The sequence below is a fragment of the Tauraco erythrolophus genome, chromosome 17 (genome assembly GCF_009769465.1).
Source record: "Tauraco erythrolophus isolate bTauEry1 chromosome 17, bTauEry1.pri, whole genome shotgun sequence".
Taxonomy (NCBI): domain Eukaryota; kingdom Metazoa; phylum Chordata; class Aves; order Musophagiformes; family Musophagidae; genus Tauraco; species Tauraco erythrolophus.
In genome coordinates, this window is record NC_141481.1 from 17,925,446 (window position 1) to 18,163,163 (window position 237,718).

The 237,718-nt window shown below is 54.0% G+C and overlaps 9 protein-coding genes across 10 annotated transcripts; 6 read left to right on the forward strand and 3 right to left on the reverse strand.

Annotated features, from left to right (window-relative positions):
- The first annotated feature begins 974 nt into the window (after positions 1-974).
- LOC147527606 (nmrA-like family domain-containing protein 1) lies at positions 975-6,063 on the forward strand. The gene is made up of 5 exons (XM_086622105.1): positions 975-1,030; positions 1,377-1,615; positions 2,487-2,736; positions 3,234-3,424; positions 5,059-6,063. The coding sequence occupies exons 1-5, from the start codon at positions 991-993 to the stop codon at positions 5,227-5,229; spliced, it is 891 nt and encodes a 296-aa protein (XP_086478231.1). The 5' UTR covers positions 975-990; the 3' UTR covers positions 5,230-6,063.
- Positions 6,064-6,094: 31 nt separating this feature from the next.
- Positions 6,095-18,044, reverse strand: DNAJA3 (DnaJ heat shock protein family (Hsp40) member A3). The gene is made up of 11 exons (XM_086622104.1): positions 17,846-18,044; positions 17,594-17,724; positions 17,073-17,156; positions 16,101-16,313; positions 14,851-15,003; positions 13,636-13,783; positions 12,756-12,820; positions 11,713-11,841; positions 11,154-11,269; positions 10,307-10,404; positions 6,095-7,333 (listed from the first exon to the last, which is right to left on the reverse strand). The coding sequence occupies exons 1-11, from the start codon at positions 18,042-18,044 to the stop codon at positions 7,311-7,313; spliced, it is 1,359 nt and encodes a 452-aa protein (XP_086478230.1). The 3' UTR covers positions 6,095-7,310.
- Positions 18,045-19,454: 1,410 nt separating this feature from the next.
- Positions 19,455-56,209, forward strand: CORO7 (coronin 7). The gene is made up of 28 exons (XM_086622519.1): positions 19,455-19,514; positions 22,860-22,956; positions 23,235-23,309; positions 24,975-25,045; positions 25,413-25,596; positions 26,224-26,300; positions 27,139-27,189; positions 34,842-34,928; positions 35,151-35,233; positions 51,759-51,813; positions 52,091-52,148; positions 52,246-52,391; positions 53,034-53,129; positions 53,216-53,338; positions 53,469-53,601; positions 53,692-53,867; positions 53,945-54,053; positions 54,156-54,242; positions 54,355-54,497; positions 54,598-54,702; positions 54,807-54,892; positions 54,969-55,110; positions 55,227-55,316; positions 55,407-55,523; positions 55,601-55,736; positions 55,853-55,944; positions 56,037-56,123; positions 56,204-56,209. Exons 1-28 carry the CDS (start codon positions 19,455-19,457, stop codon positions 56,207-56,209), a joined length of 2,772 nt encoding a protein of 923 aa, XP_086478645.1.
- Positions 42,877-44,895, reverse strand: VASN (vasorin). The gene has a single exon (XM_086622017.1). It carries the CDS (start codon positions 44,893-44,895, stop codon positions 42,877-42,879), a length of 2,019 nt encoding a protein of 672 aa, XP_086478143.1.
- Positions 56,210-56,616: 407 nt separating the features above from the next.
- On the forward strand, positions 56,617-58,508 carry PAM16 (presequence translocase associated motor 16). Its single transcript, XM_086622018.1, has 5 exons — positions 56,617-56,636; positions 56,929-57,013; positions 57,542-57,681; positions 58,085-58,150; positions 58,322-58,508. Exons 1-5 carry the CDS (start codon positions 56,634-56,636, stop codon positions 58,406-58,408), a joined length of 381 nt encoding a protein of 126 aa, XP_086478144.1. The 5' UTR covers positions 56,617-56,633; the 3' UTR covers positions 58,409-58,508.
- Positions 58,509-60,520: 2,012 nt separating this feature from the next.
- On the reverse strand, positions 60,521-63,391 carry GLIS2 (GLIS family zinc finger 2). 2 transcript variants are annotated; one of them, XM_086622357.1, is made up of 5 exons: positions 63,044-63,391; positions 62,597-62,773; positions 61,784-61,917; positions 61,411-61,529; positions 60,521-61,296 (listed from the first exon to the last, which is right to left on the reverse strand). In XM_086622357.1, the coding sequence occupies exons 1-5, from the start codon at positions 63,389-63,391 to the stop codon at positions 60,521-60,523; spliced, it is 1,554 nt and encodes a 517-aa protein (XP_086478483.1). The 2 variants fall into 2 exon arrangements, with proteins under 2 accessions (XP_086478483.1, XP_086478482.1); XM_086622356.1 differs by having other exon boundaries at positions 63,032-63,391.
- A 7,870-nt stretch (positions 63,392-71,261) lies between these two features.
- TFAP4 (transcription factor AP-4) lies at positions 71,262-78,433 on the forward strand. Its single transcript, XM_086622383.1, has 7 exons — positions 71,262-71,350; positions 74,722-74,887; positions 75,401-75,499; positions 75,927-76,097; positions 76,383-76,520; positions 77,978-78,136; positions 78,239-78,433. Exons 1-7 carry the CDS (start codon positions 71,262-71,264, stop codon positions 78,431-78,433), a joined length of 1,017 nt encoding a protein of 338 aa, XP_086478509.1.
- Positions 78,434-80,757: 2,324 nt separating this feature from the next.
- SRL (sarcalumenin) lies at positions 80,758-102,268 on the forward strand. Its single transcript, XM_086622430.1, is given in 9 exon segments — positions 80,758-80,818; positions 88,568-89,659; positions 91,269-91,367; positions 92,213-92,308; positions 95,625-95,660; positions 99,726-99,842; positions 100,451-100,684; positions 101,458-101,817; positions 101,820-102,268. Coding segments are annotated over 9 exon segments (2,544 nt in total).
- Positions 102,269-120,912: 18,644 nt separating this feature from the next.
- Positions 120,913-211,766, forward strand: ADCY9 (adenylate cyclase 9). The gene is given in 11 exon segments (XM_009979365.2): positions 120,913-121,506; positions 121,508-122,726; positions 170,226-170,398; positions 175,793-175,897; positions 180,356-180,573; positions 183,778-183,880; positions 186,890-187,098; positions 195,010-195,169; positions 198,937-199,085; positions 201,908-201,949; positions 207,846-211,766. Coding segments are annotated over 11 exon segments (4,047 nt in total). The 5' UTR covers positions 120,913-121,026; the 3' UTR covers positions 209,035-211,766.
- The last annotated feature ends 25,952 nt before the right edge of the window (positions 211,767-237,718 follow it).

Below are 237,718 nucleotides of genomic sequence, written 5' to 3' on the forward strand. Positions count from 1 at the left end.
TCCGACCGGACAGGTGACACAGGGCTCCCGGGGCTGCTCGCAAAAGCCCCGGTGACAACTTTGCTCCTCCCGCCTCGCCCGGGGCTGCTCGATGAAAGGTGGCGGGGGGGGACCGGGGACCGTTCCCCGAGCTCAGCCCACTGCAGAAGCCACTCGCCCGGGGATAACGAACGGCCCCGTGTCCGGAGGGAGCAGCGGGACGCTCCCTGGGATCAGCCGGGCTCCCACACCCGGCGAACGTGCAAAGCCCGGGACCGGGGAACGGGGACCGGAGGACCCGCAGCGAGGGGGTGTCCAAGCCCCGGGACGCCTCCGCGGTACAAGCCTTAACGACCTCCTGAGGCGGTTACGAGGCCGCTTTCAGGTTTTAAGCGGCAGCGACCGAGAAGGAAGCAGGCGGCTCCGCCGGCGGACACGCCGCCATGCGCGGCCCCGCTGCGCCATCGCCGGCCGCGCCCGGCCGGGGTGGGCGGGGCCGGGAGAGGTGGGCGGGGTCGGAAGAGGGGTGGGATGGAGGGGGGCGGCCCGCCCAGCCGGACATAACCGAGCGGAGTCGGATCCAGCATTCGTGTCCAGCCGAGCCAGGCCGAACGCACTCGCGAGCAGCCGAGCCGAGCCGAACGCACTCGGGACCAGCCGAGCCGAGCCGAACGCACTCGCGACCAGCCGAGCCGAGCCGAACGCACTCGGGGCAGCCGAGCCGAGCCGAACGCACTCGGGACAGCCGAGCCGAGCCGATTCGAGCCGAACCCAGGTGAGGAGACTCGCGACGCCGGCCCCCCCTGCCAGGGGATGTGGCTCCGGGCCCGTGCCGAGACCGGCGATGGGCACCCGCAGCCGCCCCGTTCCTCCCCTCGCTGCCGCGCCCGGCGAAGCCCTCCCGAGCGGGGCCGGGCCGGGGGCTGAGCCGCGGTCTCGCCGGGCCCGCACGCCGGTGCGACCGCTCCGCTTCTCGCCCTGGCAGAGCCCCGGGACCGCCCGCGCTGCCTCATGGCTGGGAGGAAACTGATCACGGTGTTCGGGGCAACCGGTGAGTTCTCGGGGAAAAGCCCGGCCCTGCCCGGGATGCTGGCGGGCTCCGGGCCGGGCCGGTGGGAAGGGCGAGGGTCGGGCTGTGCCGCAGCGCTCTGCCCTGCTGCCGTGGAGGAGAACCGTGCGGGCTCAGGGCGCCTGGAAAGCGCCCGCCCGGCTGGAGCAGCAGCACTGGGAGCAGGCGGTGGGACTGGCAGGAGGACGCACTGGGGGGAGTTGGTCCTTGTGTCCCAGGGAGAGCACGGGGCCGAGCAGCTCCGTCTCCCAGTCCCAGCTCGTCCCAGCTCCCTTTGTGGGCAGAGCCCTGCGGGAAGCCGGGGCTCTGAACGGGTCTGCACCTGCAGGGGCTCAGGGGGGCTCCGTGGCCCGGGCTCTGCTGGACGATGGGACCTTCAAGGTCTGCGCGGTGACGCGGGACCCCGCGAAGAAGGAGGCCAACGAGCTGAAGCAGAGGGGAGCTGAAATCGTGAAGGCGGATCAGGACGATGAGCCGTCGCTGGAGCTGGCCTTGGCGGGTGCTTATGGAGCCTTTGTTGTAACCAACTTCTGGGATCACTTGAGCAAAGAGAGGGAAATCGCGCAGGTACTGGTGCTTGCTTTAACTGGGAGCACGTGCAGAACGGCCTGGGAGGGGGAAATCAAGGGACAGCCATGTGGCATCAGGGTGGGGGTCATGAAACGGTCTTGACGGTTCAAGCACCCGGTCCAGAAAAGTTCCAAGGCCTTGCAAACAAACCGGGTCCCAGGTCTTGCAAAGCCAGAACTTGTTCCCTGTTCCCTTGCAGTCACATGGCTCCAGGATCTGGTGCCTTCAGGGAGCTGTTAGATGCCGTGAGACTTGGTGTGGCAGAGAGCACTGCCTGGGAGTCAGAGTAGCAGGAGAGGGAAGATGCAGCTCCACAGAGCGTTCCCAGGGCTGAGTCAGGACTGTCACTGCCTGCTGTCCTGTAGTTCTCATTACTTACAGCTTTGGGGCCAAAACGTGCTGTGGTACCAGAACTCCCAGGGCTTTCCCTATGGGCAGTGTTCACCCCTGGATAGGTTTCACAGGGTGGCACAATTGCCAAGCCTGGATGGCAGCAAACCAAAGATAAGATACGTTAGGGCAGGTATGGTGTGCCCAGCATATCTTTAGGGCTGGTGTTTGTGTGCTTGGTGGAGGAGCTGGCACCAAAGCTGCAGGGTGTGCGGCTTGTCTAATGTAGGATGGTGTAAGCAGAGGACCCTGCTCCACCTGGCCAACTCTCAGGGCTCGCTGGGTCTGCTCAGCCCTGCTTCCAGCTGAGTGCTCGGGGTGCCAGATGCAGAAGAGCTTGCTCAGCTGGCGTGTGTTGGATCCTGCCCTCCTGCCCAGTGCAACGGAGGGGAAGGGTGGGTTGTGGGGATGGTGAGAGCTGCCCTGTGTCCCAAGGGAGCCGTTTCCCTCTTCATGGCCAGTTTCACCCTTCACCCAGGGAAAGCGGCTTGCTGATCTGTCAAAGCGCCTGGGTCTGCGCCACGTCGTGTACAGCGGCCTGGAGAACGTGAAGAAGCTGACCGGGGGCCAGCTGGAGGTGCCCCACTTTGACAGCAAAGGTGAGGTGGAGGAGTACTTCCAGGACATTGGCGTTCCCACCACGATCATCCGGCTGCCGTTCTACTTTGAGAACTTCCTCTCCTTCTTCAAGCCGCAGAAGGTCCCGCAGGGAGATACCTTTACCCTGGGTAAGATGGAACCTCTTGCTCTCCAGATCACTGTCCTGTAGTTCTCATCTGCTCCTGCTGTGCAGAGCCTCACTGAGGGGTGGAAAAACCAATAGTGCTGATGAGGGAGAGAGGCCTGTGCCAGCTTCCCCACAGCGATTTGCAGCTGCATTATAGTCCTTCAGACCTGTTTGGTGGCCTGCAAGAAATAAATGAGATCCTGGTCCTGTTTTGGGTGCTGAGCTCTGCAGATCCCAAAGTGTCTTTGGACACCCCAGCTCCCTGCAGTAGGGATGTTGGAGGTCAGAGGTGGGGCTGCAGATCCAGACAAGTCATGGTGCTGCTCTGGTCGCTCAGTCTCTTAGCTGAGCTCTGCAGATGGCTCTCGAGGTTTGCCGCGCTGATGGGTTCTCTCGGCTCTTCCTCACCTCTTGTTCAGAGGCTGAGTGCCAAAAACCCTGGCTGTACCTCCCTGGAGCTGGGCTGTGCTCTGACCAGGATCAATCTCTCCCGTACAGCGCTGCCCATGGAGGACACTCCCATGGATGGGATGGCAGTGCAGGACTTTGGGCCTGTTGCCGTTTCCCTGCTGAAGTCCCCGGAGGCGTACATAGGCCAAGTGATCGGGCTCAGCACTGGCAAGCTCACCGAGGCAGAGTATGCTGCTGTCTTCTCCCAGCAGACGGGCAAGACCGTGAAAGCCAGCAAGGTAGGAAGCGTCCCTTGGTGTGGGGGATGTTCTTGAGGTGGGGAAGCTGGCTCAGGGCTCTGCAACCTGCCGTGAGGTGGTGGAGGGATGATCCTGGTGCCTTCCCAACATCTAGGCCCTCCGCAGGTCCCTGCCCGAGCCAGGCTGCTGCTGGGCACCCCTGCCTGGCAGCAGCAAAGGAGCAGCACGCCCGGCTTCTCCCGTTGGTCTGGAATAGCGAGGGGTCCTGCTGGGGGGCCAAGCACGGACGGCAGTGGCAAAATGATTGCTGTCCTGCCCCAGCAGCAAGGTCGGGAGCTGCGGGGGTGGAGGGCCCCTTGTAGCCCAGTGTACGGGTTTGGTACAACCCCGCACTGGCGTTCAGGATTAGTGCCGCTGCCCTCGCGTGCAGCTGGAGCACATGTTGGCACCAAAACTGCCGTGTCAGTATTGTCTCTGAGACAACTCACGCTCGTGGAACGCGCGTGTGTGCCCGGGCAGGTCTGTGCCTGGCTCTGAGGGATAACTGAAGCGGGAGGTCTCCAGAAGAGCCAGGGCCTGGCACTTGCCAGTAGGGCTGGGCACCTATGGAACAGGTAGGTCTGTGCTGCGCGCCCTTCCCTTCAGCAGTGTGTCCCCAGGGCTTTGCTGTGTCACCGTTACAGCGCTCCTGCTGTGTCACCGTTACAGCGCTCCTGGCCTCCCTGTGCCCTGTGACTTTTGTTTCCGTTTGTACTTTGGCTGTGCTGCTGCCATCAGGCAGCCGATGCAGTGGCTGAGGGGCGCGGTGGCTCTCTGCTCGGAGAGCAAAGTGCAGCTCAGCAGCAGCGACGCAGCTCTGATGCTCTCTGCAGGTTCTGCTCTGCCAGGGACAAATAAGCAGCTCTTTTCTTCCCAGCACGGTGCAGAAGCACCATGGTCCACCCTTTGATCCAAGCAGGGAAGGCTTGGAATGCCAAGTGAGTGCAAGGCTGGAGTGCCGGGTGGCAGCCTGGGTTGCTCAGACTCTACAGAGCTCGCCCAGATCTCCCAAGCCCGTGTTTCTAGACCCCCCCTTAGCCACAGCTTGTGCCCAGTGCAGGGAAGGGCTCCCTCGTAGCTGTGCTGGGCCTCTGCTGCTGGGGTGAGCAGATTGTGTGCCCGAGCCTGTGCCCAGGTCGGCTGTGTGCCAGAGCCAGGGACCGGCTCCAGGCAGATTGGGCTGTTCCCTGCCAGGCAGGGGGCTGTGGCTTTGGGGGGCAGCTTGTGTGGGACAGATCCAGAACAAGCTTGTGAGCATCCATACTGTCTGATTTTATTTTTTATTTCTCCCCACCCCTTGTTCTCCAGTTGCACCTGGAGGAAGGGTGGACTGGGGGGAACTCCTGGAGCACCACCAAGAGACACTGGTCTTCTCCATCCTACCTCCCACCAGTGTGCTCTGGCGAAGGCTTTCCTTGGCCTTGCCCTCACGCTGTACGGCTGCTGCTTTCTTTACACAAACTCAACTAAAATCACTTACAGAGCAGCAGCACCCTCCTCACCAGTGGCAGTAACCTGGCAGGCTGAGCCAATGCCGCCCTCCTCAGCTTCCCTGTGTGATGTACAGGAAGGGCCCCCAGCAGCCTCTGCCCTGTGATGACACTTTGTTTTTTTCCCCCCAATTATTCTTGCAGCTCTCACCTGCGGATTTTGAGAAACGTGGCACCCCTGGCGCCAAGGAAATGGCCAATATGTTCCGTTTCTATGCCCTGAAGCCAGACCGCAACGTGGACCTGACCATGAAACTCAACCCCAAGGCCCGCACCTTCCGTCAGTGGGTGGCAGACAACAAGGCTGCCTTCTGACCCGCTCCTCCGTCCCCTTCCACCTGAGCTGCTGCAGCAAGTCGAGGGAACTAGCCGAGGAGGTGAGCTGCACGGAGCCACGCTGCCTTTCCCCTACCGCCCTGGCAAAAGGCTGATCCTGCTGGAGCTGGCAAATGCTTTAGTCCATGCGTGTGCTCCAGGGCTCTCCTGCAACTTGGTTGAGATTCTGTCCATCAGCACAACTAGAACAAAAGGCAATGCTGTACAGCTGCAGGCAGACAGGTGGGAGAAGCGCTCCCTTTGCACGCTATCTTCAGGGAGGTGTTTGTTTAGTGATTCTGGGTGTTTTCATGGCTATTGGGTGGTGGTTTCTTTTCCCAGGATCGCTCTTTCCTGGGCAGCTCTGAGCACACAGCACCACTTGGTGGGCTAAACTCATAGTACCTCCTCTGCAGCCACCTGTGGCTGGCCCACACCAGCACAGGCTCCTGAGATGACAGAAAACACTGGGTTTTCTCCACAGAGCAGGTCCAGGCACTGCAGGTGAGCCAGCAGGCAGAGAACCAAGAGAGATGGGGCACTGTGCCAGCACCACACTGGCAAAAAGGTGCCCTCAGCCCTGTGCCAGCAGCCCCAAAGAGGAACCGTGCTGTGACTTCCTGCACTGGAGAACCTGAACCTCATTCCTCAAGTCAGTCAGCTCTTGGCTGGGGCCTGGCCTTGGGGCTCCCAGAGCCAATTTCTGTCACTGCCCTTGTGAGCTGAGTAAAACATTTGCAAGACTTGTCCAACCTTAGGATTTAAGATTCACTTACAAAGCTCCTTCCCCCACTGGCTCACATCACTGTATCTTAAGGTACTGTTTAGCTAAGAGCTCTTTGACTTCAAGCACTTGTGCAATCACAGCCCCTAGACTGATGCTCAAGACTTCTCACCCTGTCCTCTCCTTGTCCAAAAGACCTTCATTCCTGTTACTGGGGGAGGGAAGGGAGGGACAGGCACGTTTGGAAGAGCAGACAAAGCAGCGAGGCACAGCACGTGTTAAATATCTTTATGAAGTCAATCTTATTTACATGGGTACAGAATCACTTTACAGACAGTTTGATCAGGAGGCAACTCGTGCTTTATTTCAGCAAATTAAGAAGGGCAAGACTAGGACGTGTCCTTGTTTAACTGGTCGATTAGTATGTGGGCTGATGGTACCTGTAGGGTATAACTAACAGCAGCAGGCTACGGCAACCACGAAAACACTCACGGCAAGAGCTCGACTCCACCTGGAAGGAGCGATCCACTTCTCTGTATTCTCACACATGTAGGAACAATGACTCTTTGACCAATCATTTATGCTACAGGTGTTGCACTAATGTAATAAAAGACTTTTGTCCCAAACTGGCAAAGGGCTTGGTGATAAACTTGTCCCCATTCAGAAGCGACAGCATTTGTGTTGTAACTTTAGTTAATTTGGGGGCGGAAAGGGAAACCTGAGGCAAAATGCAGATTCCATCGCTGCGCTCTGTGCGGGAAATCAGCAGGACTAAGAAAGCCCCTGGCTGCTGAGGGAGCTGGGCTCTGACGAGTCCCAGAGGGAAACTTCCCACTCTGAGATGTGCAGGACAGCTAGGAGGGCTGCTGGGAAGACAGAGTTAAACCTAACTGTCCCACCAGCCTCCTGGGAGAAGATAAGTGGTGGCAAGCTCAGCAAGCACATCCACCATTCAGACGGGCACCTGAGCGAGCAGCAGCAATCTCGGGCTCCACAGAGCAATCTGCTCCACTCTGTGCTGGAAGGACAATTTTTATTTCACATTTCCACTGCTTTAGATTGTAAATATTATTTCAACTTCAATTTTCACCAAATAAGTTTCCAGCAGCAGTAGGGGCTGCAGAGCAACCTCGAGAGAGCCTCGCATTTCTGCAAAGCTGGTGTTTTCCTTCGTTACCATTTCCTCGGTCGGTGGGTGGGTTTTGTATCACGCCGATGGTTGGTGCCTCAGTGGTTTGTTTGTAGCCTCTCCAGCCGGGATTCTCCCTGCGCTGCCGCCTGACCTCCTTCGCTCTCCAGAGCCCGCTGCCACAAAGGTTCATCCCCAACTGCAAAGCCAATCTGCTGCGACCGGCTCTTAGTTTCCAGTAGAACGCTTCCCTGCGGTTGAAGCAAGAGAAAAGTTCAGCGTTTCCAGACCGAATCAGCCCGAGACGCGCGGCAGCCCCGCAGCCTGCTCTGCCAGAGCACCTCCCCACCGGCCCTGCCCTCACACCTCGTCGGCCACGCACAACGGCCGAGTGTGAAGCCTGCGGTGACGGGAAGCTGAGCCGCTGGAACCCACGGCCCCACGGATGATTCCAAGCCTGCAGAGCTCTCTCACAATGGCCAATGCCAACTGAGCGGCACCCCAAGTCGTAACACTGTACTCGTCGGTGCGGCAGGGGCTGTGCTGTGCTCTGCACCCTTCCTGGTGCTGTAAGCCCGTGGTGGGGGCGAGTCCAGCCTGGCGTACCGGCACCGGAGGCGCCGCGGACCCGCCTGCAGGACTGCCTGGTTCCAGCTTTACCGCCCAACGGGAGCACCCTCGGTGCTTTGAATGGGCACAGCCACCGAGTGGATAAGGAAATAGAGCTGCAGGGGGGGCCAGCAACCTCCCTGAAGATGTACCCAGCATTTCTGCTGCTTTTTGCTGCAGCAACAATGCAATTTAGTCCCTGGCTTTTTGCTCCAGGTCACGGGGGACAGCTAGGGCTTTCCACACCAGTGGCTGGATGGCCTGAGGCTAAGTGAGAAGCAATGCTGCGCTTTCGCTGCTTCTACCTCCCCAAGAAGTGCCAAGTTCTGCTTAGTGTGGGGAAAAGATGACAGTAAAAGACAAGAGGCCTCCTACCTCGGACAGGGTGTCAGGAGCTAAACATTTTCTTAAGTTTGGAAAGGAATCCCTCCTTGTTCTCCTCAGCCTCAGGCCTATCCCCGCCTGCGTCAGCGCTAGCCGTGGCCCTGCCACCTGGACACAAACAGCAAAGGGCTGCAGTCAGACACATCTCCCACCAGTAACCAGCACCCCTGATGAAGCGAGAGGGTTATTTTAGATGGGGAATGGTCAAGTCAAGGCAGCTGGTTTTGCCTGCATCCTCGTGTACAGGGCTGCACCTGGCAGCGAGCCATAGTACCGGACCACTTGCAGTGAAAGCACTGGAGAGCCCAGGCCCCAGAAGAGGAAAAGACGGCTGTGAGCTCAGGCCCCTTCCCTTCCCTTCTGCCCAGCCCTCCAGCTGACAATGCTGCACAATTAAGTCAGGGAGCCCCCAGGTTTTGGAAACAAGCACCTGGTTTTAGTGGCAGACCCTCAATTCCAAGTTGTCAAGCTGACCACCGCCACCCATGACTTCACAGAATAAAACCCCTATATTGGTGGTCCCTGGAACAACCTGTCTTCCTGTTTCACCTTCAGAGCAAAGCAGTGCAAAACCATACCAAGAGCCTGCCTCAAGTAATCCTCATGCCATGCTCAGACAAACAGTATCAAGGAAAAAATGAACTCGGGTAGAATAAAAAAGGCTACAAGTATTTCAGAACAAGTGTCCAGGTAAGGAATCTTTCCGGCAGCAACAATTTTCCTATATAAACAGGTCCTGAGAAGTCATTTGTCCCTCTGAGAAGTGGCTACAGCAAGAACAAAGGAGACCTCTTTGCTAATCTGCTTTTTCTGAAGTAAACCCGTGAATAACAAGACCCCCGAATGCTCCTTGAGCTTCCTTTGCACACAGAGAACATCAAGTCCAGTCCTCCCCCTCCTCCTCCAGCTGACTGCCAAGCTGGGACTGATGCAATGGTAGGAAATACTCAGGGTATTTCTGCTTCCCAGAGCAAGGACTCACTTTCAGCAACAGCCTCTCTACACGGCAAGCTACCGGCGCTGGTTTTACTCCACCTTGCTGCTGAATGTGGTAAAAACTGGCAGGTTTACTTTTTAACAAACAAATTTGGAGAGTGTTTTTTTCCTTCGGCATATAAACATCTTGAAAAAGCTGGAATGAAAGTATTGTGCTTAAGGATCTCTCCCTTTCCCCCCAAGACCGGCCTTTAATGTTTACCCTCAGCAGAAAAGACATAAATTCTATGTTATGGAAGCACTATAAAACATAACATTGGTAAGTGTTTGGCAGATGCTGCCTTCCAATATCCTGAACTTCAGCCTATGTTCCTCAGGCTTTAGCATGCGTAGTAGAGAGCACCTGAGTTCCTGGGATCATTTACCAGCTTTGAAAGACTCCCAGTTTTGCCTAACTGTACACAATTATAAATACCCTTTTTGGTATAAAAAGAAATCCAACCAGCTTTAAGGAGTTCATCGTTCCAATATGAGCAAAGGAAAAACTGTTTTCCAGTAGCAGAAGACAAAACTCTTGCCTTCTGTTCTACCGTACATTTTGCCTTCAGCTGCTACTGATGCCAGGTACCTCACCCCTGAAACTTAAAACGCTTAATTGCAAAATCAAAATTTTTGATCCAGAGCTGAAAGAGCAGCTCTACAAAGCTCCCAGCTGTCTTCGCTCCCTCCATCACGCCGGACGCTCGGCACCAATGAGCGTTTCTATCCAAGGTTCTTCCACGCACACAGACAACAGCTTAGAGCAGCCTTGACAGCAGTACTCCCCTCCAGCTTTCAAGGAGAAATGTCCCCGCTGTGGTCAGAAGCAAAACACATCAGCGCACATGGAAAATTGGCCTGAAGCACGTGCTTTTTCTTCTACTTCTGCTACTAAGACAAGTTACTTCTGGCACATGGGCAGAAGCAGGGAGCAGAAGGCATCCGTCACCACAGCGAGACTCACCACAACTTGTCAGGATCCCGGAGTATCTCAATACCTGCTCTCTATTCACGCACAGATTTCCTCTGTAAGTATCTTGAGTACAGCTTTCTGGGAAGGGGCTACCTCCTTGCTTTGTGCTACAGCCTATTAACATCATACTACAACTCTTTCCAACACGACACGCTCAGCAGGTTGTGCTGACACGCTGTCTCAAGGTGACCTTGGCTCACCTTCCTCCCCAGGAACCCCCGGGAAGCGCTCTGCACTCCCAAGCCAGCTCCAGGAGGAAGAAGTGCTAATTCCCACCGCTCACCTGATGCTGTATTTGTGACTCCGTTCACCGTGCCATCCACATCTGCCTCATCCTCGGCATAGCTCATCATTAAGGCTCTCTGGCGATCCGTCAGCCTCCTGCAGGTCCAAGACAGAGGTGTTGGTTACGGCTGTCTTCAGGGATAGATACATCTACAGACCTCCTTAACCTTCTCCAGCAGCATGCACAAGAGGCAGCTACTGGAAGTACAAGATGAATACACCTGGCATACACTGAGAATCCCTACGGTGCTCTTAAAATGAGCAATCTATAAAGAGTAAGCACCAGTGGAGAGGAGAGATACGACCCAGTGCATTTCACCAAACTGCAGTGAAAAACCAAACTATTCTGAAGTGCTGAGAAGAACCGTATGGAGCTGCAACAGAACACACAGCTGGCGGGGAGACCTCAGGAAATGAACTCCTTTGCCGAGTGCAGCAATACAAGCTAAAAAGTTTCCTACAGCACAGGAGCCAAGGGTGGCCAAGCAGTCTGGAAAGCAACTGCCAAGGAGTTTAGTTCCTTTAAGCTGTAGGAGTGAGAGCACACGGATGCATTATAAGCCAGAACGCTGAATGTATGTAACCGGGATCCAGACAGAATCACATAAAGCCAAGGAAATACACAGGTGAAAAACTATTTCTGTATTTCCAAGGTTTAGGATTTTTAGAGCTGGGTTGCCAAGTGGTATAAAAAAAATAAAACAGTACCTTGCATTAGAATAAAAAGCAGAGTGAAAAATTAATCATCTTGATAAAGCAGTAAGGAATTTTCACAAAATCTTTCTGAAGAACACTTTTTGAAAAAATGTCCAGATTTCACAGAAATTTGCATGAGTTGTACTTACTGAGGAACTTTTATCTTTATGTGAATGTAGTGGTCTCCGTAGCCGTAACTGTTAACCTTGGGAATGCCTTTCCCACTCATTCGAATTCTCTGGTCTGGCTGAATACCAGGGGGTATCTATAAACACAGAGGTGTCACGTTTATTACTCAAGTTTAACCATTTACATAGTAATAACATTTCATGTCTATAAAAAAATCAACTACTTTTCCAGCAAGCTTCAAAGTAGGGTGGGAGAGATCTGGTACGTTCATGCATCTGGACACATTCAGAAGGTAAGTCAGTAATAATGGAAAAGCTTTAGGAGGAACAAGCAAAGAACCTCGCACAGTCTGTAGGCGTTGGATGGGATTTGGCCAGGAATCCACCCAGCCTTTCCCTTCCCTATCCCTACACAGCGATAGGAAAGGAGGTGTGACCAAGCAGGTCACAAACTACCTGAAGTAGTCTGAAACTCGATACTGGCAGTCTTAGGAGATTTGCACCATCTTTACAGCAAAGGAGAAGCCTCTGCTGTCCCACATCGATTTATGCCCCAGCTCTTCCACATAACGGTACTTACTGTGATATTGATTGTCTCGTACAAGCCTTGGCATCTGGCTGTGCCTCCCAAAACAGCCTGTGCTATTGAAATAAGGAGGTCCGAATGGATATCTGCTCCGTTTCTCCTGAACACAGAACTCTTTTGAACCTAAAAGGCAGGCAGTTCCAAACAGCAGTGAGCGCACCACCACAAACTTCTCATGGTAAACTGCTTTGAAAGTTCTCAGAAGCAAACATATCGCCATGTTGTAGTCAGACCCTTCACCATCCACATTCTGCACGGCCAAGAAGTGTAAGTTCATGTTCAGTATTTCAGACAAAACACAGATCCTGACATGGCCGTAATTAGCCCGAGGATGAGGAGGATGCCTGCCTCCTGTCTCAGCAGCTCCCTCCCCTAATCCTGTTGCTAATTTATCCGTGTCAGTGTGATTCTGCGGAGACAGAGAAGACGCTGTCTCGTGCAGTACGGTGAACAGTGGACAGCCAGCAGAGGAGAGGGAGGGCAAGAACCTTTGCAGTGGCCTCACAAGCTGGAGGAGAATTAAATCCTCCTGCACCACAAAAAAGGGGCTGAAAAACACTTTCTCCTTGACAGGGACACGTGACAGGGTACCTACAGCAGCAGGGGGCCCCGGCTACGACACATGCGCAGAGCGGCGCTTAACGCAGATCTGCAAAAGGATGCTTGACCGGCCAGCGCGCGTCCCCACAGCCCTCCTCAGCGCTCCCACCCGTGCAGGCAGGCAGCGTCACGATTCCCAGTCAAAGACTCCAGGAATCAGGAACCTACTCTGCGTTTTGATGCGCACTGCCGTAACGGCCTCCGTCCTGGCCCAAGCAGCACAATTCTTCACGAGCAGACCTAACGTTACACCGCTGGTTACAATGCAGATCTGCTACCTCAGAAAGTTCACGTGGATCATGTTACCTCAGCTGTTTCCAAGGATCACTCGCTCTTCCTCCTCCGTCCCCCATTCAGTCAGGCTTCCCAGGCAGTTGCGAGGGGAACAAGCAACCAACTTAAATAATGAAGACAGCCAGCAATGTAACGATACGTACCCTGAACGTAATGAAAATTTCTTTCTTCCCCACAGGCATCCGAACTGTCTGCCCATCCTCAACTCCTGCAATCAGAAAACAAGAGGGAACGTTACCCTGCGTTGTAATCAACGTGTTAAACTTGAATACCTGCAACTCTTGCCACCCCCAAAAGCCTGCCACCACAGCAGCGCCCGCACATCCAGGAGCACGAGGCACGAGACCTACCAGCAGGCAGCACAGTAACACTCTCCACGGGAGCTCAGGAGCTGTGGCCAAAGGAAGGAGGTGTCAGCACACGTTTATACCTCCGAGGTGATCACCACGCCCCAAGCAGGCTCCTTACTTCAACCCCTTACAGAATTCTTTTGGGAAACGCATCACACTAAGGAACACTGGGCAGCCTCCACAAGCTGCAGGAAAACTACAGGCTGCTCACCCAGGGCAGTCTTGAAGAAGCAAGTCTTCAGCCTCACCACTCATTTTGTCCTCTCTGGTGAGGAAGGCCATCAGCACGCTGCTCTGAACCAAGCTAAGGCTTTAAAAGAGTCCCACCCTCTCCCCAGGCTTCATCAAAGACCAACAAAAGACCCAAGATAACAAAACCTTTTGAGAGTTTCGCTCTTCAAAAGCTGCCTAGAAAGATCTATGCAAGAACCAAAACCTCAGCTCAGGAAGAGCAAAGCACACATTTGAAAGATCCAGCCCTTTCCATCACCAAGCTATCAACCTGCTTTGTTCTCAAGACAACTTCTCTGCACCAAAACTTACTACATTGCTCTCACATTCCTACCTGGCAGGGACCAGCCATGCTTTGGAGACAAGTGCCGTGCTGTTGGCCAAGTGGAAGCAAGTAACTACAGTTATTTAGCAGAGAGCAGCACACCAGTACAACACTAACCAGCTGGCACAGGGACCATCACTGTCTTCTTCTGTTTGGTTTGCCCCGTCCCTCGACATACTACGCATGGTGTTGTTATGATGGAACCACGACCGCCGCACCGTCGGCACGTCGATCGCATGACGAAAGGGCCGGTGTTTATCGTCTCCTGGAGAAGAAAACACAGATCATACAAACATTTGGTACAGAGACAGTACTTTTCACTTCCAGAAAACGCTGCCAGTGACTGGCCCAGCACATTTGAGTCCTCCTCACCGCACGTGCAACCCGACAGGACAGCGATATCCTTCAGCACGGGGTGGAGCAGGAAACTGGCTCAGAAATCCAAAGAGATTGTGCTCCCATCTCCACTGCTCTCCTCTGCTTGTGAGAAGCCGGATCAGTTTCAATTGCCATCGCATTCCGATTTCCACTGAAAACCATCGCTGCTATGAGCGTCTCATGGTGAGGGGAAGGGAAATGCAACACTTTCCAGCTCTAGGCTGTATGTGCAAGGAGGAACGAAGCTCCTTACAGTGCTATTTCACAAGGATCCACAAACATCTGTGTTTTGAAGAATCTAAGGACAATGCACTTGCATGAATTATTGCCAGCGTCCAGGAAAACATTATGGAGACTAAGCTATGGACTGAACTGTGAAAGCCACCTGCCAGCCTGAAGCACACGAGGAAACTGGGAAGAGTTTGCAGTCTCCTGTGACCAACTCCACCAGGTCTGCGCAGAAAGATATTGTGGTCACAGACTGATGGCCAGTACTCGTTTTGAGGCACAGAAATTGAAAGCCTGGAGCTTGATCATTACTCACTGTAAGTAACACGAGTCGTCTTATTTCATGAGTACCCTTAGGCTATCATCACCTCCTCCTTGCTCCGCCCCTCAATTCAAAGTACCCCATCTAATGCCCAAGTAATTTCAGAATTGTTACTTTATATAAATATGGTTAAGTAATTTCAGAACCATTACATTATGTAAATATGGTTTGCTGGATGTACGACACCAGACGATGGAGCCCTGAGGGCCAGTGCTTTTAAGCAGGCAGAGCACGTCTTTAATACAAAGACCATCTTCCCACTGCATATTCACATCAAGTCCACATTAACTCACCTTCACCCAAGAGAAGCTGTTGACTGTAGTGAGGAGTTTTCACCGTGGAAGGGGCAGACTTGCCCCAACAAGAAAAAGCACAGCAGAACTCGTGTCTTAGAAAGCACTTACCATGCCAGTGCCACTGCAGTAGTGACAGCGCTGCACTTTGGTACCAGGTTCGTGTCCTTTACCGTTGCACCGCTCGCAGGAGTCGTTGATGTTCACCACGATCTCCTTGTTAACACCTTTTGCAGCTTGGGTGAACGTCAGCTCCATGATATACTGTACAGGAAACACGGACATTGGTCTACAACTGACGTGCGATGGGGTCTCAGGCAGACTGAAACTGGTTTAGGCCAAATATCAAACGACGCTTAAAATATATCCAGGTAGAAGAGCAGGGGGGGAAAACGGATGGATGCATGACTCATTTGGAAGGGTTTGCCTCATTTGAGGAAGGAATAATCTGTCTCATATAAATAAAAAGGGGTTCAAAAGCATAGCAGACATTACAGGAATGATGATTACACCAGCCTGATGGGCAGTTGTGTAGCAGAAATGAGACTTAAAAATAGAAAAGGAGGAAGTAAAAATAGAAGTCAAGCATTGTTCTGCTCTCAGCAAAACCTGTACTATTTCTGAAGGTTTTGTTTAATGGGAATGCAGCAACAGGTGAGGCTGAAGGCTTTCAGTCCCAACGACAGTATCTCTCTTCCTCAAGAAACTCTTTACTTACCAAGGGAAGTCATCAACAAAAATGACTGCAAAAAACAGGAAATTCTGTTTATAATAAAAAGGGCATTTTAGTAAAGCCAGAAGACAGAACACCAAGCGTTTCTGAAGGCAGCACATGAACCACCACTGTCAATACTTGGAAGAGCATTTAGCTGCAGTACAGAGAACAAGACACAGGTTTTGTTTTATTACGGGCTCCGCTGCAAGGTTAAGCCAATTAATTTGCAGAATTAAGCCAATTAAGCAGTCAAAGCTAACGCTGGAAGGCCTGTTTTACAGTTAAAAGGTATTTTGTGGGTTTTAGAATTAGAGATCAAAGCAGACATATGTAAATCAACATGCAGCAGAAAAGATGCCTCTACAAGGATGGAATTGTTTGGCAGCACCAGCCGGTGTCAGTAAACACCAGATGAAAAAGCTGAAAGGTCTGGAAAAGTCCAGAAAAAATATTCCGTCTGGAAGTGTAGAGGATGTATCTGCATGGCTTACCAAAAATACATCACTGTCCCACCCATACAACGGGACACTCATGGGCTGAACATTCCCAGCAGCAAATTCTTTGCTGAAGCTCGCTCCCAGAGCGATCCAGGTCCCTCTCCAGCTCTCCAGTTTTTCATTTCTCAGAAAACAAACACGCTTCATACCTCCTGTGGCTGGTCAAAGACGTTCTGAAAATCGCCGAAGGCGGATCCCGAAAACTCTCCGAAGATTTTTCTGAAAAGCTCTTCCGGGTCGATCGACGGACCACTGCTCCAGTACTGCCGCCCAGCGCCAGCGCCAGCACCTGCTGCGCCGGGATCAAAACTAGCCGTGCCGTAGGCATCGTATTGTTTCCGCTTCACTTCATCGCTCAACACCTTTGAGGCAAAACAACGATGCCATCAGGACACCGTGCAGATCCCAAGCAACTGGACAGCCTGTTATCTGCAGAGCAGCGTTTCCCAGAGGAATTCAAGGCTACCAGCGTTACCACCACAAGCCCACGTTCTCAACCCTTCTTGTCACCAGGAGGGCTCTCGGCAGTGTCTGAATTACCGAAAAGCTCCTTCTTCCCTGGTATCTCTCAGCTCATCGCCAGGAAAATGACAAGATATTACTGATTTATAATAAGCAAGAACAACTTCTGCTGTGCAGCTGATCATCAGCGTATCGTGTAAAAACTGGTGGTAAGAGCACGGGGATAAGTTTGAAAACCCACAAGAGCAAAAACCAACACGAGAAGACTTCTGAGCAGGCTGAAGAGCAAGAAGAAACGGGGCTGGGGGAGCACAGTGGAAGGCACCTCTGTCTCAAACAGGTAGTAACTGCTGACGGGTTTTTTTGTTTGTTTATTTAAGCAGACCAATAACTCCACTGCAGCGACCACAGCATCCGTGCCAGTCACTCGCTGCTAAGAAAGAGCCCAAATTCCAACAGCCCAAAACATATCTGGCTAAATCAGATATGTGGGCTAAGTGATTTGCTGGAGACACTGTTGGGACAGAGGCGCTCACGCGTGAAGTAGAAGACAAGAAAAATTAGCCATGGTTTTATAGGAAACGCACAAAAAAAATGCTTCCCTCCATCTAGCCTCCAATCTTTCCTCCTTTTCATGACAATAAAATCCTGCGTATTACCTCATAAGCTTCTGCCAGCTGAGAGAACTTCTCTTTAGCTTTAGGGTCATCCTTATTTGTATCAGGGTGGTACTTCTTGGCCAGCTAAACAACAAGAGTTCAAGTATTAGACAGAGACAGAGGCACGGCTCACTTCCCAGGAAAAACCTGTGAGGCAAAGCTTCGCATTCACTCCCTATATCTTAGGGAACTAAAAGCCTTCGTTTTCCGTTATCATCCCAACATAAGGAACTACAGAAGCTGCTCCTGAAGCCCTCGGCAATCCCGGGACCCTCTGGAAGGAGACAGCACAGGTGGGTCACGCTTTCGAAGAGATCCCCAACCCGACGCGCTGAGCTTCCCCCCCGCCGCCTCCCCTTGTCTCCAGCGGGTCCGAGCCCAGGAATCTCAAACTCCTTTGAGTTCGCCGCCGCACCGGAGAGGCCGCGGGCAGCTGCGGCTCCTCTATCCGGTTACCGGCCCTCAGCCACGGCCCGGCGGTCGCCCCCGCCCCGCCCCGGCAGCCCCGCGGCCGGTCGTGCCTGGTAGTACGCCTTCTTGATCTCCTTCTGGGTGGCGGTGCGGGGCACCCCCAGCACCTGGTAATAGTCCTCCTTGGCGCGGGCCGCGGCGCTGCTGTGGAAGGCGGCGGCGGCGGCAGCGCGTTTCGTCCCTGCGGGAGAGGAGGGCAGAGGGGCGGGGATGAGGGCCGGGCGGCGGGGCAAGGCCGGGGAAGGGGCCCGACGTCCGCCCGGCCGCCACACCGCAGCGCCCGCCGCCTCGGCCCCGCTCACCCGCGACGCAGAGCCCGGCGCACAGCGGCAGGAGGCGGCGAGCGGCGCGGGCCGAGGCGGCGGCGGCGGGAAGCGGCGGCACGCTGAGCCCCCGGACGAGCCAGACGAGCGGCAGCCGCCCGTCCGCCGGCCCGCGGCTCCTGGCGGCGGCGACGGCGGCGGCCGCGCCGAGCCAGCGCGAGGAGCTCCCGGCCGCCATCTTGGCCTCCGCGCGGCGCTGCGCCTGCGCCACCGGCGACGCGCGACGGCGCGCGCTGCGGAGGGGGGGGCGGGCGGGGCGAAGACAGTGCGCATGCGCAGTAGCCGCGCTACGCTGCTGCGCCGGTCCCGGGCCCCGCGTTGCTGCGCATGCGCGCTGCCGCCGCAGGGCGGCCGACTCCGTCCGGGGCGGTGCGGCCGGCGGGGGGCACCGCGGTGCCCCAGTGCCAGGGAGGGAGCGGCGGGAGAGCCCCCGCGAGCGGTGCCCGGGGCACCTGCGCCAGGCCGGGGAGAGCCGGGCGGAGGGGGCGGCAGGCGGGCCCCCCCCTCGGGAAGAGCTCGTCCCCGCGGGCCGGTTCGGGGGAGCCAGGCCCGGCCGGACCGCGCGCTCCCCCGCGACACCCTCCGGAGGGGCTGAGGCAGCGGGGCCGTGGGAAGCCGCTGGCCTGCGGCGGGGGGCTGGCGGGGGGCTGGCGGGCCTCTGCTCGCTCCCGAGCGCGGTTCTGCCTCGGCGGGTGGAACACAGCGGGAGAACTGAAATAAAGAACCGGGGGACTGAAGTAAAGGCTCTTCCGCACGCAGAACAGCTGCGCTAACGCGCGGCCGGGGCTTGTCTGCAGAGACGGGGGCGAGTCGTGCCCAGCGCGGTTCTCTCCCGCCTTCCTTCCCCGCGCCGACGCCTCCGAACGCCCGTCGGCGGGGAGGCCGTGGCAGCGGCGGGGATGTGCCAGGTCCTGTCGGCTCCCGCCGTGCACACGCCGGTGTCGCAGCCCGGGCGCTGGGGAAGGCGACCTGGGCTCCAGCGGGTGTTGGCGACACCGTGGCCGGGCCCGGCGGGCTGGGATCCAGCCCTCCCTTCCCACCGCCTCCCCGGCAGCTGTCCCTACACAAAGGTTTCCGTTCATGGCCGGGGAGGGGAGGGGGACGCTGCGCCCACGGGACGGCAAACCCGCTATCCTCGGCCTCCGCCCGCGGCCCGAAGGCCCGGCTGCCCTTGTCCGCGGTGGGACGTTTCGGGGACAGCGGGGGGTGGCAGCCCCGGGTGCCCGCCGGTGGGCAGGTGTCGGTCCGGCGCCCCCGAATCTCTGCGGGAGGCAGGGAAGGGGCTGCACCCCCAGAGCGGCTCCCATGCCGGCGGTCAGCCCCCAGGGCGGGGGGCTCTGAGGAGGGTCCCGGGCAGCCGCTGCGCCGGGGCGGGGGTCTCTGCCCCGCTCACGGTGCCCTCGCTGGGATGGGCACATCCCTGCGCTGGGGACAACCGGGGGCACGGGAGGGGAGCGGAGGGGGCGTGTCCAGCGCGGGGAGGCGGGGCTAAACGGCAAGGGCGTGTCGGTGGGCGGAGCCTGACCGGAGGGCGTGGCCGGCGGGCGGAACGGCTCGGCGCGGCTCGGCTCGGCGCCGCCGGGGCACCATGAACCGGTTCAAGGCGTCCAAGTTCCGGCACACCGAGGCCCGGCTGCCCCGCAGGGAGGTGAGCGCCGCGGGACGCTCCGCGCCCGCCGGTACCGGGGGTGCGGGGGCGGCGGGCGCGGGGCTCCCGGCGGGCAGGGCGGGGCGGGGGCAGGACCAGCCCCGGAGAAGCGGTGGGGCTGCCCGGGGGTGCCGGCGGTGCCGCCCCGGCAGGGTGCGGCTCCGGGTCCCGCTGCTGCGGCACCGCCGGTATGGTGGGGCCGTGCGCGGGTCCGCCACCCGGTGCCCGGCCGCGGTGCGGCGGCGTCGCCCGGGCGGCCCCTCCTTGGCACCCACCGCTTCCCGCCCCGGTGTCCGCGGGAAGCCGAGTGCCGGCGGGGAACCCCAACCCTCTCCTGGGGTAGTGCAGCCCCCCAGCCCGGAGCTGCTCGGGTGCAACCAGATTGGGGTACCCATCCTATGGCAGCAGGGAGCCAGGCTGCGCCCCTCCTGCCATGACACCCCAGCCGGGCACGGCTGGCACAGGAGGTTGGCCCCCGGTTCGTGCTGCCTGCTTGGCTCTGCTTGGTACTCTGCTCTGCCGGCGGGGGAAGCGTGTGCCCTGAGCTTGAAATGCTGGGCCCCGTTCCTGCCACCCCGCTTCCGCAGGCGAAGAGGAAGTGCTGGGCCCCCAGGACGGTGCTGAGCTCCGTCACCCTGCCCGTCAGCTGCAGGGCTCAGCACCGCCGAGCTGGGAGGTGTGGTGGGTCTTGCCAGGCAGCACAGACCCGGGTGGTGCCCAGCTCTGGCCTCTGCCCTACAAATAACCAGTCAAAACCATGCCAAGCATCGTGATCTGTCTCAGCTCATGAAGAGACACTGGGTCAGGTGTGGGTTGTGCTGGATGAGCCATATCAGGGAGTGTTACCAGGACACGTAACCCTGAGCCAAACACCCATTCCTGGCATCTCCACAGCAACAGGTGGGGAAGGGACACTGTGGATCAGTTGAATGGTGTAAGCTCTAGTTGCCAGTTGTGCCAGGGTGGCAGACAGGTGCAGGAAGCTGGTACCCTGCGGCATAGGCCACGTGGCCAGAAGAGAAGGGCTCAGGCTGGACGGGTGATGCTGCTAAAAATTGTTTCTTGCTCCTTTGAGAAGAATCTGGGGGCCCTTGGGGTCACCAAAATGTTTGTCTCCCAGCCTTTGGACTTGAGCACTCTCCTTCCCTGTAAATTCCCGGCCAAGCTGACCCTGCACCAGGCTGGCCTGTCCCACACTTGCACACCTCCGCAGAGCTGGCGAGCACCGAAACATCCCCCTGAGCTGAGCTTCAGCTGTAGGAGGGGACATGGTGGCCCCTGCCACTGTGCCTGGCCTCGAGCATCCCCCCATCCCTGCGGTGTGCCAGCCTTGGTGCATCTGCAGAGCAGGTGGCAGGTCACCAAAATCTCAGCCAGCCGAGTGTTTGGCTGCAAGCCTCAGCGTGCAGATGAGCTGCTGCCAACGGCCGGCCCAAGGAGCGGGTACGGTGTGGGTGCCATGGCCTGGCTGTGGGTGGGGTATGGCATCCTCTAGGCAGGGAAGTCCCCGTCACTGCCACCCTGGTGTCGGTTCCCATGGTGGGGGAGCTCTGTGGGACACCGAGGGACAGTGTGCTCTTGCCCTGGTGTGTGGGAAGGCGTCTGCTCTGCCTCTGGCAGCCCACACTGGGTTCGGCACACGGGAGGTGGCCTTTCCGAGAGGCATTTCCCATCCAGGGATGAAATGTGTCCCCTGGAAGCGAGGCCGTGTCACCCAGTGCTGCAGGGCAGGAGGTGGGAGGTGGATGTCTTGTCTCTGAACCCATCTCGGGTGTCGCAGCAGGTAACGCTGCTCATGTCCCCGGCCGAGCAGAGCAGCTTGTTTACGGAGGCAAAGGCAGACACTTGACTTGGCTGGATCAGGAAGCGCGGCGTAAACACGAAGGATCACATCTGAGTCGTGTCTCGCCGTCAGGCAGCGTCTGCAGGGCTCTTCTGGCAGAGGCACCCTGAGAGCTTCCCGATTGCTTTAGGGACGTAGCCAGGACTACCACATGCTTTACTGGCTGCCCTGGTGCGCTGCGGGAAGGATTGCTTCCCTGAGGGCTCCTGCCTGTGTGCGGGGACATTGCGGGGCTGGGATGGACCAGCTCAGCGGTGCCTCTGAAACCTCACTGCGGGGGTCCTACTTGTACCCCCAGACGCTGGGGGCCAGATGTGGCTGGTGACCCCCCTCACGGAGGGATCAGTGCAGGGGGACGGGGCACAGATTGTGTGACCCTTCCTCCCGGGTCTTGGGCATGGTTCAGACCCGATCCCCATCCCCGCTGCAGCCCCCAGGTGCGGGAGAGGAACGTCCCTTCAGCAGGAGAAGGGTTAACGGGTCTGCCACTGAGCGGGCTGTGGTGACAGGGACTGGAGGAAGTGCTGCAGGAACTGCTGCTCTCTGTCAGGCCTCAAAAGGAAGCTGTGCAAGGAGAGGAAACCTGGGGCTCCATCCCTCCATCCTTTTGGGGATGCATATGCAGCTCCCTTCCCTGCAAAGGGCTCTGCCCTGCTCCGGTTGTGGGGTATCCACCACTCCGGACACCCACTCCAGCTCTCTGTGATGCCAATGGATGCCAGTGGATGTACAGGCACAGTGGCGGCCACAAAACAACCCGCTGTCGCCTTTGCTCGAGAGTCGAACTTGGTTCTGGTTGTGCCAGGGAGCTCCTGGTCCTGGTGGCCGCTTGAGGTCGGGTGTCTGTATCACCTGGAGCAGGTCCAGCTGGCACAGGGCGTCCCAGTGCCCCACGGGTACAGTGCTTGGCTATGGCGCAGCAGTGGGAAACACTGCAAAGCAGGATTTGGGGTTTGGAGCTTGGAAGTTCCCTGGCTGTGTGTCCATGCGGGAAGCACGCTGCCGGAGGCGTTTATCTGCCTTGGTCAGCTACTGCCTGACCCCGTGGTGCTTTGCAGCCCAAGAACCTTCGTTCCATCCCAAATTCCCTGACATTTATCGCAAAGTCCTCTGAGCCCTTCCCACCATGGGAGAGCCCGAGGGCTGGGATGGTTTTGGGGAGAGGCAGCACTGGGAGCTGGGATGCTCCTGTCCCCAATACCTGGCAAAGCTGGCCCCGGAGCCCCCAGCTTTCACGCAGGGAGTGTGAGCAGCCACATAGCTCCGGCCCTCCCAGAGGACAGGGCTCTGCAAGGTGCCTCCAGCACAACTCCATTGGCGTCGGCAGCCTCCAGGTTCGTGCCAGGTCCGTCAGCGTGGGAGCTCTGTTGGGGCTGAGGGTCTCTAGCGATGCCATGCCGATGCTTCGTTGTCTCCCCTCCAGCCAGGATCCGGCCGTGGCGTCAGGCTCTTCCAAAAAAAGAGATGTCTCTTGACATGGGTTTTCCCTCTCTCCATCCCAGGCCTGGATCGGGGGTATCCGGGCGGGCTCCGTCGCATCCTGTGGGAACCACGTGAAGGCCAGCTGCCGCTGGATCGCCTTCAATGCCGAGGCAGCAGGTGAGGCACAAGGGAAGGGGTTGGGGGAGTGGGGTGGATTTCACCCCGTGGTCCCTGCGGGGCTCGTTGCTGGGTCAGCCCCACGGACCCCAGGAGGCACGAGGGCAGGTGGTGGAAGCTTTCCCTGCGTTCTCCCAGAGGTGCTGACAGTTCCGCGCCTCTTGGCTTGTATCGCAAAGCTGGATGGTCTCCCTGTGTCCCAGGCTGGGGGGGCATCCTGGGAGCATCGTGTGAGAGATGAGCAGGCTGGTGACCTGCTTCTATGTCCTCTCCGGCAGGTGTGCTGGGCATCGTGCCACTGGAGGGCGAGGACGGAGGCAAGAGGACCGTGTCTCAGCTCTGCTGCCACTCAGGTGAGCTGGGTGCCCGCTGACCCCAATCCAGCTTTTCCTGTGCTTCCATCACTGAGGAGTCGGGTACCACCTCCCACCTCCACAGGAGGTGTTTGGCCCAGCATGGGCTGTATGGGGGGACTCAGGTGCTGAATCCCAGCCTGATGCTGTGTTGGGCTGTCTGTTTCCCAGGCGAGGGGCTGGGGGAGCTGTGAGAGACCCCAGGGACCATCACCCACGGGCAGGGCCACCCCGACGAGTCACTTGTGTGCAAGGCACGAGCCGACTGCAGCCCCGCTGACCACGCAGGGCTCTGCCAGGCTGGGCTTTTGCAAAGGGGCCAAATCGAGCCACGTCCCTTCGCCTTTCAAGCTGCAGCGAGGTCTGGACATGCAGCTCTTGCTCACACTCCTGCTGTAGCACACCCTTCCCATGTTACTCATTGCACGCCCTGAAGTTCCCAGTACAGCCAGTGCCAGGCTGGCGCAGGAGCTGGGGACGGCATTGCGGCGGGTGTACCCGACTCCAGCGACGGGAGGAGCAGGTTGGACCAGCAGCCACGTAGCCCTGGGCAGTGCTGGTGAGGGCAGAGCCAGTGCTGCAGGGGAAGAGATGGCGGGTGGCATCGCCGCTGGCTGAGGAGCATGTACTGAGCATGAGGAAGGAGCGTTGGGGAGCCCGGGGTACCCCTCTCCTGGTGCCAGAGCAGCAGTGCCAGCCTTGGGGGCACTGACCCCCCATTTCCCCTAAAAATTGCGCCAGATCAGCAAGATGGGAGCTGGTCCCAACGGTATCACTGGCATCACTGGTATGGCGCAGTGTGCCCGGCCCGTGCTGCCTCCGCCCAGCTCGGTCCCCGCGGTGGCGGCGCAGGGCTGGGCATGGGGAGCTGCTCCCAGAGCAGCGCCAGAGGGGTGCACGGGGAGCCAGCCCAACGGTAATGGCTTCTTACTGTGATTTAGCCCCAGCCCTTTGAAACCGGCCGTGCCAGGGCAACGCCTCTGACGCGAGGAAGGGATTTTTTTCTCTCCTCCTGAGGCAAACATGGCAGAGCGAGCCGCTCGCTTTTCGTGCCTCCTGGGCCGGTCTCTCCGCAGCCTTCTGGAAGCGGAAAAGTACACAGTGACCTACTTTCCTGAGCGTGCCAAACGCAGCCGAGGGTCTGCCGCTGCCCGTGCCAGCCTTTCTCCCGCTGGGCCCTGCTGCCGGAGCCACGAGGAGCGTCCCTGCCGCCGGCGCGCCGAGCCGGGGCGTTACAAAGGGAGCCTTGTTACCAGCGTGGCCCCAGCTGGCCACGGCCTCGCTTGCCGGCGTCTGGGCTGGCACAGACGCCCTTGTGCTGTCCGTGCTTGTCCCTGTGCCTTCTGGGGACATCTGTCCTCAAATGGGAGGCAGACCTGGGTGGTGGTGGGTTAGACGGGGAGATGCAACCACATGGCGCTGCCCTTCAGGGCTCCCGTCGCCCCGAGGAGGGGTGCGAGACCCCAGCGGATGGCGTGGAGGGGCTCAGGCTCTCGCAGCAAAGCTGAGCTGCTCCAAAGTGCCTCGGTGGGGCTGGATCTGACCCCGGCTGCCCGCGCCTGCCTGCCCTTGTGTGGGTATGGAAAGGGTGTGAGGCTGGGGAAGAGCGAGGGTGGGCGGACGCGCCATCTGCAGGGGGGTGAACCTCTGCCCTTCTCCTTCCAGATGTGGTGACCGACTTTGACTTCTCGCCCTTCGATCAGCATCTGCTGGCTACAGGCTCTGCTGATGAGATGGTGAGTGCTCGGTGCCAGGGGGCCCACGAGGGCACCCTGTGGCCCCTGGCGTGTCTCTGGGATTCACTGTAGAGCCTGGAGGAGTTGGAGCCGGAGTGATGGGAAGGCGGAGGGTCCCAACCTTGGGGACCACTTTGGATGTCCCCAGATTGTGGAGGGCAGGACAGATGGTGTCAGCCAGGGATCAGCCCTCTCCCACGTGGGATGCCCGCCGCTCCCATCCCACCGAGCTGCGATGAGGGGTCACCCGGTGTCCTCAGGGACCAAAGCCTGGAAAAGCAGCAAGCCCAGGCTGAGCACTGCTGGCACCCAGCCGGGTCCAGGCTCGCCTGCCCGGGCACTGACCCACCTCTCCCCGGGGCTGCAGGTGAAGGTGTGGCGCCTGCCCGAGCGTGGTCAGGACATGCCCGGTGGCACAGGGCTGACCCTGGGGCCCGGGGGGGACCCGGTGGACGTCCTGCAGTTCCACCCCACAGCGGATGGCATCCTGGCCAGCGGCGCAGGGAAGCGAGTCACCATCTGGGACGTGGGGCAGCAGCAGCCGCTGACAGGTAGGCATGGCCGTGCCCGCTGGCTCCTGCCTGCGACGCGTATCTCCACCGTGCTGGTGCCGGGGCTCAAGCGATGGGCTCAAACCCGGAGCTTGGTGTCACTGAACGGGCAGCACGGGTGGCTTTTTGGGTGCTGCAGCCCCTCGTGTGTGTGCATGGGCTCCCCTACGCTCTGATGTACCGGTGTAAAAGGCTGCTGTACTGCCCAGGGTGTCTGTAGCAGCTTTGCTGGGGATCCCCCGGGGTGATGGGTCCCTCTCCCTGTGAGTCCCAGTGCGTGAGCAGACACGGGTGCCGTGGGCTGTTGCCGACCCACCTTGCCCAGACCCCAGCGAGCCCGACGGGGAGGGGAGGCTGGGCTGCAGTGTTGGGGTGTGAGTGCCCTGTGGCTTCCCCAGGGCTCCCGCCCTTTGGATCGAGCTGCCAGTGGTGTGGGGATGCTCCCTGCATGGACACGGCAGCGTCCCGGTGGGTCGTGGCCCCTGCTCGGGCTGCCACCAGCCCTGCAGAAAGACCAGATCATTTCCCCTGGGAAGCGCTCCAGTGCTCGCGGGTGGCAGAGCGATGGCTCCTGCCCGTACGCCTGCCCACTCCATCCCCGTCCTGAGCCCACTTTTCCTCCCGCAGCCCTGGACTCCCACGGCGACCGGCTGCAGAGCCTGGCCTGGAAGCGAGACGGCCGCCTCCTGGGCACCTCCTGCAAGGTGAGCGGCTGGCGCCGCCATCTCCCTGCGCCACGGCGTGGCCACCGGCTGTGCCCCGCTCCCGGCGGGGCAGACAGCGATCCGGTTTTGGGGAGAAAAGGGCAGAAATGGGGTCAGCGAGCGGCACCGGACCGAGGACGGGAGCACTAGATGGCGCCTGCCGCTCGCCGCCGCTCGCTGCCAAGCGCGCGCGGGCGGCGCAGACCCAGCATGGCGGCCGAGCGCGTAGGCTGAGCGCGCAGTCAAAGCCCTGTACCGAGCACGTAGGCTGAACGCAGAGGCTAAAATGCCGAGCCGTGCCACCTGGGGTGCAGGTCAGCCCCTGCTCCACGCTGCGTGGCTCCCAAGGCCCGCAGCACCACTGCGCCGTGCCATGTGGGTCTCGCCGGCATGGTGTGCGGTCTCCACGTAGCACCCCGGCAGCAAGCCTGGCACTGGGGCGCCTCCCTGCTGCTCTGCACCCTTTCCAAAGGCCATCCCGCACCCCATTCGGCTGTGGAGTCCCAGGCAGGAGGGGGCTCGCTCCCCTGCCCACGGGATGCTGGGGAGTGCTGGCAGGATGGCATCTGAGCATCGTGCTCCAGCCCTGGCTTTACTTTCAGCCTCCCCCCTTCTCCAGGAGCAGTTTTGAGGGCATCGGGGTCCTGGTGAGGCCATGGCGGTCCTGCCCGCGATGCGGGACGGGACCTGGAGGACTCTGTGCCAGCCATCCGCAGGGGCAGGCGCTGCTGGCAGGAAGGAGCAGGGCTGCTCGCTCCAGCCCTCTGCCTCATACGGCCTGACCCCCCGCTGGCCCCGGGGTCCTTCACCCTCCGCTGTTTTCTTTTTATCTCAACAGGACAAGAAACTGCGGATCTTTGACCCCCGAGCCAGCCCGGCTGCCTCCCAGGTACCGTCCCTCCCGGGCGCGCTGGGCGACGTGGTGCAGGCAGCCCTGCCTGCTCGGGGTACCCGCTGCCTGCTGGGACGGGGGCTTGGTGCCCCAAACTGTCCCCCTAGCCCTGGCACAGCCTGGGAGAGGAAACACGATGGAGTGGGCTGAGGGCAGAGGGAACGGGCAGCTGCCTCGCAGCACCGGTGAGGTTCGGCACAAGGTACCCCTGTGACCTCTTGCCAGGGCCGGTGAGCTCCCCCGGTGCATCAGCACGCAGCTGCTGGGGCTGTCTGCCTGCGGGCAGCGATGCCAAGCCCCGTGGGCACGAGGGCTGCAAGCTCCCGGGCTCTATGCCACGGGAGCCCAGCGAAAGGCTCTCGGGGACGAGGACCTGCCAAGGGTGAGGGCCGGGCGGCTGGATCCGCACAGCTCAGCAAACAACAGCGATTAGGAAATAAGTGGAGGACTTAAGCCTTGACGTCGAGTTTAAACAGCCTCTTATTAGAGGTTTCCTGTGGCTCGGGGGCTCAGGCTGCCGGCCGCCGCCATCCCGCGCTGCGGGAAGGGCTGGAAGCCTTTGGGAGGGGAGGGATGCAGCGGAGAGCAGGGCGAGACGGCCGCCATGGGCTCTGCTGCTACTTGCGCCTCTCCTGCCACCAGGGCATGTGTGCCCACAGGCTCAGGAAGCCAATGGTCTCTGGTGCCCGTGCCGGGGCACAGCAGTGATCCTGGGCACCGACCGGAGGGAGCTGGTGCTCTGGTGCCGCACCGAGACTCACCTGCTGTCAGCTGCCCCTGCGCGGAACCCGGGGGCTGAGCTCCCGTACGGCCCCTGGGTGCCTTCTGCGGGTGCGAGCGGTGCCCTGACCCTCTGGGCAGCCTAGTAAACACACCACCACAACATATAAATATAAACCCAGCGCTTGCACATGCAAGCGAGCCAGGACAAGGCGCTCCCAGCCCTTAAATCACCCCTCTGGCGCTCCCCTGTGCCGGGTGCCACTCGGCGTGGCCGGAAAGTACCAGTCTCCTCCCAAATTCATCCCGTGCCCATCGCTGATGGCCTTGGGTGATGCTCCCCTCCTCGCCTGCCCCCTGCTTCTCCCCCTGCCAGACCTGTCGGCTCGTGTAACGACGTTCCGGCGCAGCCAAGAGCGCGGTGAGCTCGAGCCAAGTCTCCTGAGGAGGGTGGACTCCGTCTCGCTGAGCCATTAAAAATAACGTGTGAATGATGGTGGCTGTTCAAAGCGGGCAGCTCGCTTCCCTCCGCTGCCGTCTGGTCCAGCCCGGGGCCGGCGCGCGGCGTTTGCCAAGAGAAATACGCACCTTCGCCGCCGCGCCGCAGCCCTAACCCCGGCCGGCTGAGAATTGATGAAGATGTTTAGTCTTGGAGAAGTGCTGTGCTGAAGGGGAAAACTTTAAAATGCCATAAATCCTCTGGAAGTTTGCACAGGGCTTGCTTAGCCAAGAGGAATAACGCTCCTGTGCTTTTGTTTTTTTCTTTTTTCCCCGGTTGCTGGAGGGCTGAGTTCTCTGGAAAGGCTCCTTCTCCCCCGGGCCAGCGCAGTTACGGAACCGGGTGATGCCGGGGCTGCCGTGCGGTGCCAGCACCTGGCAAGCTCTCGGCTTTGAAGTCACCTGTAGGCTTTTTTGTGCAGAAGTGAGCGAAGTGAGCGGTGCGATGGGTTTTCCAGCTGGGCTGGCCCCCGCGGCGCCGCGGGCCAGGTTTCCTCCGCAGCAGCGAAGGGCTCGGCACCGCCGCCGGCTCACCCCGGTCTCTCTGCGGCACATGGTGCCAAAGCCGGCCTCGGCAGAGTGCTGCTCCTCCGGCTGTTTTTCTTAATTTGCCAAGCCCGCTTCATTAAACCGTTCCTTTTTTTAGAGACGGGGCAAAAGGATGAGCAGGAGCTGAAAGAAGAGCCTCAGGAGCGGGGAGGAGGGGTCACCGCCACCGTGCCGTGATGCCTGACAGTGCTCTCGGCTCTCGCGGATGCAGCACGCGCGGGGCTGGGGAACGAGGGTGGATGGCGAGCAGGGTGCGGTGCCTGCCCCGCTCCAGCGCCAGGCTGGCAGGCTGCCCGCAGCCATGCCCTCCGTGGGGGCCTGACCCCCTCCCTGCTCCTGGCTACGTCCGTCACAGCTATTTTGAGCCTGTCCCGGCAGCGGGCAGGAGCGTGTGACGCAGCATGGCCGGGGTCTGGCTGACCCGGAGGGTGCCTGGTACGTACCCAAGGCCACCACATCCCTTGGGAGAGCAGCGGCCTCATCCCGCTGGACTCCCAGCCCCTCGTTGCTGTGTCTGGGCTGGAGCAGGGAGGTGCAACCACAGCAGCCCCTCCGCAAGCATTAGGGCTCGGTTTGTGCCCCACTGCTGCCCAGCATGCCTTCCTGGGCTCCCTAAACTTGCCTTGGAGATGCCAGGTCCTATCGCATCTCCCTGCACAGCCGCACTCCCTCTGCCTGGCCGGGTCCGGGTCCGAGTGCCGCCGTCCTTCTGGAACGGTCCCGGGGGGTCCTGTCCTCTGCCTCGTCCCCTCCCAAGGCCGTGCTGCCCCGGCTGCAGCTCGCCCTTGCCCTCCCCTCCCACGGGCGCCCGTGGTCGCCCTCCTTGCCTTGACCCTCGTGCTGGAAGCAGTCACATCCTCTCCCTCCTGGCTTCAGCTCTGCTGTGGCTCCGCGCTTCTCCGCTCCCGCCCTCGCCCACCCCGCAGTGCCTGGGCGAGCCCCACAGAACCGCCCTCCCACGGTCCCTTGGGCACCCTTGCGGGGCATTGTGACCACCCGCTGCGGCCCTTCAGGCGTGGGGGGACGGAGCTGGGGGGACAAGGTGCTGAGTGGGGAGGTTAGAGCAGTGGGAGGGTACCCGTACTCCAGCTGATGCCCCAGGTGGGTCACCAGGGCCAGTGCAGGGCAGTGATTTGGGTATGGCATGGCGTACTAAGGTGGCACCTCTGCTTGCCCACTCCCCTGGCCACCTTCTCTGGGGCTTGACAAGCCCTGGGTCCCTGGGCTTCATCTCCCAGGAAGAAGCGGGGAGGACAAGACAGGCACACGTGGGCCGGGGTCTCGCCTGTCGTCTAAAGCCACGTGCTCCAGAGTGGGACGCACAAGGCAATCCGGAGGGCAAGGGCACCGGGAGAAAACATTAGATGTTCCACTGTAGGTGCATATCATTGATACATCAGTCAGGGCACATCTGCTGGGGGTGCATCCTCCAAAATACTCACTGAGCAAACAAAAATGCTCGGAGACGCTGCTGGAAAGAAGGGAGGTGGCTCGTGGGGGCAGAAAGCCGCTACGTGTTGGGGACCGTCCCGCGCCGCGTGGGCAGCGTGGCCGCGTGCGAGCCGGTGCCCCAGTTTGTTGCGGCAGAGCCACGGCCACCGGCCACGGCATCGCTCCGACGGGCCGCATCCCGCCCCCGCACGCTCACGCGAGGGGCCGCACGCATCTGGCCGGCACCTGGCTCCCATTATGGGGCCGCGGTGGGCGCCAGCGGTGCTGGGCTGCGGGGAGGGCGCCGAGCGCGGCCAGTGTGGGACGGAGAGGAGCCGCCGTCGTTCTCACGAGAAACTTCCGCGGCCGGCGGTTCGGCAGGACCGGGGGCGAGGGAACGGCTGCACGCGTGGGGCGAGCACACGCTCCTGCTCACGTTTTAACGAGCGGGACCGGGGCTGAGGGCGGCTGGGGACAACTCAGAGTGTGTCCCCAGGGATTTGTCCCCATCGTGGGTTTGTCCCCGGCCCTCCCAGCACACCCATGGCCCCAGGGCTGGGAGAGGGACTCCAGCCCCTCTCCCAAACCGTGACCACCATCCCGTGGGCCACATCAGCCTTTGGCACGGTGGGAGAGCGCGGCAAGGAGAGGGGCTCCATGCACAGCGGGGCGATGCCATGACGAGGCGGAGGTCTGGGCTGGGGTAACGTGACCGTGACCGTGCCCGCAGTCAGGACCCCACGGACCCGACGTGTCACCTCTGCCCAGGATCCAGCTGTCAGCCCGGGGCCGGTCGGGGACCGCTGGCCGGGGGAAGGAGCATCAGGACACAGAGAGACTTTTAGCCTTCCTGCCCCCAGCCCCATCGGTGCGGTATCCCACGCTGGGGTCACCCCGGGGGTACCTGACTCCCAGCCTCAGCAGCGGCTTCCTCCAGGCTGGGGGAAGCTCCGCAGCATCCCACATTCCCAAGGAGACCGTGGGAAGCTTTGAAAAAGTTGGCCTGGCTCTGGGCAGCCTATTTATAGCACGGCGCGCTCGGCACTCTCATGCTTCTGTTCCCCAGCGTAGCTGCACGGGACTGTTTATATTTCCTCTGCTCCGCTTCCCCCTCGGCCGTCCTTCGCAGGAATGCTGCTCGGTATGGCAGACACCGGGAAGTCGAGGAGGATTCGGGATGAGCCAGCGGCGTGGCAAGGGATGCAGGGACACCGGTGCACAGGGTGCACAGAGTGCTGGCGCGAGGGTGCGGGTCGGCACCGTGCTTAGCTGGGGCTCCGGCGCAGGCATTTCAAGACCCCCACTTTGCTGCCCAGCCTGGGGCTCTGGCAGGCTCATGCTCCGGAGGGCAAAGGTGTTTTGGGGATTTGGTAACAGCCTCATAGCAGGGCTCACGGGGCCGCTGGCTGCGAGAAGGGACGAGATGCAGGAGAGGAGGGATGAGTGCTGATGGATGCTGATGGGTGCTGCAGCCTGCCCAGCCCACGTGGCCAGCGCATCCCCGCTCACCTGCCCGGGGAGGGAAGTCCTGCTCCCATCCCAACCCCGTGCCTGGGCATCTGTGCCGAGGTGGGAGCCTCTGCAGCCGTAGGGGCTGTCCCGGTGGGAGCCCGCTGGCCTTCCTGGGCCAGCAGCATCCTCAGGGACATTGATTCAGCCTCGCCGAGGGCAGGAGGAGCTGGACGGAGGCAGGAGGCTGTGCCGGCCGTGGAGTGGGAGAGGCAGAGCCTGCATGGCGCTGATGGTGCCCAGCTCCCTGGGATCGGGGAGGTGGTGTGGGCAGATGAGGGCTCACTTCAGTCCATGGCAGACACCCCACACCCAGCAGTAGGCAGTGCTGGCAGGGTGGCGGCTACCAGAGCAGGGGTTCCTTCCCATGGGGGTCAAATGCCTGGGGTCTGCTAGCCATGCTCATGGTCTGCTAGCCACCGAGTTGCCCTTGCCCCTGCCAGCCACAGTGTCTCTGCTGAGGGCAGAGCTGTGACCCCCCCAGCCACCTCCTGCCTATCCAGCCCCACGGCTCTGCCCTGGGCTCCCCATCTCCAGCTCTCCCGGCCCCGCACCCCGGCTGAGGGTCACCGCTCCTGGCAGAGGCAGGGATGGTCCCGGGATGGCCCCAGCGCTGGAGCCGCGTTTGCTTTGTGTCGGGCTCTCACAGGCAGCTGAGGAGCCAAAGGCAGTCGCTCCGTGCGGGCAGCTGTTACCAACTCGCTGGGACCTGCCGCGGCGTCGCTGCCAACAGCTGCATCCGACACGCCGGCCCCACTCCCCGGCGCTGGCCCCCGCAGCCCCCCGCATCCCGCGGCAGAATGGCCAGGGCTGCACAGGGCTGGGCGCCCCCGTGGGTACCAGTGCCAAACCCAGCCTGTGCTGGGAGCGATGGGTTGAGACGGGGAGCGAGACGGTGCCGGGAAACTCTCCCTGTGCCGCAGATCCGGCTCTGAGGAGGGAGCACAAGCTCCCCCCAGCCCAGGCTGCCTAAAACCAGCTGGGTTGGAGCCACACAATGGGCTGGCAGAGGCTGAGCTGGTGTGGCTGGGGAGCTGGGAGGCCTCCTCAGCTCCCTGCGTGCCAGCCTGGAGCTGGTGGGCTCCTCTCAGCCTGCCATGGGCTGAGCAGCTCCGGAGGGATGGCTGTCCCTTGGACTGCGGCTGGTCCCTTGCCCCAGGGACACGGCGAGGGTCCCAGTGTCACCCCGGGCTGGGTGTCAGGGTCTCTGCCCAGCTCTGCCAGCCCCATGTCTGCCAGAGGGCTCTCTGCCAACCAAACCACACCGGTGCCCACCATCCGTGCCAGGTCACACCGCCCCAACCCTGCCAAGAACCTTAGCACCAGAACGGGACTGACTGGCCGCTGGCCCCGCACACTTCCCTCCGGCAGCATCTGCAGGGGCCCAGCCTCCCGCATACATGCGGCCGTACGTAGAGCTCAGCCGGGATGGAACGAATGCTGAAAACGTGGCCCCGCGCCGCAGCTGGCACAGCACGGGCTGGGAACGGTGGCGGCATCGCCCTGCGCTCTGCCAGCCGTGCCACCTGCCCCAGGGAGCTGCCACCCACCGCTGCTCTTGGGTGCTGTGCTGGATGGGCCGGGGGACCGGCGGTGCGTGAGAGCCGGCGGTGCCAGCACAGGCAGCTACCGGGTCTCCAGCTGTTGAGTTTTGGCTGCCACAGCCTCACAGCTCAGGTGCAGAAATGCTGTCCCAGCCGATGGGGTTTCCATCCCTCTCGGCACCGATCCTGGGACACATTCCCTTCTCCAGGCCCTTCTCCCCCCTCAGGGAGCCAACTGCCGTGCCAGCATGTTGGCAGTCACAGCCGGGCCCCTCCTGCCCCACATCCTGCCCCCACGGCTGGGAGCACCGGGCTGGGCTTGGCCAGCGCTGCCTCTTCTGAGCGAGCCATGCTGGCTGGCAAGCACCGTGTGTGTGCTGGCACCGAGGCTCCAGTGCTGGAGCCGGGCAGGGATGAGCTTGGCACTTTGTCCCTTCTCTCGCCCCAGCTGCCGGTGTCTCCAGAGAACTGACGTCCCTCTGGAGCTGGCAGCCAGGAGGTGGGTGGGTGGGAGATACGGCACCTCTGTGCACCCCCACCACTCGCCACGGTGGCAGAGCCTCACTGGTGGCCACAAGCGTGGTCGTGGCCGTTGATGCACGGTGCTCGCACCGAGGGGGATGCTGGGGCACGGCTCTACTGGCACTAGGGTCACCATGTGTGTGTCAGCCTGGGGCTGTGGATGCATGGGCACCCTCCTGTGCCCACCCCATCCCTCCTGTGCCCACGCTGGGTCCCCACAGCACTGTGTGGGGGTGCCAGAAGCACCGTGCCGGGTTTAGCTCTGGCAGATCCCAGAGGAGAGGGGCTGCAGAGGGTCAGGGCGGTGTGGGGAGCGCAGCCGGGCTCAGTTTGCCGTGTGTTTCGGCAGCATCCAGACACACGCGGGGCACTCGGCTCCTCCAGTCGCAATTCGGTGTCGATCAAGAGCCCAGGGATGCAGCCGGGGAAGTAAGTCCCTCTGTCACCGTGCCACTGCTGTGGCCAAGCATCTTCTTGTGCCTGCCGGCATGGAGCAGCTTCCTCGCGGCACACTGGCACCCAAACCCCCTCGCCAGGTGTGGGATGAGCCCTGGGGGGGCTGGGAGCCATCCCGTGCCCCTTCACATTCACGTTACCTGCTGCCACCCTGTGCTCCTTGCCAGGAGCCAGGCAAACCGCTCCGCAAAGCAACCACGCCGGCACCGGCACAGGGTGGGGGCTCAGGGCGGTCACCGCTTGCAGGCTGTCCCCGCTGCGCGCTCACCGCGGGCATCCCTTGGCAGAGTCAGGAACCAGCACTCGACTGGCTCAGCCCTGGGGCGGTTCACAGTGGCTGCTGGTGAAGCACGCGTCCCGTGCGGCGTGCCCGGCGCAGCCGGCGACGATACTGACCACCATGTCTGCTGTGCCTTGCAGAGCGTCCTGGGACACGAGAACAACAAGGACTCCCGGCTGCTCTGGGTGGGCTCCGGCGATGGCCTCATCTCCGTCGGGTTCAGCCAGGTACAGTCCTCGCCAGGAAGGTGGCCCCGGCGCTACTGGGATGTCCCAGCCCCGCTCCCTGCATGAGCCCTGGGTGCTTTTTGGGTGGCCTGTCCCCCATGAAAGCAGGAGGTCCCCTGGGCAGGTGACCCGGCCCTTGCTGGGGATGGAGGGAGGCTGGCGAGGCGTGAAGCCGGGCGGGCATCTCCGGTGCCCACCGACACCGTGTCTGTGCCCCTGCAGATGCGGGAGCGGGAGGTGAAGCTGTGGGACACGCGGCAGTTCGGCGCGGCGATGCTCACCGTGGCACTGGACACCTCTCCAGGGTAGGGACGGGGACTCGCCACGGGGCGGGAGGGCGGGCGGTGGGGATGTGGGGCGGCACAGCGGGGACACCACAGTCGGACACCTGCGGGGAGCACCGTGGTGGAGCAGAGAGCTCCTGGCACCGGCCGTGCTTGGCCACAAAGCTGAGGACAAGGCTGGGGTCGGTGTGGCCACGTCCCTGGCACCATTTGGGTGGGATGGGAGGATGGCGGCGGTGGCAGTGCTGGCGATGGCACGAAGGTGTCCCCAGCAGCGCTGGGGTTGAGCAGGTGCTCCGTGGCACTGCGGTGGGTGATGGCACTGCTGGAGACAGCCCCAGCAGTGTCTGAGGTGGCTGGTAGCCGGGTGGGCACGTGCACCGGGGCGGCACGACAATATGCCGCGGGTGAGCGAATCCCTTTGGTGCTGCCCGCATGCAGGAGCGGCTCAGCCCTGGCCCCCTGCTCATGGCAGGGCCGTGGTGCTTTGTGCCACGTAGCTGCCCAGGCAGCCATGTGCCAGGCCGGCGGCAGAGCCAGTGCTCACTGGGCATCCTGCAGGGAAGTGGGAGAGGAGTTTTCATGGCTGTAAGGGGTCAGTGCCCCTTGTCCGGGCGTGGTGGAGCCGTCTCTTGTCTGCGGGGGTGAGGAACACCCTGGTTAGACTCAGCCCGGCCTCTCCCACGCTGCCTGGCAAGCTGGCCTGGCATCATGGTGCGGGCGAGGAAACAGGAGGAGGAGGAGGCAGCGCCTTCATCCCACCAGGGTGGTGGGAGTTCGGGGCCAGGTCCTTGTCGGGCTGCGCTGGAAACCACCAGCTCTCCCCAGAGCTGCTGGCAAAGCACAGGGACACCGGGACCCTTGCCGCACACCAGGCTGGCTCCACAGCAAGCCGGGATGCTGGAGCAGGCTGGGTGGTTGGCAGCTGCCGGGTGCCAATACGAGGCCTCTGTCAAGGAGCTGAGCGAGCCGTGACAGTGGGGACAGCCCTTGGCCTCCCTGCCGACATCCCCTGCGGCGAGGTGGCAGCTCCGAGCCGGTGCTGGCAGCAGCCGGGACCAACAGGAGGGGAGAGGATCGGCCGTGGGCACAATGGGGATGTGCTGGCACGGTGGTGGGGGCAGCAGCCCCAGGTGGGAGCAGGTGGGGAGGCTGACGGAGCATCCTTCGCCCTCCTGCGAGCTCCGGGCGTGAGCAGCTCGCAGCCCTCCTGCTCCCCAGCTCTGCCTGGCACAGCAGCCAAAGGCAGCCATGGGGTGGCCACGTCCGACCTCGGTGACTAGCCATCATTAGTGTCCAGAGTGAACACTCCCAAGGGAGGCCAGGGCACACAGCGTGCTGCAAGGGGACACTTTGGGGTCCCTTATTGTTGCTGGTAGAGAATCCGAATGAGAATTACCCCAAATCCCGCTGCTTCTCACAGCCCGTGTGCATGGGCCTCCCCGCCGGCGCTGGGCTGGGCCGAGGCAGCCCGGCTAAATTGGATGCAGGAGCCAGGCTGCGCTTCGGCCCCCTTTGCGCAGGCTGGAGTTATTTTGGCTGCCGGGTTTATCGCCCGCCAGGAATGCGGCTGGCGGGCGCTGCCTGCGCGTCACGCCGGCGCTCCGCCGGCTTGCGGCTGCGTGGCGAGGCAATGCCGAGAGGGGCTGGGGGTGGCGGGGGCGAGCGGGGACCCTCCCGTGCCGGGGAGCCGCCGAGGAGCGGGAGCTGCTTTTTTAAGGCAGCCGCGCCGGGGCCAGCCGCGCTTCCAGCCCCGACCGCTCCCTGGCTGTAAATCTGGCGGAGATGACAAATGGCAGAGGGGGATTTGGGCTGGGCCCCGGCAGAGGTGCCGAGCGGGGGCCGGCGTGCTGCGGCACTCGGGAATCCCCGGAGCCGTGGCCAGGGCAGGGTTTGGGGGGGTCACTGCGGCCCCGCCGGAGGCAACACCCAAACATGGTGACGCTCAGTATGGCGGGTGCTGGATGCTGCTGCACCGGGGACAGCGATTCAACCCCCGGTGGTGGCAGAACAGCTGTGGGGCTGGGGTGCCCATCGTGGATGCCAGCGTGGCCGTGGGTGCCCGGTGTGGGACGGCGAGGCCCATCGGGCAGCGTGGCGGTGCTGGCCGAGCGGGGAGCAGCGGCAGCTGGTTGAGGCTTTTTGAGGAAGCAATCAGTGGGCGGCAGGAAACTCATACCAGTCATTACTGACGCCGGGCCGGCAGGAAGGGGAGCCTGTGACCCCACCGCGTCCCCACCGCGCCTTGCCGCAGAGGCTTGTGCCCGCCGAGCCTGCACCACGTGTCCCAGACGCCCTGTGGCACCCCAGAGCAGGGCCACGGCATGCCCCAAGGTGGGAGACACCCCCAGCGTGCCCACCCTGATGCCCACGGTGGCACCGAACCCCATGGGGTGGCTGCGCCCCTGCCCAGCATCCACGGGGCAGAGGGCAGAGAGCGGGGGGCACCGGCCCCATTCACCCCCACATCAGCAGCTGCGTTTTGGGGGGGGGGGGCATCCCAAATCCTGAATAATCTTTGCGACTGCGTGAACTTCATTTTCAAAGCCCCCCGGCTGTGCTCAGGAGCTGACCCCCTCCCCGATGCCCAGACCTCCCCTGAGGGAGCCGGTTATGGGAGTCACGGGTGGCCCCGGCCCCTCTCCGCACCGTGGTCCTCAACGTGCCACCTTCAAGTACCCACCGCTCCCCTCGACTCGGGTTTTGCCGTTCCCCCCCGGCCCCCTTTAATTGGATCAAGGAGCAGCAGGGCAGGAGCCAGGAAGGGGCCTCAGTCGGTTATTGTTGCCCTAAATTGTAACCAGCACCGGCGGGGTTGGGTTACCGGCTCCGACTCGGGGTCAGCGACCAGACCCCGCTGCCGCGCGCCCGGCGGCCAACGCAGCACTGCCCGGGGCCGGGGCCGGCACCGCGCTGGGGCCGGCGAGAACAGCGGCTCCCTTGTGTCGCTGCATCTTTCAGTGTCCCGAAAATGTCTCTGGGGAGGCTGGAGGTTCCCGCTCGCCGGGCAGGGGATCAGGCAGCCGCCTGCCCACACCGCGGCCGGCTCCTGGTAGGGCCAAGATGACCGGGCCTGCCAAGGTCCCAGTGAGCTGTGGTCCCATGGCGTGTGCCAGCGCTTGGCAGATCCGCACAGGGCAGCATGGTGGTGGGATGTGAGATGGGGGCAGCCGGATCCCCACCGCCTTCGTGGTGCAGTTTGCCAGAGCTGGGAGGTGCCGTTGCCAGGACCTGCCCACAGCGGGGAGCCGGCACGGCAGGATGTTTGTGGAGGGATCTGGGGCGTTTTGACTCCCCCAGCACTGGAGCAGGACGTGAGGGGCCTGAGTGGTTCCAACTCAGCCCCCAGCACCCACCTGCTGCCCCTGCCCCAGCGGCTCGCAGGGACCGGGCTTGCAGCCCTGGCGACTGTGGTTCTGCCCCTCTACTCTGCTCTCGTGAGAACCCCCTGCAGTTCTGCGTTGAGCTCTGGGGTCCCCAACATCAGAAGGACACGGAGCTGTAGGAGCAGGCCCAGAGGAGGCCACAGAGATGATCCAAGGGCTGGAGCAGCTCTGCTATGGAGACAGGCTGAGAGAGTTGGGGCTGTTCAGCCTGGAGAAGAGAAGGCTCCGGGGAGACCTTCCAGCACCTTCCAGTACCTAAAGGGGCTACAGGAAAGCTGGAGAGGGGCTTTGGACAAGGGTGTGTAGTGACAGGACACGGGGCAATGGCTTTAAACTGAAAGAGGGGAGATTTCGATCAGATCTGAGGAAGAAATTCTTCCCTCTGAGGGTGGTGAGGCACTGGACCAGGTTGTCCAGAGAAGCTGTGGCTGCCCCATCCCTGGAAGTGTTCAAGGCCAGGTTGGATGAGACTCTGAGCAACCTGGTGTAGTGGAAGGTGTCCCTGCCCATGGCAGGGGGGTTGGAACTGGATGGTCTTGAAGGTCCCTTCCAACTCTAACCATTCTGTGATTCCATGATCCTTCACCTCCAGCCCTTGTGTGCACCAAGGTGCATGACCCCGCTGAGCCACATGTCCCCACCATCACCCTGCCACCTCTCCCCAGGACACCAGCTGTCATGAGACCTTGATGGCCAGCCCTGCACCCATCCCACCCGGCCCCGACACCCTGCCCTCTGCTTTTCCTGGGACTTAGCGGCCCTTTTGGGTCATGCTTTGCGTTTCGGGAGGATCTCTGACAACACCCACCCCAGTGCTCAGGTCTCGATGGCAGAGCCCTGAGCAGGACAGGTCCATCCCTGTCCCCATCGCCCTGCCCTCACCCCCTCCTCCCACGGATGCCAGGGCCGGCAGCTCTTTGCCGTCAGTGTGGACGGGGCTTTTCCTGGTGCTCCTGCTTGGCTACCAACCTCGGACCCGAGGAGCGGGGAGAGGCCACCCCCTCCAGTGCCACCCCAGCAGGACCCATCCCCGTGGGGCAAGATGCTCCTGGGCGGCCGCACGAAGGAGTTAATGCCGGGGCGGCCGCCCAGCCCTGCCGCCTGCCCCGGTAATTATGCCGTGTAAAAATAGCTCCGTGCCGCTCGCTCGTGGGGCTGCTCGGGCGGGAAGGCGGCGAGCGACGGCAGCGCCGAAATCGGTCCCAGATGGGCCCCGGCCTCAGCCCACCGCCGCCTCCGCCGCCAACCGGCACTCCCCGGCCCCGGCCTCCCCAGCTTTCCAGGAAGGCGGTGGGATTTCTGCCTCTCCACAAGCTCTTCCTGGCAGCCGAGGCTTTGCGGCAGTGCGTGGGGCAGCGGGACGGGCACACGCCTGCCCTCGCCCCAGGGCAGCGGGACGGGGACCCCTGGCACCGAGGCAGTGTGTTCCCCCGGGGCTCTGCTCCACCCAGAGGACCGGGTTTTGGTTGCCACAGGGCCGTGCCTGGGGCCAGGGATGTTTTTCCAGGGATGTTTTTCCAGAGGTCCTCGAGCTCGAAGCAGCCGTGGTGCAGGGCTGGGCCAGCGCTGGGGCAGCGGGACTTGCCCCGGTGAAGCCGGCAGCTCCTCCCGTTGTGGTTCCTCGCCGAGTGTCCCCCATCCTGCTGGTGGCTTCTGGCCATGGGTCTCGGTTACCGGCCCCACTGGATCGCATAACCAGAGGGATTTTTTTTATTTTTTTGGGTTCGTTTCAGGGGTTTTTGCAATCTTCCCCAGCGCTGATTCAGCTCGGTGGAATCAGTGGCGCTGCACAACGTGCTGCTCCGAGCCGCTCCTGGCGCGCGCCGGGGCTGGCAGGGGCCAGGGGGACTTTTACGCTCGCGTTCGGGAAGTCGCGGGGGCCCAGGGGCTGGAAGGGCTCAGTTTGGGCACTGCCGAGCTCCCGCAGAGCCACCTGGGTGCAGATGTGGGTGTCAAGGGGGGGGGGTCCGAGCCCCATGGGGTGCCAAGCCCTGGCCACAGCATCCCCGTCCCCCTGCATGCCAAGGCCGAGCCCTGCTGCCCACCTCAGCTCGGGGTGTCCCAGCTGCTGCACCTGCCAAAGCCGAGTCCCTGTGCCAGGGCAGCTGGTGTGGCATCCCCAAGGCAGATGCAGTCACTTTGGAGCTGCTGGAAGTCCCCCAGGAGCGACAGGACCTGCCGAGGGGTCCTGGCATTCCCTGGCACCCACCTGGCATGCAGGGGATCCCTGCAAACCTCCAGCTAATTGCAAACGGGGAAAATACCTTCGTTAGGGGAAGGGCACGTCGTGAAGCCAAGCGGCAGGAAGGGGCTCCAGGGCCACTGCCAGGTCCCCCTTGCCGGTCCCTTGCAGCTTGGTGCCGGTGAGGGGACACGCAGGGGCCGACGCTGCGCCCGGCTGGGCTCAGGGGGCTGCGGTGGCGGCTGGAGGCACCCGGCACGAGGCCGCGGCTCCGCCAGGGACTTTTCTTCTCTCCTCCTCGCGAGGCTGGAAAATATACAAAGCTCACAGTGCAAATATTTACACAGCAGCAATTTTCGGAGGAATTTGGGATGTTAATTTGAAAAATCTGTGGGGAGAGGACCACAATGGGCCCTTTGAGCGGGCGAGCGTGGCCATCGCACCGGCCCGCCCGCGCCGGCGAGGGGCCCCTCCTGCCACTGCGCCGACCCTAATGGGAGCCAGCCCTGCCGGAAGCCCACCTGGGAGCCGGGGGGACCACGCCAGACAGCCCCCGCCACCGCCCCGCGCCCTTAATTGCATCCAGAGTCGCTCCCTCCCGCCGTCGGCCCCGGGCGAGCAGAACCGGGACACTTGCGGGGTCAGGGCCGTATCCTGCGGTGGAGCTGTGCCTGCTGAAGAGCTGCCAGTCCCGGTGCGGCCGACAGCTCGCGCGGCGCGGCACGGCACCGACCCTCGGCTCCGCTGGCGGCAGCCGCGGCGCTCCAGCCCGCTTTCGCTCCCTCTCTCCAAATCAAACATACCTCAGCGGGCAGGGCCCCAACCTGGAAAATTCCAGCCCGAAAGATAAAGGATTGGAAAACGATTAAAACCAGAGGGTTGGAGCAGAAACCACTTGGCAGCGGGAACCTGCCGAGCGCCGGCTCCCAGCCCGCTCCGTCGCAGCCAGCGCACGAAACCGGCTGTTCCCGGAGCCGGGTGGTGGGGGCTCACTGCGGGGGCCCCCTGAGCCTCAGCTCTGGCTGCAGCCCCCCGAATTTGGGGGGAACCTGAGCAGAGTGACACTTGTCATGGGTGCTTTGGGCCTGCCAGGGGTGACATCAGGAGGTTACGGAGGTCAGGCTGGGCTGTTTGTCCCTGCAGTTGGCCCCGGAGCCATCTGGCAGGCGGGAAGGGATGAAGTAAGGCTGGATGATGCGCAGGGCAGGGGCTGAGTTGAAAACCATGGCCTCTGTTTTGGGAACACCTCCCCAGCACCCACGGTGGGGGGGCAGCGCCGTGGGGGTGTAGCCTCCCCCCTCCACCCCCCTGACTCATCCCGGCACTCGCCAACAACAACGGGAGGATGCAGCTGACCTTCCCGCTCCTCCGCAGGGGACACGCCGCACTGCTCGCACCCCGGGCAGCGCCTGCGAAAGCGCTTGGGGCTGCCTGGAGGTTTTCAGTGTTGTTATTTTAATTTTTTTTTATTATTTTTTTTTTTTTTTTTTACAAAAAGACACCCTTCTGGTCTGCCTTACAAAAGAGACGTACATAAACCTGTACTAGAAAAAAAAACAAAGAGTTTTCCCAGAAGAAATGGGAAATAACCGTGTATAAATATTCTCTCCGAGTTCTTAAAGCTTCAATTCCCGGTTCACCTGCTCGGTGCTTCCTTCGGCCCGGGGGTCCCGAGGGTCCCAGCACCTCGGCCGAGCCTTATTGCTCACATCAGCTTCCAGGGAGTCGAGAGTCACGGGCCAGTGCTCCGCTTAAGGACCCTTGTTACCAGCACGTGGATGTCCCTCAGCCGAGCCACCAGCACCTTTCTTTTTAGCAGTAGCTAAAAAGCACCCGCCCAAATCCCGAATTCAAAACTCCAACCCCCTCTCCTTCCCCACCCCCTTTCCACACAGTCACAGAAATCAAGGCACTGAGCGGTCTCTCCTCCCGCAGCGCGGCGGCCTCTCGGAAATTGCACGTTATGGGTTTGGGGTTTTCCTGCCTTAATGCAGCTCACTCCTCATCCCGGGGGGACGCGGCTGGGTGCCGCCGCTGGAGCTCAACCCCTCGTCTGTCCGGGGCTCCCCTCGCCCGGCAGCCCCGTCCCACCTGGCTCAGAAATAGGAGGGTTTGAGCCCCGGGGTGTTGTTGTTGCTGGGGTAGTGCGACTGCATGAGCGGGACCTCGCACTCGGAGCCGCCGGAAAGCACCACCGCCTCTGGCACCTTGCGGCCATGGCTGCTCAAATCCCCATTTTCCAGGCAGGCTTTCACCCCTTCCAGCTCCAGCGGGCTGGCGTCCACCCCGGTGCCAGCGTGTGCCTTCGCCCGGCGGTGCCGGCGGTAGTACGTGCCGGCAGTCACTACCACCACCAGCAGCAGCACGGCAGCCAGCGCGGGGACGATGATGAGGGTGAGGTTGCCATCCTTGCCCTGGGTGACCGGGGAGTGCTGTTGGTGGCTCGCCGGCAAGGTGTGCGCCTCGGCGCAGTGCTCCTCCTTGGAGACCTTCTCCCCCAGGGGCCCGATGCAGACGCGGTAGGTGCAGTTGGGCTTCAGCGCCCGCACCGTGTATTCGGAGAGCGAAGCCGGCAAACGCAGCATCACCGCCCGCTTGTCCGGCCCAGAGAGGTTTCGGTAGCTCAAACGGATGCCCTTCAGCTGCGCTTTGGACTGGACGTAGTTCTGCAAGTCCACTTTGAGGGAGGTGCTGCTGACCTGCGCAATGCTGATCCGCCGGCCGGGTGGCGGGGCCCGCGTGGCCGGGGCTGGTGTCGTCCCCCTCGCCTCCACCTGGCAGTACGCCCCGGTGAAGCCCTCCGGGCACAGGCACTCCAGGTGGTTTTGGGCACCCAGGCGGCAGGTGCCACCGTTCAGACATGTGCGAGGGGGACAGATGGGCGGCAGGGGGCTGGTGGGGGCTGGGGGGCCACTGAAGGGCACCGGCATGGAGCTGCCCTGGGGGGCTCCGGCCCCCGGGGTGGGAGCGGCGGTGCTGGGCTGCGGCGCCGGGAGGCTGCTGGTGGGGAGCGGTGCGGGCGGCGGCAGCGTGGTGGTGCGCGGGGTGGTGGGCGTGGTGGTGGTGGTGGTGGTGGGGCAGCCAAAGTCGGTGTACTGCAGGTGGTGGAGGAGCTTGCCGGAGTTTTTGGGGGGGAAGTGGCAGCGCGTCTCCTCGGGCCGCCGGAGAGCCACGCTGCTGGTGTTCACCCACTGCACCAGCCAGCTCATCTGGCAGATGCAGTTGAAGGGGTTGCCGGCAGCCGTCACGGCCCGCAGCCTGGGGAAGAAGCCAGAGAAATCCCGAGGGATGGTGTTGATGTTGAGGTTGCTGATGTCCAGCTCCTGGAGGTTGTGAAGGTTGCGGAAGTCCTCCGCCGGCAGTTGGGAGATGCGGGCATTGCCAGCCAGGCTGAGCTTGGTGAGGCTCCCCAGTCGCCGCAGCACCGCCGGGACGTGCTCCAGCAGGTTGTCAGAGACGTCCAGCTCGTGGAGGTTGTTCTGGGCCTGGAAGAGCTCCTCGTTTAAGCTCGTCAGGCCCAGCCCCGCGATCTTCAGGGACTCGATGTTGACGGCGTGGAAGGCCCCGGGTGCAATGGTGGGGATCTTGTTCCAGCTGATGTCCAGCAGCAGGAGGTTGGGCAGGTCGAGGGGGGGCACGGCCCAGAGCTGATTGTTCTGCAGCTTCAGCTCCAGCAGATTCTCCAGCGTGTCGAAGGCGGCAGCGTGGATGTGCTGGATCCTGTTCCTCTGCAGGTAGAGCCGCTCCAGCAGCCGCAGCCCGTGGAAGGTCTCATTGGTGATCTCCTGCAGCTGGTTGGAGGACAGGTCCAAGTTGACAAGCTCCGTCAGGGGCTGGAAGATGTTTTTCTGGATGCTGGAGATCTTGTTTTGCGAGAGGTCCAGGAGCTGGAGGGCGGGCAGCCCCGCGAAGCTGTCCTCACTGAGCATAGTGATGCCGTTCTCAAAGACGTAGAGGGAGAGGGTGTTGGGGGGCAGCCCCCGGGGCACGGTGTGGCCCCGTCTGGCCGCGCACAGGATGGTCTTGGGGTCTTGGCACTGGCAGCCTGCAGGACATGCCCCAGCCAGCTCCCCGTGGGCCACAAGAAGCAGCGTGCAAAGAATCAGCCGGTTCATGGTGGCAGCTCTGCAGGAGAGAGAAACCCAGCCAAGGTTAGGGGCCAGGCCCTGCTGGGGGGCACCCCCAGCTGGCGAGGCTGTGGGGTGTGAGAGCCATCTCCCCATGTCCTGCCTGGGAACCTCTGGCCCCAAAGGGACCACAGAGGGAGCAGGACAGTCCCCACCACGCTCCTGCCTCTGTGCTGGCGAGAGCGAAGTGGCAGGAGGGCCACCCCACTCTCCCCCTCCCCAGACCCCTCAGATTTAGCGACGTGGTGGTACCTTTGTGCACCCCAGATTTACCACGAGACGCATCCCCCCAGCTTTGGCCTGGCCTCTCGGTGCCATCACCGTTGGGGCACCGAGAGCCCCGCGGGGCACACGGCAGGGCAGGGCCCCTACCTCCCCAGCTGCTCTGCAGGGTGCAAATCAAACACGGGGGATGCGGAGCAAGAGGCACCGCTTGGCTCGGGAGCCCGGGGAGGGGGTGGGAGCCTTGGCCGGGCCTTCCCGGCACACCGAGCACCGCTTAACCCTTCGCTTGTGCCACCCTCCCGGCAGCTGCACCCACGAGGTCTGCTCCTGCCACGACGGCCCATGGTAGCGACACCCTCCGGGGACAGGGGCACCCAGAGGTGACCCCCACTGTGGGGTGACCCGGGCACAGGCTGAAGGAGTTGGGTGCTCCCCTGCCCCATGGGTCCCTCCTGTGCCCTTCGGAGCCGGCTGTGTCCCCGGGCTCCCCTTCCTGCTGGCACCTGGGGACCAGTGCCCTGGGCTGCGTCCTTGTCCCTCAGGGATGGGGACTGGGATGGAGGGGAGGATGCTCTTGGGGTGAGCGAGGCTGTAACCACCCCAGCCCCCCAGAAGTGTCCTGGCCAATGTCCTTGCTTCGGAGACGGCTGGCTTGTCGCTCAACCGCATCTTTCAGCCCTTTTAATGACACTCCTAATTAGTGAGAGGGGGTGACAGCAGGACCTGCAGCTGGGCCAGGACCCAATGTCTCCTGCAACCCCATCTCAGGGGGTGGCAGAAGAGGGTCCTCAGGCAGGGAAGAGGCGAACTCCACCAGGCTGCTGGAGGGGAGGGTGCCACCAGCACCCTGCCCATCCAGCCCCTTCCCCAGCCCCGGCTGTCATCGCCTCCTCCCCTGCTCCGAGCTGTTCACAGCTCCCGGCAAATACCCCGCTGCGACTAGCAAGAGGCCTTCGCCGTGTGCAGGGGGCTACCGGGTCACACAGCAGCACGTGCCGCCTGCCCCAGCCGCCCCTCCGCCGTGGGGGGCCCTGTCCGGTGCAGGGACACCACATCCTGCACCGGTGGCTGTGGGAGGCACAGGATCCGCGCTGTGTCCCCCCGCACCGCGGTGCATCCCCGGCCAGCGGAGCCCCCCATGCTGCAGAGGCACCAGTGATAGGGTTAACGTGGGGGCTGGCTCTGTCCTCGCCTCCTCCCCGGGTGAGCCCCCCCCAGGGTGGGGTGCACCCGAGGGTGGGGTGCACCCGCACCACTGGGCAGGGTCACGGCAGCTGCCTGAGTCACTTGGCCTGACTGGCCCTGCCCTGCCATGACCCGTGCTGTCCACCCTCCGACACCGGGGAGGAGCTGTGCCGCGTCCAGGGGGTCACCACCGTCACCGAGTCACCTCCCTGGCACCCCCAGCTCAGCCACCAGCCCCCTCACTGATGCCACTGCCGGGTCCCACCGCACCCCAACATCACGGCCAAGCTGTTGGTGCCCAGCACGCGGACCAAGCAGAGCCAAAAAAGCACCATGGCGCCCTCGGGAAGCGCTTTTTGGGGCTAAGGGCAGATCCAGCACCCCAGCCCTTGAGGTGGCTCCACAGGCATTCCCGGCACCCAGTGCCCAGGGCTCTGCCCACCAGCCGGGAACGCCCGTGATGCCACTACCGCGCCAGGCCGCCCGGGTGGGCAGCACCGGAGCCTGGCCAGGCCAGCGGGAAGCTGGCGAGGCCGTGGCCGGTTTTGCAATGCCAGGGTCGGGTTTCGCTGACGTGTCCCATGCTGTAACCAGCTGCTGACTCCAAGTCTCTCTCTCGTCCCTTTAATTACGCTGGCATTTCCTCCCCTCCCCGCCTGCCAGGCTCGCCGCTCCGGGCAGGTTCGGCCGGCCGGGCCACGGCCACGCATCCCCGCCTCGCCACGAGCGCCACGGCCGCTCCACCCGCACGCCTCCGCCGGCGCTTCCCTCGGCATCACCCCGCTCTGCTGGCACACGCCGGCATCACGCCCTCGCGCCCCAACGCTATGTGGCGGCAGTGAGGGGTTAACCTGGCCCGGGCTCACCTCTCCGAAATGGGGGCAGGGGAACAGCCTCCCCAGGTCCCAGGGGGGGTCCCCAAGGGTGGAGAGGGGGGCCCCGGTTCTGCTGGAAGCGTTAGGACTGCCCTGCCAGCAGCCTGCTGCTGCCTTGGCTGGGCTCCCCCGCGCCTGCACCGCAGATATTTGCCGAATTATTCATATTTTCCGGCTACGGGGAGGATCTGGGCTCAGATTCCCCCAGTCCCAGCTCAGCCTTTCCCTGCCAGCCTGCTGGGGTGGGAGCACCGTGTCCCCCTCTCCCTGCCGGCAGCCCCCCGGGCCGGGTCATCCCGCTGCCTGCCCAGGGCGAGGGACTCAGCCGAGGACGCCCCGCGTCGCACCCGCCATGTGCTTTAGGGACGAGGCCAACACTGGCCCCGCGCCGCAGGGTGACACCTGCGCAGGACGGGCTGGAGGAGCCCTCCCAGAGGCTTCACCCCCCACTCAGGGACATGGCTGGTCTCCCGGGGGAACCCGGCACGGCCGGGATGTCCCTTCCCGCACCGGCGAGCAAGGCCCCGAGGCCAAACAAAGCCCCCGTTGTTGCCGGCAGGCAGCCAGGCCGGTGGGCTGCCTCCGTGGCTGGCGGGCACCGACGGGGCCCCGCAGGAAACCAGGCCCCAGGCTCTGTCCCCATCACCGCAGCAATGGACACGGTGCCTTCGCCACGCGCGACGCAGGCGCTGCTCCTCTCCCTCCCCAAACAAGCCCGTGTCAGCACGTGCCCCCTCCCCAAGAGACCCAGCTGGGGGCAACACGCAGGATTAAGCCCTTAATCCTCCTCCCCTTCAACCCACCCTGCGCCGCCGCAGCTCCCACCTCCTCCCAGGCTCCCCTCCCTATTTAATTAAAGTTTCCGCAGCAGCCCCGGAGGAATGCAGGCCTGGTTATTGCATTCCCAGGGGCGCTCGCCGGCCCCTCCGTCCCGCTCCTGCCCCTTTGACCCGGCCGCGCTCCCCAGCTCAGGTGCCGGCAAGGAGAAAAACCAGCAGAGCCGCTTTACCGGCAGCCAAACCGCCTCCAGAGGAGCCCGAATGCTGGCGGAGGTTGGGAGGAGGCCAGCGATGCTGCCACGCGTGGCCCCGGCAGCCCGGGCAGATTCCTACGGCGTGACTGGGGTGGCCGCGGCTGTCCCCAAGCGCTTCCTCCTGCCGCGTCCCGCCGGCAGAGCCAGCTGGGCGAGCAGCGCTTGCATCAGGGCCACCCGGCGAGGCCACCCGGCCTCAGCGTGGTGCAGGGAAAAATAGTAATTAGCACGATCCTTGACAGCGGCACTGCCCAGCGCCGTGTGGGCAGCGGCACAGCCCTGGCCAAGTCAGGCCAGTCCTGCCACCTCAGTCCCAGCAGGATGAGACCTGCCAGCGTGGGGCACGTCGGCAGGAGTGGGTGCGTGGGAGAGACAGGAGTAGGGGGTTTTGGCTGGGAAGAGGGGTCTCGTAACTGGAGCATCTCTGCTGGGATACGCTGGCTCTTGAGGCAGCTGCCAGCCCAGAAAGGAGCCAAGTGCAGGAAGGGGCACTTACCCCACGGTGGCCCAAAGTCACACCCAAGAGAGGGTGACAGAGGCTGGCATCCCAACGCACGCCAGGTGACGATGATGCACGCAGGGAACTGGCAGCAGGAGAGGCGGTGGTGCGTCCCCGCCAGCCAGCGGCCAAGCTGGCCGGTGGCCCTGCTGGCACACGTCCCTCAGTGCCAGCCGGGGGGAAGCCCTCACTGGCACTGCCTGGGGACCCTGCTCAGCCTCGCAGCGGGTCAGCGACCCGGGATGCTGGCCCCTGAGGACAGGCAGGGCCAAGGCAGCCAAACCCCACCCCAGTCAAGTCCTCTGCTGAGGAGAGTGGTGGTGGACACCGCTGCCAGCAGCTCCCACCTCTGCCTGACCCCAAAGGGCAAGCCCTGCTGCCACATCTGCTGGGACAGGGCGAGCATGGGATGAGCCCAGGACTGTGCCAGTCCCGTGTGGGTCCTGGAGCCCTTCTGCTGGCAGGGTGGGTTGCAGCCACCCAGCCACAGCTGGAGGGAGTCGGGCTCCGCATTAGCCCAGCCACATCTCTGCCCTTCCCCGTGACACGGGCAGCACCAGGCCAAGGTCCCTGGGCCAGACCCTGCGCATCCCATGGCAGGACAGGCACAGACGGAGACAGGGGACCCGGAGCCCGGTCCACACCCTCATCCCTGCCACAGTGCCGTCACCCCGGCCCAGGCCTCGCCACCAGCCCAGGGAGGGGACGGCCGGGTGCCCCCCGGCTCGGCCAAGGCCCTGGCGGGAGCAGGGCACGCTGACCCCCAGCCGAGGCCCGGAGCGAGGTGCCGGTGCCCCGCGTGCAGCCCAGGATGGGTGACACCGCCACCCGGGGCAGGCAGTCGGCCCCGAGTGCCCCGTGGCCCAGCAGAGGCCCACCGCGCCCCCCCGAGCGCCCAGCAGAGCCCCTCCCGCCCGCGGGCCGCCATGCCCCGAGCCCCCGGCCCCGGGGCGAGGGGCGAGCCGGGCCGGCAGCGCCCGAGGACGCGGGACTCACCGGGCCGTGCCGGGCCGGGACGGTCACTCCATGCTGCTGGTGGTGGCGGCGGCGGCGGCGGCCGGGCGGGCGCTCCCCTCTCTGGCGGCGCCGGCTGAGGGGGGGGCGGCTTTAAAAGCGCGGGGGCGGAGCCTGCCCTCCCGCCGCGCTCCCATTGGCTGCCGGGGACAGGGGCGGGGCACGGCTGCCCCAGGCTCCGCCCCCCGCGCACCTGGGGCCCGGCACGGGGCGGGACCGCCGGGACCGCCGGGACCCCCCGGGGACCCCCGGGACCCCGGCAGCTCCAGGAGCCCTCAGGCCCCCCAGAGCCACAGGGACCCCGGGACCGCCATCAGCTCCAGGAGCCCCCAGAGCCACAGGGCCCCCCGGGACCCTCAGCAGCTCCAGAAGCCCCAGAACCCTCCAGGGCCCCCCAGGACCTCCAGCATCACTGGGACAGGGGTTCCTGGGATCGCAGCATCCCTCGTACGCAGGTCTAGGTGTAGGAGTAGCTATAGGTGCAGGTATAGGTACCACCCTCAGATCCCCAGCATCCACATCACCCCTGGCACCTCCTCCGACACCCCTAGGCGCTGGCACCCTTGCCACCCCCAACACCCCTGGTAACACCAGGGGCTGGGTGTCCTTGGCACCCCAGGGACCCCCATATCCAGCGTACCCAGAATCACCAGGGACCCTGGCACCCACGGGCCCCAGTGCTCTGGTACCCCTGCACACCTGTGCCCTGGCATCCGCAGAGCCCCTGCCAGCCTCTGCTGGGAACAGGGGGGCAGTGACAGTGGCAGTGACGGCAGAACTGTGCCAAGCGCCACAGGACAACGCTCCCCGTTCGGCACCACAAGGACAGCACAGGCCGGGCAGGGACAACCAGGCACCCAGAGGTGTCCTTGTCTCAACCCTGGGCCCCGGCGGTGGCGGCAGTGCTGGTGACGGTGACCGCAGCCGGGCAGGGGACTCCGGTTCCTGCCGCGGCTGCCTTGGCGGTGTTTGCCCTCGTTGTGCTGTACCGGCCGCGGCCGTGCCATGTGCTATCCTGTGGCAGCACCAGGGTGTCCCTGCCACGGGGACCTGCTGGAGCAGGAGCACAGCACGGCCTCAGTTTCACCGTATTTCCTCAGAGCCACACGGTGTAAAACGCCGGCATGGCACGGCACGGCATGGCATGGCTCCCTGCCCTCGGCACAACCACAGAAACATCAACTGAAAGTAATGGATTGTCCCTTTGTTCTCAGCCTGTGGAGCTCCCTCCTCGCTCCTGCCAAGGGAAGGCAGAGGTGGCTCCGTGCTCCTCGCCACCACCGTCCCCTCCAGCCACGAGTGTCCCCTGCCACGGTCACCTCTGGCCACTCGCACCCCCTTGGCCACCGTCCCCTCCAACCACCGAGCGTCCCCCCAGCCACAGTCCCCTCCGACCTCCGAGCAACCCCTGGCCACCGGGTGCAGGACGAGGAGCAGGGACACGCTCCAGCTGGCACAGCCCCGGCCGCGGGGCACTCCCGGGGCTGGCTGGCATGGCAGGTGCCGGGTGAGGCGGGCAGCGTGCCGGGGTGTGCCACGTGCCCGACCCAAACTGGCTGAGCCGGCCAGGCTGGCCCCAGGGCTCCCCTGCGGGTGCTGGCGACTTCCCCAAATGGGGCCAGGTGCCATTGCTGGGTGCAGGGCACAGGGTGCAGGGCTGGGAGCGGGATGCCCCGCAGCTGGGCACGGCTTCGTGGCAGGCACCACATGGCTGGGACAGAAAGCAGCTGGCGGTGCCAGCATTGCTGTCCCACTGCAAACCTGTCATCGCCAGGGTGGCACAGTGAGGGTTGCGCCGTGGGGAGCTGGGAGTCAGGAGAGCAGCCCCAGCATGCTGAAGGCACCCCCCTGGCACTGGCACTGCCTTCCCGCCACCGGCAGGGCCTGATCCTGCCCCACGCTTCCCCAGGACGGGGTTTGGGGTGTGCACCAGTGGGGGAAGGTGCAGGATCCGGCCCCGCCACCATCAGGGTGCCACGCCGATGGGTGACCCTGGCTTAGCACCCTCCTTCCCTTGCAGGGCAGCCATCCCGCTGTACGATGCCGACACAGGGCTGCTGGTGTTGGCAGGGAAGGTGAGGTCCCACGGCAGCCGGGTGCAGGGGGTGCAGCAAAGCACAGTGGGGTGCAGAAGGGTGCACGTGGGTGCGGTGGGGTGTAGGAGGATGCAAGGTGGGGTGTGGGAGTTGCAGCGGGGTGCACATGACTCCAGTGGGGTACAGGAGGACGCAGAAGGCTGCAGGGAAGCATAGGTGCAGCACGGTGCGTGTGGGTGCAGTGGGGGGCAGGAGGGTGCAGCAGGGTGCTCCCTGCAGCCCCGCTCATGCCCCATCCCCTCCACCTCTCCTGCAGGGAGAAAACCTCCTGTACTGCTTCGAGGTGGCACCCGCGCAGCCGGCGCTCACCCAAGGTAAGCAGGATACGTCCCGTACCAGGCTGACGGCAGCGCCAGGGGCCTCATCCCTGCCTGCGCTGCCTGCGCCACGGCCACCATGCCCGTTCCCCAGTGACCCAGTGCCGGACGGAGGGCAGCACGCGGGGCCTGGCCGCCGTGCCACGCCTGGCCCTGGACGTCATGGCCTGCGAGGTGCTCCGCGTCCTGCAGCTCACCGACACCGCCCTCGTCCCCGTCAGCTACGTGGTGCCACGGAAGGTAAGGGGGGGCTGCGGGTGGCACTGTGTCACCTGCAGCCATCTCATGGGTGCCACCTCAACGGCACTGGGTGACAAAGGGCACTCGGGGGCAGGGAGACCCCCGTCCCCAGCCTGGGGGGAGCAGGAGAGGAGGGAAACGGGGGTGCTGATGGTGGGTAGTGGAGGCTGGAAGGTGGGCGCTGGGTTCTGGGTGCTGCGTGCTGATGGTGAATAACAGAGGCTGGTTTCACTGGGTGCTGGGTGCTGGAGAGCGGATCCCGAAAGCTGGGTGCCAGATCCTGAACACCGCGTGCTTAAATTTGAAACATGGGTGCTGGGTAGCAGAATTGGATGCTGGAGGCAGGATCCTGGGTGCCAGATCCTGAGAGCTGGGTGCTGAAAGCGGGAGGCTGGGAGGTGGGTGCTGTTTCGGAGGCGGTGTTCAGGGGTGCGCGAGGCAGCCCAACGCTGGGCAGCGTCTGACACCTACAGGCTTCGCCACGCAGCTTGCGGGGACAGGGCTCCATGGCTGGAGGGGCTGGGGTGCCCGGGGGTGCCCAGGGGTGCCTGGGGTTGCCCTGGGCCAGGTGGTGCCAGCTGGCAGCAGGACGGGGGCTGTGGGGGTTTGGAGACACTCACCTCACCCCATCCCCTTTCCCAGTCTGTCCAAGAATTCCACGAGGATCTATTCCCCGACTGCGCCGGGACGCTGCCAGCCACTGGTGCCCAGGCCTGGTGGGCAGGGGACAGCCAGCAGGTCAGTGTCACCCAAGGGGATGTCCCCACCGATGGCATCGCCCAGGGCTGCCACCACCCCCTGCCCACCACTCTGCCTGCTGGCAGGTGGGGAGGGTGAGCCTGCATCCCGCGAGGAGACCCACGGAGACCTTCAGCTCCCCCGTCATCGCCTGCACCCAGCTGCAGGCAGCCGACGCCGGTTCCACCGATGCCGACGCTGACCGGAGCGTGAGCACAGGGTGCCAGCGAGCACACTGCGGGTGCCAAGGAGTCAGGGGGTCCCTGCTGCCCTCATCCCACAGGGAAGGGGAGGGCTGGGACACCGGCCACCCCTGCCCACCCACTCTCTCTCCCATAGGAGGGCAGTGGCTACTCCTCACCGTCCTCGCTGGCCTCGCCGGGCAGTGCCACCACCTCCCTCTCGGCCAGCACCGGCCCCTCCAGTGGCTTCGCCAGCAGCCCCAGCCAGAAGTCGCTGCAGAGCATTTTGGGTGAGTGGGCAGTGGGGTGGGCTCAGCGTCCCCACTGGGGCTGTGCCAGGGGGGCACTCAGGGCGCTCACCCATCTCCCGCTTGCGCCAGGGCCCAGCTCCCGCTTCCGGCACGCACAGGGCAGGGTGCTGCACCGCGACACCCACCTCACCAACCTGCGGGGGCTCAGCCTCACCACACCGGGCGAGTGCGATGGCTTCTGCGCCAACCACCAGCGTGTCGCCCTCCCCCTGCTCTCCGCCGGCGGCCAGATTGCCATCCTCGAGGTACCCCCGGTGCGGTGCGGTGGCCGGCACAGTGCCGGCAGGCGCGGTGCAGGTGACCCCTTGGCTCTTTCCCACAGCTCTCCAAGCCAGGCCGTCTCCCCGACGCGGCCGTGCCCACCATCCAGAACGGCACAGCGGTGGCCGACCTCTCCTGGGACCCCTTCAACCCATGGCGCCTCGCCGTCGGTACGCGTGCCATCCCCGGGAGAGCGCACCAGGCTAATCCCCCGGCACTGGGCATGCCGGATCACCAGCTTAACCACTGCCTGTCCCTTTTTGGTGCCGTAGCGGGTGAAGATGCCAAGATCCGGCTGTGGCGGATCCCCGAGGGAGGGCTGCGGGAGACGCTGTGCGAGCCCGAAGCTGTCCTCCAAGGTGAGGGGCACATGGGGAGACACACCAAGGATCCCAGGTCCCCCATGGGTGACAAGCCAGTCTCCCATGTTGGCACAGGTGGCAACAGCCGCGCACCACTCACCCTTGCCAGGTCACACGGAGAAGATCTACTCCATCCGCTTCCACCCCGTGGCATCCGATCTCCTGGTTTCCTCCTCCTATGACATGACGGTGCGGATCTGGGAGCTGGGTGCCAGGCGGGAAGCCTTGTGCCTGCGGGGACACACCGATCAGGTACGAGACGACACATCTGGGGACACCCGAGGGGCATGTTTGACCAGGCAGGGGACATGGCAGGGTGGGGGAAACACAAACAACGCATCCGTTTCCCCAGATCTTCAGCCTGGCTTGGAGCCCTGATGGGAAGAAGCTGGCGACGGTGAGCAAAGATGGCCGGTTACGGCTCTACGAGCCCCGGCGCAGCCCCCAGCCTCAACAGGTACGACCACGGCGACGGGGATGGGATGGGGAGCTGGGGGGATGGGCACCTGCCCGCCCTCCCAGCTCTCTCCAAGAAGGTAGGGTGACCTTCACCCCACGCAGGAGGGTCCAGGTCCCGAGGGGGGCCGTGGAGCACGCCTGGTTTGGGTTTGTGGTGGCGACTACCTCCTGGTGTCCGGCTTCGATAGGTAAAGATGGGGACGCACGCCAGGGCTGGGGTGCCCAAGGGGCACCGTGCGCCCCCTCATTGTCACCTCCCCACAGCCGCAGCGAGAGGAGGATTCTCCTGTACCGGGCGCAGGCTCTGCCTGAGGGACCTTTGTCCGTCCTCGGCCTTGACGTGGCCCCTTCCACCCTCCTGCCTTTCTACGATGAGGATACTGGCGTTGTCTTCCTCACCGGCAAGGTGAGGGTTTGCCTCCCCAAAAAAATGAGGAGGGGGCTACCTGCCTGCAGAACCCCACCGGTGCAGAGGGACCCTCCATGCACCCCCTGCCAGCCCCCATCTCGCTTCATCCCCAGGGTGACACCAGAGTCTTCCTCTATGAGGTGACGCCCGAGCCGCCCTATTTCCTCGAGTGCAACAGCTTCACCTCCAACGAACCCCACAAGGTAAAGGAGGGGCCCGCCAGGGCCATGCTGCCTGTCGTGCCCCTCCGCTGGCACGGCCACAGGCCCCCCTCACCCCTCTGCCCCATCAAGGGCTTCGTCTTCCTGCCCAAAACGGCATGCGACGTGCAGGAGGTGGAGTTCGCCCGAGCGCTGCGCCTCGGGCAGAGCACCCTCGAGCCCGTGGCTTTCTGCGTGCCACGCGTCAAGGTAGGCAGTGGGGGCCTGGCTGTGGTTTTGGGGGGGTACAGGAGGGGGCCCCGCCTCAGCGCCCCTCGCCCCTACAGAAGGAGTATTTCCAAGACGATATCTACCCGCCGACCCGCGTCCAGTGGGAGCCGGCGCTTGGCAGCAGCGCCTGGCTGGCAGGGCAGGACGGGCAGCAGCGCCGTGCCAGCCTGCGGCCGGCCGACATGACGCCAGGTGGGCGCAGAGGGGCAGGGTGAGGGCCCTGCGCCCACGGGGATGGGCATGGGGGGTGTGTGTGTGTCAGCCATGGGGCGAAACCCTCCTGCCCCATGGCAACGCCGCTCTCCCAGTGAGCGAGGCTCCGAAAGACGCTCCTGCGCGGAAGTTCGTCCCTGCATCCGTGTACCTGGAGGAGAAATCTGACGAGCAGAAGAAGGAGGAGGTGAGCGCGGAGGTGTGGCGGGACCACCCTGCTGCCAGGCGCGGGCTGGGGGCCATGCCCCGGGCCCACGGCTCTGCCTCGCCCCCCTGCAGCTCCTCAGCGCCATGGTGGCCCGGCTGGGCAACCGGGACGACCCGCTGCCCCAGGACTCCTTCGAGGGGGTGGACGAGGCCGAGTGGGTACGTGCCGGGGCGGAGGCGGGGGGCGGACCGCCGGTGCCGCCCCGCCGCGCCCCTCACCGCCAGCGGGCCTCCCGCAGGACTAGCCCGGACCCCGGGAACCGCGCCGGGGACCGCCACACCGGACCGGGCCCGGCGGGGAGGACGACGAGGAAGAAAGAGGAGGAGGAGGCGGTGCGGCCCGGCCGAGGGGAGGGGGGGCCCCGCAGGGCCGCGCCGGGCAGCAGCGCTGGGCCCCGTGCCCGCGGGCAGGCCCCGCCATTAAAGCCGCTGCACCAGCGCCCGCCTCCTGCCGTGATTCCGCGCCGCGGGGCGGGGGGGACCGGGGCCGGGGACACACCGGGACCGGGGACAGGCCGCGGCGGCGGGACCTCCAGGGCGGCGCGGCCGCCAGGGGGCGCTGTGGCCGGGGAAGGGGGCGCTCCGCCCCGCGCCGCCGCCGCCTCGGTGACTGCCGCGACCTTCGCTCCCTGACCCGTGACCGGCGGCGGCGGAAGCGGCGGCAGGGACATGGTGAGAGGGGCCGGGGGGCGGCGGGGCCGGGCTCGGCCGGGGTGGGGACAGCGCCTGGGGAGGCGGAGGGCCGGGCCGAGCTGGGCAGGGCCCGGGGAGGGGGCAGGGCCCGGGGGGGTGCGAGGCAGCCGGTTCTGGGGGGACAGCGCCGGGGGAGCGGGGACAGGGCCGGGGCTGGGCCGAGCCGCGACCCGGCAGGAGGCAGCGAGGGGCGGGCAGAGGGGCCGGGGCTGGGCAGGGCAGGGGCTGGGGGTGGTGGCAGGGCAGCTGTGACAGCTGGGTGTCCCCGCAGGCCAAGTACCTGGCTCAGATCATCCTGGTGGGGGCCCAGGTGGTCGGACGGGCCTTCATGCGGGCGCTGCGCCAGGAGTTCGCAGGTACGAGCCGAGCTGCCGCCCCTGGCGCTCGCCATCCCCTTCCCCAGGGCACCGCGCTGCTCCCCGTCACCTGTGGCTGTTCCCTGATGGGATGCTTGCCAGGCTTGCCTGCATTCCAGCACCGACCTCATGGTGTTTCAGCTCAGGCCGGGCTGCCAGCAGCCGCCCCGGGCACCAGCCAGCGCCCAGCACTGCTGCCAGGCTCCAAGACATGCCAGGCAGCCCCACAGGGCAGAGAGGGATGGTCCCTCCACAGCCCTGCTCTGCCTGCCCTGCCTGCAGCCCACTTCACTGTGGGCACCGCCAGCATACGGGTGTCCCACCAGTTCCTGTCACCTCCCCAGGGCTGGGGACCTCGTCTGGGTGGCCCTCGCAGGCTGGAGGCAGCGTGAGGAGGGCAGAGGGGTGGAACTGGGATGTGAGCACCTCTGAGCCTGCGGGCTTTGCTGCCCGGCTCTCACCCGAGGCCTGGGGGTCCCCGGGGGGCAGTGTGAAGGGGGAACTCACGCTCTTGGTGTCCCTGAGCAGCGAGCCGAGCGGCAGCAGACGCGCGAGGGCGCTCAGAGAGGCCCCAGTCCGCCGCCGCCTCCAGGATCATCGGCATCAGCCTCCAAGAAGCTCAGCAGATCCTCAACGTCTCGAACCTCAACCCAGAGGAGATCCAGAAGGTAGAGGCTCCCTTGGAGATGGGGAGAGATGGTGCTGGCAGGGTCCTGCTCTCCCCGTGGCTGCTGCCTGGTGTGGGGGTGACGACTGGTCCCTGGAGGGAGTGTCCTGGGTCCAGTTAACCCCACTTTGAGGTTTCCCTGCCCCAGCTGGAGGAGATGCTGGCAGCTCACAGGCATTAGCAGCCTTGCCAGGCCCAGCCTCTGCATTTGCCCAGCAGTGCTGCTCAGGGAAGGGGACACGGGCTCTCCAGAGGCGCTTCCCTGGGAGTGTGGGGACCCACCAGGGAGTCGGACAGAGATGCTGTGTCCCCGAGATCACACTCGTCACACCCAGGACCACTTCAGGGAGCAGGAGGCCACTGGGGTTTGGGGCCAAATCTGACAGGGAACTTCTCTTCGGCAGAACTACGACCACTTGTTCAAGGTGAACGACAAGTCAGTGGGAGGCTCCTTCTACCTGCAGTCCAAGGTGAGCAAAGGGAGGAGAAGAGAGGAGAGGGGGCTGCGCTGGCCCCCAGCCCTGCCCTCGGTACCTTCCCCTGCCTGGGATTTGGGAGAGCAGAGCCTGAGCATCAGTGGGGACAAGACAGGGAGGGAAGGGGACAGCCCCACCGTGTCACCCTGTTCCCATGTCCTGCAGGTGGTGAGAGCCAAGGAGCGGCTGGATGAGGAGCTCCGCATCCAGGCCAAGGATGAGAAGCAAAAGGGGTGGAAAGCCGAGACGTGACTCCTGCTGCCCCCACGCCCCTCCCCCTTAACTTATAGGTAGCCAATAAATGCTGTGTCCTCCGGCACCTGGCCTGGCTGCTCTGCGCCCCAGGGAGGGAGAGGGGACTCGCTTGCCTCTGCCCGCTGCCCCGGAGGGCATCAGCCCCTGCGAGGGGCTGGTGGGGCTGGGTTTTGCCCTGCGGAGGAGGAGGAGGGAGGCAGCTGGGGAAGAAGGGGTGTCCCTGGGGCACCAAGGGCTGCCAGGGCTCAAATGGCACCTGGGGAGGCTGCCCGAGCTATTTCTGTGGTGGGTTCGGGTGCTCTTGGCCTGAGCACACAGATACCTCTGGCTCCGTACCACAGGAATACGGAGAGCGCCGTTACCATTCTCCCACCGTGGGCAGTGGTGGGTCAGCACAGGGGTCCATGGGGGCATGCTCTGAGCTGTTCCTCCCCATGGCTCATCCCAAAGACCCTGGCAGGGCTTCACCAGCGCCAGGGCTGCCCGACTGGTAGCACGGGGACCCACTGTGGGTGGCTGTTGGGCAGAGCCAGCCATTCCGCCGAGATCGCACCCGTGACCTCCAGCACCCCCGTCCCCACCTCGGGCTTCTCGTGGCCATGGTCACGGACTGAAACAGGAACTTACTTCAACTTCACTTTATTGTTTTCTTAATAAACTTCCTCTCCCCTGGAGGAATATAGTGTTATAGTCGTTAGCTTATCTCTTAACTTCTGCAGTCCTTAAACGCTATGCTAACAGCGATGGAGCCCAACAGGAGGAAAATAAAAACAACCCAGAAACTACGATAGAAAGGCACTTGGAGACCGTTAAAATACTGATGTCCTGGAATGTGCAACAACAAACCGACAAAAGGAGCGAGGAGACGTACACCGTACACCGGCCGGGGCGGCCTGGTCGATGGCCCGCGGCCATGCTGGGGCTGTGGCAGCGCTGGGCGGCCGCCACGCCCCGGTCCCAGGAGGGTGAGGGCAGGGAGACCGGCTCCCCGCGGGGCATGCGTGGCCAGGGGCTCCTTCCAGCGGGGAGGGAGCAGGTTTGGGGAAACGCTCCCCCCAGTTCGGAGAAAGCTGCGGACGGGGGTCCTGCCCGGCAGCGGGAGGTACATGGGACCCCCCTGGCGTGGCCAGGGGAGGCTCCTGGCACTGCAGCAGCATCCTGCCCAACCCAATGCTGCCCCATGGCCCAGCACGGGCTCAGGAGGGAACCTCACTGGCAGGGCTGGCACGTCCCGAGGAGCAGGTGCCTCGCCAGCCAGTGCCAATGCGCTGCCAGCGGCAGCTCTGCTGGCACCTGGAGCCATGCCCACGCTGCCCGCTGCCTGCATGCGCTTGCGGTACATGGTTAGGTATGAATGTAGCTAAACAGGGTGGCTCTGCCCCGGCGCGGAGCCGACGCGGCGAGCGGCACACGCGGCCGTGTGCCTTGTCACGGGGAGGGCCGGGGAGGCAGCGGGAGACAAGGGCAGCCACGGAGCGGGAGGGACGCGGGGCGGACACCGGGCCGGCGCGTGCCCAGCCAGCTGGGCCTGGCACGGCGGGGAGCGTGCCGAGGTGCCGTAGCCACGGCACTGCCCGCGGCCACACCGGCCAGGTGGGGTCAGACGTGTGGCCGGACACAGCTCAGGGCTGCGGGAGCAGTCGGTCCCCGAGCTGTCACCCCGCTGTCCCCGCGGAGGGAAGCGGGGGGCTGCGGCCCCCCCATGCCGGCACCAGCAGTGCCGAGGCCTCGGGCAGGGAGACGCCGAGTCGGCAGCAGTGGATGAGCCCAACCGGGGCCCCGTCAGAGCAGGGGGGCAAGTCGAGAAATAAATAGCGGTGTCTCCGGCTGCCCAGGCCGGGGCAGGGAAGCAGAGGGACCCCCCGTACCCCCGGGCTTCCCCCGGCACAGGGTGACGGCCGGCTCCGGCCGCCGCGGGATTATTGCTTTTCTCAGAAGAGTCCGTTCTTCTTTCGTGACGGTTAAAAGCGTGAGCGAGGCCCCGACAGGGCTGGGGGGGGCGGAGGGTGCAGGGGGGAAGAGGGGGCGATGATCCGCCCCCCCCCCCATCACCAGGGAGCAGAATCTGCCCGCCGGGCCGGTGGCCGGCCATGGGCATCGTTGGACCCCTCAATTGACGGCGGCGGGTTTGAGCAGCAGGGAGCCGGGGGGGATGAGCACCCACCCGGGCGGCAGCGCCTCGGGGCTGCCCCCCGAGCTGATGCCAGCCGAGAGGTCGAGCACAGCTCCCGGCAGCAGCGCCAGGTTCTCGGCGGGCACCCGCGGTCGCCCCGGCTCCGTCCTTTCGCACCTCTCCTTCCGACTCTCCGGCCCTTTGCCCACCTTGGGCGGTCGCCCCTCAGCCCCGCTGCCCTTCTCGCCCTCGGCCTTGGCCGCGCCGGCCAGCAGCGACATGACGGGCAGCCCCAGCCCCGCCGCGAAGGGCGAGGGCAGCAGCGGGCTCTTGGCCAAGTTCAAGGGGCCGCTGTTGATGGGCAGGACGGGGCCGGGCAGGGCGGCGGCCCCGCACCCCAAGGCGCTGAGGTCGAGCGGTGCCGGTGCCAAAGGGATGGGCAACGCCGGCAAACCCGGCGGAGCAAAGAGGGCGGCGGGGTTGGGGATGACGAGCTGTGCCCCGTTAACGTAGGGCACCTCCGCTGAAGCCAAGGGCGTTTTGGGAGGCGGGTGGACCTTGAGCATCTCCGGGTGCTCGGGGGAGACGAAGTGGCCGTGGGCTTTGATGTGCTTGCGGAGGGAGCTGGGGTCGGTGTAGCGCTTGTGGCAGCCTGGCATCTTGCAGGAGTAGGGCTTCTCCACGTAGTGGGTGCGCGTGTGCTTGAAGCGGTCGCTGGAGTTGGAGTAACGCTTGTTGCAGCCTTCGTAGGGGCAGATGTAGGGCTTCTCGCCTGCGGGACGGCACAGCGCCACGTCTGCCGGGGGCACAGCCGGCCCCGCCGGGCCCCCTGTCCCCATCGCCCCCCATCCCAAGCGTCCCCCCTGCCCCCGGGGCCAGTGCTGACCTGTGTGTGAGCGGTTGTGGATTTTCAGGTTCTCCAGGCGGGAGAAGCTCTTGTTGCAGGTGGGGCAGCGATGCGGCTTCTCGTTGGTGTGCGTCCGGATGTGGATCAGCATCTTGTACCTGCCAGGGTCGGGGGGATGTCGGGAAGGGGGGGTCAGCCATGGCCCCAGGGCATCTCCTTGTCCCCGTGTCCCAGCTATGGGGTGGAGGGACAGTGACATCCAGGCCAGCACGGTCATCCAGCTCCCCCAGGACCTCACACCGGAGGGCTGGATGGATGGACCCCTCCCCATGCCCAGCCACGGTGCCAGGCTCCTGCCTCCCCACAGTGGCTCAGAGCAGCCCCCAGGGACCCCAGAGTTCCCCCAGCTCACCTGGCATTGAAGCCCCTGCCGTGGCGGGCGCAGCCCTCCCAGTGGCAGCAGTACCCCGCGTCCTTCTCGGGTTTGACGTGGAAGTCGTTGACGTGGTCCACCAGGTCTTGCAGGAGGTCGAAGAACTGGTTGCACTGCGGGTGGGAGGCTGCAGGTGAGGGGGGCCTGGCGGGGTGGGTGCTGGAGGGGGCCGGGACCCCCACCAGGGCCAGCTCCTGCCCCTCAACCCCCACTCCCGGCTCCCACCCATACCCCATATGCAGCAGCACCAGCAGTTGGGGAGATGGAAATGGCCCTTTTCACAACCCCTCCAGCTCCCCATCACCCCCCGCACCAGCCCCACATCACCCCTCTACAAGCCCCATAGAGCTCTGCCATGCCCTTCCAGCCCCACATCCCCTCCCCGGCCCCAAAATGCCCCTGCATGCTCCCCCATTCCCCCTCCTCATCCTCACAATGCCCCTGCGTGGGCTCTCAGCCCTTCATCACCACCCCCAGCCCCATAAAACATCCGCATCCCCAGCCCTGTATCAACTCCCCCAGCCCCCCTGCATAGCCCTCAGCTCCCCATCACCCCCCCGCCATCCCTACTTGCCCTCCCAGCCCCACATCCACCCCCTACAAGCCCCATAAAGCTCTGCTATGTCCCCTTTCTCTCCCCAGCCCCCACAAACGCCCCTGTGGGACCCCTCCCCAAATCCCACACAACCACCCCATCCTCACAATGCCCCTGCATGGGCTTCAAGCCCCACAAAACTTCCATACCTGCCCCCCCCCAGCCCCATAACTGCCCCCCCAGCCCTCCTTGCTGACCTTGGACCAGCGGCAGACGAGCTGCTTGGGCAGGGGCAGCTCAGGGGGAAGGCGTTTCTCCTTGCTGGGGGGCAGGAAGGCAGCGGGGGGCAGGTGCAGGGGCCCGCCCGCCCCCAGTGGCAGGAAGAACTGGAAGGAGCTGGGGAGGCCGTCAATGTAGCGGAGAGACTGGAAATCCTAGAGCAGAGCCCAGAGCGGGGGGGCGGTGGGGATGGGGCCAAGTCAGATGAAGCCCCCCCAGAGCCACCCCCCACCAAAGGGACACTGCTGGGGTTGGGGGGCACGGAGGGGCTGCGCAGCCGGGGAGGCCTTGACCCCGGGGTGTGTGTACACATCGCGGGGGGCTGTGTCACAGGCTCCAGCAGCGCCAGGCACCCCGCCAAGGCTGGTCACAGTCCCCATCGGTGGGGACACCTCGGGGCACGGGGGGCACACAGCCATACTTACGTGGGGGGTGAGGGGGCCAGGCAGGTCCCCGCTGCCCTGGCGCTCCGGGGAGAGCGAGGCACTGCCGGCAGGAGACTCCGCACCGGAGCGGGGCGAGAGGCTGAGGTCTACCACCGGCATTGCGGAGAATCGCCCGTCCCGTGGCTCCACCAGCCTCGAGCGTGCCAGGAGGCCAGGGGCCGGCGAGGCCGGCACAGCCCGGCGACCCCCTCGGCCATCCCCAGCTGACGGGGCATCCGGGCGCTGGGGAGCACGGGGTCGGGGGCCGGGGGGACCCCTCTTCTCCCGGGCAGCTCGTAGCTTGGAGATGCTCAACTTGAGGTCCAGCGGCTCCTCCAGCGAATGCATGGTGCCGGGGCGGGCGCTGCGGGGGGACACACGCAGGGGTCACCTGGAGCATCGCCCCAGCCTCGTACCCCCAGCAATGCCCATCTCTGCTCCGGGCCGGAGGCTGAGCGGCCGTGGTGCTGGCACAGGGATTGTGCCGCCCCTTCCAGCCACCCTGCCATGGCCCCCTCGCAGCGGGCAAAGGGCACGGCACCGGGGGAGGGCGGGGGGTGGGGGGCACTTCCCCCCTACTCCACCCTCCAGCCCCTCGGTGTCCCCAGCGTGTCCCCTCCGTGTCGCCAACCCCCTTGGCCGATCACCAAACCCCGCCGGAGATTGCCAAATCCCCCAGGCACCCGCGGTGCCCCCCCTCCTCGCCCCGTCCGTCTGTCCGTCCCTCCCCGCGGGGCTGCCCAGGCGCGGCCTTTCCCAGCGGCAGAGCAGGGCGGTGGCGGCCACCAGCCCGGCGGTGACCCGGGCGGCCGAGCCCGCTGGCCCCAGCCCCGGAGGCGGCGGAGCTTCCTCCCCCGCCGGGGCCCCTTCCCCGCCGGCCAACGCCGCTGCCTGCCCGGGGCCGGGCAGGGGCTGCCTGCGGCGCGGCTCGGCTCGGCACGGCTGCTGCCCGCAAGCACCCCCCGCTCCCCAAAACACGGTGGGGGACTCCGATCCCCCCCCCTCGCCACCGACAGCCCAGCCACCCCTTCGTCCCCAGCCCTGTCCCCTCCCCGGGCTGTGGCCACCACACATCTGGCCGGCAGCTGAGAACGGGCAGCTCAGTGCAGCAGTGAGCGCCCAAGCCCGACCCTCAGCACCCCCATCGGCGCCTCCGGTCCCCCGGCTCTGTGTCCCCCCCCCGGTCCCCCGCATGGCCCGGGGCTGGGTGGGGGTGGGCGAGGGGCCGTGACGGGGGATACGGCGCACCCAGCAGACGTGGCAGCGGGGGGCTCCCCCCCATCCCATCCCATCCCATCCCATCCCCACCCCACCCCGGGGGGCCCGGCCCCTGCCCTGCCCCACCGGCGGGGCCCCCTGCGCTGGCGGGGGTCCAGCCCGGCTCAGACGCTGAGGAATGCGGAGGAGCCGCGGGGGGTGCGGGGCCTGGCGGGGGGAGGAGGTGGTGGTGGGGAGACCCCCCTCCTGCACCCCCCCACGGCAGTGCCCTGGTCCTGGCTGTGGGGCTGGCCCCATGGGGGGTCCCTGTCCCAAGCTCCCATAGCCAGAGGAGCTGCCCCATAGCAGCCCCCCATGCCTTGCAGGGGGGGCACATGTCCCTAAGCCCCCCCCATGCCATGGGGGCCTGCCCCACAACGGGCTCCCTGCTGGAGCCTCCAGCTCCCCCGCAGCTGTGGGGCCCGCCCCATAGCAGGACCCCACCCCTTGTGGCAGAGCCACCATCCTGAGCCCCCACTGCAGCATCCCTGCCCCCCAGGGGGTCTTCACCCTGCACCCCACAGTGGGGCCTGTCCCCCGGGGGTCCTCACTCCAAGCCCTCCATGGCCCTCGGGCTCCAGCCACCCACCATGTGCCCCACAGCCTGGTGGCACAGCTGGAGGCGAGGCACACGGATGGAGAGCAGGACCCCCAGCTGCCCCCCAGCCTCCCCAGAGATGGGGGTCCCACAAGGGGGACGGGTGAGGCGTCAAGGCTGCTCCCGCCGTGGTGGCCACATCCCCACGGGACAAAGTTTGGGGGGTCCCGGGGTGGGGGTCCGCGGCCAGCCCTGGGTGGGGCGGGTGGGCGAGGGGCCTCCAGCCGCTGACGCCAGGGCTCCCGGCGCGGCCGCGGGCGGGCGAGCAGGCGGCTGCCAAACCACGCGGCCTCGCCGCCGCCACCGCTCCTGGGAACCGGCCGCGCTCGAGGCCCGGGCGCCACGGGGGCCCCGCCACCACCGGGACGGCAACCAGCCCCGCGGTGCCTTGGCCGGACGCCCCAGCACCTGCGGTCCCCGCACGAGGCCCCTGCCCGCTCCTGCCCGCGCTCCCCCCAAGGCCTCTCCTGCCCGCACCAGGCGCTGCCAGCCCAGCCCCAGCCCAGCTTCCCCTCCGGCCGCCCAGCGAGCCCCCCCCTCCGCCGCGCCAGTTCAAACCAGTCCAGCGCAGCGCTGGGCCCAGGAGCTCCCCAGCGTGGGCGGGGGCTGCTGGGATGGAGACCCCCACGTCCGCCGGCCAGGGCTGGGGTCCCCCAGGAGCCACTGGGCCCCCCCACACTGCCCGGCTGGCCGACATGGCTGGGGCACCCGGGGTGACCGTGGTGCAGCCGGCAGGGTGCCAGGTCTCTGGGCCACCCTGCTGCTGGCATGGCCAGGGCGTCCCCCCCCTCCGGCCCCAGCTGCGGCACAAACCCCGCCAGGAATAGCGCTGGCGCAAGCGGGGGGCCACAGGGCACAGGCTCCCCAGCGGCGCGGTGGGCTCGGGCATGGTGGCAGCGAGGGATGCCAACGCCACCCCGACAGGGGACAGCGACCCCGGGGCTTGGCGAGCCGGGAGCGTTGCCAGGGCTACGGGCGGGCAGGCAGGGCTCACTCCCCCCGCCGTGGCGGCACGGCGCTGCCGGCACTTGGCAGAGCTGGCAGCGCAGGCTGGCACCGCCGTGAAGGTCGGGCAGCCCCCGGAACCCCCTGAGCCAGGGCGGTATCGGGAGGTTTGAAGCATCCGGCCCTGCCTGCACCGCCACCGGGTCACCATCCCTATGGCCAGCGGCAGGACACGGGCCACCACGGGACCCGCTGTCCCTTCTTATCCCATGGCAGACAGCGCTGGCACTGCGACTCCTCACTGGAGCCCACTGGTGCCCACTGGGGCTGGGGGGGCCATGTCTAATGGTGGCTCCAGCTTGTCCCCGTCTCCCCAGCACCCATCACCCGGGCTCATGGCCACCCCCAAAGGTGTCCCCGCGAGTGGCCATGTCCCTGTGCACTGCTGCCCGAGCTGAGGCCGATGCCATGGTCCCCACTCCCGGGGGAGCAGCCCCACGACGGTGCCACCAGCACCACAAACCCCACCGTCTCCATGCGGGGCTGGTGCCCAGTCACCCAGCAGATCGGATCCCTGGCCCCCCCCCATGGGGGGACACCGGGCTGGGGGGACGCAGTCACAGGAGGGTGACACAAATGTGTGGGGGGACAGGTGGCCCATTGCAGAGGGGTCTCTCCACGCGGGGCAGGGGACGAGCCCCTGTAGCAGCGCTCGGGGATATCGGGGACAGTATTTGGCACCCTTGGCCCCCGCTGCTGGTGTCTCAGGGAGGCGGGGGGCGTCACCCCAGCCGGGTCCCCCCAAACCCCCCCCGTGCTCGGCCAGCCCACGCCTCGGTCCCACGAGGCGGCGAGACCGGCCGCCCCCGGTGATGGGGACCGGGAGTGACCGGTGCCTGTCGGGCGGTGGCACCGCCGGCGCGGGGCCGAGCTCGGGGCTGCCCCGCGGCCCCCGGCCAAAGCCACCCCTTCGCCCCCCCCCGAAACGGTGGGGACACCGGTGGGTCCCCGGGGGTGGCGGTGGTCGGGCAGAGCCACCGAGCGCGTCCCCGCCGCAGCCCCCGCCCCGCGGCCAAGGTCAGGACACCCGCCCCGGCTGCGGGGGGACCGCTGGGGACGGCCAACCCCCCCCCCAGCACTCGCCGGGCAGCGGGGGGCCCCCTCTGCACACCCCCGCCACCCACCCTGTGTCTCCCGTGGGAGCTCCGCGCTCCCGCCGCCTCCCCCATCGACCCCCCTCCGGCCGTGCCCCGGGGCTGCGACGGGGCCACGTCCCGTCCTCCCCCCCCCCCCCCCACGCCAAACCGCCGCCCACGGCGGGGGGGCTGCAGGTGCCGAGCCCAGGGACCCCCCCGCAGCCCCGCACCCCCCGGGGCAGGGTCCCGGGGCTCCTTGCGGGGCTTCCCGGGAGGGTCCCCCCCCGCCCGGTAGCGGTGGTGGCGGCGGTAGCAGCAGCAGCATCATCCTCATCCTCATCCTCCTCCTCCTTCCCGCCCCCCCCTCCCTCCCGCGGGCGCGGCGGCGCGACAAAGCGCCGGTCCCCGGTGCGCGATCGTTACCTGCGGCGGGGGCTCAGCGCCGGCGGCGGGCGGGGAGCGGGGCGGGGAGCGGGGCTTGGCGGAGCGGGCCCCCCCGCTGCCGGGCCGCCGGGCCGCTCCGCCACATCTGCAGGGGCTGGGGGCGGGGGCGGCGGCGGGACTCTGCCCCCCCCCTCCCCGGTCCCCCGGGCGGCGGCGGCGGAGGGCGGCGGCGGGGCGGGGGCTCTGCCCGCCGTGATTTATGGCCGCCCCGCACCGACCGGCCCGGCCCCGGCTGCGGGCGGGAGCTGGGCGGGGGCCGGGGCCGGCCCCTCCCCGCCGCGGGGGGCACCGGGGGGCACGGCGGGGGGGAAAGGGGCACCGGGAGGGGGAGCCCCGCCCCGTGGTGTCGTGTCCCCCCCCGCACGGACACGCGGGGACGCCCCCCCCCTCCCGCGCAAGGTCACCCCGGCGCTGCGGCAGAGCCGAGCCGCCCCCCCCCCCCGGGTGTGTCCGTGTCCCCCCCCCGGGGACGTGGCGGGGCGGGGGGGGGGGACGACGACCCCCGGTGGCGGCGCAGGAAGCGGGGGGCGGCGCCCACGGGAGCGGCCTCGCCCCCCCCCCCCTCCCCGCACGGGGGCTGCTCGGAGGGGGGGTGTCACACGGCGGGGGGGGGGGGGGGAATACCCCTCCCCGCAGGAGCGGCGCCTCCCGCCCGCCCGCCGCGTGACGTCACAGAGCGCGGCTGGCGTCACGCCTGGCGGGGGCCTCCGCATGACGTCACCCTCGGGGGGGTTGTCCCGGGGCGCCGGGGCCGCGGCTCCTTCCGGCGGCAGGATGTGGCGGGGCCGGCCCGGATGCTGCAGCCCTCACCGGGGGGGGTGTGGGGGGGAACTCCTTCCCCGGGGCCCGCGGGTGGGGGGGGGGGTGTCTGGCCCACGCGGGTGGCCGGGGGCACACCCCCCCGGGGGGATTTGGCGGGTGGGGCGCAGCTGCGAGGTCCCGCCGCAAAGCGGGGGGGACACGAGTGGGACGGGAGGTCCATCCTGCGCGGTTGGCCGAAGTCACACCCACCCGTGGGTGGTGGTTTTTTTTGGGGGGGGGGGGAGCAGCTGTGTCCCCGACCCTCCCGCCACGAAATGGAGGGGGGACAGTCCCGGGGGGGGGCGGGGGGCAGCACTCTCACGTGGGTGGCCGAAGGCGCACCCCACCCGTGGCTTTTTTGCGGGGGGGGGGATATGCAGCTGCCGTGTTCCCAACAGCCCCGCCACAAAAGGGGGGGGGACGCGGGGGGGCAGCGCTGTCCCACGCAGGTGGCTGAAATCACACCCCACACGTGTTTTTTTTTTCGCGGGGGGGGGGGAGCTGCTGTGTCCCCAGCAGTGACCCCCTCCTCCTCCTCCTCCTCCTCTCTGGACCGGTGGCTGCGGAGCAGCCGCCACCACCTTTCATCCTTTATTCCTATTTTTGATTTTTTTTCCCCCAAACAAGGGCTCGTGGGGGGCGGGGGGGCGGCAGCCCGGGGCAGGGGGGACACTGCGGGGGGGACAAGAAGGGACTGGGCAGAACCTGTCCCGTCGGCTCCCGAGTGGGGCCGGGCTGGGGAAATCGGGGGGGGAGGGGAATGTGCCCCCCCACCCACCCCGCTCTGTGGGTCCGGATCCTGCCCCTGGCACCCCCCGGGGTGCCAGGCCGCCTCCGGGACCCCCCCTCGTGCCTTGGCGGCTTGTCGTGTCCCCGCTCCGGTGACCCTGGCTGGCCCTGGACAGGGCTTTGGTCGGGGGGGTGGGGATCACCCAGCCCCTGCCGAGCCCGGGGAGTCCCTGAGGTCCCCCCTGGTTCCCCCCAGGCCCCAGGCCCCCCCTCCCCAGTCCCAAAGCCCCCTGCCAGCCCCATCACCCCTGTCCCCACGGCAGCCCCAGGGCTGCTGTGATATCCCCCCCGACAGCCCCCAAGGCCTCTTGTGACCCCCCTCCCATTCCCCAGGAGCCCCCCCGAGCACCTCCAGCAGCCCCCATCCCCTGCCCCCCCCCCCCCCCCCGAGCACCCCCATGTGCAGGGCCAGGCTCTGTGGCACGCCGTGGGGCAGAGCTGTGGGGCAGAGGAGGGGGTACAGCCCCCCAGGGTGAGGGGAAGAGGGGGCTGCTGGGCCCTGCTGGGGACAGGGATGGGACGGGGATGGAGTGAGATGGGATGGGGCAGGATGAGACAGGGATAGGGCAGGCCAGGGTGGGGTGGGGTGAGGATTGGGCAGGATGGGATGGGATGGGATGGGATGGGATGGGATGGGATGGGATGGAGTGAGATGGGGCAGGATGAGACAGGGATAGGACAGGACGAGACAGGGCAGGATGGGATGGGAATAGGGCGGGATGGGATGGGATGGGATGGGATGGGATGGGATGGGATGGGATGGGATGGGATGGGGATAGGGCAGGATGAGATGGGGATAGGATGGGATGGGATGGGAGAGGGACAGGATGAGAAAGGATGGGATTGGAACAAGACAGGTCAGCATGGGATGGGATAGGATAGGGTTACAGTTAGGCCAGGATGGGATGGAATGTGACGAGGACAACACAGGTCAGGATGGGATGGGATAGGATAGAGTTACAGTTAGGGCAGGATGGGATTGGATGGGGACAACACTGTTTAGCATTAGATGGGATGGGATGGGATGGGACGGGATGGGATGGGATGGGACCGGATGGGACAAGGTAGGACGAGATGAGGACAGGCTGTAATGGGAATGGGATGGGGACAAGATAGGTGAGCATAGGGTGGGATAGGATAGGCCAGATTAGGATAGGATGGGATAGGGAAAGGGCCAGATGGAATTGGGTCAGGACAGCATAGGATACAATGGGATGGAGACAGGTGAGGATGGGATGAGATGGAATGGGGACAGGTCAGGATGGGATGAGACGGGATGGGGACAGGTGAAGATGGAATGGGTTGGGATAGGATAGGGTGGGATGGGGACAGGGCCAAATGGGATGGGATAGGATAGGGTTACAGTTAGGGCAGGATGGTATGGGATGTGATGAGGACAACACAGGTCAGGATGGGATGGGATAGGTTTACAGTTAGGGCAGGATGGGATGGGATGGGATGGGATGGGATGGGATGGGATGGGATGGGATGGGATGGGATGGGATGGGATGGGATGGGGACAACACAGGTTAGGATTAGATGGGATGAGATGGGATGGGATGGGATAGGATGAGGTAGGACGGGATGAGGACAGGCTGTGATGGGGATGGGAGGGGGACAAGATAGGTGAGGATAGGGTGGGATAGGATAGGATAGAGCCAGGTTAGGATAGGATGGGATAGGAACAGGGCCGGGTGGGATTGGGACAGCATAGGATAGGATGGGATGGAGACAGGTGAGGATGGGATGAGATGGAATGGGGACAGGTCAGGATGGGATGAGACGGGGTGGGGACAGGTGAAGATGGAATGGGATGGGATGGGATGGGATGGGGTGGGGTGGGGACAGGGCCGAACGGGATGGGGACAGGTGAGGATGGGATAGCACAGGACCGGGTTAGGGCAGGATGGCACGAGGCGGGACGGGGACGGGACAGGCTGGGCCGGCGACAAGACGGGTCGGGTCGGGACAGAGGAGCACCCCCAGCCCCGCGCGGAGGGTGCTGCCGGGGCCGGCTCCCGCTGCCAGCCCCCCCGCCCCGCGCCCTCCTTTGTTTACATGGGCCGGTGGCTGGCGGAGGCGGCGCCGCCGGGGGCGGGCGGGCGGGCGGGGGGAGGCGGCGGCGGGCGGGCGGGAGCCGCCGCGCTCGCACCAGCTGTTTCCCGCCTTGAGCCGCAGGCAGAGGCCGCCGGAGCCGGAGCCGGAGCCGGAGCCGGGCCCCGGCCGCCCCCCCCGCCGCCCCCCCGGCATGGAGTACTTCATGGTGCCGGCCCAGAAGGTGCCGTCGCTGCAGCACTTCAGGAAATCCGAGAAGGAGGTCATCGGCGGGCTCTGCAGGTGGGGGCGCGGGGGGCGCGGGGGGCCCCCGCCGTGGGGGAGAAAGCCAGAAAAATTGCGTTATTAAGGGTTATTGTCGGGGGGGGTGTGTACCGATGGCGGGGGGGCGCGCAGCGCGGCCGCCGCAGCCCCACCGCCCGCACGTGGTCCCGGCCGCGCACATGGGGCCGGGGCGGCCACGCGTGGCCGGGAGCGGGGAGGCGCCGCCCGCCCGCTCGGCCCCCCCCCCCCCGCCTCCCTCCGCCCTGGGGGGCGTGGGTGGGTTTTGGGAGGCGGGGGGGGGTGTTTCGAGGAGTGATGGGGGGGTCCGGCGGGGTGTGCGTGGGGGGGGGGTGTGTTTACTGCCGGGCCTGGCCGTGACTCTGCAGCCCTCCCGGAGGAGGCGGGTCGTGGCCGGGGCTGCCGGGACATGTAGTGCGGGGAGGCGGCGGCACAAAGCCCGGGGACACGGCGGGGGAAGCCCCGGCGGATCGGAGACCCCACACCCCCCCCCCCCTCCCCGCCCGCCCCGGGCCGGGGATGGGGCTGGAGCCGCGGGGCCGCTCCGAGCCGGCGGGGCCTGGCGGGGAGGCGGCGGGCGGGCGGGCCCCCGCCACGCGTGGGGGGCGGCACAGGCCACGCGGGGCGGCCGTCGGTGCTCCGGGACCCGTGGGGCAGCACAGGCTTCCCCCAAACACCTCCGGGCTCTGCCGTGCGTGGGGGGCGGCCCGGGCCCCACGGGGACCCCCACGGCTCTGCCCCACCTCCCCGCTGGCGCGCCTTGGGGCGGGGGGGCTGCACCCCGGTGGTGGTCGGGGGGTGCCCACACCTGAGCCCCCCGGGGGGTTGCGGCTGTGGGGGCAGGGAGCCAGGGTGGAGAGGGGGCTTCCCCGCGGGTGTGGGGGTGACCGCCCGGGCTGGGAAAACGCCGGGGGCTGGGGGGTTGCGCGGCCCCACGCTCGCCCCCGGTGTGGGGCAGAGCTCGGGGGGAGCCCCGCTGCCTTGCCACCCCCTGGGCTCGGGGATGCGCTGCCTGGAGCTCGGGGTGTGTGGGGACACCCTGCTGCTGGGGTTGGGGCGCCCCTGCCCGCACAGCCATGCCCCCCCTGCCCCCCAGCGCGACCAGGGTGCTGGGTGTGGGCGGCAGCGGACACAGGTGGGCAAAGCGGGTGTTCGCCGAGCCCCTGGCCTCCTCGCCGGGCAGCAGCCGCAGCTCTGACATCCCCGTGGGTTTGTTTCCCTCGAGGTCCAGGCGAGTGTGACATCCCCACCGGGATGGGATGGACCAAATTCTGCTCACCTGACCCGAAACCCACGGCACCAGCATTGGTGGGGGGCCAGGGACACCCCAGGGGCTTCTCTCTTATACCAGGGCTCCGGTGGGTGCCATGTGCTCCCCCGGCTTCTGTCCTGCCCCATACCTGGCAGTGCTGGGTGCCAGGCTGACTTCTGAATCCATGGGTTTTCCCCCCCTTTCCGTACGTAGCTGTCACTTCTCGGGTCTCTTCCCAGGAAGAGCAGCTGGGGCAGGTTGCGGGAGGTCTGCCGGTGAGGAAGCAGGCTCTTCCTCCTTCCCTGGTATTTAAGTAACCGCATCCGTGCTGCCCGGTCCTGGGCCTCTCCATCCCGCTCCCTTTGCGCAGCCACAGCTGGCAGTTGGACAACCCGGAGCGGCACTCCAGCCACCTCCCCAGCCCCACCAGCCATCGCTGTGCTGGGGCAGAGACCGTGCCCGTACGAAGGGACGGTGTCCCGGAGACCTGACGTGTTCTGGGGATGAGTTTGGGGCTGGTTTTCAGCAGGAGCAGGGAGGCAGGTGACGGCCACCTGTGGACGCGAGCCCTGTGCCACCGTCCCACCGCAGGCAGCTCTCAGTCCTCGCGGCAGACGGCTGCTCCCCGTGAGTGGGGCAGACCCTCAGGCACCCACCCCAGCTCCGCACTCCCTGGGACACCCGTTGGGAGCTGCACGGGATGGACTCAGCACAGCAAATGCTTGGGGCCTGGCACCAGCCTGCACTGGGACACTGCCTCAGCAGCTGGGGACAAAGGTCTTCCTGGCCCCCTGGGGTGAGCTGGGATCCTTCCCCGTCCCTCTGGGGTGAGCTGGGATCTTTCCCCATACCCACGTATCTTGGAGGAGTCGCGGTGTGCTCCCTGGTCACAATGGGTGATGGGTGGCTTGGGTGCCTCGGGGTGCTGCCTGGGCACGTGGCAGTGCCAGACCCCCGCACTCCCAAACCTCCATGGTTCCTCCATGGTTCCTCCATGGCCTCGCCAGGAGTGCAGGACACCGGGCTTCGCATTCCAGCCCAGTGTTGGCAAAGGCGCTGGGCAGGACAGTCGTGTCTCTCCATCCTGGAGCCGCTGGGCACCTAGGCAGGAGGCCGAAGCCCGTCTTATCTCGCCCGGCACTGGCAGCCCAGCCCTTGTGTTTAGTCTTCAGTGCCCAGCAGCATCCCCCGCGCCAGCGGCCTGACATGCAGCTGGTGGGTTGTGTGCACCCCGGAAAGAGCCGCTGCTGGCAGCAGCGGGCAGGTGGCGTGGCAAGGGGTTGCCGGTCACGTTGGTTTGCCATAATGGCCAGCTGTTGCCCCAGCACTTGGCTTATTAATTGCCGGTGCTGGCCGCTGCCTCGCGGGCTCACCATCGCCATCCCAAACCCTTGCCAGGATTCGGTCACCCTGGGCTGTCTCGGGGAAGAAGCGGGGTGCCAGTGAAGAAGCCAGAGTCCTGCAGCTGTGGGCTCCGCACGGGGGGCCACTGCCCTGGACCCGCAGGTGTCAGCCTTGGCTGGCCAGACCCATCCTCACCTCCGTCCCCACTTGCTGCTGGCAGCGTCACCGGCTCCGCGAGGCATTTCCCGGCCCATCTGCAGGGCAAGGGCGCGGGGGGCGAGGAGGCGGCGGCAGGAAGCAGGAGCTGTGGCTTGGGGTGGGACGGGGGCTTCTCTGCTGGGAGCTGTCATCTGGAAGCCATCAGCGGGGCGGGAGGGAGGGAGCCGCCTTCCCGGGGCCACACACGCTGGCTGGCCCCGCAGAGACGCAGCCGCCCGGCCCGCAGCCTCCCTCGCCCGCCCCAGGGTCCCCGCCATGCCCTGCCTTCCCCTCGCTCCCCTCGCCCAGGCATGCCACTGGTGCTGCCGTTGACCAGCCCGTGTCCAAGCCCAGGGCCGCTGTTCGGTTGCTGCATCCACCAGAGCTTTGGATACGGGGCTGGAGCAACCCACCCACCTGCTTTGTGCCCGCCAGCGCCGTGGCCATCATCCCCTCCGTGTTTTCCATCCCTTTGGTGGCTTGGCATCGTCATTGTGAAGCGAGGGGGTACACGGCAGGGGCGAGCTGGTGGCAGGGGTGCAGCCCTCCTCTCCCTAACCCTGTGCCTCTCTCACAGCTTGGCCAACATCCCGTTGACTCCGGAGACCCAGCGGGACCAGGAGCGGCGGATACGCAGGGAAATTGCCAACAGCAACGAGAGGCGGCGGATGCAGAGCATCAATGCTGGCTTCCAGTCTCTGAAGACCCTCATCCCACACACGGACGGGGAGAAGCTCAGCAAGGTGAGCAGGATGGCACCGGGGCCACGGCAATGCGGGATGCGGGTGCCAGTCCTACACGTGGAGGTTTTTGGCATTCCTCGTTGGGCAGGACGGGGCTGTAAGAGTAATTGGGGGTATTTTCGTATGGTAATTCAGCGATGGAGGTCTCTCCTGACGAGGTTTCCTCCGTGGGAGCGGGTGCGCATCGCAAACCTGGTGTCCCCGAGCAAGCTGTGTGCCAGCACCCTGGGAGCAGGGTGGCCTGTGCCCGGGTGATGCAGTGGCCCTGCTGTGGAGGCGAGCAGGGCGAGGAGGTGGCACTTGGCACCCAGTGCTTGGGTGAACTGTAGGTTCACCGTGGCGGAAATCCCAAGGGAGACCCAAGGGTGAAGCAGACCCTGGATGGAGATGCTGGAGCTGGTCAATGAGCGGTGCTGCTACCTCTTGGGCAGGGAGGGATCCCGGCAGGAGGGGGGTTGGGGGGGCCGCCGGTGTCTGTTGTGCCTCAGCGTGCCCCTCCCGGCTCTCCCACAGGCAGCCATCCTCCAGCAGACGGCTGAGTACATCTTCTCCCTGGAGCAGGAGAAGACTCGGCTACTGCAGCAGAACACGCAGCTCAAGCGGTTCATCCAGGTAGTGCCTGCCTGCGTGCCCCGGGAATGGGATGAGACAGGAGGGGATGGGACAGTCCCGGCTGGCCGGGGAGGGGACGTCATCACTGTTCCTTGGGGTCAGGACGAGACCCCCTGCCCTAATAAGCCGGGGAATGGAGATGTTTTCCACCCTCCGGGCAGGGCAGGGGAGCGCCCTGTTCATCCTGGCATCCCTCACCTGGCAGGGGGAGAAGGACTGGGGTCTCATTTTCCGTTTGGGCTATCAAGGTATAGCCCGGTGGCAGCCATCCACCCTGTGTGTTGCCCGTGTCCCCAGGGAGCGAGTTCCCAGCAGGGAGCTGTGTTGGGGGGGTGACCAAGGGGGTGGCATCACCCAGACTTGGTCTGGATGGTGGGGAGAGCATCAGGGCTGGTCCCTGTCCCCTGACACCCCATCCCTGCGGCAGGAGTTCAGCGGCTCCTCTCCGAAACGGCGACGGGCGGAGGACAAAGACGAGGGCATTGGCTCACCAGACATCTGGGAGGACGAGAAAGCTGAAGATCTGCGGCGGGAGATGATCGAGCTCCGGCAGCAGCTGGACAAGGAGCGCTCGGTCCGCATGATGCTGGAGGAGCAGGTAAGGCCACGTGGGGCCGGATCCAACTGTGGTGCTGCACCATGCCAGCCGTGCGCGGGGTGGGCTCGCCCTCTTAACAGGCCGTACTGGACCCCCAGTCCTGGTGACACTGGCGCTGCCGCGGTGTAACGGGTCACCTGCTCTGACCACCTCTGCCCCAACGCTTGGCCATGGGCTCCCTGGCTGTGCTCTGCGACCACCACGGTGGGGTGGGGATGGGGAGGGTGCCGTGCCGGGAGCAAGCTGGGCTCCCCACCGACATGTCGGGGCTCTCTTGGCTGGCAGGTTCGCTCCTTGGAGGCCCACATGTACCCCGAGAAGCTGAAGGTGATCGCTCAGCAAGTGCAGCTCCAGCAGCAGCAGGAGCAGGTGAGGTTGCTGCACCAGGAGAAGCTAGAGCGCGAGCAGCAGATCCGAACCCAGGTGAGTGGCGCGGACGCCGCCCCGGCTGTAGCCCACCCGTGGGGACACCCCGGCAGCCTCCCGCTCCCCGAGCTGGGGGGGTGGGCAGTGAGATTCAGGGGGTCAGGGCGGTTCAGCAGTGCTCTTGGCAGCTCCCGTGGGTTAGCCGGGTCAGATGGTGGCATCCCAGCACAGCTCTCGCTCATGGGGGATTGGGAAAGGGTCAGGACATGGCCCTCCCCAGCGCTTAGGGGGGCTGCGCTTGCAGGCACCCCATCTTTTGCGGGGGGATTGTGGCTTGGACCGTGCCGCGGCGACTTCCAAGTGGCTCTGTTCCCTGGCACAAAGGGTTTTGTACAGGGAAGGTCGCTTCCGGGCAGGCAGGGATTCGGCTTGGTGCGAGCAAGTCCGCGGCTTCCCAAGGCCCTGCCTGCCGGGAGGTGCCAGGGGCGGCCACCCCCCAGTCACCCCCCACGGCGCCACGTCCCTCCCCGCTGGGCTTTCCCCACCGGGTACGGGTTAAGAGCAGCTTCTGCTGTGCTGAGCTGTGGTCCCACTCTGGCTCCCACGGGCACGGAGCAATGAACGGGCATCTGTCCCCGTCTGCTGGTGATGCCGGCAGCCACCACGGCACCGCCGCCAGCCACTACGCCGGTGGTACTCCCCGTGCCGGAGCGGGCAGTTTGCAGTGGCGTGGAGGCCAACCCCATCTCTGAGGGTTCACCTCTCACGGGGTGACTCCCACTGAGTTTTGGGGACCCCCAAAGCACTCCCTGACCCTGCCAGGCTGGGAGGGGGCAGCGGGTGAGCCAGCAGTGCCAGGCAGATGTGGCAGGACTGCGGGGATGGGAGCCTTCAGTCTTTTTCCCTGGCACAGTTGGGATTTGCTGACAGTGGGGGGAGCCTTCCACCAGCCTGGCACGGTGGAAAGATGAGCACAGTGCCGGCACTGGCTCCTTGGCACCGAGTTCTTGCTCATGCCACCCTCTAGCTCAGTGCGGGGGACACTGGCCTGGGAAGCTTCGGAGAAAAAACAGCTTCCTCCCTCCTTTGGTTTGTGCGGAGCCATGTCCCCACGGGATCCCTGCCGGCCACCTCCCGGGGAAGTTCAGCCTATTTTTAGGTGAACTGTCCTCAGCCTCCTGCTCGGGCGGATCTCCCCATCCGCTGTTTCACCGAGGATCTCCGCGGGGCACGGCGGGTTCCCAGCTCCGCGGGTCGGGGCAGTGGAGGGCTGGCACTTCCCTCTGCCGCCTTAAAAGCCCCAAACGTTTCCCTCTTCAGGATACGGGGGATCCCTCGTGTCGTGCTCTGCCAAAGCCGGGGTGACAGCAGCTTCCGCCGGTGTCCTCCCGCGTCCGGCCGGGATGGGTGAACCAGCCGAGCGGCTGCTTCGGCTTTTCCGGGCTCTGTTGCCGCCGTGCCCAGGTCCATGCTCACCGGGGCAGGGGGGTTGTTTTTTTGGCTTCTTTCCCCAGCTCCTGCCATCACACGCTCCCCCAGCGCCCACCCACCACCCCACCGTGATCGTTCCAGCGCCGCCTCCCTCCCATCACGTCACCGTGGTCACCATGGGCCCGTCCTCCGTCATCAACACGGTCTCCACGTCCCGGCAGAACCTGGACACCATCGTTCAGGTAAGGAGGGGGACAGGGGACGGGGGGTGGTCCCTGACCCCTGCGGGTGCATCGGAAAGGGAGGGGCACGATGTCCTGATGGCCGGCGGTTGCCTTGGGCAGGCGATCCAGCACATCGAGGGGACGCAGGAGAAGCAGCTGCAGGAAGAGGAGCAGAGACGCGCCGTCATCGTGACGCCGGCGCGTGCCTGCCCCGAGCCCTCCGCCTCCGACACCGCCTCCGACACCGAGGGCAACGACAGTGACTCCATGGACCAGAGCAAAGAAGAGCCCTCGGGGGACGGGGAGCTGCCCTGACACCCCCCGGCTGGCAGCTGGAGAGGGGAGCCAGGGAGGTGGGGCCGGGGGGGGGAAAAACGTCAGAGAATATGCTGAAATTTTTAAAAAATACAACGCGATTTGGGTCTCTTTTATGACCTTTTTCCAATACTGTAAAGCAGAGCGCTAGAAGCAGCAAAGGTCACCCTTCAGCTCTCGGGGGGGGGGGCAGGTGCTCGAGGGGGGCCGCCGCAGGGGGCTCGGGGCGTGGTGGGGTAGTGGTGGGGGGGTGTTGGGGATGGGGAGGTCGCAGCCCCCCCCCTGTTTTATCACCCCCCCCGCACCAACCCATGGGGTGTCCCGCCAAGCTGGTGGCAGCCCCGGTGTTCCCGACGGCGTTCCCTTGGGACGGGGCCTTTGGTTGGGATCTTAATTTGGTTTTTTCTTCCTCTTTTGTGTTTTTTTTTTGTTTGTTTTTTAATTAACTGTTCGTTTTTAAGCAGGGGGGGAGATGCCAGGTGATGCGGCAGCAAAGGTGGGACGGGGACCCCCCGGCTTCGGGGGACAACCAGTCCCACCGCGGCTCCCGCACCCTGTGCGGGGTGGGGAAAACCGCTTTGGAGAGTAAAAAAAATCCCGGGATTATGCCCATGGGAGGGCCGGCACGTGCCATCCCACTGGCATTTCCAACACCTGCCACCCCAGCGCAGGGATGGCGCTTTGGGGGGCTGATTCCCCCCCCATCCCAGTCCCAGTCCCCATCGCTGTCCCCCCCATCCCGCTCCCATCCCTCCTTTAAGCACTTAATCCGGTTTGTGGGGTCTGTCAGCTCTGAAGAGCTTTTCTATTTCGTCATTGTGTCGCTTGGGTCTGTCGTGGCGGGCGGGGGGGTCCCCGTTTTGTGCGTGTGTCTGTCCCCCCCCCTCGCCCCTGCTGCCCCCCACCCGGCTGTAGGGTTTTAGGCCAGTCGTGTGTAGAGCCTCGGTGGTATTTGGTAGGTTCCTCCCCCCCCGCCCCCCTCCAAGCTGCAGCTGTTTCTCGGTTCCTTTCCCTATTTTTTTTTTTAATTTTTTTTTTTTTTGTATTTTTTTTACGATTTTCAGGTCTTTGTGTTGATTGAGAAGCTATTCTATTTTGTTAAGAAAGTGGAAAAAAAAAAAAGAGGCTCGTGCCTTTGTAAAGAAACAAAATAAAGTTTGTACTTGGTTTTTTAGAAGCTCCGTCCCGGCGTTAACGTCTGTGGGGGGGGGACGGGGATGGGGACGGGGCCACTGGTGCCTTTCAGGGGGCCTGGGGAGTCGCGGGCAGGAGGTGCAGGCAGAGGATGCCCGCCCTGGCGAGGTTTCCCGCTGAGCGGCTGGGCTATATTTAAAGGCTCAGCCCTGCCAGCGCTGCCCACACGTGCTATGAGTGCGTCAGGGCTCAGCTCGCCGCTCGGATGGGGATGGGGGGGTCTGGTTTTCAGGCTGCTCGGCTGTGGCAGGGACAGGCTTTGTGTCCCCCTGCACTGGGAATGGCACCGTCAGTGCCCCAGGGGGGGTCACCATCTCTCCACGTGGCTCTGTCAAGGTGGGGGCACCCACCTCTCTCCATGACTTTTTTCAGGGAGCTCCCATCTTTTCCCACGGGGCACCCACCTCTCAGCTCCCCCCACAGCCGTGGATCTGTCCCACTCCCCCACCACGCCACAACCCCCCTGGTGCCCAGCCAAGTGCCAGTTCCTGCCGGCTCCCCCTCCCTGCCACCGCCATCTCGGGGCCAGGGGCTCTCCCTGCTCCCGCACTTCCAAGGGGAGCCAGGCTTGGGGCGGGGGGGGGGCGTTTGCCTCCCAGTTGGGCCCCTTCCCCAAGAAAAAGCTGGGTCAGGGCCCCCCGAAAGTGGCTCCTCCAGTGATGGAGCCCAGGGGCTGCTGCCACGGCCACGCTTTGGGGACGGCATGAGGTGCCAGTGACAATGGGGACACCTCCAGGGTGGAAGGGACACGTCCCCTTGCCTACGGGGTGCGTGGCATCACCTGGAGTTGGTGACACATGGTGGCTCGAGGGGTCCCCAAATCAGCCCAAAGAGATCCACCACCCCATGGCAGTGGGACACCGTGCCAGGGACGGCGATGCTGCCTGGACAGTGCCACCCTGGGGCCCTCGTGCCACGAGGCAGCCCGTGCCATCGTGCTGGCCTTTCCTGGTGCCGCAGCACTGCCCTCGTGCCCCGTCCTCGTCCGTGTCCCCATCCCCAGGGCCCCCCGGGAGCGGACGAGCGGTGGCGGCAGCATCTGTGCTGGCAGCTGCCTGCCCTGCCCCGCGCCCGCTGCCGCCGCCGTATAAATAGAGGCAGCGACTGGCGGGGAGCTCCTGGCAGCCACCATGAAGGGCCTCAACCTGTTCTGCTGCTGCGTGGCCTCGCTCCTGCTCCTCGGCACTGCAGGTACGGCCGCTCGCCGGGCTGGGGGGCCCTGTGGGGCTGGGGGTGCCCAAATGGGCTGCGGGTGCCCAAATGGGCTGGGGTGCCCATAGGGCTGTGGGTGCCTAATGGGGCTGTGGATGCCCATGGGGCTGGAGGTCCCCATGGGGCTGGGGGTGCCCAAAAGGGCTGTGGGTGCCCGACAGGGCTGAGGGTCCCCCTGGGACTGGGGGTGCTCATGGGGCTAGGGATCCCCACTTGGCTGGGGTGCCCTCAGGGCTGCAGGATCCCCCATGGGGCTGTGGGTGCCCAGTGGGGCTGTGGGTCCCCACGGGACTGTGGGTCTCCAAGGGGGCTGGGGGTCCCCATGGGGCTGTGGGTACTCTCAGTGCTAGGGGGGTCCCCACAGGGCTGTGGGTCCCCACGGGGCTGCAAGTGCCCAGTGTAGCTGTGGGTGCCCTCGGGGTTCCTATGAGAGTGCCTATGGGTTCCTATGGGCTGTGGGTGCCCAGTGGGGCTGTGGGCACCCGTGGGACTGTGGGTGTCTGTGGGGCTGCAGGTGCTCACAGGGCTGTGGGTGGGCATCAGGGCTGCAGGTGCCCATGGGGCTGCGGGTACCTGTGGGGCTGTGGGTGCTGGTAGGGCTGAGGGTGCCGGCGAGGCTCTGGGGTGCCTGGTGAGCCCAGCCTGTGCCCCAGGGCTGGGGGATGCCAGGAGAAGGACAGGGTGATGGGGTATGGCCATCCAGGCTGCAGAGTCACCCCAAAATGTTCAGGGACACACGAGGCGGGAGGGGTGGGGGGCCATGGCCAGGAGGGGCTGGAGGGGGGACGCAGGCTGGGGTCCCCCCTCCGGACCAAGGGTGTGTACAGGGGCTGCACTGCTGCCAACATGCCCAGGGTCAGTGTCACCCATGGGTGCCGAGGCGACGCGGTTTTCGTTTGCGGGGACGTGGGTGGGGGGTGCTGCCGGGGCTGTCAGAGCAGGATGAGGTGGGCTGTTTGCCCTGGGGGGAGAAGGGGTCTCCACCCCCAAACCAAGGACCTGCCAAGCCAGACGATAGCACTTTGGGTGACCCGGACTCCCTTCCCCGAGCCGTCCCGTCCCCACGCAGCACCCCTGGCTCCGGGCGGGTGTCCCGTGAGGCTGCGTGGCAGGGTGGCACGGCGGGTACCCTTGCTTGCCCTTGAGTTAATTCAGGCCAGTTCTGTGCCTGGCCGGGCTCTGGCGGCCGCGCGGCCGGGAGGGGGGCGGCTAAGAATGGAAACAGCCGTGTAAGGGGACACTGTGCTCCCTGCAGCCACCCTGGGCCACCGGCCCCCCCTGCCCTGCGCCGCCACGGCCCCGCGTACGGGCACCCGCAGCTGCTGCTTTCCAGCACCCAGCACCCCCGGCCCCCTCCAGTTTTGGCCTTTTAAGGGCATCTTGGACCGTTCTCGTGAATCAAAGGGGTTGGGGGCCACCGCCGCATCCCACCGGTGGTGGGGTGACCTCCATGGGGCCACGGGTCAGCTCTGGGGACGGGGAGGATGGAAGGGTCCTCCACGAGCGTGACTGGTGGCCCTGTGGGACACTGGGGGCTTGTCACCACGGTGGGCAACCGCAGAGGCTGGCGTGGCTGGCGCTGCGGTGGGGAGTTGGGAGCAGCCTGGGTGATGCCATGGGGCTAGCCACAGTGCTGGGCACCCCGTCACCAGCACCCAGCTCAGCCCAGCGCCGGAATCCCGCATCCCGGAGGAGGCCAGGAGGTGCGTCGAGGTTTGCCAAGGGGTGGCTGGAGCCCCCCAGCCTCAGCGTCTCCTGCTCATGATGGGTCTTGTATTTCACCCTGGTCCTGCAGGTTTGGGAACAGACACAGGCGGTGGCACATCTCCCACCCACGGTTCTGTGCCGCGGGGATCGGTGGGGTCTGCACCATGAGTTCCGCTTGTCTGTTGGCACCCAGCTGGGCTCTCAGAGCCAGGCTGCTTCGGGGTGTGGGTGGCTCGGGGGGGGGGGTGTTTTCCTATTTTTTGTGTCTTGTCTCCCCATCGAACCCCTCCTTGGGGAACTCCAGGGTGAAGCTGCTCTTTTTTTGGTGGATAATGGCCAAGCGTGGATGTGGAGGGTCACCATCCTCCATGGCATCCCTGCTCCCAGCAGAGCCTGGCCGTCCCTTCCAGGGTGGGTGGCTGTGGTGAGTCCCCATGGCCACCGTGAATGAGCCATGGGGATGCTGGTGGGCAGTGCCCAGCCACTGTGCTTGGCAGCTTCACCCTTGGCTCCCCCCCCAGCAGCCATCACGGGTGGGAGGGCTACACTGGGCTGTGCCGTCACCACCTCCAAGCTGGGCGAGGAGTCGAGGAAAGCCCTGGCATGCTGGTGTCCTCCTGCAGCAAGTGCAGAGGGCACTACAGGGCTGGCACACTCCTCTCCTGGTGACAGCAAGTGTGGGCCACCACCCCCGGGACTCCTCAGCCTGCCTCAGCCTGGGAGGCGTCACCTCAGGATGGGCTCCACCACCGTGTCCTCACGGCATCTTGGGGTGGTTGCCATCAGCCAGGACATGTCAACTTAAGGTGGGCTCTATCACTCAGGACATGTCATGTCAGGATGAGCTCCATCTCCCAGGACAGAACATCTTGGGGTGGGTTCCACCACTTGGGTTGTGTCACCTCAGGTGGGTTTGGGGCCCAGGGCACAGCACCCATGGGTGAGCTCCAGCTCTGCCAGTCCTGGACTCCTCACCCTGACCGCCCCCGGCAAATGGTCCCCAGGGTGATGAGTTTCCCTGGAGGTGGGGGACCTCTGTGTCCCAGTAATGTCCCATTGGACTCACCCCCACCCTGCCTCAGCATCGGCACAACCATGGGCACCACTGCCGTTGGGTGCCATGGCCATAGTGAGGCGAGGGGCTTGGTTGGGGTGCCACAGCCACCCACAGACCTTGGTCACCTATGTTGTTGTCACATCCCTGGTACCTCTCCTGGAGCATATCCTGGCCCTGTGGGTGCCCCAACTCTCCCAAAGCATTGGCTGAGCAAAGCAAGGCAGATGCCAGGCTGCTTGGCCGTGTGGTGACACTGTCCCCCATCAGCCATCCTTGGCCCAGCGCGTAGGTGACAGCCAACCGGGACACCTTGCCTGTGCGTGGCCCCGCTGGCACAGGGACAGTGATGGATCCCCGCGGACACCGCGGGGCTGGGAGGGCTGCGCTGTGCCCAGGGACAACGCTCGGTGTGCTCTGCTCTCGCCGTGTCCCCACCACGTCCTTGCTCGCCGACCTGCCAGCCCCCCGCGCCGGGAGCATGGGCTGGCCACATGCTGGAACCCCAGCCCCGCCGGCGGGTCCGAGGGTGACCGAATCGCCCATCGGATCGCCCTTCCCCAGGCACTGCAGGAACAGCGGCGGGTGCCGGTGCCTCGGCCGGGCTCCGCTGGGCTATTTTGAGCCCGCGGGGACATTTCCCTTGTAAGCGATAGCCCAAGGAAGCGGGTGAGCTCGTGTGCCGGCGGGGGCTGGCGGAGGGGCCGGGAGTCTCCGGCCGGGCACCCCAAGCCAGGCCCGGGCGTTGCCAGCAGCAGCGCAGCCCCAGTGCCAGTCCGGCGCGTGGCTTGGTCCTGCCCGTCCGCCAGGTCGTGGGGTCATGCCGTGACGAAGGGCTCAGAGCCACATGGCCCCATCCCTGCGTGACGGCTGAGCTGGGACCCACACCGTCCTGCTGCTGGGGGTCTGGGCGAGCCCCCCGGGGCTGGGCACCACTGCTCAGCACAGCCAGGCAGCGTCTCTGCTGGGACACAGGGCCACCAAGATGATGTGAGGGCTGGAGCACCTCTGCTATGGAGACTGGCTGAGAGAGTTGAGGCTGTTGAGCCTGGAGAAGACTCCAGGGAGACCTGCCAGAAGCCTTCCAGTACCTAAAGGGGCTACAGGAAAGCTGGAGAGGGGCTTTGGACAAGGGCATGTAGTGACAGGACACGGGACAATGGATTTAAACTGAAAGAGGGGAGATTTTGATGAGATCTAGGGAAGAAATTCTTCCCTCTGAGGGTGGTGAGGCACTGGACCAGGTTACCCAGAGAAGCTGTGGCTGCCCCATCCCTGGAAGTGTTCAAGGCCAGGTTGGATGAGGCTTTGAGCAACCTGCTGTAGCGGAGGGTGTCCCTGCCCATGGCAGGGGGCTTGGAACTAGATGGTCTTGAAGGTCCCTTCCAACCCAAACCATTCTGTGACTCTACGACTCTACGACATTTCCCAAGGGTTTGAGGATCTTGTGGGTCAATGGATGATGAGGTGCCAAGATCCGGACTGATGAGCTCAAGGGCTTTCCCTGTCCTGCCCTGGTGACCAGGAATCCTTGGATGACCAAAGAAAAGGGATAGGGAGCCTTCACCGGGGAAGGCCCACACCGAGTGCGCGGGGGACGGCCTTTGATCTCGGTGTCTTCTGCGAGTCAGGAGTTGAGGTTTTCTCCCAATTTTTTAGGGTGGGAACCCTGTGGGGAGATACAGTCGAAAAAACACCCTGCAGAAGTGATTCCTCATTTCCATCTCTATTTTTAGAAAGCTCCAAGCCTGGTTTTAATCCCTTTGGTGTGTCCTGGTGAGGTTTCTTTACTCTTTCTTAATCAAAATATCAGGCAGTTCCAGCTGACTATTTATGGAAATCAAATCAATTCTTTTTTTTTTTTTCCAACTAAACTTAAAATCTCCTCCACAAATGAGGTCAAGTTCGTCTGACGAAGTGGTTCCCTCTAACCCCGCTGGCCTCTGCGTCGAAAAACTGCAAAATATTTGTTTTTTGCCAATGGCCCAGGATCATGGAGGTGCTGGGATGGGATGCCAGGGTTGGGCGTCCTGGGCTTTGGGGTGCAGGAGGGTCTGGAGAGCCAACCCCATCCCTGGCTGCCCTCGTGCCTGGGTCCCCTGGGATTCCTGAGCCACTTTGGGACACTTTCCTCTCCCAGTCAGTGAAGGTGTTGGCCTGGCTGGCTCTGAACTGGTGCTGGAGCTGGGCTTCTGCCCATCCCGGTGCTGGCAGCGCTGGCTTGGCCATTGGAGCTGCCAAAGGGCAACAAAACACCGGGCGCTTCCTCTGCGGGTCTCGGCAATGGCACTGCACTCTGCTGGGATGGCACAGAATGGGAAACTGAGGCACGGGAAGAGCTGGGAGGAGATGCCGTCCTCTGCCGCGCTCCAGCTGAGAGCCCAGGGGTGAGTGTGCAAGGCTGCAGTGCCCAGGCCTGAGTCTGGGTGAGGGGCATGGCCCCCGCTTTGGGCTCCCCTGTCCGTGCCTCCTGCCTCAGAAGGGTTATTGGTTGCAGGAAGATCTGGTTCACTGGGCTAATCCACCTTGACTTACTTTTTCCAGGTGCCAGGCCGCTGGCTGGCACCAGCATGGAGTAGCATTGTGCCCGGGAGCTGCACCCTCTCTCTGGGGGACCCCACAGGGGCTGGTAGGGAGGGACATCATCATGAAATGGGGGTGGTGTCACAGGAAAAGGGGGGGGATCCATGGGGCATTTTCCCGTGGAAAATCCCAGGAAGTCCCTGAGAGCTTCTTTGGCTCCAGCCGTTTTCCGTGAGGTTTTAAAGGGCTCCGTCAGACCAGATCTCAGCCTCGACGGACGTTTGGGGTGCACGGTTCCCCCAAACCCCCCAGGATTGCACGGGGAGAGCAGGACGGGGCAGGGGAAGGGGGCGTGCGAAAAGCCACCCCCCGCTACGCCGCGCGTCGCCGGCCCCACGCTTGGGGCTCCTATTTCTGCTGGAGGGGGAGAACGTCCCTGCCAGGGCCACCTGTCCCCATCTGTCCCTCCCAACCGGCCCCGGCGCCATCCGCGGGGACCGTCCCTCCCGGAGGCCCCGATTCAGTAGCGGGGTGTTGCCGTTCCGCGCGGCGACGGAGGGGCCACCGCGGCGGGGCCGTATTTTTAGCCGCCGGCGGACGCGCGGCGGGTGTTAAGCCCGTAACCTTCGGCCCATTTCACTGCTCATCGGCCGATCATCTGCAGATCAGCACAATTCGCCTTCTGATGGACTCGGAGACCATGTAGGGGAAACGGGAGGAGGAGGAGGAGGAGGTGGAGATGGGAGAGGGATCTTGAAGGTCACAGGAAATAAAGCCGGTGACCAGCACACCAGTGGGAACATCCCGGTTGGAGTGTCTGGGGAATGTCTCCTGTGACGGATGGCTCATGGTGGGCACTGGGCTGTTGCGCCGTTGCGCTCGGCCACAGTGGGTGACAGCCCCTCCATCCCTCGGCAGGTTGAGGACCTTGAGCTGAGGGGTCCCAGGGGTCCCAGCCACTCTCGGGAAGGTGACCTGGAGGAGAGGGGTGCTCTGGGTGGGTGGGAGGTGGGTGGGAGCCGCACAGGACCTGTCTCCTTCCAGCTGGGAGCTGAATTCGGAGCGTGGAGGCACCTGCGAGCCGTGTGCCAGCAAAGGACGGGGCAGGACGGTGAGGGTAGGGCAAGGGTGACCCGCGCATCCGGTTTCGGCAGGGCAAGAGGCCGCGGGGACAGCGGCAGCTCCACCGTGCCAGGCCACACGTGAGAGCGACTGGAAACCCTGGCGGGCTGAGGCAAGCCCCATCCCTCCCAGCCACGGGCACAGCTCGGCCCCTGGTGCCAGCCCGTCACTGCCGCCCAACCCTGGCTAACAGCACCGCCGGCCACAGCACGGATAGGGACGTGCCCACTTGCCCGGCATCCCTGGCCACGGCAAACCAGCTTGCAGTGGGCAGAACGGTCTGGGGCTGGCAACGTGCTCAGCTCCTCCTGCGCTCAGTGGCTAAGCCCAGCAAGCCCCAGTGCCGCAGCTTTGCCGAGGCCAGCGTGGCCGTGCCAACACTCCTGGGGGACACATGGCCCTGCGCTCCCCGGCACGGACGCAGCGCGGGAGCTGGAGGAGAGGGTTGGCTGCCGGCCGTCTGGCTGTGCCCGGTGCGGCCCGTGCCCAGCACTGCCCGCTCTCCTCTCTGCAGCCTGCATGGAGGTGGCAGTTTTTTCCCCTGGTTGGCATCTGCTTGCCAGCTGGAGTACAAAGGAATTATTTTCCTCTGAACTGCGTCCCTGGCACGCGGGCATTGGACGTTTGGGGGGATTATTTAGACTAGCAGCAACTGTTGTAACGGAGACAGCGTAGCCAGTGATCTTTCACTTTTGGCACCCGCCGCCGAACGTTAAATCGTGCTTGGGGGCCTATGGAAAATACGGATGGCTTCTCCCAGGCCGCAGGACAAACTCATCGCGTCCCCGCCAGCCGCGCAGCGCGGCAAATGCTTTCCTAGTGAAGGGATGCTCCCAATAAAGAGCTCCCAAGCCCTGCTGCGGGCACAGCTCCACGCTGGGCAGCCCCTCGCCCCTTCCACCCCCTCGCCCCATCGTGGCTGGCACGACGCTCTCTCAAGGCAGGGCTGGGGAAGGACCCTTTTAACCTGCCAAGTGCCCGCGGCCCCTCGAGCTACGCTTTTTGTTAGTCCTTCCCCCCCATCCTCATTTTTCAGGGCTGCTTCGCCGCCTCCCTGCAGCGCTTGGTGGCAGCATGGCCGGTGCAGGGCCCCCTGCCAGCATCGCCTTCACCCCCCACTCAAACACCTCTTGGCACCCAGCTTCTGGCAACAGGGACAGAAAACTGAGCTGGAACTAGTGAAGGTTTAGGAAAGAGTTTAAAGCTCCCTGTAGCAGCCACAGATCCTCCCTCAGGGCCACCCCCCTCCCTGGCACTGATGGGTGCCATGGTAGCCGCGCGCCGGCGCGGGTAAGACTGACTGAGCTGTTCTCATCATTTAGAGCCGCGCGCCTCCGGCACGGACCATGTCGGCAGCACTGCCGAAAGCCCCTTGCCAGCCGCAGAGCCCGGGCTGGAGGAGAAGGCAGCCGATGGCAGCCCGGAGGAGGATCAAGACGGCGGCCCCGCCAACGCCTCCCTGCCCGGCGCCGTTGAGGAGGGACGCGGAGAGGGCAAGGAAGAGCCGGCAGGTGGCCTGAGCAGGGACACAGGGCCAGGGGCCAGTCGGCCAGAGGAGACCACTGTGGAGGAGGGCCAGGAGGGGCCCAGCGAGGCACGGGTCCCAGGGGAGGACAGCATGGTGGGCATCCCCAAGGCAGCGCATCATGGAGGGAGACGCGGGCCTGGACTACAAGACGGCTTCCGCACCCGGGAGGATGGGGAGCCTGGTGCCGAGAAGGAAGGCTCTGAGGAGCGAGGGCAGCCTGGGGAAGAGAAAATGGAGGAGCCAAGGGCAGTGTCTGCTCCTGCAGGAGGAGGGGAAGGGGGCGAGGAGAGCTCAGAGGAAGATGATGAGCAGGGGGAGTCTGAAGAAGATGGAGGCAAGGGAGAGTCGGAGGAGGAGAAAGAGTCTAAGGAGGAGGGAGAGTCTGAAGAAGATGGCGCTGGGCCAGCGGGGCCAGAGGACAGAGCTGAAGGGAATGACAAGGAAGCAGCCAGTGCTTCCGACCAAAAGGGCCATGGCAGACCAGCAGCTGCCGGCAATGGAGGAGCCAGGGTCAACCCTGCCAGGTGCCGTCGCCTGCCCTGTAGGCATGCAGCAGAAGACCCACCAGCAATGGTGGGAGACCCACTGGCAGCAGAAAACCCACCAGCAGCAGTGAAAAACCCACCAGCAGCAGAAGACCCACCAGCAGCAGTAAAAAACCCACCGGCAGCAGCAGTGAAAAATCCACCGGCAGCAGCAGTGAAAAATCCACCGGCAGCAGAAGACCCACCAGTGGCAACAGTGAAAAACCCACCGGCAGCAGAAGACCCACCAGCTGTGGTGGAAGAAGATCCACCGGCAGACAAGCCATCGCTGCCAGAACCAGAGAGCCCACCTGGCCACAGCGCCCACCCAGCAGCCACCAAGCTCCGGCACAGCCAGAGAGGTTGGAGTCTTTTCTTCTAGGTGTGCTGTAGCTTCGAGAGTGACCTGCTATCAACCCCGCAAGAGCTGAGCTTGGCACATTAAACCGCACCTAGTGCATGGCCTTCTCCTAATGCTTGTGCTTCCCGCGCCTGCCCCTAACTGCTGCACGGCCGGGCCGGCTGTGGGCATTGAGGGCACAGGCAGGAGCCCGCAGATGCCTGCCATGCAGGTGCTCGTCGCAGCGATATCAAAGGCGGCCGACATTTCCCTCACTGCGCTTTAAGGACGTGGTTTCTCCTCTGGGCTGTGGACATGGATAAGATTTGTAACACCCAGGCCCCTTTCAGCACCCGCAGACCTCTTAAAGGCTCTTTATCCTCCACCCTCAGAGTCCTCGGGAGCTCCAGCTTTCTTGGAGCAAGGGCAGGGTGCTGCCCGGGCTGGTGGGTCTCTTGTCCGCCGGTCCTTGCCTTGTAGGGAGGGTGTGAAGAGCTGATTCGGACCAATGAGTTGCCGAAGCGCCGGCTCTGGTCACGTTCTGCCAGTGGAAGGCTAGCTAAGGAAAGGGACATCCCCCACCATGCTTTCCTAGAAATGCTTGTGGACTTTGGCTCATGGGTTGGGCAGTGACCTTTGGACCCAGCTGAGTCTTTTTCTGCTTTCACCCATAACATCCCAGCTCAACAAGTTCCCACTCGTGCCAAAAGGGAAACCCGGTTTGGTCTCTGTGGCTTTACTTGGCAAGTCAAAAGGTCTTCCTCAGCCCAACCCTTGGTAGATGCTCAGCACAGTCCCAGGCCTCAGCAGTGCCTCGCTTGGCCCGGGCATCCCCAGCCCAGCCAGCACCTCCATCCCCAGACCTGTCCCCAGCCTCCCACTAAACCCTGACCCAGCTCAGATACCAAAACAGCACCTGGAGCCGCACAGGGGATCGGTGTGCCAGCACCTCTGGGGTGAGGACACCTCTGTCTCCTTGTCTTGGTGACGCTGGGGTGCCCACCCCAGGCAGGGGCAGCTGCCTCATGCTCCTCTGGTCTGGGATGGAGCTGGGGGGTCCCCACCCTGAGCCAGGGCCCCACACAGAGGGCTCCAGCCTGATACAGGGGCAGAGGTGGGAGGGAACAACCGTCCTGCAAAGGCGAGGGAGCCAGGACAGGTCAGGCTGGCCGGTCTCTCAAGAGCCAGCCCCAGCCTTGCACATCCTCACGTCTCTGGCTCAATGTGTCATTTTTTGGGGGAAGCAGACAGAGCAGAGCGCGCCTGCAGCCGAGGCTTAGCGCCGGGGAGCCGCAGCTGCTGGGGGGGAAGCGCCAGGGTGGGCAGGGGCCCCGTCGGGCGGCAGGCTCTGCACGTGTTCGTGCTACACCCCAGCCCTGGGAGTCCTTTCCAGGCATGTCCCAGGAGTGGCCGGCCCTCGCGGGCTGAGCAGTTGCCCACCATGCTTCCTCCGGCAGCCGTAGCCCTGGCAGCCTCCAGGAACCTTTGCAAAAGGGAAACCACACAGCATGCCAATGGCAGCTGCCAAGGCACATGGCAGGTCTGCGGGCACGGGGTGCGTGTGCTTGTGTGAGCTCCTGCGCGGAGTCCCCAGCTCCAGCAGTAACACGTCTCCTTGCCTTTCCTTCCAGAAGAGGTTGAAGATGCCAGCGAGCCGACCAAGCGTGACCGGTCCCACTTGGAGAGCACCCTCAAGCTGAACGAGGACAAACCTGCCGACGATTTCTCAGGTGAGGGGGCCCGGGTGGCACCGAGCCATGCGTGCTGTGCTCCTTCCATCTGGGCACTCCCTCAGGACAGGCTCCTCACCATGCTCCTGCACCAAGAGCACGGATGGGATTTCCCTTCCCTAGAGGGTGTTGGGTTTATTTTTACTTCTCGGAGGCCCAGCAACACCATATCTTCCATAACAACCCTTTGCTGCTCTTGGGTTAATGTACTTTGGGTATTTTAAAGACAGACCCAAGGGTCTAGAGAATTAGGAGGGTAGAAAGACTGAAAATGCAGGGGTGAATCAGCCCGAGCCAGCCTGGGGAGAAACTTGTAGTATGCTGCCCCCAGGGAAACCTGGGGCAACTTGTAATAAAGGGTTTAGATTTTTATTGCAATTATTTATTGGGTTTTGGCTGTTCCAAGGCTTGCTTCTGCTGGCCCCGTGGCAGCCTGGACTGGAAAGAAAGTGATAAAAGCTGCTGTGGGAAAAGCTGCTTCTTTCTTCTAGCCAGCAGCTTAGGGGCTGTGCCGTGGGTCCCTGGCACCGTGATGGAGGGCTTTTGGGATCATGGGTGGTGAGCGCTAAACAGCATTAATGAGAGACGTTCCTTCCATCAGCTGTTGGCACGTGCAAGACCAGCAGCAGATGGGGACAGAGCCCAGCAGGAAACATTAGCAGGGAGGGGCATCAAAACGCATGACTGGGATGGGTTTGGCCAAGATTTCAACTGTGAGCCAAGTCCCTGATCCAAGGCTGAGTCACCTCAGATCTGCAGGGAATGCCCAGCAGCTTACCTAAGAGGGCCCCAACTAGGGTGGTGGGGTTTGCCTTTCACCCATCCACATGCTTCTGCTCCTGCAGGAGTACTGCAGAGGCTGAGGAAGATCTACCACTCCTCCATCAAGCCCCTGGAGCAGTCCTACAGATACAACGAGCTGAGGCAGCACGAGATCACAGGTAACGCCACAGGCACCGGGGTCTCTGGCACCATCAGGTCACTGGGATGCAGATAACAGCGCAGAGAGCAGATCATGGAAAGGCTCGGATAGTTTGTCTTCCTTTGCAGCTTCCCAAGAAGGCCATGAACGTGCTGGGCTTGGAGGGCATGTCCTAGTGAACCCAGCGGCAGGCATTCCCGCATCTGCCTCAGCCCATCTGCTGTCAGGGCCATCTGTGTAGGCTGAGCATTGAGCCCTGCCTGCTTTGGGTCCTCCACCTGCTTAACATCAATGCCCTGTACCCCTGCCAAGAGAGATCACGGCCCAAAGAAACGGGCTTGGCAAGGAAGCTTAGGACCTCTCAAGGCTGGGGATGAGCTTCCCCAGGGTGGCTCGAGCTGGCATCTTTCCCGCTCAGGATGGGACACAGCCACATGGGCAAGGTATCCCTCAAGCTCAGCAGCCTTCACTCATCTCAGGAGTTAGAGTTTCCGCCCCTCGGCAATTACAGACACATTGGATCAGGTGAGCAGGTCCCTATGGCCACGGGCCTTGGCTTGGGCTGAGCCCCAGCTGCACATGTGTCCCTCTGGGGGAGGAAAGTGCAGCCCTGGCCCCAAGATGCTAAACTAGAGGAAGCTCTTGTGACCTATATGACACATCAGCCTCACTTTCCAAGCACAGATGGCTCAAGCCCAAGTCCGAGGTTCCAGCTCACCAGAGGAACTCTCCCATGAGCACCTACTCAAGCCCTGTCCTGAGCCAGGGCCAGATGCCCCCTGTGCCTTGGTGGGACAGGCAGGGGATACCAGCGTCCCTGCAGCCTGTGCCCCAGGGCTGCACACCCACATCAGCCTCCTGCTAGGGTCCCTCCGTGTCCTCAAATTCTGCCTCCCTGCCCAGGTTTCCAGCCTCACACCCGCTGGGGCCATGCCCTCCCTCCCGGCAAGACAGGACCTAGGTAGCCCCTCCACACCCACCTTCCTTTTGCAGTTGGACTCTGCTCCTCCAGCGAGAGACCCACATTCCTTTGGGTGATCCTCTGGGATACATCCCCTTAGAGCAGAACTCCTGTTTTATAGGCACCCCCACTGCAGCCCAAACTCAGCTCCTCAATTAGCATCAGATATTTTTTCAGCAGGCTTGAACATCTCCGCACCCAGACAGCCCATTGCCAGCTCAGAGCCAGTGGGGAGCACGGGGGACCCAAGGGACAGCCCTCATCACCAGCCCAGGTCCTGTCCCCTTGATGCCATCCACGACCCATGGGTGTTCTGGAGGGGGCATTTGTAGGTCTCATGAAACACCGGCCGTGTCCAGCTGTCTCCCGCAGCCGGCTCCACGTCCCTGCCTTCACCTCTCCCTGTGCTGCCCACCAGCAGCTGGGGATCGTGATCTGCTCATTGTGTTGGGGAGTACCTGGGAGGGTGACAGCCACACACGATGCTGCAGCCAGCACAGGAGGGATGCCCTGGGGACCCTCACCCACAGCTGCTCCATCACCCACACAGTGTGCTGGCCTATGCCTGCCCCACACAGCCAGCGCGGCACTGCCATGTGCCTGGGAAAGCAGCTCCAAGAGCTGCAGGGTTGGGGCCCCGGTGTGTATCCCCACCACGTCTTCAGCAGTGGCACTGTGCAGTGAGGACAGCCCTGTCATGCCCTGTCCCAGCTGTCTCCATCCTGGAGCTCACAGCCTCAGCACCACCCCAGCTCCTCCCCAAGCTGCTCATGGCTGAGTGAGCATCTGCATTGACCATCAGTTCAACCCAGGACACTGTTCAGGAGAACACTTGGGGTTGCAGGGGCAGCTGGTGGGCTCCCAGCATCCCTCTGTTCCTGGTGCACAGCTCAGGATGTCCCACCTGCCTGTCAGCCATCCTGTGCCCAAGCAGCCACCCCCCTGCACCCTTTTGGCAAGGACCAAGCATTTCTCAGGCCCCTCCTGGCTTCCTCCCTCCCAGTTCCCAAAGAAACAACCACCAACCCTTGCATTTTCGCAACCTAAGGCCCTTCTCAAACCCAGCTCCTGAGCAGGACTCACCAGATAGCAGCTCCTGGTGTTCCTCACAGCCTCATCTCACAACGCTCCATGGTCTGTTACACTTCACCAGGATCAGCCACCCCTTGGGCTGACAGCCCCCCAGGGCAGCTCTCAACATGAGCATCCAGCACCCCCTGTTGTGTCCTGCCCAGCACCCTCCCAGCAGCGTGGGTGCCACCCCAAAGCTGGCAACCCACAGTCACAGCTCCTGGTCCTGAGAAAAGGGCACATGGACACCATGTTGTCAGCAGCCTTTGGCTCAGCCACGAGGCCACACTCCTCTCCAAAATATCTCTCCAGCCACCAAACTTCTTGAAGCATTTCTGACACCCCAACCAGACCCTGGACACGCACCACCCCATCCTAGAAACCTCCAGCCCAGCAGTTTGCCTTTAACACCGGCAGATCCAGCTTTTCCCAGTCCCTCATTAGCAGTGTGATTAGAGAAATCTGCAAATTAGTTAGATTAGTTGGCCCAGGGAGCCCCCTCGACCTTGTGAGGCAGGTGAGGACACGATGGGGGCCTCTTGGCTGCTTCTTCTGCATGGTGCCCCTGTCCTCAGCAGGTTCATTGCAGTGGTGGTGCCCCTGCAAGCTGGGAGATGCCCCCAAAACTGTGCCCACCCCCATAGCAGGGGGGAGGCTGGAGAGCTGCTGGCTCAGCTGGCGGGGAGCAGTGGGACAGCTGGGAGAGCGGCAGGGCTGGCCTGTCATGGAATATGTGTGACCTTTGGAGGTGTAAGCCAATCCAGAGGGGTGCCGGCGCGAGCACCTTCGCCCCTCCATTACACAGCGGCGCTCCATTTTGTCTCCCTTCCCACTGGCTCCGCTCGCGTGTACCGGCCGGTGGAACCCCTCTGCTCCCCCAAAAACCCCCGTGTAGATGAGTGTCACCCATCCCTGGGAAGCTGCGACTGCCACCATCAACCTAAGGCTCTCAATTCCTGGGGCGCATCTCTGAAAAGTCAGCCCGTGCCCTCTGCTTACAGCGCGTCCGAGCCTGGCGGGTGCCATCTCCTCTTCCCTGCCTGCCACCCTCCCGCGGCTCCGCTCCGCTATCCCGGCTGCCCACGCGCGCCGTCGTAGCGGGCCCACCCCACGGGGACCGTCCCCAGCTCCATGATGAGGGACTCTCCCCGCCTGGTGATGGGAAGCGTCACGCCACGCGTGGTGCCTGCTGGTGACCCTAATTACCGTGCAGTGCCAATTAGCGAGCGTCCCTGTACAGGCAGCTGCGGCCCTTCCTCGACTCACCGTACCTTTTCTCTCTCCCCGTGTGCCCCGCTAACAGCTTACCCCGGACGCACCCTGGGCTCCTCCGCCACAGGTTGGTATCGCTGCCTGCTCCCTGCATGCTGCCAGCACCGCCTAAGCTCTTCGCTGGCATCCGGCTTTCCCAGCCACGCTCCCCAGGCACCACGCTGACCCCAGTGCTCAGTGTCCCACGGCACATGCTGGCACCGGTGGCCCCAGCCCTATGTGTGTCGCTGCACTTGTCTGTCCCAACCCTGACTCCGTGCGTCCCGACAGCCTCCTCCTTCCCACGATCCCCACCTCGCCCATGCTTGGACACCTTCCCCGCTTGGGTTAAGGCTCAAGGGGTTGTGTGATTCCTCTAGCAACGGCTCGAAGGTGTTTGTGGTGGACCCACAGCATGACCCAGAGGAGCCCAGCAGATAGCCCACCCTATGGAGAGGAGATCTGCCCGTCCTTTACCCTCCTACGTGCAGAAACTTTCCCAAATGTCTCCCCTCGATCCCTCCTGGCTGCAGTTGGAGCCGTTGAGCCCGCAGCAGCTGTCCCAGTAACACGGGCCGGTCCCTGCGCAGCAGCCTCTGCCCCCACGGGAGCCCGAGCTGGCTCCTCTCCCTGCCTGTCCAGCTCGGGGTGGGCTGCCAGGTCTCCCCCGGAGCCGCAGGAGATGGGAGATGGGCCAAGAAGTGTCAGCCAACACCCAGCCCTTCCCCTGGGTCCGGCGCTGGGCCACGGGGACAATGTCCCTGCTGCAATACGGAGCAGGGAAACCCCATCTTCTGCCTCTCGTGTCCTACCCCACGGCCCCCTCTGCCAGATCCTGCCAAAACAGGCTCCTCCACACCCCTGCCAGTGCCTGGAGGGCCTCTGGCTCCCTGTCGTGCCAGCGTGCCGGCAGCGGGGAGGGCTGTAGATATATATAGCATATTCTGATAGCTGCCTTATCTGCATCTCTAGCTGCAGGCGCACGCCGCGCGTGCTGCTCGTGTGGGCGTACGCGCGCAGGGACCACGACGCGGAGACGGGCACAGGCGGTCTGCAGCCACGTGTGGCTTGTCCCTCCGTCCGCGGGCACACGTGCTGTGCAGATAATCGTGGCTTTTTGTGAGCGAGCTGGCCAGCCCTCCGAGGGCTGCCGGGCAGTGCATCCGTGCCGTAGGCAGAGCGGCTGGCGGTGGTTGAGGTACAGGGATGGGGTGGCAGCGTGGGCAATGCCAGGGGAGGTCCCCCAGGTGTTTTAGCCTTCCCGAGTGGTTTGAGCACGGAGCCAGACCTTTGTGCCTGTGGCTCAGTCTGAATAAGGAGAGGAAGGAGGTTTTGCTGCATCCTCCGCTTTGCCTAACATCCCCAGGACAGACTGGCACGACGGGGGGTGAGCCAACAGTTGGGAATTCCGCTGGGTTTGAGGATGAGGAGGGAGAAGATACAGCCCAGGGCTAATCCCAGCCCCAGCACAGCAGCGCTCCCACCCAAGGGCAGCCTGCCGTTGCAAGCAACAGGGAAAAACCTCCCAGAAAGCCACTGCTCTAGGAAAAAAATGACCTTTTTGGGCATCCAGATTGCTCCTACCCCCAGAGCCGAACAATCCAAGACAAATGCCATCTCTGCAGAGGAAGACGTGACCTTCCCAGCCTTGTTTGCCAGCTGCTTGGCCGGATCACAGCGTGCTCTTCCCCCTGCAAACCCAGCACGTAGCGAAGCTGTGCTTTAAGCAGCTTTTCAGCCGTGTTTTAAGGTTTGAGGACCCCCCGGCTCACAGGCAGGGTCTGATCACACACCAGCGTGCAACTGCTTCTGCAGATGCCGTCAGGACGTGAGCTGGGATGAGCTGGAGGCCGGCTGGGCCGGAGCGAGCAGCCACAGGGTGGCTGGAGAGAGCCGCCGTGATGGAGCTGCCGCCAGCCAGCGCTGCCCTGCTGCCAGCAAGGACCAGCTCTCCTTTCCCCTGGCTGGACCATCAAGGTGGCCCAAATCCATGCTGAACAGACAAGCTGGGGGATGTCGCAGGGCCAGGTGCCAGGCCAGCACCCTCCCGGGTGGGAGATACTCTCTCCTCCACGTCCTGGGCAGCAGGAACGAGGACCCATGCACGGTCTCACAGCCTCGGAGCTGCTGTGCCACCTGCAAGGATCCTGTGGCTGGTGCTGCCCGCAAAGCCCACGGGGTGCCAGCACCCCATTCTCAAAGCCTGGGGGTAGAGATGGGCTCGGTGTGGGGGCTGCCTGCGTCGCTGCCCGCCTCGGCACGGCGGGGCAGAGGTGGGGACGTGGAGTGGAGCCGGGGTGCACGGGCTGCCCACGTTCATGCTGCCATGCCTGGCCGGGAATGTCTTACGAAAGAACACGCGGGGACCCGCCTCAAACCTCTGGCACAACATCACAGGGGATAATAATCCTCCTCGTCTCCTTCCGAAACCCAATTAAAGCCGGCAAGCGAACAGGGCAGCGGCGATAGAGCGGCACAGAGGAAGGATTAATAACGAAAGGCCAAGGTTTCAACATCTGGTTTTGTCCCGCGTGAGAAGACAACCCTGCAGCCCGGCGGCTCGCAGGCAGGGAGTGGGCAGTGGGCAGGGGCATCCCTCCACTTCAGGTGCATCTGCCCTGCTTTGGGGAGGAGGGGTGAGCTGCGTGGACAGCTGTGCCCCACAGACAGCTGTGCCCTACAGACAGCTGTGCCACATGGACAGCTGTGCCCCACAGACAGCTGTGCCCTACAGAGAGCTGTGCCCCATGAACCGCTGTGTCCCATGGACATCTGTGCCCCACAGACAGATGCCCCCAGGACATGCCCTTCCCCGGTGGTGACATGGTGGCCCTGCAACGGGCAGATGCGGGTGGAAGGAGACTGGCACGCTCTGCTCAACTCCTGTGCCCATGGTTGGTCGAGTTGGGTGCAGAGCCACCATGCAGTGCCCTCTGGCACCCTCGGGAGTGGGAGCTCAGCACCACGTGGGCAGCAGCAGCGGAGCAGCGGGGTGTCAGCCTCCGCAGGGAAAATAGCTCTGCCTTAGGAGAGGGGCTGAAGAGTGGGTGCCAAGGGCAGCACGGATCCCTCGCGGGCACCTTCTTGCCCTGGGCTGTGGGAGAAGGCTCAGATCTGGCTGAGTTTTTGCTTCCATTTCTGGCCTGGCTTGGGCTTACAGCTGTCCTGGGCATGGCCTGGGGACTGGCACGGGCCAGGGGCTCCTCCGGCTCCACCGGCTGCCTGCCTGGTGTCCTGGGGGTCGAGTGGTGTGGGCACAGGCTGACTGCACAAGTCCTGCTCCAGCAGGGATGGCTCCTGGGGCAGCAGCTGTGCGTGTCCATGGTCGTCCGTGCCCCCAGACTGGCCATGTGGCATAGGGACAGGTCCTTACGGGCCCATCACCGGCCCCTCTGAGCCCCTTAGCAAACTGCCGGACTTGAAGAGTGCGGGATGGGGACTGTAGTTCATTCTCCTCCTGCCTTTCCCCAAGGCCGAAGCGGGGCCGTTTGCCCAGCCTGCCCTCGCCGCGCCGGGCTGGAGCCCCACAGCCAGCCCCCACGGCAGCAGGGACCCCCTGCTCGACCGCAGGGCTGGGAGCCGCGACCCGGGGGCAGAGCCCAGCGAGGGTTCGGCGGAAACGCCACCGAGGCTCGCGCCGCGCTTTCCCAAGCACCGCGCCGTGGCGTCGCGGCTCCAACCACACCAGCTCCCTCCGCACGAGGCGTTCGCCCGGTCGCAGCATGGCCACCTCTTCTGCATGGCCCGCGCTTCGCGGCGGCTGCCTTCAAACCACACTCCGCGCTGCAGCCAGCCCCCAGCTCACTTCGGCTAAACCGGCACCGAACCGAGCCGAGGCTGGAAAGACCTTCGAGTCCTCCTGTAGTCTAAGAAAGGCCAAAAAGCTCAGAGGAGGTCGGACAAGGTTCGCTCTCGCCGCAGTGAGAGGGGGTCTCCTGCCCAGCACGGTGACGTCCCGCTGCCGCAGCCGCCGGCGCCCGGCGCTGGGCCATGCCTTGGCTCGCGAATGGCTGGCGGCCCCGGCAGGGCGGCTGTTGCCCCTGCAGCATCGCCGCGCCGCTCAGATGGGATGCTCGTTACGGCCGGGAGTTAATCGCGTGGCGGCGACGGCTATTGTTTCTTCACTTCCTCTTGTTATTTCCCCTCTCCGCAGATGGGGAGATCACTTCCAAACCAATGGTGCTATTCCTGGGACCGTGGAGCGTCGGCAAATCCTCCATGATAAACTACCTCCTGGGGCTGGACAACACTCCCTACCAGCTCTACACAGGTACCGCGCTCACCGCTCCCGCCCCGCTGTGCCGAGGGCGGGCTGGCACCCGTCTGTCTGCATCCCTGTGGTCAGGGATTCCCGGCCGCATCTCTTCCATCCTCCCCGTTGCGGCAGGGAGGTCACGATCCGGTCCGTGCCGCCCGGCTGCGGTGCCACGTGGAGGGAGAGGTTCTTGACCACAGCCCAGGGCCTGTCCACCCTCCCTAGGAAAGAGGAAGGCGAGAGCAGTGGTCACATCACGCGGGCAACTCGCCCTTGTCTTCTCCCCTTCCCTCCTCACGCGGAGCCAATTAATTCGCCCTCCCAGGAGCAAAGCCATGGGCAGATGTCCGTGGCCAGCCCTGCACTGGGGTAATGAGGCCCCCTGGGGTGCTTTGTGCAGTCAGGCCACTTCCAGAACAACCAGTCCCCAAAGGGAAGAGCCCTGCTGGCATTTTCTCAAGAGGTTTGGCAAGAATTTCATGGCCCCACTGCTGCCTTCCCCCAGCATCTCTCGGTAAGCGAGCGATGCCCCTGAGCTCCTTGGCTAGTCCCAGGCCAGCCCTGTCGTGTCCGTTGCCTGGTGTGGGTTTCACAGCTCTGCTGCTCCTCTCGTTGCTGGGCAGGGGCGGAACCCACCACCTCCGAATTCACCGTCATCATGCACGGCCCCAAGCTGAAGACCATCGAGGGCATCGTGATGGCTGCTGACAGTGCCCGCTCCTTCTCGCCCCTCGAGAAGTTTGGGCAGAACTTCTTGGAGAAGCTAATAGGGATCGAGGTGCCCCACAAACTGCTGGAGCGAGTCACCTTCGTGGACACGCCGGGCATCATTGAAAACCGCAAGCAGCAAGAACGAGGTAGGGGTTTGCTGGGCTCATCAAGGGACTCCCGAAAAGATGCCGTAACGATAGGAGATGACAAAGATGGCTGAAGCACAGCGGGGAAGAGCCCTAGGCCACAAAAAGGGTCTTGCTTTGGAGGGGACGGCGACGTTTGTCTGCCCATGGCCATGGCAGCAGCAGCTGAGGCCTGGGGAACGTACCCAACTGTCATCAGCTAGAGCGGCCCTTTCTGCTGTTTGGAGGTGTGACAGTCGGGCGTTTCGGAAAGGTGTTTCCTGGGACTCCTCGGCTGTCCATTGTCTGCCTCACCTCAGCATTTAGTGCTCCATTTGTCACCCTTGGAGCCCGGCTCTGCTACAGCGGGGCCCGGAGAAGCACCAGTCCGTCCCCGCAGCACCTGGGATGCCAGGACAGATCAGCAGGGCTTCTTGACCCACTGGATGCCCACTGAGAAAAGCAATGATGTGGCCAATATCTGCTCAGAGGAGCAGGAGGGATCCGTGGCCAGCAGCAGGGAGAAGGAAGGTTTGGAGGTGAGGCTGAGAGAGACGCGTAGTTGCAGGCCCAGGCACTCAGGGATGGGTTCTCATGCCAAGAAACTCTGAAGTGTTTTCAGCACATGAGAAACAGGTTCCAGGCTGCATGGGAAGTCTGCTGTGTCTCACGCCCTGTCCAACCCAGACAGGGCGTGAGACACAACCGGCAAAAGGTTTATCTGCCCCTTGAGCTGGAGGGACTCATCCTATGCTGGCCATTTCTGCTGGATTTCTCTCTTTCCTCTCCTCAAGGTTACCCGTTCAACGACGTGTGCCAATGGTTCATTGACAGAGCTGATCTCATCTTCGTTGTCTTTGACCCTACGAAGCTGGACGTGGGCTTGGAGCTGGAGATGCTGTTTCGCCAGCTGAAGGGCCGCGAGTCTCAGATCCGAATCATCTTGAACAAAGCCGACAGCCTGGCTACCCAGGAGCTCATGAGAGTCTACGGTGCCTTATTCTGGAGCCTGGCTCCTCTCATCAACGTCACGGAGCCACCCAGGGTGTACGTTAGCTCCTTCTGGCCCCACGAGTACCATCCGGATACCCACAAAGACCTGTTCCTCAAAGAAGAGATATCGCTCCTGGAAGATCTCAACCAGGTGATTGAGAACGGATGGAAAATAAGATCGCCTTCATACGCCAGCACGCCATCCGGGTGCGCATCCACGCCCTTTTGGTCGATCGCTATCTACAGACCTACAAGGACAAAATGACCTTCTTTAGCGATGGAGAACTGGTGTTCAGGGACATTGTGGAAGATCCTGACAAGTTCTTTATCTTTAAGTCCATTCTGGCAAAGACCAATGTCAGCAAATTTGACCTCCCCAACCGCGAGGCCTACAAGGACTTCTTTGGCATCAACCCCATCACCAGTTTTAAGCTGCTGTCTCAGCAGTGTTCCTACATGGGAGGGTGTTTCCTAGAGAAGATCGAGAAGGCCATCACTCGCGAGCTTCCCGATCTCTTGGGAAGCATCGGCTTGGGGAAGAAGCCCAATATTCTCTCCTGCGACATCACTGGCTGTGGCGAAACCCCAAAGAATCGCTACAGGAAACCCTAAGGGGTTCTGTAATATAACCGTCCACGTGTTCCTACCGGTGAATGAGCTTATGTCTTATCTGTCCAAGAAGCCATGGTTTGTTAACCCTTTGAGTGCCACACTGGCAAAGGCTACTGTACGATGAGGACTTTGAGTCGTTGACATCGATGGCAGGGGAAGATGGGTGGGCATAAGAAAGAGAATAAAAACTGTGAATTCCTGACCTTTTATCTTTGTTCTTTCGAGTAGAAGGCAATGTTCAAGCTGTGGGTATGAGCAATGCACGGTGAGCTAGAACTGTAGCTGCTTTTTCACTGATGCCAAGAATGCGTCAACAGGAATTTCAACCTGTGCATCCCCGAAGCCATCCGGGAGTGGGAACGAGGGCATAGTGTGAGAGCACGGGGGAAAGCGGTGACACACTAACCCGGGCCATCACCAGGAGCCCCAGGGGAAAAGTGCTGGGGAAGGAAAGAGAGGCCAGGTCTCAGCTGTTGTTTTCAAGCACAAACATCCCACAAATACCTGCAAATATTGATCTTGTTTTTCTTTCTGAGAGTTTTAGGTCACCCGATGAGTTCTCCTTTTGCGTAACAGCTGAGCTGAACTTCTGCAGCCTTCGCCTGAGTGTTCACCTCAAGAAGGGGCTTTTTCAGGGGCGTCTGTAGCTCCAGCCAGGTAGCCATGATGGGATGTGCAAGTCCGTGTCAGAGGAAGGAGTGGGCTGGAAAGGAGCAGAGCTGTGCTGGAGGAGGAGGGCCAGCACCCCTGATCACACAGTCCCACAAGAAGTTGTGAGCAGGTTTTCCTCTCTTGGGCCAGCACAGAGACAGGGCATGTCGTGCCTTTGAGTGCCATCAACCTCAACATCCCACGCTGGCAAGTCAAGCCTGAGGATCCGCAGGGCTCCGAGGGTAAAGGGTTCGGCGGTTGGACCTTGTTCCAGTCCGAGCTGGTGTTTTCTCAGTCAGACTCCCATGATTTTGTCCTCTGTGGAGGGAAGCAGGAACGGGGGGTCACAAGCCACGTCCTTTTGCCCATCTGCTGATCTGCTCTCTCTAGGGCAATCCAGGCAGGTTTTTGTGGCATGTTCGCCAGACTTCCCCCGTCTTAGCCACGATTTTGTTGGCTCATCTCTGCTCATCTCTACTCCTAGGAGTAGAAGGAGTATTGCTTCGAAAGGACCCGAGCCGGGTGAGGTTCCCTGTTGGCACTCAACCTTGAAACCCAGCAGTGAAAGCCGGGGGATGAGGGGTGGCTGCAGCGTGGCTGGCTGCTGAGCTCGGCACAAACCGAACAAGAGGTAGACGTTGCCCTGGATGGGGACCGGTGCCTTCGAGCGCACCGATAACGTGCTGAATGTCCTTTCTCCGTCTTCCTGCCAAACAACCACAGCTAACGAAACCTCTGGAGCAGAGGGACTTACTTTTGATAGGAACTAGAAGACATGGAGGTGCTGGGTGAGGCAAGAAAAAGGCAAAAGGAATGAAAGAGGGAAAGAGAAGGCTGGAAATGGCAGGCTTTGTTGTGATGGGAAGGGTGTGAAGGGCAGCGTCTCTCATCTCCATGTGCCCAATGGAACATGGGTTAGGGTAGAAGGTCCGTGGAAGCTCCATGTCTCCAGGCACTGAGGCCAGGTGCTGCAAAGAAGAGGTGCCCTTGAGTCTGGGTGAGTTTTGCGGGATGTTGCCCAGGGAATTCCCATGCTCCTTGCCTCTGCTTCGTGACAGGATCTACCTTTCAACTAATGAAGGCGAGACCCAAATCTACGGCCAGGCATGGGAAGGGGGACGGCTTGTGCAGAGGGATTTTGCCCGCAGTGCAGAGGAGACCGGAGGTACGAGTGAAGGCAAGGAGAGCGTCAGAGACAGCAGCAGCCAGAGCAGCTCGGAGAGAAGCGACGTGCTCGTGAGTCAGCGCCGTGAGGTCTCAAACCTGCCCCAGAGCTGCTGCCTCCCCCTACTCCTGTTCCTTCTTCCTTCTTGGACATGATCCTGTTGCTCATCAGCATCCCACTCCACCTCACCCACTCCTCCTTGCCTCTCGCTCTCCTCCACCAGCCCGGTCCGCGTGGTTTTCTAAAGAGCTAATGGAATAGAAACACCAGCAGAAACGGGCTGACACTGTCGCTGTTCCTGCCGCCACGCTGCGTGTCGCTGTCACGGCAAGCAAAGGCCACCAAACGTTTCTGTTTGCGAGCACCGTATCACACCGTCTCTTTCCTTGCTGCCCTGTCCCCCCAAAGCCTGTGGGCTCTGGGATACCCAGGGAAAGGCCCCCCCACCCCAGGAAGGAGCTCTGACCCTCCCTTATGGCCTTGAACCCGAAGGCATCATTGCTCTGCTCTGAGGCTGCTCCCATTGTTCTCCCCATCCCTTCTCCGTTCTCCCTTTCGTTCGCTGTGTTCTCCGGCACCTCCTCTCCTCCCTCCCTCTTCCCTTGAGCACCCACGTGCCCTGTGCAAAGCCCTGGTGCCCGTGTCCTGGATGGGGCTCCTCTGTGACAGCCAAAAGCTTTTTTCCTCTCCCCATGCCATACATTCGGGTTGTCTTTCCAAAGCGATGGCAGTGGGGCTCCAGGGCTGGGGCTGTTTTCTGCTCCCCATGACACACACCAATTCGGCTCCATGCCGGCTCGGGAACATGCCGACACCGAGATGCTTTCTCTCCCGTGCACCCAAGCGGCTCTCAGTCCCAAGAGGCCTGCAGTCCCCAGCCCAGCTTGCTCCAGGCTTTCTTAGGAGAGCTCTGGGAAGCTGGGGCTGGAAATGGGGAGCAGGGAGACTGTTTTGCTTTGCCAAGAAACCCCAAGCCCCGACGTCTGCGGTGCTGGGGGGAAAGTGCCTCACCCAAGGGCATTGCGAGAGGGAGGGAGCTGGGGCACAAGCCCACCTAGCTGCCCGTGATCACGTGCATTGGGATAAAACTGTCAGCTTGAACATCAGCCTGTCTAATAAAACCTGGTATTTTCCAAACAGACTCCCTGGAGATGTTGGGTTTGTTTCTACTGCCGGTGCAGTGCGAGTGCCGGGGCTGGGGTGGCTGGGGGGGGTGCAGCTGCAGGGAGCGAGGCAGGAGCTCCAGTCTCCGTCCCCACACCCTGGCCTCGTACCTGTCTCTCGCGTGGGACCTGCCAGCCACACCAGAGCCATTCGGTTGCTTTTTCCAACCTGCCTTCCCATGCCGTAGGTACAAACGGGCAAAGTGAACCCCAGCTCCTTTGCTTCACGCTCCAGAGCAGCGTGATCCTCCCTGGGGGGTCAGAGCCTGGCTCCCACCCACACCAGGAGATGTCTTTTAAACACCCTTTGTGTGCGGTCCCCCTCCTCCTCCTCCTCCCCTGGCAGAGGCCTCGCCATGCTGAGCACTTGGAGAGAAAAGCCAACCCTCCTGCCTTCCGGGACCGTGGTCCGTGGGACCGGCACAAAGCTGGCTCTGATTCACCCACGGGGGCTCCGGCACAAAGCCCCCGGGAGAAGCGGGAGCTGCAGGGCTGGCGGCGAGCGTTGGCAGCCGCGGGGCTGAGTCAGAGGCCGTGGGCCCACGCGTGCCACGACAGGCACGGCGCCCCGTGACTCAGCGTCGCCAGGAGCGCTGTGCACGGCTCGGTGGTGGGGTGGGCTGGCTGCAGGGATGCTCCGCACGGCGGCTTCTTCTCCCTGTTCCAGCATCATGTTAGCATCCTGCCTGTCCTGGCTGCTGCCTCGGGGAGAGCCCTGCAGGGGTGTCCTGGGCGAGCCCTGGAAGTGCCACATGCTTCCTCTGTCCTCTGCCTGGTGGCAAAGGCACATGCAGCCATGGAGGACCATGGAGGAGGGCAGGGAGTCAAGGACCATGGAATAGGGCAGGGGGTTGAGGACCACAGCAGAGGGCAGGGAGTCTAGGACCATGAAGGACGACAAGGGTTTGAGGACTAAGGAGGAGGACAGGGGGTTGGGGACCATGGAGGAGGACAGGGGGTTGGGGACCATGATGGCTCTCACCATCCACCCAGTGAGAGGCAGACAGAGGCACCGTCCCACCGGAGGCTGGGGCTCATGCAAACTGCTTGTTATAACCCAACTGCCTGTCTGGCTGTCTGCCTTTCCAACTATCTGTCTCGCTCACTAATCAAAAGAAGTTGTTCCAAGGAAGCTGGAAGAAGAGAAGGAATGTCTCGCTCGGCCGTGGCTTCCTTTGGAAAGTCTGGAAAAACTGTGGCATCTCGACGTGCGTGAAGGTCTGCCTAGTGAGCACATTTTCCTTGCAAAGCTGCTGTAAAGATGTGAATCATGAGCCGGTAACGCTCCTGGCAGAACGAGAACCAATTCCACTGAGACGCAGTGCTGGCAGTGGCGCTGCCGTATCTCTTGGATGGAAAAGACAACTATTTATCTCAGAGACGTGGCTGGGGAAGAGCCACTGGTGCTGCCAAGAGCCCTGCAGCGGCCGGATCCTGCCTGTGCCTGGGCTCTTCCCACCAAGGAGAACCTCGTGCAGGTTTCCCAAAGGTCTCCCAAAGCCCAACAAGTCATGAAGCGTTTGCTTTAGCATACCTGGGGGATGTTCAGGGCAGAAGGCAGTGAAGCTAGGGCAGGCCGGAACCCTGGGAAGGTTATTTTCAACCCATGAGGTGTCCAGCAAACATAACTCCTGCAAAAACGGGGGGATGGAGGGCTGGTGGTGGGTGGTTCAGCCGAGAAGCTCGCTTGGACACTGGAAATGAAAGAGGTCAGAGGGAGGCTGGCGATGGGCCGGGACCCTGGGGGTCCCATGAAGCAGAGGAGAGACCAGGGGGATCGCAGGGTGCTGCTCACACGTCACACACCACTCCTGGCTGGGAGGCTAAGTGCTAAGGTATCATGGATTCCTATGCAATTATTATACTAAAAAAACCCCAAACCTCTCTCACTTCAGCTTTTCACAGACATCTGTGTCCCACCGTTTCTCTTCACCTGGCCGAGCTGCTTCTCTTTTCCATCTTCCCATGACCCATATGTTGCTTTTTCTCCTTAATCCTGCCTGCAGCTCCTGACAGCGAGGGCTTGAGCAGGGAGGAGCGCAGCCCCTGACCATTGCAACCGATGGAAACTGTGGGTCAGCTGCAGCCCCAATCCCGGCCAAAGCCAGGGCTGGGCTGCGGGTACTTGCTCACTTGGTTGGTCCCTGATTCTCTTGTTGCTCCTTCGTAGCCGACGCCGGAGGAGGGTGCAAGCCGTACCCAGTCAGAGCTAAACACTAAAGCTCCACCAGGGAGGAGATGTGTCGGCAAAGCCGGGTACACGAGCACGGTGCACCCCAGTAAAACCATCACTGGAGCACAGAGAGGCTCCTCAACCCACCAGGCTGCACAGAACAGGGTGCTCCCGCTCTGCTTGTGCCGTGATGAGAGATGCTGGGATGTGGGAAAACACAGGGAAGGTGCCAGCTCCCTGCTGGCACGGTGAAGCCAGGAGGTCCCTCTGGCTCGGCCCCATGTCCCCTGGCATGACATGGCATCTCTATCAGCCAGAGGAGCACAGCAGAGCCAGGAGGTGCTGTTGGATCCTGAATCCCACGGGGACACAGGGAACAGGCAGTGCTGCAGCACACCAGGCTTGCCAGCACCCCCAGATGAAACATTTCATCCTGCTTCAACAAATCTTTTTGTCACATTCAAGCAGAAAACTGAAGAGTTTTAGAAACCATGAAGAAGCGTTCGGAAATTCCGGGGATGCCCACAGAGCCTCCTCCCATCCATCGGCAGAAAACCGAACGCTTGGTGCTTTCTGCTCGATGAAGGGTCACTACTGCCCTGATATAAAGGGTTTAACAACTTGTTTCCACCTTACAGCGGATCTGGATGGGATTTCCAGCAGTTGAGACCTGCTCCTGCTGAAGTCAACAGTGACCAACCACAGCCGAACGCTCCCCAAGAACCAGCCCTGCTGTCAGCATTGTCTGCCTGATTTATTCTGGCCGCGGTTCTTCCCCAGCGAAGGACGAGGTGGGATGCTGTGGGGTGGGATGCAGAGCTGGTGGCGATGGGTCAGCCCTTGCCAGAGGACACCAAGAGGAGCCGTACCAGCGGGGGCTGAAGGGCGACAGACCCTCCTCTGCCTCTCCCCAGTGACCGATGGCCAGAAGCCACATTTAAATCTAGGGAATGCCGGGAGAGATGGGTCGGAGCAGCAGTAACGTAGAGCCAGGTCTGCCACGGCACAGCAGGTTAGTCACAGCGTGGCCAGTGACCCCGTCCCTTCCATAGCAGGTCCTGAAACCCCCGAGATTGCCTGGGGAAAGACAAGGTAAGACTTAGGGTGAGGGAGTTGGAGATAAAAAGGGGCAGCAAGGGAAAATAAACCCTGTGGCAAGTACCATACAGGCATCAGGAATACTATGTTGAATATTTTGGACCTAGGGTGACAAAGATCATGCAAAGAGTGTCCTGAGAGGTGAAGGTGGCTTTTCAGAGCCGCGAAGGAAGCTGGGAGAATCACACAGGGTCAACAGGAGGGTCAGAAGGATGGATGGGGAGGCATGGGGGGGCACCAGGCATGCCTAAATTTGGGGAGATCTGGGACTCTGCCAGCCCCAGCGCCCGGCCGGCTGGGGACATGGCAGGTGGCCACAGCCGAGCAATGGGGCTGGGATGAAATGCGGGGGATTGCGGGAACGTCCCGGTGTCACTCAGTGCTGGATGGCAAAGAGCGATGGCAGCGGTCCCTGCGCCAGACCGGGGCCATGGCCACGTCCCCGGGCTCTGCCGATGCAGCCGAGAAGGGAAAGGTTTTTCTGGGACCACGGTGTTGAGGAATGACTTTTTTTTCCCCCCATTGCTTGCAAACATCGTCGTCTTGTATATAAACACAAAATGCCAAAATGTGAGTCAGCTTAATGGCAGTTTGGCTTCTGCACAGAAACAAGCTGGTAAATGGCAGAACTACAGTTTGCAGAGGTGATTTATTCCTGTTCCAGGGGCTTCAACAAGTCACTTCATGGCAGGTAGAATATATTCCTATGATATAAAATAAATAAATTTTAAAAATATATTATTTTTTTTTTCAATTAGTTGCTTCCCATCTATGAGGGGAAACCTTTCAGTCTCAGCTATTGGACAAACACACTTTTTCAGCTTTGATGTACATTAGAGAGCGGAAAGAAATGCAGAAAATATCTTTCTATGAGCAATAGATTCAAACTATATAAAGGTGTTGTGGGTTTTTTTTTCTAATAGCTGCTAACTAAGTTTCATGGCCCAGTGCCGTGATCCGGCACAACAAAAGATCCTATTCACACGGGAGAGCAGATCTGAGACCGCCTGAGGAATCTTAATTCCTGAATTTCTCAGTTTCTTTTTTTTTCTAACATAAAGAATCTCAATGAGCCAATTATGGAGATCTTGACATAAAGTCATTTTTTCAGTCACAAATGCTGTCGTTTAGACTCCACCCTGTAAACGCTCAGGCACGCACTCGTATCGACGCGTGTAAATCATCCCACGCAGGACAGCAAAACTAACCACGTACGAAAAGTTAAGCGCGTGTGAAAAGTGTCTGCAGGATCGAGGCCAGCGATTGCAAAACAGTTTAGGCTATAATCCTCCATTTTCATCAGCTTCTTGAAAAACTTCAGCTGTGGGCTTGAAATCCTTCCTGTTTCGCTGAGCCAAAGGTGATTTGTCTCCCCAGGCAGTCTGAGCAAAAACCTTCCTGCCGGTTTTAGGTTGTCAGGCTTCAAAAATCACATTTCCCACTAAGGACATCCTGCCTTTTTAATTTAGAGAGATCAGCGTTGACATCTGTTGTGTAAATAAAGCTAATTACAGACAGCTATTATTCGCTATACCTAAAACTCCTCCAACACCACAGTCCAGTAGATTTGGCTGCTTTGCCAAATCAAGCTTTGAGCTCTCCCTACGCTGCAGAGACACCAAATACAGCATTTACAGCCTACTGAGAGGTTTCTTCAGCCCTGCTTGTATCTCCTAATTTTCTGTAAGATTTCAGTCTTTAAAAAAGGGAGATCCTTCGGACCACGGTGTTTGCCATCTTCACCTTGAGATGTTGCAAAGCAGGAGGTGGATGGGGCAGCCTGGCCAGCCCAGAACATCCCTGCGGTCAGCCCCACCGCTGCTGCCGCACTGGGAGCATCCTTTATGTTCCTATAAAATGGGTGTTTGTTTTGCAGGCTAATTTAAATAAGACTCCAGCCAAAAACTCAACGGGTTCATCCTCTTCTAGGATGCTGAGCGGCTCAGAAGTGGTGGGCTCCAGGCAGAGACCACCTGAAGCTCCGTTCTGTTAAAGAGAGAGACACCCACCCGCTCAATCGTCGCTGCTGTGCCTTGCCTGGATGGGAAAAAATCACGGCAGGGACTCTGTGCTGCTGAAGTTTCCGTGGTTAGTGAAGTACTTCTTAGGGGAAGAGGGTGGGTTGCGGGCTGGTTCAGGAAGGTCAGGAAGACGATAATCTCTCCGAGAGCCCTGCCCGCATTTCTGGCTTGTAAGAAGAACTCTGAGGCTGTAGCAAAGCGATGAACTTGGTGCCTCCTGGTCTAAGCAACCTGGTCGTGACGGTAAGACAGGGCAGGACGAAAAACCTGGTTAAAAATCAACACACCTCCGTTCAGGACAAGCTGCCTCTAAAGCAACATGGCACGTGCCTGGAGTTTGAACTGACCGCGACAAGAAAGGAAGCGAGAGATCCAGATTAAGAGCTTAAAAGGTCCGGATGAAAAGTACAACATGGCAACCATTATCTGGGTTATAATAAAACGTGATTTAAGAAATATGTGTTACAAGCGTGAAAGGGGAATAGCGTATTTTCCCTGCTCTTCCATGGAGCTGAAGCTGAGGAAGGAGCCGAAATGAGGACGGTAAAAGAGGAGAAAAGAGCAGACAGGAAAAAGCCACTGAGCACAATAAATCTGCTCCTCAGCCCCCACTTTCCCAGTTTACAGATGGAGCCTTTGCTTTCTCTACGGCCACGTGTCTTTGCCTCCTGAAACCGCTGCAGGGATTCCCAGGAGCGTGCAACATCCTTTGCAGAGGACCAGGCAACCTGGTCGTGAGGGACCCGGCCCTCGAGGGAGGTGTCCCTGCTGCCGTCGCTGCAGGGGAGAGCGGAGGTTGTTCTTGCTGCCTTGCAGAAACATCAGCTGAAGATGGTGGAATATTGTTTTTTAGTATTTTCAGCCATGCTTCAGCTTTGTAGCTTACTCAGGAGCAGGTTCTCCAGGCACCCAGGAGTTTAATATTAAATAACTGAGATGTTTTGACTAGACACATAAGACACACAATCTGCTTGTTTGTTTGTTTGGACTGAGAGGCAATTTCAGCTCCTTGTTTTGTTTTCTAAGTGTTCTAGGAAATAATTTACCACCAAATTAACAGACAATATGTGGCACACGGTGACAAGAAGAGGTCACACATAGTAGCACAGCATCCAACTCAGCCTGCACCAAATTCCCTTTTTGAGATATCCTTGGGTAAATAACTCATCTGTTTGGATCTACCAAAACATATGAGCAGTTCTCGCACAAAATCTCTCCTCCAAATCAGGTGGAGCCTCCAAAAGCCGCAGCCTGGAGGAAACTTTTGGTGGAAAATTACCGAAAAGCCTGTGATGGGTTGTGTTTTTTCCTGACCGTATCACTAAGAGTTTTGCGTGTGCCAGGAAGCACGAGGGTTATTTGACTTCTGCTTATCGAGTGTGGCTGTGGGTACTCTCATTATCCAATTCAAGAAGGTTCACGGTTTGTAGAAGGATTGGGGCCCCATTCCTAAATCCCGATTACATCTAGTCAATAATTGCTGGATTGTGTAATTTCTCCCTCTGCGATTTTTCATTGCGTTCTATACACCACTTTGTTTTGGCCCCTGAATCCCCTTCTTAACAAATATTTGCTGTGTTTTCAGTACCCCAGAACTGATATTTCTCCTTCGCTGCAGAAGTATTTTATCTCACCTCTATCAAAAGGTATTTCGTGTATTTGTCCAGTCCGCAAACAGCAGAACCCAGACAGACCTGAGGCACTTCACATTTTATTTCCACGACATACCGCGGTCGTCAGGGCAGCAACACAGGTAAAAATGACAAGGAGATGTGATAACCATCTCCACCAAAGTGTTTTGCATTAGCGTTTTCAGCGACATTTTCTTCCCATCTTGTTCCCTGGAAACAGAACCGGGCGCGTGGCAGAAACCTGCCCTCACTCTCAGCTTTAGACGCGGCTGTTTGGAAGGTGTTCGCTGCTCTTTTTGCACTCCTGGTCCATGGACGGCCCAGCAAAAGTCCTGGATACTCAGTGAGCATCGAGTGCTCTGTGGATATTATTTGAGAGCATCAAAATGCTAAAATTAATGTTGTCTTTTTGTAATTTTGAAGTTCTTCATTCTGAAGCCTCACGAATAATCTTTTACTGTAGTCTTGTCTTTGTGCAGGGTAAATAACATTTTTAAGTCATAAAGCGTGAAGTGCAGCAGTGTCTGGTTTGGCATGAAATCAGTTTTTAATCCATACAAATGCAAAAGATATCATCTAGCAGCAGAATCAGCGCACTGCGTTGGGCCGCTCCGATTTCGGTCACCACACTAACGTAACAAGCTCAGATTGCCCTGTGGCATTTTTCTTGTTTCATCAAAGTCCTCATCCTACCACCACAGCAATAAATTGAAATAACGACCGGATCCTGTGGTTGCAGACAGCAGAAGTGTACTCTTTCCCAGCTTATAGAACATGAGTGTGTAGAAAACATCTTAAACACAAACTAAAAATGGATATAATAGTTTCTCAACGCCTTCCACTTCACACTCGTCACACCATTGCTAAATTTCTCAGACATATCTGCTCTGGTTGGAGTAGCAGGGATCATCTCTATTCCTAGACAGCATAGCAGTTGCAGCCACATAGGTAAAACCTCAGGTGCAGCTGAGAAGAACGCTCTCTTCTACGCATTCTGGGGAAAAAAAATCACCAAAATTCCAACATGACTGAGTTGGGTTGTTTTTTCAGATGATTCTGGCACCCACAGCGCAGAATAACAGATTTGTAGTTAAAATATACTGTGACAGCCTGAGCCAGGGAAAGAGAAAGTGAATCTATCCAGGGATGCGGTTGGGAACGCTCTGTTACTCTCACCATATCCATTCCCAGCTCAGCAGCTCTCGGGGTCACCTTTCTGTCACACATCAACCGAGACAAGGGATCAAGTCACGAAAATGCCACAGCGACTCTCTTCTCCCCAGAAATCTAAATTTAAAAAGGGCTCGGCGCACGCGAAGCAAATGTTTTACTAAGTTTTAGGTTGTGTAATTCCTCGCGGCACTTGCAATCCCGTAGCCAGGATTTTCTGTGGATTTGCAGCAGGTCTTTCTTCCAGACCTGCGGCGTGTGCACGGGATGATTGCATAAGCCTGTAATTGTGCCGGTAAATTCCCATCCCCACCTCTTTTCGGTTGAATAATCCAAAACACTGAGCAAGCGTCGCAATTTGCGACTGCACTGTGGGAAAGATCAGAAAATGGTAAAATCGTGCGTTGTAACGTTGACGCTCGTTGCAGAAATGACAATTTTCCCAAATCTCTATCATTTCCTCTATAGTACCGCAGGAAAATCCGGAACCAAGTGTCACCCTAGGAGGAAACTTGCCTGTGAGGTGATAGGAATAGTTTAGACTAATTTAGTTGGGAATGGTTAGACTAGTTTAGAATAGTTTTGTCTGAGGGTCCTTTTCCTGCTCCTGTAGAAGAGAACTCCATAAGGATCTTCCCACAGATACCTTGCTACGGAGACAAGCTGTCTAAATAACGAGCTGTGGGAACAGAAAGGTTTTATTTTCTGTTCCTCTACAGCGTTGGCTCCATAAACCGTGTTTTGCAAGACCACACAAGCGTGGTGCTACCTGGGCAAAGGAGCACATACAAGATCTTCACGGCCGGAGGGGAGCAGGTCACACTGCGGCACGTGGGCACCCAACCCCTCTTTTGGAGGAGACGGAGAAGTTTCCAGAGAAAGTAAAGTGCATCTGGACTTTCCCTGAAGCCAAAGGGTTTTTTTTCCCCTCAGCCCAGTACCAGCTGGATATGTTGCTTGCTCAGGGTTCAAAAGGGGTTACTGGTTTTTTGTTTCCCCGTTCAAACAGCCTGCTCTTTACGGAAAGTAAACCCGGTTCAGAAGACTTTTAACGGAAGCGCCAGTGGCAGTTATTTGCTTGGAGCAGGAAAAGCGTGAGACCGGCCTGTGGCATCCATGGAGGGAAGACCAGGAGCGTTCCCAGGAAGGTGGCACACAGCAAGCATCTGCCGGACAGCCTCCCGAAACGTTTTTAATGGGTGTCTTTTTGCAGCATGCTAAAAATTCCTGAGGCTACATCTGCAAGATAAAAAGCTGAGTGACGTGAGAAGGGGAGAACGGGTGAATTAACACTATGATTATTCTTCTTCTACTTAGGCTGACTTGGAGCCACAGAAACTCCTCCCTAATTTATATCACATAGGAACTATTTTTACACGCCTCTTCACTGCCTTCCACCTACTCACGGAAGTCCTGCTGATGCCTTTACAGTGTCGCTTCCCACTGTTTGACTGCAACTGTGGTCATTTTCACTGTTTTTTGCTGGTTTATGCTGTGCCATAGAGCAGAGTCACGGCATGGCAGCGAGAGTGACTCAACTCTACTTTGGGAATCCTGGATGAGCACTGCTGCAGCTGATTTCCAATCAGTTTCACAGCTTCTACCTTGTCTTCTCGCCGTCATTTCTTAATGGCTGAAGACTTTGCTTTAGCCTGGTTGAAGGCTGTCCTTTGTCTCCCTAATTTCAGTGTCCTGCGAAGCTGCAGGTAGATGGAGTGGGAGCTTGATGCAGGACTAGTCTAGGTGACATCAATGACTGTCACTTGTATAGTCTTTCTCCTGAGGTTTATTCTTCGGTGCTTCCACACCCAGACAGTCCCATTCATAGCAATGTATCGCTCCTATTTCAAGTAAGAAAATGCCTTTTCTTCTTTCTCTTTTTTTTTTTTTTTTGAAAGAAGTGGAGTGTCATGCAAGTTCCTCCACTGAGCATTCATAGTTATAAAAACACGTTAGATGTGGCTGTATTTGCAGACAACAGTGGTACTTCCTCCTTCGGAAACGGAGCGAGTTTCTATTTCAGGCTTTGCTGACTCAAGGGTGAGGTACCTAAGCTGATTCAGCAGCTTGGCAAGCCAGAAGAACTTCTGGTTATGAATGGAATGAGCAATACATTTTGTCTTCATCTTACAGAAATGTGTATTTGAGTGAAGCCACCTCCTGGTAGCAGACATTTTGCCAAATAAGTGGTATAGCCTGCTTCGCTTTCAGTGTAGAAGGCCACTCGAATGAGACAGCCATAAAGCCTGAAAATACAATCCTGGCGCCATGAAAGCCAAGGATTCCCACTCAGCTGGGCCAGGTTTTATCCCCCTTCTTGAGGACAAGTCACATAAAAAGATCTACTGCATACTCGCTTATTTTATCAGTGCATCTCATCTGGGACATGAAATCGTGTCAGTAATATGGATAATTTGAATGACATTTCAGAAGGATGAAAATACAGAACACACTTAAAACCAGCCTGGCTACCCTGAGGAAGTGAGAAGAACGCATCACTTAATCAACTTCCGTGGCTTCCTCTGGAAAAGATGTCAAAGGTAATCCTTGTGCTCTGCTTTGATGGAAAAAGTGAAATAAGCATTGTGATACTTTCCTGAATTTCAAAACCATGGAGGAGTAACAATCCTTCAAAATATTTTTGAATGTTTACCTGTTAGTCTGTGAACAGAAGTCAGAAGAGTTGTAGGTGTTTTTGATCCGTAACATGAGTTCTTTCACCTAGAGGTTACCAGGACTCAAAACAAAGCTCATAATGAATGTCACGCATGCCAGCAAGGATGCAGATCCAGAAGTTTGTCAGAAAGTGAGATCCTGCTATCTATCGAGATAAGGAAGTAGGGAATGGGGCATCTGTGCTATCTCCCTTGCACCTTTCTGCCTCTGGATGGACCAAACAGGTTTTAACGTATTTTCCTCCAATATTTACGCTGTCTCCAGAGTGAGACAGGACAAACAGTCTCCATCCATGATGCCTTTCCTTTCAGGCTGTAAGTTTTCCTTTGACAGCATACAACACAAGCCACAAACTTCTAAATAGCATTCCACCTCCCCGACTACACCAGCTACACTGGCATTAATGTACGCTGTTGTTCTAGCCAGCCGTTCTCATGTCATATTCTCCTGCCTCGTGAAGGCGGTTTGTGCAGTCTAAAAAAGCATCATGTGGGTTGCCAAGTTTCAGAACCCCCCTAAATAGTTTCGCACAGCTCCGTCAGAGAAGCTGTGAAGTACAATATTATGAACGTCAAAGAAAAGCTAATCATTAGAGCTGACAAAGCTGTGCCTCTGAGAAGGGAAGTAAATTCAACTCTGTAGACTAAATATGTATATTTAGTGGCACGAAGTTAAAAGAAATGTGTGAGCAGGACGTGCATTTGTCCAGCTATTGCGCTGTACAGCATTTCCTCTAACTCGGTCTCTGAGAAAGGAAACCAGTCACAGAGCATTTTGGAAGGGCGGTCAGAGTCCTCCGCAGCAAAACAGCACATCCCAGAACTACCACACACTGAAGCGAACCCAGGAGTCAAAAATCAACGCTGCGTGGTAGCTCCCAGTTCTACCAAGACGTGCTAACCATGGTTGCTAGGAAAGTAACAAAGAGGAAGCATCTTCCTTAAAGGATGCTACAAACATTATCCACATAGATGCTACCTTAAAAGGACACACCGACTGTATTATGGTCCATGGGGTTAAACTCCTCCTGGGTAGAAACAAGTCAGAAGGCAGGGGGGAAATAACAGATACAACTTCAAACCACTTCTTGCCTCCGAAAACAAATTTTACTCGCGCTTGAAATAAATACAAGCATCACTGGCATTTCTTGATTACTGCTTATATGTATTTAATCTGCTTCTTGAATTCAACGGAGAAAAATCTTCATGATAAAAGCAAAGTGAAAGAATAGTGTCCGTGACACAACACTCAATATAATCAATTTAATCTTTTGGGAGGCAGCCCAGGTTTTTTCCAGCCAGTGCAGAGCTCATGGAAGTCAATACAAGACAACTGCTCTCCCTGCTGCGTACAGAGCGTGTGTTTCCACAGAAGTTGATAATGGCAGAGGAAGCTGGGGAACGGCTGGGCTGGGGAGTGCTGGGTGACTGCTTCACCCAGAGATCAACAGGAGGAGCAGGGTGGGAGACTACGAGTAACAAACCTAGTGGGAGCTTCCGTGGAGGAGCAAGGATTCTGCACGATCTCGAGATCACCATCCGAAGCTTACCAAAGGAGGGTTTTGACAAGTCAGATGTCTTCTTCCATCCCATTTCACCGTCCTTCGAACCAGTAAAGGAAAGCTGGGAAAGAGGAAACGGCTTCAGTAGCGAAGATCAAAAGCAGCCTCTGACTACTAGCCAGACAAAATTTGGGATCATGTGGGTCACTCAGTTAAAACTTGTGATGTAGCCAGTATCTTTGATGTGATTCTCTTTATTCTGAGAACATACAAAGTCCTGCTTTATGGAGCGCAGGGGGAACAAGACACACTTCTCTTGCTTCTCAGTCTGAGCTTTGCTTCTGCTCGCCCTCTGTCTCCTGCACACACGCACCTCCGTGCCCGAAGCGTCGGTCTCTTCCGTGTGCACGCAGGGAAGACGCATAGGAGCGGCCTCTCTGCTCCGAGCGTGTGAGCACGCTCGTGCACGTGAACCCTCTCTGTGCAGCACGCACCCACCTGCACCACCTCCGTCCTGCGCGCTCCCTTGCTGCTGGACACACACACAAACCTAACAGTTTTATTCTGACTGAAGGTCTCATCCCGCGTCTTCATTTCAGATGAAAATTGAAGCCTGCCCAAGCGAGTTCCAGTAATAAATACCAATTTGAAGGGCCTCAACTTTTACCACACTCCAGACAAACAACGTTTTACTTATTTCCTGCCCATGCACTCTTAATCACTCGGGATCAAAGGAACTGAACGAAATCATGACTTTGTTGATACCAGAGGGAAAACTCACATCTTCAGCTGGAGGAAAATGTACCCTGGTGTTCTTCTCAATGACATCCTGATTTACTTAGAATTAATACAGGCTTAAATTATTTCCTGTTTCCCCCTCATATTTTAGCTCTTTGTAGTTTCTACCCTTTTTAGAGGGGTGTTAAGAAAACACAGCTAACCTGGACTGGCAGTTGAGTGAGGATACCGTAAGCAATAATAATAAGCCAAAAGTATCATAAGCAAGGCTAAAAAAAATTATGCTGGAATTTCAGTACCTCCTACATCCCAAAGTTCAAATCACCCAATCTCTACAATGACATAAATCTTACAGATTTACATAAAAATGTTAAAAAAAACCCAGGTAGTTTTTACCTTAAACTCTTTGCCATTGAGGTAAAAAACTTTTTTTCCTTTTTTCTACCAAATAACTACAATATCTTTGAATCCTTGGAAGTGGTCGCACTTGTTTAATCCTCCAGATTAAATAAATCCATCATCCTTTATGGAGTAAAAATGTAACTTAAAGTGTATTTAGATGAATCGATAAAAAGGTTGCAAAGAAGTTTTAGTGAATTTATCAATTAATAGCCAAGCCCAGGAGGCCATCCTTCCTTTCTGCTCTGTCAGCTAAGGGATTTCTTTCTTCCTGACAATGTTTATGTAAGAGTGGCACGGTAAGCAGCACTCGCTATAAAATATTGATCAGCTGAGCCATTAGTTGGAATTCGAGAGACGGCCATGTCATAGCAAAACCAAAACAATTATTACCGTTGATTGGAATTTTTTATTATAGATTGTTTCGGTGTTGGAGTACATCAGGAAATACGAATTTCTTCAAAATAATAATAGAAACACGTTTCACAGCCTGGTTCCTGCACAGTAAGCAATACCTTTACAAAGGAAATGGGAAAAAAAAATACAGGTTTCAGTTCCAGTAACTGTGTGGCCACGTACTTTCTATTACTATTTGAAAAAAAATAGTCTATTTTCCTGAACGGTGCTGCCTTCAGAGGAGAAGGGACTCGCTGCTGGGTAGGAAGAGCCGCTGGAGGAAGGACCACTGGAGTCGAGTGGGCAGCCAGCCGGGAAAGGCTCCCCTGGAAAACAGTAAATGGGATTCAGGGAAGCAGGAGGCACAGCAGGGCCCGGGCTGCTGCGGGCTGGAACCGGGCACGCACCGGAGCGGGGGCGCAGAGGGAGCGGGACGAGGAGAAGCTGGTGGGACCGAGTGTTTGGGACCATCACCTGTGAGCAAGGCTGAGGGATGGGGAGATGGGAAGAGAAGGGGAAGCAGCCGGAGGGAGAAACCCTGCGAAGGAGGGAAAGAGAGGGGCCGCCTGGGAGGAAGAGATAGCCAAACCGAGGGAGTGGTGCAGGCGAGATAGCGTCAGTCACAAACAAGCGGAGAAAGCGGAGAGGAGAAAAATAAGGCAGCGAGTTTCCAGCGGGCTGCGTGCGGAAAGGTTGAACTGTTCGCTGAAGCGCACGTTGTTTGCGCATGGCAAATGTCGGCCGTGCCAACGGCCGCGTTCCCCGGCCCCGCCGCCAACGAACGCGGCCCTAACGGCGGCGGCGGCGGCACCCGCCGGGAGCGACCCACCGCCCGCGGGGGCAGCGCACGGCGAGAGGCCGGGACGCGCCGCCCCGAGGGACCCGCCCGCTGCAGCCGCCCGCTGCCCCGCGCCGTCCCGTCCCGTCCCGTCCCTGTCAGCGCTCCCCGGCCGCGGCCGCGGCGAGGGGGCGTCGCTGCCTCACGGCGCGATAACGCCGCGGTGTGTGCGGGGAGAGGGGCGCGCCCGGGGGCGGTGTGCGCGCGGGGGGACGGGCTCCCGCCCCTCGCTCCTCAGGCCGGGAAAAGGACGGGCGGGGAGAACGGGGGTGTGTGTGTGTGCGCGCTCCCGCCGCGGCGCCGCGCCCCATTAGCCCCCCCCCCGCCATGAGGAAGATGATGGCGGCGGCGGCCGCCCGCGCTTGACCGCGCCCCCGCCGCTCCCCTCCCCTCCCCTCATACGGCGGCGCGCAGGCGGGCGGGCCGGCCCCCGCCAGGGCACGGAGCAACCCGCGGCGGCGCGGCACCACCCCGCCGGGAGGGGGACCGGGAGTAGCCCCGCGGCAGGCGGCGAGGCGGAGGCGGCCGAGGGGCGCCGCGGGGGCACTCGCTCGCTCGCTGCCCGCGGCGCCAGGAAAGCGCGGGGCGGCCGAGGGCCCAAGGCCCCGTTGGCGGGGAGCGGCGGGGAGGCGGCCGCCGGTGCCGTCCCGGCTGGGCGGGCGAGGGAGGGAGGGAGGGAGGCGGCGCGGCGGGAGCCGGCCCCCTTGGCGGCGGCCGTGAGGGGAGCGCTGCCCGGCGGGCGCGGGGAGGAAGCCGCGGCCAGCTGCAGCCGACATGGAGGAGCGGTCCCCTCCCGGCGGGGGCCCGGCGTCCCCCCCGCGGCACTGAGCGAGCGGCCGCCCGCCCCGCGCCTCGGCGGGGGCTGCGGGAGCGGGGCCAGCGGCGGGCGGCAGCCCCGGCCCTGCCCGGCCGGCGGAGGCGTGCGAAGCGAGAGGAATATGTGGGGCTGCCCGCGCCCCAGCGCCCTGTGTGCCCAGCCCGGCGAACGGCCGAGCGGCGCGGCGCTGCCCGGCCGCCCCTCCGCGCAGGCGGTGGCGGCGGCGGGAGGAGACTAGAGGCGACTCTCCGAGGAGCCCGGTGGCTTTCGCAGCCCGAGAGACCCAACTCCTGAGCGGGCTCTTCGGGAGGAATTGACAACATGGCTTCCCCACCGCACCAGCAGCTGCTGCATCACCACAGCACCGAGGTGAGCTGCGACTCCAGCGGGGACAGCAACAGCGTGACGGTGAAAATCAACCCCAGGCAGCACCAGGGCTGCTCCTCTTCCAAGCACTGCAAGTACAGCATCTCCTCCAGCTGCAGCTCGGGGGAGTCGGGGGGCACCCGCCGAGCTGGCGGAGGTGGCGGCAGCGGCCCCGGCCTCCGCCGGCAGAAGAAGCTGCCGCAGCTCTTCGAGAGGGCCTCTTCCAAGTGGTGGAATCCCAAGTTCGACTCCAACAACCTGGAGGAGGCTTGCATGGAGAGATGCTTCCCGCAGACCCAGCGCAGGTTTCGCTATGCCCTCTTCTACATCGGCGTGGCCTGCCTTCTCTGGGGCATCTACTTCGGCATACACATGAGAGAGAAACAGATTGTTTTCATGGTGCCGGCTCTGTGCTTCCTCTTGGTATGTGTAGCGTTTTTTTGCGTTCACTTTCACTAAGACTTACGCCCGCCATTACGTATGGACTTCGCTGATACTCACCCTCCTGGTTTTTGCTTTGACTCTCGCTCCGCAGTTCCAGGCTCTGAAACCTATCTCAGGAAGCGGTGACATGGCCAATCAGACTCCCCCGGCAGATCCCACAGACACTTGTCTTTCCCAAGTAGGCAGTTTTTCTATGTGTATTGAAGTGCTCTTGTTGCTTTACACGGTGATGCACCTACCCTTGTATTTAAGCTTGTTTCTGGGACTGTCGTACTCGGTCCTCTTTGAGACCTTCGGTTATCACTTCCGTGATGAGAACTGTTTTAAACCTCTCGGAGCTGGTGCAGTTTACTGGGAGCTGTTGAGTAAAGCCTTCCTGCACATCTGCATCCACGCCATCGGTATTCATTTATTTATCATGTCCGAAGTCAGATCGAGAAGCACATTCCTGAAAGTGGGGCAGTCCATCATGCACGGAAAAGACTTGGAAGTGGAAAAAGCCCTGAAAGAGAGGATGATTCATTCTGTTATGCCAAGAATAATAGCCGATGACTTAATGAAGCAGGGGGATGATGAAAGCGAAAACTCCGTCAAACGTCATTCCACCTCAAGCCCCAAAAACAGGAAGAAGAAGCCCTCCATACAGAAAACCCCCATAATATTCCGTCCTTTTAAAATGCAGCAGATAGAGCAAGTGAGCATTTTGTTCGCGGATATTGTTGGCTTCACGAAAATGAGTGCCAATAAATCTGCCCACGCTCTGGTGGGACTCCTCAACGACCTCTTTGGACGTTTCGACCGCCTGTGCGAGGACACTAAATGCGAGAAGATAAGCACTTTGGGAGACTGTTACTACTGCGTAGCCGGCTGCCCGGAGCCCCGGGCAGACCACGCTTACTGCTGCATCGAGATGGGCTTAGGTATGATTAAAGCCATTGAGCAGTTTTGCCAAGAGAAAAAAGAAATGGTGAACATGAGAGTCGGGGTTCACACCGGGACGGTCCTGTGTGGCATTTTGGGAATGAGGAGATTCAAGTTCGATGTGTGGTCCAATGATGTCAATTTGGCCAATCTGATGGAGCAGCTCGGGGTGGCTGGAAAAGTCCATATTTCGGAAGCTACTGCGAAATATTTGGATGATCGTTACGAAATGGAGGATGGAAAGGTGATTGAGCGAGTTGGTCAGAGTGTGGTAGCCGACCAGTTAAAAGGTATGTGCTTTTATGTTGTGCTCAGTCTCTTTTTTTTTTTTTTTTTAACAGGGGAATATGTTTTCCCCAGTGCATGTTTTGTGCTTGCTGACTTGCAAATTGAACACGTTTTCTGTTTAACTCCGTGTGCTGGTGATCACAAACACCGTGGGAATTCGGGAATAAAAGGTGCCACGGAGATAAGCGTGAAAGATCTGGGGTGCTCGGAATGTACTTAAACTTCAGAACTCCTTGGCGCTCCGTGTGAGAGTATCGTGTCGTAGGGAGGAGAAGGTTAACGTGTTTGCTGTCTGCAAGAGGTTTTTGTTTTACTGTTGTGTGTCATCCTTTAATTCAGCAAGTAAACTTGTTAATTGACTTCATGTGCCATACACAGAGCATATGTGTTTTGCGAAATTATGTATATCTGTGAAGAGGGTTTTTTTTGGCATTGGGAGAGTTGGGACTGTGAAGGCATTTGGGAAAAATGACAGCTGGATTCACAGAAAGAAATGAGCGCTGTAGATTTGGCAGTTTGATGTAGCAAGTTGTTGCAGTTCGAAGTTAGACTGGAAAAAGTTACTCAGGTGGTTGAGTGAGCTGGCGGAGGCTCTGATTTCTGCAGCTCTAAGGATTTGGGGATGAAACTGCAAATTTGCCGTTCGGAAAAGAAAATGAGGGATCCTTCGGTTCTCCTTCTGGCTTGGCTAAGGATCCGATTTTCATTTTTCTACAGAGTATTCATTCTGAAATGAAACCCCGGGCTGCTTTCTAGCCGCACGCAGAAGCGCGTGCGGGAGGGTTGTACATGCCGAGGGTTTAATTTGTCCCTTTAGTAAAAGCTGTGTCTCTAGTGCTGTGCCCTTGTGTCGCCGACGTATGTCTGCAGCGCTTGTAGCCCCAGGTGGGGAGCAGATGAAGCAAAAAAGGGAGTGGAATATTTGGAAGATAAACATTCTGTTTATAAATGTACCCATTTTTATAAAGCAAGCATGGAGAACAGAGCGGAAGAAGCTGAGGGAGCCGTAGGACAGCGTTGTGATGGAGGAAGGAGATATTGCAACAAATACAAAGCGAGGCCGGGGTGGTTGTAGAAAGGTCAGTGAGTAAGGACGGAGTGGGGGGGGAGAGTGTTGCAAAACAGCAGTGGAAGTGGGAAGGGCAGGCCGCTTGCCCGTGGCAGGTGCTTATTTTGATGTGACACAAATACTTATTTTTGGTGAACTGGCTGTCCGCGTGCGTGCGGCAACAGGGCTGAAACGAGAGGCTTACGGGGAGGGAGAATATCGGCAGTGACATTGGTGGCTGGAAGCCATGGAGCGGGAGCAGATGCGTGTCCCTGGGCTTTGGCTTTCTGGTTTGCTTCTAAAAATACCAATTCAGTTAATTTCTGTGAAAACTCTTGACACCGATGTGTTTCGGTGGAAGCGTGCTTTCGAGAAAAATAGGATCGGACATAATATCTCTGTTACTTTAAGTTGGATCTGGCTGTCGTGGTGAAAATAAATTTAATAGGTTGTAGAGAAACCACCCTGCGATGTCCTTCTTCCAGCTACCTTTACAACCAGATGCAGTGTGAAGGCTGCGTTGTGGCAACTACTGACGTTAACTATTTTTGCTAAATTTGTAACTGTACTCGGTTTTAATCACAAAGTGACATGGTCTTACTTGTGGAGGTTGACGGTACTGCTCTTAAATATCTTTATTTATTTGTTTATATTTTCTAGGCGATCACACTGTGTAGAGAGCAGTTATACCCCATGGCAGGAGTGGCTTTTTTCATGGCCTTTCTCAGACAGCTCTTCTGCCCTTGGCTACATTTATTGCGAGAGGGCACAGGCTGCTTTGTCTCAGTACCGCGGTTCGGATTTTGCAGCTTTTTTGGAGCCTTTCCCGGCTCCTGCTTTAGCCGGGGCACTACTGATGAACAAACTGAAATGCCATCTAGATAAGGCGAAGCATGCTTTGCAGTTTGGTTTTTTAATGGTCTTTTCTTACCCCAAAATGTAGCTATGAAAGCAACTGGAGCATGTGGTAAGAATTACTTTAACAAGGAATATAGGCTGGGTTGTTTTTTTTTTCCCCTTTCCCTTCTGTATTTTGTTGTGGAACTGTAATTAGCTTCCATTTCTTACCAATGTCTTCTATAGCTGCAGAAATCGGAGTCTGTGTACTTTTAAACAAAGCAGACCCTGCCACGACCACCTTTATCTGCAGGTCTGTGGCACGCGTAGTCCCTTTCCCTCCCGTGCCCAGACCCTCGGTGGCACGTGGTGGGTGCTACAGAGTCGCCTGTTTTTTTTTTCCTGTTTCCTCAGCGCTTTGTTCCGCAGTCAGATTACTTGGCTGATAGGTAAATGACATCAGGGGGAAAAAAATAAATAAGGCCACGATGAAAGCAGTCTAACAGCAGTGCCACAGGCTGGCGTCCAGAACCTGCTGCAGGGGAGGGTTTTGTTAAGGAGCAGCTCTGAGATTTAGTAGAGTAAACTGAGATTTCACCTCTTAATTAATTGTCCTCTGCCAAGCACCTGCTCAGTTTTGTGAACAGAGGTGCTGTTAGGAAGCTTTGCTTTACTGTTTTCCCTGAGAATTCATTGATAGTAGTGATAGAGAAGAGGAAGTTTGTTGTGGTTGTTTAATTATGTCATATGTTGTACTCTTTTCAAGTATGAAAGTGCTTTGGAGATAACAGATGTAAGCTTTGTTTTCCCTACTGGTACTTCACTTCTCAGCTTCCTCTCAGCCTTTGGTATCTTAATGATATCCTATTTTTTATGCTGTGTGTCTAGTATATTATCTCTGAATTGTCTGAGCTGCTGCAGCAGTTGCAGCTGTCTTCCTGAGGCTAAGTCAATGTGATCAAGTAAACTCCTTACAGAGCAAAGCGGAGGTGCTCCGGACTTGGTGTCCACGTTACGGGTGCTTCAGGACATCTACCTAAGCCTAGTTCTGGACTGAGTCTTCAAACAAAAGTACCTCTGTGGTTGGAGCACATCGAGTTTTCTCCTGGAGTGAGTCTTTTGGTGCAGTTCTCCCAGAAGGAATCCAGGTACAACTCTAGGGTGTGCACCAAAGCAGGGTGCACAGGAATGCACTGGGCAAACTGCCTCAAGCCCGTGCTCCTCGTTCTGTTCAAAATACTGATGCAGATGCACCCTGAGTTGTCCTAGTGCTGCTCTCCTTGTTTTTTGGAATAAACGAGGCAAAACTAAATTTCTCTTTCCCTGTGCTGTTTTGTGGTTCACTGAAATCTTAGGATGGAAATATCTTTTCTTCCTCCTTTGCTTCTTTGGCTCCTTATGGCAAGAAGTGGGGTCCTGGTATGTTTCCTCCTGTTTCTGACTTCCGAACTAAGTCGATGGTGTCTAAACCAAACCAAGACAGCGAGCCATTGATGACCTTCCTATGTTATTGCCTGTTTCTGACTGCTCTTTGTTTTAACATCGCTTAGACCGTCTGTTTTCACAGTGCCTGATCCCCTTGGATGTGAGCGGAGCGCAGGAGAGCAATGTTGCGGTGATTTTCTGAGGTCCACAGATAAACCCTAGACATCAGTTCAGTTGTATCTTCCATAATAATGTTGTCATAGCATTTCCCGTTTTCACTTTTTCTGTTTTCTTGCTGAGCTTCCTCGCAAATAAATTTATCGAAGGCTATAAGATACTGAGGGTCGCGTAACACAGGTTAATGTGTCCCTTCTGAATTCTGGAGTCAAACATCTCTTCCCAGGATATAAAAAGTTCTACTCATGGAAATATTTTTGTTTATCTCTGTTCTTCTTGGTTGTTTGCATTTCTCTCCCGTGTTACTTAGGAGGTCACAATATTGCTGTTTGCCAGCCAGCAGCTCTTCCAGAAATACCAGGGTCACCCGGCGTTTTTTCGAGTGCTCAAAATACATGAGCATGTTGGGGCGGGAACGCTTTCTCTGTGGCTATAGAGCATAACGAGCGGAGCCACGATTTCATTTGGGGCATTTATATGTATGCTGGTACTTTAAAAGTCAGTATTCCCTTATAAAAGAATTCCTGAACTTTCTGCAGGAAGACACCTCCTTGTTCAGTTTGCCTCAAGGAACAGCTTTAGCACCGAATTCCTGTTACAAGCCCTTGGAGGGCTCTCCGATTTTGCCGTTTGCTTCATTACGGAAGAAACGTGAGCGGATCTTGAGCACTCTGTCACCTGGCTGACCACACCGAGTCGTCGATGGCGTCACAGAGAGGGTCAGCTTCCACAGCACCTGAAAATCCACCAGTTCCCCTGTGGCCACTGGTGGCCGTTCCTGATAGAGCGTGTCAGAGACCTGCAGCTTACTGTGTTGTCTTTCGCTGTTCTCCAGGTTTTAATATTCACTTTAGTTTTAAACATGTTTTTAAATGAGGCAAATCACTTATAAAAGTCACCTTTTTGCTCGATTTTGAAATGTTTCAGTGTGGTTTAAGGCTGTTATTTCTCCATAAATGGACTAGCTCTTTGCATGGTGCCAGCCTGCGACCGATGGGATGCTTTTCCCTTGGCAGACCATGGGATGCGGCTTGGCCTGGTGACTTGATGCTCTTCTGCTTCTTCAGGTTTGGTTTACAGGGAGCACAGCGCGGGTGTTCCTGGAAGACAAAAGTCTCGGATAAGGTTATGAAGAGATAAGTCATTGCATTTTTCTTCCCTTCCTCCCCTCTGCGGCCGATTGTCGGGAGACCACAATTACACCCTGACGGTAGTGAAGTCTTCCCTACCTGCCCCATCTTTCTGTCTTTTACCAGACATGCACACAGAGGACTCGTAGCTGTTGTGTGCTTTTGGTGGATGAAAGATGAGATGAAAGTTTTCCGTAGCTTTTTGAGCCCAGCCTGGTGGGTGTAGCGTAAATCTGGAAGGCTTGTGCTTGTGCCAGCAGGATAGTTCTGCAGAGAGCTCTGCACAGATTCGGCTTTGCTCTGTGGCTCGGATAAGAGCGGCCTTAGCCTCTAACTGGGGAGTGTTTTTTGGGGTGGGGGCAGGAGGTTAGGGTGCTTGGCTTGTGTCTTGCCAGCTGCCACATAGGTCTTCCCGTTCAGCTTCTAGTTTCATCATGTTCAGTATATGTAAATCTTTAGATACTGACTTGTTGTATTTATTGAAGTCGTTTGTGACAGACATTGTCATTCCGGATTTCGTGTGTTTTGATGCGAGTCTGACGGTCAGGCAACAATTGATGGATAGCACAAATGTCAATTTTTTAAAAACTGGTAATAAAGTAAGCGTGTGTATGTATTTTCACTTTGCCACAAATTCTGAGTGCTGACGGAGACAGAAAATGTTAGTGACTAGTCAGTTTATAAATTTTACATAATCTGACCTATTAACTGTTGTTATTGAGGTGGTGGTTCACGAGCTTATTCCCAAGCGTGAGACTGAAAATCAGATATCATGCACAGGTTGACTTCAGTCCTGCATTTAAAAAATGAAAATTATTCAGTGACAGAGAAAGAATTATAATTAGAGGTGATTTGCATGAAGGCATATTGCCAGGAAGAAGTAAATTCTACATTGATTTAACATTTTGACGTGATCTGTAATTTTACCGTATAATAGCAAAAAGAAAAGGAGGTAAATGGTGAATATAGTTGCTCAACCTGGTTCTTGTCAAGTCTTGCTTGGTGAAGATGTGTTTCATAGCTATAAACAAAAGGAAGAACTTTCTTGGAAAACCTAGTGATTATTGAGCTTTCCAAATATTTTATGTGATGCAATGACATAACTTTTTCTGAAAGTCAACCTGTGTATTTGTGCATTAGTACTGATCAGTTTTACTGCTAGATCGGTTTTGTGACCTCTGCAGGAAGATGACAATTTCTCCAAATTTTGAGGCAGATTTGTTGAGTTGCTCTTGGTTGTATTTGTGCAAGACTAAGTAGAAAAATATCTCAATTAGAAAATATTCACACTTAAGCTGTTTTTATTATTTAAGGGAAACTTGGATGTTGGCTTTTGAGGTTTTGAGTTTTGATGACCTATTTACGGGCTAATCTGACTGTACACAGTGAAAAAGAATTTAAAACCTTAGTTAGTATCTATATAAGATTCTCTTTGTACGGGATGAGACTGACTCTAACCATATACTTTGTTTAACAGCATGGACTCCAGTTCCAACTCACTGTGTGTCCTGATGCTGATTAACAAATATGTCAATGCGGTCCTGACAATCTGGTTGTAAAGTGTTGCAGTTCTGCCTGTTTAAGCCCCAAGTAAGTGCTGTCGAGTGAAGTAATCATTTCAATAGACCTTAAGGCATTTGCATCCTACAAGAGTTGAAGTGAGCATGGCATGGCAGGAGTGGGGCTTTATTTTAGGAAATGGGAAAGATGAGCGCTGGAATCTGAGGTCCTGTTGTGCTGGAGGGATGCCATGGCTTCTGCTGCATTCGGTGATCATCATCTGCAGAGCTTTTCATCTATAATTCTCACTTTGGCTACCCAAAATCTAGGTGCTGCAATGTAGACAGGAACCCTACAAATAACAAATCTGAGCTTTCTTCTTCCTTCATTCCATTTACATCAGTAAATCTTCAGAGGTAGGTGAGGGATTATTTAAATGCAAGAGAACTTCTTTGAATAAAAGCCTTACACTGTGGCTTTTAGGGAAAAAAGATTGATGGAAAAGACAAAACAAAGTCAAAGACACGTAATTTATATCCATCTTCTGTCAGGAGGAGGATGCATGATTTGAATGGGTTGTTTGAAACTCTTTTTGCAGCCATTTCACAATATGTACTTCACTTTTCCTTCTGGCAGGCAAGGTATATAAGAATTTACATTCACCACTTTAAAACAAAGTACAGTTTCATTGGATTTCAAGTTGCTGTAGGTTGTTCTGGCATATTACTAAAATTAGTAAATTAAAATTATTTTTTACCATCTAAGTTTTGTGTGCAAGCTCTCTCTCTCTTGATCCCGAATCACAAGCTCCCTCCATCCGTCCTGGCTCTGTAAGGAGAGACAGCCATTCCTCTTTCCGTTACAGCTGACACTTGAAAATTCTCTGCTATTTTTAGATGATTTTCAATCTCATTTCTGTCCTTTGAAAAGAAAGAAAGAAAAACATTCCTAGCCTTTAGATTTTTAACTTTGAGTGGGAGTCGCTGTTGCGAAGAAGCCAGCTAGTCGATAGAGTCTCATTAACACATTTTAACAGGTTCTGTTATGTAAGTTTGCGTTATCGTGACGGCTGTTTCATAGGTTTGTAGGAGACTGTTGGAACTCGATTTAAAACAAAGCCGTGCAGGTTTCGAAAGCCTAACTGCTTGCTCCCAAGTAATAATTTGTGAAAATATAACGTGGCAGTTGGAAGAGGAGTACAGACTGGAGGTTGTACCATGGTGTTACAGATTTTTCTTCACGCCAGTGTGGTGTTGGGGCACCTGTTGCCTAAGACAGTGCAGATTTGGCTGGTTAGACTTACCTTGCTAAGCGTTTGTCAGTATTGGACAGTACCAGAAATCTATACTGCCCTTCCAAGCCCAATTGTTTTCGTCAAATTAATATTCTTTTTCATTTTTTTCCCCTCAAATGTTTTAATCTAGAGCAATAGGCCTACTAGATACAGGGCTTCAGGGATAGATATTTTTCATGGTTCTGAAATGACTTTGTGAAGGAACAAAGGGTTCTAGATGTATTTCTTCAGCTAGCATCCCTCAGACTCAAAATGCCCCTTACAATTGCCTCAAAGCTGTTTGTGTTTGTTACAGAGACTCAATGTGGGAATTCTTAGCAAACCATATAAATAACAATTATATTGCAAGTCTTTATTTCACTTTATAGCACTTACTGTTCCTCTCGTACTTCCAAAGCTGTTGTCTTCAACTTGATAAGTTTAGAAATCACGTTATTGTCATAAAATGGCATTGTTTACAAAAATCTCCAAAATTAGCACGGTGCAGAGGAACTAGTGGAATAAAGTCCACTAGTTTACTAATGGGCCTTTCCTTCTGTCTGCTGCTTAACAGATGCAGAAACATGCAAACAAAGGAAAATGTCTTTTCCTACACATGTAACATCTTGAATATCTGCTAGTCAAAGAGCAATTAGCTTTCTTTTTGCTTTTTTTTCCCCTCTTCCCTTCAGAGAAGTTAACTCAAATTCACTTGTATGGATGTCATCGTGGGCTGGAAGGTTCCTGCTGGCCACGTGATTCCTTAAAGCAGAGGTCCTCCCATTGCAAGGGGAGGAGATAAACCACATGGAAAGAGAGCTGAAAAGCATCCAAATCCAGCTGTCTATAACTAAGTCTATAAAGACTTGGTTTCCTTCCAGTCTTGTTAATTTATAGACCTTAATAGAAAAATTCCTTTTTTTCCTCCTGAAAAGACGGGGAGGAGGAGAAAGTGGAAAGCAAAACTAATCGATAATCAGTAACAACAGTATTAACAACTGTTCATATGTTTTAAGAGCCAATATGGTGATTTGGTTGACTGTGTTTAACTGCACAATAAGCAAAAAAAAAAAAGTCTATAATTGAAATCAAACATGCTGTTAAGGCTATTCAGCCTACAGGAAACATAAGGAAACTTCTGCTTCTGATACTGGATACTTAATTCTTTACATTCATTAGATAAAGAGGGATATTTGAGTCAGAAATGGAATCTTGTTTATTTGTTAGATGTGCAGCTTTGATGTTTGACTTAGATGCATATGCCTAATATACGGGATAGAAGTTAAATTTTTTTTCTTTACAAGATATTACATTAGGTATGCTATTTTCAAAAGATCTCTCTGGTAAACTTTTGCATAGCTGTTCCCAGCAGTTCTTGGAATCAAATTCTTGCATTCTTTAAGGCTTGTTCAATGGACATGCGAACTCCATCCTGTAAGGTACAAAATGTCTTTAACCTCTGACAGACTTGGACAAAAGTCCAACGGATAAATCTTTTGGAAGTGCTCAGGGCTTGACAGGACCGGTGTTAAAGACAGGATGTAACGAGGAAATGTTCCTGTGAGGGCATTATTTGCAAAGAGACCAGGTACAACGTTAGCTCCAAGTTTCCTTTGTTTAGACAGCGCGATGCTTAGTAAGAGCTGTCTGTTTGTAGGAGGCCGAGAGAAGAAATGGCCACAGGCTTCCAGAAGAAACATGGAGTCTTTGCAGTGTCGGGCACACCTGCAGTGAAATTACGCTAGCAGATACTCAGACTTTGATCCAAGACTTTTGTAATCTTTTCCCATCTATTTCCAGTTTTTAAAACTTGATTCAGATTTAGTGATGATACATAGGAAGGCAAAAGGATTTTACCTGTTTTACTCTGACTGCGTATCTGGGACTGACCTTGATACTAAGATACAGGTTATGAAAGAGATTCCATCTCATATGTACGTATAAGTTACTTAATGAGACAATATGAATAATGTTTAATGTTTTACTTGCTGCTTGGCAATGTGGCATCAAGCAGAAGCAGAGAGTGTTCTTAAAAATAACACGTGAGGATGAGAAAATTTATTAAAGTTGTTTCATAATCCCAATAAACCATTTAAGAGAAACACACACACCCCACGCCTCACCCCAGGTTCTGGAATCCATAATGATCAGTACCTGAATTTTTCTGCTGAGGATGTTAAAATAACATATACCTTGTAGGTTATGAAATGTTGCTGCTGCTGAAATTTGCTATGGATACAGAGGTAAACAAAAGGTCTGCTAGTCTCCACTGAAGTCATGTTTTCTTACCTGTGTCAGATACTTTAATTTGGTATTTGATGATAGTTTTCCACAATTAAGTCCAGAAATCGTAATTACATAAAGCTGTTGTTATTTGCTTTTTAGACATACATATATATGTGCATATATAGCATTTCAGTAAATATGTGTATCCTTCAGATGTTTCTTATGTGAAAATACTCCAAGTTGTCTTTGCAGTCTGTTACTTCTGAACAATCGGGTGCTCGAATCATGTTTAATCAACTTGGAAAGTGCTTAATTCTTGTCGCACAGATGACGATGCTCATCAAACGGGTGACATTTTTCCATAAAAGTTTTGCTTAGCTGTCTGTCTTTAACAGGGAGGATCATGAAACCTACCTGTTGATGATAGAAGGTGGGAGCTGCATCTAAGACAGGTCTTCAGAGCGCAGGTGTCTTCAGCCGTGATGGTTTCAGCGTGGTGTGGGATCTGCCCAGCCCTGGAAAAGGAACAGGGTTGCTGCTGTAGTGGAGGTGTGTTTGAATTTGGGTGTGCTCATGGTAACTGAGCACATGATGTCTTGTCTGATGTAGGGGGTTTGGTCCTGCTCCGGCAGGGGGATGGGACTAGATGATCCTTTGAGATCCCTTCCAATCCCTAACATTCTGTGATTCTGTGAAAAAAGAAGATAAAGGATACCATTATTTTTTTAAGTGTAGGGCAAAGGCTACCAAGAGGAAGGTGCTGGTTTCTGGGCCCTGATGGAGCACTGGGACGACCGTTGTGTTTTGTTGCTGACCCCTGCTCAGAGACAGAGACAGTCTGGTGATGGTTGTTCACTGTTCAGGAGTTGGTAATTATTTTGTGTCCGTAATCGGGTACTGAAAGTGGATCAGACCATACGGAAAACATTTTTGATCAGGCGCAGTGTTTTCTAAGTGTTATAAAAAAATGCGTGCGTGATGCGGCTATATTTAAAATATAGTACATCTGTTAAGCGTTTAATTCTTTCCAAGATTTCAGGAGGTGACAAAGTTAGAATTTGTCTTAAAGTTTAGATTAAGATTTCTTTTCTGAGTTAGGATACTGGCCTGCTGGGCTTCCACACTTACAGTGCTTCTTTGAAGTAGTGTATTTCATAAACACTTAGATAAATGGCATTACATATGTATTTTGGGACTTTAATTGTGGTTTGACTTGTGTGAGCCTAATACCAGGCATAGACAAGCACACAGCTGATACTGTCATAAATTTGTGTGAGTTGTTCTGCTGCTGCTGTAACGGAGAAGGCTTTGTGGCGTCAGATTGTGCTGACGATGTGTAGTTTGTCTAGCCCGACTGGAGTAAAGGGTTTGTTAATTCTTGCACTGCTTAGTAAGCGCGGTAGTTGGACCATACCCCACCACCGTTTGGTGCAGCTTTTTAAACACCGAATCCTCCTAATTCTTTGTTCAAGTTTACGGTTGTAATTGTTTCATTTCAAAGAAGAGCCAGTTGTTTTTATTAGCAGAATTACTGATTTGTGGAAATAACTTGTGTGTATGTATTAAATGTCATCTTTGGGACGTTATGGTAACGTAACAGTGTGTGGGGGCGGAAAAACACAATACTCAGTTCAGGAACTGCAGTTAATATACATTGAGTATGTCTACAGTTTATCCAAATAAGACATTAAATGTAGCAAATCACTTTCACAAATATAAATAAAGCAAAATGGTGTTCTAAAAGTCCTTGCTGCTGTATTTAGGTGATGTGGTATAAAATGAACACAAAGTACAAGAGTTAAAGCTTTAAACACAGACTTTGGGATCCGAAGGCGGCTGGCTGGGAGTATTTATGAACGTTTTCATTGCCCTTTCACTGCAAACGTGAAATAACTCTGCTGCAATGCCTATTAGAAGATGATTTGATGGAAAATTAGCCAGTGAAGTGTAGCTGATGTTAGATGGTCATTGAAAGGGTTAATCCTCTGATCTTTATTTATAAATGAGGCACTTGTCAGGCAAGAAGCGGTACTGAATTACTTAAGAAGTCTGTGCTGCGACCTGGGCTTTTCAGTGGAGGAGCCGGTAGCGCTGAGCCCCAGCGAGGTGCCCTCCTGGAGCGAGAGCAGAAAGCAGTGAGCCGGGAACGCCAGTAACTTATTCCAGATGTGCTGTCCCGCTCCGCACGGCAGAGGGAAGTGCCTTACGGAAGCGAGGAAAGAGGGAGTGGCGGCGTGAGTTCAGTGTTGGGCCGTCATCTAGCAAAACCAGCAAGGATCTCATCCCTGTGCTTGAGTTGGTAATGGCTCTGTTAGAGCCTTGTAGGGTGAAGAAATAGTTTTCATTTTCTGAGCATAGTTTGCTTTTTTCCTGATGTGACTTTGCCATGTCTCATAAATTATTGAAAACTCACTTCCAAATGCTTTTCTTTCCAGAAAGCTTAAAATAAATGGCTTGGTTTATATACATTTGGATATCTTTACACTAATACGTAGTTGAACCATAACAAATGGAAGATGAAATTTTACTCTCTAATATTTACTCTTTCCTTTCCCTTGTCAGGGGATAAAAAAAATCTTACCGCATGGGCACAGTACACAAACTGGAAAGATCACCAGGTATTTGAATAACTGGTGTGGATTAAATTTGTGTTACTTGTACTTGGATACCGTGGTAAGAGTGAGCCAAGTGCTTGGTTTGAAAACTCTGCCAAGAGTCCCACTCTTTAGTTTCTTAATGGATAAATTCCTCATCCGTAGCTGTGCAGCCCATTTCGTTGTCTAGACGTTTGACCGGCTGACTGTGTTATTTTTCCAACATGCCCATTCAATAACGTGCCGGAGGAGGTAAGTCATCCCTAATCGAGTGCCAGTTATAGCTGCAGGCAGGTGTCTTGGTGTTTCTGCGGTGTGGTGCTCCTGCTTGCTCTGATAAAGCTTCTGGAAGAGTTTACTTCAGTTTCCTTTTCTGTGGAGTTTAACTATGGCTAATGCAAGGTGGGTTTTTTACGTGAAGCTTGCCAGACACGCCTTGAAAAAGTGACGATGAAGCATTGGCTTGCTGTAACTGAGATTCCTACCGTATGTTCTACTACGTGACTCCTCAACCCAGGTTTAAATCCCTTGTGGTACTCATACATGTGCTCACTTCTAAAATTTGTGGTACAATGAGTGACACGACATGCTGGTGTGTGCCGAGATGGGGTGATGAGCTCAGTTATTGGTAAGAAGTTGTGCTACTGCTTTGTTCACAGTGATTCCCAAAATGCTGTCTTTGAGGTTTGCCCAGAAATCCAGGTGCTTGCTGCTGCAGCTGAGTTAAATAAACTGAACAGTGAGTAGTTAAAATTAGTAGTATTGTTCCATGGACAGAGGGTGTATTGCTTGATAATTCTGCCTTGGACTCTGTCTGCAAATACTCCTTTTTCTGCTGAGTTGGGAGTATGACCCCCCCCGTCATCAGGGGGGTCGGGGCAATCCCAAGCACAAGTACAGGCTGGTCGGAGGATGGATTGAGAGCAGCCCTGAGGAAAAGGACTTGGGAGTGCTGGTGGATGAGAAGCTCACCATGAGCTGGCACCATGCGCTGGCAGCCCGGAAAGCCAACCGTGTCCTGGGCTGCATCCAAAGCAGTGTGGGCAGCAGGGCGAGGGAGGGGATTCTGCCCCTCTGCTCTGCTCTCCTGAGACCCCACCCTGCAGTGCTGCATTCAGCTCTGGAGTCCCCAACACAAGAAGGACATGATGCTGCTGGAGCAGGTCCAGAGGAGGCCACGAAGATGATCTGAGGGCTGGAGCACCTCTGCTATGGAGACAGGCTGAGAGAGTTGGGGCTATTCAGCCTGGAGAAGTGAAGGCTCTGGGGTGATCTTATTGCAGCCTTCCAGTACTTAAAGGGGGCCTACAGGAAAGCTGGAGAGGGACTTTTTACAAGGGCATGTAGTGACAGGACAAGGGGCAATGGCTTTAAACTGAAAGAGGGCAGATTTAGGTTAGATATAAGGAAGAAATTTTTCACTCCAAGGGTGGTGAGGCACTGGAACAGGTTGCCTAGAGAAGTTGTGGATGCCCCATCCCTGGAAGTGTTCAAGGCCAGGCTGGATGAGGCTTTGAGCAACCTGGTGTAGTGGAGGGTGTCCCTGCCCATGGCAGGGGGGTTGGAACTAGGTGATCTTTGAGGTCCCTTCCAAACCAAACCCTTCTATGATTCTATGGTCCCACATTTTCTACCCATAGTATTTTTTCCCCACAGGTTGAAGTAAAGGGGAATGTAAGGGAGAATTGTAGTTTTTCTTTTTAGTACAGCAGTATGAATAATTTGTAAAATAATTTTAGGTCTTAAAAGGGTGAATCTGCATCCACATATTAGAATGAGAAGAGGCAGGGGGATGTGGAGATACCAGGCATGGTTGTTTCAAAGACAGGCTGAAAAATTGCAGGTTCAGCACGGCAGCATTTGAAATCTTCGCCGAAACGGGTAGGTGCAGTATTTGTAAGGAAGAACGTCCACTTTATCTCCTCAGTAAGTTCTCATGGAGCAGTCTGGTGTTTGCTTTGCTCTCCTGTGCCTGGGTTTTTCCCAGTTGCTCACCTGCATCTTCTTTGGTTTTCAGTCTCTGCACGAGTGGTTGGAGCCGTGTTGTGCCTCAAGGCTTAGACAGGAGAAGTTGTCATGAGATGTGTTTTTCAGTAGGTGGTTTTTTTTTTTTCCCCTTAATACAAAACAGATAATGATTTCTCTTTCTTACTGCAGTGTGACAGTAGCTCTAGAAGAGAGAGGATTTTTAAGTGACATTTATTTGGGAGGAAGGAAGTGTTTCTTTAATGGTGTAAAGTTTTCTGAGGCTGCCTAGTGTTTGGGGCAATTCGTGCTGTTTCCTGAAACAGAATTTGGCTTTTTGGATGTTGGAGACGGAAAGAGCATACGGCAGCAGCAGTAGTATGTCCAAAATGCTTTTTGTTGTTCATTTGTAATAAGTTCTCCCCAAAGTAAATTCCAAGACCTTTAAAACACGGAGGAGCCTCTACTTGTCCCATGTGTGGAAGAAGTGATTGATTCAGTAAATGTATCCAGCTGGCTATTATAATATAAATATGTTTATTTATGGCTATGATATTATAAATATAATAATAGTTGGCTATTATGAATACAGCTACTACTTGGCATAATAGTTTATGTGAACGCTACTTCTGATGTGAACGTTGTCTACGTGTGGAGAAATTGGAGCTTTGGAGCTACAAGTATACATTGTATGAAAAAAAACCCCGTATTTTTAGTTGCAGTTTTAACAGCCAAGACAAGATTAATAGCTGATTTTTGGTCCTGTGGGAGATGATTAGTTCCTGTTGTCTTCTGAGCACAGGGATGATGGTGCTTCTCTATTTCGTGAGCTCAGTCGCTGGACTCTCTTCGTGGAGACTGGTTTTTCTTTTTGGATGCTCCTTTACATTCTTGACCACAGATTTTAGGGGCTGCATAGGAGTTGAATTTTCTCAGTGAAGCACGAGTTATCCTTTAACTTGTGTGCTTCTAAAGATCATATTTGCTGGTAGATCACCCTCCCTCCCTCCCTCCCTCCCTCCCCCAAAAACCTGACAGCTGTTTTCAGAAGTTATTTTCAGGCTGGAACGTGAAACTTGGAAAAGAACCAGACTCCTTTATAAACAAACTGAGCAGTTCCCCCTCCCATTAAAAATGACTTGTAGTTGATCATATGTTAATACTGTAGTTTATTTCCCCCCTTTTTTATTTTCTTTAATGCTTGCCAGTCATTGAAAAGTGCAAACAACTGGAGGTAGCGGTGGACTTTGTGGTGGGAGTTGAAATAGTGTTTCCAATGCAATTTGCTGATGTGAAATACGTTGTGAAATAGGAAAGGTAGGATTTACAGATGCTGGTGTTGTTATGGTTTCTAGCCGTAGAACTGAAGAGCAAAACTTACTTCTGAGCAATATCTCACGTATTTTGCTGCAAGTTTCCAAGGTCCCATAGCACCATGGTAGCTTTTCTCAAAATATTGTGGCTTATTTAGATAAATTTTCAGTGTTTGTTTTCTTTGTTCTCTTGCAACTGAAGATAAGCCCCGTAGGCATTATAGCAGCAAAATATTTTAATGGGATGAAAGCTGTTAAGAGAAAATAATTATTCCTAAATTTTCTTTTGTATTTTTAATTACCCACTAGATTGTATCTTCTAAGAAGTAAATTAGAGAAGGATTTTGTGATGGCGTTTAGAAAAACTGGGATGTGGTGCAGAAGTGGAAATCAAAGGCATGTTGGGTGACAGTGGGAGGGAAGAGGTTAGAAGAAGTTGAAATCTGTAGAAAACGAAACCTGAATTGGTTTTTTGTGGGGTGTTTCTTGTTTAGTCCTTAAATCTTGTAAATTTGTTTCAGTAATAGAAGAAATATAAACAGAAAAGATGCGAATCAAATGGAAACGGTCCATAAGAGAGCAAGCAGCCGAGATAGTCAGCTGTCTAGAAACAGGCAAAGGAACTGAAGTTGTTTCAGTCTGGAGTAAAAAGCTGGATGGGAGGAGATAGCCATGGTCTTCAGACATGGTGAGGGCTGCCTGCGGGGAGGGAAGGAGACAGCGCAGGAAACCCTTTACTGAAATTGGGGGATCCCCAGCAACTTAGGGAGAAGCTAAGGAGCTGTCTGTAGGGACTGTTTCGGATGTCTGGCCTTGGGGCAGGTGAGTGCCTGGACTGATGAGGGGTCCTTTGAGCCTCATCATTTGTTACTTCTTTGGAGGTCACTTACCACCTTCTAGAAGGTGTCAGAAAGCTGTGAACAGCGATGGATTGCTGCTGTAACAGCTTAGCCGTGCCACTGTAAACAAAGATGCAGTACTTCAGCAAGATGGCATTAAAAGAATTTTAATCCTCTTGAATAATTTGACATAGAACCGTTGCTGATTTACTGAAGCAAGGGAGATTGCTGGTCTGTTTTTTTGTGTTGTGGACTGACTTGTCCAGGACACAGAATAAAAGAGAATTGCTCCGCTTGAAGTGGATAGAGATGATCTTCACTGTCATCAAAAGCTACATGGACTAATAATGTAATGCCTTTCCTTTCTACGAAAGTTTAGTACCCAGCAGTCCTGGTAGCCCAGGCCAACAGTATGTTCCTGGAGGAGCCCAGGAGTGCACTCGGATGCATATTTGCCTGCACAGGTTGCAAGATGGTGACCCAGGTGTGTGTTTGTATTGTGGAACCCGTTTCTGGAATGAACGTGTGGTGTTGAGCAGGTAATGGTACGCTTGTCCTACCTCCCATGCCAGCTGCCAAACAGAGCAAGGTGCTGCTTTTCTTTTTTTGGCTGTCAGTCTCTGCTTTTCACTACCAGAGTTTCTCCTATAGCTGGAAATTCAGCATGCAGTGGTATTGATTTTTGTCTTTGTATGCACACACGTGTACTTACATAAATAAATGTGTTGATTTTGTGTTAGTTCAGAAAAAAATACCGCAAACTAGTGTTTTGCGGCTTTGTTTTTGCCTTTTAATGTGAAAACCTCTGGATGCTGCAGCCATATAAAGTGTCAAGAGAGAAGCTGGCTCTCTTTACATGCTAGCTGTCAGCAAAGGGTGCCTGCCCGTGTCCCAGGCAGGTAGATGGCACAGTCCAGGGCAGCGTTGCCCGCTCGTGAGCGAATCTGGCTGTTGTGTCTTCTCTTTCTGTGCTTATCTGTGTTTGCCTCGGCCAGCCAAATCTAATTCCACTTCAGTTAGCCAGGTCTCGGTTTGCAGCGCCGGTGATCCCTGGTCTGAAGGTGTTTTTGTTGTGGGTACACTTGTGTGATAAGTTTTTGTGATTAGAAGTGTGTTTGTTGTTGGAATTTATTCCGCTCTGGTCTGTTGCAAGCCTTGCCATAACGTTTCCAGATCTGTTTAACTGGAAACTTCACTCATGCTGTCTAAACTTGCAAGAACAAACCAGACGTAACTATTGGGAAAGGTTGTTGTGTGAGCTGTTCTTTCTCTGTTTTCTGGATTTATATTGCAAACAGTAAGATGAAAGTGGAAAAAACAGGTGATTTGGGTGAAAGTATGAGCCACGAATAGCAAAAGATCCGTTTCCTCTTTGGCTTTGTGTAAACAAGAGCACATGTGTATCATGAAACACTCTCAAATATTTTCTCTTCTTGTTTTTATTTTTTTCTTATCTCCTAGTCCAATTGTACAGGCTTGCTTATTGATAAGCAGGTAAGTATCAAAGTACTCGTATCAGAGAGCAAGAAAATAAACTTGGTTTTGGTTGAGACAAAGTTGGCAAGTGATGGAGACAGTACGGGTGTGTAAGAGAACGTTCGCTGAGGTCGGTGAGCCTAATGACTTTATTGGTAATATTTCAGACTTAATGCCTCTCAGCTATGAGGAGAGACATCCACTGATTAATTTAATATCGTGTTAGCAGTTTTCTCCTTGCAGTTATCTACAGGGAGACTAAATAAAAATACCTTAGAAAAAACATGTGACTAAGATGAAAATATCTTTTGGGGAGGATCACTTCAAGGGCTGTTTTTAGGTACCTAAAACTTGAGACTGTCTTCCCCTCTCCACCTCCCTCCTGCCTAGTTTGGTTTTCTATGGTGTTTTGGTCAGATTGTGTTTGTTTGGTGTTTTGTTGTTTTGTTTTTTTTTGTGGTGTTTGTTTTCTTTTTTTAAATCAGTTCTGTTTATTTTCATAATCAGGAAAATTGTTGCCATAAAGTGCTATAGTTTTAAGTGTCTCAGGAAGTTTTAGGGGATTGTATTGTTTGTTAATCAATTTATACCAGGGCTCTTACCTAAAGATTTCTTTGCATCTGTTTTATTAACTTGTATATCTCTGTAATTTTCTGGTTAAATTGCACAGGGCCATGTTTAGTCAAATACAGAAGGGCTGCCAGTGTATGTTTGTGTCCAGTTTCCTCAATAATTTGTTCTCTCTTTGAATTTGAAACTTGAGTCTTTTACTTCAAGTCCGATGTAACAATGCCAGGTCTAATTATTTAAATTTCTCATTGTAACCTCTTTACAACTTAAACATTTTCTACAACGTTGAACTTTCACAAGTTTTGAGCTTGGCAAGGCTATACCTTGCGTTTAGTTTGCGATTTGAAATCAAGGTGGGCGCTGTGTCCCTAACTCGCTCGGATCTATCTATCTACAGGTTGTGGAAATCTAGTTTTAAGCTCAGATTGGGGAAAAGAAAAATCAAAGTGTAAGTATATTTCACTCGCCTCACTGGGGCTGTTTTACTAGAAAGCGAGCTGTGTCAAGCAATTTGAAGTCCTTGCGTCTTTGGTACAGCGCGTTCCCAAGAAGCACCAGAGAGAACTAGTGGCCTGTTTCTCCAGTCTCCCACTCATGTGGGATTGATGCAGTTGGGATGGGCCTGAGATTCAGTCCAATAAACTAAATTGTGCCTTTTGAAAGAAAGGGGACTGTTTCTTAATTTCTCCATCCAGTTGCCAAATGCAGTTTTTTCAGGATGGCTGGAGTTGGGCGTTGTTTGCCGGAGGACAAGAGATGCTGGTGGTGGCCACAATGCCTTTCTTCGCAGCGTTTTCCATTACAGGAGCTTAGATGTTTCCCATTAATGTTCTCCAGTTTTCCCATAAGCTCGTGCAAGTAACTAACCCACAGAGCTACATCCCTACAAGTTGTCATCCAGGCTTGGATAATGCTCCTCAGGCTGTATCCCTCAGTTGCTGCTGCTTGCTGGCACTCTGTTTTTTATCCCCTTCTTAGCCAACTCTCCCCCTCTCCTCTCATTAGTGTAACTTTCATTCAAATTAATTTAAGGAAACACAAGGGAAAACGCGTGCAGTTTGAGAGGCTGGTTCATCTCTGCTGGCACGATGTTGTTTAAATGCTGCTCGGAGTTTGCCTCCATACAGAATTTCAGCTTTTGCTTTGTTTTAGGAAAGGGGCAGAAGTGAGATAAGGGGTTTTTGAGTAGGGGAAAATGAGGTTTTACTGCTTGTAATGTCATGCAGGCGGCGTTCTCATGGTGTTCACTTGGCTGCATGGTCTTTTTGCCTTCCCTCCTCCATGTAGATCAGGATTCTTGAATCGCATTGGCTTCCCGATTGCCATTTGGAAAATTTGCTTTACCTTCTTTAATAAAATCTTCAAAATGTTTCCCTTCCCCGCCTCCAGCTTCTTAGTTTTCCCTATGCCCCTTCCCTTCCTTCCAGTCCTTCCTTCCAGATTTCCACTCTTGAGCTTGAAGCCACAAAACAGGGTTGATTCAGTGTTCGGTGGGACTGAAGGAGTGAGAAGCTGAAGCAAGGAGAGTAAATGAAGTAGTGGGAGTAAGTAGCTGGGGTGGGATGGTTGGAAACTTGCGCAGCAGATCTGCGGATCGACACACGCTCCTTGTTGGTCTGCAGCAGATCTGCTGAAGGGCTTCCCTTCTTCCTCCAGTCTCTTGTTTTCTTCCTTGCAGTTGTCCGGCTAATGTGCCTATCAGGGCAGGATTCCCGAGGGAACAGCCAAAAACTCGACTGGAAAAGGGTCGTAGTCATCCTTTTACTTTTATATGTGCTGTGATCGGGAACATTATGCAATCTTCATGTTGACGAATTGGCAGTGAATCTCCAGGCCGTTCATTCTTCAAAACCTGTTTTAGCTGTCTTTAATAACATGAAAATGTAAAGATGCAGATGGCAGAGCAAGTGGCGGAGTGGCCGAGCCCCTTGTTTGGTTCCGTTGCAGGAAAGGAGCCTGTAAACCTTTTTTCAATCCCAGTAGTTTGTTTTAACTCAGGATGTTTTATTATTTACTTTCTGATTTGCTGTATTGTAAATCCCATAAATCCAACCTGGAGCATCTCTTTGGCACTTGAAAATAAGTGAGTATTAGGAAGAGCCGGGATGAGGAGGGGAGGAAGAGCGTGCCCAGGAACACCAGCACCGTCGGGTGAAGCAGAGGGTGCTTCCCCCCGCGCAGACCACAGCCACCGACTCCGTGGGCCATAAAAGGAAACAACATTTCTTGTCAAAATACAGCTGCCCAGCCTGTTGGCTTTCTGGGAAAAACGTCCAGGAACTCTGCTGATACAGCCTTGTGATGTGCAGATTAGAAATATAAACATTTACTTATTCTTAACTAGAATTGTTGGCTTTTCAGAACTTCTAGGGCGGGGGAATAACATAATGCTGCTGACTGAGGAATGGTCGCCGTATAGTAATGTAAATCGTAGATAGAGGTTTAAAGTTCAAACCAGTTTGCTTTTTAAAAAGAAGTGTTTTATTTTATCAGGAATACAGCAAACAAACTCATTATTTGCAAAAATCATGCACCTTTGCATTAAATAGAATTTTGAATAAAAAGAGGCAAAGATTTTTTTTTTTTTGCTCATCATTTAATTTATTTTATAATGCTTTTCCTTATCGCTCAGAGAATTTTAAACTTCTGTAAGCTCTTTAAATGATGCAAGAAAGTGCTCTGTTGGCATATCATGTAAACTGAGTGAGTGGAAAAGTAAATATTTAAGGCTGACATATTGAAGTATAAATAGCGGTTACTGTGTGTAACGTTTCGATTGTAAAAATCTTTCTCAAGGTCTGGTAGTCTGCAGCGTCGCCTGTTAAAACGATGGCGTTTTTTAAAAGTTGCATTTCTGTTTGGGAAAGTGTATGTAAAACTGGGCACAAATGCGTCCGAGAGCTGTGGTCCCTCCGATCCCTGGCGCGTTTGTCACTCGTCTCCTGAAAAGGTGTGATCCATTTGTCAGCAACCACAACTTAACGGGTGGTGAAGTTTATCATTCCCAGAAGTTTATCTGTATTCCAGGCTGGATTTGGAGCTGTCTGTCTAATCCAAAAACAAGGAAAACGGGCAGGCAGCGGGAGCTGGCTTCGTCAAATGCCAGTGTTGGGTCAACGCAAAGCCCGAGGCTTCTGTCTGCCTGCTGGGGTGTGCAGCACTCCCTGGGGAAGCCTCTTTGGTGGGGGGGGTGTGCTTGCATTGCCAATTACAGACACTGTTAATTGACTTTTCTCACCTCGGGCATCTCACCAGGCAAGCGGAGTCCAGGTTTGCTCCCTCTCTTTGGAACTTGATCTTTAGCACTGGCGTTTTGCAAGAACCTGCTCTTTGTTGTACTTGTGTCTCGAAGCACCTTGTCCTGTTGACTCGGTTGAGGGACTCTCCTCTGGATTTCCCTTTCTTGTGGATATAACGAAGATCCTAAGTGTTGTTTTAGCACAGTTCTTGTGCTTAACAGTAATTACATGAGTTTTGCTGCATCCTATCTGTGTCATCAAGACTGGCTGGCTTCCAGGCGGCACAAAACCAGGGGGATGGAAGCTTTTAGTGTGCTTTGACATTGCACAACAGCTGTACGCTACTTAAAGCTGAAGTTTAGCTCAGCCCAAGCCAACCTGACATTTGAACTTAATGTTTAACGTGTTTTGCTTTAGAAATAATGTTATAGGGAGGTGTCCCTCTGTTGAAAAGAGTTATTAAGACAACAGGTAACACTCATCTGGAATGTGATTGATAATTACAGTTAAATCCGCTTTGGGAAGTTTGTTTTGTATGTAAATGCATTTTTACTGAAAGTTTTGTAAAAGGGACTGGTGTGAGAGATCTTTCTAAATTTCAGCTTTTCCAGCTCTTAAAATACTGAGTTTAAAATGCAAAAATTCAGTGTTGGATTGCACTGCAGAATGTGAATACACTGGAGCCTTTCAGGATATTTTCTTACCTTTCCAAAATGTGGCTTGCTTGGACCAGATGAATAAATTGGTCAGTAGTACATTAATTATCATCATCTCCATAGGTGCTGCTGCTGTTATTGCCAGCTCGTGCTTTCTCTTGTTTCCTTTCTTTCATCCCGCCTGCTCATACTGAGTCAGATTTTGAGTTGTGGTTTGGAGATGCCTTCCCAAGACCACGAGCTCTCCGCCAGTGAAATGCTGTATTGCGTTACTTCCTCTAGTAGCAGTTTCTTCTGGTCATAGGATCGTAGAATCATAGAATGGTTTGAGTTGGAAGGGACCTTAAAGATCGTCTAGTTCCAACCCCCCTGCCGTGGGCAGGGACAGCTTCCCCTAGATCAGGTTGCTTAAAGCCTCATCCAACCTGGTCTTGAACACTTCCAGGGATGGAGCATCTACAACTTCTCTGGGCAACCTGTTCCAGTGCCTCACCACCCTCATTGTGAAAACTCTCTTCCTTAGATGTAATCAAAATCTCCCCTCTATTCAGTTTAAAGCCATTGTCCCTTATCCTATCACTACGCGCCCTCTCCAGCTTTTTTGTAGTACCTTTAGGCACTGGAAGGCTGCAATAAGATCACCCTGGAGCCTTCTCTTCTCCAGGCTGAACAGCCCCAACTCTCTCTGCCTGTCTTCATAGCAGAGGTGCTCCAGCCCTTGGATCATCTTCATGGCCCTTCTCTGGACTGGCTCCAACAGTCCTTCTTATGTTGAGGTCCCCAGAGCTGAAGACAGTACTGCATGTGGGGTCTCATGAGAGCATCAATAGTTACCATCAATGTTGGGGTGGCACTGCCTGCTTTTCTGGCAGACAATGTCATCATTCATCTGCCTATTTCCCAATCCCTTTGCTTGAAAAGGAGAAAGAAATGTGCTTGCTGTTGACCTGGGGCCCTAGAGTTTGGGTCCAGATGTGTTCGAGTCTGGTTTTCGTTTAGGGTGGTGTTGGTGCAGTTGTTCCCAAGATAATGGAGTTGGTTCAGTAGCAAGAGGGCTCTAGATAGGGTTCCTAGATTCGTCTAGGGTTCTAGATCACTTACTGGTTCTAGATCGTGCTAGAGCAGATTCTAGATCACTTGATGGTTCTAGAGCATGTTCCAGATCACATTCTAGATCACTGTTGTTACTAGGTGGTAACTCACAGCCCCTCATTTTCCCCCTGAACCACCTGCAGTCTTCACAGCAGCGTGGAATTTTTGGTTGCCATTCAGAGTAGCCCAACACGTGGTTAGTTTTGCGTAGCAGCGCAGGGACAGCACCAGACAACTCCTCTTTCAGCCTGGCTGTCCTCGTGATGGGATTGTAATATTCATGGCAAAGGTGGTCTTATGTCATAGGTGGGCCCAGCGAGAGGAGATGGACGATGAAGGGCAACTGCTTCTGTTTAAACTAAGTCATCTGGTTGCCACAGCATTAGGAAGGGCCACTGGAAGCAGCTCACCAAGTAACGTTTGTAGTTGTGTTGTTTGCTGACCGAATCATATCAGTAATTTTTATTCATTGGAAAATAAATGGTTTGTAAAAGCTTTTGTGGCCAAGAAAGAAAAGCCTCCAGTTTTTTTTTTTTTTCAGTAGTTGTTCAAATATGTACAGTGAAACATGGTTATACGTTTAGCAATAAATATTTGCTCTGCCACTCTCATACCTCTAATCAGAGTGATGCAGTAATGTTTTTATTACTACCCTAATATAAATAATTTATTTAGTAAATGATTACTTTACATATATAGTTTCTAATCTAATGTGTAATTAGATAATAATGCTGATGAAACCCAAGAACATTCTCTGAAGTGCTCTGAAAACAAAAAATAATAATCTCTATCCTTGTGAACTCTGGTTTAAATAAATAAAATAGATGCAACAGAGAGAGATAGGCCACAGCAGAAATAAATCTGTATTCAGGATATGAATATACCTAAATATCTTCTTTAAAAATGAGGTTTTAAAAAGTACTATCTAGTGTTCTATCTTACATATTTAAAAATCTAAAAGCTTTGTTTATAATCGTCAAATGTGCTGTGCTGATGGTGCAATACAGATAACTCTGAGGCTGTTTAGCACTTAACGAAAGTCTGATCTTGCCAACTTCCCTCTTACAGATTTGTTCTCTCCTTCATTTGATCTGCTGCATTCGTGCAGCCAACCACTACTTTTCCATCTCAGTAATTCCATGATTTGTTTATTTGCTCCCTCGGACATACCTGAATCACCGTTTGGAAAGCGTGGCAGGGTAAGGCTGCCCTGCAGCCCGCTGTGCGGCAGGCACACCGCGGAGCCCGTAAATCTACTTGTGGTGCTACGGGGCTCACCACAAGCTCTTCCTACCTTCTCTTTTTCTCTAATGGTGCTTTTTTTTTTTTTTTTAAAAAAAAAATCACTTCTGCAGACTGCTCGTTTGCTATGTTTTAAACATATTCATGTGCTTCAGTCCACGTGGCTGTTTGGAAACGAGCTATCCGAACTCATTTAGATACCAATTGTAAGCTGTAAATTTATATCCCATTTTACTACAATTTGCAAATTCTGTCAGCATTTGATTCGAAATGTTCTTCAGGGGAGCTATATATGGTACCATCAGGTCTCTGCGGGTGCTTGCTTATGGCTTGTTTCCTCTCTAGTGCTAAAACCCATAGAATTTTCTCAGCATAGGACTGACCGCCGTCTGGCTGTTTGGATGCTGGAGTGATGCACGTAGTAAGAATTAAGAGTGGCCAATAGGTCCTTCCCTAACCTTGGAGCTCAGAAAGGGGCCGGCACGCTCCAGAAGGTAGGAATCAGTGACTTGACTTCCGTGAATAACACGTATTTCTGCCTTTAGTGATGTTAAATCCAATACCTTTGTGTAATTTATTATAAAGCTTTAATACCAACAGGTTTTACGGGTTGTATGTGGTTAATTCTTATCCCACAGTCATATCTTGAGCAAATGCTGCATTTCTTTCATTGCCCAAGAAGCGCCGTGTGCTAATTTGTGATGCGGTTACGTTCAGGTTGAATCTTAATTTTGTGTGTGTGTCACTTAACAACAGATGCTTTGGGGAGTAAAGGCTCCTATAATTAGATTTGGCATATGTTTTCACGATAGGTGAAATAGTTTGCCTGCTTCTAGAATAAATATTTTCTGCAGCCCGTATTTATAATAACGGTAAACAATTGAACATGTTAGCTCGGAGTCCTCCATGTTCAGTGTAAGCTGTGGCTTTCGGAACATGTACCCTTGTGATTCAAAAATATCGAGTCCTTTCGAATGGCATTTTTGGGTTGTTGTTATAATACTCCAAAAAAGGGAAAGATCAAAGTGCAGTCTGTTCTTTCCTGCCCTTCTAGATACACAAAACAGCTGCAAAGCACAATCAGCTATTGTAGTGATATGTGCCCGAGGTCTATAAATAGATGGAAAGCTTCAGGCTTGAGCTGTGCTGCTAGAGAGGCCAGGGGATTTTTGCTTGGGGTTACTAAACATTCCCTTGCTTGTTTGTGGTTTAGAACCATAATTTCCTAGGCTTCTATATTCCAATTAAATTTGAATTCAAAATGATTTTACCATGAAGGCTTTACATGACTTCACTGTTTGCAGTTTCCTTGTTCCCTTTTTTTTTAACCTTTTTTTTTTTTTCCCCTCAACGCACAAGAATTTTGCAAGTTTCTAAAGGAAGCCAATTTAAACACAAGAACGAAATTGTTCACCAAAAGAATATTGCTGTGATGTATGGCATTAGTGGGAAGTTTGTGGAGGTACACATGAAGAGTGAGAATTGGGATCGTGTTTCATTAAATTGTGTTCTGAGGACCTGGAAATGTGTAGTGTGATGCTCGATAAGAGCTTCGTGTTCTTTTGAACTGGAAAGTAGGCGGCTGCAGCAAGAACGCTCTGCCTCGCTGCGCGAAAGAGTAATAAAATCTGTACGGCAGATTCAGAGCTGTTAGAGCTGTTCCCGGATTTTTTTATTTCAATATGCTGCATATTTTTTATTCATCATGTTAACTCGTATTGGAAGAGCTGTTGAGAATGTGAGAGCTAGGGACTTGTTAGATGATGAGGGAAAAATTAGTGTACTTGGCAGAAGGAAGGTGTTGGAGATAATTTGGGTTTTGAGTATCCAGGATGTGGTTGAAGCTGCTGCTGGCAGAGGTGAAGGAGGCTTGAAACTGCTCATCTCCTCTCCGCGCTCTCTCTTCCTGAAAAAACTATTGATTCCCATTGCATTTCAACAACATTAGCACCTAACGATATCGGTACTGCTGTCCTGCTTTAAATTTAACTGAGAGGGGGTGATAAAAATAACTCCTTTGGCATTTAAAATGAGTACTTTTCAGATGTCACCTTCTTGCTTTGAGTCAGGTGAACCAGCTCCTCTCTCGTGTTTTTATTCTTTCAGCGATGGGACTTGAAATTTGGTTTATCACTGCGTATCAGGAGGGATTTAGAAGGTCTTGCCCCATACAGGCATCTCACTGAAGGTGTTTCATGAAGCTTTCAGTGCATAAACACAATTTCAGTATATGTGGTCAGCGTTTTCCAAGGCCATGTGAGGTTATGGTGGAAATTCCTCATCAGAGAACAGAGTGGTAATTTCTAATACACTTGATGTTAAACTGTCTTGTTTCTGAAGAAACAGGAATCAAAATGTTGAAGGAAACATGTTGAAATCTCAACTGAAAAAGATTATTTTTTTTTAAATAATATACAGGCTTATAATGTTTATTGCAGCAACCAGAATTCCGTGTAGGGTGCAGGTATGTTTGTAGGGCTGCTGTTTGAAACGGTGATGATGGTCACTGAGTGTTTGCCCACGGGTTTTGTCAATTGGACAACACTCATGAAGAATTCAGATCTACCTGAATTGAAAAAGTGTTTCTAGTATGACCTTTCTTTGTGAAGGTTAGGGCATGAAGAGGAATTCTTAAATCAGTTATGATGGAAACTTGGAAAACTTGCTCCTGCCTATGTATTCTTCTGCTGGATCAATGAGAATCTAAACCAAAGAGGCACACAGCAGATCTTTGAGACAAACAAAACTTTTCCTGTAGTTTTCTGTGGCAGGTGTTTGGCTTCACAGAATGACATAGGTTCTTCAGGGACCTCTGAAGGTGTCTTGTCCAAACTCGTGCTCAAGAGGGGTTTAATTAGAGCTGGTTGTTATGAATCTCCCCAGCTGTAACTTGTCTTCATCATATCTTGTCCTGTCGCTGTGCACCCCTGAGAAGAGCCTGGCCCTGTCTTCTCCCTGCACTCCCGTTAGGTAGTCGCAGTCTCCTCCTCTCAAAGCTGCAAAGACCCAGCTCTGTCCCTGCACATCATGTGCTTCAGCCCCCTAATCATCGTGGTGGCCCTCCCTGGCGTCACTCCACTCTGTGCGGTGTCTCTCTGGTCTGAGGAGCCCATAACTAGACGTGGTTCTCCAAGTGCCATCTCAAGTGCTCACTGGTATGCTCTCATTGCTGAGGGCTCACTGACCTGGTGTACCAGTCTACTGACTGCTCCCAGCATGTCATCGTGTCCCGTCCCCCCCAGTTTGGTATTGGTCATGGACAACACAGAGTTGTTTTCTTACTCAAAATGAGACCTGCAAATTGAGAAGCTCCTGCTCTTGGTAGAGAGGAGGCAGACCAAACCTGTGTACGAGCAGTAAATGACAGGTAACTCCGTCTGAGAGATCTCCAGTGTTTTACCTCCTCATCTTCACGTGAACAGACCATTTCTAAAGCACAGCAGACTGGAGAGAGGGAAGCGCCAAACCTTCCTTTCATGTTTCAACAGCTGGGAGCAGAGAGGACTCCTTTCTCCATAACCACTGAGGCTCATCTGTGTGGAGGCAAGCATAGCACAAGAGGCTGAGAGAGGAAGAATCAGTCTCCTGCCCCCTTCCTGCAAATTGTACGGAAGATTTTAGCTGTTTTGCAAGGGCTTGGGCTCTTCCTTAGCATGTGTTTTGGTGCATCCTAGTTCCTTGGAGGAGGGATTCCAGAGTGCAGCTGGAGAGCTTAATCACAAAGCCTCTAGCACTTGGTGCAGTTGGTGGCTCTTCTCTACAGTGGAAGAGTGGGTCGAGCCTACTCAGTAAAGTCGGGAACTTTCATGCCTGTTTGCTGAAGCCGATCTGATGTGTTTATTTCTGACCACCAAGAAGGTTTTTTTTTTATGGTACTGCTGGCAGCAGAGGAGTTTGCAGAAGGGATCTAGAGAAGACAGCATATGCAGCTTGATAAGCAATCCTCAGAGGCCGCTCATTGCCACTCTCAGTCACGAAGCCACTCTCAGTCTGTCTAACCCATCGGTGGTTCAGCTCGCCCTCCTGGGGAACACGCTGGCCAGAAGCTCTCAGTGGGCTGCCAGCTGTAGAGCCGGATTCTGACTCCTCTCTCATGGGACCTGCCTTGTGTTGTCTCCTGACTGCAGCGTTAAGACTTGGAAGTTCCACTCTGTGCTCAGTTCAACACAAATCCATGGGTTTATGCCCTTTTTTCAGGAAAAGTATTCCGAAATGTAGTTACAAGATTGACAACTCCTCATTAGAACGAGAGAAACGGAGGGGCTCAAAACATGGAGATGCAGAGCTGTGCAGATCCATCGGGCTACAAACAAAGCAGAGGGAGGGAAAGAAAGGAGCATCTTTTGTTTCTGTTTTCAGAAGGGTGCAGCAAAGGGGTTCCTCTGGAGGCACAGCTGCGAGCACAGCGTGGATCCACGTTCCTCAGCTGCATGCATCCGTGGAGCGCTCGAGGAGATGGTGGCCAACAGGAGGGTCTGAGCTTGCGGGAGCATGAGGAGTTGTTCTGGGGACACGATCCAGGGGTGCCGCTCTCGTTACACGTCTGTCACAGATAACAGAGGTGACGAAGAGCCTTTGGGGAGGTCAGTGGATTCTTTGGTTTGGACTAGAAGATGATATCATCCTCTAAGTGTTTTTTTCCCAAAAAAGAGTGTATCAACTGAAGTATTTCAGAAGGGTTGGTTTCTCGGGGGAGGCTCTATCGCCTGCTTCTCTCTTTGGGGATCAGCGTCTTTGCCCAGCGTTTTCGATGCATTTCAGGGCACAAATGGGCTCAGCCTTACTTCAGCACCCAGTGGTTTTATTTCTTTGCTTTTGAGAGCAGTAGCTATTCTGTGTCTTCCTGAAATGCTGTTGTTTTTTTTTTCCTGAGAGATCTGTGATGTTGTTATGGGCCCTTAGTTGAACTCCTGAAATCACCTTGTTATCTTGAAAAAAGTGTAGCTGTTGTGATAGTCCTCACAACAGTTCCCTGTTTGAGTTGGCAAGTCTTTTCCTGAACTTGCTGTACCCTCCAGTAGATAAAGTGGCAATCTAAAAGCGACACAGGCTTCACAGCAAAAGATCAGATTCAGGCTTCGCTGAGCACAGCTACGTTTTATTTTTTATTTTTTTTTTTACCTCTTCTGTGCTTGCTGGTTTGCCTTGGAGAGAAAGTGCAGCTACCCTGGCTGCGTGCACTGTGCTGCTCCAGCTGAAAAGACAAATGCTTTGCTTGTGCTTTGGTGCTAATGGGAGAGCAGCCTTAAAATAATCAGTTTTTCTTCTAAAGTAAACAACTTTTATGCTTCTGACATAACAGATGAAAAGCACACCTCCTTTTGAAACCAGAGCTTACTCCTTAAGATTGTGGCAGCTCCATAAATTTGAAGTAATAATAATAAAATTATATATGCTTCATATGAGAAATTCTTTTTAAGAAACACTGTACGATTTCCATCTTCTATATATTCTTCATATTCTACAAAGAGGGCACCCAGCTGTTTAATACCTTCGGTACATGGCCATGACTCGGTGGAGCCCTCCAGTAACTATTAGAAAAATATTTCCTTTCTCAGTTATAAGCTTATATGCTCCTGTTCCAGTTTCCCAAGTGAAGTCTTGCATGAAATTCCAGTGGCCTGGATCAATGGGAAATTAAAACGTCCTTGCTTGGACTAAGCAGCTAATTGGAAAGAAAGACATTGAATTATGGGGTTAGTGCAGAAAGTTTGTTTTAGGTTGGATTTTGTGCTCTGCAGGAGGATAATGCTGTTCATTTTGAAGTTTCATTTTCCTGAGAGATATGAATGGAGATTTCCAGCTTAGGGAAGTGGAACAAAAACTGCTGGCCCTGTGTGGAACCTGTTGGGCCTTTTTCTATTCAGCATGCCCATTTTGGTACAACTTTTGGATTTTATTTTATTTTTTCCCTACAGAAGTGATCATTCTATAAGCTCCAGCGGAAGACTGCTGTATTAGCAATGTGTATTTGCATGCTCATATATATTGTAATACATTTACAATTCTGGTTTTCCTGGTGTTTCCAAGGTATCCCGTGATCATGCTTTCTAAGGGAGAAAAATCTCTCACTTCTGCATGACACCTACAGCCTTGACACGTCATCCTTTATATCAAATATTATTTTCACAATTTATGTGACTACGTATTAAAAGTTAGAATTAAACTTTTATTAAGGAAGTTTATTGACATAGTTTTTCACAGATTTAATTGTTTGGGAGAGTGCTCTTAATTTTGGCCGGAAATTCTTTTATAATTTTCGCATTGCTGGTTAAGAGAGGAGAGTGTGCAAGAGCAGCAGCAGGGAGAGTGTGGTGCAGCCAGAAGTCTACCCAGGAGGAGGGCAAAATGCTCATAAAGAATAAAGAACTCACTACACACAAAAATGATGTGAAAACTGAGATGTAGGCTTGTGTGATTGAGGTTTTGACGGTAGTGACAGGGAAAATAACCTGTGACCTCCCCTGTAAGTCATGCACTCTGTTTAAAACCATTGAACGATATCAGTGTCTTTAATTTCATTATGTTGGCTGTTTAATTTCTATTTCCTTAAAGGAAGGCATTGAAGATTGAAGGGCGATTTTAACACTGCCATTTTTTTCTGGTTTGAAACTTCCTATGCATCTCTGAGTTTTGCAGCTGTCTTGAGATACTCTAGATTTGCTGTTACTTCTAAACCAGCAAGAGATAATCTCGGTTTTCTCAGGATGACACTAAAAAAAGTCAGCAGTTGGATGCAAAATGCTCCCTTTACATAAAATCATGTATACAAATGTAAGTGTAACAAAAAGCATATTCTCTTTCTCATTCAAACAAGCTCATAGTGTTTCTTAGATATTTTTGAAAGACGAATTGCTTGTTATCAGTTCTAAAAAAACCCTGTTTTTTAAGATGAGTAAGCTGAAACCACTGTGATTCATCATGTTTCTCAGAAATCTTGATCCCTAACCTCAGGGAAAGAGTAATGCCACGGAATACTTCATTCCTCATTGAGGAATTTGTTTTTGAATGCTTGGATCTTCAAATAAATCATGGAAAGTGTCATTAGGCAAGCGATTTGCTAGAAATACAAAGAAATGGGGCTGGAGAGGCACCACTTCCAGTTCTTACAGAGTTCCGACAGCAAATGGCCGCAGTGGCGCAGAAGCAAATACAGGGGCCGGGAAATATTTAGTCTTTGCTGGATTTCTTTCAATTTTCCTTAGTTTTGTAGGGTTTGACAGGGGAAGAGGTGTTTCTTTTGTTTCTGTGCTTTCATGTGACTTAGTTTTTGGGTTGGTTGGGGGTTTTTTTTAAGTGTGGTTTGTTGTTTTTTTTTTTTTCTACAGGTTTGGCTGCAATTAAATATGTAGTTTTCACAAAAATCTTCTTCTGGAGACCTGAAATGTCATCTTTTCCCAGTGTCCTTTACACCTCAAAGCTGATTGACTTCTCGTAACTCCACGTCTAAATGAGAAGGGATTTAAGTTATGCAGGTGCAGCACAGCACCAGCCCAAAGCCCCCAAAAACAAGCTGGAGGGAGGCTGATCCCCTAATTTCTGTAGATACTGAGTCTATTTGTATAGGTACCTCGCAGGGCTACTTTCTTGCTATGTGCTGTACCGCTTTTTGCAGAGAGACTGGAAGAACGGAAGAGCCTTTCATGCTCTGTATGCTCATCTCATGGGTTAATACTCTGCTTGAAGACACCTGGGCACTGCAAGGTGAAGGGTGATGTAGGAATTTAGAGTCATAGAATGGGTTGGGTTGGACGAGACCTTCAAAATCATCCAGTTCCATTCCCCCTGCCATGGGCAGGGACACCTCCCACTACACCAGGTTGCTCAAAGCCTCATCCAACTTGGCCTTGAACACTTCCAGGGATGGGGCAGCCACAGCTTCTCTGGGCAACCTGTTCCAGTGCCTCACCACCCTCAGAGGGAAGAATTTCTTCCTTAGATCTAATGGAAAACTCCCGTCTTTCAGTTTAAAGCCAAATTTGCATGAACTTAATTAAGTTTTCATAACAGAAACTTTCTGTCAATAAACCTGTTCTGTGGTATCATTTAACCATAAAGCAAGCTTCCACAAGAAGAACTTTTTTCCCCATTTCTTTCCAAAATGTGAAGTATTTGGCATATCCCAAAACTACTGTCTCTTACATCAGTTTATGAACAGCTTACTCAGGGTAGTTAGCTATCTAGCATGCAAACATAACAGAAACATTATTTATGTTCCATTTTGTGTAGATACGGATGACTTTTCCAAGGAAACTGACTGAATCAGTTCAGCAGCAGATTAACTAGAGGAGATAGCGGCCAGCGTCATGTGGTTTTGGTTTTTTGAGAGGAGATGAGTTTCCGTAGTGAACTATCTATTTATAATAACCAGCTCAGAGCCCACTGGTTTTTCACCCTGGTTGTTTTTGCATTCCAGTTACATTCCTGTACTCCCCAGTAATAACTTTTAGCCGGAGGGAAGTTTGAAATGTAATCAGCTAGTTATTAGCACGACGTTTTAGAATGTTTTTGCAAAGAATGAAGAAATCAAGTATGGGACATGAGCTGACGGAGGAGGTGGTTGTTGGGGGCTCGCTTTGGTTGGAGGCAGGCTGCCAGGTTTGGTCCAAATGTGGAGAATAATAATAGTTAATTTATGGAATGTTCAAACCTTGGAACAACAGAAATGCTGATTTTACCCATGTCTGGTTTATGTCACTTGAAAGACTTGTACTTGCTTGTCAGCCAGTGGTGTTAGTATCTCCCTCCATCTTAAAACTAGATTTGAGCATCAGCAGTGGGCGAAGACTCGTTACTCTTAGTATGAGGATGAACTTGTTTCGAACACAGTAACAAGCCAAAGGAACATGTCAAGGGACTTACAATTGATTTAACGGTATGTTATTTACTGTCATTCACGTTAGATATTTTTAGTGACATGGTATAATGATGATCAAGCAAATCTGTTGAGTAACAACTGGCAAATCTCAATATTCATTTCATCAGCCAGTTTACCATTCGGATACATGAAAGAATTCGTTGCATATGTTCTGTATTTTATGGGCATGTTTCATCTAAGTTATGATTAATCTATCATGCTGTGTTATTTGGTGAAGAACAAGTTGCAAAACTGGATAGTGATACAGCATTTGAAGTAAGTGCACAGGAGCAGAGGTTGCATGGTTTAAGTCTTGGCACAAGATACCTGTTTGCTCTAACCTCTCCTGACTCAGGTTTTTGGCTCCTGTATGCTGGGAACTTGGAGTGGTGGGATGAAGACCCTCAGCAGCTACTCAGGTTATAGAAAGTTTGTTCTCTGTCCTTGTAGTTGGAGGTGTTGGGGGTGTGTGTGTGTCATCATCCTTCTTGTCCATCATGTTGTCTTCTAGTGACAAAAGGTGCAGCGTTCTCCATTGGACAGTGATATCATGGGAGAGGGCAGTGGAAGATGTCCTACAAGGTCCCTTGTTAGGGTGGTTTCATCCTGTTCTGGTTTGCAGACTCCAATGGGTCTGGGTGCTCTGGCACACTTAGAGACTCAAAGCCGACTCTCGGCAGGCTCGTTTTCCTTGGCTTTCGTTCACAGACCCCCAACAACTACTCCATAAATTCACAGAGTCTAAGGATCACAGGCTGAAAACAACTGAAAGTTGAATTAGCCATTGGATAAGACTCTTCCAGCGGAGAGGCTGGCTGTGTCTTTCTCATTGGCATAACTAGCCAGGAGCACGACACCCTCCACGCGAGGTGGTGAGTACCACCTGGCAACCAGCCATCGCAGGAGCCATCGTGTCCTTGAGGGTCTGCTCCGTGTGTAGCAGCGCATGGTCAGTCTCCGCGGTGGGTTTAGTGCTGTGTCCCAGGTACAGGGGATCTGTGCTGAGGATCCGACCCGGAGTCCGAGACCACGGCTGCCGTGTGATGAGGAAGGGGACAGTTGGTGTGTCGTGTCAGGACTAGGGGTTGTCCGAATGTTATGTGCGGAGGAAATGGAAGGAATTTCAGAAACGTTTTGCCTGCATGAATAAACATAGTTCTGGAAATATTCCCTTTTTAGCTTTGTTTTGTGACTTTCCGATTCTTTTTATTTTGGGGCGGGATTGTTTGTTTATATATTTTACTTAAGGAGGGGAAATAAACTGTCTGAAAAGATGATACTCTGTTTGGGGAGACACAACACTCAGTAGCTGTTCTCAGCAGCGGCTCTCAAATTAATCTTTCTTTGTGTTAGAAACACTGCAAATGCTCTCTGGTCGCAGGTTGCCAATGAAGTTAAAAATACAGCTGTATGGTGGTGCGTACTTATGTGGTGGCTGCTCTCAGCGCTGTCTTCTTCACCACCTTACCAGTGTTTATACTACTGCTGTATATTGTTATTCCGAAGTGCCTCCTGCAGCAGTTTTATGTGCATCAGTTTTATTTTTCATTACTGAATTAGTAACTGTTTCAAACTGTCAACTACACATAAACAAGTGGTGCATAAGTTATTCCTAACAACGCACCTCGAATTACAGCAGCCTGTTTGTGTTGGGGGAATCCTGAACCGGCTGGATTCAGCAGTACAACATCATTTCTATTTATCTGGTTTCGTGTAGCCCATTTGAATAAATGTCTTGATGCTCGCACGATTCCCGCTGCCGGCGATCCTGGGAGGGGGATCGCGGGGTTACACTGGCTCCGCTCCAGCCCGTGCTGAGCAATGTTTTTGTAGGCTCTGTAGGAGTGGTGCGTGCTCACTGCGTAGCTCTTCAGCTCTGGCCAAAGAGCAATGGAGCTTGGATGGATGGGGAGAAAAATAAAAAAATCATTATGCTGGTAGGCTCTGACAACAGGTGAAAAATAATGATTTTTTTTTTTTTTACTTTGAAAACTGATAGAGATGTAATTTTAAAAATACCCTCTTATTTTTAATGCAGGCGTTGTCTGTGATACGCAAATTTATTTTTATTTGATCCCTTAAGGAAAAATCTTCTATTTTTTCAGAGCTTGACTTAAGCTAACCAAGTTAATGAAGCGTTATTCAAGGTAATGTCCGTGGATGTACTTCAGTAAAATTTCACGTACCGCTCTCATTGTCTGGAGAATATTTGTGTCTCATTCTTCTCAATGAAGTATTCAGGGCTACTTGCAGAGTGCAGGGCTCATCTTTACAAAGATGTAAATAAACAGGCACGGAGAAGAGCTGCCCAAAGCTTGTAGTGAGGTCGAGTAGCAGAACCAGTGGTGTGCATTCCCTAAAGCCCTGCCACACCTTCTCAAATAATTGCTTTTATTTACTTACTGCTTTCTGTGTAGGAAGAGGTGGCAAGGAGTGGATGTGGAGAGCCAGGACTGAGAAAAGGTTACATGAGGAGGGTCATTCCTACCAGTATGTGATGGATATTTGGAAACCTAGGAGGTAGTTTTCTTCTATGTGGTCACAAAGATGCCTGAGAGGTTGTATTTTTGTTCTGACGTCAGTGAAAATGTGGGTGCTTGTTGGGTGTTTTCAATAGTATTTGATCAGTTGCTTGGGGGAAAAAAAAGATTATTGGAAAACTGCAGATGACAGCGTGGTGTCTGGTTTTTACTTTACCTTTTAAATGTCAGGCTGTGGGTTTTCAACGATGACCAACCAAAAAAAATTCCATGTGCAGAGCCCACTAGCTCGTAGTAGGTTTGCACGCGCATCGGACTTGGTTTAGGTTTCCTGGGCTGCGAGTCTGCGGAGCACGGCGCCGATGCAGGGCTCTGCGCGGGGCGTAATTAGCCCGTAGGATTGCCCTGGCTTAAATAAAATGCTGATGTAGCACGTCCAATCCAGACTACCTGCATTATGCAAGAGGGAAAGAATTTGCCTGATTGTAGTCCTGTCAACACAAAGAGATTGCACCAGCGTAACAAAATAGACTCCTAAAGTCTTGTTTAAATTGGTGTGTGCTCTTGTCTGGATTCTATTAAAAAAATGTTAGTACAGAGAGCCACAATAGCTCACTCCGTTACCAAGGGCTGGAGCAGGCTCCAGTTGCATCAGACTATTGTTTTTTTTTTATTGGAATCCTTTTGTGCATCCTGCGCGCTTGCTATTCATCATTTCTAAAATATCAGTCAGAAAAATAGGTGGCATCTTCCAGTCCCCAGCGAAATTTTCCTGGGTGGGATTTCTAATAAACTTCTGACCGCTTTCAATCTGGCCATGCCTTTTTAGTTTAAAATAAATAAATTACCATTCCTGAGAGCCTGGAGCTGACAAAACTTTCACTTGGACCCGCTCTCTCTTCCACGTGTTAAATTCCGGCGATGTTTTGCAGAGACTGGTACAGCGCTCCGTAGTTCCCGAGGTATGCCAGCCAGTGTGTGGGCAGAAGAAAATTTAATACATAAGATGTGTTCCTGGGATGCTTGTGGCTTTGTAGAATTGTCCTGCCTAGAGGAGAGGAATTTTTCTTGAAAAATCCTCGTCTTTCCATAGATCTCTGATTTATAATGCTGCTGTTTAAGTAGGTTGTTTGAAGTCCTTGTCTTGGAGATAACCTTGGTGCAGTTTTCCGATCGCTTGTTTCCCTCCCACACTAAACCATAGTTTGAAGTTGGAAGAAGTTTTTTGTTTATGCAATAATAAAATAAAAGAAACTTTTGGAAGTATATGCTATGTATCCCCAAAGGATCATTGCGCTCTGAGCGATCTGGAATGTCGGAACTTCCCATCTGTGCAAAAGTCACCAGGGAGACATTGACAGATGTGTGACCAAAAGCTTGAATTGAAGAGACTGTATGGGGCGCTACTCCTGAAGGCTTCCTCCATCGTCTTGCTGGCTTCCATGCCGTTATCGTGGCCTGGCCACCAGTGGTAATTTAATGTTTTTCCTAAAGAAGAGAGTCCCTAGCATGGCAGAACAGGCGTGTTGTACATCTGAAATGTGTTTACATCTGCTTTACATCACTGCAGCCGTGCAAAGCAGGCGTATGTCTCCATACCACAGCTCGCAATTCAGAGTGGGGGTAGTGGTGAGCAGGGCAGTGCTAGAAACTGGCTTCACTGGGGCTAAGACTGCTCCGTTTTCATCCCTGCTGCAAAGCGTCCCTTCTGCTCCTCTTCCTCTGCAGTTTCTTCGGCGCTGGCGCCTCCTTCACACGCTAGCCAGTGAGCAAATGCTGCATTTCTAGACGGGCTGTGTTCATAGTTAGATTCAATTTCTAATTCATTTTTCTTTAGGTATATTTTCAGAAAAGGTATTCTGTAGTAGGAATATTACAATTTTTGAAGAAGTTTGAGCCTCATGAAAAAGCCGTGCCCCTGTGTGCTTGGTTGACTCTTGTTTTGGTAGCTGTAGCGTTCAAAAATTTCACTTGCTCTCATCATGCTTATTCTTTCCCAGCTGTTAAAATTAACACAGAGGGCAAAGGGATAGCCAATAAATGTGAAAAATAATGCCGGTAAGATAATAGCCAATGCTTTTCCATGCATGTAATTGCATCACAGCGTTTATTTTCACAAAGATGTTAGAGAGACCAAGACTGCAGGAGAGTTTACAGGAGGGTTGAGCAGCGGGAGTAAAAGCCAGACAGTATCTTTACCAGTTAATCCAAACATCCTAGAGCTGGAATTAGGCCCTCTTTTTGCTTTGAATGTAGGGACATCATATATCTTTTAGGTTTTCTGAGGAATCCTTAGGACAGAGATAATCTTTTATCTGCAACATGTTACTAAATTTGCTGGACTTGAAGCTTCTCTTGTGGAGCGCACTGTTTCCCCTGGCAAGACTGAAAAATCCCAGGCTTACGTTTTGAATCAAACCTGCTTTTCTTTCCCATTAAGGTGTCAAGCTGAGAGCTGTATTGAGTGAAAAATGAGTTCAAAACCCAGAGAGTGATTCCAGGGAACGGGCTCGTCTGCTGCTCGCTTTCTGGCTGCAGTTGGTGGCACACGGGTACCGGCAAAGCCAGTGGAGCAGAAAGTAAATACAGGCAGTTGGAAACCCCAGGATAGGGATCGGTCTCGCTTGTCAGCCTGTCTTTCATTTTGCCAGTGGAGTTTAAAAATATATATGCAAATATATTCCTGAGCCAACAGTGGCAGCCAGACTGTTGTGTTTGAGCTGCATGTCCGTGCTGGATTTGCCCAGGCCCTTCTCTCCTCCGTGTTTTTGTGGGTTTGGTTTGGATTTTGTTTTTTTCCTTACACAGGTGTGAAGAAGATAAGAGATTGAAGGAGGATAGGCGAGTAGCCTGCAACTTTATTGCTGCAGTTTAGCTATAAATGTAGATTGTGGGTTTGGGTACAGGGTTCCCTATGTAAAACTGGCAGATGTTGAACACCGAAATTACACATGTGTTGTTGATCAGCATTTTGCAAGCCCGCTGTTGTCTGTGAGCTGATCAAAAGTAAGCATTTTGCTAAACAAAAGAAGCATAAGAAAAACAAAACAGTGGGTTTCCCTCATAGAGAAGATGCCTCTGGTTTCTCTGGCTCTCTACAATTCATCTTTGCAGATTACGAAGATAGACTTGGGGTTTTGTTTTTTGGAGTTTCTTTTGTGTTTCCAGTCTATAAAGTTCTGTTTCTTATTATCCTTGTTTCTGCTTTCCAGAGACCTTAGATAACAAGTTGGCTCGTAAATTCTCTTTCTAATTTTAGCCACAGGAAATGTTGCTCCATACATTGAAAAGACTTTTCCAGGTAGGCTGGTTTGTTAGAATCCAGGCGGTTTGGGTTACGTGCTTTTGCTTGCACTGACCTGGAAGTGGTTTCTATGGATTAGAGGGTGGGACTTGCTTCATTGGAAACGCAGCGTTACAGGTTGGAGAAAACGTCTTTTATTTTTTGGAAAGTCATCCAACGTCGTCTTGCACAGTCCTGCAGCATGAGTGGCAGAAAATGCCTGTGATATAAAAGACAGTGATGTGCTTTTGGTTTCCAGCTATAGTGCTGAAATATCTGGGCTTTAAAAGCTGAAATTCTGGACTACAGCAGGATAATTCTTAAGAGTATTTTTAGGGCTTCAAAAAAACCCAAAACGCCTGGAATATTTTAATGTCATTCTACATAGCTGCTTACCAGACCACTGGGATTCGCTGTGTCTGACTTTCCTGGCACTCCCACCACTGTTTTTCAAGGAGGATGGATATGGTAATGTAGGGGTTTTAGATTGTATTTAACAATATCGAAGTGTTCAGTAAACCGCTGTTGTGTGTAGTGTTGCACACAAACCAGACATCACGCAGAAGCAGTAGAAATATGCATTTTGTATAGGGGTTATGAGAATTAAAATGAAAGTCTGTCTTAATTGCGTGTAGAGAAGTCTGCTGGCTTTGGCTCTGCAGGGTCCAGCTGGCTTCCAGGCATGAAGACGACAAGAGGAGGGGACTGTGCAGTGCAGGACACCTCTGCCAGGGGTCTTCTGCAAGGAGCAAGTCTACGACCATCAGACCTTGTAGCACTAACCTCTGCTGCAGGATGTGAGAGATCAGGCCGTGTGCGGAGGGAGAGGAGTGGTCTGTCGGGCTGCCCCTCGTACCTGGAGGAAGGACGGCAAGAGAGACGCTGTGCCTGAGAGAGAAGTCGTGCCCAGTGGTGCTGGGCAAGTCATCTAACGGGATGGAGCAACCGTTCATTTGCTGTGTGATTGTGGAAGAGTGTTCTGCTCCTCTTGGAAAATCTTGTCTAGTTTATCTGGGAAGGTGGTGGAAAAGGTGAAGGTCTAGAAGGATTAAGAATGAGGGAACGGTGAGTTTGTAGTTGGAACCAAGCAAAAGCAGCGCCCCGCGGGTGCGTGTGGGAGCTGTTACAGCCTTGCAGCTGGCGAAGAGATTAAACATAAAGACGAAATCTCAAGTTAAGTACTCCTTCCTTCCTCTCTGATCTTTCCCGAGGGGTGTGGGATGGGAGAACAGCCCTTTTTTAGATGCTGTGTCTAGTGCTGTTTCAACCCAACTGCGGGTCGTTCCTCAGGGAAGCTGTTTGGCACAGCCGGTTGGGCACAGCCGGCAGCCTGGGTCGGGTGAGTGTTCCCGCTCTGGGAGCATCTCGTAAACTTGCTGGAAAAGCCACTCCTCGTGCAGGTAAAGATTAGGCTAACAACCCCGCATCCCGGGCTTGGTGCCTTGGAGAGAACCTGGAAGGTTCTGCCGTGGAAGCTCTGTGCTCTCCTCTGCTCACCATGGGCGAGCGGGTGTTTGATCACCTGCCCGTGCCCCTTCGGGGAGGAAGGTGCTGCGAGTGCTTGTCCTGTAAGTGGCCTCTTTGCACAGTCCCACGAGTTTTGGGCTGCTTCAGAGGTTCAAGCAGAAATGGATTAATTTTTTTAAAAATTCCTGTTTTATTTTTTCCCAGTTGCCGAAATGCTCAGCTGTGATTTTCTCTCCAGGTGATTTAATAACAATGCAGTGCTTGCTTGAAATTAAAAATGTACCTACAGGTCTTCACATGCCTACATTTCTGAAAACCAAAAGCCTGAAGTTGAGCTTCAAAGTCAGAGCGACTCCAGCGAGTTGCGATGTAGAATTATTACTAGCACGTGGCTTTTCCCTTCTCACAACTGTGGCAGTTCCGTTGGCCGAAAGATGCTTTGCAGGGATATCGCAGCCCCTTTGCTGGTCCAGTTTGTGTTTACCAAAGATGCTTTGCAGGGATATCGCAGCCCCTTTGCTGGTCCAGTTCGTATTTACCAGGTGCTGTTGCCCAGGTAAGGACGTTCCTCTCACCTTTTGCTTCTCTCTTCTATTCCATGTACACAATCCGTTAAAGTACACAAGTACTTTAATCATGAAATTATTAGAAGCTTCAAGGAGAAAAACTCTCTGAAGTTACTTCTTAAGTGTAACAATCTTTTGCCAAATTAAAATTGCAAAATAGGAAAAAAAATAATGCAAGTCATGACCCCTATTTAGATTTAAAGTTGCACATTTCTTAGCACTAGTTCAGCTTGGTTATGGGGTACCTCTGGGTTTTAAATTTCAATTCACCTGTTTTCACATTTGCTCTCTAGTGAAATAAAGTGAGAGCTTCTGTCCTTCAGTTCCTAGTGTTTATTGAGCAGCATTTCATTTTGCAGTTGTATATCGTGGGCAGTTGATCCTTTGAGTAGTGGAGCACGTTACCAGTCAGGTCAGTATTGCTGGGCAGTGCCAGGGGCTCTCGGGGTCAGAGGCTTTGCTTGGCTTCTGCTGGGTCCGAAGTTCCTTGTTTAGGTGTAAAGTACCAGTTCCTGGTTCAGTGGACGAGGGCGTTGTGCTGGGGAGGAGGAAGCAGTCTGCAAGAATGGGTCTAATAAAGTGAGAAGACGGTCTCCATAAATACAGATTTGGCAACTACTGAATTTTAAGAATGAGGGAGAGTATTCGGTGTTGAAAATCATCTTTAGATTCAGGAACAGCTTGGACCCAAAGGATACTAAAGCTCCTGGGATGATGGCATGCTCTGTATTACTCCTTGCATAAACGTTAGGCTAGGTTAGTACCTGAAAAATTATTTAAACTTTGACAAGAAAAAAAAAAAAAAAAGAAAAAAAATGGAAAAGTTTGGAGAGAGATTCCAAAAAGAAACTGCCATTAGAAGTAGTAAATACATTTCTGGTCACTATTTTTACCATTATTTGCCTGTCACATTACATTCCAGAAATTGCAGTTAATAATTTATTTTACCGAGCAAGTCAGAGTCTAATGAAACTGTATAGCAACATGTTTTATTATGTGAGGAAACCTAAACATAGGTCTCTGTTTCCTTTCCCAGTGGCAGTGGCTGAATACCAGTATTTTCTCTCTCAGATTTTTGGCAAAGCGTGGAGATGATGCCTTTAATAGGCATGGAGCAAACTTTTTATTGTATTTCTAAAAAGAGAAAGTGAGAGCTGATTGATTGCAGAGAAGCATAACTCAGAAGTGAGTTACCACCCATCAGTTTAGAAAGAAAGGAGCTAAAGCCAGTGCTGAACTGCAAAGCTTTTTTTATGAGCTCGCTATACCGCTAGTACTTACTTATGTCAGAGTTACGTAAAACGAGGGATTAAATTATTGATAATAGCTGACACCGTTCATCACGGCAGACTGCGGCAAGTGATTACAATGACTTTCTGGCTGGAAAGCAATTCTTGCTCTCACGTGGGAGTGACAGTCACTGGTGTTCAGACGGCGAAACCGTCTTCATGCAAATTCTAGTTTTGTGACATAAGATACTGCAGAAGTAGAGGGTTGTGAAAACAGAGCTCAGTTTTGTAAAGTTATACTTAATTATTTGGAAAGAAATGTGATTGAATTATTCAATTGCATAGACACTAAGGCAAGATAAATAATGAAAGAGAATTGGTAATATAAACCTATTTGGTAAAAGGGGCATAATTAATATAATTTGGATTTTATTACGTCAATACAAGGAATGTTACTGGTCTTGCAGAACAGGGGCTGAATACTGGGAAGTAGTTATTCGGAAAAGGAAGGTCGCCTCTTAGGTAAATGCTGTTTCCTCGTACTGGAACTAAAAAGGTGAAGCAATCCATGGAGGGAGGAACAGGAATACGTAATGAGTGAGATTATACTTTTATTGAAGGAATCAGTAAGACCATGACTGAAATATTGCAATCGTTTTTTGGTCTGTCTTAGAATCGGTCTGAAAAGAGTTTCAAAAGCATTCAAAGTTCATTAGATAGAGACACGAGAAGTATGACATGTTCAGTTTCCTGGAGGGAATGTGGTTTTCCTGTCCGCTGTCAATAGAAGGCTAAAAAGTTCCAATTCCATACAGGTAAAGCGTCAAAAATTGAAACGTGAACCTTATCTTACCAAGTTTTGTATGAATCCCCCATCTCTTGAGATCTCCTGTAGGAGAAGCCATCCCGTCTTGGAAGGGCGCATGGAGGGATGCCCTCTGCATATGGAAAAATCAGACCAGCCTGGCATAACAGCAACTTCTGCCCTGAAGCCATAGGGATAAATGAAGGAAAGGAAATTAATGACCTAATTAAGGACTTGAAGCACCAGAACATCTTTCCTCTTTCTTTCCCTGTTCCTTCCCAGCAAGTGACTTCCCACCAGTTACCTGAGACAGTTTTTCCTCTGCAAACAGCTGCGGTCAAGGATGGCAGAGTCGCTCCAGCCTGACCCATCTCGGTATGACCTGGTGCCAGCAGAGTGGCACTGCTTGGGCAGGGAGCCCTGGTCTCTGCCCGCGCCACTGAACTTTCTATGTGCTCTGCAACCACCGGGTTTTCTCACGCTTCCAAAACCGGGTTGAACCGGGGAAGTTTATACACAGCCTTATTTATACTCGTGTTTATTTTTGTGCGTACAGAAAGTAAGTTGTATGTGAGTGCATGCATATGGGTTTTTATTGTTATTAGGAGCATTTTTTAGTGTTTGGGATGGTTTTCTCCTTTTGTAAGTTCAGAGAAATGTCACTGATAAAGAGAAAAGCTAACTGAAGAAAGGAGCCAAGTACAGAAATTTCCTAATGCTTCTAAAATTCGACAGTAACAGGACTACTAAACCCACTGTAGTTCTATGGAGATCTCACCTGTTACTTATTTTGTGAAAAATACACTTTACAGACACTGCCAGGTCGACATCCACAGTGGTTGAATTCAAGAAATGAGCGTTTTGGCTCAGCGCGCGGGAGCTGCTGCTCCGTATAACACTTACAGATTTGCAGAACTTGAAGACAAGTGAAGGAAACGGCTCCTGTTTCTCGAAGGTGAACGATGTAGCTCACTTTTTCCCCAGAGCAGAAAATACTGTGTACATTAGCGTGTTGGGGAGGTGGGTTGTTACAGCCACTTGCCCCTCTTTGCTTCCAAGAGCCGTCTCTGGCAAACGCAGAAACGTGCTACAGGGTGAAGTCTGCCAGAGTAGAGATTTGCTATCAGGCGGTTTGAGGTTGTCTTGTTTTTCACCATTTATTTTGAATAAATTTGGGGAAAGGGAATCAGGTTGAGGACGGCAGGAGGGGAAGAAAGGGTGAGAGCTTTGGCTTTATAAATGGCAGTAGAAGCGTCTGGTAGCGCTTTCTTTATTGCCATGTCTTGAGTTACATCGTTGCGCAGCAACACGCACCAAAAATTGCACCGTGTTTGCTGGTTTTCATGGAAAATAGCAGCTCCTCTGTTGCTGGCTCATTCATTTCATCCTGTTGCCTAATTGATTTAAACGTGCTGCGTGGTGGCGTGAACGGTGTTCGCTCCGTACGCCGTTTGTATGGAAAATGGCAGTGTGTTGATGGTACTAATTCCCTGGAGATGAAGGAGGAGGAAGAATACTGCTCTCGTATCATACGCTTTAGTTACATCGATACAGTTCTGCTGAATTAATGACTCCTTTTTTTATGCGGACGTATTTCAGACTGAACGTAGGAGTTGCTTTGTGTCGCAGAGTTGCAAGGAACACTGAAGCAAATCCAATTTTCCTATCATAAGAAGGATTTATTAACAAAGTATTAGGTAGGCAATGTTAGCAGAGTTCTGTAAAGATGAAAGATTTTTACACCTGCTAATTTTCCAAAACTTTCAAAAAATAGCCTTTTTGCCTTACTTGCTCTCCTGAGACCCTGACCTCGTGTTTGGTGCTCGGAGTATCCCTGCGGACTTCTTACTCAAGGGATGCTGTGATTCTGCAGGATATTGGCTTTCCTTTGTCCCGTTTCAAATTGCCCGTTTTGAGTAACGCTCCTCGTTCGGTGGATGTGATGGGGCTGGGGAGCACGAGGAGATAATAAAAAGATTTTTATAGTTCTTGGTGCCAACGTCAGACCCTGCAGCCGAAGCCCGTGGGACGAGAAGGGTGCGAGCGGCTGTCAATGGGAAACGTGGTGATCGCAGCTCTGGCCTGGTGGGTTTGCCACGGATGGGAAGGATGAGGGATGGAGCGGGGCCGCGGAGCCGCAGCCCACTGCGGTTTAAGGTTGGGGTGAGGGCGGATTCTGCGTTCCCGAACACGTTTTGGATTACTGGCTTACTGTAGCCTTTTCCCTTTTTCCTCAGTGTGGAGCTCAAACTGGAGATCATTTTGCTCTTTGCAACAGATTGACGAAATAATTATGCTGCACAGCACAGCAAGACATAAAAAGTGCATTTTCAAAAATACAAAAACTCAAAGAAAATATGTTTGTTTAGGAAAAAAAAATAATAGAGGAATAATAGGAGTTGTAAAATACTCCTGTTGCTTTAAGGTAGCTTTTAAAAATAGGAGTAGTAAGCGTAATGCTTTAGCTTTTCCCCAGTAAAAATATAATTGTAAACTGATTGTGGTGAATTCCTGAGATGACAACCCCCATCAGTATAAGTTTTAAAGAGACAGCCCTGCATCTGGAAGCCAGCAGCAGCAGCTCAGGGTTTTAGTAAGCCCAGTAAAATCCAAGCACTACTATGAGCGATACAAAAATACAGCTTGACTCTAGCGTAACGTCTCAAATACGCGAGCGAGTGCTCCGGAGCTTGGCAGGGCTGTGAGAGCACCGGAGCTTTCCCAGCAGCTTTTGAGCCTGAGGTTGAAACAGTCGATACAGATGCGGGTTTCTGCCTGCAGATTAAGCTGCTAGTGGAATAAACAGAGAAACTGCAACATTGCTATTAGGTTATCCAACTTATTTTTATTGGAAAGGTTACAGGTGAAGTACTGTGTCATTTACTACAGACAAAAAAAAAAAAGAGTTTCTAGAATACAATTTTCTGTCCATAAAGAAGGTTTCGAGAGGATGACCTTATGGTACCAAACAGAAACCTGCCCTCTTCCGAGGGCTGCAACTCAACATCGCTGTTTCCAGCATTTGTCCTACGGACGGAGGCAATCGAGCGCAGCCGGTGGCTGTGCCAGTCATGTGTCTGGCTGCAACTGGGTGACGAGTATCAGAAAAAGGGAGGGGGTGATGCGCAGCTGACCCCAGTACAAAACCGGCAGCCATCCCGTGGGCTAGAGGTCGGCTGCAGAATCACACGGGACACAGTCACCGGTAGCGCAGAGTAACGCGCGTGTTCCAGTTCTGCAAGCTGGTGACCTCCACGCTTTTCGGAGCACGTCGGTGCCCTTCCTTGCTGAGTGGGAGATTTCCCGTGCAGCGGTGATAAAATGAACTCATTTGAAATCAGAAAGCAGTGTGATTGCTGACTCCTCCTTAGTCTTTGTGCCTAGAAACAACCCGGAACATCCTAACGCAAAGTTTTAAGGAAGTACAATAAAGTGCTGCTCTAGACAAAATTCAGATCTTTTACTTTTTGAACAGGTTTTTGATGCAGCTCAGCTTGATACAACATGGTATTTACCAGCATGGCCTTTAACTTCGGATCTGCTTTCCAATTATGCGTCAATTCATACAGCAGTTGCAGAGAGCGTGTGTGGGCGTACGTGCAAGAGAGAGAGATTGATTTTGTTCTTTAAAAATGTGAAGTCTGCGCTAACTTTGAAAACCCATCAGAATTTCTAGCACTTAAACGCCATTTCCTTTCTCAACATGCTACCAGCATTAAGCAGTCGTCACGACATCTCCCTGACCAACGGAGAGTGCAAGTGGAGGAACACATGCTGACTTTTCAGAAGTAGAATATTAACACAGATATCGCTGAAAACCAGGCTGCAAATCCTTTGCAGAAGCAAAGAGTTAATGTGAGAGCTCAAATGACAAATTGAAAGCAAATCCCTAAGGTCTTAGCTCTGTTTTTCAGAAGTACCTGAGTGCAAATGGAATAGAGAAAGTGCACGTCAGTCCTGGCTGTCGCTGTGTGTCAGAGTAATCTCTTGTGTCTGGGACCACAGATGTTGGGCAGTCCTGTTTGCCACCACTTTACACAGAGCATCTTTATATTTCCCGGTGGTTGTTCCCAGCCACTGCCATTTTTTGTGTGCTGGATTCCCGAGCCTTGATAGCACTTTCATAGTTCCTGTATTTCACATCAGAGAGGTCCAAAGGAGTGTTCTTTTTGTCTTTCTGCGGTTCTGACTGTTCATTTCTCTTTTCTGTAGGTTTGAAGACGTATCTGATCTCTGGTCAGAAGGTGAAGGAGCCCCACTGCAGCTGTTCGCAAGCGTTGCTTCCTGGCTTGGAGTCGGGAGATGGGGCCAGGATACAGGGAGCATCGTCAGCCGAGAATGCTGGTGACTTGACCAAGACTCTCAAACATGGGGAAAAACCTAAGGTGAGTTCTTGTTTCAAAGCCAAGCAGCATAAATCTCAAACTGTGCCGACCAGAGAGAGGTGAGTGGCTGGGAAAGCCTTACAGGCTTGTTAATGCGCTGCTTTATGTATTTGTGCGGATGTGTATGTATGTATGTATAGGTGTGTGTATGTACATGCAGTGACAAAACATAGTTCGAGGGATGAAAAAATTTAAAAAGTTAAATGCCTCACCACTTGACAAGCAATCCGTAAAGTAATGTGAACACTTTTTACAGGTGGTTTCAAATAAATTATTTTTTTTTTTTAGCATTTCAGGACTGAGAGGTCAATGCTGCTTTTTCAATGGTCTTGATTTTACGGGAGAATAAAGAATATGCTTTAAGCAGCGTCTGTAACTTCTGTAACTTTCTGCTTTTGCTGCACCCTGCGTTTGCGGTTCCTCTCTTGTGCACGTTATGTACCTGTGAACCTTTTTATACGAGTATATGACAGACATCCTCGCAAAAAGATAATGGTATTGTTTGTACAGTGGAAGAAAACGCTCCGGTAGCCTATGGAATTGTGTTTTATCTGCTTCTCTAGAAACCTGTATCTGGAACTGAGGGCGATGATTTGTACGGATTCAGCTTAGAAGAATGATGACACTTTGTTATGTTCACGCCTCTCACAAGATCTCTTGATGAGGAAATCTGCGAAACAATGTGTATTGCTTCGAAGCTTTGCTGTTACTCTCCATCTTCCAGCTCAGAACAGATTTCCCAAACAACAGATGTCTTTTCTCTATTTTCATTTGTGCTAAGAGTTCCTCGTCCTGGGTTGCCCGAGCTGGGCATAAATTCAGAACCATGGGTGGTCATCTACAGGTCACTGTCCTTAGACTTCAGTGTGTTTAGTTCTGAGAAGATCTCTTCAATGCCGGTTTGAGACTGAGCTGACAGAGTCATTTTTGCTGCTTTTATGTTTGTTGTCTGATCTAGGAGAGCATGAGCTGGGCGCCTTCACCCTGCCTCTGTCCTAGGTTTGAAGTTTTGGAGTAAAACCACTGGATCACCAGCGAGATCAGCTGGAAGTCTGGCCCAAAGATGTGGTCCAAAGTTAAGAGAGCTTCTTACAGAGCAAGCCAGGACTGTTTCATACAGAAGGGAGCTGTAGCCATCTTTATCCCTCCCCAAAATATGCACTGGGTGTGGTTTGACTGCATCCAAGCTGCTGGTGATACTTTTGTATTCCTTCTCCTGTTTAAGAAAGAATATATTTGGTGTCCCTCAGGCACCAACGTTACAGCTCTCTCTTGCCTTCCAATGAAGGTACTGGCAGATAAGGTAGGAAAATACGTCTCAGGGCAGGCCGTGGGTGTCTGTACAAACAAGCCTGTCTGTGCTGCCCAGCGCGGGGCTGTGCAGATGTGACAGTAAGGGGTAGAAAATCCTTTATTTCAAATAGTGAAGGAAAAAGAATGTCCCGAGTGGAGCAGTATTACTGAGCTGCCTGTCCATGGAGCAGGAGGAAGAGAGAAGGGATTTAAACAAAGCAGTGAAACTAAGGGTGCTGTTCTGAGAGAAAGCAAGGGCGCCGAGTTAATGTTCGGCAGCAAAGTAAGCTGCAACTGGAGGACCATGAAACTACAGCAGAGCACAGCCCTGACCTGACTGCGGCTGGGGTTTGGTAAAATGTGTTATGTATTAACTCGTGGTGGTACTTGCTACAATGATCCAAGTCCAAAATGAAGAACTCTTGTTGTGAAGGATCAGCTGTGGTATGTGTTTTGTAAAACATGGGGCGGCTTACTCTGCAGAAGGGTAGTTACAGGTGCATCACTGTTCCTGAACAGCCCGTGTGCCATGTGGAGGCACCCTGCTGGCCCACGGAGTTTTGTTTACTGCCTCATCCCTGATTTTCTGCTCCGGGACTGTCCTGGCTGGGTGTTAATTGCTGTTTAAATGCTGAATGGTGGTCTGTGCAGTGCAAAAGTACAAACGTGACTGTTGGAATAAGTGAAGGAGAAGCTAAAAGCAGCAGCTTCAGAAGAGCATCTGGGACAAGTGCCAGCTCAGTTTCAGCCTTCTCGGATACCCTGTCAGCCATTGTGCTCAAGCTCCTGCATCAAGTTTATGCTTATAGGTACCTGGTTTTGTTCGTTGCCATGAGCGCTGCAGGTCTGGCCAGTGATTTCCTAAGCAGCCTCACAACTCTTTGAAAATAGTCTTGCCCCAAATACCCTGACGCTGGAGTGAATTTTGAATGACCCCAAACTCAGCTTTCCCTGCGGTCTGAGAAGCGTCCGTGTAATGCGTGCCACAAACCGTGTCAGAATGCGCGCAGCACCGTGGTGAAGCAATCCTGCGTCTGCTGGGCGCTTACAAACGTGTTCAGCCACTGTAGTTGCAGCACGGGAGTGCAAATCACAGAACCACAGAATGTCAGGGATTGGAAGGGACCTCAAAGGATCATCTAGTCCAATCCCCCTGCCGGAGCAGGACCACCTAGATCAGATCACAAAGCGTACTTGCTTCCCACAGCACGACTGGGCACAGGTATCCCAGACCCCACGGCACGCTTCTTGAGTGCGGATGTGCCCCAGCCTTCCCTCTGTTGGGTAGTCTGTTCTTGGAGTGATTGTGGACCAAGAAGGCCAGGTCAGGCTTTCAAGGAATGTTTGATTTGCCAGCCACGCTAGAGTAGGTCTATAAAAAAATAAGTAAATAAGATGTATATTAAAAAATCCCCACAAAGAACAACTATGCGATTTAATCACAGATCATGCACGATTTTTGAAAAGGAGTGGGTTTCTTTTTTGCAGGGTGATGGTTTTTTGGGTTGTTTATTTTTTGGGGGTTTTTAATAATATTTTAAAAGCCTGCGGCTTGCTGGTAGGGTCTGGAGATAATAATTTGCAAAAGAATCATGACTTACGTGCCAACTGTTTTAAATACAAAGCTGTAAACAGTGTCAGTGTAGGAGGAGATGACTCCAGCTCTGCAGAAGAGACTGAGTAGGAGGGGCGAAATTCCAGGCGAGTTGAAATATTTCTGTTTTAAAGGGAATAAGCGGCCATATTGGATGCAGAGGGTGACTTTCACATTTGGGGCTTGAATGGATGTTCTCGTGGAGAAGATCTGTTAAGGAAAGTCAGGAAGGAGAATGCAACAGTATTTGGGCCATGAAAGGAATTGTATTTCCTCCTCTCCTCCAGTGTATCTGCAGTTCATTGAGTTGCAAGCCTTGTTTGTAGTAGGGATATCAATCAAATGCGTGTACGTAATTAAAATGGAGAAGATAGAGGCTGAAAAGGATAAATGAATCTGTAACAGCAGCTGATTTTTTGAATGAAAGCACTGTAACCTGCTTAAGTGGTTTTGGTATCCGTTTATTTTCCCTGACGTTTTATAAAATCCCTGACTTGACAGGGAGTCGTAAGCTGTTACAAAAACGTTTTAATCATGTCTTGGTATGAAAACAGAAAGTACTTTTGCTTCTCTTGGTGTTTGCTGGAAGTGTGTTAATGTATTCTTCGTGGCGGTGAGGTCACGTATGCAGTGAGCTTGTGTGACTGCCTGCCACAGAGAGGGAAGTTAATGGTAAGGGCTTGAACACACGGGGCGAGTCAGATGGGCTTCCACCTCGTCTCCAAAGGTCGGGCTGCTTGTCTGAGATTTTTGTCTTCTGGTTTAACCCCAGGAGCTAAGTGTTTGAGGTGGTCTTGCTGATTTACTAGCAAGATCAAACAGAGAGTATTTTCTTTATTTTTTGTTTTTATTATCATTAACTGACTTTTGCCATAGGTAAACCTACTAAATAACACTCTAGGAGCATAGAAGGCTTGTTAGCCCATTGTCATATTTGTTTTTAAAGCTAATGTTGCCTTCCACAAGGTGGCCAAGGCATTCATGGTACGTAGTCCTAGATTATTTTTGAACAAAACCATTTGAGAACCAACTTCATAATTTCTTCAAGTGTGCTGGTATTTGTTCAGACTGTGCAGATTCAGAACTGGGTGTAACTCGCTTATCTGATGCCAGATTAGGAAACTCATAGTAATTTCAGTGCCCCAACTCAGACCGTGCTTCTAAGGAGCAGCAGATATGGTGGTCTGCTGGCTGCTAAGGAGGCTCAGAGTCTTTGTGAAAGCTTTTAAGAGGCTCTGTTGAGTGATTAGGTGGAGCAGCAGTCACAGGAAGAGTGGGCTGGGAGAAATGCCATGCATAATAACCTGAAAATTGAAGGTGCCGCGTTACTGAAATTTCAAGTGTTACACCAGGGATGGAGAAGGGGCTTTGGCTGAAAAGTCAGTTCTGAAAAGACTTGCATGCTGGTCTCTGAAATCGGGAGTGAACCTGAAGGCAGGAGTTGTTCTAGTTTTGGACCAGGAGAATGATAGACTACAGAGTCCAAAATAAACAGATAAAATGGACATGGGGTGTTGAGTTCGGGACAAAAGGCTCAAGTTTCTCATTCGAAAATTTATCAAGATGTTTAGTGGATCACCTACCACCATTTGGTATGTAATGTGCTGAATTTAATGTGCTGTTCCCTGTGAGCAGTGTCTCTGTACCCGTTAGTAGACTTCTGGCAAGTCTGGTAACAGTAAACCATCTCCAGAGCAGAGGAACTGCCAGCAGGGATGAGACACAGGATCCCTCTGATGCAGCGTCCTGCCTGTACATGACCAGGACTGGAGAAGAGCTTGGGAGATCCAGATATGGGGTTAGTTCCTCTTAAGAAGATCACATTCTAACTCCAAGGGGTTAGATTGTTTTAAAAACTGAAGTGTTACCTTTCAGGTTGCTTCCAAAACGCATAACCTGCAGCGAGTACAAGTCCTGATGTTTTTGCTTTCCTCGTTTCCTGTGACATTTGCTGAGTGTTTGGCATCAACAATGTCCAACAGCCTGAGCTCCGCTCTACTGTCTTACAGCACTACGTGAAAAAATATTTCCCTGTGTTGGTTTCAGACTTGTTGCTTTCCATTTTCCTGTACTGTTCATAATGCATCATGGTGTTTCGTGCTTTTTTTTTGATTTTGCTGCATTTTGTGCTAAGTCTTCACTCATACTAACGTTCAGATCCTCTTGCAGGCAGTTTTTAAACAAGAAAAATGTGCTTCCCTCACTAAAGAGTATTTCATCCTTCCTGGGGAGCTCCTTTGCAAGTATGCAGTGATTACAGTGTGTCTGTGATCTTGCACTGGTAAAGCTTTTCTGGATTAGATTTAGCTTCAGTAAACAGAAAATCTGTGATTTATTTTTGAAATGGTGTGTTCTGTTCCAGTCAAATTTTGCTCCCTGCTTCCCATTCTGTAGCTTTGTTTATCTTTTAACCATGCCGCAAGTATACAAGTGGACCGAATTATAAATTGCATAATACTACGAGGACACCAGAATGTTCCTGGCTAAAATTTTTTGTCTCATTGCAGCCTTGCCCTTCATGTAGTACCACCCTTGCTCCCCACTGCGATGTCAGCATAGACGAAGGAGCTATCCAAAATGGTTGTCAGGATGAGCATAAAAACAATACGAAGGTAATTCAAATATTTATCGTATTGTCCCTTTTTCCTCCCTATTTCTCTGCTTCGGTTAGCTTTCTCATTTTTGCATTGCTCTTCCTTCATTCAAGCTCTTAAGCAGCAGAACCAGTTTTGATTTTGAGCAGTTGTATTTCAAAATGTAGTTGAGCGCCCCCAAATATGCAAAATTATTAGTGATGTTATGGCCCCAGTTTGATACTGAGAAGGACCTAAAATTTAAGACTCTTTAAATTATGTTGAGGCTACCCAAAGAAAGAGACACAAGCAACTACCAGGCTCTCCATCCCTCACACCATTTGGCTGCGTGTCACCTAGTTACACTTATGTCTTGCCAGCCTCTTCTGCATCTAAGCTAAGTCAGAGTCACAGCTGAAATTCACAGCCTCTCAGTCAGTTTGCATCCTTTTTTTGACTGACAAATACAGCGTCTTAAGTATTCGGCACGCTGCTGCCAAGATTGCTTTCCTTGCCTGTTGCTTAGATGTCCTCATTGAAGCCACCTGCTTCCTCTACGATACCAGGCGGCCCCTGTTCGTCCTCTTCTCCATGGTCTTCGTAGCCTCTCTGCTCTGTCTGTCGTCTCTTGCTCACTCCTGAATATTAAGCTCCTGCCTAAATGCAGATTGGATACCAGTGCTCATCACCTGATTGTTTTATTTTCATAGAATCATAGAATGGTTTGGGTTGGAAGGGACCTCAAAGATCATCTAGTTCCAACCCCCCTGCCATGGGCAGGGGAAATAAGTTTTTACATAAGTTTAATGGTTTCCCTTGTTGGGGAGAATCGTTTTATAATCACGTTCAGAGGTAGCTATCGTGTTTTTTTCTTTACATCTGTCTTTATGAGTCTTCTCACATATAGAGCTAATGGAAAAACTCACCAGCACTCATTCTACTGATGAGCTACTACATTAATCCGTGTTTGTCCCTCTGCTCTCTGCCTCTGTTTGACCTGTTGTCTCCTAGGTTTAAATTGTAAGCTCAGAAGCAGGGACTACCTTACTATACTGGACCGAAATGATATGTAGCACAGTAGACCATGTTCTGTGCCAGTGTTCCTAGGAAACAGCCAAAGAAAAAAATAATAATCCTTTCTGCTCTGAGGGAGATAGAGCAGAGCGACCAGCAGGTACTGGTCTTGGAACAGCATGAGATCTTTAAGATAGAAAACACTGTGGGAGATCTGCCCAGGCTGCCAAGATGGTATGTGTGAGATGCTTCTTCCCCAGGCTGCCTCTGCCCACGTGCCAGGGATCTCCAGGAACCGGCTGCAGACGGAGATTTTCCTTAGGTACCAACTGCCTCGTGTCATATGTTGTCTTCATCAGAATTATCCGTTAAGTTTCTTCCTACTGCAGCTTATTAGCGTCGTGCGTGTTAATCAGGAAGTCATCTGACCTTGCTCAGAAGAGGCCTGTGCAGTTCTGAATAAAATGTCTATGATTTGACTGGAAGGAACATGCTAGTGAAGACTAAATCATATGTCCTGCTTTGATCTGGTTTAGTTATCGCACAGTCAAAAATTGGACCAGTTAAGTAGCTACTGGTAAGTATGAGATGCCTGTTGAACCGAAAGCTTCAAGGACAACTACGTGCACAAAGTTGCTGTGGCATTTGATTTCCAAGTCTTTACAGTCTCAGCTTTCTTGGGAAGAAGAGCCATAAGCTCCCTCTACCTGTCTCTGGAGTCTGCACCTTCCCATGCCCCGTCACCGCACCTGGCCCCGCAGCGCTTGTGTCCCCTGACTTTAGGGAACGTTAATGACATTAACTACATCCTTGGACCTTCATGGGTCCCGACAGCCTCTGGAGCCTCCCCGTCTCTTGGTGAGAGGAAGCTGGCATGGTGGGTCAAACCTCCGGGAGCTCAAAAGAACTGTACAGCCTGTTGCCGTCGGAAACCACAGTAACATTGGAGCTAACAACGTTTAATAAAGAGAGATTTTCTCCTTACACACAAGCAGTTTCACACTCTAATCCCCTCCTGTTAAGATTAACAGAGTGGAGACAGCACAGGAAAACCTTGAGCTGAGTGAAGGGAAGAATTTTCTTAGGGATTTGAGCCTTTGCCAAGGAGCTAAAGAGAAAAGGCCAAGAGAAGTCCATGCTGACCTTCTTTGAAAGAGCAGAAATTTTCACTGCATTCTTCAGATGAACTTGAAGAGCAGACAGGGAAAGCAAACAACGCACATGAGTCCCTATCTTTTATTTGAGCTGCTCATAGCAAAAATTATATTCTCTTGTTCACTACTTTTCAAGTAACAACTTCTGCTGCAGGGGTGAGGAAGAGGAGAAGGATTCTTTACCAGGAAAAAAAAAAAAGGTGATGACTGTGACCTTCGCTTTTTTTTTTTAGGCCTCAAGTTCTTCTGGGAAGTGCTCTGAGCAAATATGATCTTTAGCATAAATTTAAAAAAACAAAAAGAAAACAAAACCCACAATGAAGGCGCTTCACTTCTAGCAGCTTGTTGAACAGTTCTTTTTGGTTTGCCTTCGGCAGTACTCCTCATCTTGGAAAACACCGAGGTTCCCCTGGCACTGCAGTATGTCTCGTGCTCCGTAGCCGCGTTCCCTCCGGGTGGGCTGGGTAACCTGTTACGGGTGCAGGAGGACTTGCTCTGAAGCTGCTGAATGTTTTCCCTTTCAGAGAAGCTGGTGACCTTTTAAGTGAGAAGTTCCTGTGCCTCTGGCTTACCAGGAGGGTGCCCTTCTGTCGTCCACAAGCACCTACTTAGTCCAAGAGTTTTTCCTCTGCTTTCGCTGAGATACGTGTTGCCGAAATCACCTTTCTCTTCTGTTGATGGCATTCTGTAGCAAAACGTTGGCAGCATACCAAGGCAACTACTGAATTTCCTATTCTGCTTTGTCAGCTGCTGTCACTGGGCTCTGAGCACCTGCGAGCTGCCAAAACAACTGTTGTGAGTGGTAGAAGGGACTAGACTGGGAATCCTTTCATCTCCTGGCTCCCAGTGCGTGGCTCTAGCAGCTCACACCTCTGTCAGGGCAGCCCACAGGGTGCGGATCCTGCGTCCCTCCCGGGCAGGAGGAAGAGGAAGCACAGCCCTCCTTCCTCCTGCTTTTCCTGTAGCTCCAGGGAACCATGCCAGCACACCTTGTTATGACTTTAGCTCCTGAGGTCTTGGCAGTGATAGGGCGCCAAGCCCGAGTGCTTTCTGACTCTTCCCTGCACAAGGTGACGTTCTCCTGCTGCTCCATTAGTCTTGTGTCTTCACTGGTTATGTCTGCTCCTTTCATTGCACCTGCCTGTCTTCACGTGCCTCGTTTGCTTTACAGGGTAGATAAGCAAGGAGGCTGAATTAATTTTGCATAGGCAGCCAGAAACCAGATACTTCTTACCTTTAACTAAGTTGATTTTACAATCTAAGTAACATATTGCAGTGCATGGTTGGGGTGGCGATGATATTTATGGTATTTATTTATGATCACTGTGGTGGCATCCAAGAATAGTCTTCTGGAGGAGCTTGTCACTGCTGTGCTGGCTGCTCTACAGGCAGAAACGAAGAAACTTCTGTCATGAGTGGGTTTCAGGATGAGGATAAACGATGAGACAGGGAGGGGGAGGTGAACATTCAGATATGCTATGCTTGATATATGTTTGCATTTGAAAATGATCCTGACTAACTGCAGTTCGTTTTCATTCTAACCATATTTACTTGTATAATTTTTCTGGAATGGCTTCTGGTCTAGGTCAAAGGAAATATAAAAGCAGGAACTTCAGGTTCCATGAAAATAGAAAAATGTTTGATTGAAAGTAACTTGTGTTCTCGAATGAAAGCAGAGTTGATAATACTGTGTACCTAAGCTGTGTTGCAAGCTGGTGTCAAAATTTAAAAATGCAGTATTGATTAGTACAAAGGCGAAAGCAAACCAGAAGGGAGAAGTGTACCTTAGTCAGTGAAGAAAACTGAGTTTAATTTGCAGGTTAATTTTTTTTGGTAGGATGATGAGACATACAAAAGCGCTGTTCCCACAGGCAGGAGAAAGGAAGAAGGTCTGTCTGGGAAAGCAGCAGGGCTGTAGCAGTCAGTGGAAGGATCAGCAAGGGCTGGCAGAGTAAGTTGTCTCATGACCTGTGGAAAGATAGCACAGTTTAAGGAGGTATTCAAAAAGCTTTTTAGAAGAATCTTGACCTTAAAATAAATGAGCGAATGAAAATTGGGCTTGTGGCTGATCTTCATATTGTGTGTGAAAACGTACTTTGTTTTCTGCTCCTTGGAAACTTGATACATAAAAATCAAAAAGACAGCACCTACATAGGTGTGTCCTTACAGAAGGTGTTGTGAATCGTTTCAGGGCAGCAGGAGTTAGGGCTTTGACGTGATCTGTGTGTTGAGGGAAGAACTTCTTTCAGCTTTTGCTCCATGAAATCTCTTCTGTCTGCTTTCTCAACCGTTAACGTTCCCCATGTGTGTTTTCCTTTCTGTCCTTCAGGCTCCGGGAGGACACAGTCCAAAGACTCAGAATGGACTTTTGAGTCCTCCGCAGGAAGAAAAGCTCAGCAATAGCCAAACCTCACTTTATGAAATGTTGCAAGAGAAAGGAAGATGGGGTGGAGTGAGCCTGGATCAATCAGCCCTCCTTCCTTTGAGGTTCAAAAACATCAGAGAAAAGACAGATGCTCACTTTGTGGATGTGATTAAAGAAGACAGGTAAGGAAAATTGAGCTGTACAGTGTAGAATTGTATGAAAGAGAGAAGGCAGTAACAGGGGGCTCCTGTCTTTAATCTTTATTTGTGGGCTTTTTGTCTAATGTCAGTCAAATTATTATTATTTTGTCTAATGTCAATTATTGTTCACATATAACATGTCATATATTTTCCGATCTTAGTCTATATTCTGTTTAAACTGCAGTAGGAACTTGATGTCAGAAACATTCTGCTCAGGAATATGTAAAGCCAGGGGTTTCATCATATTCGTGGAGAAACAGTCATTCTTCAGTCAAGTCTTTCAAAGGGAAAAATACTCTTTAATGACTTGTCATGAATTTGAGCTCTTAACTTTACATTTAAAGTTCCTCTTAATGCACACAGTACGTACCTTGCTCTGCAATTAAACGTGACATAAAATCTGAACCACAAAACTCAGCTTTATGTAGCAGAAGAACAACATCTGATAACATTGTGTGACTAACTAATACCTAGAAACCGTATTGGGCTTGGAAGCAGAATTAATAGGAGGGAATTCTCATGGACCTGATACCTACCTGCAGCATTTTGTCAAGTTAGCTTCTCTCTCCATCTCTAACAAAAAAACCTTATTTTGGGCAGCGGAAAATAACGTTCTCCAAATTCAGTAGTGTGTGATTTTTGTAAACACACAACCATATCTCCCTTATGGCAGTGACTTGACTGGAGCAAGTCAAGTTAACCGGATAACTTGAGTTTGTTATTATTTATGGCTATTCTTTTTTTTACTTCTCTGCTTCCACTCAGATTAGGGCTATTTTATCTAGAGATCCTTGAAACTGTATGGTCATATAGACTCCAGGCTGCTTGGAACAGGGACACTGCTGTCTTGACTGAAAACATGATTAAAGCAGGGAGAAGTGGAAGGGAGGAACACCAGTCCCTCCCCAGTCTCCTCTCTAGATCTTTTCAGATTACCTTTCTCCTGTGGTTAACTTCAGCTAAAGTTTAGGTTCCTTTATTTTTAATCTTTGTGTTCTGTCATTAGTGGCTGAGAATAGGTGTTTGGGTGATATTTTCAAATATTAGAGGATGGATGGATTGGGAAAGTCCAAACGGCAAGAACAAATTGGGTTTTTGTTTAAAATGTAACTGGCGTTATTTTTAAGTTACAGAAGTAGCTTAATTTATGTCGTCGGTCGCTGAAGATACCTAGCTCAGGCTCTTGTGCTCCTGGTGCTTTCCTCCTCCGCTTACAAAATGGATGATTCTTTCTGATTTGGAAAAAGGAAAAAGCAGGGCCATTATTTGCCATCACTCAAAGCCTAGATTTTTTTGTGATCTCAATTAAATATCATCATTACCATATTAAGTGGGCCATTTCTTGTTGCCAGGGAAACTTCTCTGCTGAGTTCGGTTCACGTAAACATAACTTTCCAAAAATAATCTTCTGATTAATTAGGTCTATGCAAAATGCTTTAAGCCTACCAGTTTACATTAAGGCTTTTTAACGTTTCTCAATGTGAAGTTATATGTAATACGTAATTTTAAAACCATTCCTGTTCCCCTACTGTAGAACCTAATATATTGTTGGTCTCAAAAAATCTGTGAGGATGTTTGATTGGGAAATTAGTTTTCTCAGGGAGGGGGATGAAGTCCAAACTTCTCGTTGTTCATCTTAAGTGAAACCCCATTCGCAATAATAATCCTGGAGTTTTGCTGCTTTGGGAAGCAAAACAGTCAGCGGATCAGTCTGTGTGTTTGGTTGGTCTTGCATCTCAAGAAAAAAATGCTTCCCACATGCCATCTTGTGCTGGGGAGCTTGTACTTCCAAAAAACCTCTTTGCCAAGTGTTTGTAAAAAAATAAACAGTAAAAAACCAAAACCAAGCCCCCTGAAGAAACAATTCAGGCACAGAGTAGCTCTGTAGGATCTTTCAGCTGCTTCATCTGCTTCGAATTTGATCTCATGTGTGTCTCTGGTTTTCAACTTGAAAACAGCTCACTCTCATTGTTCCTCCGCTGCTACGATTTTCAAGGTGGGAACAGCACTTGGAAAGAAGCTGCCCCATTTCGGATCCTGCAGTAATTTTAAAAACAATTAGTTTGTAATTAATAGTACAATTAGCTGTAAATAATAAGTGGAATTACTTGCTTGACAATGAAAGGAGGTTTGTAGCAAGAGCGTGTGTTGTGAGGCCTCAGCTGAGGGCTGCACGGAAGAGGTGACGGGCTGTCCTGGCAGAAACGGCGCGAGGAGGTGGACCTTACTTGGCAACCGTTGGGCACGAAGCGCTCAGCGCTCTGTGATTCCCGTCCGTTCAGCCCTTTGGCGTCTGCTCGAGAAAGAAGGCGTTTGCAGATCTAGTGCCGTAGGTGTCGTTAGAAAACTTCTTTCATAAACCTCTTACAACTGATGTAAAACTCAAAAATGTTCTAGTTTTGCTCCAGAAGGTGGGGAATAGAAGCCACTTTTTAACAATTGTGAGGCCTCTTTTACAGTTGGGTTTGCTTGGGGTTTTTTTCGTACCTGACACTGGGAGATAAGGTGAAGGAGTGCCTGAACGCCCTCTGGTAGATGCTGCCTCCTGGTTCATTAGTCCTAGTGAGCTAATTTTAATATTTGTCAGTGCCTTTGTTGATGGTTCTGGTGATTCCAGATCTCCTGGTTTGGAAGTGAACGTAAGCTAACCGTCTGCTCCGGTGCCGTTTCTCTGCAGCCTGGATCGTTAAGGGAATGTTCCCAGCTGAGTTACTGCGTAATTTTAGTGTCTTTGAAATAACAAGAAAGTGTTTTCTAAAATCAACAACATTTTTTGTCCTAACAATTTGTCACCCTTGTCATCCTTGACTTGCTTTGATAGAATTCCACCTAAGACACAGATATCCTGCAGCCACACGTCTCCTCAGGCTGCCTCTGTACCAGCGATTACCGTTCACTGTTTGCTGCCTTATATTAAAATTATCTGGAATCGTCTGCGGTTATAGCTGTTAAGTTTCTGGAAGGACTTGTTACTCTCTTCCTGAAAGTATAAAAGTTTGCTCTGTCATTTTTTTATAAAGTATTTCCTTTTGACTGAGAGAGTGATGTGGAGACTGAGAGCGAAGAAAAGCTACAGGAACCTCGAAGCCAAACGCCGGTGTCCCTCGAAACAGAAACCAGGGAACGAGGGGCTTGGAAAGAGTTACAGCAGAATGAACTGATGTTGATGTCCTCTTTTCTCTTTAGCCTCATGAAAGACTACTTCTTTAAACCACCTATTAACAAGCTGAGCCTGAACTTCTTGGATCAGGATTTGGAGATGGCCTACAGGACGAGCTATCAGGAAGAGGTGTGTTTCTCCTGGCGTCGGTTTCCTTCTGTAATCTGTCTAACCAGGCATCTGTCAGTGTTTTTAATGTATTTCATCACAGTTGATGACAAGGGTCATGAAATGGTCAAATGTGATTTACTACTTGGTATTGCTGCCTCTGAAAAGAGTCTTCTTTCAGTTTACCTGTCTCGTGCCGTGCCCTGAGTCTGTTCCAGCATTTGGCCTGGAAGTGTGTTTTCACAATCCACCAAGACACACTAGTTACTTCTCACCTGCCTTTTCTCCGTTTTCAGGTTGATGTTGTAAGGCTTTAGGCAGGCCACAGAACCATGCTGAGGTGAAAGTAAGAGACCAAATGCCACTTGCCTTCTCATCAAATATCCTGACTGTGAGAACGGTAACTTTCGAATTTGATTCCTGTTCGTGTCACAGCCTCACAGTTATCCCAGTGGAACCCAAACCTGCTCTGAACTCAAATGTCCTGAGTTTTGTAAGTGTGCAGAAACACACAGTCCAAAACACTGCGTAATTGTCAGGAACAGTGAGTAAATTGTGGGGAACTTGGTGTTTTCTTCAGGATTCTGCACCGAGTGTAAGAAGTCCTTAGTCCCCTTGGAGACTAATAATATTGCAGGCAGTAGATGTTCCTGTGTGGTTGATAGGAACTAACAGGATGTTCGAGGTTTACGTAGTGACATCAAGTGTCAGTACTAACCAAGGCTGCATGTCCGCAAGCAGCTGAAAAGCTGCTGCCAAAAGAGGATAATTGCTCTCTCCTTGTTCCTGCTCCTCCCTGTCTCTTCTAAGGGCTCTGGTGCTTATCAGGCTTCCAGCTGTGAGCCAGTTCATTTTACTAACCTACCATAAAATACTCATGTTTCGTTTTTCTCTTTGGGGCTTTTTCTTTTTCCATCTGGGTCTATTTTGTGCTGTATCGACCCAGCAGCTCACAGAGAGGTTGGCAAGTGCCAGAGTCAGCGCAAGATAAGTGTCCAGCAGCAGGAAGGGGAATGGGCCCTTCCCTTCCGCTAGTGTTGAGCTATTAGTTTGGGTCATCCCTCTGGCAGAATTGCTTCGTGATAAACGTAGGTGTTGATTTCTTTTCTTCCCAGTACGCCCTACATCTGAGGGCAGGCAGGATTTCTGCTTCTGCTGCTTGTTGCTTTCTGTTCATGGGCTGCTTTCTGTTCTGGGCAGCGTTGTCACATTGTCCTTAGCAATAGCCCCTATTTGCTTGTTTTCCAATGTTTATGAATGAGCCAGAACTTTTTTTTTTTTTTTTTTAAACAAAGGGAAGCATACTTGTGTTGCAGTTTGATTTGCTCACTCCGTTCAGGAACTCCATGCTTATCCTGCAGCACTGTGTTCCAGTGGTATCTGAATATAGCTCATGTAGCAGCAGCAGGGACAAACTTCTTGTGGGATATGGCGTGCAAAATTTGCACAAACTATACAGAAAATAGTAAATCAAGTTCTTTCCAATGGAAAGATTGGAAAGAGAAGCGAAGCAGCAGTAGTCAAGCATATACAGAATAACCTATTAATGTGGGTATGTGGGATATTCACAGAAGGAGCGGGAAAGTGGCGTGTGCATTTTGTTAGTGGCAAGCTATTAATTTGAAAATTATTATGTAAACCTCCCTGGAAATGGGAATCTTCACTCTGTAATAGTAACTCTGCAGCGCTGGGGCAAAACCTGTTAAAGCCTTAATATTAGCATAGTCCTGATCCAAAGCAATAACAAAAAAATCTCTTGGCAGAGTGAAATGATTTGTCAGCACTGCTGGTTCTTTGCATGCCTTGCAGTAAACTGTTCTGAAAGTAGCTCCCAACACCACTGAACTCACCTCTGGTTACAGAGTGCCAGCTGCGTGCTCCGTTTGTGATCGTTCTCTGCAAGTGGCTCCGCTTCCCAGGAGCTTGCTTAGCCTGTTCTTGTTTGGAAATCAAGGCACTACTTAGCACTGTCGGGGCATCCTTAACGCTGTCGCCTTAGGATACAGTGCTGCTTTCCTTAATTCAAGCTATGTGACCTTCTGTGTGGACTAACAGGATTCTGCTGCAGTTCAGATTAAAAGGTGATTTTGGCACCGAAATGATGCTGGGTGAATATATTACTTTGCAGAGAGGTACAAACGAGGAACAAGTTCATTTCCCAGTACTGCGGAGTGCAGACAGCGTTCTGAAGAGCAGAAGAAATCTCCAACTTAAACCAGAGTACAAGACTGTAGTATCCAAACTGGGCTACTTTATGGTGATAAAGATAACATACTTTCTGTTTTCCTTTGGAACTTGGTTTCTGTGGTCCCTCGGGCAGACAGAAACACTCACAAGACAGGGCTCATCTGAGGAAGCCAGGATGTGGAGCTCATGATCTAGTTTTCAGCTGGACTGGCCAAAGCAGCGCACAGCACAGCTGCACAAGCGCTGGGGCCAGGACAAGATGGGATGGGAATGTGTGGTGAGGGGTTATGGAAGAACAGAACTTGTTGTCCTGGGCTCTGATCAATTCAGATTACATAGTGTCCCGATTGCTGCTTTGAATCTGATCTGAAAGGGAGATGTGAACTCTGCCACAGGCAAGTAACTGTTTCTGTAAAGTGGTGCTTGGAGGGTTTTCTTAAAGAACAATCGGAGCTAAAAGGCTTTTTGTAAAATCTATTCTTATTCTAAATGAAGATCCTTCATGAAAACTTCTTATAGCTCTATCTGCTAGCAATCATCGGGTTTATGTTTCTTTGCAATTTTCATATGGTTTATTTCTGTATCGTAATATTGTGTAAAAATCACCCCAGACCCAGTGCTTTTTTTCAGCACAGACTTACTCTCAGGAAACTGGTAGCCATTGGAACTACCTCTTCTGTTTCTCGTTTTGAAACAATACTTGTGTTGGATTGATGAAGTGGCAAAAAGTTCTGTATTCCTTTTTTTTTTTTTTTGTGAGCTGCTGTTTACAATACAGTTGAATTCATCAAAATCGCGTTTATTCATTTTCATCCCTTCCCTCAATCCCTGTATTCCACACAGGTTATAAAGAATGCTCCAGTGAAGACATTTGCCAGCGCTACCTTCAGCTCCCTCCTGGACGTGTTCCTCTCCACCACGGTCTTCCTCATACTCTCTATCACGTGTTTCCTGAAACATGGGATGGTTGCATCCCCCCCACCACCTGCAGCAGTCGTGGTGTTTGTCATCGCCATCCTGCTAGAGGTGCTGTCCCTTGTCATCTCCATTAGGTAAGCAAAGCGTAAGAAAGTCTTGGAGAACTGAAATTGTGACTGGCTTGGGAACATTTTGTTTGACAACATCCCAGGAATTCACTTGGACAATCTGTAATATTTGGAGAAGAATGTTAGTGAAGCCAAGAAGGCTTGCGGCAGGTCTTGTGCAGAGAGAGGTCTGGCTTCAGAAACTGGAGGAGAGAAAGGTGATTCTGATAGAGGGCACTTAAGGAAACAGAGTCTGCACACCATGCCTGCCCCTGCTTACTGTTCCTTGGGATGCCACACGCGGCTGGATGTCTTCTCCCCTTACAAGGTCATCAGAGTGAGGGAATTCAAATGAAAAACTTTGTGTCGTTCAAAAAAAAACCACCCTGCTTTTAAATTCCTAGGTAAAAGTACACCATTCTGGTGTTAAAACTGAAGTAATTTGTCAGAAATGCAAAGAGCGCTTGTTTTCCCAAAAAAAAAAAAAATTAATGCAAAACTCACATTACATCTGTCCAGAATGAGTTTTCTTAGTGATCTCTATTTCAAGTCCCATGGGTTTAATATTCGAATAATTTGTGTTTTCTCTGTTTGACACGTAATTGGAGTTCAGTGTTTCCCCCGAGCCCTGGGCTGCGTGGCAGTCAGCTGCTCGAGCAGGGCAGGGGCACCAGTCCGTCCCTGCGGAACGGGCGGCTTCGCAGGACTGCGCTCAGCCCCTGCGCTGCTCTGCCCACCCGGCAGCGAAGAATCCCCAGTCCCCGAATTCCCAGACGTCCCTGCAGCCCCTGCCTTTCTGCCTCTCCCGTGCCCTCGGAGGTGAGGCTCGGCTGCAGATGCAGATACTCGTTATTTAAGTGACTCCTCGTTCCTGACTCGTGCCCAGTCACCCAGCAGATGTGTGTTCTGGACTTCTGGGACGCTCGGGGGCCTTAGCCCGGCGTTCATGACTAGTTGGCGAGTGGATGCTGCGTGGTTCCTGCCTAACATGGGGTTCCCCCTGGCACACTGGAGTTTCTAACACGTTCCAGTGTAGCAGAAGACTGCAGTTGTACGTGCACTCAGTAAAGCTCGTGCTCTCCTGGGTGTGTTGTCTGATTTTACACAGATACCACGCGTAACCTGTTATTAACCCAGATGATAGACCTAATAATAAGTTGTTTGTTTGTCTGTACTGGTGAGAGCAAGTTTATTCTGCCCTCCTCGTCCCCCGTTTTCCCTCCGCTTCCTTCTGACACGGGAGCGTGTTACAAGGGTGGTGTGTGGAAATGTGTGTCCTCGCTTGTTCTGCCCATCTACCAGGTATGCGTAAGTAAGTTCAAATGCTTTTGTAATTACAAGTTAGAAGCAATTCTGCTGTTGTTTCAAAAGAAACAAGAGATTGCAGTTTGCGCTCTGATATTGACTTTTCAGGGTCAAGGTGAAAAATAATAAATCAGTACTTTAGACACTGAAGCAAGCTTGTAACTCAGTGTGCATATACATGTATGCAAGCATATTGACATGAAAGCTGGCATTTAGGAGTAGAGAGAGGTCATTTATGAACAGTGGAAGTGCTTTTAAGGATAGTATTTCTTAGCAGATGTATTTGATTGTTGCAATTTGAGTAGTATTGTGGTTCTGGAGATTTTAGAAAATCTAGAAGTTCAAAAAGCGCTAAGACCTGTACTGGGAGGTTGCTGAACTGGTAGGACTGTCATTTTAGCACATCCTAAACTGAGTTAACTGTTGCTCTGTCCTCTCTCTTGCACCAGAAATGCATTTTCCCCTTTGCAGAACAATTTCTGTACTCTGTCTTGGGGCTGGGGGGCAGGTTTTTTGCCAGTTTGATGTGCCCAGGCAGCTCTTTCATCGCACTGGACAGAAGGGTAGGAAGGCAGCAGTGAGCAGGTAACCTAGATTTGGTGGCCACGGCATTGTGTCCTTGAGTTTATTTAGCTCTGAACAACTCAGCCACCCCTTTGCAGAAGAGCTAGTTTCTGCTATCCAGATATGTTTGGAGAAAATTTGTGTCTGTTCACCTTGCAGGTGAATTTTTACTCCCATTTGAGGTTTTTTCAATTCCTTATTCTTCCCACTTGTTTTTTCGATGCTACGTCACATTTGCCTTTTCTTAATTTGTACATTTGTAAGAATTATTGCTATAATCTTAGAAATTTTTATGTGCAGGTCCATAAGGTTTTATTTCAGTCCTGTTCTATAATTGGTGGTTTATGGGATTCTTAAGGGGAAGGAAAATTCTTTTCAATATGCTATCTATATAGTCAAGAATTTACAAAATGGTTTTGTCTTTGAGCTGTGTACGACTGCAGAGGTTTAGCTTCGTTGCAGCACCTGCTGTTGAGAGCCCTGCTGAGGCGAGTTTAAGTGGCTTTATAATGTTTTCTTAACACTATTTGGTTTTGTCACCGACCTTCCTAATATTTTCATGAGACTGGGTTGACTTAAAGTCTAAATTTTGCTTTCTAAGCTGACTTGGGTGCTGCATTTAAAGTCAGTGAAATTTAAAAAGCAAGTGTTTCAGGATAGTTCCTAAGTCTTAAAAGTATATATTTTTAAATATTAATCATATTTTTAAATATTAATCACAGTGCTTACTTCTGATTAGAAAAACAGGTTGAGGAACATCTCACACTGTGGAGAACACCTGTAGCCAGCCATCAAAACTCACATCATCCCTCCTGGCGTAGTAGTAACAGATTTTCCATAAACCCAGCACTGGCAGCATGCAGGACTGTCTTTATCCTAACAGGCACCCACAGGAGTTTGGGCACGCAGGGAGTGCTGCAGTCCCCGTACAGCCGCTACGGGTGCAGATGATCGGTGGTCACTAGGACTTGCTGCACCCATTGGAGTCAAGCTGACCATTAATCTCAGGACCCCACAAATTCTCCTGATTAGTTTGGGAAACGAGTCACTGGATGTGGGAGGATTGCTGCCTTTCCCTGCCCTCTCCGTCAAACGGGCAGCTGAGGGGTAGGGATGTAGGAATTGAGTCACCAGATATCCCTTGCTACTGGAGCCCTTGTGCAAGTGAGAGGTGTGTTGCTCCTTTCCTTTGGTGGGAGGGAAGTGTCTGCAAATCACTCTGTATTTACTCCACAGTTACAAGCAGTTGGTTCTCAGGAACCGCCTATCGTGGGCTCACATTCACGATCTTTCCTCTGCTGATGAGATGTAATTTGTGTTTGGCTTAACTTTGATCATCACATCTAAGGTAACACTTCAGTAAATCTGAAAACAAGATCATCTCAGACCTGTGTAGATGTTACCCAGGGTACCTTCTTGAAAATAGCCTCATATTACACACCAAAAAAGAGCAGTCTTGGTAGATAAAAAATTCTCAGCAGCTTTCTGGTAGGTTTGCAGTTTTAAATGTAATAGCAATGGTGTATTTGGGGGGACTTTTGTAGGAAAAGATAACTGTTTTGTCTCGGAGGGTTTTTTTTTGGTTTTGCATTTATAGTATGTATTTACATTATAGTAAGTACATAAAATATGCTTTTTGGGCTGCTCTGGTCTCCACAGCCTGAGGGACACACTTCTGTACAGTTCCCTTGAGCTGAAAGAAGAAAATTGTCTTTTTCCTCTTCAAATCCTCTTCAAAGTGAGGACTGCTCGCTCTGACCACTTGTTATGCACAGAAACGGTGCAGAACTTCCTGTGCAGAAATGTCATCCCAAATGACAATCACAGAATACCACCGAGATATCTTAAGGGAGGAGACTGGACTACAATGCTGGGCACAATCCCAGAATTTCAGGAAAAGGGATTATTTTAGGACTAGAAAATTCTTGCCTAAGTTTCTCATTGTATTTTCATTATCGTGATGCGAAACACCCTGTCTTTAAATCAGTCTAACTTGTAATTGAATCCAGGACTCGGCCGAGGAAGTACTCACTGCAGCTCCTGGGGCTGAGACCTTCAGTCCAGCTGCAGGAGTGGGAGAGGAGAGCACGAGGGCTGCCCGTACCATGAGAAACGAGGGAAAACTTTAGGGTTCTAGAAAAGAAGTCGTCCTCATGGAGTAAGGCTTACAAGGGAGAGGATGTTTTGATTCCTCTGAAGTGTCTGATAATAAATTATTGGAGTAGCTATAGATGAAGATCCCACTGTTATCCTAAGTGCCACTCTAAAATTAATTGTATAAAGCTGCACGTGAAAAGCGGTACTTCGTTCGTAAGCACGCAGAAGATGTCATCTCCTGTTCTGTAAATGTAGTGCAAAGAATGTCCTTCTGCCCACTTGAAATGTGACTACTTCGACTTTGAGTTCAGTTGAAGTGTAAGAGGTCCTAAAGTTCTGCTGTTCTAGAAAAATACCTTGGGAAATGTCACTGAACATACAACAACAGTGTGTGAGAGTTCCCTGGGGATTCTTAGGAGTGCTGCTGCAGGAGTACAGGTGCAAGACATCTCCCCACTGTTTTAGCTGTAAATACAGGATTTTTATTAATGAGATGCTTTCGACATCTAGTTCTTGTTCTCGAGTAAAACTTGTTATAAATAAGTTTATTTAAAAAAAAAAGTGATGCTTTTGCTAGCATGCTTCAGTGAAGGCTTCTGAGTGAAGAGACGAGGCCAGAATAGTGGATGTTTCAACCCTGTTCAAAAGAGCAAGAGGTGGGAGCACTTGATAAGTTGGTTGATAAATTTAGAAGTAGCGTTCTAGAGGGCAAAAAAGTATTTTCTGGATGAAGAAAAGCACATTCAATCAAAACAGTGTAATGGGGAACTGCTGATGTCTGACTAAGCAAAACTGCCCTTGCCTGGTACTTCACCTTCCCAGGCTTGCTGCAGTAACACCACGCTCTGCCCACAGCTGAGACCCTGCGGCCAACCAGTTGGGGCTTCTTAAATTCCTAATGACCAGGAGCAGAAGTTTTCTGCAACTGGAGCTTAAAGAACCGGTTCTATTAACAAAAGGACTGATACACAGAGTATTGATGCAAGGGGAAAGAATGTCTTCTGTTTGCCTTTATTTATTTCTAACATCTGCGACTTTGGTATTTAATATCCCACCAAAGTGCTGCGATGCCAAAAGCTTTTGATTTGAACTCTGGGAATTGATTTTTAAACTGCCAGTAAATACAGAAATGATGGTAACGTTCTCCGTTGCCCATTAATCATTGATGTCAAAGTTACTAATTTGAACTCCAGCTTGTGTAAACATCTTGGATGCTTTAGCGCTTAAGCCCTGTTGAGCTGCCCACTGACACTGCATTATTTACTGGTACTGCCCTGTAGCCATTAAATCTGTCTGCAGCTCTCATTGCTGGCTGGATTTAATGCCCTTCTTCCTGCCACGGGAGGGTCGTGCTGTGTTCACGGGCTTTTCGCTGTTCTGTGAAGGCTGAGATTTCAATCATTTGAATTCCAGAATGCAGAACATTGCAAAAAACAAAAAAAAACCAAAAAAAAACAAAAAAAAAAAAACCAAAAAAACAAAAAAAAAAAACAACACGATGGAATAAGGTAAACGTTATCACGAGCAATGTAGCGTTGTGCTGGAATTTGCTTTGGCTTTTTTGAAACACGCAGCTGCCTAAATAAAGAAGTGTCCTCATCGCAGGATTAACTGATCAGGTTCGCTGATGAATTTCTTGCTATAGTTCCCAAAAGAATTTGTCCTGGCATGAAGGCTTGGCAAAAAAAAATATAAAATAAAAAAACCCCAACAACTTTCTGCACCATGGAGTCCCTGTTGTGTGGGTTGGGGTGAGAGACATGAGCTGCACTGGGTATCTGCCGCGCTTGGCATGCCGCAGAGCTGGTTCCTGTGCCAGCCTGCATGGGAGCGACGCGGGAGCTCAGGCGGAGCGTGGGCAGAGGTGTCGCAGATCCGCCTTGGCAGAGCCTGGCTTCTCCCGGCTCCCCGCCCCGCTGCCCGCGGGAGCGCGGGGACGGAGGTTCGCCCGGGGAGCCCGATTCGGTTTCCTTTCTCGCAGTTCAGCCTTGTAAATGTTAATCCCAATTCGTAGGCTTTGGGAGAATCGAACTTTATTTTTAGAGACGTGAACTTGGGTGGCATTTTCAGGAGCACTCGATACTGGGCTGACTTGGCTGCCACTGGAGCCAGGCATAATTCTGTCATCGATGGTAGAGGCAACTGAGGTAGGACAGTACATAATGCTTGAAAAAACCCGTTTCTTACTCTGTAGGGCTTTTTTTTTTCAATTTTATTTTACTTTATATACAATTTTTTAATTCCTGTGCTTTGGAAATTCGTTTTTACGAGGGAGTGTAGCTGTAATTTTTGGTGTAAATGGAAGGCCATTAATCTGGGAACTAACAAATCTGTGAGCACCCTCTCGTGGGGTCCTCATGTATTACAGCATCTCACATCCTGTTACCCCAAATTTTTTTCTATGCATTTAAGTATAATGTCCAGATTTTAATATGCTAAATTAGAGAAGAGCTCTTGAAGCTTCACAAAAATGCTTGAGGTCACAAAATTCACAGAAGTCTAGACCAGAGAATGAAATGTCGTTCATAAACAATATGTGTTTAAAGGTGTGCGATGTGTCGAATTCGCCTAAAGAACTTTAATTACATTTAATGTTAATAAACTAAATTTATCCTGTTTTGTATCAGGCTTTTATCCAGGCTAATACCTTGTCTTTTTAGACAACAGTGTTAAAAAAATCAATGGATAGCTTTTCTCTTTTAAAAGGTATAGGTAGTATGGAATAATTCATGTCAGTTTGGGAGATTGTGAATTTCATATTTAATATATGTTGTATTTATCCTTTTTTTCCCAGCTGTGAGCACCTCTGTCCAAAAAAACAGTAATTATTTGCAGTTTGGGCTCTGCTGTCGTCCACTGTGACAAGAGCAGAATTACCTGCCCAGACCGATCCTGATAATTACGTACATCCACATGCGATGGCTTCGAGCGAAGCTGACTGTGCTACGGTACCTTGTTATGCCTTCACAAAAATGATTAAAACTTGAGCAGTGGTTGCAATTTTTCTAGTGACTAACGTTCTGGAGCTTTAGGAAGCAAGTTATCCCAAGGATTTGATTCCACAGATAAATAACAGTTTTCTGTGCAATGTCCTCGAGCATTGAGCATCCCTTTACCTTTGTTATTCATTTTAACAATTAGAAGTGCTCTCATTTAAGAAGTATCTCTGTGAAGCTGCTCTCCAGAGCTCCTCCAGTTGGCTTCTTCAGCACCTCGCAGGTTTGGGCCGTCCTTTTTAGCAGCAGCTTGAGGCAAGAAGCGTTCCTTCCCGCATGCCTTGTGCGGAGCCAACTGGGTTGCTGTGATAGCTAGCAAGAGGCGAGCGGAGGAGCGTGCCCGCTGCCAGCTGGCCTCCGAGGTGCTCATGGCAACTGCTTCTCGGGCTCTGCTGCAAGCCGAGGGTGCCAGCACTCAGCCCACGCTCTCCTTCCCCTTCCCTAAGGACAGGGAATGGATTGCAGACAGGAACGTCTGTCGGGGTGGTTGGAACTGGGAGCACTGGTTTCAGTTGCAGGATAAGGTTAAGACGGCCTCTGGGTGACTGGTCTGTTAGCAGGGTGTACAGCCTCACTTTTCAACCGTTTCTGATGTTATTTTAAGTAATTTTTTGGACTCGTAAAAGCTTCCCCTCTCCCCACCTGCCCTAAGGGTCAATGTTTATGAATGGAGAGAAGCCTTTCCTACACCTGCCTTCCAAGGAAGTGAAATTTGCTTTTCAGCTTGTTTGCTCAAAGCCCACCGTCCCACTTGCTCTCCCTCCCTTTGGTCGCACCCCGTGCCGGAGCAGACAGCCGGACAGCTTCCAGCAAAGGCGGGTCGTTTCCCGAAGTCACCAACGGGTGCTGTGGCACGTAATGTGCTGCCGTGGCTCATGCAGTCTAAATGATGGATTTGAAGTTATTACAGGTAAATGAGGGGTATGAAGTGATGCGCTGAAATTAATGCCGCGATCTGTGATTCCATGTGTTGCAGAATGGCGTTCTTTCTGGAGGAGGTGATGACTTGCACCAAGCGTCTCCTGGTGGTGATATCTGGCTGGCTGCCTCGACATTTTTTCGGTGCAATCCTGGTTTCTCTCCCAGCTCTTGCAGTTTTTTCACACTTCACCTCTGATTTTGAAACAAATATACATGTAAGTTGTCGAACTCTGTTTCATAATCTGACGCTTTGGATCTAACAAAGCTTGTTGCTTCCCTGCCGGCTTCTTTCACCTCCCTCGTGCTTTACATCTGTTTGATACAGATCCCTCAGAGGGATAGAGCTTTTGTGTGTGATGAAATGCCTAGTTTGTTATGTAAATACAGGCACTTGCTTGTTTGAAAACTGTCATACAAAAGAGAAAGAAGGATACCTATAAATGCCCGCCCCCGTACATGCTTTTTTTTTTCTTCTTGGACCAAACACTTCTGCAGGCGTTTATTCTCCATAATGCAAGTGGTGTATCTCAGGCTTTTCCTTGCCTTCACTCTGGTTTCAATGTGGAGTTTGTCATCAGAGATGCTGTATATACTTAAAAACCTTGCATGAATCTCAACAGCAAGAAGAGTAGTAGCAGCAGATGTTTTTTCTTTGCACGGTTAGACTGAGAAACTCAAGGGAGAGAGCTCTCAGTACATAGAAATTATTGCCCTGCAGGGGCAGTGGGAATGGTTAAAGAAATGCAATAGTAGCTGCCTTCCGAAATGGAATGGAAATAAATTGGCATATTTAGCCCAGCCACAGAAAGGTCCACAGGGGATTTGGTGTCTTCTTCAATAAAAACATTCAGAAGAGGGGAACAAGGGGTTAAATATTGAGGAAGGGGAAGAATATTTAATATAAAGGCTATCTGTAGCATAAAATCGATGTTTAAAAACTGTTTACAAATGAAATGGAGTGGAACTGGAGATGAAAGTTTATTTCTCTGCAAGTTTCTCTTAGGTAGCACAGGGGATGATCTTTCCTTTCCAGGATCATCAGGGAATCTGTTTCACAAATTCCTTGCTATTTCAGCACCCTGGGTGTAGGTAACTTGGTATTGGGATGGGAACACATGGACCAGACATTTTTCAGTCCTTCCTGATTTAAACATACATCCTGTGGTTATCACAGTCACAGAAGAGTGTACTTGATACTCTTTCACATCCCATATTTAAAATTATTCTGCAGCTTTTACGTTTTTTGAACTTTGCTTAACTGTTCTTAAGCTGTAAATTTTTTTTTATTAGTTTAATGGTGGTCTTCCTTCCTCATGGCTACTAGTAAACTAATTCTAGGAATGTTTTCCTTGCACTGAAGGGCGCTGAAAACCTTCAAATCTATCCACTGATTTTTATATCATCCTATTCATCACTGTCCTTGATCATCTCTCCAAACGTTTAAAAACAATGTTGGAAGAACCATTTTACTGGTGAATTCTCAATACCTGTTCAGCTCAGGTTATTAGTCTAAATGCTTCAGACAGCAGCAGTAAGAGGGTGGTGTTCATCACCAAACCGAGAATGAACTTTGCTTTCTTTCCTCTTGCAGGTCCTCCAGAGTCGTGGGGTTGTTGGCTCACTCTCCAAGAGATGTCCCAACTCGTCTTGTGCTCAGTGTTTCAACAGTCACGGAGCTCTGGGAAACAGAGTCAATCTATAGAGGGTCAGGTGAGTGTCGTATTTTACTATGACATGGTTTTGCGAAGTTTTTTTTTATTCATAGCATTTTATACCCTCCCTGGATATAAAATAATTTAAATCAAAATTAACAAAAACAGCAATGAAAAAAAAAAAACTTTCCAAAGCCATGCGTACGTAGTAAAACACAGCACTGACTGACCCTCTATAGGCTGGCTTCATGCTGGGGCATCACTTGGAGTGAGAACCAGTGCTCTGCCACTTTAGGAGACCTGAAATGGGGGAAAAAAAGTAAGTTTCAATTACGGGTTTTTATGGACACCTGTGAAATTCCTTTTATCCGTTTTTGAGTCATTTAAAAAAAAAATAAAACCAAAAACATGACAACTGCGCTTGTGGTTTAAAAATGGTAAAATTATGTAAGGTTTTTTCCCATACACTGGGTCTGCTTCTGAGTCACATGCTCGTTTGTTATGCTATGGAATTGCTAAGCTGCAGCCTCTGCACTTCAGCTGTAAAGGAGACTTAAAATGAGGGAGAAAGGGAGAGAATGATCATTTGGTACTGGAAAATGCAGCATGGAGCTGAAACAGAACTCCATAATGCAGTTGTGGAGTCTCTGGTTTAGCTTGGATGGTCAGGAATATTCTTGATTAAACCAACATTTGCACATCAGCTTGAGTTTTTCGACCGCTGTGAGACTGTATCTCAGGGAAGTGAAGACATTCTGGGCACTATATCCATCCTGCCCTTCCTTTTCTTTATCCAGCAAAGATGTGGAAAGGGAAAGACTTTTTAGATACGGCATTTGGAGCAGGAAATCTAAAATTGTCCTTTCAAATCAGCACAAGTGGTGGTGTTACTGAGCATGGATTGACGATGACTGATACCTGCCTTTTATTATCAAAACAGATTTTTTATTTTTTTTTAATTGGAATTCACCTGCTGCTGGCCAGTATGATAATGTCCTCTAAGAAGTGGTTTTAAAGGTGGGCGAATGGGTGAAGTTTTTGAGGGTGACTATGTTCCACGTTTTCAATGTAGTGGAATTTTGACGTTCAGTTTAAAACAGGCAGGGTCTAACCCTGCAATCAAGTGGAGGTTACCACGGATGTGTCCTTTTCTTTTCTTTTTCTTTTCTTTTTCTTTTCTTTTTCTTTTCTTTTTCTTTTCTTTTTTCTTTTCTCTTTTCTTTTCTCTTTTCTTTTCTCTTTTCTTTTCTCTTTTCTTTTCTCTTTTCTTTTCTCTTTTCTTTTCTCTTTTCTTTTCTCTTTTCTTTTCTCTTTTCTCTTTTCTTTTCTCTTTTCTTTTCTCTTTTCTTTTCTCTTTTCTTTTCTCTTTTCTTTTCTCTTTTCTTTTCTCTTTTCTTTTCTCTTTTCTTTTCTCTTTTCTTTTCTCTTTTCTTTTCTCTTTTCTTTTCTCTTTTCTTTTCTCTTTTCTTTTCTCTTTTCTTTTCTCTTTTCTTTTCTCTTTTCTTTTCTCTTTTCTTTTCTCTTTTCTTTTCTCTTTTCTTTTCTCTTTTCTTTTCTCTTTTCTTTTCTCTTTTCTTTTCTCTTTTCTCTTCTCTTTTCTCTTCTCTTTTCTCTTCTCTTTTCTCTTCTCTTTTCTCTTTTTTCTTCTCTTTTCTCTTTTCTTCTCTTTTCTCTTTTCTTCTCTTTTCTCTTTTCTTTTCTTCTCTTCTCTTTTCTCTTTTCTTTTCTTTTCTCTTTTCTCTTTTCTTTTCTCTTTTCTTTTCTTTTCTCTTTTCTTTTCTTTTCTCTTTTCTTTTCTTTTCTCTTTTCTTTTCTTTTCTCTTTTCTTTTCTCTTTTCTTTTCTTTTCTTTTCTTTCTTTTCTTTTCTTTTCTTTTCTTTTCTTTTCTTTTCTTTTCTTTTCTTTTCTTTTCTTTTCTTTTCTTTTCTTTTCTTTTCTTTTCTTTTCTTTTCTTTTCTTTTCTTTTCTTTCTTTTCTTTCTTTTCTTTTCTCTTAAGAGGCATTGAGTTTTTTGCAAAGGTAAGCTGAATATATTGGAAGTTACGGAAAAAATGGTTGTGTAATACGGTAATACAAACTGTATTTGGGGAAAATTGTGCCAGACTACCTGTGCTAAAAGTTTTCTTGCTCTTTGAAGGGAAGACCTCCATCTTCAAGCGCTCTCTCCTGATACAGATGTTGTGAGGGATTACTTCCTGTGCCAGATAATACAGATAAAATTAGATCCTTCTCTTTCGTATCCCACATTCTTTGATTTTCTGTGGCATTTATGTGCAGAAGGGCCCCGGGGACAGGAAGCAGCTAACCCACGCTCTCTCTCTTTGTTGCAGTACACCATGTTTATGTGTTGCGCGATTCTGATCACCATCGTGCAGTACTGTAACTTCTGCCAGCTTAGCTCCTGGATGAGGTCGCTGTTGGCAACCGTAGTTGGAGCAGTGCTTCTCATTCTGCTCTACATCTCCTTGTGTCCGGACAGGTGAGCATCACACCTCAGCACTCACAGACTGTGTTTTAGATGAACAAATTTGGTTTTCTCCGCCAGTGAAGCGAGGGTCTAGTGCCTGGGATTGCAGTATCTGCCATGAATTTCTCCACCATCTCAATAATTTTATTTGGGAAGAATTCTGCGTATTTTTTTGAAGGATTTCAGGACGATATCTGAGGGGTCCTTTCCTGGAATCTGTTTTGACACGACACTCTGTCCTTAACTGATGTGTTTCTAAGGCACACTTATTCTTATCAGACCCATAGAATTTCCTTTCACTGTTTATTTGCAAATCTATTTCATTAAGAAATATCTGAGGCATTTGGCAGTGCTAGAGAGCCCAGTTGTTCCCCAACACCCCTCTGGAATTATTTCTGGCCTTAGGAACCATGTATCTTTCTCTACCTCCTTCCTCAAGGAAGGCAGGTGCTTAGATTTAATAGGATTCTAACACCCTGTTTCCTTTCTCACTTTCCTGCCTCTTCAGAGGATGCTGAAGACAGTAACCAGAGGAATCAAATTAATGCAGTTTCTGTACAATAACTTTAAGGCTTTTCAGTTTTTCCACTGATAAGGAATTTTCCCCATAGAGAACGTGTTTGCAGTATCCTCCTCCTATTTTCTTGCCAAGAGAGTCAAGGGAGTCCTCCAGCCATCCGCTCCTGTTGTCAAAATTTTATGATCAACTTGCACTTCTCAGTGGCTTAAGAAATACCATGGCCTTTGGCACTCTTACCATAGCGTGGGCTTTGCAAGGACTCCTTACGCTGGGTTATGCTAGTTCCTACCAAAAGCCCTCCCTTTCACCCTCCTTCAGAGGCCTGCTGAATCATAGGGTGAAAAACACGAAAAAAAACCCAAACAAACCAAAGAGTTTGCAGATACATGTTTTGTGTGAGTATTTAGCTTTTATTCCCCTCTTCAGGTATCTTCAGTGGTCTCTTTTAATCTTGATCTAATTTATATAAAAAAAGACAGAGTAAAAGTCACCCCGTAACATCTGTTCACATCTGTAATTTGGAAGTGGCTGGAAGGGTTGTAGGAAGAAAGTGTTTCCTTGGAAAAAAATAACTTGGAACTGGAGTCAGTTGACAGATGGTTTCTAGATCCTGTCGGACTAAAGGAAAATCCCCCTTCTTGTCCCTCTGCAGAGCACTCGGGCAAGGAGTGCAGGACAGTTCTTTCTAGCTTCCGTGGAGGGACGTAGCATTTGGATTCTGGATGTACCTTCCGTTTCTCATCTTTGATTTGTCCCTTTGGTTTTAATTGTCCTGCTTACCTGACATCATCTCTCCTCCAGCACACTGAGTGACCTTCTCCCACTAAGAAAGCTGACCTTCCCCCTGTTGGCTTTTCCCCTTCTAACCCTGACACTCACTGTGCAACCACCAGCTTCACTGAGAAGTTAGCCCCAGGTTTGGTTTCTCAGAGAAGCTGGTGAAGAGCAAACCCCTGATGCCATTTCATGACTCCCTGGCTACTACTTCCATGATTCCTCCCCAGACAGGGGTTCTTGCAGCTCCTTCCGCTCTGTGCGTGTCCGCATGGAGCATCCATGTGCATCCATGTCGAAGGCGTTTTGTCGCAGAAGAAAATCAGGTTTGGTGCCATAATTGTGACTTCTAATTCCTTATCCAAAGACAAAAGTTTAGGACAAATTATATGTGCGATTACTGAATCGGCTTGTGCATAAGCTCCGTGTGAAGACTTTGTGCAGAAAGGCGAACACAAAGCTTGGGATTTTCCCTGCATTTTCAACTTTTTTGCATTTTCCCTTCGATTAAGGGACAGGGAATGGCTGTTCCCAAGCAGAGAAGTGGAGAGCTTGTTATTGTGTCCGTTCATAGCATCAGCTTTCCCTGACTACGAAAAGGGTGGCATGAATATTAAAGAAGCATTATCTGAAGAAATTTTGCTGATGATAGCGTATTTTCGCCTGTGGCTTGAATAGCGGTGACCATTAATGAGTGAAGTACAGAAATCATGAAATGTATTGTTATTTCATCTTTTAAAAATAAATTTTTAAAGTAATAGAGTTGTTCAACTGCAGATCTGAAAAAGTGATTTATAGAATTGATCATAAACAAAAATAATCCACGTTGGATTAGTGAGAACCTTAACTTTTGTTTAATAATAACTTTTTTGTTCCTCTCATCGTTAGTCTGGATAATATTTTTTGTCGCAGTGGTAATTGCAGCTTTGTATGCATCACGGGCAAATCCATTCTGCAGATTTCTTTGCTTCTTTTTCCAAAAGTAACTACTCCTGAGAGTTCTGATACCTGATTGCGGTAGAGAAGTTGTAATGCAAGTAAACAAGAAAATAGCTTGAACTACTTACTTATTTTCTGTAGTGACACTTGGAAAAATAGGCTCTCTGTTTGTTTGGGGTTTTTTTTGGAGTTTTTTGAGGGGGAGTTGGGGTCTATTTTGTTTTTTTTTTAAAAAAAATCTTTGTATTGTGTGGTCAGATAAGATGAAGGCATAACTGGTTTTTAGAGTTCTGAAATTGCTTTTCCGTGTTTCTGAGGTAAGCTTGGATTGTTTAACAGTTACTCATTCCAGGCGTCATCTCGACTGGAATGTCACCAGTTACTCTTTGGAGGTGTTGGCATCTGTGTCTGACTGTGGTTGCTTCTTCCAGGCAAGCAGTGCCGATAAGTCACGTTCAGACAAAGTTTGTCTGAGGCCGATCAAGCGTGCAGCGCAATTATTGGGCCTACGGTCTGCTTGATGGAAAAGTTTCAAGTGCTGACTGAAATTCTGGCAGAATGCTTTAACTTTTCTTCTGATATCAATGCTGTTTCATTTCAGCTCCGTGGAAACTTCTCATCTTGATTTGGCACAGAACTCTAGGTAAGCTTTATATAAAATTGCCATCTTTACGTTTAGGGATAGAAACATTTTCAGTTAATTATGTGTAGCAAAACTTTGCATCCCCACAGTGCTACACTTGGGAACTCAACAAATCGGTTCAGCGAGTTGTGTTTAAGCTCCTTGTGTACGTGATTTGGGGCAATGGCTCTAAACTGAAAGAGGGGTGATCTAGATGAGATCTAAGGAAGAAATTCTTCCCTCTGAGGGTGGTGAGGCACTGGACCAGGTTGCCCAGAGAAGTTGTGGCTGCCCCATCCCTGGAAGTGTTCAAGGCCAGGTTGGATGAGGCTTTGGGCAACCTGGTGTAGTGGAGGGTGTCCCTGCCCATGGCAGGGGGGTTGGAACTGGATGATCTTTGAGGTCCCTTCCAACCCAAACCATTCTGTGATTCTATGATTCTATTGATTTCCTTTACAGAGGACTTCGGTACGAGTAGAAATCATCAGAGAGCTGCTGCTGCAGTCACTGAGTTGTGTAATGCTCTTTTCTTCTTAAATGTAATTTCTAGGAAATAGAACTATGGAGGAGCTATATAAAATAGCACCTGTTTTTCTAGTAGTAGCAGTTTTTAAAGCATTATCTGTACCTCATGAGCTGTTGATTTGATTTCCTTGATTGATTGGCACCGTTCAGAAGCATGCTGAGTTGGATGCTGTCTGCAGCTGGCCAGGGGAGAATTCACTGTGGTAGAGGAGCTTCAGCTGGAAAAGCTGACTGTGGAGCCAGTGGCCTTCACCGGGATGGCGACGTGCTGGCGACGACAGTCCGGGTGCTGTCTGCCGCCCTGCGCTCGCTTAGGCAGAGTAGCAAGTGCTGTCGATGAGAATAAAAGAAATTTTAATCCCCAGACTTGGAAACAAATAAAACCCTTTTCCTGGGTTATTAATAACCCCTTATAAAAAAACATGTTAAAGATTCACCCTGATTATTTCAGTGTTGAAACGGTTTTATTGCAAGTTTCGCAACACCGTTTTAAAGTGGTTTTATTGGTCTTTGCTATTAGAAAAGTATGAGTTTGGTAATTACAGATTTGGGAGCAATACTGGGGGGATGTTGCACTGGATTGAACTGATGACCCTGTGAGTATGTGACTCAGTAGTTCATTAAACCAATATGTATTCGGGAGCATGTTGCTTATACTGGGAGTATGTACAAGAACAAAATTACTTTTTAAAAAACATCACCTGCATAAACACTATGGTAGTTTATCAAGTACAGAGAGATGGTAACTGTGCTTTCATGTTAGATATTTATTCACCAAGAAGTTAGCACTTACCACAGTGTTGGGGTGTTTGGTTTTTATTTTTTTTTACAAGGGTTTTCCTTTTTGGATGGCTTTGATTCATGAAAGATAACTTCATTTTCATCACAGAATTCCAGTTCACTAAATCCAGAATGGAAAGTTAAAACCAAAAGAACACAGATGGCTTAATTTTTTTTTTTTTGGTAAACTAAAACACTGAAGGGAATTTGCTGAAAAGGCAGTGTACGAGCTATTAAAGCATGGTCATCCCTGGAAGTAATGTCTTAGGATTAGCCTGAGTTTGGATCGTTAAAGGTTTATTATCAGTTTAGGAAATCACCGAACCTTTTGTGTTGCTCAGAATTGCAAACGTCTTGCCCAGCAGCTTCACAGGCTCCTGACCAGCTGCTAATCACTAATAAATAATTCATTCTGCCTTAAATAATTGACAGCCCAGTCTTCTGTTCAGTGTCTGTTTCTACATCATCATTTGTTAGAAATCTGGCAAAAAAATTATCTATCGAGCGTTGTTTGCATGCGAATATTTTTCTTCCACAAATATATCCTGTAACTTCTAACTCGGGACAAGTAAAGGTGAGAGCGGGTAAGAAGCTGGACCGTGCAGAAGGTGTTACTGCAAACAGCAGCACGCCCTGCCTGCTTCCCAAAATCCAGCTTGTGATGTAAATGCCAAGTAAGGCAGTGACCAAAATGCCTGGCTCATTAAACATTTCTAAACTTCATTTTAAACTCTTTCTGACAAGGTGTACTAGATGTGCACTTTGACATCCCTTCCTAGCGCTGCCCTTCCTGCAGCCTCCGCTGTCCAGAGCTTCTGTGTGTTGGAGGTTAAAAGAGAGTTTGTCTTATTCTGTTTCTGCCATTAATTTGCAGCAGAACGTGGCTTCTCTCTTCAGTTCTGTGCAAACAGAATTTCCCCTTTCTCCTGGTGACGGACTAATAAAAAGTTGAAACTCCCTTGTGCTAACAAACCTTTTTGCTGTTCCTTTCTCACTGAAATAAAGAAATAAAAAGGTTCCTTGCTTACCCAGTCATCGCAAGAAGCTTTTCCTGTGTTCTAAGAGGGCCAAACTTACTTGTTTTGCATGGCTTTAATGAGGTTATTCCCTTTTCTTGATCAAGAATTGAGATAATTATTAATGTTGCATGGGAAGAGGGATACTAGTAACGGTAATGAAGTCTTAGCACAAAGTTCATTGCTGGACTGTCCACGCTATGCTCAATAAATCAAAGTATGGAACTTGCCTTGTTTTCCAGACGGACCAGTTCTTCAACCCAAACGAGATACAACCATAAGCTTTGTCTTTTAAGCAGGGAATGTTTCTCATTTTCATTCATTTCTTATCTCAGAGCAGGTCGGGTGTATCGTTTTCCAGTTTGTGAGTGCTCCAGTTTGTGGCAGTGATAGGCCACTTGAGGTAGAAGACTAAAATCTCTTGATGGTCGGGGTTTTTTTTATATGCAGCCACTGTATGTTCTTCATCGAAAGCAGCTGTTTGATTTCCCCTTTCGGCACCGTTGCGCCATTGCATTCTTTTTTAAGATTTAGGAGGCGTGCATCCTCTTTAAATATAGCAAGATATCCAAATCCAAACATAGGTTACTGGCTCAGAAGCAAAATGGTTTTCCAAAAATCCTTGTAAGTGGAAAGCCATTATCTTTATGATTTGTGATCAAGCCAAAGGAGATTCTATCTCTGGAGCTCTCACTTGTTCCATATTCAACACACAGCCTGGATGAAGATGCCAAGTTAATAGTTAGGCATCTGTGCCAGGAAGTACTTCACCCTTTTGAGTTAAAGGAACATTGTCGGCTTAAGATTTCAGTTAGAATGGGTTTTAAAATTAGTTTTCTGCTGCAGCACCTCATAAAAGTAGAGCTTAAAGAGATTTGGGAGGTCTGACCCTTTCTGTTATAGGTGTGGGTTTTTTTTTTCTTTTCATTCTAAAAAGTAGCTTCAGGTCATCTTTGCTAACCGACTCTGTAAGATGGTTTATAGCCCTGTAGGTCCTGTAACCTGGTCACTGTGACGTCCAGAAGTCAGATTTCCCAATGAGTAAGAAGTAATTGCTCCCTCCCTCAGGCTGGCATCGTGGCTTTTTGTCCTACCGCTTGTAGCAGTCGCATCGTGATCAAAAACACCTGCTCTGGAAAAGGCACTGCACCTTCTTTTTTGGGACACTAACCCGTTACGTTATTAGTGAAATCGGGTCAGCTTAGGAGTGAGTCACAGATCGTGAGCTCAAGGCGAGCCGCTTCGTGTAATGTAAGACTTGTGGTGCTGCCCAATTCGTTTAAGGGGAATTAAAGTACTTGGAGGAGTATTTTGTGCAATAAACTGTAAATAGAAAGCTCCTAATGACTTAAATAAATCCCTGCGGTGGGGATGTTTGATGTTAGAGCAGATTATCTGGATCAAACTCGTGCTCCCGGAGGAGCAGCATGTCATTGCTCAGATCCTCTAGCAGATCTCTTCCCACAAGATAACGGGAAATGACGCGCTGTTCTGAAAAGAACCTGAATCGTGCTCCCTAGCCGAGATTCATTCCTCACCTTCTCTAGCCTTACTTATTCTCTGAGACATTTTCTTCTCTTTATCCTCCCCTCGTTTGGTTTTGTAAGCCCACCAAACTGGGAGGATGTTCTGCCACCTGCAGAACAGGTAGCAGGGTTGTATTTCAGGCGTTGCCACCATGCTGGTCGTTAATAACTTAGCCTTTGTCTTAGTCTCTGACTTGTTTTCCTAGGGAGAAAATGAATAGATTCGTAACGGAGGTTCTGTTGGGAAAAGTAGTTGGAGGGGAGAAAGGAAAGGAGTCTTAGTACAGCATTTATGGGAACCTGATTGTCGGGATCTGTTCCGTGAGTTGGGAGTAATCTCCTCCTTGCATTCTTCCCTCGTGGTTTTTTTTTTTAATATCGAACCAATAAAATGAATATACCTTCACTTCCCCTGGGAGAAGTACATTTATGGCTGAGAAAAAAAAAAAAAAAGGAGTTATTTCCAATATAATAGGTGATCTCAGCGTTAATCTGAAATTCGACCTGTAAGCTCTCTCTTGTAAATATTTTACTTACGGGGAACTTTTTCTCCTGAAAGCGTACCATGGTAAAAGCTAATAGATTCAAACAAGGACCTTGGCACGTGCAAATGTTTTCAGATTGGGCACATTCTTCTGTTTTACAACTGGGCTGTGTTTTTGCTTCGTCACACTTTTCTGAGAAATAGCAACTGGATCTGTAATAGAGCTCAGTTGCTAGGACGTCTGCTTCGATTTCGGAAGGGGAAGCATGTCCCCCATGGACATAAAGAAACAAATTGAACTTAGAAATGCAAAAACAAATTTAGTCTTCTTTTTTTGAGCTTTTGCTACAGTTGGGCTTTGAGTTTTAATCTCTTTTGCTAACACAGCTTCATAAGAGAGGTACGGACAGACACCAAGATACCGATTGCCTTTCTGTTTTCCAAGGAGAAAGGTTGATATGATGCTTTCCCATATCAAAGCATCTCTTAACTTGGAAAAACATCAGCATGTGGCTGCTCATACCAAATCTTAAGTTTTGCAATAATTTTATGGAAAAAATTGCAGTTAAGCGACTCCAGAAGTCACTGCATGCCAATCTGTCCAGGTTTCGACTTAGTTTCTAGGATTGCATGGGTGGTGTCTTCTCAGATTAAACTGGTGTCTTTGCATCTCTCCAGAAAGTTGAGATTGTAGACTGCAGCTGTCTCCTTGTTCAGAGCAGTTTGGCACTGGAAGCATCGTCCATCAGTGCTTCGCAATCTGCACAGGCAGTCGATGAATTGTCAGAAGGATTTGAAATATTACTCTCAATCTATGTGAGACATGACTTGACTTTTTTTTTTTTTTTAATCTTGGCACTTTGAGAAAATTTCTGTCTCCGCCATAAAAAGCTTCAGTGGTTACAACATGCAAAAGATGTCAGCCCAGAGCTCCATATTCTCAGCCTTCATGCAGGAGACATACAGTTCTCCGTGAAGTGTCTCGTACACAGCTGTCTTCTTCCAAAACCTTCATGTGTTAACATTAAAGTCCCGCTGCAAAGATTACAGCTCTTTGGTGAGGAGACGAGGAAGAAGCAGTAGGAGTATATAAAGCAGATGTTTCTGCATATTGGAGGTAATACAAAAAATAAATGCCACCAAACTTACACACACCCCTCTTCTACACAGATATACATGTACGTACATATATCCAAACACGCACAGAGGCATTACTGGAGCATTTTCATGTTCCTATTTACCTGCAGTGCTTTTAGTTATCGTTACATCTAAATATGTAACTGTTTCCTTGGTGAAGTGCTTAAAATAGGACTGCGGTAAAGGCTGGGCCGTTTCTGTGTTGCTGAACCTGGTGATGCCCCTTTAGGTAGGAGCTCGGGGAGTTTAAGAATGAAATTGAAATTAATTCTTCAGCGTGCTTGACAGCAGACGAAGCTCTCGAAGCCTGTTTGATAGTTTATATGTAACGTACGCTTCCCACACCCTTTTCTAGAAAAGGATTTCTAGCTACAGACCGGAAACAGCAACGCGCTAACTCTGTGTTTCTAGACACATCTTTCATGTTCTTCCCTTTCTTCTGCTTCCAGCTCCAGAAAAAGTCCATGCAACAGTTCAGTGCCAAATGACACGAGGAGGCCAGCGGACCTGATCGGTCAGGAGGTGATTTTGGTTTCCTTCCTTCTGCTCCTCCTCGTCTGGTTTCTGAATCGAGAGTTTGAGGTTAGCTACCGCCTCCACTACCACGGAGATGTGGAGGCTGATCTCCATCGCACCAAAATTCAGAGCATGAGGGATCAAGCTGACTGGTTGCTGAGGAACATTATTCCGTACCACGTGGCTGAGCAGTTGAAGGTTTCCCAGAGCTATTCCAAAAACCACGACAGCGGCGGAGTAATCTTTGCCAGTATTGTGAACTTCAGTGAGTTCTACGAGGAGAACTACGAAGGAGGCAAGGAGTGCTACCGAGTCCTGAACGAATTGATCGGGGATTTCGATGAGCTGCTGAGCAAACCGCACTACAGCAGCATTGAGAAAATCAAAACAATCGGGGCCACCTACATGGCTGCGTCAGGGCTGAACACCTCACAGTGCCAGGACAGCAACCATCCCCATGGACATTTGCAGACCCTTTTTGAATTTGCCAAAGAAATGATGCGCGTGGTGGATGACTTCAACAACAACATGCTGTGGTTTAATTTTAAACTTAGGATTGGCTTTAACCACGGCCCCCTCACCGCCGGGGTCATTGGCACCACCAAGTTGTTGTATGACATTTGGGGCGACACTGTGAACATTGCCAGCAGAATGGACACCACCGGCGTCGAGTGTCGTATACAGGTGAGTGAGGAGAGCTACCGCATCCTAAACAAGATGGGGTATGACTTTGACTATAGGGGGACAGTCAATGTGAAGGGGAAAGGTCAGATGAAGACCTACCTTTACCCAAAATGCACGGACAACGGGATCGTGCCACACCACCAGTTGTCTATATCTCCAGACATTCGGGTTCAAGTGGATGGCAGCATTGGGCGATCTCCGACGGATGAGATCGCCAACCTGGTGCCTTCTGTACAGAATTCTGATAAGGTGGCCCATGGCACAGATAACTCAGAAGCCAAGGACACCCTTCCTTCCACCAAGAAGCTCCAGAAAGATGTGGTGAGAGCAGAGGAGAGGTGCAGGTTTGGCAAAGCCGCAGAGAAGACTGACTGTGAGGAAGCGGGAAGCGAGGAGGTCAATGAACTGACAAAGCTAAATATCTCTAAGAGTGTATGATGCACTGTCCGAGTTGCATGAAGTGCTCCGTCGATAGAAACACAAAGACTTTTGCAATTGGCAGTTTTCTTTTTCAAGAGAGACCTTCTCGACGCCTGGGTTGTACGTTTGTTTTCATTTCAGCGCCTGGTGCTGTGTGGATCACAGCTCTTCAGGGCTTGTTTTCATCCATCTCTCTCCTCCGTGCCCCAAACCACATCCCAAGCTCCCCAGCTCCCTGTGCAACCATCTTACAGCTGAGTAGAGGATATTAAGTGCCTTCAGATATACTCCATTGGACTCCCTGTCAAGGTACAGAGGCCCCAAGTGAAATCATAGCTTTGGGTGTTTAATTTTAAAGAAAAGAAAAGCTGTGGTTATGTCATTTTTATTGTTGTTTTTCACAAAACACTTTTTTTGGCTAATGCAACTCCTTGGGTTTTTTATATCTCTCTGAACAATGTTTTACTGTTATCAGACCTTTTGTATGTAAACACAGACAAATGTGCATGTATCTGCCATGTGAGACTGAGATAAAGTGCCAGTAACGTACCACGAGAGAATGTCTTGGCGAGGGGGTGGCGCGACGTGACGTCGTGTGGGGCCGGAGGAGGAGTTCTGCAGCGGCTCGACGTTGAGTTAGAGTAGGCTGAACGACTGCTGTGGTTTTGTTCTCCTTTACCAATGCTTTCTGCAACCTTAACGTGCCCTCCCGTGCTTTGGGGACGCTTCTTTTCCATGTAGCCGATGAGTTACTGATCTGTGGGAACGGAATAAGGGTTCGGACTTCACCAGCTCTCAGGACAGGTTTCCAGGAGCAGAGGAGTGACCAGGAGAGTGTTACAATTCAGGTCTTTAGGAGGCTAAAGCAGTTTTGCGTTACTCCGTACCCTAGCTGAATTTGTGAAGGTAGGTGAAGCTGGTGTCTCTAAGCTGGTCTGATTTGGGGGGGAGAGAGAGAGAGAGAAGCGAAATAAATGTTTGGGGAATGCTGTTATTTATTTATTTATTTTATTCCTGTTTTTATTTTGCTTGGGTGTTTCTGTGTGCGTGGGTGGAAAGGGATCAGGAGAGATGAATTGTTCCTTGGTTCGATAAGAGCAACGAGATGGTGTTTCAGCCTCTTTGAACCACCAACCACTGTGAGGACATTACCTGGGCAATATTTGGTTCAAAGCTGGTGGAGCTTCCGAAGCCACCAAACGCAGCCGAGTACCCCAGCTTCCCTCTGTACTGAACCAATGGTGCTGCAAAAGATTTTTCAGGATTTCCCACCCCCTCCACTGTGCTTTCACAGCAGGGAGTAGGTCAGCGTGCTCCCTGCGTGCCACTGAGAGCAGGAATAGGGAAAAACGTCTTTTCTAGCGAGCTGAGAAGCACAATAATTTCCCAGTCCTGCAGATGACTCCGTGCAGGTCCCTGGGACCGGAGACCTGCGGGGGCACAGGAGCCTGCTTGCACAGAGGGAGCTGCAGGGTGGGGGCCTTAGACTGTACCAGTTTGCCCTCTGCATGCTTCCATCACCCTTCGCTTACGTTCGACGCCCTGCTGAGGGTAATACTCGTTACTCAACTATTCCAGTTCAACTAACTCTTTGCGACACCGAATAAAATGGAAGGATTTTTATGCCTGAAATAAGCTCGTTAGTCAGGGAAGAGCTGGTGGAATGCTGTGCTGCGCTGCCTGCGTATCGCCGCGGGGTTTAGGTCTGTCTTTCCGTCTGAACGAAAGTCAGAATACATCGATGCTTCTTTTAATTCTCAGTGTGATTTTGGGAGCTTGGGTAATAAACGTGTAAGGTGTGAAGTTCCTGTTCAACTGTTTGAGATCCAGCTACGCTCCACAGTCTGCGTGGGGCCCTCGAAGCCTCTGGCAAATGTAAATCTGTGAGATTTCTGGATCTCAGGCAGTCAAACAAGACTCTGCGCACTTTTCTCCAAAAGCTGCTGTTTACACCCGTCTAATTTGCATCCGACAGGAAAGCTGTTCAAAGTTGATCTTACTTGCTGGGCCTGCCAGCACACAGGAAAACCAGGGGATACCCATCCCCATCCCCTCCTGCCACAGATGCTGTCGCCTCTTTGGGGGCTACTCCTGACGAGCAACAATAGAAGGTTTTTATTAGTGCACGGTTTTACAGCAGCCCTCCTTCTCTGTAGGTGAAAACTCGCCCCATTCCACCCCCTCCCCGTAGTGGGTTGCACTTCCAGCCTTCAGGTAGTACAACCCTGCAAATACCTCTTGCATCCGAGGAATGTATTCTTGAAACCGTTTTTAGGGTTCTCGTTTCAGTTAAGTGTGTGTCAGTATTTCTTTTCTTCCAGTAGAGGAGTTGACGTGTCCGGAATTGTTTACATGCCTTCTAGTGTTACATTAGTGTCTCAAAGCCCTTCCAACCTGTCTCCCTTTCACTTCTTCCTCCCAGTTTTATAGACAACTCTCCCAGCGCCTCTCGCGTTGATCAGCTCTTGGCAATGGCAGAGTTCAGCCGAGATGCTGCACAGTTAACTAGACCTCTACCAGCAACAGCCCTGCATCCAGTGAGAGGTTTGCACCCTGTGGTGAAACCCGAAAGGAGGAGGTGCTGCAGTAGGACCCAGAGCACCTTCCTCCTCCTCCTTCCTCAAGCAATGCACTGCAGAATGCAAAAGCCTCATCCTCCAGCCTGTGAGTAAATGCCGCTCCCGTGCTGTCGTGGTGCGGTGCTGCAGGAGGATTGTTGATTTTCTGGTAACATTAGAATACCAAAAAAAAAAAAAAACCAACCAAAAATACCAGGGCCTCTTGTTTGTTGGCACTAAGCAAATAACATGGCTGAGGACAGAAGCTTTAGGGGACTCTGAAGTCAGGGGCTGTTGTGTGCTCTGGGAGCTGCCGGCGACGTTACTCTGCCTTAACTCTGAAGCTGGGAAGAGAGTCATGGAAAGCTGAGGAACTGGGGTCCCCCTCTTTGCTTCCTGCCCCCAGGACAGCAGCTGAGACCACAGGTCCTGCAGAGGTTTTAGATCTTCTAACACAGCGTAGTAACAAAACAAAGACGCTGAGCCCTCAATGGACGGCCTGGATAGTGAGATTTTCCCAGGCGCGAGGAGAGAGGCAATGTCTGTTTTCTGTTGGAAGCAGTGGGAGCTGAACCTTTGCACCTTCTCTTTTTACACCTTTGGAAAGACATCCCAGTACTCACAAAAATTACTCCGGAGGCGTTTGTAATGGCGTTGCGCGGTTCCGTGTTCCTCTCTGCAGCCGTGGCACGTGCGCGCTCGCAGGGGGCCTCGATCAAAATTCATTTCATTAAAACATCCTTTGTGCTCATTCCATTAGTCCCAGCACAATTCCAACATGGTATGAGGGTTGAGGAGTTGGCTGGGTACCTGGAAGTGTGTTCTGCAAGAACAGTCAGGGCGTTGCTGCGCTTCCTCTTTTTAGGGCGTTTTAATGGTGATAATTTAAAAATTACCCGGCGGGTGGGAAGATTGCTGAGTGTTTGCCATCCCTGCGTTGCTGTCTGCCCCAGTTCACTTGTGGGAGCTGCTCCGAAGCGTGGAGTGGTGAGGAATATGCTGAATGTTTTCTGCAGTGTCGTCTCAGTCTGCTGCTAACACACAAAAATGCTGCTTTTCCTCCCAGCTACTTCTGAGAGACAGCTTTCTCGTTGAAAAACAAGTAAATGACATTCCCATTGATTTACTTCTGGCATTTATGATTTTGAGGAGAACGGATCTGCCTGTTTTTTCCCAGGATTTAGGGCTGTTCCCCTTTGCTGGAGGTAACGCGAGTGCTGCGAGCAGGGCGGGGATGGTGCCACTGCCCGACTGCGGCTCCTGCTGCATCCTAATGCGGAGCGCAGGCGGATTTCGACGTGACAAAATGAAGCAGGGAGAGGATGGACTGCCTAAGGGCTTTACAAAAAACAAAAAAAGTATTTAGATATTGTTACTTCAGGGCTATAACACAGAAAGGAGGCGCCCCGAGCAAAAATGAAAGGAGCTATAAACCAAACACTGTACCCATACCAGCTTTTAACTAAGGAAGAGCTTATTCCTCGTGAAAGAGCCAAGCTTTTAGGGTATCCAGCATTTTAAAATTGCTCACTCTAACCTGTTTCTAAAACTTTAATTCTGAATATTACAAAAAAAACTAAGTTGCAAGGGAGCAGTTGTTAACTTCATGTCTTTATTTTGCAACATCACAGAGCGCCTGAGGTTGGATGTAACACCATCAGCTCTCCAGTTGTGCCGCTTGGGGTTTGTTTCTTTGCCAGGGTTCAGTCTGTTTTCTCCCTTCTTCCCTGCTGCCGTCTTGTTTGCTCGGTCTGGATGGGCCGCGGGGGAGCTTCTTGTCTCCCTGCACCTCGCCTTTGCTAAGCGACATCTGCCGCGTTGCGCAGCACGTTTGGGCTCTGCTCCGACCAGGTCGTGGCTTCAGATGCTGCTTCGCCACTGTTTGCCTCTCTGTTTCCTAATATAAACGGGAAGAGTACGTTTGCTTTGGTATCCTGGTCCGTTTCCCTGGTCCCAGCTGCAGCTTTCTCCTCGCGGTGGTGTTCAGCTGCTCGACAGAAGATCCATGAGAGCAGCAGGCTTGTTTTACAAAAACGTTTTTCATCACACCAGACGTGGAAAAAAAGTTTTATTTCCCGGAGTTCTAGCAAGCGTGCGAAAGCAGAAGAGGGTAAGAACTAAAATCCGGTGTCTGCTCTCAGCGGTGGGGTTTGCTGAAGCAGCGTTCCTTCAGGTCCCACGTTAGTTCAATAATTACTGCGTTTTCAGCAGTTCCAGAATATTTATTGATGGGACTTTCCCAAATGCTGAAGGTGTCGCGGGGGGGGGTTGACTGAAGACACTGAGAGAACCTGAAGGTGCACAAGTCCATGGGACCTGATGAGATACATCCACAGGTCCTGAAGGAACTGGCGGCTGAAGTTGCTAGGCACTAGCCATCGTATTTGAGAAGTCCTGGCAGTCTGGTGAGGTTCCTACAGATTGGAAAAGGGTGAACATAAGCCCCATCTTCAAAAAAGGGACCAAGGACAACCCGGGAAACTACAGACCAGTCAGCCTTACCTCTGTGCCGGGCAAAATCATGGAACAGATTCTCCTGGTAGCTGTACTAAGGCACATAAAAAATAACCAAGTGGTTGGTGACAGCCAACATGGCTTCACTAGGGGCAAGTCGTGCCTGACTAATTTAGTGGTCTTCTATGACAAAGCTACAGCACTGGTGGACGTGGGTAAAGCAACGGATGTCGTTTTCCTGGACTTGTGCAAGGTGTTTGACACTGTCCCACATGACATCCTTGTCTCTAAAATGGTGAGACATGGATTTGACAGATGGACCACTTGGTGGATAAAGAACTGGCTGGATGGTCACACTTAAAGAGTTGTGGTCAATGGTGCGATATCTACATGGAGACCAGTGTCAAGCAGTGTCCCTCAGGGGTCTGTTCAGGGTCCAGTGCTGTTCAACATCTTTGTCAGCGACATGGATGACGGCATTGTGCACCGTCAGTAAGTTTGCCGATGACACCAAGTTGTGTGATGCCGTGGACTCACTTGAGGGAAGAGATGCCATCCAGAGGGACCTTGATAGGCGTGAGAAACGGACCAGTGCCAACTGCATGAGCTTCAATAAGTCAAAATGCAAGGTTCTTCACATGGGTCAGGCCAATCCTAGGCACAAATACAAACTGGGCACAGAGTGGGTTGAGAGTAGCCCTGAAGAGAAGGATTTGGGGGTGTTTATAGATGAGAAGCTCAGCATGAGCCGGCAGTGCGCTCATGCGGCCCAGAAGGCCAACCCCGCATCCTGGGATGTATCAAGAGAAGCATGGTCAGTAGGTCAAGAGAGGTGATTCTTCCCCTTTACTCTGCTCTTGTGAGACCCCACCTCGAATACTGCGTCCAGTTCTGGTGTCCCCACCATAAAAGAGACATAGATAGACATAGATTCGTTGGAGCGTGTTCAGAGGAGGGCCACAAAGGGCCTCAGGGGCTGGAGCACCTCTGCTACGAGGACAGGTTGTGGGAGCTGGGATTGTTCAGCCTTGAAAAGAGAAGACTTCAGGGGGACTTAATAGCTGCCTTCCAATACCTGAAGGGAACCTACAGGAAGGCTGGGGAGGGACTTTTTACAAGAGTGTCCACTGATAGGACAAGGGGAAATGGGTTTAAGTTGAAGGAGAACAGATTTAGATTAGATTTTAGGAAGAAATTCTTCAGTACGAGGGTGGTGAGACTTTGGAATAGATTGCCCAGAGAGGTTGTGGATGCCCCCTCCCTGGAGGTGTTCAAGGCCAGGTTGGACGGAGCCTTGAGTAGCCTGGTCTAGTTGAGAGGTGTCCCTGCCCATGACAGGGAGGTTGGATTAGATGATCTCTAAGATCCCTTCCGGCCTATGCCATTCTATGATTTTCATGTGGAAAGAGAAGCGGTCGAGGTAGAGGTGCAGGGATCCCCCTGTGCCACGGTGCTTCCAGCTCGATGCCCAGGTGGCTGTGGAAACCCAGCTGGCATCTCGGAATAATCCCGAGACTTGGCGTAGCCATATGCGGAACATCAGTTTGGGCAGGAAAGTCACTTATTCCAATGTTTTTTTCCTCCTGAGTTCTCTATACAGGCTGTAGCCATCTTTGTTTTGATTCCTAGTGGGGCAACATTTAAGAGGACAAAACCTGAACTACTGCTTGTTGTTGCTGAGAACATCCTGCACTGCCAGTAGCGGTTGGATTCCACAAAGTCCTGCAAAAAACTTGGAAATTATAACCATTGCACGGAAATTCTGGCAGATGCTGTGGTTGTCCAGGTTTTAATTTGAGTGCTCTGATGGTCTGAAGATTGTTCAGTCAAATTGTGTGAAATCGTGGACTGTTTCCTGCTAAAATATACCAAAACCGTACAGGAAGCTGGAGAGGTGGAAGAGCACAGTGTGCGAAAATGCGGTGCGAGCAGCGTAGGACACAGTGTAACGACGGGGTGTTGGCTCCCCGTGCAAACACACATGGTGCAGGAGACGCTCTGTACCATAATGTACGCTTCCAGGTCGGAAACCAGTGAGAAAAGGAGGATGTGAATGTGGAATGAGGTGTTGGGTTGTTCTGAAGGCTGATCCTTAATTCCCAGGTGTGCCGTCTTTGCTGGCTGTGCCAGGGGAAGGTTCCTTGGGCGCGGAGCAGAGCTCTGGCTTCCCAGCAGCACGTTGTCTGTGGTGGGATCAGGGAGCCTTAAAATGGACTTATTTTTTTTAAACCTGCTTTAACGCCACCCTTGGAACTCTGTCCGGAGTGATGAGAAGGAGTTTTGGCACTGAAAATCGGACACGAGGAGCTTGTTGTCTTTGTCTTATTAGAGTTTGTTTCACACGAACATCAGGCTCTGAAGAGGTTCGAGTAGAAAACAAAACGGGTGAAATATTTTGTCTTAACAGCGGCTCAGTTCCAGTGGTGCCGTGGGGAAGAGTTTCGAGGCGCTTCATGCACGGCCTGTAAAGCTCCAGTAGGAAAAAATTCACGCAAGTTTCCCATATAGAACCTTTTCCAAGTCTTTATCAGGCAAACAAAACTTCTGTCTTCAGCCCGGATACGCGGCTGGGCTGTGCAACGCGCAGAGAAGCGTTTGCTGCTTCCCGTCGAGAGTCAGTGTTAGCTTTCCAGAAGGATTATTGGGGATAAAAGAGATCAGGAGAAGATATTTAAAGCTTTTTTTTTTTTTTCTCCCTCTGATACTTTATTGTAGCTGCTAATCGTTTGCTCACCCAGCGTGGGGCCGGCGAGGAGCAGGGGGCAGGTGCCCGGGGTTTCCACCCGCCGCTCTGCACGCCATGCGTTCAACGCCGTGTTTAGCAGCCATTCCCCACGCGTGGCTCCGATCGGGAATCGGTGGCGAGGCAGCAGTCGTTCATGGCGTACACTTCTGGAAGGGCCTCGAGGCTGCTGCGTCAGCTTCACGCATCGCAGCCCGTACGGGGCTTGTTCTGGTCTCTCCATTTTCTGGCCCACTGCGACGCCACGTGTTTTGGTCTCCGGAAGCTGTGACGTTCGCTGAGAGTGAAGAAGCGCAGAGAAGGTCATGGCTGGGAGCACTTGCTAAAATTTTAAGTTTTGGCTGTAACCAGTGCTGCTCTGACCAGTTTGTCGTCTGGCGCTGAGCAGTCATGTCAGAGCCGAGCGCCCAGCAGGTGAGCAGTGCCAGCTGCTCACACGTCCCCACCCTGAGCATCAATTCGCAGATCTTCCTTCGGATGAGTCAAAACAAAGCGACTTTCTCCAGTTTTTCCTTCTTTTCTCCCCGAGTCGCTCATGCCTTGGCTAAATGTTAGTTTGCAATCCAAAGAGGGTTTGCATCGGTTCGTTGCGGAAAGATGTAAGCTCAGGGCAGGGAAAACGCAGCGTGTGGTACATCTGCAGGTGTGCCCAGAGGGAAAATGCCCCTTTAGCGTCTTTAAAACGTCACTTTATTGGAGACCAGAGCTTCGTTTGTGGTTTATTCACAATATCAGCTGCGTAACTCCATCTTGCTGGTGCCCCTGGAAATGCCCAGAGGGGGTTTGCAGCATTGCAGTGCTCTGCTCTACATCGCTGCCTCAATCAGGATTTGGCCACCGTGCGGGTACCGGCACAGTCCCACCGGCACTGTCGGACGTTTCTTTTCATGTGTGGTAGTTCAGGAGTCTGCAGTTGCCAGAGTAACCTTCTCCCCAGTTTAATTTCTGACTTCCAGCTTTCAGAGAGCGTGTTGAGAGATACAGAGATAGATACGTTATATATTTATATACGTATATCTGTGCTGAGGCAGAGACTCGTTACACCCTACTGCAAGTGCAGCTTTAAATTTCCAAAGTAATAAACTTTAAAGCCAAGAGCCTTAACAATTCAAAACATCTGCTGAGACACAAAACAGTATTTGGGATTTTTTCTGCTCGGTGGCGGGTGTCTCCTATCTGCGAGGAGGCAGATGCTGAGGACCTTGGCCACCCTCACCCCATCGCCCAGGAACAGGCTCCCTCCTTGCGCTCTCAGGAAAGTCACCTCGCTGCCCCAGGCTGGTGCCATGGCTTTATCCATGGCATTGCTCGGAAAAGCTTCTTTCTGTGAAACAGTATTTTTAACTCAGCATAAAAAGCTGTCTTTGCTGGTGGCGGGGGCTGCATTCCTCCTTCCACACCTCCCAGGCTCTTTGGGTCCTGTGGCGTTGAGATGAAGGAGAAGGCAGGAGGCAGAGATGGAGATGGTGGGAAGGCTGAGTGAGACGGGAAGGAGCTGGATGTGCCCCTGGAGCTAGACCTGGCAGAGGGCTGGAGCTGAGAAGCCTCCGTGTCGGTCCAGCAGCAGCGCCCGGGCAGCAGCGGGGCTCCGGCAGCAGTGGGCTGGTGAGTCGGCCCTTCTATCGGCCGGGAACGTGCTGGAGGTTCGGGGAGGTCTGCTGTGGGGCAGTGGGATGTTGAGCCAGTCCCTGGATGCATTTGTAAATCCGTCTTCCCTCCCGGCCTGTGGGTTTCATTCCACGTTTTCACGGGAGCAGATTTCAGACGGTTATTAAAACCGTGGGCTGGAAGCCGGGGCGCCGCTGTCCGACCGTGGCCGGGCTGCGCAGCGGGTGGGCTCAGGCTGGGTCTGTCCAGCCCCACTGGGAACAGTGTGACACCTACACAAGACCCTGTACAAGAAGTCGCTGGGTGTTGGCAGTGAGTGGGCTCCCGACCATCCCCTGCTTCCTTTAAAATCCGCCTCGGTGGCGTTAGCCAGGACTCCGCACTGCCTGGCCGTCCATAAGCGCGTGTGGGGATGGTATGGAAAGGGTTAACTGAGAAGGTTATCGAAACGATATTGAACGAAGAATTGAAACATTCATTGACAACAGTTTCCAGTTAAAAAGAAAGAAAAGGGGGGGGGGAAAGGCAAATTAAAACATTTTTAAGTCTCCAGGTTAGCTGGAAATTGTTTCTTCATGACGTCTCTGTTTTCTTTCTCTTCCCGCCCCAGCGAAGCCCGCGTTCCCGCTCCCTTCTCCCAACCTCCTTGCAAAAAGAGAGGGAACCGGCCTGTTTACACGCACCGCTGGGGGAAGCTGGCGGCTCCTGCTGGGGGCTTGGCGGGGGGACGGGGCTTCCTGGCGGCGGCTGCGCTGTAAATACCCTGCCGACGCTCCGTCGCCAGAACCGAAACGGAAACACGCTGTATCTGGGACGTATTCATCTGTATGTACATAGGTAAAACCCGCGTTATCCCGGCTCGTTGCCACGGCTCTGTAACCGATCCTGTATGGAACCGTTGCGCTGTACGGCGGGTCGTTTCGCGCTATCCTAGATGTAGAAAAGCCGAGAACGCGATTCACAATACACTATGTCAACTTCAAACTGGTTTGCTTTTTTATTTTTGCTCCAGCACGGCTTCAGACGCAGCCCCGTGCCGTCTGCACGTTGTCCCGAAGAATAATAGTTTGGAACGGAAGTTTTTCAGCCCTTTGTTTTTGGTTTGGCTTTTTACAACGTTTCTGTGATAAATCATGAAGCCACCGAGTTGATTTTGGATGAGGTGCATATCCAGAAGGCGTTTTAAATGCAAAAGGAATTTGTCACACAGACCCGCTGCACTTTGATGTGTCGGTTGGCAGTAAATGACCGTCGTGTTCCCAGTGCCAGTCGAGAAGACGACTCCATCCGCTTTTTTCCATATTTTTCCTCATTTCAGTGGTGCTCTAAAGCGTTGGGAAGGGGCCGTGCAGCAGCCCGGCTGGCAGCACCTCTGCAGCTGGCAGATTGTCACTGCTAGCTGTGGCGGGAGGTCCCGGCAGAGTTTTTCCACACGGGGAGCTTGCTTTGGCCAAAATGGGGGATGAATTTTAAATAGTTATCTTTTTTTCTTTAGCAGAGAGTGTGGATGGTTTAGTCTGGAATACCAGTGCCTTGTTCAGATTCTCTTAATCCGCTTGGGAAGTGGAGTGAGGCATTGTTATTCTGGAGTGAGCATCCCCAGAAAAAGAAATAGGTGACCAGGAGCAGCTGGCTGAGGAGAGGAGCCTTAACGCTTTTGAAATCTGAACGCGTCCGGCTGAGGGAGCTGGAGGTGCTGGATGGCTGCCGGCGGCTCAGCACCACAGCCGGGGGCTCTGGCTCTGTGTCGCACACACTCCACGCACCCCCCTGCCTCGCTGCTTCTTTAAGCATCCCCTTGGGTGCTCGCTGCAGGGGAAAACCCTGACGAGGTCCTGAGCCCTTGCAAAGTGAGCTTTGGCCCTGGAAGATCAGAAGGTCTCCTCCGGATCCATGCCCGGGCGCTCTGCTCCTTCTGCCTGCTGACAACCAGGGACCCGCAGCCACAAGTCCTGCAGCACCAAACCCTTCTCCTCACTGCATGTGGTGGCAACGGGGCCATGAGCTTTGGTACGGGGTCCAGCCTTTCCCCTGCCCTCCCTGCGGGTCGCAGCGCACCAGGAGCTTTGTCCTCCTGGAATTGCGGAGAGGTGGAGTGCGGTTTCTCCAAGGGGGTTTATTGTTTTCCCCATATTTTAAATACGGTTGTTTGGGTTTTTTTCCCAAAGACAAGGTAAGTATCAAAGCACACATCACGCACGTGCGGTGCGATGGGCTCTGCCAGCAGCCATTGCACTTTGATGCCAGCCCAGGTTTTTAGTGCCAGGAGGTGCGTGTAAGCCGTGCTCGAGTGCTCCTGGGCTTTCGCCTCCAGTGACAGGGGAAAACTCTTCCAGTGTTATCCAGCCGGGTTTCTATTGTAGATGGTGGTGATTGTCAGCTGCCAAGGGGTGTTTGTAATAAACCTGATGGAGGCGTTTCAAATGGAGCCGGTCTCCCTGTTCTCCTTTCCGGTTCTGCGTTGTCTCCTTCCCAGGTAACCCCATCTTGAAGCTTCTTCTCTTTCTGTGCTTCGGTTCATGGTCCGGAACGCACCGTGCCCCCGCGTTGGGTGTACCGGGAGCTGCGCCCCGTGTTCGTTTAGTTACGTGGGGACTGTGGGTACAAGAAAATCCCCAGGATCTTTCAGGGACGCGTTTCACAGCAGTTCTCAAGAGGCTGGGCTGCACTGTCCGGAGGCAGCCTTGGGGCAACTCGGTGTCCTCGGCCGAGCCGGACAGTGGAGGACAACGGGGCCAACCTAGAGGCTGCTGCACCTCTCCCTGGTGATCTCCAGGGTTCCCCCACTGCAGTGGTGCCGCAGCAGCGGGGGGGGCTCTGCGGGAGCCAATGGTTTCTTCCTTCTTTGTGTTCAAGGATTGTCCTGGGTGCCTGGAAGGTGAGTAGGAACTTACCCCTGGGAGGTGGTAGTGTGGCGGGGAGGTGCCAGGCCGGTGGGTGCTGCCTGGTTGTGCTGCTCTTGGGGTCAGCTGCTGCTGAGGAGCCACCATCAACTCTGGGGTAACAGAGGGATGGCGACTGCCTGCCCTGCCTGGGGCATGCTGCCCTGGCACCCGGAGTCGTCTTGCCATCCATGAGCTGTGGGCCACATGGATAAGTGGCTGGAAGCTGCACCTGGTGATTTCTCAACTTTGGGAGGTGAGCACCCCACCTGGTTTCCCTGGGGCATCCTTGGGGGGGTTTCCTGGGGATCCCTGAGCTCAAGCTGCTCCCATGGTTTCCTGGAGCTCTGCCAGCTTCCTCTGGGTCTCAGCCCAGCAGCCCAGCCCGAGCTGGACACCATCTCTGCCCAAGGGGATGCCCACCCTCCTCGTTCTGCTGCGCTGTCACCGAGGTTTTGCCAAAGGCCCCCGCTGACGTTGTCAGCACTGGACCCGCTTCAGGTGCCACCTGCGGATGCGGCAGTGAGGCTGCTCAAGCCGGGCTCCCCGCACCAGCGACACTGCCGCTTTCACACCGGTAAAATGCTTTTCCTCCATCTCTGGGGCTAAATCTCTCTCTGAAGCAGTAATTTTTTTTTTCCCCAGCTCTCCCTGCTCTCCTAACGTTTCAGTGCAGCCAAAGCCCATGAGAATTGGTGTTCGGTCCCGCCACCGCTGAAGCACCTGTGGGTGCGGCGTGCATCTGCCCCTGCGCTCCGGGGAGCGGGGACCTGCCAGGGCTTCTCTCGGCGCGCCGCAGCCGCCTTTCATTCTCACTTGTTAACCAAAATTGTTAAATTTTTGCTTTTGGTAACTAAATTTTTGTTGCTTTGTGGTGCCAAGCGGCAATTCTCATTTCACAGCTTTGCAGAGTTTATGGGAATTTAAGAACTCAATGCAAATGAACTTCATTAACATGCTTAATTATCTTATAAACCTCATATCCATCTGTCCTGCATATGCTTTGTACTCAATGCTTTAAGACAAGCGACCGCGTTAGGCTTGGCACGAGGTGGCTGCGAGCGGGCGCTGTTGCCGGCTGTGCCGGCCGAGGGATCCGGCTGTAACGTCAAGGGCGCGTGCTGGAGGTGAAATGTCACTTTCCAAAGGCCGGGTCCGAGCCTGGAAATGAACCAGCAACGCGCGCGACAAGATGGCACCATCTCAGGGATGATGTGCTACACGCAAAAAACCAACGTGGAAACTTTTCTGCTGTGTCAAAAGGGGAGAAACGCTGGCAAGAGGTTGGGGCTGGGAGGGCAGAGCCAGATCCCCAGAGGGATACGCTATGGAAAAGCTTTGGGCAAGTCCCCGGAAGAGACCTAGCCTCGTGGTGCCGCGCTGGAGGACCCGTCCCACGCTCAGGCGTCTCTAGACAGGGGTTTTTCAGCCACGTGATGTGCAGAGGAGGGGTTTGCTGTCAGGGTCACCGCCGAGCTTCGTGCCAGTGCCCGGGCCAGGATCCTTCTGCTCTCGCACTCGGGGGCTGTTGGTGTCTGCGGGATCTGGCAGAGCACCCGTGGGTGCCCTGCTCGGATGCCAGCCTGGCACATGTGATGGTATCTGGGTGCAGGGTGCCAACACTGATGATTACTGTCAGCAATCGCTGGCCCCTGGGCCAGGGTGTGCAGGGGACACCTGAGGGCTGAACCCCTGGGGCATTGCCGTGGCTTCTGGCAGAAAGTGGGGCACGTTTGGCACCGTTTCCAAGATGCTGGGGCGGCCGCATCCATAACCGCAGCGAGAGGCAGCGCAAGGGCCAGAAGCTCACTGCAGCAAGGGGCTGTGCCCCGCCGAGCTCCGCTGCCGAGCGAACCCCCGGCTTTCTGCCGGCGCGCAGAGCAAAGCTGGAGGCAGAGACACGAGAGCATCCGAGAGCCTGGTGGGAACTTCTCCAAGCTGAATCTCCAGGTCCAACTGCCTGTTTTGCCAGTCAGTCCTCCAGCCTGGTTTTGGGAGCGTGGAGCACCTGAGCCTTCCCCAAGAGCCAGCTCCCCTCCTGCATGGGCAACGATTAAAACAAAACCAAACCCTGCCTGTTTGCAGCCTGAGATCCAGAGCTTGTATCCCGTGGTGGCACGGGATGCATTTCGCAACGGGGAAGCTGTGCTGCAGTCGTGGCACTGGATGCCGTGAGCAGAATCGCAGGGAATGCTTTTGTCCTTATTTAATTTCATTCAAAAACAGCAGAAAAAAACAAAAAAAGAGCCTTTACTTCAGGGAGTTTTGGAAATCCATAGATCTGCCAGGTAAGAGACAGTGCAAATCCCAGACTCGCACCGGAGCCCCAAGGGGGTTACGGGCCGTGACAGGGGCTGAGCATAAATCTCCAGCTCTTTTATACGGCAGCATCGTGCTGGAGCTGCCTCCCTCAGCGGACACGCAGCGCGCAGGGGTGACCCGTTTGCCTCTTGTCCCGGGAAAAGCCGTGACGTTGCTTTGCTCCAGATCGCTGCTTTTTGAGCACGTTTGTGACGAAGCCGAGGCAGAATGTGAATTTTTCCAGGCCTGGGAGGGAGTGAGGACTACAGAGCCACACAGCCCTGGGGACGGGCGTCCTGCCACCGCAGCGGTGAGTCCGTGTGTCTGGGGAACGGGGAGCCGGAATGCATAGCAAAGCGCTGATGGAGAATCTCCTTCCCTTCTCTCGCTCTTGCCGGCTCGTACCACGGCAAAGACACCTTGTTCCCGCAGGGGCTTGGATGACACCCCGGCCCGGGCACCCCTCTGCCTTCCTCCCTCTTTGCATCCAGCCTCCCTGGTCCAAGGCCAACATCCCTATCGAGTTACCAGCAACTCCAGCCTCTCCCTTTTCCTCCAGCGCAGCCAGACGCGCAGTTTAAGAGTGAGGATATTGAAAATTTTAGAGCTGGAACTCTAAAAAATTGTAAATATTAGCAAAATAGTGACGCGGCTGCAGGGCGAGCAGTGCTGCGCTGTGCTGCGGTGTGACCGCGGCGCAGGGACCCGTTCGCAGCCAAAGGGCCCTCGCCGAGCCGGGGCGGAGGAGGCGGGAAAACGGAGCTCGAGCCCTTCCACTCCTGCAGGGAGAGGGACGGGTTCGGCGAGGCGCTGGCAGCCGGCGCAGACCCCAGGACGGACTTTGCTCTGCACAAGGAGCTGCCAGCAAATCCTGAAACTCACCAAGCTGCATCCAGCTCCCTCCGGCACTGGGATCTGGGGAGGCCGCGAGCCCAAACCCTCAGCAAATCTGGGCTTTGGGCAATGGGGAGAGACAAAGTGAGTTGTGGGCTCTTCTCCTTCCTCCTGGGCACCTTTTTGGGTGCTTCTGTGCTACCCATGCACGGCAGAAGGTGGCTTCTTGCTTTATACCTGCTGCGAGAAGGTGCAAACGCCTCAGGCACCCTCCTCGCTAAAGCTGCTTCCCAAAGACTGAAGATGCCGGGGAAGATCCTGCAAAGCAAAGGGACGGCGACACGTGGAAACCTGAAGCTCGGGCCAGGGTGGCCCGGGGGACTGGGCACAAGGGCTGGCGAGGGCGCAGGGCCCGCCATGTCCCGGCCTCTATCTCCCCCTAGTGCCACCCGCTCGGCTCGTTTGCTCCGGCGCCGCACAGGGCACCGGGCCCGGCGGGGCCGCAGCGGGCGGCCCTGCGGCCCGGGGGAGCCCAGCCCCGGGGGCAGCGGCCCCCGGACCGGTGCAGGGAGCGCGGGGGACCGGGCACGGCCCGGGGCAGGGTGCGGCGTGGCAAGATCCCTGTTGGCATCGGGAGCGGTGATCTGAGTGACCCAAAAACCTGCCCAGGCAGGGTCACTGCCGCTGACAGCAAGGAGGGGGTGTTCAGCACCCTGGGAGCCCCGCGCCGCGGGGGCACGGGGAGGAGAAGGAGATGATGGAGAGCGAAGCGATGAAGGCGCCATCACTTGGCCCAAAGGTACCCAAGAGGTGACGTTTCTGAGGCTGGTTGAGCATCACGGTCTGGTGGCCGCTGCGACTGGTCCCCTGGCAGCTGGCACAGGTGTGAGGTTCTGGGTGCGTTGCAGCTGCGGGGGTCCCTGGGCCCGAGGCGAGGGCTGTGCCCACGCTGCCAGGCCCTGGGGGGCTGCAAGGCCAACCCTCGCTGGGTCTCTGCACCGCACTCGGGGCTGCCCCGGCCCCACTGGAGCTGGGAATCAGCCCTGGGCACCGCGGGACCTCTGGGGACAAGGACCTTACTTGGTGCTGAGCCCATCTCGTCCCTGGACCGTGCGTGCGCCGAACTGTGTCCGGCCTCAGCGGGAACCACAGGGTCACACACAGCCCGTCGGGGCTCCCTGGGTGTCTGCTCCACTGCGGCCATGTACGGGTTTGTCCTCTGCCATTAGCTCCGAGCTGTCCATCTCCTGGGGTCTGGACAGGGAAAAAGGGGGAAGAGGCTCTTCCTTGGAGACCGGTCAAACCATCAGCCCAGCGCAGTAAGGTGTATGGCAGGGAAATGGTTAAAAAACCACGTGTGGCACCACAAAAAGGGTTTTGTGTGGCTTCGAGTAGTGAGGGTCTACCCGGTGTTTGGCTTCCCAGGGAGCATCGTGCCCCTGTGCCCCTTCACACACCAACACGGGCGGCACGCTGGGCTCTGCCTGCGCTGCACAGGGGCCAGCCACGAAACACCCGTCCTCTGCAGCATCCTGCCAGCCCTGCTGTGCTCCTGCGCTCCCGGTACCGATCCCTGGGCCATTCCCAGCAGGAATCAGCCCACAGAAGGAGTTTGCTGCGCTCTTCTGGCTTTAGAAACAGTTCGAATCGGAGGATTCCTCTTTTTCAAACCACAGAGAGGGAAGTCACCCAAAGGGTTAATTGCAACGAAACCCGGTTTGGCCTGAGCAGCTCCCTGGCCAGGAGTACGCTGGCAGCCCTGCACCCGGGTATTTATAGCCCGGTGAACTTTGAGCGTGTCCAGCGAGAGGGCAGAACCCGAGCCGGAGACGCGGGCAGGCCTGACGGAGCTGGAGGCTGTCGGGGGTCCCGGTCCCGGGGCTGTGGCAAAGCAGCCAAGATGATCCGCCACCATGTCCTGGTTAAGCCTCCTTCAGCCACAGCGTCGGAGCAGCATCCTCCTGAGCTGGTGTTCCCTGTTTCGGGAGTAGCACGTGCCGTCAGCGGGACGCACATCTTCCCTTTTCCGTGACAAACAACAAGCGGAAGCTCCCACCTCCTCACGCTGTCCCAAGCCAGATGCCTTCCCACCAGATGACCTGCCAGCCAGTTCACCATGTTCTGGAGCAAAGCAACCTTGTGTCTGGCTTTCTAACTCTGAAACGGGGCAGAGGGGAGGGCGTGTGGGTGGCAGGGGATGGGAAGCCTTTGTGTGTGTGCAAAGCCATGGAAAAAACCCTAAAAACAACAAAAAAAATGAGGATCTGCTTCTATTTTAACAGGTGGCAGCTGTACCTCTGGAGTGACGGGCCCCACGTTCGATGCAGCAGTCAGTTTGTCCGTGTCGATGTGGTTTGCAACAGAGAGGTGAGAGGCTGGAGGACACGCTGGGCTCTCAGGTGGCCATGGTCATTCTACGGCCATGGGGAGGCTCACGTCATGCATTGCTGCTGCCTAGTGCTGCTGAGCCCGGCTCCCCTCCAGAGCTCCCATCTTCAGCCTGAGGTTGTCCTGCTGCTGGAGTCATCCCAACTCTGCAGCACTTCTCACAGCCATCAGATGATCTCTGACTGTCGTGGTCTACATGGATGTCAGCGGTCTATGCAGGAGACTGGTCTTGTCAAGTGCAAGGGGACAAAGAGAAGCATCTCAAAGACATATTGCCTGGAGCGCGCTTGGATAGGTGCTTCCAAAGGGACATTGATCTGAGATGGGTTCCGATCTGGGAAAGTCAGATGGAGCAATGTCTTCTTGCCATCAACAGAGATGGCGCATGGGCTGCAAGCCAGCAACAGGCATGAACCAGCTGAGAAGGAGCACGATGAGCCCAAACCAGCCTTCTTTCGAGGGCAGGGCTGCTGAAAGCGAGCCGAGTCGTTCCCGAGGGTGGGCTGAGCCGCCGGTGGCTTTGCAGGACACCCACCCACCCCTGCAGAGCACAGACGCTCTGGCTGCCGGCACTGCGGCGTAGGGGTCTCTGGAAAAGTCTGTCCCTGCTGGGCAGTGTTTCTCCAACAGCAGCATTGCCGAGGCTGGGAGTTGGTTGGGGCATTATTTTTAGGAACAATTGAGGCTGAAGCAGAAAGGAAAACAGAAAGTCCTGATCCGGCACACCTCCAGCCATGACAGGCTTGTGCTTTGACCACTCTGTGCTGTTGAGATCCTCTTAACTCAAAATAGAGACGTATTTCTTTGCGTAGAAGGACTAGAAGTGGAGATGGGCAACAAGTACGATGAAAGAAATGGAATGGCCTCCACCTGAGGAACAACTAAAGCTGAGGTTCGCCATCCAGGGCAGGAGACGATGACGGAAAAGAAGACAGAAGGCAGGAAAAGCGAAGTTTTCCCTAGGTCAGACAGATCTGGGCGGATCTTCGTGAGGACGATGGGAGATGCATCGCTGGCACAAAGATTGTCTCCAGCCCCTTCTCCTGGGGCTGAGCGTAGGACTTGCAGACGTAGTTACTGGAAGCCTACCAAGACCATACAGGGTTTCTTTTTCGCCCTGAAAAGCAACTGAAATGTTTTGGCTGAAATTCGCTCTTTTCTTGTGAGTTTTCACTGCGATTTTGGCCCGAGAAGAGGCCATTTCATCAGCCGTAGGTAATGTTTGACAGCGCTGTAAGCAAACGAAAATTGGGTCTTATAAAGGGCAGTGTCTGGAAGTCTTCATCACAGAGGACTGGCCTCATTTGTAATTCGGAATATATACAGTTTTGTGCAATTACACGTTTTGGCCAGCTCTGAGGGCAATTGCTCAAGATGGCCTCCTTTTTCCTGAAGGCACTTGGTGATTTATTTGTGGGAAAACATCTTTTATACCCTCAGGAGAATAAAACGGTGTCGCCGTTGCCCTATGAGGTGTTTTTATGTCCTGCCCACCCCAGGAGCATCGATAGACCTCTGCCTCAGCAGGCGCAGGAGCAAGCACCGAAACGTCGGGGAAGGGGAGGAATGGTTTCAGTCTTGCAGATTTCTGCACAAAATAGAAGCTGAAAGCTTGTCTTCCAAATAATTGAGCAAGGATACTCTTCATTACATAAGGTCGTTGGGGAAAAAAAAAATAGGCTGATTTACATTTTTATAGGAAATAAAAGGAGCTTTGTGGGTGACATAGCACCTTCCACTGAGAATGTCAGCATGAGATAAGTGGGCTTCAAATAAAAGAGTAAACATTTTCCTGCAGGGACTGAATTCACACCGGAAAGCTTAGCCGGGGAGGAAAGCGTTTTTAAAAGAAATTTTCCGTGGCTGTAAAACCGACGTTTTAGCAGCACAACACACGTTTACCGCAAGGATGCTGATTCTCACCTCGGCCTGCAAATTTTTCACGGGTTCATCTGAGTTCTGGGAAAGCTTCGGGTGGCGGGAGAACGGGACTGCCTCTGTTTCATGGCCGTGGTGTTTTTCGGGGCAGGAGGAGAGTCCGCTGCGCTTTTGAGGAGCGGAAGGATTTTTCGGCGGCCGTCAGAGCAGGCTGGAGCTTAACGGTACTTTAATTTCATTCACGACGAGTGGCCCGGTGGGGGTTTTCTTCTGGTTTCAGGTTGGTGGCCCTTGGAGATTTGCTCTGCCATGCTTCAGATCCGCTGCTGTCTGGCCTAACAATCCAGGGTGCTCAAAAGCGATGATTAGCATAAACGAACGCGTGGGTGAAACGTTCATTATATTGCCTACTGTCATGTTTGTGTACCAGATTTTGTCACCATCTGTCATTTCTGTTTTCTCGTTGGTGCCAAAAGTTGTCATTCTGAATGGAGGGTGGAGACATGTTTTCCAAAGCTAACACGAGAGAATTCTAGGGAGTTTAGGGCTTGGATGTTCTGTGCCGGGTGTCAGCAGCCCTCGCGTCCATCGGCCTCGCGAGTCTTGGATGAATTCTGGGCAGTGATTTGGTTAAAGGAGTTTGGAAGCCCTCGGTTGCAGTCCCGCAAAGGCACGAGATTCTCCGTTCTCGTCATTTGAGAAAAAGTCTCTGGTCCTTGCAACTGCAAAGGAAAGCTTGGAAATGAAATAGGTGTTTTCCCTGATGTTAAATAAACCAGCGAATGTAAAGTCGGGGGCACACAGTGACATCTGACCGTTAAAAACCCAGCTCCTGCCTAGAGATCTGACCGAGGGAAATGGCAGCTCCGCTGTAACAGACTGCAACGTCCCCGCATTATTTCCAGAGATGTAAATGTCCCGGGGACGAGAAGCTGGACAAACTCAACCTTGAAATAAGCTGCAGCTCTCTCGCAGCGACGGTCGCTGCGACAACGTGCAAGGGGAGCGATGCGCTCGCCGGGGCTTGCGGCCTTTACTGCAAAACTAGCTCGTTTCCAACGGCGCGTTTTGAATTCCGTTTGGGGAGGAATGGCTCAGCCTACGAGCAGAGAGCTGGGTAGGTGAAGCCATGAGGATTTCCTGCCTCACCCCAGAGCTGCAAGATCACCCGGGCCAAGAGCTCGGTGCCCGGTGCCAGCCAGGGAGGGAGGAAGCTCTGGGGTGCCTGAATCGTCCCCTTTCCTTTGGGCTGGAGCAACAAGCTGGTGCTGTGAGTGTTTAAACCCTCCCTGGCAGTGCTGGGGCCGCGCTGGCACCTCGTCACTTCCCACCTCAGCCCACAGCAGCTCTGCTCTCCCAAGGGCTGCGGGGTTTTAATCTGCCCCGAGTTACTGGACTCAGCGTTCGAGTGAAGCACAACGACCTGTGGCACCTGAAAGTACAGAAAAGATGATCTAATGGTTTCAGTTGGACTTAAATTCCAGGAAAATATAAAGCCAGACAGTTTTGGGATGGGTTTTTTATGGTTTGGGCACAGCCGGCCAACGATCCACATTCTTAACCAAAGTTGTAAAGATATCCCAGGGCTGTGGTGGGAACTTGCACTGGAATGGGAAGGCAGAAGGTTGCTGCTTCCTCAAGGAGAGGCGGGGAAGAAGGAGATGGAGCTGCCTTTGGTATGAAAGAGGCAGAGACGGTTCTGAGCATCTCTGATCAAAGGCTGGGGGGACACCAGGCCCCTGTCACAACAGCAACCGCTTGTAGACCAGAGGAGGAGGAGAATGAGGCTTCTTTCCAGCAACTCTCCAAAAGCCCAAGATTTGAACTCCGTGTCCAGAGCCACAGACTGCCCACCCGCTGCAGAACTGTGCCAGGATGTTTCCTGGCTTCAACAGGATGAAAAGCCACCGAGGGAGCAGCCCTAGGAGATCTCTCAAAGAGGCCCAGAAAAAAGTGTCTGGGCTCCACCGTGGAGAAGTCTGCACCAGCTGCTGAAGCCAGAAGAGGGAAAGCGAAACGTCATGTTGCAAGCGAGTGAAATCCACGTCCCTTCTCCAGGTCTCCTTCTTTGCTGGACACCTCCTGGAAGCTGTTAAGCACCCTTGGGGTGGGTTTGCACCCTTACTCGTGCTGGCCGCACAGCCTTGGCTGCCTGGCCCCTTCCTTGTAACCGCACTCGGAGGAGGCAGGACCGGGAGTGCAGAAAGGGGCTCAGGAGCACAGCGTGAAACCGCTGTCGGTGCCGCCACCGAAACCTCAACTGATGTGCCATCACGTGTGTCGGGGGTCAGTCCGGGCTGGTCACCTCCGTGTCTGGGAGTCTCACGTCACTCTTGTTTTGTGATGGTTTAAGTTATAAACTCTTCCTGGCAGAGCCTCCTGCAAAATCCTGTATTTTATGAGGTCCTCAGCTGCTTTTGGAGCATGGGTTGGAGATAACAGCTCTGTCCTGTTTTAACACTCCGGTAACGTAAATTGGCTTTCCAGGCTGGACTTCTCTGTTTGCTCTCTCCCAGAGGGTAATTTCACAAGGCTCGTGAACACATTCCACCTGAGCGTTTCAGGATGCTGTGAGCATCACTGAAAGCCCCTGTAGAAAGGTTGGGTCTGGTTTTATTTCACAAGTGTATTTCAGAGCTCTCAAACTCAAACCAGCCTGATAAATTGCCCTAAATGAGCACCAAGTGTCTTCTTGCGTAGGAGAGACTGGAAGGCAGCTGAGAAACCTTCAGGTGAGTGGAGCTGACCTGGAAGAGGGGCCAGACTGTCTGCTCACAGACTGATTTAGTAGATATGGCCATAAACTGGACACGGTGGAGCTGGGGGAACAGATCCAAGGTGTGGTAGTTTGTCAAGCACTGCTCCAGGATGACTACGCCGGGATCTCCATGCTGGGCGACTCAGAGCTGGTCTGGCTCCACTCCCCTGCTAAGCACAAGGCTTGAGGGATAAGCTTTAATGGGGTAGGAATAAAGCAGGAAAAAAGGGAGTTTCTCTTCTTAATGCCTAATCTGCTGATGACTTAAGAAAACAGAAAAACAAGTGACCTCGGAGGGTGTAAGAGCTGAGCGCGGCGCGCGGCTGCGCACATCGACAGCCAGCCTGCCGAGTTCGGCGTTGCAGGAAGTACGCGGCGTGCCGAAGGTGGACAGGTTGGTTTGAAAAGTTAATCCTGCTATAATGGGAGAGGCAGTGGCGGAACAGCAAAATCGCGGAGTCACAGATCAGAGGGCGAGACACTGCCGGGACCTGCGGTGCGTCAAGTCTCGCAAGAATGGGCCAGGAGAAGTACGCACGACGAAAATCATCCGGCCTCATGCCTAAAGGAAGGGAGTAATAATCCAGGAGAGTGGGGGAGGTTCCTCTCCTGGTCCAGCCGACAAGGTGTTTAGCCTTGAGGAACTTCAGGAGAGAAGAGTGTCGTGTCCAATCGAGAACACAAAATCCAAACAAATTAAAACGCATCCGGACTAATGTGCGGCGATGGGCATGTACGTTAAAAGTGCTTCCTGACCTTTACAGGGATTGTTTTATACCCTGGAGCGTGACGTTTTATTACTCTTTCCTTCTACACAATTTATCATAGAAAAATATTATTTTGGCTATAAAATTATTCGCCTTCATTTTAAGCCCAGCAATAGTATTTAACTTTCTGATCCTTTCTGAAACTAATTTCCCCAGCCAAATTACATACTGTGCCAAGAGATTCCTTCGGCTTTAAATATTCCTGCCATTAATGTCACAGAATGGGACATCATAGCTGAGAGGGTGATCATTTTTTTTGATAACCTTGAAAGCAACCGAGTAGAGCACCTCACCGGAGTTGCTCTCACGTAGGTTTTCCAGCGGAAATCGTCCTGGTTTTTCCCATGCTGACTATCACCACCACAACAGTCTGCTTTGCTGCCCTGCCCGGATCCCCTTAACCTGGGCTAGACGCCGTAATGACAACAATTATTTCTGGTTTTGCCTGAGCCCGTTATTTAGGCACTGTGCAAGCACATGGCGAAAGGCAATTTCTGCTGAAAAAGGTTTTTCAGCTGCAGCCCTGGTGCTGAGGTTGGGAGTAATTCTGGACTAAGCGACCAAAAGGGTTTGGATTCGGCTCTGCCACTCTCCGCGGAGCACCCAGGAGATGCCAGGTGTGATCCGGGCAGCCAATGCAAGTCGATAGGAGGGAATCAAGATGCATCAGAGTGGGATGCAGGAGAGCCAGACCTTACCCAAGGAGCTCTCCAAGAGAACCACGGGGATAAATAATGAAGCCTTTGAACTGGTTGTTGCCATCACAAGAAGAAACCCACAAACTCGGTTGGAATCAAACTGACCTGAAAAATTCCGTGAGGAAGAGGTTGGGGAAACAATGTCTTTTGGTCGCTTTGTCCTTTCTGACTCCTTTTATTTCCCCAGTTTCAGAGCTAAAAGCCATTTTTAAAGCTTTGCTCACGCAGCATGGAAATCAAATTTTTCTTTATCAATTAATAGATCAGAAAGTTTCAGTGCTTTCCAAATTCCGAAAGCTGAAACCTCAGAGGTTTTCCGAATCCTCACTGAATACCTGAACATGCAAGAGTTACTCACTGACAGAAAAGTGCAGTTTTCCACAAACCTGTTGTTTGCCAGAAAGAGGGGGAAAAGCCGTCATCATCCAACTCTACCAGTCCCCTAGAAATGTTGAGAAGATGACCAGCTTTCAGTCTCATTTCTCCAAGGAAATGCAGTTCCTAACTCCAGACCAGAGGGAGCTGCCTCCTCTGCTTGACATCTGCCACTGGAACAGATGTCCAGCCCTACGCCATAGCCTGCCCGGTTTGACCCCAGGTCTCCCGAACCTCAGCTTCTGAGCTGGTGGGCCCTCAAGAGACCACCACGTCCACCCACTGATCCCAAGGCTGGGCTTGGAGCTAGATCTTTCCCGATAGCTGCCTGGCCAACGTGGTGGTGGGGACCAGACATGGCATGGCTCGGTGGGGTGTTCTTCAAGCAATGTGAGGCTGGGTCACAACAGGTCCCACTTCAAACAAGACCACACCAAGCTCTGTGCTCCTCTCTCCCGTACAAGTTGCTCTTTTTTGTCCAAGACAGGGGAAGAACCCCTGTGATGGAGGAAGAGCGAGGCTGGAGAAACAAACAGGCGGTTAATGTATTCACCTTGTCAACCCAGTTCAATGGGCTCCCTGCCCTGATGAATATTGAAGAATTTTATACAAATTGGAACTGGTTCAACGGGACAGTTTTCCAGAGACCCAGCCCAGAAGGGCTTCCTGGTCTCTGCCAGGGGCCCTTCCCTCCACGGGAGGAAAGCACAGTCCGCAGGCTTGCTCAAAGGCTCGAGGGGCTCAAGCATCCCTGTTCCTCTTCAGGGCGACCTTTGGGAGATGCAGGCTGAGGGGCTCCCCAAGAAGGGTGATTGTGTGGGGACCTCCAGGCCAGTGGGATGGAGCGATGGCCACCTGCGAAGCTGCTGGGCCTTGAGTGCTGCAGAGGTCTTGTGTGCCGTAAGCTAGAGGGGTTTGCACGTCTCCAGCCACGGAACCACAGTCACCAGGCATTTCCATCGCTGGAAGTGCCAGCAAACACAAAATTTAGGTGCCTTGGGGGAAAGGAGAGGACTGAGCAGCATCTGCAGACTGCGTGGTGACTAGGTGCTCAGGACAGCGGTGGGGAAGGGAAGTCCTGCGGAAGAGCCCGCTGTTTCCCTCCGAGGAGCTCAGCTTTGGGACAGCAGTTGGGGTCTGCAGAGGGACAGTGCTGTTGTGCATCTGCCTTTGGAGCTGGTCTCTGCCCCGAGCGGGCCTGTCGGACGCATGATGGCAGTGATGGTGCCTGAGCAAGGACGGCGCAGCCGCCTCTTGAGGCTTTATGCCTCTCCAAGAACTTGGGTAGAATTAACTCTTGGAGCCTAATGCAGAAGACGAGAGACCTGTCTGCGACCCAAAACCAAAGCATTCCACAGAGCTGGCTTTTAACCCAGGTGGTGGAGAGAGGCTGACGCTACAGAAGAGCTTGGGGTTGCTCTCTGGGTGACTCTGGGAGTTCAACAGAGTCTCTGATAAGAAATAAAGATTTTTAACAGGTGTGAGGAGTTGAGGCCAAAGCAGAAATGTTACGGGTTAGTGGACAAGCCAGGACTAACCCTTGACGAGGTAGGGAGTATTTTCCAGGAATGAAGCTCTAGAGATAACCAAAGGTCTTGCACTAAACCTGTGATTGACACCGAGAGTTCCTTTAAAGAAGAGGACTGAGGTGGAGGGGCAGGCAAGGCTCAGTGGAGCAGGAGCAACAGGAGAGCTCTGTTGTGGCTCCCTCCACCAGCCAGGACAATGGCAGGGCAGGGGCAAAACGCAATCAGTGTCCCCACAGCTTTGCAAAGGCTCAGCAGAATTTTGCACACGGGTGACTAACAGGACGATGATGAGACTACGAGCTCAGGCAGAGTTTTCATGGGAACATCAGATTTGCTGCAGCAAAAAATAAAGACTGTCAGCCAGAACGCAAGGAGGGCATTTCCAAATGTCGTCTTAGATGCTCGTGTGGAAGTCACTGCATTGTTGTGAGCAGTGCTACCGATAAAAAAAAGCAAGCTATACACAGAGAGAGAAAACTGGCAGAATTTACTTCCACAAAAGAAATACTATCCAAGTAGGTTAATAAATGCTTGGACTACATTTGATTGAAAGGAGCAATGCTTAGTGTGGTAAAATGCGCTGGGCCCTTGATCTCATTCATCTCTGTGATGTCCTCATGGAAAGAGCAGTGGACGGAAATGGGTGAGGAGGAATCCGAAGACACCTTTCAAGGGACAGGGAATAGCCCAGTCCCCCACCTTGGGGCAGAGGTTGGAAGATGCTGAAGTGTCACTGCTCTGAGATGCATGGAGCGAACAGAAGAACGAACAGACGGAGGCACCAGCTCTGATGGGGAGCAGGTCTTCCTCTGAGAGACAGGTTCAGCCAAGAGGTGGGTTCTTGGTGAACTTGATAGACGGGAGCTCACAGCTCGGCACGTTAACTCGGACTGCCGTTCGTTTGGGATTAAGCTAATGCCAAGCTGTGACCTGTGGTGCTTCAAGAGCTTGCCAACGCTCCATTCTACAGACTGTGTAATGGGGAAGGCCAAATCTTTGACAGAGGGACAAGGCAGAGAGCAGGGAGGTGGAAAACACTGAAATCTTCCCATCTCAAGTAGCCAGAGCATATCTGTGGGCACTCTGCGTTTCATGGGATCTTTCACCGTAATCTGCAGGGGGAAAAAAGTTTCATGTCTTTATTTTGGCTCGTGTTGGGTGAAACCATCCATAAACTGCTAATTGCAACTGCTAAAAGGGAGCTGGCAGACATGGAACTTGCCCAGACTACCCAGATTACTGGTTTATGGACAGAAATGTGATTTTCAAACTGACTGTGAGGCTGGGTGAGAGCTGGTGTCAGATGGACAGAACTGTAATGTAGCAGAGCCCACAGACAGACATTTTTCGTAGCAGTTTGACTTCAAAAAACAAAGCAAATGGACTGTTGTCTCTCAAAGTGCAAACTATGATCTGTAGAGCAACAACCCAGGGTGAGAGTGTAAAGACAGAGCTACACTGATTTTTCTTAATGGTTTGTCAGGCATGGCAAAATTACAGGCCAACTCCAGCAAAAGGGCTTCCCATTTGGGACCTAAGAAAAAAGGACTTCTCAGAGTCACAGATTTGATTATGTCAATGACCGAAGACGACATGTTTTTGCTGAACTGTTCCTCTCACTTCTGTGAGACAGCCTTACGTGTTACACGGGTGATTCCTCTACACCAGAGTTATGCTAGTAGAGAGGATGGTCTTGACAGCTGATGGACGGGATTTTGAGCAGTTCACAATAATATCCACCTCTGCACCCAGTCCCCACTGGACTCTGTTCCACATGTAGGTAGGAAATGCATACATGGCAGGGGGGTTGGAACTAGATGATCTCTGAGGTCCCTTCCAACCCAAACCGTTCTATGATTCTATGATTAAAAAGAAAGCAGAATTGGGTCTGACTAGTACTCGACAGCATTAAGTGACAGGATGGCACCTACAGAACAAGGCTGGCCACCTGCAGATACTTTGTTTTGCATAAAATGAAGCAAGGAGACCATTTGGGATGTCAGTGAGTCTCCAAGGAGCCCAAGGAGCTCCGGGTTTGCAGAAATGCACAGACATACAGCTAAACACAACACAGCACCATGATTGCGGTCCTGGGGGTTACCACCACTTCCTGAACACAACGCGAATTCACACATACAATGAAAATCAGAAGCCAGAAACAGCAGTTATTTCACATAAAGTTGCTCCACAATCCCAGGGGCGCAGGGTGTGTGTAACCAGACAGACACAGAGGAAGAACGGGAAACACTTTCCGCAGCTGCTGGGAAGAGAGGAGGTACCGGGCGCTGGGCTTGTCTTTTTGCCTGGGACGGCTTCATCTGGCAGCACACAGGGATGGTAAGGCAACCAGATGCCGGGACTTAATGTTACCAGGAAAAGTGGACTTTGTTATTCCTGATGAGAACTGCTCCGATGATACCACAGTGACTACAAGTTACAGTGTTGAGCTCCTCAGAAGTTATTCAAACATTAATTGTTTAGCTGTAAGGTTTTGAGGTCACAAGCCATAGAAATGATACTTCCATGTTTTGGCTGGGGAAGGAAGGTAGGATCTCGGGAACTGTATCTTTAAGCAGCTTAGTTTTGGAGACAGGAAGTCTGGAAATGGGCTGCAGCAGTGCAGATTTTATTATGCAATTTCTCTTGGAACTAGTCCCTGAGTAAGGGAGTTATCCATTAAGCACCTGCTTCACGGTGCCTCCTGAGCACCGCGGATGAAGCCCCCAGGAATCCGGGCAAGGGCTTAACCATCGGCTGGGGGAGCGGGGAGCGGCGCGCTGGGGTCCAGACTGTGAATCCTGGGTGCAAGTTCACAGCAGTAGGGCCCGTTTGCTTGCTGTATAGTGTCTTTCAAAGAGTTTCCTTTCTTCTCACAAAATCCTCCTACTCCGCTTGAGCTCGTTCTGTGTTTGGTGTTACCAGTGGGTGA

What these genes read in the sequence shown, in the direction of transcription:
- DNAJA3 (XM_086622104.1), bottom strand. Translation starts at nt 18,044, where the DNA reads ATGGCGGCCGGGAGCTCCTCGCGCTGGCTCGGCGCGGCCGCCGCCGTC. An exon ending in GATGGTCCCTGTGCCAGCTG is followed by an intron (nt 12,821 to 13,635) that starts GTTAGTGTTGTA and finishes TTCTGATTGCAG; the next exon opens with GAGTTGAGGATGGGCAGACA. An exon ending in ACGAGACAATCAATATCACA is followed by an intron (nt 11,270 to 11,712) that starts GTAAGTACCGTT and finishes CTGTGTTTATAG; the next exon opens with ATACCCCCTGGTATTCAGCC.
- PAM16 (XM_086622018.1), top strand. An exon ending in GCTGCGCCAGGAGTTCGCAG is followed by an intron (nt 57,014 to 57,541) that starts GTACGAGCCGAG and finishes GTCCCTGAGCAG; the next exon opens with CGAGCCGAGCGGCAGCAGAC. An exon ending in CCTTCTACCTGCAGTCCAAG is followed by an intron (nt 58,151 to 58,321) that starts GTGAGCAAAGGG and finishes CATGTCCTGCAG; the next exon opens with GTGGTGAGAGCCAAGGAGCG.
- LOC147527606 (XM_086622105.1), top strand. Translation starts at nt 991, where the DNA reads ATGGCTGGGAGGAAACTGATCACGGTGTTCGGGGCAACCG. An exon ending in GGGAGATACCTTTACCCTGG is followed by an intron (nt 2,737 to 3,233) that starts GTAAGATGGAAC and finishes TCTCCCGTACAG; the next exon opens with CGCTGCCCATGGAGGACACT. An exon ending in AGACCGTGAAAGCCAGCAAG is followed by an intron (nt 3,425 to 5,058) that starts GTAGGAAGCGTC and finishes TTATTCTTGCAG; the next exon opens with CTCTCACCTGCGGATTTTGA.
- CORO7 (XM_086622519.1), top strand. Translation starts at nt 19,455, where the DNA reads ATGAACCGGTTCAAGGCGTCCAAGTTCCGGCACACCGAGGCCCGGCTG. An exon ending in TCCTGGGCACCTCCTGCAAG is followed by an intron (nt 26,301 to 27,138) that starts GTGAGCGGCTGG and finishes TTATCTCAACAG; the next exon opens with GACAAGAAACTGCGGATCTT. An exon ending in GCACTGGACACCTCTCCAGG is followed by an intron (nt 35,234 to 51,758) that starts GTAGGGACGGGG and finishes CTTCCCTTGCAG; the next exon opens with GGCAGCCATCCCGCTGTACG.
- VASN (XM_086622017.1), bottom strand. Translation starts at nt 44,895, where the DNA reads ATGAACCGGCTGATTCTTTGCACGCTGCTTCTTGTGGCCCACGGGGAG.
- GLIS2 (XM_086622356.1), bottom strand. Translation starts at nt 63,391, where the DNA reads ATGCATTCGCTGGAGGAGCCGCTGGACCTCAAGTTGAGCATCTCCAAG. An exon ending in CCCCCCACGTAAGTATGGCT is followed by an intron (nt 62,774 to 63,031) that starts GTGTGCCCCCCG and finishes GCTCTGCTCTAG; the next exon opens with GATTTCCAGTCTCTCCGCTA. An exon ending in CCACAACCGCTCACACACAG is followed by an intron (nt 61,297 to 61,410) that starts GTCAGCACTGGC and finishes GCCGTCCCGCAG; the next exon opens with GCGAGAAGCCCTACATCTGC.
- TFAP4 (XM_086622383.1), top strand. Translation starts at nt 71,262, where the DNA reads ATGGAGTACTTCATGGTGCCGGCCCAGAAGGTGCCGTCGCTGCAGCAC. An exon ending in AGCTCAAGCGGTTCATCCAG is followed by an intron (nt 75,500 to 75,926) that starts GTAGTGCCTGCC and finishes TCCCTGCGGCAG; the next exon opens with GAGTTCAGCGGCTCCTCTCC. An exon ending in GCATGATGCTGGAGGAGCAG is followed by an intron (nt 76,098 to 76,382) that starts GTAAGGCCACGT and finishes CTTGGCTGGCAG; the next exon opens with GTTCGCTCCTTGGAGGCCCA.